This window comes from Mus caroli, unplaced genomic scaffold (assembly GCF_978045245.1).
Source record: "Mus caroli unplaced genomic scaffold, Mus_caroli_1 scaffold_13, whole genome shotgun sequence".
Taxonomy (NCBI): Eukaryota; Metazoa; Chordata; class Mammalia; order Rodentia; family Muridae; genus Mus; species Mus caroli.
The window spans coordinates 111,368,962-111,657,319 of NW_028227268.1; the positions used below are offsets into that span (position 1 = coordinate 111,368,962).

General features: G+C 42.8%; 3 protein-coding genes, 2 long non-coding RNA genes, 1 other non-coding gene and 1 pseudogene across 13 annotated transcripts; 5 read left to right on the forward strand and 2 right to left on the reverse strand.

Moving 5' to 3' along the window:
* Positions 1-7,910: 7,910 nt before the first annotated feature.
* Positions 7,911-8,066, forward strand: LOC115032615 (U1 spliceosomal RNA; annotated as a pseudogene).
* Positions 8,054-14,230, reverse strand: LOC147001594 (uncharacterized). Its single transcript, XR_015044887.1, has 3 exons — positions 14,140-14,230; positions 10,325-10,437; positions 8,054-8,169 (listed from the first exon to the last, which is right to left on the reverse strand). It is a non-coding gene; the product is annotated as an uncharacterized LOC147001594 (long non-coding RNA).
* An 857-nt stretch (positions 14,231-15,087) lies between these two features.
* Positions 15,088-16,525, reverse strand: LOC147001595 (uncharacterized). The gene is made up of 3 exons (XR_015044888.1): positions 16,352-16,525; positions 15,565-15,616; positions 15,088-15,160 (listed from the first exon to the last, which is right to left on the reverse strand). It is a non-coding gene; the product is annotated as an uncharacterized LOC147001595 (long non-coding RNA).
* An 8,254-nt stretch (positions 16,526-24,779) lies between these two features.
* On the forward strand, positions 24,780-129,245 carry Grb10 (growth factor receptor bound protein 10). 6 transcript variants are annotated; one of them, XM_021177707.2, is made up of 17 exons: positions 24,780-24,977; positions 74,517-74,595; positions 92,006-92,225; positions 94,553-94,706; positions 106,162-106,326; positions 109,420-109,576; positions 114,864-114,979; positions 115,630-115,698; positions 116,023-116,160; positions 116,726-116,836; positions 117,656-117,754; positions 123,219-123,293; positions 123,800-123,916; positions 124,647-124,713; positions 124,937-125,024; positions 125,468-125,561; positions 126,153-129,245. In XM_021177707.2, exons 3-17 carry the CDS (start codon positions 92,032-92,034, stop codon positions 126,297-126,299), a joined length of 1,791 nt encoding a protein of 596 aa, XP_021033366.1. In that variant the 5' UTR covers positions 24,780-24,977; positions 74,517-74,595; positions 92,006-92,031; the 3' UTR covers positions 126,300-129,245. The 6 variants fall into 6 exon arrangements, with proteins under 6 accessions (XP_021033366.1, XP_029339312.1, XP_029339309.1 ...); XM_029483452.2 differs by lacking the exon at positions 24,780-24,977 and adding an exon at positions 34,453-34,523; XM_029483449.2 differs by lacking the exon at positions 24,780-24,977 and adding an exon at positions 35,623-35,770.
* A 22,927-nt stretch (positions 129,246-152,172) lies between these two features.
* Positions 152,173-152,300, forward strand: LOC147001596 (small Cajal body-specific RNA 4). Its single transcript, XR_015045088.1, has one exon.
* Positions 152,301-171,554: 19,254 nt separating this feature from the next.
* Positions 171,555-255,341, forward strand: Ddc (dopa decarboxylase). 2 transcript variants are annotated; one of them, XM_021177576.2, is made up of 15 exons: positions 171,555-171,703; positions 189,435-189,643; positions 193,713-193,826; positions 196,654-196,773; positions 204,430-204,564; positions 205,659-205,802; positions 223,018-223,084; positions 230,180-230,274; positions 233,853-233,920; positions 240,406-240,482; positions 244,608-244,627; positions 247,171-247,269; positions 249,947-250,048; positions 254,013-254,230; positions 254,925-255,341. In XM_021177576.2, exons 2-14 carry the CDS (start codon positions 189,443-189,445, stop codon positions 254,211-254,213), a joined length of 1,443 nt encoding a protein of 480 aa, XP_021033235.1. In that variant the 5' UTR covers positions 171,555-171,703; positions 189,435-189,442; the 3' UTR covers positions 254,214-254,230; positions 254,925-255,341. The 2 variants fall into 2 exon arrangements, with proteins under 2 accessions (XP_021033235.1, XP_029339580.1); XM_029483720.2 differs by lacking the exon at positions 171,555-171,703 and adding an exon at positions 179,404-179,471.
* A 5,166-nt stretch (positions 255,342-260,507) lies between these two features.
* Positions 260,508-270,627, forward strand: Fignl1 (fidgetin like 1). 2 transcript variants are annotated; one of them, XM_021176933.2, is made up of 3 exons: positions 260,508-260,567; positions 265,014-265,129; positions 268,033-270,627. In XM_021176933.2, the coding sequence occupies exon 3, from the start codon at positions 268,043-268,045 to the stop codon at positions 270,068-270,070; it is 2,028 nt and encodes a 675-aa protein (XP_021032592.1). In that variant the 5' UTR covers positions 260,508-260,567; positions 265,014-265,129; positions 268,033-268,042; the 3' UTR covers positions 270,071-270,627. The 2 variants fall into 2 exon arrangements, with proteins under 2 accessions (XP_021032592.1, XP_085685232.1); XM_085829106.1 differs by lacking the exons at positions 260,508-260,567; positions 265,014-265,129 and having other exon boundaries at positions 268,099-268,245; positions 268,335-270,627.
* Positions 270,628-288,358: the final 17,731 nt, after the last annotated feature.

The following is a 288,358-nucleotide window of genomic DNA, read 5'->3' on the forward strand; positions in this document are numbered from 1 at the left end:
CTTGGCTTCCAAATCAGGACTCTTGAGGCAAAAAACATACTTGCACTTTTGTGGTAGCATCCTAAGATGCAAGTGTCATTGTTATTGAGCACATCTTACATGTCTTCCATTTTCACATATGTCATTCAATGATTGCAACAATCCTTTGAAGATTTTTGATCCTATTTCATGATAAGGAACTGGGACCTAAGGGCGCTGAAGACTCTTGGCTCATCTCAGACTTAAAGTTTTATTTTATTTTATTGTTTTTAAATGTGTGTGTACAGGTAAGTGAAATGAATGTAGAGGCCAAAAGAGGGCATTAGATCCTCTCAAGCTGCAGTTACAGGTGTCTGCGAGTCGCTCAATGCTGGTATTCTGAAATAAACGCAGGTTTCTTAACTGCTGAGGCATCTTTCTGGCTCTTGGTCCTAGATTCAAATCTATCTTTTGAAATTGAAATTGTTAACTTTCTATTCCTTAAACCACAGTCACGTGTGAAGAGAAACTGTGTGTCTTTCTTGCTGGACATCCTACCTTTTCAGTTTGACACTTTCTAGGTCTTTGGAGAAGTTGAAAGAATACAACAATTAATATCTAAGAGTCCTTCAAATGATTTCAACAATTATTTTTTGTTTTGTTTGTTCCAACAATTATTTTTTAATCTAAAAGTGTTTCGAACATAGAAATGTCACCAAGAAGTACTACATAATGTGAAGAGGGTTGCTCTTCAGTCTAACTGTGAGGGATACATATGCACCGAATAATACAGCATCAAATTTAAAAAGCAACTTCCAGAGGTTCTATCACATGGGCAAACAGAACCACATCAGAAGACTTGAAGCATGGCTCTCTATTCATTTAAAAAAAAAAAAAGTAAGCACACACACAAAAAAAATCAAAACAAGGACAACTTGTGAGGATTAAAAGTCCTACATAGTAAATTTCAAGCCTAAATCCAAGCTACAAGGTGAAACCCTGTCTCACAACATGGGGAAAGGACTTAGAGGAGCAGTGGGAGCCATGAGAGCACAGGGCAGGGAGCTGATCTAGCATAGCAATGGGGAAGACTAGGCAAGATGAGCACTCTAGAGTTAGTGCTTAATTGTGGCACCTACTGAACAAAAGGAGGCATCAAAGGCTAAACTGTTGAGTAAAGAACACAAAAATACACATTTCTTTCAGAAAAACAAGAGCAGAAAGTCCCTTTCCTCTCATCAAAGCAGTCTCTGTTTGTGTGGCCAGTGTCACATGCCTTGTCTTTAGAAGTTATGTAGATCAATGGACAGAGAAGAGGGGGGCCAGTGAGCTGCCTGTTTTCAAAGAGCACAGATCAACTGAAGACTCCATGAGATTTCCCAAACACAGTGCAAACCAAACATCAATCACTCAGAGACCATGCTTCCCTCCACGGGCAGCAAAGCTTGTCCCCTGATTTGTACTTAAGATGGACTTAGTCCCCTAGTCAAGGTAGAGTGTTGAGAGATAGATTCCTTCATCGGGTGGATGAAATGTGTAAGGAGTATGCCACTCTACACAGTACAACTGCATAAGAACTTGAATGTGCCATATGATGGCCCCTAAGCAAAAACTCTACCCGACTCTAGCTCCTAATTCTAGCTCCGAGATTTGTTTCTATATTCTGACGCAAAGCCTGACACTGTTAGACATGTTCAAAGGTTTACGTGTCAAAGAGTATCTTCTGCTTTAACGGAGTTAATGGTTCTCACGTATTTTTTTGCGGCTCCTTGCCAGTTGTAACCCGCATGTAGTCGCAATGCTGACCACCTGCTTCTCATGGGTGCCCATAGGGCATCTTCAGCTGTCTGTCTGAATGGATTAAAAACGAAGGTGGTAAAGAGTTACTTCTCTTCTGCCACATACAACCCTCCATCCCTACTGATGTGCTGAGTGAGTATGTGCGGGGACAGCAAGCAGCACATTAGCTACGTTTCTGATAATATATGACAAAGGTAGCTTACTGACGAAAGGGTTTATTCTGTCTTACAGTTCCGGATGGGGTAGGGGCAATCAGAGCAGAGAAAGCACACCAGCAGGAGCATGAGGCTGGCTTGGCATCCAGGAAGCCGAGTGATCACATTTCATTCATACCTATGGAGCATAGAAAGAGAATATAAAGTAAAAAGATAAATGACAAATAAAATATCATAGCCCAGCAATGTACTTCCAGCAAAGCAACCCCCTTATGGTTCCATCACTTTCCCAGTGTCACCAGCTAAGGTCTAAGAGTTCAAACATGGCTTTTGGAGGACATTTCATATTTAAACAGTGAGAAGCAGAATGCACAGAAAAGCTGAACATCTCCACAGAAGTCCTGCATCCCACATCTGCCACCATGAACAATAAATGGCCCACACATCTCTGCTGCCTCTCTATGGTCTAGTGGGTGCTCTAATAGCCCATCAAGTGCTGGAGAGATGCTAGCATGAGCATCCGTAGCTGATACTGGCTGGCTGTGGGTCCTACATGAAGGAGAGGCTGTCAGTTTCTGTTTAAGACAGAAACAACAGCACAGACTCTAGTCAATGACCAGGAGGACTGAAACTGTACATAGTTTGTAACAAGTAGCAGCTACTGCTGTCACTACCTTTAGGTCACAAACATGCAACCCTGAAGCACAGACATCAAAACAAAACTCTCCATAGAGTCTCATGTTTAAGGAAAACAATTTTCAGAAATTTAAGCAAATCAACATGAGTTTTTCTGACATCAAATCATCAAGGCAATTATCATCAGCAGACACAGCACAGAGAAAATCTGTGCTCACACTGAGGGATGAGGTGCTTCAGATGCAATAACTAACGAGGGTAAACTGTAAGACCTTTTCTTTTTTTTTTCTAAAAATACACTGAGAACTAATTGATTGCCTATTTCTGAACAAATAAAAATGTTACACAGGTTAAAATGTATTTAGATGTAAGAGTGACAACAGAGCAAAGGCCAGCAGGGAGAAAGTTCATGGCTGCAAAGTCTTGGTTATCTGCACGAAGTGGGACAGTGCAGTACACCACAATATCACACATATTTGCTTCCAGGAAGTGGAACTAGCCTGAAACCATAGTACCCTGTGTTGTTTCAAGAGACTGGAGAGGGGAGAGTGCTTAGCACCTCTGAACCACTGCCAGGAATACATTTTATTCATCCATAAACTTGTATCTTAGGGTTTGGGAGGAGCAGGGGAGTATTTTTTGCTATAACAAAATGTTAAGAGTCCAGTTACTTACAAAGAACAGAAGTTTGTTGTTTCGTGGGTCTGGAGGGAAAGTCTAATGGAGAATGCTAGGCTCTAAAGAGGGCCTTCTTGCTGCCACAAGCAAGATAGATAGAGCACATGTGCCAGGTAAGGTCTTTTCCTCTTACGGTCCCTGATATAAGCATGAGGTCCTCGCCTTCATGAACTAATTCTAACTGCCTACTGTCTTAGTCTCTTCCCTGTTGCTGTGATAAAAAAAAAAAAAAAAAAAAAAAAAAAAAAAAAAACACTCAGAAAAGCAACTTAAGGGGAAAACGCTTTATTTTAACTCACAGTTTTAAGGCGAAGACCACCACAGCAGGGAAGTCAAAGCTACAGGAGTTTAAAGCAGCTGCTCACATCACATCTACCACTAGGAAACAGGGAGAAACAAGAGCAAGCTAGTGCTCAGTTTGCTTTCTCTATTTTATACAGCCCAGGATTCCCTGCCCAGGAACTGTCTCCTCAACAACTGAGACAAGTCTCCCCACATCGATTAAACCCCACAGGTATGACAGAGACTCATTTCCCAGATAATTCTAGACCCTGCCAAGTTGACAATACCAGTCATTACACCTATCAAGATGGCTAATCTTAACTGATTAAACTGTCAAATTGAGAGGACTTGGAGTCAGTTGGGAATCAGCTTTTGGGTATGTCAATAAGGAAATTTCCAGAAAGGACTAAGGGGAGGAGACCCTCCTACTCAGTGGGTGACACCTTCCACCCTGTGGCTCAGATGTAAAGAACCAAGGAAAATCTGTACTGCCTGCATGTCTGCCTGACATCTTCCAGAGGAAGCACATTTCTTTCTGTTACTGTCATTGCTGTTCCCTGCTAACATTGGATACCAGCTTCTTTGGTTTCCCAGAATGCACTGGAGAAGACTCATAACTCCCCAGGAGTTTTTTGAGGACTTCGGTTCCAGATTAAGATTGCAAAGGTATTCAGTTCCAACAGCTGAGTAAGCCAATCTAATAAAGCCCCTTGCCCCTTTCGTTAAATACACACAGAGACACAATATATATAGTCTGCCTGCCTGAGTTTCTGAGCCAATAACCTGGGGAACTTGTTTTTCTAAGGTGTTCTCAAATAATACTGGCCCTGCTGCCTGGGGACTATTTACTTTTAAAACAACTGTTTTAAGAAACAGCTCTCTCTATATGTATTTTTTTTCCATTCTGCCTCTGTCTGACACACATACCAAAGGTCTCAACTCCAAACATTAACTCATTAATTTGGCCATCACATTAAAATCATAGCAACTAGGAAAAGCATTTTTCTTGTTTTGCATTGTTACTCAAAATTTGGTCAATGAAATGTTTAAAATTTTTGCATCTAAGACTCTACCTCAAAGCTACTGAATCAGAATTTTTATTTGGAATCCTTCTGCATGACACACAGGTATTGTAAAAACTTACAATCAACCTGGTACTATTGAGTTCATAGAATGTATAAGCAGTCGGATACATTTTTGTTGTTGTTTTAGACACATCTGTACAATACAGCTTACAAATCTGTTCTTTATTTCTATGTACACTGGTGTTTTGCCTGCATGTCTGTGCGAGAGAGTCAGATCCACTGGAACTTGAGTTATAGACAGTTGTGAGCTCCCATGTGGGTGCTGAAAACTGAACTCGGATCCTTTGAAAGAACAAACAATGCTCTTAGCCATTGAGCCATCTCTCCAGCTCCTACCTGATCAGTTCTTGAACTTGCTATGTATCAGAGTCCAGCCCAAACTTCCAGTCCTCCCAGAACATCCTCCTAAATGCTGGGTTTACAGAAAACCACGACACCTGGCCTGAGCAGGTAATTTTTAAAAAACAAAACACTAAATGCAGTGTTAATATGAAGTATTTTCTAAGAACCAAAGAAAGGAAACTTTTCACCTTCATCACTATGGTTTATAATTATCATAAGATTTTCACTTTATTTTTAGCATTATATTTTTGATAAAACTATAAAGGCATCAGAATTTGTGTAAACTTGGTATTTACCATTAAAAAGTTTCTATTTTCACCAATTTTCTGAAACATCAGAAATTCCAAACAGTAGTACATCTTTCAGATACTATAACATGAATAAAATGAAAATTCAGTCAATGGCATCATTGCTTTCCCAAATTGTTGGAGAGTTGGAAAACCATGTCTCCTCACTGCACAGGTTATTTCACTGAGAGGAATTTCAGCCTGAAATTGCTGTGATGGAAGCCAGGTGGGTATAAGGATTGAGGAAGACCAAGAAATGGAGGCAAGAAGCAATGTGAAGCCTTTCTCTGGAAGGGAGACTAGAGTGGAAGTGAGAGGACTTCCTGAAACTCCTGAGGGCCACTGCTTCTCTCCTGTGAGAATGCTGAAGTCAGTCTCAAAAGTCTGGAGACCCGGCGATGAGGGATAGTAAGGCTGTTGCCCAGGCTGGCTAATGAATGTTCGTCAGTTTGTTTATCAGTGTAAGGCACTCCTAGGAGTTGATCCTCTCTCATGATGGAGGGTGAGCAGATGTATTCTGGCAGCCTGAGGGTCTGAGCACCAGTCAGATGCCACTCTGGATCAAAGCAAAGGGCTAAGAATTTCTTGGAATAGGTGGTCCTGGCCATGGGCTTCCCTTGCCATGTCCTACAGAATGTACAGACAAGTGATTTGGCCTTGGTAACTTACTGGAAGTGGACTCTTAGGGCTAGGTCTTTATTTGTGTGCTCTTCTGGGGCCTCTGGCTAGAACTTGCTTGTCTGCAGGGGTGGTGTGGGGGTGGCTCCTCTGTTTATAATAATTGTCTAAGGTCAACTGCCTGCCTGAATTTCTGAGCCAGTCACCTGAGGAACGTGTTTCTCTAAGGTGTTCTCAAATAATGACCCTGCTGTTCAGGAGATTATCACTTTGAAAACAACTAATTTAAGAAGGATAGCTATCCTTCAGAATCTACAGAGGATTTTGAGATCTCCTGCCTATACCAAACCCAGGGTTACTAGAGTCATTTAAATAAGATGTATGTGATTGACACACTGTATCCCCTATACTTTCAGGATATCTAGAATGCTTTCAACAGCCACAGAGACCCAACTGCCATTTACAATTTACAGTCTTTCCATACACTCCATGGCCCTGAATCTTATGTTTGAGCTGGACTTCAACAACACTGTGGCTAATAGTCAGACTTCTGTGAGACAGTGGGGAAAGTGTGGATTGTGAAAAGCTCATATTTACTGAGCACAATTCTTATTCCAGGCACTAGCCAAACATCCATTCAGAAAAGTTAACCGACCTAAGACGGATGGATCAGCTGGAAACAAGCAGTCACGTTTGAGCACGAGCTGCCTGCAGGTTCCATACTATGCTCAGCCCGATTTCCTTAAGTTTCAAGACACAGAAGACCACTCACATGCACCTTGCAAAAAGGGAAAACTGTGAGTGAGCCTGACGAGCTTCCCGTGGGGAATCCAACAGCCAGTCCTTCCCTGTTGCTCACGGGGACTCTTCTCGGTGAATCTTGTACCACTCTGGACATTTGCTTCCTTTTGGTGTTCAAGTTTCTCCTGCTTATTCACAAGTCAGCTCCTGGTTTTAATTTCCCCAGCACCTTCGCTATGAATGAAGCTAGTGTCTCTATACTCCCCAAATAGATGCCCTAGGCCAGAAAGGCTTGTGCTGAATAACGGTTCTCCTAGTTTCTCTCTTTCATTGGGCCCCCACTAGCATTGACAACTACTGTCTTGGGTAAGGTGACTCCAGCAGCCCAGTCAGATACCGGAATGAACAGGAGTGTGGTATCTCATATAAACCACAGCCAAATAGGAGAGCAGTAACTCTGTTCATTAACTCATTATGAGTTTGAAATAAAGAAGACATTGAAAGATCCCACATGTATCTTTTTATAGCTAAGTAATAATCATTTTGTCTAAGGCATTGTGTGGCTGCAACCTGCTTTCTGATGTTTTATTGAGCTCAGTATGGCTTCCAAGGACTTTTCCAAAGCAGAGAACTAGGGACCAATGCCATTCCTTCAATGTGGGTTCCTGCCACACAAAGCCATTTTCTGAGATCTAGGAAAAATTGCACACCTAATGTTTAAACACGAGTATTAAAAAAAAACTGGTTTAAGAATATACCAAGGACAATGAGAATCTCTTATCAGGGATTATACTTGCATTGTTCAAGAGGTGAGATTCTCTCTGGAGTTGTTCTCTTGAAAAGGTGTGGTGTGTTAACTGTATTCCCTGCCCTCACTGGCAGCTGTGGAGACCATTCAAGTTAGGGGGATCATTTGTTGCATAGGTAGGGACATCTCTGACTCTAAGTTAATCATTTGAAAAAACTTCAAGATAACAGTTCAAAAGCATTTGGGTCTCAGCTCAATGCCAGACACAGTGCACGTGTTAGTTTGGAAAGTAAATACAATTGAATCAAGGTCCCCGGAGCTCAGAGGAGAAGACAGACGTTAAACAGGATTTACTGTTAATGGCACAAACACAGGAGACTTAAACACTATGTGGCTAGGCCGGCCCAGCAATGTCTAGGTTGAATCCTGAGTCTGGTTTCTCAGCCAGTGTTTCTTAGACCAGCATGTCAGGACCCATTCAAGCAGATCACAGCTGCAACCCCTAGAGTGAGTGATTCCATATACCTGGGTGGATCCTGGGAGTATGCATTTCTAGCAAGCTTGCTAGAGGTGTGGATACATACTTACCTGGCAGGGGAGATCTCACGACCATGAGGGTGATTTTCCCAAGGCGAGGCTCATCCATTGCACTGTAGGTATGTTAACCTGTGACTCCTCCAAAGGCAGAAAAGTCAGCTGCATAATTTGTGGTAGCAACGAGTATTGGTGTTCTTTTACCAAAAAGAGGTGTGGATGCTGCCAGTCTGCTGGGCAGACACTGAGAAACCTTTCTCCACTCCGTGGCTTGGAACAGTATGTTCTGTGTCTTGTCCTGGGTTCTGCACAGGAAATCAGAAAAAAGAAGCAAGTTGGACCCTCCAACTAGTGATGATGAAGTAGGTGCAGAGCAGACTGGTGGCATTGTCTGATGTGGAGAATGTAAGTCTGGAGCTCAGAGAATGTGTTGATGGTAGTTGTCAGTGGACAAAGAATTGTGAAATAGATAAGGAGGTGATACCCCTCCCCGTGTGCATCTTTCTTTCTCTCATATCCTCTCTGTCTCTCTTTCTCTCTCTCTCTCTCTCTCTCTCTCTCTCTCTCTCTCTCTCTCTCTCTCTCACACACACACACACACACACACACACACACACACTCCCCTTCTCTTCTACCTTTCCTTCCTTCTCTCACAAATACACATTTATTTTACAATGTGTATTCTGTAATTTACAATGTTTCTCTTCTGAGTATTCAAAACATGTATATTTTGTGGACTTTGTATGCCTTTGGAAATTCTTATAATCTTTCCTTGCTCATGGATACTGTGGTCTTCCATTACTCTTCCAGACTGTGTTGATTCCTGCCTAGTCCTAGAACCCTCTGTAGAAGGTGCCAGCCTTGTTTCCTGGTAGAGAAACCTCTAGGCTGAGGCAAGGGCATGTGAAGCCAGTTCTGGAACCTGGAGAAATGATAACAGAGGAAAAGATGTAGACAAAAGCAGGATAGAGATCTTGCCTTGCAACGAGTTGGGGTTGGCAGTGCTGTGGCTGAAGCCTCTGTCTGATATGGCTCCCAATGAGCCATTTTGATCTTCTCATCAATATGGCCATTTTGAAAGATATACTATTGGACCAAAATCATTTGTTTTGATGAAGGGGAAGTTTTTTTGTTTTATTTTGTTTTGTTTGTTTTTGTTTTTCTTTTGAGAGTCTCACTATGCAACAACCTCTTCTTTGTATTTGTGATGGTTAATCTTGACCATCAACTTCATTGTACTGAGAGATGGCTAGCAAGTAAGTGAAGATCATTTCTTGGTGTGCCTATGAGGAGATTTCAGAGATGTCTGACTGAATGAGAGCAACTGAGGGAGAAAGACCTCCCAGGATACCAGGAATTGGAATGGAGTGAAAAGTGGGAGGAGAGAAAGACAGTAGTCTACATATGCTCCATTCTGAGAAACCATATTGACTGTGGCTATCATTATCCATGAACATTAGACTCTAGCTTCTGAAGAAGCCCTTTCATGAGATGCACATAAGCACATCTTCCAGGAGCCTCTGTATTAGGAAGGGTGACATCATTGATTCACCTTGTTATGAGGCTTGCAGCTTCTTAGACTGAGCAACAACCAGGTTCTCTGGCTCACCAGCCAGCATGCAGAGGGCCACTGCTGAATGACCTAATCTGCAATCTATTACATTGGCCAATCTAATATTCTCTTTTATTACACACAACACACACTCACAGTGTTTATTTGTGTGTGTGTGTGTGTGTGTGTGTGTGTGTGTATACACATCATACTAATTTTGTTTCTCTACAGAACTCTAATACAATATTCAGTTCTGCTTCCTATGACTATGATGTCATTGGCTTTAGAGAAGAAACTAACTACTGACACTTTCCTAAATGGATATAATTCCCAACCACATTCTAAATACCTCTCTGTATAACCACAGATAGGTGTGGCTCTCAACCCTCATCAAAGAAGCTTCCTTTTGTAGCAGAAAGAGGCTATTGTAGAGATCATCAAAATACAAAGAATAAGTGACCAAGAGTTGTCCATCCTCAACTGGGACATCTATAACATATTCCTATACCTAGGGAACAAAGTGAAAGAGGGGAAGGGAAGATGCTGGGAGCCAGAGGATGAGATGATCATGGAAAGATAGTGTAACCTAGACACAGGAATGTTCACCCACAATATGGTTACCAACATAAGTTCCGCGCAAGACCACACCAGTCAACATGTTATCATGGATGGTAGGAAGGAAAAATCTCACAAGGCTTCATCCCTAAATGAAGAGCTATAGGCAGGTAACAGTTGCTAAGAGAGAACCAGTCTTCTCCAGGGACAAACACTCCTTTGGGTTATCCAATCTCAAGTGGCCAGTTATAAACATAACACTATATATATTTACAACATTATATATATGTATGTGTGTGTGTATGTGTATTTATATATGTATCCGACATACAAATGGACCATAAGACACCAACCTTTCTTCCTCCTGGATTGCCTCATCTCGCCTCAGTAGGAGAGAATAAGTCTAGTCTTACTGCAACTTGATATGCCAGGGCTGACTGATATCCATGGGAAGTCATCCTCTTTCCTGAAGATAAAGGAAGAAGTAGATTAGGGAGGAAAGACTGGGAGGAGAGGAAGAAGGGGAAACTGTGGTTGGGATGTAACGTTAATTAATAATTAATTAATTAAAAAGAAAAGGTTGAGTTGGAGAGATGGCTCAGGAGTTAAGAGCACTTACCACTCTTCCAGAAGTTCTGAGTTCAATTCCCAGCAACCACATGTTAGCTCACAACCATCTTTAATTGGATCAGATGCCCTTCTCTGGTATATCTGAAGACACCTACAGTGTACTCATATACATAAAATAGATAAATAAATCTTTGGAAAAAAAAGAAGAAGAGGTCAATGAATCTGAGAAATACGGGGAATATTGGGTGAGACCGATATTATGTAAATATAGTATTCATGTATAAAATTCCTTTTTAAAATGTAAAAGGGAAAAGAAAGGTAAGCTCTGGCCAGGCCTGGAGTTCACCATTGTAAGGAGATGTACATGGAAGTACTGGACTAGGGGTGCTCATGGCTAAATTATACTACCCAGGTTCACATGTCAAAGCTCTAATCTTAATTTGACAAATGTGGAAAGAGGTCCTACAAAAAAAAGTGAGTTAGGTAGATGGGTTCAGTTGTTGGACTTCATTCAATCATTTTAGTATCATCATAAGAGGAGACCGGAGAGCAGGACACTGAGATCCATATAAAGAAGACTGTGTAGAGATACTCTGAGTAAATGGTCATTTCCAATCCACGGAAAAAGCCACGGGAGGAACCAGTTCTGCTTGGCACCTTACTTACACATTCAGCTCCCTTCACTGTGAAGAAAATAGAATCCCTCTTTTTAAGCCACCAAATCCATGGAATTTTATTAGGCTGTATGAGTTTACTAAGCTCAAGAGACTGGGGAGAGATGGGTAGCCGAGAGAGACTCATCAGTCATACCTGCGTATGGACCCCCATTTCAAGAGTAAATTTTGAGGCTTTTTGACATTGACATGAATAACCTATAACAGGAAGTCCTAGACTGAGAAGTGGTTTACAAATTGTGGAAGTGGTCAGCCTGCCCTGAGGTTGGGGTGCCTGTGAGGTCATCTGCCACAGACCCTGCATCAGATATAGGGAACAGCCATGAAACTTGCAGTCAGGTGCTTGCTATAGAATAATTCAATGTTTCTATAAAATTGGAAGGTCTCTCAGAAAACTCTAGATTAGTTCACACCAGTTAGCTGTATTGTGTTGGACAAACCTCAGCATGTTGCCAATGAATGGCATGTCTTTGTCTTCTGGGGACACTGCTGCACTTTCTGGCTGTGCATGAAGTCTCGGTGTAAGCGCCTTCAAGGTCACACACCAGTGCAGGATCACCAGTGCAGGCTGAGTGACGACTGAGTGACTGTGCTGGGGTTTGAACATGGTTCCAGTGTGTCCCCCAAAGGTTTATGTTGGAATTCTGGTTCTCAGTGTGGCAATAGTAAGAGGTGGTGGACCCTTTGAGGGGCTAAGCCTCGTGGGAGGAATAAGGTAACTGGTGACATCATCCTTGGAAAGGATGAATGCTGCTTATCCTTCACAGGCTCATAGTATAGGTGAGTTCTAATGACAGTAGTCTCTTCATCTGGCTGTCCGGCTTCCTATCTCACTGAGTGATCAATTCCCTACCCCCATCCTGCCAAGATGCCATTTACTATCATGTGACACACCCAAGAAGGCTCTTATTAGGGACTAAATCCTGAACTTTTAAAGAACCCAAAGCTACAAGGTCAACTTTTAAAAAAAAAATAAATAAAGTATCCAGGATTAAGTATTTTGTTACAGCATGCACATACGAGACTGCCACCATTTCCATCTGTATAATGACTGATACAAGAAATGAAAAGACACTAGTGTGGAATTATAAAGTTTGGGACAGATTTTCAGTGTCCGTGCAGTGTTCAAGGCAAAAGCAGGCTGTTATGGCTCTCCTGTCCCCAGCAAACACCAGTCCACCTTGCTTTTCATTTACAGCATGAAGGAAACCCTGTAAGGCTGATCCATTAGGACCTGCTAGAGCAGGGTGCTAGCTCTAAATGACTGTATTAATTACATTTGTGTTGCTAGGACCATGACACTGGAAAGAAACAATTTAAGATGGGGAGGATTCATTTTGATTCCGAGTCTCTGAGGATAGAGTTCATCATGGCAGGCAAGAAAGAGTTCGTGTGGAAGGCATGTGTAGTAGAGTCTCTTTATATCATGACGGACTCAAGAAGCAGAAGGACAAAGTTCATGAGAGCCAGGAGCAGATATGATATTCAAAAGCACACCTTTAGCTGCCTACTGTCAGGAGTTCCCAACACCTAAAGCCTAAAAGATAGCACTACAAGCTATAGATGATCAAAGCATGAGTCTCTGAAGGGCATTTCCCTTTTAGACCACAATAGTCACTAGGACTGGAGAATGATTTTACAAGATTCCATTTGGAAATGAAGAATAAACTGTATTTAGTTCCATTCAAGATACAGTCCTACTGCCTCATGAGAGGCTCTACCTACAGCCTAACCTTGTGTGAAATCTGGGTTAGCCTAAAGAGATGGCTTTGTTTAGGAATATGAACTCTGGCATGTAAACATGAAACCTGGTGGACATTGGAACTGTGGGGAAACTGGATGGTCAGTGTGAGAGGAGACATAATGTCCTGGGGAAAGCTAGGTATACAGGACATCCCACACATGTGGGCAGAACCAGCCAACAGGAAAAGGGATGAGGACAAGCAAAGAGCCACCATGAGCATAGCCCACCAGAAACACCAAGCTCTGCCTTATACTACAGGTATATTCTCCATCATGAGCCCTTTGTGTCTAAGGTAACGAGAAAATCATTCTTTCTTGATTCTACTAAAACGAAGAAGGCAAAATAATCAGTTTTCTAAGGGGAATATGTTTTTTGGAAGAGAGAAAAAAATGCACAGCTCGCCCAAGGGTGTTCATTGTAATGCTATTCATAGCAGCCCAAAGCTGGAAACCGGCCAAATGCCCAACAGGCAAGCATGTGAGGGTGCCAATTCATAGAAAGGGGTGCCTGGAGGCAGCTGAAACCAAAACAAGACAGGAAACTCACTCCTCTCTTGTTGAGATGGAAGTGTGCACATCACAGTATTGGGAAAAGGCCAGAGGTTATATAAATAGTTGACATTTCAAGTATTTTTTAACTCTTCCTGTCAACTTGTGAATATAAGGGAAATTTATCTTTTTACAGATGGTTATTTAAAAAAAAAATGCTTTGAGCCACACAGCATTACTCTCTACTTTTCTGTCTTTGGAACAAAGCCACCATGGAGTTCACCCACTTGCTGCTAAACTTCAGGGTTGGATGTCACAAGGGCTTGATGGTGACAGGATGGGTGTGGAGAGTGCTTCTGAGATAAAGAGGGAAGCAGGCAGACCAGCTCAAAGCTCACCTTGCAGGCCACCCAGATCAGACCTTCAAAGAAACCGTGGATGGAACAGGGTGGGGATGGGGACAGTGTGTCCTGTACTATGCAGGAGATTCAGGTGTGCATTCTTTGTCATTGCACTGTCATCTGACTGTCTAGGCTAGTGCTCTGTGTCTCCTATTCCCCAGAAAGACAACAATGGAGAGCCTCATAGGTAAAGCTCCCTTCCTGGCGGGGTGATCATGAACAATAATGGTTCTGGAGATTTGTCATTGGAAATCTCTTATGCTGGACAATGTATGAAGAAAAGAGGTTTACCTGGCCCACGATTCTGATGGCTAGAAGGTCCAGACAGCACGGAGCAATATCCGATAAGGGACCCCTGGCTGTATCCCATGTCAGGTGTTAGCTAACTGTGAGAAGAGAAAGGGTGAGGGGAGAGATCACATGAAAAGGGAGGCAATGAGAGGCAAGGAGAGAAGGTTGCTTTTTTATTTTAATGTTTTTTTGTAGCCAACTCTTCAGAAGAACCAATTTTGCCCTAATTTATATTACTTATTTTGTTCATTGCTCTGCTCTGAGAAAACACCTGACAGAAACAATTTAATTGAGAAAAAGACTTACTTCATTCATGACTTCAGTGGGTTCTGTCCATCATGGTGGGTAGTGTGTGGCAGAGCAGACAAGCTCATATCGTAGCAGGCCACACAGTGGAAAACAGAGATTCTGATGGTCTGCTGGCTTTTCTTCCATCTGGAATTAAACTTCAACATGAGTTCTGATGAAAACAGATCATACTCTATGCCACCATTTGCTGATGGTGACAGGTAGGCCCACTGAGAATCACATGTACACACAATCAATGAATCCTGAGATACTGCCTTAGGAAGTTGGGGTTGCTATTTCCCCAGGCCACAAATAAAAAAAGGCAGAACTGGTATACCACCAAGAGGCCATACAGGAACTAAGCTGATGCGTGTGCCTCCAGATGATGGTTATGATAAAGGCCCCATTGACTGTGAGTACCTGTTATGGTCTTGGCATCATGTGAGTTAACTGTCTCGCTAACTTAGAAGTCCCCACATTGTAACCGAGAACCCTTAAGGCTTAATGTCTAAGACCCTAGCCTGGGTGTTCAAATTGACAAAGTTCAATGGTTTGTAAGTGGTTTAATTCTTTCCCGTTTACTTACTCATTCAGGGAGACAGGCATGCCACAGCAGGTTGTGTGGTGGTCAGAGGAAACCCTTCGGGAGTCAGCTCTTTCCTTCTACCATGTGGATACCAGGGACTTGAACTCGGGTCGTCAAGCTTTATCTGTTGAGCCATCTTGCTGCCCCCTGTAAGTGGTTTAAATGTGGTTTGTCTTTCCAAGGTTGAGGTACTTTTCAGAGGTGGAACTTCATGGAAAGTCACCAGAAGCTCCACTCCAAAGAGATTAAGGTAGGTCCCAGAAATGCTGGGTTAGTTCTCACCATGGGTTTTCACATAAACAGCAAACATATAAAACTGTGCAAAGTTACCCAGCCTCAGGTATCTCCTTCTATGAATGGACTCACATAGTAGAGTGTGATATGGTTTGAAACTCACGGTTCCCAGCCCAAGAGATGTTTGGGAAGATCCTGAGGTCTAGTTAATGGAGAGAGGTCATGGAGGATGGGCTTTGCAGATGCCTATGCCTGCTTCTGTTCTCATTCTCTGCATCCTGATCTGCCACGATGGGAAACACAACAGCTGTACTCACCCACATCCACAGCTTGAGCCATATATTCTCCTCTCTGAAGGACAATGTCATCCTGAAACCACAGACAAAGTAAACCCTTTCTCCATTAAGCTGCCATGTAAGGAATTTTGTCATTCCAGTAAAGATAGCTAGTACAGGTAAGAGGCAAGTAGCTATGCTTGCTGTTCTGTCCAAATTCCTGATCCACAATCCTGCACACATGGTTTTTATATGTGATTAAATATGAGTGGTTTGTTACTTTATATTATTGAATAATTAGAGCCACAACCATGTCAATATAAAACCCATCAAAACAACCTGACCAGGTAAGAATTATCCTGAGGAAATTGCATCAGTGAGTCTGTAGAATTTGTTCAAGCTCAATTCATAAGAAGCAAAGTCAGAATTTGCACCTATTCCTGTCTGACATTAAAGCACAAAGCCTTTTCCAGGACAAATCACATAGCCCCAACAGGATCATCTCCATGGTGCCCAGTAAGTTTCCCTTGAGAGTGATGGCCCCTGTTGCACAAGTTCCCAATGGCTACCAGCAGTTTATGGGTACACAGAGATGGTAGTGCTCAGAAAAAAAGCACCTGATAATTGCTGTCTGTGCCAACTATTCTACAAAATCCCAGTCTCCTTCAACAATAGTTCAACTACACTCAAATGCTTAGGGCCCCTTGGTGGTTTAGAGGATCCATGAGGTACTCCTGGGTACCTTTGATATGGGCATTACAGTCCCCCACCAAGAATCTTGCTGCAACACCCTGAGGTATTGAGAAGACTGTCAATATGCATATCTTACCTGTGTATCCAATAACCTTGCTCAAAGTCAGAATTTCGCCATATTTGTCAAATGAAGATGTTAACTCCAAGGCCATTGTTGCTGTAGAGTGCAGGCTTTCCTGTTGGTTCCACTTTCTGCCCCACTGACCATCTCTCTCACCTCCATCAAGGACCCCTAGGATGTGGGGCTTCTGTTTGATCTAAGAGTAAACTGAAGGAGACCATTTGTACTGTGGCAGTCAATCACATCTCAGTATTTACCTTTTCTGTAAATGAATCTTGATGTCCTAGTCTATATCCTCTTGCTTGATAAGGTCTCTATGTCTAGGGCCTGAATCCATGATCTAAATGTAATTCCATAAACTCACCCCCTTACTAGCTGCCTCCATCCACTTGACATACATTATAGTTTTGAATAACACCTGGTGTTTCATGGCTCATCAGTAAAACACCTCCCTCTTTCAGACATTCTGAATACACTGCTTACCTGCATAGTCAATGCCCTCCTTCCACAATATTTTGGGTGGGTGTTCAAGCTACCTAACAAAGTGATGTCCCCGGCCTGTAGTTATCTCTGGGCTCTGAAAGGTCAGAATTCCAAAGATGGCACTCATATCCAAGTCCTCAGATTCTCTAAAAATAAGGAATCAAGAAAGAAGGGGGAGATAAGTTAAACCCTGGTAAGTGATGGACTTTATATCTTCTTTTCATTATCACCCTTTTTTTCCTCCTTGGATGTAGGACACAGGTCTAAATAGAAATAAAATCACATTATACCACCCAATAGTAAACAAAAACACCTTTCCTAAAAAGGAAAATATTGATCATATTACAATCTAATCACAGAATTATACATAAATGATACCTCATGAGGTTATGGGTTGAAATAACTGATTACATAATAAAATGGCAAGAAAATGACAAGAGGGGCAACTCTGCATAGAGAAAAAAAGATGTATCAGTACAGAGTTAGTCAAGTTGGAAACAGAAGCTCTTAGTTAAGTGGTCTTGAGATATCTCGCTTCTCCAAACTAGTTTCCTGGATTATAACCTAAGACCCTAGTAGCATTTATCTCACAGTATAAGTATCACCTGAGACATGCATGTAAAATCAGTGTGTACATAAAACATTTGTCCATGTGTAAGATGATGCAGACACTTCAAAGATGCTTGTCTGGAGAAGGAAGAAGAGGAAAAAGGAGAAGACAGAATAAAAAGTAGATAGAAGATGAGAAAACACAGTTTTTCCTGGAAAAAAAATCTTCCATACGCAGTCAATGCATCTTTGATTCAGACAGACTGTCAATCACAAGAACTCTCGGTTACCCTTACACGAGAATGAAGATTAAAAACCATAAAGCACAGGTCTCTGTGCGCGTGTCATGCTCCCCTGGCCAATAGAGGGCACAAGGACCCCAACGGACGCAGACCCTTAGAGCACTGCTCTCCAACTGAAAGGGCTGCTTGGGCTTGTAAGCCCAACTGTGCTATAATCAAGTACATTTCCAGAACTATTTTGTTGAAATATTAATCCTCTACATGAGTATATACTATCCAACAGATGGGGTTTCTACTATTAAGAGTTCTGACATTGATTTAAAAATGCATTCTTCCTTGCTTTAAAAATACATTCTTCCTCACCCACCTTACACACTGTGGAAGGTACGCTGATACTAAAACCCCAGTAGCTCTGAACAATTTTTACCACTTACGTAATTTTACCCTTATTTGGAGTCCTTCTATTAGCCCTGAGAATTATGTTATTAAAACCATGAAATGCATTGGATGAAAATATATTTCATTAAGTAAAGTTTGTATGACATTAGCAGTTAATTAACTTGTAATTGAAATCGGGAGTTGAGTTGATTTTTTTTTTTTGAGGCTAAAAAGGATCCCATATTTTAGAGGCACAACTACATAAAAGCTAGAGTTTATAATTATATGCTAGCCTTCATGTTCTAACTCCATGTAGAATTTTATTAGAATGCTACTTTTGACTAAGATGGGACCCTGGATTTTCACTGCTGTAAAGATCATACACATTTGTTTGGGTCCTTCTGGTTGTCTAGTGACCAGCAACACACTCCTTGGACCTTCTTTCATGCTGCATCAAAGTTTAAAGTCCCATATGCTCACATCCTACCTTCCTCCATTCAGGATATAGGCTAGGACCTTGTTCCAGACAAGATGTAAAACGAAATTTCCTAGAAGCTTCTATGATGAGCAGAAGCCAAATTTATCCTTGGTTCCTTGGACAGAGTCATTAGAGTCACTGATATTTTTTTTTGAGCCATGTCTACATTACTGGGGACAAACATTAAGGTGAAGCCAGAACCTTGAAGTTGATCAGCCAAAACTGGAAATTCCTGGGGTTTGGACTGGTCAGCCTCATTGTCCAAATCATCGTAAATGGACGATCAGCTTTCCAAGTTGGATGGAGATGTCTTGTGGGGTGCCAGCCCTGTCCCAGAGTGAGATCTTGCTCCAGTGGCTCTCCTTGCAACCTTTTCCTATCTGTGTCAGATCTTGTGCTTGCTGCCCTGTGGACTCTGTGATGTCTTCCATGCCCTGTAGCATCAAAAGGGCATATATGTATGATCTCCATTTCTATGTGGAAAAATCAGCTTCAGAAACAAACAGTGCACCAAGATCCTTCAGAGGCTTCCTTAGATCCTTGCCCCAGATATACAGAGCCTGGGTCCCAGCTGGCTGAACCTAGCTGCCTAGGCCCCGTGTCAAGGCTGCTGGGCTCCAGCTGAACACTACTAAGTAATTCCTTAAAGCAGTTTAGTGTTTACATGCATGCTCCTCTGTGAACTGGTATGTGGGTGAAGTCACCTCAGCTACCTTTCCCATGTGAGACTGTGATAGTGGTGGCCCTGTTACCAGTCAAGTGTGATTTTTGTAGCAAAGAGCCAGGCTCTGAGTTCTTCCTTTAAATGTTAAATAGCGTATAAACTGAGCTCTCTTCTACCCCAATCCCTACCTACAAAGCCAAGAAACGTACCATCCCTTGTCAACTCATTGTACGGGTCATTCATCCGAGACCTTCCCTGACTCCCACAAGGAGTGTACTCTTCCTTCATGTCCCATCCTCAGGTCCAAGCAATACTCCAGTCCACCACATGGCACTCAACCACTCCTGTCTAATCCATGCCTAATGCTGACCAGTCTTTTCATGGTGACCACTGTCCTTCCCTGTCAGTGTTTCAGCTACTCCCCTCCGTCTGTAGAGGAGTCAGATGGAGTTTCCCAAAACTAACTGTAGTCACCTAATTCTTTCAAACCACCTGTCAAAAAAATGAACTCAAATCAGATAATAGTGTAAATGTAAGACCTAAAATGACAGAACTTATAAAAAAGAAACATACAAGAACACTGTTGTGAAATGGAGCGAGCCATGGATTTCTTAAATGGGACACAAAAAAACAAGTATGAACAGTAAATCGGTGCCTTAGCCTCGAAAATACAAAAACTTCCTTTTGATGCTTAAAATCAAAGAGGTGGGAGGGGGAGGAGAGAGAAAGAGGGAGAGAGAGAGAGAGAGAGAGAGAGAGAGAGAGAGAGAGAGAATATCAGCAAAGCATGTACCTATACTAAAGAAACTTTAAAATACTATAAAAACAACCCAAAAGAAACCTGGTTTGAAAAGACAGTTCAAAAAAGAATAGACAGATCTAACAAGTAAGCATGGGGAAATGTCCTTGACATACTAACTCTGTGGGAAATGCAAGCTAAACGCAGGAAAGACATACTACTACCCTCTAACATGGATGGCTAAAACCAAGAAGGCTGATGAGCAAGTCACAAGGATGTAGAGCAGCTGGAACTGTCATGATTTTCAGTGCAAACGCAAATGGTATAATTACTTTGAACATAATTTGCAAGTTTCTGATAAAACACACCACAAGACCTCTCTGTTTTGCTTAGCTATTTACCCAGGGGAAATGAAAACTTGTGTTTCCACAAAAAGCTTTTTCACAAAAAATTCTAGCAATTTTATTCATAATTGCCTAAAACAGAGACTGACCCAAATTTCTCCTTACCCGTGAAAGAGTGGGGAAATGGACACACACACACACATAGCATGGTATTCTAATCTGTATTTAAAAGGAACAAGGTCTACATTGGAAAAGAACACAGGTGAACATCATCTGCACCACGTGGAGTGACTGTCTGTACTATTCTGTCCATCTCCAACCACAAAACCACAAGGTCAGAAGGCAGGTGGGTGGTTATCTGATGTGGGGCCCAGGGGGTGGGGTAGGGTGGGGGTTGACTTCAAGGGTGGGGTATGAAGCAACCTTTTGGGGTCAATACTGTCCACTATCTTTACCGGTTACACAACTGTGTACCATTCTAAACTCCACACACGTACTTTTTACAAAGAGTAAATTTTCCCGTCAGCAAATTGTCTCAATAGATGGAACTCAGGGTATATTTTTTTCAGGGAGCTCCCTCATGTTGCTTTGAAAAGTCCTTTTGAGTCTAGCTATTCAAGAAAAGTAGAGTTTATATTAAGAGGTCAGAAAATAGAATTATATAGACATCATACTGTCCCAAGCCTAGAAGGTGGGAAGTGAAGGGTCCTATTTGTGTCTACCAAGTCCCATTCTGTTGTCCTCAGGTTGTTTCCTATTTCTGACCCTATCGATACTCCGGTCTATAATTCCAGGTATAGCATCTGATGGTTCATCTCATCATTCTGCCCACTGGATAACATGCCTGGGAGACAGACGCCTTGTTCAAGGTGTTATCCTCAACCTTCAGAGATCAAGAAAGTCGGGACTGCTGAGGACAGTCCATAACACACATTATCTTCTAGGCTTTAGCTTAAATCCAAAGGCCTGAGCCTAATGAGTCAGGTGCTCCTTACCCCTTCAGTCTTCCTCTCCAGTCTCAGCCTCACCCTCAGCCCCAGCAGCAGCTCCAGCTCCCAAAAGCCTTTGGGCCTTTCTAGGTTCCTCTTTGCCTCACCTTCCAAGTTTGAGATTCTAGATTCTTTGGGGTCACTGCCTCCGCCGGAAAAATTCTGAATGCCACTGGATTGTTCGTCTCTAGACTCTGGGAAAGCTGTATCTCTCTGTCTTAAATAGCTCAGAGACCTGAAACATTAGGACTACTCATGCGCATGTGTGCACAGTAGGTAAAAATGCAGATCAAGTTGGGACTTGAGACTCGTGTGTTAACCTCAGCTCTACAGACACTGAGATAGGAGGATCCTGAAACAGAACCGACACATGAAGGTGCTTGCTGTGTCGCCTAGATGGATTTAGAAACCAGGTGTCAATAGTCTTCCGGGTTTCTGGGGCAGCCACTATGCCAGAATTTGTGTCCCTGTGTTTTTAAACATCTTAGAAACACAAGAGAATGATTTTTTTTGTTGTTGTTTTGTTTGGTTTGGTTTTTGGTTTTGGGGGGGGGGGTGGAGAGTTATTTTGTTTTTTGTTTGTTTTTTTTGTTGTTGTTGCTGTTGTTTTGGGTTTAGAGTTCATGGCTTCAAAGGATTTCTTCCACCATGGCAGGGAAAGCATGCATGCTCCAATCATGGTGGTCGGAAAGGAAAAAGGATAGGATGAGAAGCAGGTATTACCCTTAAAGTTATATGTCAAGAAACCTACTTCAGAATCCATCCAGGTTCCACCTCCTAAGTGTCCACAACCTCCTTCCTGAAGCCGCACCACTGCTAAAGATCAGTGCTCAATACAGGAGCCTGTAAGAGAGACAGGGCCGTGAGTGGTGTTTCATATACAAATCATAACACACTGTGATTTCATTACGACTGCAGATCACTCACTGACCCACCAGGGTGTTCTGTTGGACTGTCCTCAGACTGGCTGGTCTCTGGTTTCCAGCTCTGCCTTCTAAGCTATTCCAGAAGGCACCATGTGCAGTGAGGACGGAGCGGCAGGACTAGCATCTGTCAGGATGCCATTTGCCCTCCATGCTTTCCCTCTGCCAAAGCTACTGGCAACATTTGAGACGATGCCTGGGCTGAGAGATCACTCCGTTCCTTACTCCATTCATTTACACTATGGAGACATACATTTGACTGCTATTTTTCCAATGACTTATTCCATTTAGTACCTTCTTTTGACCATGGCCCCCCTGCTGCCTGCAGGACACTAGCAAAAGGTAAATAGTTACCAGTGACACTATTCCTACAATTAGTAGGGAGACAGATGTTAATCAACTCATTACTAATTTATAATTAGAGTCTATCAGATTCTCTACTTTCGGCTGAATGAGCCTCATGAAGCTCATGCTTGGATAATGGAATTCCTCACTACCAGGGAATCCCGTTTGCTGCCTTAACACCCAAGTCTAGTTCATATATTACTCCTTTGGGAAGTTTGTGAGCTACAAAGCCATCCTGTCTTGCCCAGGAGGCTGGGTTCTCCAAGCTCATTTATACACTGCTACCCTTACAATGTGTGAGTCTGTAGTACCTCTGCTGGGGAATGTGTGGGCAGGGGGCGCTGGGAGTCTGGATATGAGATGGAAGTAGTGTAATCTGCTCACAGAACTGGCCAGGGCCTCCCTCGACACTGGAGCTAACTGTAACCCTAATGCTACAGCAAGAATAAGGCCAAAACCTTTGTTCAGAACGCTGCTATATGGGTCTACAGGGATCCAGGAAATTTGCGGGTGAGGGCCTGTCCAGGGCTTTGACATCAAGAAAATACTTAACGTTTATCTCCATACCATTCTAGTTAGTAGTAATGCCTGAAAAACGCAGATTAAACTTTCCACCTAGATCACTGGACTGGTCTTGTAAGAAAAAGCAATGCTCTAAATTATCAGATAAACTGAGGGGGGAAAAAAACAATTTAAACCTAGATTAAATACACGTTTTGTACCAATATAAATCTGTGGATTTGAAAGGTATGTGGTTGTTATATAAGAAAACATCTCCATGTTTGGAAAGGCAACATCAATATGTAGAGGGCTGAAGGGTCCACACTGTTTGGAACTTACTAACAAATCGATTCAGGGGGGAAAAGTATTGCGAAAGTATGTAGAAACTTTCAAACCTCTGTAAAAGTTCCCTAACCCGACAGGCTTTGTGTCCGGTGCAATATGGATCGTTGGTGAGACCCTGCAGGAAAACTGAAAAGTTTGAAGCCAATCAACTCGGGAAAAGTTAGCCCAGTTTTCTCTGCTTCGGTTCGCTTTTGAGTCCTTTGTCTACAAAAGACTTCTTGTGTTCCTTTCCCCGGGAATCTAAGACTTATTCACATCCTTTTCTCTGGATTTTCACCTTGTAGGTTTCTGAGTCTTGGACCAACGGCCAGAAATAAGAGTGAGTGTTCAGTTATAGGAAAGGAAAAACTTTTCATTGATTACATCAATCTGAGGTCGGAAAAACCACTGTTAAAAGCAAGAGGTACCGAGCCGTGCTCAAAAAGAGCGTCGGACAATGCACACAGCACAGCTTTCAAATTCTTGCCTTGCTGTGAGCCCACTCCCAGCTTCAAGACCTTCTAGAAGTTACTTTTAAGAAGTTACTTTTTAGACTCAGTCTCTCTACTTTCTACAGTTGTTCTAGGAACAAACCTCAGAGGTCTGAGTGAGGGAGAAGAAGGAGAACTCACGAATGTTTCACACCACGTGTCTTCTCAACTACGGTGATTTACGGTCGGGGCTACTTTTACAAAGCCGAAACTCAAGAAAAAGGTGTAATTATTGGTAGTCTATCTGTACTAGAAAAGCGACACAACATTAAGAATTATTTCGAAGGGGCAGAACACATTAGCCTTTTCGTGGGTCACTTTAGAAACCGGGCACGGCCCGTCTGGGCTTTACTTTCACGAGGGCCCCACTTCAGAGGTAAAGGACACGAGGCTTGCTCGGCTGCCTCAAGAAAACAATGAAGGGCCTCTCAGGCTTCCCTCCTTCGGCTACTCACACGCAGCTGGCGAAACTGAGGCTGAGAAAGGTGAGGCTCGGACCCGACCCGCCGTGAGCAAGCCCGAGTTTCCTTGTCCGGGCCCGGGGCTGCCCACGACGGTGTCGGGCGGCCGCAGCCCAGGAAGAGTTTGAACTGTGCGGTTGGGGAGTACTTTCTGAGTTTCGAACAATTCCCTTCCGAATGGCCCTCGGGACAGGTCCGGTCGGTCTTCCGCCGGCGCGGCCGCGCACCGGGGCGGTGGCGTGGCGCCGGGGGTCCCGCGCGCTGCAAGCATGGTGGGCGCGCTCCCGCCCGGGCGGGAGAGCATCGTGCCACGCCAACCCCGCGAGCCCGCGCCCCCCGCGCCACGCCCTGCGCCCAGGCCGCGGCTCCTCCCGCGCTGGCGGCCGCCGAGCGGTCCGGGCGGCGGCGGGAGGAGGAGCAGGAAAAGCGGCCGGGGGAGGAGGAGGCGGAGGCGGCGGCGGAGGCGGGGAGGGCGGGCGGGGCCCGGAGAGTTTAAAGCCCATCGAGGGGGTGGGGTGCGGGGAGGCGGCAGGAAGGGAAGGGCGCTGCGACCAGTGGCGGGCGGGATTCGCGTTCCGAGACCCACGGGAGCACGAAGTTTCCGCGCACCGTCTCACGCACGGCGACTGGGACCGTCCAGTGTCCGTCTTTGCCTTCGGTTTTTCTCCGTTGTGACTCGTGCAACGTGTGGCCAGCGGCCACGCGGAGGCGACGAGGAGCTGCACGTCAGGTAGGAGTTGGGCGGGGAGCGGCGGCAAGTTACTTTTGTGGTCCGCGCCTCGCGGGGCCCGGCGGCCGGGCGGCTCCCCGCGCCGTCATTGTCTGCGCTCGGGGCCGCCCGCGAAAGGGACGCGGGGCCCCGCGAGGCGCGGCGGGCGGAAGGGCGTCGCCTTTGGGGGTCTGGGGGGCTGCGGCGGGCCCGCGGCGGGGCGGCACGGGATGGCGGGACGGGGCGGCGGGCGCGCGGCTGCGGCGCCCCGCAACGCTCTCCCCTGCGCTCCAGCCCACGGGGGGGAGGCGCGGGGCCCCGAGCGGCACATTCTTGAGCCGTCTTGTCCGACGGCGACGGCTCGGGGGGCTCGGGCGGGGGCTGCGGTCACGGCCGCGCTTTCGGGGGCCACCGCCCTGGAGGAGGATGGGCGCCCGGGGGGTCACCGGAGAAGCGGGTGCTCCCGCTGCGCCCCGGGCCTCGGCGCGCGCGCCAGGCGGACTGGGCAGCGGTGCCAGACACTCCCAAGTCCCAAGCGAGCGCGGCCCGAGCCGCGGCCCGAGGATCCGTACCCCCCCACACACACTCCCCAACCCCCACCCCTTTCTTTCTTCGGGTCTGTTAGTGGCCCCGCTACCCGTCGCTGGGGCCTAACACCAAGTTTGAGGGCTCGCGAACTAGCAGCCCGCCAGCGGTGGAAACGTGATAAGAGCGGTACCGTTTGCAGAAGGAAATTTCTGATGCAACTCTCTGCCTTTGCTGATTGCCTCTCCAAACGCCTGCCTGGCGAGGGCCTGAGGCATGTGCGTTATGGAAATTAGGGTATTCTTCACTTTTAAAAAAAAAATGTATTTGTCTTTTCTTGGTGTTGGAAGAAACCCCGCGAACTTCTTTTCATTTGCTTTGACCGAAAAGTAGGAAAGCCACAGGTGATTTTTACAAGGCTCTAGTTCTTTAGGATGTTTTTGAAAAACTCTTTTTTTGTAACTGTTTCATTCAAGAGATGCAAAGAAAAAGTCCAAAACAAGTAGCATTAGTGAGTAAATATGTGTTATTGCACAACTTTCCCTTTGCGGCTGTTTAAAAGGCCAGGCCCAGAAGACTTTGTTTCAGAAAATGCTGATTCAGCCATTTGAAGCCCCTGAGTTTCAGAAATGGTGCTCAATTTAACGTTTCGCCCTGCTTTACCAGACTCCAGTCGTTAACATCCCCCCCCCCCCAGCACCCCGGCGGGCACACACTAAGGCTAATATTTTAGTGAGGTTCCTATTTTACAGAAGTGGACCTCGAGTTCTGGATTTCTGCAGCTGAGGGAATTGTGTAAGGCAAAGGATGAAGGAGTCTTAGTGTATTTCACCAAGAGTGCTGCGGTCAAATGTGCTCCCAGGAATGAGTCTTGCCTACCAAATTTTGGTCTTAAAAAAAAAAAAATCAAAACTTTAAGATTAGTGAACATACTTTTTTTGAGTTTTACTGGGAATCTTTGAAAGACTGGCACGAGCCAGTCCCCACATTACAGGGAGGGAATTTGAGGACAGACGGAGTTGCAGCCCAGCAGGCATTGCCGTAACTGAGAAGTGTAGCCACTGATACTTAGGTAGCATTTCGCAGTTTACAAGGCACTTTCAAAAGCCCTGTTGCTTTTTATCCCACTTTGTGGTCCCCACGGTCCCCATTTCACAGGTCTGGAAACCAAGGCTCAGGATGTTAACTGGTATGCCCTGGGCCGTACCAGCTAACAAAGGACAAAGCTCGCGGGAGACCTCCCGAGCTTTACACGTCTGCAAAAGCACGTCCACTTCTAGAAGAAATGGTGTGGAGGAGGGACACCCTGCTCGACACACAACAGAGCAAATGGAGGACGGGGCCTGGTTTCTTAGACCAGTCGATCCCAGCCCTCCAAGATTAATGCCACGTAGACCAAGCAATTATCACTGGGTTTTTTCTTCTTCTTTTTTATACTTACATACTCATTTATTTTGAGAAGAAACTTCAGTGTTCATGAAATCATGAGTTTGATATGGTAACTTTGTTCATTATAATTAAAATTAAAATGTTGTGTGGCCCCTAAATCACTACCTACTGCACATTACTTGGCCTGTATTGCTTGTAAGGCAATATTGGGTTGGTCAAAGTGGATTTTGTAGGTGGACTAGGGAACCAGAAAGCAGGGCAGATTTTTGGTGGCTAATTGTCTGGGACTTTATATGGTGGTTACTGCTCTGGTTGGGAGCCAGAGCAGCTCTCTGTCTCCAGTTAGCCTCCACTGGGCTTGAAGAGCAAAATCAGAACCAAAGATCCAGGTCAAAACTTACCTAGGGTATTGCTGAACCCGCTGGGTCAGAGGCTTTACAGTGTTTCGAAGCCAAACTTGGGTTGAACCAAGGCATCCATGTGCCTTTAGCTCATTTTAGAGCTGTACAAATTCTTGATTGGTGTATCTTTTAAAAAAAAAAAAGTATTTTATAAATGGTATAATTTGGGAAACCTATTTGCTTACAAGTTTGTTCAACGTGTAAGAAACTACGCTGGGGGCAATTGTCCATCTATGGAGACTCAGTGCTAAGCGCCCGCCTGCCCGACATTTCAGTGCTGGCACCTTCCTAGGAGGGAAGCCTGTACATAATCCAGTGTCTGTTTCTCAGTCCGTTAAAACAACATGGAGGGCAGATGAAGCAGCTCAGTGTAGAGCTATGAGGAGGCCTTGGCTTTAACTCCAGCACAAATCCTCCTCCCTGCAAAAATTCCCCTCACAAAAACCCACAGCAGTATAGAGCTTTGAAAGGAGAAAATATTACTTGCTTTTCATTTAGGTGGTTGGTCACATGTTCAAATTTAAATCTTTTCCGTTAGTGAAGCTGTTTTTGATTTGGGGGGGGGGGGGGGGCATTTTTTTTTCTTTTTTCTTTTTTTTTTTTCTTTCTTCTTTTTTTCTTCTTTTTGGGTTTTTACCCACCCTTTTATTTTTCACTTGCCTGTAGAAGTTTATTTTTCTCCTCTTTTGGCTTTTTGATTTCAATGTTCCATCGAAGTCACAGACTTTACAGTGTTCAGAAACTGAACTTCGCTTCAGCAAAGATATCTATTGGGCCTTCAGTTTCATCCTAAAGCTGTAGGAATTTTTTTTATTTCTTAAGAATTTATTAGATAAAAATCTTAGAGCACAGATTTTTAAACCTCATTTTTTTTTTAATACAGGGATTTAAAGCTAGGTGTTTCCCTGTAAGCACTGTTTTGGCTGCATCCTACAAAGTCTGATACTGCAGTCATTAATTTCTTATTAAAAAGTTCAGAAATGTGGGAGACTATGGGGAAATTTTGAGGCAGTCAAATTACCTTGGAGAACTGGCAAATAGGTGCTTTGGGACTTGGGAATATATACTTCAGGGTTTGTGTGCTAATGAAATGGCAGATTGAAAGCTTGTTTATAAAAATGGAGTGAAAATGTCATGATTGTCCTTTGAGATATCAACCACAAACCATTTTCTAGAGTTATCAAAAAAAGCATCTGACAGAACAAGAGATGGGTGCCTCTGCTCTGGGGGTGGACAATAAAAGGTTTTCTTTATCCACCCCCCACCCCCCCACCCCCGTGCTAGAGTATTCTTTAATTGTAGCCATTTACTTCTCATTGGATTTTGGAAAGGTTTTTTTTTTTTTTTTCTTGATTGTTCAGCTCCTAAATTAGAGTTGCTTGTTACTTGATCTGACCCTGGCCAAGCAGGACTTCTTGTTGCTCACATCTACTGGGGCAATAGGAATGTACTTAGAGGAGTTGCCTTTCCCACCATGGCATTCCCTTTATGATTTGCTTGACCAGCAGTTCCTTTGTCTCTTGGTTCTACAAGTCACTACAGTTGAGTCTGAGCAAGTTAACTAGCCCCCTTTGTAGAATGGAAGTTTGTGGAATAGCATAAACTCACAAGATACAAGCTCAGATGGGCAGAAAGTTGGTATATATAAAGGGGTCTCTGGTTTGCAGGCATAAGAAGCCTTTAATATTTGTCCTCAGACTCTAAAGATTTGCATCTGGACTCCATAGAGTCTTTTATCCCAGCCGGGACTGAAATGCGCACGTACACTTATCCTGGACATGCTGACCACGTACCCCAGGGAGTGGCTGCAGCCCCATTCTACGGCTGTGCTGGTGGGCAGCCCCACCCCTCACTGACTTCCTTGCAGGGTTTAGAGCCAAGTAATTAGGCCTGAGTAACTGCCATTAACAGGGTGCTCCTAAAGCACATGGCAGAGAAAGAGCCCTGCTGGTCCTTATCACCCTGCCATCATTGTCACCACTGCTCATGCTCAGTTGGAGGTCTGGGATTCTCACTTGCGCCTCCAGAGCAGGTACAGCTACAGAGTGGAGTCTGGCTGGCTGATCCAGTGTGATCAAGCATGCTCTCTGGTGGCTCTGTGTAAGCTTCTGACAATAGGAAAACCATGCTGGATTGCCTGCAGGTCCTTCCTACCTTTCCTCGTGTCCTTTGGGAGCCAACAGCCATGACCTGGAAGATGGCTTTTAACCACAGACTGCCTTCACTTTTGATATTTGTTGAGACTTTGGCTTGCTTATTTTTTCTCTTTCTCTCAAAGTGCTGGGGATCAAACTCAGAACTTTGTACTCATTAAAAAGGTGTTCATTGTGGAGCTATAGCCCTAGATGTTAACCTTAATATTTTAAGGTATCGTCCCTGGGAGTTCACAGGTAAGTTTACAACTAAGATATGCTTCAGAATAAAAGCCTTTCTTTATGTGTAATACTGTTTGACCATCTATAATCTGAAAATCAGAAATCACAAATCTGAATGGTTTTGAATGGTAACTTAATACTGTAGTAAATGGACATTCATTCCTACCCTGTGAAAGTTATTACTAAGGCACAACATTACTAAAAGTGTTTTATAAAATTATCTTCAGACCATGTGTACATAGTATATAACAAACAGATGCATTTTATATATAGACTTGTGTCTCATTCCTAACATAGCTTACCGGTATAAGTAATCTAAAATCCAAAACCAAACAAATAAATAATCTCCTGCCTACCAAATTTAAAACTTTTAGCAATAGTTTTAGGAGACTCTGCTCCAGGAGACTCATAATAACCAAAAACTACTATGAGTAGAGCTACTTTTAAATTTAGATGTTTGCACAGTAGCCTCATGCCTGAGGACAATGCCCTGCACTGAATCTGGGGCCGGCTTAGGAGGACTGCTACCAAGAAGGTCTTTGTGTTGGGGTATTGGGTAGAGGCAGGGACAGATGAGTTGGGAGTCTCCTGGGTGTCTCTATAGGCTGGCTTCACCCAGAGCCTGGAGAGCCCTTCTTTCCACCTTGACTTCTACTGGGCCAGCACAGGCTGTGGTGTACTTTTCCCTGAGAGCCTACTGGTTGCCAGTTCTAGGGAGCTGCTTGCTCTCTTTCGATGAAAATTGTGTGGATCTTAGAGAAACCACTCCAGAATGTTCCTAGAGAGATGGGAACACTATGCGCTGTGCTGTGCACCTCCTCATTGTGGTGACTGAGCACAGGAGGAGGGAGAAAGTGATAAAAGGAGTGCCTCCCTTCCTTGTTGGATCATCCCTAGATATCAGGTTGTGCCTGGCCCTTCTCTCTTTAATTTGTAGCCTGCAGGGCTGCAAGTGCACACAGGCTGGGGCGCTGTCCCCTGGCTCTCTGGATGACTGTGTGAAGGGACACAGGCTCAGCTCCTCAGTTATCAGATCAGAGAAGGCCGGGGTTTCTTTGTTTGGTTTGGGGTTGTTGTTGGTTTTTTTTTTTTTTAAATCAGAATGGTAAATAAGCCATTAGTAGGGTCAACAAAGTTAGATTGTTTTTCAAAAAACTAGACTTAGCTGCAGTCCTCCCATTTGCCTTCATAAACTGAGGCTAAATAATACATAGAAATCACTTGTGATCTACCCCTGCCCCCAACTCCTATCTCCCCGCTGGAGCTGAGGTTTTTACAGTTTCTTTTACTGTAGAAGGTGAAGATTTTTGCCTTGTTGTTCTGACCTGAGTACTTTGTTTCTTTTGGCCAGATAAGGCCTGTGCAGAGTGGGGACAGCCCCATAAGTGCCACTCACATCTCTGGCAGTGTAGTTTATGGTGGATACTTTGACCTAAACTCACAGGATATTATACTTTTTGCTGTAAGGGTTTTGGAGGGGGGGTGATGGGAGGGCCTCTTTTTTATTTTTTTTGATGGGAGAGGTTCCCCCTCCCCTAGGTATTTTTATGTTGTTGTCTACTGCCCCCCAAAAGACACAGATCATACCTTTAGATACATTTGATAATCTCTCAGGTTTTTTGTTTTGTTTTTTATTTGTTTGTTTGTAAGCAATCTTTTAGGTACCGTTGGCCATGTCTACAGTCACTGGAGACTCCCTACACATTGTACATGGCCAATTCTGTGTCTTCCTTCTGCATCATCCTTAATATGGCCTTTGCTTTTCTCATGGGTCCCACAATTATTTTTTAATTTCTTGGTTTATCAAATCTGGTGAAGAGCAGTCTACATCAGCTTTTCTCAGAAGAGCTGCCTTGTATGTGTGAATATCCTCATTCTAGCCTCATTTGTTGAATCCCTTTCTAAATTTCAGTTAGTTTTCCCTCAAAGAGTTGAGCCCAGCTACTGATTTAGGAAAGCTAAGAATGAAGCTCATTTAATTTTTAATTTTTTTGAATGAAAGAATACCAAAGTGTTTGTTTTGGGGGGTTGTGGTGGTTTGGCTCTGTTCTTGTTGTATCTGGAAACTTTTAGGGATTCTCATTTTGTGTACTGAATTCTTTTGGAGCTGTGACCTAGTGGAATCAACAGGGTAAGTTGAGGACTCTTTCAAGCAAGAAGCAATTTTTTTTTCCAAGTCTTGGGCAATTGAATCAATTCTTTTAATTCCTTTATTTTCCAAGAGTGGTATTACTTATTTGGTTTTTTAGCCTTCTACACTTGATCTTTGGTGATTGAATCCAAGCCTTCGCTCCTGTGAGGTAAGTACTCTACCAAGTGAACTTACAGCCTTCGCTGGATCTCTTATTAAAAGTTTTGATTTGGGCTGGTGAGATGGCTCAGTGGGTAAGAGCACCCGACTGCTCTTCCAAAGGTCCAGAGTTCAAATCCCAGCAACCACATGGTGGCTCACAACCACCCGTAATGAGATCTTATGCCCTCTTCTGGTGTGTCTGAAGACAGCTACAGTGTACTTACGTATAATAATAGATAAATAAATCTTTAAAAAAAAAAAGTTTTGATTTACAATTCTATATGTGTCTATATGTGTCATTATGTTTTACATAATATCCTTAGTTTTATCTGTGACCTTGCTATTAACTTTTGTTTGTATTTTCATTTTTAACCTTAAAGGACTTCTTTGTTCTTTTATTTGTTGTACTGGAGGTTGAATTCAGGGCTTCATATATGCTGGACAATAGCTTCCCCACCCCTGCCCTCTTAGATTATGCAGTAGTGATTAGGACATGTTTTAGGTTCAGGATATATTTGAATTCAGTGGACACAGCTTTTCTACATGGCCCCTTTCGCCAGCATCTGCTACTGTGCCAAATCCTACAGCAGAGTGATAGATTTATTTTAGCTAGTTCACTTGTGTTGGCCCATTATTATACCCAGAGCAAGCATTCTTCTTGCACAGCATAACAGTCTAGGGTCACTGTGCAATATCTCATTATCTCATTTAGAAATAAGAATTTAAAGAACCTTTCCTGCATAGTATCTTCTCATTTACATATTTATTTTGTTTAGCTTCTTTGCATCCTACTTAATGGGAAGTGAAGTGAGCCTAGAGATGGGTAGGAAGTAGGGGGCCTAGTGAGCCACTGTGAAACTGAGTAGAGTTGAGGGCAGCAGCAGTGCAGCACTGACTTGGGCTGACTAGGAAACTGGGCAAGCTGGAGTCCAAGGTTGTCTCTCTAATTGGTACCTCTTGCTGTCAGCCGGCTAGTGCTCTATTGATGCCTATAGGGACTAAGTAGACAGGACAGTGGTTCTCATGTATACTGTAGGTCACGAGGGTATAGTTAAAGGAATTTTAGATCAGTGATGTGTAGACAAAATGGTGGACAGGTCCCATGGAGGCTGTTGCCCATAGATTACCTATGGAAAGCTAGAGTGGCTTCTGCCCCTGCTAGGGTCCCCTGTCTCATTTTAGAGGCTGTGTTTGGACCCCTGAGGCCCTTCCTGTTCTTCCACTTCAGAAGCATGTGCCTGAGTAGCCTGTGGAGCACACACAGTATGGTGGCATTAACTGATCCTCTGTCCCAGTATGTGAGGCACGCCTGATACCTGTATCTTCAGAGTTCTTCATAGCTCTGAAGGATAGGGGTTCTGGGAACTTTCACTAGATCCATTGTTTGTAGCCAGGAACCAATGGCTTGCCTTTTCCCCACTGCTTCTAGAGAAGTCTGTTGAGGGGGTGAGATCCCTAGGACTAACCTCCCCTTAAGACCTCCAGAGCTGCTGCTTGCTTTGGAGCTGCCTTTTTTGTGTTTACAGGTTTAATAGTGGTTCTCACTTCTGAGTTTGTTTGTTTTTTGTTGTTGTTGTTGTTGTTGTTGGCTTCCACTGAGTCTCAGATTTCATCCCTGATTTCCAGTTAGATTTCAACTCTTAAGCATTTGATGAGTCAGTTACGCCTTCTCCACTGGCTTTGATACTACAACTGAACTGGCCATGTGTGTAGAATGCTAGAAGGCACAGGCATGGCTTCTCTGGAGTCCCCCTCAGTAATCATTAGATTGTTCCCCTTTGCTCTTTTTTTTTTAATAGACAAGAGTGGGTGTTTGATGCTTTTGTCCTATATGACCTGCTCTTCCAGACCAGGAAACTGCAGGGCAGGTGTCCTGTCCAGGCAAAGGAGTTCCTCTATCCTACCTACCCCCAAAATTGAGCAGCCAAGCAGAGGGGCCCAGGGATACCTATATGAGTTGACTGTCCAAACCAAGCATACCTCTGGAACCCAGGTTTTCTCTCCTTGGACTGTACTTTAAGCATAGGCATGAGCTGAAGTGTGTTCCTTCCCTTTTGCAATTTAAAGTTGGCTTCTGTCTGTCATTTTGTCCCTGGTGATGTTTGCTTTGCTCAGAATCTCCACTAAAGAAGTACCTAGTCAAAGTTAAGTTTTCAGACCAGGGCTTGCTGTCTTTGATTTGGGCTTAGCACTGCTGGATGCCACACTCAGAACTGACTCAAACCTGCTTCTGTTGGATTGACTTTACAGTTAAAAGGATTCTATAGCATGAGCACCCTGAAGCCTCTGCTCCTCAGGGAGCATCCTCTCTGTCCCCTTTCTTCACCCCTCCCCCGTGGTACTTAGGGACCTGAGCTGACGTCCAGCCTACTTGCCTTGCTGCAACATCTCTGTTTGGCCTCAGAAGGTGCTAGATAGGGTTTTCAGAGCTCCCTCCTCCCTTTGCAGATGTGATTATTGCGTAGTCTACCTCCGCTTCAGAGTCTGAGGTCTACTGGTAGCTGCCACTGTTTTTATCGCCATCTACAGTTTCTGTCTGTTAGAGGAGAGTGTGAAATCTACTGCGTCCTAGCTCTGTACCTTGGTAAGAGTCAGAAATGATCTCTCCAAACCTTCTTTTTTACTTTCTTTATTGTAAACGTGTATGTGTGTGTGTGTGTGTGTGTGTGTGTGTGTGTGTGTGTGTCTTATGTCTTTGGTGCTCTGTATTTGTGGATTCTGGATCCACTAATTGAGTTAACACTGAGTCAAAAATATTCAGAAAAATTGCTTTTCTCTTGACCATGCTCAGACTTTTTCATGTCATTATGTAGAAATAATATACTATAGCAAGTATTTGTAAGCATTTATATTGTGTCAGACATTATAAATCTAGGGATGTGTAAGGATGACTTAAAGTACATGGGGAAGATGCTCATAGGCTGTATGTAAAAAAAAAATCTATCTTATAGAGACTTGAGCATCTGTAGATTTTGATACCTGTAGGGTTCTAGAACCAATCTCCCAAGGATACTAACAAACAGTGTGTGTGTGTGTGTGTGTGTGTGTGTGTGTGTGTGTAAAATCACAACTATCTCCTATCCTCTTAAATGCTTATATGTTGCTTCCTTTGTTGCAGCTGTCTGTATGTCTGTCTGTCTGCCTGTGTGTATGTGTGAGAGAGACAGAGCTAGTGCATAGCAGATGCTTGCTATAGAGTATTATTTTGCTAGCTAATTCTATATATGGCACCACACTTTCTCACTGAGATAGAATGGTGGGTGTTTGTTGGCTTCCAAAAGGAGCCTTTCCTTTCTGATGTTCCTGCTTTGACATTTTGGGGGAAGGGTTTGAGATGAAAATGATTCTGGATACTGAGGTTCTCTAGCCATGGTCACTCAGAGCTCCCCTCCTCTCGCAGGTCAAGAAAATGGTGTTTCTGGTGTAATTCACCACCCATTCCTGAGCTCTGTATGTGGTTTAACCAGTGGACATGGTGGACTTTTGGCATCATGAGAGCTGCAGGCGCCGTTCCTGTTCTTGCCCATCAGAGCGAAGGGGGGAGTGGGGGAGGGGAGGACGAGAAGCTAAGAGCAAGAGGTTCTTCAGGGTTGCCATGAGAACCAGGGATCCGGGGATTGGGCAGCAGAGGGCCCCCGCTGGGCCTCGGGGCGTGGCTGCGTCACATGGGTTTGGTCCTAGGGTTCCTGTAGTGCGCAAGGACCAGCCGCGTCCCTCGTCCTCCCGGTCGTCAGGGGTGCCCAGTCAGTTCCCTGGAAGCTGAGAAGAGCGGTAGAGGACCAGGGACCAGCTCAGCAGGACAGGCTTCCCAGCACCTGTGCTATAATGGGGGTGGGTCTAGACGGGCATTTTTTTTTAGGTGGAGGGGGGTTGGCCCCCTTGCTGGGATGGCTATTCGGGAGGCTGTGTTGCTTCGCTTAGCGTGTTGGCCCGTGTCGGCGCGTGTCTGCCTATGTCTGTGCGTGTGGGCGCCTGTCAGCCGTGTTGGCGCGTGCCGGCGCGTTCCGGAGCATGCTGGCGCGTGCCGGGCTCGTGTTGGCGCGTGCCGGGCTCGCGTTGGCGCGTGCCGGGCTCGCGTTGGCGCGTGCCGGGCTCGCGTTGGCGCGTGCCGGGCTCGCGTTGGCGCGTGCCGGCGCGTGCCGATTTGTACTGGAGCGTGCCGGCGCGTGCCGGTTTCTGGAAGCGCGTGCTGGTTTGTAGGCGCGTGCCAGCGCGTGCAGGCCTGTGTTTGGCGCGTGCCGGCTTGTGTTGGCGCCTGCCGGCCTGCCGCGATCTTTCGTCTCTGAGCGGCACGGCCCTGTTGGTTCGTTTAGGAGCTAGTTTGCTGTGTCGGTTTGTGTTGGCGCCTGTGGGCCAGTGTTAGCGCATGTAACACGTATGTTGGCGCGTGTTGCCGCGTGTCGGCCCGTGTTGCTGCGTGTCAGCGCATGTTGCCGCATGTCGGTGCGTGCCTGCTGGGCCTCCACGCTCCTCTAGGCTCCAGAACCCTTTTTCTGAGCCGTAGGCCCTTAGCTGGGGCGGAGCCTTGGCGAACCCCAGCGAGCCGCGGGGCCGAGCGCTGTCCATGAGGAGCGCTGTCCACGCGCTGGGTGCTGCCGGGTTCGGGAGCTGTCCGCTGGCCCCGGTAGCGCGCACGCAGCGACCCCGTGTGGCGAAGTCTGTGCTAGCCGGCTCTCCAGGTACGCAGGTGGGCTCCGCCATCCTCAACATTCCGGGGGACTCGGGGTAAGAGAAGACATGCTGAAGTCATGGTGGTCATTTAGAAAGGGTTCACCTCCCGAAATCTGCAAAGGTCCAAGTGGTGGGCAGCTCCTGCGAGCTCGCGAGCACGAATGGCCCCGGGCTCGGCACGCTGTTGCGCGGCTGGCTGTCGGCTGGCTGTCGGCTTGCTTGCTTGCCGGCGCTTGCTTGTCGGCTCGCCTACCGGCTCGCCTACAGTCCGGGATCGCGCGAGCCTGGGTGGACCGTAGCCATAGGATAGAATTATGTAACCATTTTTAATCTCAATTTTTAAGATATTATGTAACAAGTAGTAACTGTACCCACGTAGACCTGAAAATTGGAACGTGGAGACGTAGTGTCTGCTCTCAGCCAAGTGGTAGACAGCGGTTGTGCGAACCAGCTTGGGCTGTAAGCAGACATGGGCATCTGGGGTAACTGAACCTTTTTTCTCTTTAAAAATAGGATACTAAGGTTGACCTGGTCATCTTTTAACCTCACTGGAGAATAGTCTAGTATATGAGCCTCGGATAAATGCACATTGGCACTGTAAATCTTTATTCATAAAACCTTTTATTTCAATGAAAGAAAATGTCAATTAATTAAAATTGGATGACAGAGATTTTGTCGTCATTTCTGTTTTTGATTGAGCTCAACAAATTGTCCACATGACCATAGCCGCTATTCCTTCCCCATTGACGTAGATCTTCAGAGAAGCAGTCAGATCACCTGTTTACATTTTGACTGCCCTTCTCATCAGCTGCCATTTTCCTGTTGATGGCAGGAGCCACTGCCAGTGTATTGATAAGAGGCCTGGACAGAGCATTCACCCAGGCAGCTGCTGGCTGGGGACATTGCTGTCTATATTAGCAAATAGTTTCATTTCTGGACCAGTGAGTAAAAAGTGAGTGTTTTTCATTTTTGGTCTGTCTGAATTTGGAATGTAGTGAATGACTGCAGGGATTTTGACCTGTTGGTAGCCAAGGCCTTCAGCCTCGGCCTTCATTTTCTGCATGTCCCTGGTTTTTGGGTTTTTTTTGTTTGTTTTTTGTTTTTGTTTTTGGGTTTTTTTGTTTTTGGGTTTTGGGGGTTTTTTGTTTTGTTTTTGGGTTTTGGGGGGGGGGTTTGTTTTGTTTTTGTTTTTGTTTTTATTTTTGTTTTTGCTTTTGGTGGTGTTGGCTTGAGTGGAATACTTGGTAATGGTCCTGTGCATTACCTTTTAGCCCCTCATATCCAGCCCCTCATATCCACCAGATGGGGTGAGGATGGGGGAGATGATGGGCTGGGGTGAGGATGGGGGAGATGTTGGGCTGGGGTGAGGATGGGGGAGATGTTGGGCTGGGGTGAGGATGGGGGAGATGATGCTGGGGTTGGGGTGAGGATGGGGGAGATGATGGGCTGGGGTGAGGATGAGGGAGATGATGCTGGGGTTGGGGTGAGGATGGGGGAGATGATGCTGGGGTTGGGGTGAGGATGGGGGAGATGATGGGCTGGGGTGAGGATGAGGGAGATGATGCTGGGATTGGGGTGAGGATGGGGGAGATGGTGGGGTGGGGTGAGGATGGGGGAGATGATGCTGGGGTTGGGGTGAGGATGGGGGAGATGATGGGCTGGGGTGAGGATGGGGAGATGATGTTGGGGTTGGGATGACTAAGATTTTCCTTTTCATCAGTCCTGAGAAGCAAGACTTCCCACTTAAGTGACACTTCCCATTTAGGGTTTCACACAACTCTGCACTTAATTGTGGGGATAGGTATGAGGTGCCCATGTGGACTTACAACTGAATTCCTGTTGTGTTTCTTGCCCCTCCCCATGTCTGGACTAGAAATCAGGGATTATAGCTCCTGCCTAGCAGTATTGAGAATTGTGTACTAACGGTTAGAAGAAGGCAGCAGATGGAGTTAATGGCAATTTCACTACCAGTCTGAAGGGGGTGGGAGTAGTGCCAGATTGGTAGAATTAAAATGTGAGTTATTTTTGTTCTTAAACCCTCTCCTAAGGATTTCCATCACCAGTTACTCTTCTCAGTGTCATGTAATTACCACCCAAAACTGGGCTTTGGAAATTTCAGAGAACAGTGCATCTTTTGAATTTTAGAATTAGGTGACATTTAGGCGACAGTCTGAATTCACTGACTTTCAACCTTTGTGGTCCCACAAAAACCAGACAGTTCCATACTTATGACGTAGAAAGAATGCCTTATGAAGCTTTCTTGGGTTAGAACAGGTGAACATGCCATCGTAGACCTGGGGGACTGTGGTCTGATGATACCCAGGGTAGCAGGGTATTGGGCAGAGGTAGGGAGGGGTTATGACCTTGGAGCGCATACTGCTCAGCCCACATCTTCAGACTCCATTTAGCCCTTGCTGCATCAGAAATGGAATCTACCATCACTGTGAGGCCCGTTGGAGATTCTTTAATTTTTTTTTTAATTTATACATTTTATTTAGAGAGTGGCTCAGGCACAGACCATGTGTAGATGTCACCAAACAATGTAAGTCCTCTTCTTTCACCATGGGGGACCTAGGGATTGAACCCAGGTTGCTGTGCTTGATGGCAAATGCCTTTATTTGATGAACCATCTCACCAGCCCCCATGGCTGGTTCCTAATGGACATGAAGCTGGAGAAGAGATGCTGTGTTCTGAGCCTTGTAACCACGTGGGCTTTGGGGTACTAGGGCAAAAGGTTGGCAACTTCTTCTGGCAGAGTTACTGCCTAACTAGAGGGACAACAGCAAAATGAGGGGTGGTGTGGAAGCAGTCTTAGCCCTTTGGACTCTGGGAAGTCTGGGAGAGTGTGTCATAAGAGTTCCTTTGTTTGAGCCATCTTGTTCTCTATTTCATCCCATTTTAAAAAGGGAGTCGACCTGGGCCCCAGGATTCCAGCTTCCACCAGTGCAGGACACTGAAAGGCAAATCTGACAGTTGGTACAGCCACTCATCACATCCAAAATTGTTTGAATGGACCGCATTTGTTTGTAATCCATAGAATACACTGTAGAGGGTACATGACTGGAGATAGTTTGACTCAATTTTTTTTAATTTAAATTTTTTGATAGTTTCATAAGTGAATTACAATAGTTATCATTTCTAATCTAGACAGTAAGTTTTTCAACTTTATGATGCTATGCAAACAACATACATTCAATAGAAACCCTACTTTGAATTTTGATTGCTTCCTGGCTTAGTGACATGCTAGAAGTTCTCCCGTGTTCTTTGGCTAAGGCTAGAGCTCTAGTCAGCCATGATATGCTGAGAAATAAGGCTAACACTTCACAGTGTACTGAGTTGCAGGCTTGCTCTGTAGAGTGGGTATGTTATATGCTGTTCAAGTGTAGTATTTTAAACTTACAAGCCATTGCCAGTCAAGGATTGTGTATGCAGGTGGACACAACCCAATGTTTTGCCTCATTCCTGAAGCCATCAGTGCCTGAACCCCTTCTATAGATGATTATTTGATTTTTTTTTCCCAGTATTCTCCTTCCTTGTTTCCAGCTAAGTGGGCTTTTTTCCCTCAAGACTGTTGGGAGTTAAAGAGTAAGGAGATGGTGAGTTGAGGTTGGGAGGTGACGAATCAACATTTACTTGACTCCGCTTTATGGGGACAGGGGCTTTAGGACTGTTCACTTCAGGAACATTCCTAGTCTGTAGAGCACTTCCTGCAGGCATCAGGAAGCACCAGGGGTGAACTCAGGATGCTTCAGGCTGAAACTTGATATTGATAGCAGGGAGGAAAGAAAATCCTGATGGTATAAATGGGACTTTAAGTCACCTACACATGATTTCTCTCCACTTTGGAGCCAGTCCAGGAGCTCTTTGCCTTTGCTAGCCATGGCCAGGACATAGCAGTTGTTTAGAACTTAAGTGGGGCAAAAATTGCAAGGAGTACCTTGATAGCTTTTGACAAGACCCTCTCCTGTCAACATTCAACAGATGTTTGAGGAATCGGTCTGTTTTCTTGTCTGTTTTCCCAAACGTAGGTTGAAACCAACTACAGTTAGCATGCAAAGTGTTTCCCTATAGGCTCCTGTGTTGAGGACATGGTCCCCAGCTGGCACCATTGCATTGGGACATTGTGGAACCTTCAGCAAACAAAGGAAGTAGGTTACTAGTAGCAGGTAGTGTCTAGACCTGGTTACTGCTGGAGTTTTCTCTGCTTCTTGTGGTAATTTAACCAGCTACCTCATGTTCCTGCAGCACTGAGCTATCCCTCCAACTGAGCCATCTCTGCCATGACATGCCACCGTACCCTCTCAAGCTGTAAGCCAAAAACAAATTCTTCCTCTCATAGTTGCTTTAGTCAAACATTTTGTCACAGCAACTGTAACACATTTAAGAAAAAAAAAAGTAGCTAAATGCGACAATGAAGAATAAATGATGGAAAAAGAGTGGAAGGATAGCTCAGAATGATTGACAAATACAGGAGTCCCTCTCATCCACAGGAGTGCACCCTAAGACCTCCAGAGGAGGCTTGATAGGAACTGAGTTAGATAGCTTTCTATCACTGTTTAACAAATACTGGGAAGAATCAGCAAAAAAGAGGAAAACCCAATTTTAGCTCAGGGATTCAGAGATTTCCTTCCATGGTTGCTTGTCCCCATTCATTTGGGCCGATGGCAGCATGGTACATCATGGTAGGAATAGTATATCCCAGAGCAAAGTGTTCACCTTGTGGTGGCCAATGATAGGGAGAGAGAAGGAGAAGGGCATATTTGAAGCTCTTTAAGGACAAAAATCTCCTTATCGGTCCCATTTCTTGAAGGTTGCAACTGTCTTCTGTAGCTCCAAGGTAAAGGCCAACTGTTTTAACATGCAGTTCTTTGAGAGACATTTAGACCCAAACTATGGCAGTACTGAGCCTGTCCACATTTACATCTGTGGTGAGATTTTATTTATGAATCAGGCACAGTTTGCTTATTTTGGAATTATCCATTTATCGTCAGATATTGGCTGACCACAGGTAACTAAGACCACAGAAAATAAAGCCATAGCAAGGAGGGAGGGCTGCTATTAATATTTATTTATTGTCTTGAAGGGAGCTAGCAAGTTTCAGTTCTGACAAGTTAAATGTTAATACTGTTAACGGTTAATATTTAACACTGTTCCACTGTTTGAAAGTGGTGCTCCTTACAGTTAACATGCACAGATCTCTCAGGGCCCCATTGAAATCTGCTGCACTTAGGTATGATATGGGGCCTAGGTTTGGTTTTCCGACCAGTGTGCTATTTGATGTCCAGGCTTTGTGCAGGGAGAACTTACTGTGTTCCCTCTAGTTATCCACCCCCCCCCAATGCTTTTTTCTCTAGAAATTTTCTGTTAAAGGTACATCACACTATCATTAGTAGTGCTATTAATCCAGGAATATTAGTGAAATCTTTTCTGTCATTAGCCCTGCATGGTCATAAGTAGCATTCTTAGATGTTGTTAGATTCTTAGATGTGTGTTTTTCCGCTATTTATATTTGAGGTACCCTGTTTGCAAATTCATTTACATTCCTGTAGGTTTTATGTAGTAGGTTTTCCTTCATTTAGAATGGTGCAACCCGTAAACGTTTGGAAATCTAGAATGGATTAGGAAACTCTTCGTGACTTTCTATGAGCTGGTGCGTTCTTTATCATCCTTGCCATGTGGGGGATTGAAAACAAGGCCTCAGACACTCAAGCTGAGCCCTTGACCACTGAGTAGCTTGCTTTGCATTTGTACACTTTAACACCTTGCTTCTCCAGGGGCCCCTGCATACTGTCTTCACCTCTTAATAAGGTAAGGACTAGGAAGGGCCTTTCACAGTGTGTCTACAGCGACAACAGAGATGTCCCACTGAGGCTCTTGCCCTGTCTCATGTCAGCATGAAGTCGTATCCTGAAAGGTAGGTCTAAGCTGTCTCATTAGTAACCCTGTTAAGGGAAGTGACAAAAAATTAGCTTTCATTGTATCTGAACATGTGACTACATTCTAAGATTATTAATTCACTCCTCTACTTTGTTTAGTGCTACCTTAAAAAAAAAATCTGACATCAAAATACCTCTCTGGGTAATAAAAGCACTACTAAATTTTTGTATTCATGCCTGTTCTAGTTGCTCAATGGATGTATTAATAGAGCCCATTGGACTTTGGGTTCCATTCCTTGTCACCTTTTTATCAAGAATCACCCTGGTTTATGTTGAGATATTGAGCAACTCAGCACTTTCCTGAAGGTCCCTGGCCAAAGAAGCTTAGGAAGCAAGGAAGCTAATGGTTTTTTTGTTTGTTTTTTTGTTTGTTTTTTGTTTTGTTTTGTTTTGTTTTTTTGTGGCAGCACTTTCCAGAAAAGTCACTGTGCTCCAATGTACTGTGATACTTAGGGGATACTTGTGAGAGTGGGGTAGGGGTTGACGTTAGAGCCTCACACATTCAGGTAAGCACCCTACCACTGAGCTACCTCGCTAAGCACCTCTTTATTAGATGAAGTTACTAGTGCTGCTTCTGGTGTCATATCTGAGGACACCATTATCAAACCCCTCATGAAGATTTTTTTCCCCATGCTTTTGTCTCATAGTTGAACAGAGATATTTTACTTCTGCCTTTCCCACTGGGTGCTTTGTATTGGTATTGTCATTATGTTTCCTCTTACTTGTCCTGGATAGGACTTTCAAATTAAACCATGCTGCAAAAAAGCAGTAAAGGGAAGGACCTGTCTTGTTTTCCATCTTAGAGGAAATGCTTTCACTCTGCAGCATGGCATCACTTACAGGCTTTTCACAGTACTTAGCCCACTATAGGATAGTGGTGTTCAGTTCCTTTCCCCTGGGATAGTTTTTAAGGAAGAACCCAGATCTTTTGATATTACTGTGGTTACTTGTAAGGTGTTTTGTTCGGTGGCCTTTTGTAACAGGTGTGCATAATTTGCAACATTCTTTGCTCTATTTTTTAATTCTTGAGGTCATAGAGGTAGTGACAGTGACAAGTAAGATCGCCTGGAGATACACCCCAACATCACAGTTGCTTAACAATTCTTAGTTTATTCTCAGAGTTAGTATACTCTTATCACATTAAAGTTAGATTGAGTTTATACTACTCTCTCAGGGCCAACCTTGGCTTTTCAACGGAGAACATTGTACACTATACTATACCAAGTCCTCAGAAGTAAGAGGTATGATAAGGCCCTTGCCCCATTTGGAAAGTGCCTCATGTTCCCAGGTCAGAAATAGATCCTTGAAGAGCTGTGCTCAGTCCCAGATGTGGTGGCCTGACCACAGACAGAACGTGGTTGGACGTTCCAACCCATTGGGAGGCCTGGGATACACAGTTGTTCACTGGAGCCTCACGGTCCATTCCTCACAGGCAGCAAATTCTTAATGTCACACATTTGGAACAGACTAATACAGATAGGGTGTGTCCGTATAAGCTGGGCACTGTTGCTCCTCTGTGGCTGGGGACATCTTCTCTGGGACTCTGGTGAATGTTTTTAAGCTTAGCCTCTGAGCTCATATTGGCAAAGAGAAAATAGTCAAGCTCTGGCCACCTCTGGGTGTTGTCCACCCCAAAGAGGCTGTATTTCACAAAGGGGTAAGGCTAAAAAATTCTTGGAAACTAGAAATACTGGAAGTGTGACACATTTTCCTTGTGTCTCTTCCTCATGTGTGTGACTTGTCCCAAAGGCAGCTAAAGAACATTCTCCCTGGTGGGACTGTACACCATGCCAGAATCAGCATACAGGCTGGGGTATGGGGAGCACAGCTGAGCCAGTCTTCAAGGTGCCGACCTCTGGGTGCCTCCTGACAGCAGAATGGAAGGAATTGTCCTACCCTGGGCCACTGGCCATGTGCAGCATGCTGGGTATCAAGTGAAAATTTATGAAACCTGGTGTGGTTGTTTTAGATTTCTTTTTGAAGAAGTAAAAGCACTCAAAGGGGTTCTTATCCTATGAGATCTTTTCTCCATGCTGACTTGGAGGATTGAGTTCAAGTGGCTCAACTACCTTCAGACTGCCCTAGGTATGCATTGAAGTTCTTCATGACTGACTGGTGAAACCTTGGTTCCCAGGGGAGCTACTTTAGGTTTGTGGGCTATGGAGGCAAAGGACACTGTATACAAAACATTTGTTAAGTTGTAGATCCCAAGACCCATTGCTCCATTAAAAATGACTAAAGGACCTAAAAACTTGTGGCTAAATGGCTACATAAATTGATAATCACTCCCCAACACACACTCCTTATTTTCTGGTTTCAGTCTTGCTCTTTAGTTAAGGATGACCCTAAACTTCTTTTCTTCCTGCCTCTATTTCTAGAGTACTATGCATTACAGGCATATACCACCATACCCAGCCTTTTAAAAATGTATTGTACATTTTTTTAGTGTAGTGTAAATTCAGGGCCATGAATGGTAGGTAGACACTCTACCAAATGAGCTATATCTGCCAGTATTTACCACTTGGAGACATCAAAGCAAAGATATATTTTTAAATTGTTCTACCTTTAAAACAAAGTATAATGTCACTTATAGAAAGTACAGTATTAAAAAATCTGAGGTAGCCCATTGCTCAAGTCCTCCTAGTGTCAAGTGAAGAAGGCTGTCCTGTGAATCCAGAACAATCAACCTATCCTAGGAAAAGAATGAGGGGGAGGCTAGAAAGATTGTATTATAGTCTCTTAAAAGTAATTCTGGCTTGATACTTGAGTGCAAGTAGCTAACTCTTCCCTGCCCCGTATTTGCTAAGCTTGTATAGTGAACCTGATATGAACAGGTCTACTGACAGACAAGCTCTATCTTCAATCACTCTTACCAGTTGGAGGCCAAAGAATCAATGCTAGTGTTATTCTCATACCATCTGAGAATACTTTAGAACAAAGTAGCTATTTGGCAGTGATGAGGATGACCAGGGAGTGATGAGATGGCCTTTTGTCCACAGGGCTATAGGTTTTAGAGGTTCAGAAGGAAGAGTGTTGCAAAGAAAGCAGCTTTCCTTCAATGACTCCTGTCTAGGGCAGTCTTTCAGAGCTACAGAGATATAGCTGTGGTACATCCCATCAGAAGGCTTTGCTGCCTGAAGAACAAAGGTCAACAGCTTAAGTTCCCTTCCGGACCCCCTGAGGGCAAGCCCAGCTAGAACACATTTAAACACTTGCTTACCTGCAGTTTTTGCAGAACTGATAAACGTAATGGCTGACCATGCATGCCACAACCTGTTTGTCTTTCCATACTCTTTATTCCTGGGTCTTGAGCAATGATAAGAGTTGGCCACACTACTCATGACTTGTATCCCTAGGCTTATGGAAGCAAAGTTAGGGCTCATATTGAAGATGTAGAAATAACTGAGGGTATTAAGACTGAGAATATGGTGAGGATCCAGAAAATTATAATTCAGTAATTAATAATAGTTCATGTGACTTAGACTGAAGCACTTAATTGGCCCATTGTGTTTAGGTGTGAGGAGGAAAGGAGAGCTACTCAAGGGCACAGGCAGTTTGGGTGAATTCAAAGTACAATAAGTATCATGATTTGAATTTGTCCTTTGCATGTCTCTTTGTTGAGAACTGAATCTCTAAGGTCCTGTGTCAGTAGTATATAGATCTCTGAGATCCGTGGATGGGTAATAAGGTTTAGATGAGTATAGGAGACTCCCATGGTGGTATTAGTGAGTTTACAAGAAGAGGCTAGCTGCAAGCTGGGATATTTGTTCAGTTGTACCATGTGATGCTGCCACCATGTTCTGATGAACCAAAAAGGCCCTTGCCAGATGCCAAGCAGATGCCAGGGCCATGCACTTGAACTTGGCAGCATCTAGAACCATGAGCAAATAAACTTCTATTTATAAATTATCTAGGCTCAGATATTTTGATATCTCAGCAGAAGATGGGTAAGGGTGGCACGTCTATGCTTCTTAGCTCATGGGCCCTGCAGTGCTGGGGGATGGGTGGGTAACAAGGATTCTGGGAAATAAAACAGTATGTATATCTGAAGAGAAGGGGTGGCTGCTGTCAGCAGTAGAGGTAGAAATAGATGGCTCTCCGTTGCTTTTATAGCTAAGGTTAGTTAGGCTGGTAGATAGGGTGAAAGGTATATAGGAATGGTGGAGGGCCCATGATGTACTTTGATGGGTGCCCAATATGTGAACAGAATTAATGGAAGAGGAAAGCAGGATTTCGGAGGGCCAATTTAGGTTGTTTGAAGTTTTCTATGTGTTCTGTGGGCAGAAAGCATCAGCTCAGCAAGGGAACTCTCTGTACATTGGGTGTGAAATGAGCTGCGTTTCCCTATCCCACAGGAGTGGTGAAAGAAGTACCTCCAACCTGTGAAAGGAGTGTGTTTCTACACCGGCTCTCTCAGGCTCCTCTATAAAAGCCTTCCATTCTCTTCAAAGAATCTCATGTCTGTCTATGTTTGGAGAATATTTAATGCTTTTGTGAATGAAACGATTTTTTTACCATCAGCTTTCTAATTACCACATTACTAGTGGGGTAGGAGGGGGTTACAGCCTGCTCCCAGATTGAAACCTTATTGAATGTTCACCTTGGTTCTGATAGATTGTCCTTCATTTCATCTGTAAAGAACAATGAATTTTTTTTCAAAATCTGTTTTCCTATTCCCCATTCCCTTTGCATTTCTGTTTATTATTTCACCATGTGATCTTTGGCCCCTGGGGTAGTTAGGGCTCATGGTGTGTGGGCTTTTTGCCTTTGATGTAAGGGGAATGGCCTTGTTTTGCTCTTTTTTTTTCTTTTTGAACTACTTGTCTGCTGGAATATGGCTTATGCAAGGCATATACCAGGCATAAGATTAAGGGTCTATCACCAAAATCCTCAAGCAAGCAGGAGATTTTTTTTCTCTTGCCAACTGATATTTTTTTTAAAAAATAATAATAAGGTGAAAGACATGACTCAGTCAGTAAAATGCTTACTCTGCAAACAGGAGTTGGACCCACAGCACTCACATACAGCAGGCCTAGCCATGCACATCTCTAGTCCCAGTGTTACGGACAAAGACAAAGGTCCCTGAAGCTTGCTGACCAGCCAGTCTAGCCAACTGGTGAGTTCTAGGTTCAGTGAGTGATATTGCTTACCTTTCTGTTCAGTGATAAAATATCATGGGCAGAAACAAATGAAAGAGTTTATTTGGGCTTATGGTTGCAGAGGGAGAGTCCATAATGATGGAGAAGAAGGCACTGAAGCAGATAGCCAGAGCAAAAAGCTAGCTGGTCACATTTTGTTACATAGGAAGCCAGAAAAGTGAAGTGGAAATGGAACAAGGCTATAAACTCTTACCCACCCCACGCCCCCATGACACTCTTCTCTAGCAAAGCTCTACATTCTAAAAGTTCCATAACCTTAAAATCAGGGTCACTAATTGGACACCAAATGTTCAAATATATGAGCCTGTGGGGGACAATTTTCACTCATACCACCACAGTGACTCTGTCACCAAAAGTAAGCAAAAGTAAGATATAGAGCAATTGATGAAAGCATCTGACATTGACCTCTTTTTTACATGTGCTCACACATGTGCACACACACATGAACATACTCCTGTTTATGTACCACGTACATACACACAAGTACTTCACCTGTTGTTTTTTTGAGGTGGGCTCTCTCACGGAATCTGTAGCTCCCATGTGTGCCCTTTTACAAGGGTTCTGGGGATCCAAATTCAGATCTTCTTGCTTACACAGCAGGTATTTTTGTCAATGGAGTTATCTGCCCAGACCACTTCTATATTTTAAAGATGCTAGCTTTCAAATTCAGGGCCCCACACAGGCTAAGTCATTGTGCTGCCATCAAGGAATACTGCATCTCTTAGATTTAATTGTTGGTTCACATTGAAGCTGCCCATATGTTCTAGCCATACCATTCTAAAATTTCATGATTGATTTTTTTTTTAATTTGCCTTTTCTTTCATTCCTACTTATTCGTGTATTTCTTAATTTATCCTATTAGTACCTTACTTTGTGAAATCATAGTAGTCTCTTGTATCTTTCCCATGTGGAATTTGCATTTTTAAATTTAGTCTGTCTCCTTTCAAGAAGGCCTAGGCTTCCCTGCAGCCAACCAGGCTGAATATCTTTGTTGTGAAAGTTGGGATTTGTTGCGTGTCTAAATAGTTACTGTTATTACTCTAAATATTTAGTGTGTGAACGCTAGACAGAAAGAACACTTTATGTTAGCTCAGGAATTTTTGGAAGATACCAAAGATACCAAACAAGAATCAAGAGGTACCTTGTTTCTAGAAAATCTTGGAATAAGCTAAGACATCTGTTTTTTTTTACCAGGTTTTTATATTCCTTAATAAGATCTTAAGTTTTTGTCATGTCTAACTATAAGGCTGCATGAGATATGTTCTCTTGACTGAAAGGAAAACAGATGAAGGAGTTCCATTGGGAGTCAGTAGATGCCTGGCTTCCATGGGAATGGTCAAGGTCAGCCCATGACCATGACATGTTGGTCTGCTTTGGAACATTACCAGAGCCTGCTGTAGGTGCTGTCTGGGGTCATGGTAAGCAATGCCCAGGAGAAGTGTTTATACAGTCTCTGTGGCTATGGATCAACCCTGAGGTCATTGTGGTGGGTTGTATATTAGTTCATTTTGTAAGACTTAAAAAGTGTACTGTTTGTTTTTCCGACTGCAAAGTTTAACATCCATTTTTTTTTTTTTTGAAAATAGACAAACGTGTTTGATGTGGTGACTTTCCACATTTTTTTGTTTTATCTTAGCGATTGACTTCTTGTGCCCACACACACTTTAAAAGCAAGTCTCTAAATCTGAAGGAACATATGTGGCAGAGGCATTAGGAAGTGGGTCTGGGGTATTTAACCAGAATCCAGGAAAAGAATAGATCCAGTGGAGGTAGAAATCTCCAAATATAAAAATTAGAAGTGATGTCATTTCTAAAAAAAAAAAATGATTTAAAGCCATTATCTGTTTTTCTGACATACTGTGTGGAGAGACAGACTGGATTTTGCAAGACAGAGGCCCTTACCCTCTTCCTAATGGCACAGTTGAGTATGGGTCTTAGGGCTTTGGTGTCTAAGTTCCCCAGGAAATAGTTATAAAATGGCTGTTTTAGCTTTCAGTTGCTCCTTCTAGATTGTTCCCATAGTGTCTGCAGCTTCAGGTGCATATATATATATATATATATATATATATATATATATATATATATATATATATACCTAGAGAGAATGATCCTGAATAGGCTATAACTGGTGGTCTGAAATCCAGGAGTAAAAGCCCCCTTGGATCTCTCTGCCCCGTAGTGTTACCAGAGTCTTTCTCCACAACAAGAATTTATTGTGAGCAGCATGGAGGTTCCTTGAGGTGTAGGTCTATTTTTGTTTTGGCATGCCTTCTCAGGGTTGAAGAGACACATCTGAATAGGCAGAAAGCCATCCATAACTACTCCTGGCCCCACTAGGATCATCTGACCAAGTTGTATCTCCCGTGTTTTTCTTTTCTGGTTACATCATTCAAATGGAGCTCTTCCTCAAAGCCTCTGCATTCCAATAGCCTGATCAGGACTGCTTGATGTAGACACAGCATGGAAATGAAGATGCTTTTCACAGTTGGCCTTTCTGGCTTGAAATGTGGTCATCAATAGCAGTTTAAGGAATGGGGCCTTCTGGCAGGAAAGACCTGGTGCTATGACAGGCCCTACTTTTTATTTGAGCTCCAAGAGCTGAGTCTACATTTATCCATTATCATAATTGTTTTGATTTTTCTGGTATTAGCTATTGAATCATGGACTTTACATATACATATATAAGCAAGCAGTCTACCAACAACACACTCTGAACCTTATTGCTATGATTGACAACTTTGAGTCCTCACGAATGTCAGTGGGTAGTAAATAGTGTATGACCCACCAAGCATTGATCGAGGAAGTAATTTCCAGACTTTTTTGTCATAAATTTTTGGGGTATTTTTGTTTGTTGTTTTGAGACCATCCCAACTTACTACATAGACAAAGGTAGCCTTAATCTCTTGGTTTTCCTGCCAGTGACTCTTGAATGCTAGAATTATGGGTATATACAATCATGCCCAGCTTTCAAAACTCACATAACTGTCCATTGTGGGCCTCACTGCCTGGTCTGAAGCACCACTCCACACACTAGTCACTGAGGTAACTGATTACTGTGTTTTCATAAGTCTAGGTCCAGGGTAGAAAGTCTTAGACTTTAGAGAAATCCGGTTAACATTGTTATACCTGTGTTTCCTGGTTCTATTCTTTATCCTAAATCCTAAATGGCTAAGGTAGGGGATGGTGGTGTGTGGATGCTCTGCTCTAGAATATATGTATCTTTTCCAAAACAATACCAGTCTACCGGAGGTCCTGGCAAGGCTCCTCATATCTGTGAGCCCATTTGTTAAGTGACTATCTGACATAAAACTAGACTCATTGGATTAGGTATACTTTCAGTGCATTTTAAACTATTAGTAGATTTGGTCTCACTTTCCTAACTTTTTAAAAATCCATTCCACGCATTTGTTATGAATACCCATTTGATACAGCGCACTGTCCTGGATTCCACAGCCCCCCTTATATAGGGGATACGTTGAATAGAAAGATACTCTCTTCAGAATTTATGCTTCGATTGAAGCCCAGTCCCTTGGCATTTCGGCAGGATGACACAAAATAGAATCAGGATTTGTGGCAGGGGCAGATTGTTGTCAGCCAGGAATGGCTTTGCGGTGTCAGACCAGGGCATCCAGGCCTAGTGTGGGCAAAGCCTGTGGTTTGAACTGAGATGTCCTCTGCAAGCTCCTGTGTGGGAAGTTTGGCTGTCAGCTGACGGGCTTTGGGGAGTGATTACATGCTGAGTGGTCTGACTGAACTGATGGGTTATTCCCTTGATGGGTTCATGGCTCTCAGAATAAATGGGGTCTGCCTTAGAGGAAAGAGGTCACTGAAAGTGTGCCTTTGAAAGGTATATCTAGGTCCTAGCCTCTCTCCATGTCTCATTCTGCACCTCAGCCACCATGAGGTGAGCTTCCTCTCACATATTCTCAGGAGTTCAGGGGAATGGAGGCTGTCAACCATGAACTGACACCATAAGCCATAAACAACAAACCGGTCTCTCTTTGAGGGCGACTCATATTCTTTTGTGGAATTCCCTTACTACTTCATTTTGGCCTCACCTGAGTCACTGTTCTTGGCTAGCCCTGACTTGGTGTTTTCCTGTGTACCCTGTCTCTTATAGATCACACTAGATCATCTCTCACTTGCCTTGACATCCTTGATTAGCCAGCAAGATCATCTGTCACTCCACTTGTGAATAACAGCACTTTAGCTCTTTTTTTGTTTGTTTCAAGAGTGTTTGCTATTCTGATTGCAAACATTTTTACAGTAACTTATTTAAAATCGTCCTTGTCATCTTGATGTTGTTGTCTGTTCTCTTCTCTCAGTTAAGCTGCCATTTTCCTCATTCTTGGTCTGGTGGGCTGTTCTCCATTGTTTTTTAGGCATTGCACCCTGTGTCTCTGAATCCTGATTAACCTTATTCTTAGTGAGCACCTTCCCTCTTGACCTGTAGAATGCACATATTGAAATATTCATGATTGTTGGTACATTTCTGGCAGTATAGGGTGTTAGGTCATTAGGGATAAGGCTTAAGCTTGCTGGTTTTTAAGCAGTGGTGATGCTACTATTGCAGTAGGATGGATGTAGTGCAAGTGAAGAAGCAGTTGATTTGGCATTGTAAGATAAGTTACATAGATCAGACCCAGCAGTCTCAGTGCAGGCACAATCTCTGTAACTTCTGCTGTCATACAGTGGGGTTTGGTGCTCAGAATGTGCACAGATGTTGGGACTGGTGTGCTGGGAAGTAGATGACTGCATGGAGTACATGTCAAAGAGTGCAGTGGTGGTTCTTATGGCAACAGAGAGCAGATAAAGACGAGCAGCAACAGCACACCAATTTGTGCAAGGTGCTGGTCTGTTTGATCACCCATGGATTGACATGGGTCAATAATCTCTCTCCAGAGTGTAGAGGGGGCAACACCCAAACGTTCAGAACCTAGATATTCTTGTTGCTTCCTATTTGAGGTTCTATGCTTGTAAATTCACCTACTTGCTGAAGCTTCCAGATCTATTATTTTGTAGACTTCTGTGGTCAGTCACAGATGTAGGAATAAGAAGCATGCACTCCAGTGGAGATCAGACAAGGATTCTATACTGGAAGCCAATGCTTGTAGTATGCCCTAATTGTCAGTATTGGGTTTTGTTGTTTTGTTTTATTTTGGAGGGAGTTTTTATGTAAATTTTCTGTTAAAATGGCCCTAATACAGTGTTGACATATTTATGACCTCTCACAGAAGCACCATATACCTATGAGCCTTTTCCAGGCTCATTCGTGGCTGCTGTTGTCTTAGCAGGTTATCCTATTGTCTCAGCATCTACAGTATTTTGGGGGGCAGGGGTATTCACTGAAACTTTGATTTTTTTTTCCTTCACAAGTTCATATAATGGCCTCTGAGGGCCTTCCAATCCTGGAACATTGCCTGGCATTAAAAGCTCTCTAAAACCATGGAACAAGATTCCATGAACTCCCCAGGTTTATTTTATTTTATTTTATTTTATTTTATTTTATTTTATTTTATTTTGCCTGCAAAGATGGAGCATACGGATGACATTGCCACTTGGTTCTCCCAGTTATGGGTGGAGGCTAGTCCACTTAAAGCGCAGTTGCAGCAGCTTCTCTGTGTTAGCCTGGGGAAAACGCTTCCCTAGACAGTCACTGTTGAACAGGAAGCCTCTGCAACACTAAATTCAAAAGGCTTTCTCCTTTTGAGTGAATTTGCACTTTCTCAAGTTAGAGCTTCTATGGACAGGATCTTGCCTGCAGGTGTCTTTCCTTCTGTTTCAGTACAGATGCTTTGGCGCGCATACACGCCTCATTTGAAACTTTAACCTTGCTCACAAATTTTACTCACCAAACTTCATAGTTTTAAACTTACTTTCATTCCACTTGTTGTTTCTCTCTGTTAAGGTAAGAATAGTAAGCGATAATCATGCCATAGGTTGAATGTAATGCTACCTTAAAGTTTCTTTGCTAAAGAAATTATCCTTTTAAATTTAGCCTGAAACAAGTTCTCAGGACACAGGAAGAATGTAACCAAGTTATTTTCACTTGTTTTGTTGAGTCAATGAGAAAATATTTAGGCTGTGAAAGCACTGCTTTTCTCCTTAGAACTTAGAAGACTAGAAGGCCAGGAGAAATGCAGACAGTAGATGCCTGGCTTAAGGGTTATCAGAGGAAACAAGGACAACCTAACACTGCTGCATGGAGCACTGAGTCCATGTGCCTTGGGGGAGTCCATATTATACACGCCTCACACCCCCTCCATGAGACCAGGTTGCTGTGCCTCAAAGTCTGATATATAAGGCAGATCCATCCCACCCATTCCACTGAAGAAAGAATGTCATTAATATTAGTATCCCTGTAGCAGAAAGTTCTCATCGGGTGGGGTTTTGCTAAGTGAGGTGCCTCCACTGAGAATGACCTCCCTCCCATACTGTCTCCCAAACTTTCCCTACGTTTCTCAACAGAAATGCCCTGTTCAGTGCTCAGATGCAACATTGGACACTTTCACATGTGTCTTTCAGATGATCTAGGGTCTTTATCCTCGTTCTACATTCTCTGAGTCCAGGCAAAGGATTCAAATGATATCTCTGCCTAGAGTAACCCTGTAAGATGGGAACCTGTCTTGTCTCCCTGGCTTCCTAACTCACATATTTGTGGTAACTCTCACTGGGCAGAGTCCTCACAATAGATTTTCCACCCCACTAGCCCAGCCAACTCTTCTGTAAGGGGAAAAGTATGAAGAGAGTAAGGAGAGGGGTAGGGTGGAGAGGAGGATTTGGAAAAGAGAGCACAAAGCATGGGAGGGAAGTTAAATCATGGAAAAAGCACTTCCTCTCACCTTGCTTTAGAGAACTGCCTTACTAGATTAAAGGCTCAAAGACATATTAGGGGAAAGCCAAGCATTTGGCTTTGTATAAACCCAAACTTACTTTACTATAAAGCCTTGTCTGTTTTGTGGATTTGGAAGGAATGTAGGACTCCAGACTTTTTTCTCTGCTTTTACTTCATCAAGAGTATGTGCCCCAGCCAACTTTGGGGCTTAAATTCTCTACCTGCTCTTTCTGACTTGAAGAGGATTGATCCCTCATCCTTTCTCCAGCCCCACCCACCACCAGTGATCTAGAGCAACAAGACCACTAAAATCTTTAAAGTCTTCGGAATCTCTCCCACTTACTGTTCATAGTGTAGCTATTTTAAAACAAAGTCCCTGTTTATCCCAGTTTTAGTCTTTCCACTGTAGAATCCTACAAATGAAGCCTTGAGGAAGACCGCATTTAAAGTTTGTAGGTACAAATCTGGGAGATTGTTTGCCAGTTAGTGTAGGTGGAAAAACTACAGAGACTATGAAGAGAGAGTTGTTAAGTTAGAAAGTTAGGAAAGAACCACATTGGATATGTTATAGTCTGAGAGACTTGATTTACAGAGCTAGACTCTATCACAATAGGTCTTCTCAGTGGCCAGACACAGAGACTTCACATCCATGCTGATATGGGAAATGTACAAAATTATTTAGGATCCAACAGAAGGAAGCAGAGAGGATTGATCAGACATAGACGTTCAGAGCAAGAATGAGCGTGTCCTTATATTTGTAGAGCTAGAAACATAACATGTAGAATGACTGGCTGGAGCAGAGCCAGTACATGTGTTCTGTATGATAAAAGTTGAGACAGGGTATACTCCATTTTATCTTCACTTTTTTCTAGAGTTTTGATTTGTTCTGATTTTAGTATATTTTTTAACAAAAAAATTATTAAAATTTACAAATTTATTTACCAACATTCCTACCGTTTCCCTTACTATTGTCTTCCTTTTGTTAATCTTTTATTGTTTCTTTTGGTTATGTTGTTGTTGTTGTTGTTGTTGTTGTTGTTGTTGTTGACCTGTTATGTTTGGGTAGCAAGGGGCCTCTGGCCACTTGGCCTACAAATCCTCATTGGACCCAATTGAGCACTGCTTGAGCTTCTAGAACAATCCTAGAAACAAACATTTTTCCTAGGACCACAGTTTTTAGCCTCAAAGATCTTTGCGTTTTTTACAAAATGTATTGCTGTTCTTTGTAATTTAATAATTTTAAATCATCCAAGTGTTTGACAACATTCACAAATGCCCTTTTCCATAAGTATCCAGCAACTCCAATCTAGCATGCAATCATGTGTTCTTTAACCCCAACTCAGGTTTATTCCTTCTGTTAGAAATAAGTTTGGGGTTGTAAGCAAAATCACTCTGATGAATTTAACTCCACAAGGTGGCAACACTTGTGATGGAAGGGTGAGTGATTCACAGAGAGGAAGAACAAGAGGCGTGGTACAGGAAGCTCATGTGGTTTTTTTTCTGCAGCAAATGGTGACTTTGTCTTTTCCCCATTGGGTGGCATCTGACCTCACTGCCTTTTATGGGTTTTGAAAGAATCACTACAAGGAAAAAAAAAAAGGAGTTGGCGACTTAAGGTCTAAAATTATGGCAGGAAAATGAGTTTTACTGGATGGAGCTGGGGATAAAGCATTTGCATAAGGAATTTACAAGGTGAGAAGATTTTTTTAAATGTGCATAAAAAGACTTAAAGGATGGCAATGATAAAAAGATTTGAATTCTTTGTCATCAGCAGAGATTTGGACTGAAGAAACTAGTATTTACTGTTTTTTACACTTCCCTTCACCTATAGGATGAGCCAAAGTCCCCAGTAACAAGTTTTTGAGTTTGCATTTTGTTTTGTTTTTTATTTTTCAGTTTCTCCTTGAGGGTGTTATGGTGTTTGTTTGTTTGTTTGTTTGTTTGTTCTGTAAATGTTTTATTGAAGCTGAACACTCATTCTCCTTTTGTTCTTCTTTTATGTTTCTATTTTAAGAGCAGTGTCTTCATATGTAGCTCTGACTGGCCTATAACTGGTTATGTAGACTAGACTATCCTCAAACTCACAGAGAGCCTCCTGCCTTCTGAATGCTGGGAATAAAAACATTGCACTACCACATTTAACATGTATGTATGTGCACCATATGCATGCAATACCCACAGAAGCCAGAGAGGGAGCTAGAACCCACTGGGCCTAAAGTTACAGATGGTTGGAAGCCTCCAGGTGTGTGCTAGAAACCAAGACCAGGTCCTCTGTATGAGCAACCAGCATTTTTAACCCCAAAGCCATCTCTCCAGTGGTAAATTTTGAATGTTTTAAGAATAGAGACCTAATGTTGTCTCTTTTCCTAGAAGTTACAATGTTAGTTATTATCAGTGTATCATTTTAAAATTTGAATTAGTTTTTCTTGGTCTGTCCCTGAGTCTTACTAAATGATTCTGTGTTCCTGCTTGGTTTTTTTGTGTCTGCTCTGTTTCGGTCTCTTTAAAACTTTTCTATTACAGTTTGCCTCAAATATTTTTTTCAATGTTAGAATATTTGTGAATAATGTCTTGAACAGGAGGTAATTGGGCAGTTGACATTCATTGCCACAAGCCATCTATCTTCTATCATAAATTGTTCCTGTTTTAAATGTTTCTTCATTTGTCTCTTCTCTGTTTTCCCTTTGATGTTTAAAGTATTCATTTCTTTTTATCCTTTCATTAAGATTGAGAACACAAATGTTCTGTTGTTTGTTGTGAATGTGATTATCTTAATAGATCATGAACATTGCTCAATTCTCTTCATAAAGAATAGACTTTCCCAGCTTTTATGGAAGGTACAACCTTTTGTGGTAATAATTTAAGACTTAAATTTCTTTTTAATTTTAATTATTAAGTTAAATTGTATTACTTAAGCTGCCTGTCAACAATTATGCTATTTAAAGCTGTGTACACTGGTACCAGCCTGTATCCTAGCACATTGTAAATTGAGGCAGGAGAATAAGAAGCTGAGGTCATCAGTGGCTCCTTCACAAATGTGAAGGCACCCAGGGCTACCAGAAACAAACAAAAAAAGAAATCAAGCAAACAGAGAAAGAAAACAAAACACAGCTATTATCTGTTAGATGATCCTGAATCCCCATTACTATGTGCTGTTCAAGGCATAGCACGGAAGGTCACACCAGGTCTCTTCTGTGCCACCCCGAGCAATGCATGGTCACTTTCTCCTCTTTTTTTTTTTTTTCACATAAGCAGCTGTTTTTGAACTTCCTTTTCTTTAAGTTAGAACATAATGTATTAGATACCGATATGATATATTCAAACAATGTGTATTTTTATGACACCCCCACCTCAGTTTCCCCATGCTAGTTGTGCTTAAGCAGATGTGGGATGTTTTATAAATGAAAAGGTCAGAGGAAGGAAAAGGCAATCATAATGACCACACTGTTGGCTGGGAACAGCATGGAGCAGGCTGAGGGCCTGATCCAGCCAGAAGAGGAGAAGGGACGGAAGCCGGGTAGATCTGCCATCCCGATGTGCTAGATATGGCCTGGGTATCCAGAGACTGGGCTTTGGACTTAGGGATGTTGAAAGGGAGACAAGCATCACTATCACAAAACCAAACTCCACCAAGACCCTGTTTGCAGGTTGTGAGCCAACCCCTTCAATCATGCTTTAAAATCAAGGGAATGAAAAGCTTTATAAAGAAAAGAAAAGAACTTCAAGTTGATTGCAGAGATTTTTTTTTTTTACCATGCACTGAGCATACTGCCAAAGGTCATGTAATACTTGTCTTGAAAGACAACTGAGGTAAGCCAGGCTTCATCACAGAGTGTCATTTAGTCAACTGCTTGATTGCTTTGCATTTTGATTGTCAACTTGACCAACAGTAGGATAGGAGTGTGTACACATACAGATAAAGTTCATCATGAATAGGATTCACAGTTACCTGTGGTAGCTAGGGTTCAGATGTCATCTGTGCTCTTCCAGTCTCCAGAGGGCAGTGAGGAATGCCCAACATAGTTTTCAGAAAAAGTGTTACTGGGCACAATGTTATTCAAACTTATGAAAATAATTTAATTGGTACAAATGGCCCCTAAAGTACAAAAATAAGACATAACGCCAAAAGAACAAAGGCATATTCAAGTTCATTTGTGGGATCTAGAAATATAAATATTGACTTTTCAAAGAAAAATATTGACTTTAGTGTCATCCAACTCTTGACTTTGTCTTAATTGTATTTCAAAGCTATAGTTTTAATAAAGAAGAATAAACTTTATAATGACGATTATTTAAGTATTTATGAGGTCACAGCTCAGCCAAGACCAACAGACTCTCATACATTATTTATAATGACAGTCTACAAAGAAGGATTTAACATTAGGTATACACATGAAATCAAAACAGCCAGACAAATTTGTCAATAGGCCCTCAAATCAGGGAAGAAAAATGGGCCCCAGTTATTAACATACTTCTATAGTTAGTCTATAGCTATTAGTGAGAAATCCTGGTAGCATTTAAGATACTAATCAGCTGTACATTTTTAGGCTTATAAGTGATTTCTTCAGTGTCTATGAACATGGTATGAATCTCTATATATTAACTCAAGGATTGCTTTTGGTGAGATCACAAGCAACAACAACCACATATTACATTTCACTCACAATGCAACAGGGCTCCAATTTGTCCACATCCTCACTAACACTTGATAGATTTCCCCCTCCTCTGTGTGCATGTGGTGTGTATATGTGTTAGTATCCCAGTATCATTTTGGTTTCTAGTTGCCTAATGACTAGTGATACAGAACGTATTTTCATGCATTCCTTAGGCAAAGTCTGTTTCTGAGTATGTGTGATAGCCTTTAATGCATGTAAGTTTTGTGATGTTTCCCTAATACCTGTTCCACTGATTTTTATATCATAGAAGTTACTGTCAAATACTAGGTCATGAAGATTTCCTCTGTTTCATCCATGAGGTCTATGTGTTACTATTAGCTCTGAATTAGGTTTTCCAACCACATTACTTGTTCATGATGTAGGGTAGGATCCATTTTTTTCTTCAACATGTAGATCATCCTCTCTTCCCAGAAGTATATTGGATACGCTCTCCTGTTGTCCCCCATGTTGAAAATCAGCTATATCCTCAAGAGTTTATTTCAGAGCTGTTTTATTACTCTGGTCAACAACCTTATCTAGCACTGCACAGTTTTAGTTACTGTAGCTTTGTGGTAAGTTTTAGACACAGATAACAAGAATACTTAGACTATATTGTTTGTTTTCAATACTGTTTTGACTATTCATACTCCCTTGAGAACATTTTAGATTTTCAGGGAAAAAAAGGACTACAGTAGATTTTGATAATAGGTTGTATTGATCTTGAAGATTTATTTTTGATAGCATTTTTATATTAGCAATATTTCAATCTATGAACATGGTACACCTTTGGTTACCTATGTCTAATTTATATTCTTTTAGAACATTTTATAATTTTCAGTTATCAAGGTCACTTACCTCCTGGGCTAAACTTATTCCTAAATATTTTATTATTCTTATAAATTGAATATTTTTAATTGTTTTAAAGTATTCAACTGTCCTAAGCTACAAATACAATTAATTTTTTGTGTCTTATACAAAAGTTAAGCTTCTGTATTAGCCCTAAGAAATTTTACTTGTTTTGGTTTTGCTTTGTTTTGAGACATGGTCTCCCTATGTGGTCCAGGCTGGCCTCAAACTTGTGTATTTCTCCTTCAGCCACACAAATACCAAAATTACAAATTGTTTCCATTGTACTGTAATAGGTTTTGCTGTGTTCTTGTTTGATTGGTTTTGTTGGCTTTTTGTTGCATCTTGTGCGATAAGGTCTCACTGTGTAGTCCAGACACAATTTAAAGAAGACACAAGGAACCAATGGCTACCAGAATACTTTGTGCTTTATCTGCCATTTCCTTCACTAGCAGATTACCAAGGGAGCACTAGAGGCAAGTAGAAGGCTCCACAATGCAGAAAACCTTGACCCACCCTTGCTTTCCTGCAAAGAATCACTGCATCTCTTCCTGACAGTTCTGTCATAGCACAAATGTGTGCATTGATTCCCAAAATTAGGTATTCAAATGAACTGGGTGTTTTTACCTTCTTCAAAAGCTCCAAATGGTCCACTGGAGTGCTACCACACATTAGGGACAGTCACAGACTCATGTCACAGTTGGAGACATGAGTCTGTGAAGCAAAAGAGGAGAGATGAAAAGGGGACACATTGTTTCTTAGAAGATGGCTGCTCAGCTTGGTTGTCAGCTGCCTGTCTCAATTGCGTTCCTTTCCACAGCATGGCTCTTTTTCTCCTCAAAGGCCTGAGATAGAATTTTAGGGGAGAAGTGCATCTTTCTTTCTTCCATTTCTCCAGCTTCTCTCCCTGAGCTACCAGAAAGATTTCATCTACAGTGTCCTTCAAGTTCTGAAGCAGACTTTAGTTCCAATGTTTGCTTTAAGTATATGCGGGGATAGAGCCTAGAGGGTTGGCCTTTGGCTCTTTAGATTTGAGCAGGAACTCTTGGTTTATGCTTATCAGTACTCATGTCATTTGATGTACTTGTGCCATCTCTCTTGGGCCTTCATCCTTCCACCTTGGTTTTGAAGTCTTTTTCACATGTACTGGCCTTAATCATATTTTCGTTCTTCTTTGAATGTGTCTTTCTTCCCCTTTATCTCTGAAGTCTCCCTTTAGCTACAATGATAAGTATTTGCCTACAGTGCCATGGCTGCAGAGTGAAATCTTTTTCATCTCTCCCCAACCCCCAAGTGGAGCAAATCTGCAGAGAGAGCTGAAGATTAGGAATACCATTCATTCTAATTATTGAATCTGATGTAAAGCCAAAATCAGTTACATGCCAGAAAAGGAAAAGAAAACTGTAGCCAACTGAGAAGGTTGGCGGCAACCTGCGAGTCTGTTTAGTGGGTGAGGTCTTGTGCAGAAATCCAGTTCCCTGTGCCTCATACATACTGGTCTCCTTGTTCTTAACGAGGCTGTGGCTAATTGAAGCTCTGTGCTACATCCATGGGTCACAGGCCTGATTGTCATGTGGCCAGTTAGCTTTGGCTTGTTTAGACTCATACTACAGCCCTTCCCCCTGCATGCTATGTGGCCCTTCATTCCTTCTTCCCAAGAGAATACAGCACGGAATCAGAGGACGATATCCCAAGAGAAAGGCTAAGTTTTTACTAGTGTCATTGTCAGCTAGGTACAGGATAGACTTTGAGGGCCAAATAATGGCCCAGGGAAGGGTAAAGGCACAAAGACTCTCTTACTGTTCAATCACCTCCCCCTGGCGGTTTCCATTTCCTGCTGGTACATACAGAAATGGCAGCGGCACAGACTCCAATCAATGCCTCACTTTGTAGACTTGCTGGGTGTTTGTCCTTGATGCTGCTGTGCCCAAGGCTGCTTCCCCAGGAGCCAGGACACCAGGAACGCACCAATACTGACTATTCTCTGCTCTCCTCTGTCATACTTTAAGGATATGTTCAATGCTGTTCAGTGGCTTTTGAAGGCACTGTCTACTCTTATAAAAATCCAGCATCAAGACTTGGCAGTATGTATTCAGTGTTCCTGGAAAATTAGATGACAGTTCCAGAATTTCTCAGAAAACAAGATGATTTACAGTGGGTTCCAGTCTTGAGCAATCTGCAATTACAGCAATTAGATAAATCTCCAGGGTTTTATGGAGAAAAAAATTTCTTCTTAAAATCTTCAACATACAAATAATTTTCTGATTCTAGCTGTGTTCACTAATAGCTGTGGCTTGGATCAGATATATAATTCAGTCAATGAGTCACTGATAGGTGAAATTTTTATACATACAGAAGCTTCAGAATTGTTGCATGCATCTAATGGTCCTGCTTTCTGCTTGAATGATGGAGGTAGTAATTGAGCAGTAGGGCAGGGCAATAGCAGCCAGAGGCTCACTTGTCTCACATGGAAGGCCTAGACTCTTACCTTTTCAATTTGGAACGTCATATCCTCTTGTCTCGGTAAAATCAAAGACCTTCTCTGTTCCTCTGTTAGTCAACAGTGTGATCATTGTCATAGGCACCCGGAAATGCTTAGAAGTTACTCAGCATCAAGATGACCACATCTTAGAAGCTAATCAAAGGTTATAAGTTGATACTGAGTATCATCCATGTACTAAACACATTCTGAGGGTCAGGTTGACATTTTGGACCTCACTAGACAAATAAGTAGGTTCACAAATTCTACTGGAAGAGGTATACATGGAGCTATTGACAAAGGAAATAGTTATGAACAGTGATAATAATCATGAAACAAATACAGTAAGGACAATCTGGCAGAAGGTGGGCTTTCTGGGCAGGGGATGTCAGAGATGCCTCCTGAGGAAGAAGATAGGCCCAGTATACCGTGAGAGACCCAGGAAGGGGTCTCCCGTGCATTTGAGGGTAGTTTGATGAGTTGCAGAGGAGTGTGAAATGTGAGAGGCCCAAACATGATGGATGGGCTGATGGTCAGAAGAGGCATATACAGTTCACTCAGCACAGAATGAGTCTGGGAAATTCTGTAAATACAAAAAACTTTGAAATGTCAAGGGCTTTGAACCTAGAAAGCTTTTCACGTCTCTTGTCAAAATGGACTCTGTGCTCTCCATACTGCCTTCGTCCTAAAGTAAATTTTGTATGAATGTCCTTTATTGCCAACATATGAAAAGTCTTGCCATTGCTCTTTGGATCAGACTCCTGATATGTGAGGGATATGTGTATTTTTCACAGAGACAGAATGTAGCCTTTTAGCCTATGTCATGGTGAATGTCAGAGAATCTAGACAAACAACTTAATCCTCTGGGATCTGACTTTACCTCAGATGAGTAAAAAAGAATTAAAAATAACCTATTGAGGATGTGGACAGGAGTCCTAGCCAGTACCTCCTTCTGCACGTATACGCTGAGCCCTGTCTGCAACCAGCCTGGGCTCTGCACTGTGGGGGCCCCAGTCTAGGCCTGTTCCCAGCTCAGGAAGGTGGGTAGCAGCTGGCTCTTGGCAATGGGTGGAGCTGGCTGGGCACAGAGGCCTGCAGTGATTTCTGTATTCCGAGAAAGTTTAAAATAGATTCCTGGTTGGGTACCTTTACTGTGCTGTAATTCTTCAAGTGTGGCAAGCAGTACACATGGCATCTGTGTTAACAGTTTGTGACACTTCAGTGAATTGGGGCATCCCTTCTTCTCTGGCACCTGGATGAAGCATGCATTTATTTTGGTTTATTTTGACAATCTCACTTGCTTGGGTTCAGGTGCTGTAAAACATCCTTACTTAGTTAGATGCAGAAGGGGTGGGGGATGCCTAGATACTTACTCTAAATGCTTCGGATAACCAGACAAAGAAAAATTGTATGTTTTAAATAGGCAATCATTATATATCAATAGACAAAAAAATTAGGCAGTTGCAATTGTTCATTTAAAAATGATACATTTTAAGAGGGACCTTAAATTACTTATTTTATTAAAGGAGAATAATTTAAACATGAGTTTATTTAGTTTCCTATTTAAGTGTTTGGCCTTTAGGGTACTGTTTCAGTTACATTTGTATGTTTCTATACCACAGTCACATGGGACCTTCTAACTGCAGGTGTGAATCCCTTCATGCTTATTGTATTCTTTTTTTCTCTCCCTGAACATGTAGTGCTTACTGAGTTTCATGTTTGGGGCATGGAGTGTGGCTTCAGCTCTTGCACTCTATCAAAAGGCTCCACTTGGGCTTCACAGCCCTGTTTGTCAGTTTCCCCAGAACATGTTAAATAGTCATGTGCTGGTCCTGAAAAGGTGGCTGGGCTTTCCCTCCATCCTTCCCTCCACACCACACCTCGTCCTTTGTATTACATTAACAAGGGAGAAACAGAATGTTCTTGAAAGTATTTAGAAAGGAAGATAAGTACTTGGTTAGAAAGGGTCTAGGGGCAATTACAATTTCCAGCTTAGTGACCATTGGAAGGGTCGCTGATAGCATCGAGGATCACTTGATTCAGTAGGGATTTTTTAAGAGAGATAAGTCAAATCACATCCTTAGAGGATCAGTTGTGTGAACCACTGGATTCCACTTTGGAAATTACCCCCACAATTTGCATCCTAGCACTTGGTCTCTTGTACAGGAAATGTTTGAGCAGACAGAACCCTCATTGTCACCCCCTCCAGTGGACGCAAAAATGACCTAGGAAGCAGAGTACTATGGAGTTAAGGTGTGGCCTCATTTGTTCTCAATTGTCCCATCTCATGTAGCTTGGGACACTGTCAGCTGGAAACTTGCCCGTGGCCTTAATGTCACTCTTCAAAGGTCCTTTCACATACTGGTCTCAGAACAAGGTCAACAAATGGAGCTAGGGACTCATTAACCTTTCAACCCCATTCTTGAAAAGGAAGCCGTAAGTGGAGGAGGAAGACATTTCAAGTGTAGCTGATAACAGGTAAGCAAGTAAGTAACAGTGTCATTGGTGTCCTGGGGCAGAATCCATTTATAATTTGGAGGAAAGTCTCTAGAAAGAGAAATGGTATGCAACTTTAATAGTGGAAAAGTTAAGAGTTTATGGTATCTACAGATGACCTGTGTGTGAATAGTTTAAGTGCAATACACACACACACACACACACACACACACACCCCACATCTATAAGTTCATACACTCACTCCAACAGTCCTCCATCTTCTTTTGCAAGTGTCATTCCATTTGTTGACAGTATTAGAAGCACACAGCCTGGCAGCTGGGCCACTGTGATGGAGGCCAGCTGGCTCTTCCTCCTTGCTGTCTGTTGAAGCTGGAGTGGCCCTATGAATAGCCAGGCTGTTGCCATTTATAACTCCTATTCAGCCATGGAAGAGTATGTACGGCTTATTAAAAAGAACAGTGAAGGCCTCCATGATTTTTCCCTTGGCCCCTGGCCCAATACCACCTCTCCCCCAGCCCATATTAGGCTATGACAGAAAAGGAGGCCATCTCCTCCAGGATGGCTAGAGAAGCTGCCCTGTTTTTGGTTTGGTTTGGTTTGGTTTTTTTTTTTTTTTTTTTTTTTTTTTTTTTTTTTTTTTTTTGTGACTGGACTGTTTATCCTTCAACTCAATGTCTTCCCGACAAACTCTCTGGAATAAGCATATTTACTAGTGTTACTGTCCAAATTTGTCTACAAATGAAACTGGAGTTCCTAGCTTTTCAGGATGTACGTACTGAGCCAGGACAAGTTGATGTGAAGGTGTCAACTTTTAGCTCAACCTGGGTTGGTGTAGTTTGATGGTCCAACTATAAAGTATGTTGATGAAGAAAGTAAAGGCAGCTCCCTTCAATCATACCAGATGTCAGACAGGCAGGAAGCAGCATTAACACTCACGCTTAGGGCTGGTCTCCACCACTTTCCTTTAATGGGCCATTACAGCTTGAAAAATCTCTACAGGTAATGATGCAGTGGTGACTGATAGGGCTTGGGTCATTGTTCATACCTTCCTAGGAATTGTTTGAGACAGGATCCCACTATGTACCCCTGGCTGACTTTGAACTTGTGATCCAATGCCTCTCCAGCATTGGAATTGTAGGCATGCAGTAGAGTACCCAGCTCACAATACTATTTTAACCATGGTTCTAAGAATAGAGTCTTGGAAATATTTGTGTAAAATGTGCAAGTCCTGTCTTAGAACTGGAAGGGAGTGTACTGGTCCTGTTTTCCAGGTGAGGAAATAGCCCATGCATTGAAGAGTTAGCTTACAGTATTTAGTATGCCATACTTGTCGTTTACAAACATTTGATTCATACTACAAAAAGGTTTTTTTCCTGTGTGAAGGATGAGGTGAACTTCTTATGGCCCACACAGCAAGCTGGCTTGTCTTACAGAGAAAAGACAGTCTCTGAGCAAAGCCCCAAGATTTGGCCTTTATGTTATTTTTATATTAGGCCCATACTTTATTCAAAGACAAAATATATTTTATATCAGTTCCTCTCTGTTGCCTTGATAAAATGCCCTGACAAAAACAGTTTATGAGAGAAAGGGTTATTTGGTTTACAGTTCAAAGGGGCAGAGCCCAGCATGGCAGGCAGGAAACATAGGGGCTACACTGTATCTATAGACAAGAAACAGAGAGAGGAAAGGTAGGAAGTAGAACGAGCTTTTGAACCTCAAGGCCTGCCTCCAGTGACATACTTCCTCCATCAAGTCTCCATTCTCCTAAAGGATCCATAACCTTCCCAGATAGAGCCATGAGCTAAGGAACAAGTATCCAAATATATGAGCCCAAGGATAGGATAGAATGGTTCATATTCAAACTACAGCAGATCTTAAGGAAGTATCACCTTGAACCATCATCACCTTGAACTTCAGCATGCTCCAACACATACCTACCCGCTGAAAAACAAATACACCTGGTCCAGGTAAACTCTGGGCCAACCTCATTCCACCTCTGGGTTCTTGGCCGTGAGCTGCCATTTACCCTTGGCCCTCTGCCCTCTACAGGGACTTAGAGATGAGGAAGAACCACTACCAAGGATTACATCACACTGAACCCTGAGGCCTTTTCCCAGTCAGCCAGGACAGTGAGAGCCCTTTCCAAGCTCTGAGATTATTTTTGAGCAAGTTCAAGGAAGGGGTACATGTCTTCCTTATGCTAAACTAGAGGCAGAGTATAAGCATGTGGCATGCCTGCTGTGTGCCGGGTACTCTACTCTGAAGGCAGCTCTGTCCAGTTTATTGTTCTAATTGTGTGTTTGGGGATCTGGCTTTAGTATAGATGTTACAGGGGTTATAGAATCAAGAGTGAACATACAAGGCTTAGAACTGAAGAATGTAGGTTCATTTTGATGGTACCACTTTTGTGGTGATTTCTATTTTAGACACAAGGCAGTTGAAACTCTGAGATGCTTAGGGATTGCCCCTATGGCTGGAAGACCAGAGTTTCCAATGTGATCTTTCCAATTTTGAGCTCCACATTTGTTAATATGCCATGTTGTCTTCTTATTAACTAGTGCTTTGCTCCTTTTTATTTTATATCTATGAGTGTATATATAGCTAGGTGATTCTTCCGTTCCAAAGGGCTGTGACCTTTTAGCCCGGTTCTTTAAGGATCCCTGGAACTCAATATATGTAGTAATTTTCAGTGACAGGGGAGAGGAAAGAGATAGGGAGAAGTACTCAGAAAGTAGAAAGTGGCATTTCCCCCTTTTCCAAAACTTTAAATCATGGTGGCCAGCATTTCTTGAGGTCAGAATCAAAATATTTTTTAATTCAGTTTAAAAATTCATTATTTTCCAATTATATCCATGCCCTTATTTGTGCCTTGACTGGTAGTCTTACATACTTTAAGAGCTTTAGTTGTCATTCTTACTGCTTAGATATTTATGGGATGTAGGTAGAGATTCCAGTTTCATGCCTGAAGTTACTATAGAGCTCACAGTAAGTTAAGGTGCTACTTGCTGACAGATCTAACAAAGTAGCCTTAGGTAATCAAAGGTGCAAGCTTTGGTGTCCTTTTCAGTTGCCTTTTCACAAGGGAAGTGGTTTATTAAAGGTTGAGGATGCTGGAGATAGTGTTAGGTAAAGATGAAAAGCTATAGCAATGGTGAATTGAAGGTGTTCAAACTCATAAAGGAAAAGTGACAGTGGGGTTCATTGGGAGTTATGATGGAAGCTTAGAGCGTACCAATGCTAGTAGATGGTGGGAACTAGAAGCAACACTAGAAGAAGAGGGAGTAGTGTAAGAGATGGAAATGGTGCAGGAAGATGAACATTGGTAGAAGTTTTGAAAGTGAGGGAGGAGGTGGAGGTGAAGAAAGGGAGATAGATGAGTGTTGGAGGTGGTAGAGTAGAGGAGACACTGGAAGAGGAAACACTGATCAAGGAGTAAATGGAAGTGTAATGGAGGAGAGATGATGATCAAGGTGGTGCTGGTAGAGAAGATGGAGGAAGATGTGCAAGGAACTGGTGGTGGAGGTTTTTTAGGAGAGGTGGCGGTGCAGCAATGCTTGTATTGAAAGCAGCAGCTGACGTGGGCTTTGAGGGGCTGTTATGGGCATGACCACACTAAATCTCCATAGCAGTTCTTAAGGTTGTAGAGTCTTCCCCAAGGTCATGTAGCTGCTCATCTGCAGAAATTCTAGAGCTGGTGTCCTTCACCTTAAGGCCAAGCCGCCTCCTTGATGTGGGAATGCCGGATCTAAAACCGGGAATAAAACTGACTTGGCAAAGACATTTTATTTTGGGAAAACCATTTGTCAAGATTGACAGGCTCTGGACACAAGGTTTCTTTGGAGAGTGACGGAAATATTCTAAAATTAGAACATGGTGAGGGTTGTACTCTCTGTCTTGATACCAGCACTCACTGGATTGTACACGTACAACAGAGGAAGCTAAGCTATGTAACATCTCAGTGTAGGAGTGTGGAACGTTCTCAAACTCTACCATGAAAAACTGAATCTGATATCTGTATGTCTAATGTAGCAGAGCGGGTGCTAAAGTTAAGCCATTGAAAATTGCTTTTGCTGATGCTGTCAAAAATAGCCTCCTTTGGAGATAGTTATTGTTGAAGAAATGCCAAATGTTGAGTACTAGGGCTGTCCTATGCCTTTAAGAGGTTATAGTAGTTAGGTTAGTTGGCAGGTCTAAGTGAGAACTGAGCATGCATGCATGTACACACCCACACGTCTTAGCACATATCTATTCATATAAACACATATATGCACATATGAGACAATTTTTTTTAAGTCTGGCCAGAAATGGCCCAAACATTTTCATGTTAGACTCAGCAGCTTATATAAATAGAATTATGAGCAAAAAGTGTAATTCCCACAGTTACAGATGAAAAACTATTGCCCTCCCTCCTTGATAGAGACAGCTGGCATGCTGAGCTTTTCTTCTCTCCGTTTGGCTCTTGGAAACTATTCTGGCCTGGGCTTCATGCCTGGTTGCCATAAGTCTTTGCTCTCCCTTCCTTTGCCTTTACATAGTTATGTGTGTCATCTAAATAGGCAGGGCCATGTGGGACAAAAGCCTGGCTCTAGATCATTTGTGGTGAGTGTTATAGTCATTGAGGCAGCTGATTTTGTATTTCTTACCAGAAGAGGATTTAGAGCACCACAATTGCAGCTTTCACCAAATTGTCTGTTATTGTAGGGAAAGTAGGAACAGTGACATCTTCTATTGTTAAGAATAGATGGGCTTACACCTGTGAATTATGGACTGGACACCTGGACAAAATCCCTAGTGGAAGAAACTATTCACTAGGCTAGGGTCTTGGCACTGTGATAGGCTCAGAAGGAAGAGAGTTGCTGGGAATAGCTGAGAACAGTCAGGAGACCAGCAGGTGAGCTCCAGGCTTTGGCCAGCAAGAATTCCAAAGGGGTCTTCACACAGCACACTAATATATGGCTTATAAAACCAAGCCACTTCCCAGCTTTTGTCCATCCTTGGCTTACCTTGCTCCATTGGCCACCATTTCATGAAGCTAAAGGTCCAGGGATCTGATGGTACAGCCCAGGTAGTCTTGCTGTCTTACCACTGAGACAGAATGGAGCTGACCATCTTTACTGTCCTATTCCAGGCTTTTACATGAGTCCCACTCCACCATTTAGTGTAGTGTCCCAGATTGGGCCACCCAAGAGAAGGTGGGCTTTTCCTGTACCTTTTTCACAAAGACTTGTTTCTTTTGCTTCATTACTTGGATGTGCTTGGCAGGTCAGATTTTACTTTAGTAAGTACTTCCAAAACCCACATGAATCTGAGAAGGTCCAGCATTAACTAAGAAAGTGCCCTATAGGGCTTCAGGTCAAGAACTTCTGAAACACACTCCCAATCTTCCCATCTTTTTCTGGAGATAGACAGCATAGTAATTAAGAACAATAGTCTAAAAAGTATTTACTGTTAGCCTATCCTTCAAACAAGAACCCCAGCTTCCTTCGCAAGCCCCCGCCAGGGCCTCCCATCTAGGCAGACTGTGCCTGCCACAGGCCACCCTCTCTCTCCCCTGCCCAGTTCTATCTTGGTGGAGGCCAGGAGGTTAGGAAGCAGACATACAGATAAACAGAAACTACCCTGAAGAGGAAACCTTTCGTCTAGCCATGCTGCTCGTTCCCTCACTCCTGGCAGTGTGACATTGTTTGCCTCGGAATGGTGGGCAGACATTTGCTCTTGAGCTTGTGGGTGTTGATGCCACAGCCAGTAGGTAACTTTACTCCTCTGTCTTTGGGGGTTTGGTTTCATTTTTAAAATGCCATAATTTTTAATACATAAGCTTACTGTTTCTAATTGAAAAACCTGAAATATGAACTGCTCTAAAATTAAAAACTTCACAGAGAGAGAGAGAGAGAGAATCAGGAAATCTGCCCCCTGCCCCTGTATACAATTAATAAAAGTATGGCATATGTTTACTGTGAGAAAAAGGTATGTGTGGCACATAACTAAATTCGTGTTTTGACCTGAATTATATCCCTAAGATCTATCTATCTGGGCACACATACTCCAAAGTATTGTTTTTTAAACATGAAAAACTATTTAATCTCAGGCATTTCAGCTAAGGCTCACCCACCTTGAGTTAGGTCTTCTTGGTTTATAGAGACAGAATTCTTCATTTTAAAGGGTGTCTTTTTTTTTTTTTCAATCTGGGATTTTACAAACACATGCAGTTCTCAGTGAGATTTCATGATTACATCACATTTAAGCAGTTGCTTGAGACAACATGAGTGTTGCCAGATGAAGTAGAAAATATCCTGGGAAGCTGTAGATAAGCTACAGATAATGTTTACAGTAAGCACTATGTAATATTTGGTTGTATACTTATACCAAATAATTTTCTCTCTGGATCACAGATTTAACTGGGCATGCTGTATTTCTAAGTCTACTTTATACTATTTGCCTTAGTTCTGTTTGCAAGCTGCTTGTCTTTTAAGTAGGTGCGTCCATGTAGCCCAGTGTGCTTGTGATGCCTGAGGTTTCTCATTCAGCTGTGCTGAATGCATGAGAGGGTCTCAGACCTGAGTGTTCATAGGACACAGCCAGGTGCTGTCAGGTGGAGCCACGTCTGTGGTGAGGGGATAGATTTAGCACAACTGTATGAGATCTGAACCAGTCTCCTGGAAATGATGGACTTGTATACCTTGGTCTATGCTTCCCAGTGTTCTTGTGAACTACTTCCAAGCTAGTGGTCCGAGAGCAGTATTTCCATTGGTGGTACTACTCATTCAAGGACATATTTTAGATGAGACACTTTAATATTTCAAATAAACCTTAAAATTAAAGCCATGCAATGGATATATTTTGATAAATGTACTTTGGCAATTTTATCATTGTACAAACGTCATAGAATGTAGTTATACAACGCTAACTGCTTGAGGTCCCTGCATACTTGGGTTGTATGGTATAGCCACTGAAATACACTGTATGAATGAAGCTATGTGGTCTATGACTTTTTAAAATCTGTGTTAAATCTTTCCTGGCTCAGAAATTTGCTTGGAAGAAAATGACTAAGATGTTCATGTAAAAGAAGTGAGAAAGGAAATACCCTGCTGATGATAAAACCTGTTGGCAGGCTGTGTGAGTGGAAAATGCAGGGTGTCAGCCCCAAAGCAGACAGATGTGCTGAACTGATGAGTGGGGAGCTGAGAAGGACGGCTGTGGGTGTGGGTGGGTGAGTGGGTGGGTGCTCTCTCTCGAGGGTGTGCAAGTGCGAGCAGTAATTAATGTGTACCCAGCAACCTAGAGCAAAAGGAAGGATTGGGTGACAAATAGTGCTGTAGTTTGCAAGTGATTTGTTGCCCGAAGGCTCTTGTTAAGGGCTTTCTCTTCTAGGTGGCACCATTGGGAGGTAGTGGAGCCTTCTGGAGGTCAAGCCTAGGGGGAGATGATGGGGACCTGCCCTTGAGAGGAGCCCCTTCTTTGCCTCTGGCTCTCTTTTTCCACTTTCCTGAAAGTCTTGGCTGGGAGGTGAGCAGGTCACCATGGGCTCCCTGCCGTTGCCACCTGTCATCTCTAGATGTCCAGAAGCCATGGAGCCAACCAGTTGTGAATTGAACATATAAAATGGAGTCAAATTAAACCTTTTCTCATAATAAGTGTTATCTTGGGTGTTTGATATAGTAACAGAAAACTAGCAAATACAATTTGGTTGGGTAATATCTGTGAAATCTCTCTACCTACCGATCACCAAAATAAATGTCAGATATAAAAAAGAATAGTTCAAGTCAGAAAGAAAAGTCAAGTAAAATTGAAGTAGATTTAATTTTTTTCTCAATAGAAAGAAAAACAATTCTCAAGATGAAAGTAAATGGCCAGTCTGTGAAATTGCACCCCAAGTAGAGCAAGAACTCAAGCATACCATGCTTACTTTGAGATACACTTCTGAGATTTGCTCAGTGGGTTTAATAGAGTAGCAAACTTCATATTGAAAACATGAGTTCGGCTCTAGTTCAATGAAGAAATATGTGTGAGCAAAGATCAAAGAGAAACTTACAGAAATTTAGGAAAATGAGGCCAGTATGACTTCTCTATTTTTCACCCCCTTTCCTATTCGTATTGTTGGAGTGGCTACAGTCCTAGTCCTTAGGCAACCTGATACCTATGGTCAAGTCCCAAGAACTCAGCAACCTTGCAGTGCTCCATTTCCTGTTGTGAGTAACGAGACACTGCCAAGTGGGTAAACCATGATGGGTTTTGTGTTTGTTCATAGTTCACAGGCTCACAGACTGAAGCGTTTCTGCTGCCTGACCGTTTTAGTTTAGTTGTTTGAACCCATGGGGGCATGACCAAAAGCATCGAAAGCCAACTGTATATTCTGAAATATTCTTGACACTAACAGAGTAAGAATCTCATGCTATAGCAGCTTGGCGTGCTGGGAACAATGGATGGGTACAAGGTTGCTATTAATCAGTTGTAGATGATCTTCCCTCAGTCTATGATTGTTCTGCTTAATAAGTTTTTGACATTATCGTTGTGTAAAGGCAATATGCATTCAACAGACATTTTGAATTTTAAGCTTGGATCATTTCCTAGACTAATGCTGTGTTGTATGGTGCTGTCTTGCTATGCTGGGTAGTGGATATGAGCCACAGTTCCTGCTGAGTCTCTGGGTCAAGAGAAACAAGAAGTCCTCTGTAGTGATCCATGTCTCAGGTGCAACGTGAAGTTGGTTGGATATGTTCAGTGCACGTATCACCTCAGACATTTTTCATGTAGGTTGAATCTACTGGGATATGAGCCCACTGCAATCAAAGTGGAATCTGTGCCCTGCTTGTAACTATATATTAAGGAGACTTAAATGAACATTATGTGCTTTTGGCACAGTTCAAAACCTTTCTAACTACAGAAGTAGTACATGTGTTTTCAAAATGTTCACAGATTTTACAGACTTATAAGAGATTGTTGACATCTGACTACCAAGAGTTAATCACTGCTCTTTTCTTGTAAGCATACGGATATAAAGTAGCATATTTCTACCCATATTTTAACATTTCTTTCACCATCTTGAGGTATTTCTATGAAGATATTTTTCTCAAATTATATATGTGCTGTTTTAATTTTTGCCTAAGACTTCGTCCTCATTCAGCATGCCACTGAGTTCCCTATCCTTTGCAAGGAGCTCTTTATGATTCCTCTCTGGATGTTTCTGGCCCAGGAAGGCCAACGTTGGATACTTAGCAGCTCTAGAAAGTGTGTGTGCTCCACGGAGTGTTGATTGTTGACATTCATTGCCTGTACTGAACATTCGACAGCTGTCCTTTTTAATTACTCTTCAGAGAATTCTAAAACAAAAATAAAAACCCAGCTTCTAACTCCCTTGACAACCGATTACAATTTGCCACGCTTGCTTTGCCTTCCACCGCGCTCTTTCAACTGTCTTAAAAGTATATATTAAAAAAAGTTTTTTAATTTTAAATTGGAAGGGAAGAAGTAGCTGAACATGAGGAGCCAGGCGGGTACAACACCTCCCTTCACTCTGTTGTCTCTTTTTTTTTTTTTAGGACAAAGTGGGGCAGTCAACGTCCAAACCCGAAAACCTAGCTAAGTCTGGGTTTTCGCCACAACAAAGAAGCCAACCAGGTAAGAACAGACTAACCTTACAAGTGTCAAGAATTTCATAGTTGTGTTTGGTTTCCATGAGGTTCCAGGATCTCCCGTAGATAGGAAAATGTGAAGGTGACTGAGTGTTTATTACACAGTGTACTAAACCTCAAAGCCTATGCTCATCCTCCCATGCACAGGGCATCTGCTACAATGCTTATCACCCTGACACAGTGTGACACTGTTGGAACACCTGTCACACTGTGTTGTTTAGGGAGGCAATGGCACAGAAAAAAATCTGTATGTTTAATACAATTAGAATTTTTCCAAGTATTTTTGATTTGTGCTTGGTTGAACCTATAATTGTAAATCCTAGGGATACAGAAATCCAATTGTATTTTCTAAAATGTTCCTGGCATTAATAGAATAAAACTCTAGCATCTTCCTTTTCTCTTAAGGTCAAAAGATCTAAAATACATAAAATTATATATTTTCTTTTTTAAGACTTTTTTTTATTTATATACATGAGTGTTCTATTTGTATGCCTGTGTAACAGAAGAGAGCATCAAATCCCATTATTATGGTTGTGAGCCACCATGTGGTTGCTGAGAATCCAACTCAGGACCTCTAGAAGAGAAATCACTGTTCTTAACTGCTGAGCCATCTCTCCATCCCTATATATTTTCTTTGGATGAGCAAACTTCAGTGAGTCAAAGGTTAAATTCTGTTTTGTGTGAGTTATCTGGGATTCATCTCTCACTGGATTCTGCAGAAAGGCAACTCGCCATTGCCTATTGAGGTCCCTCTCCAGGGCATCCTCTCTTTTAACTTTGGGGTCCTTTCACCCTGAGAACTGCTGAGTTTTCTGTTGAATAACTCCACAGCAAAATCCTGTGCATTTGGGCCTTTTCGTGTTTTTCAGCTATGCTGGTTTTGCATGTATATACTCTAGGATGGAAGAGATATATTCTCTCTTCCCTTTTCTCATTCCTTCTACACTGTTGGATTTCTGAAAGCATCACTCTGGGGAAGAAGGAAATGTCTCTATATAAATACGAAAGTAATTTGGTAAATTAGATCTAATAAATGGAAACTTTCATCAAGAATGAAGAATCTGATCCTGACGTGAAACTGGGGGAATGCACGTGGCCCTTTGTTGGGCTGCTGGTGAGTTTAAGTCCAAGAAGTCATACGGTTTGGAGCGGATAGGAGTTAAAGTAATCACATTTTTTAATTGTTTCTTGAAAAAGAAGATGACATTAAAAAATAAACGCTGAGGTGTATCTTGTAATTAAATAAGTGTTTTCTCAAGCATTAGGCAGCTCATAAAAGAGACATAGTCAGTCTCAGACAAACACAGGTTCACACTTCAGAACATTTTCAAATAATAAGTATAATATATTTTATATAACATATAGATATAAGATGTAAGTATAAGAGTACATGTTTGTTAGCACAGATTTGAATTTTAACTCAGTACAGCCTACAACTAGCAAATGATCTCATTGAAGTTGAGATATTCCAGGTCGTATCTGGAATTCTCAAGAACTTATCTCTTTTCCTTTGTCTTTACATTCTACTCTCAACTACTCATACACAGTAGGTAGAGTTGGCTTCCTGTGAGTTCATTTTGCTTCTCTTATGGGGTATGTAGCATCCAGTGGAAACTAGAATGTTGATCTGTCACAGAACCAGAATAAGACTTAAAGGGAAAAGGATCGTGTTTTCATATGAAATGCCTATTCAGAGTTTTAACCTTTAAGCACACCTGTGACATTGGCTTCCCTTAGTCCTCCTCTTCATAGAGTATGTAAAGCCAGAGAACCAAAGAAAGGCCTGGTAGTGTAGCCATAGAACCAACAAGAACAAATAGAGATTAGTCCAAAGTAATAAAGCCAAAGAAGGTCTAAAGGGAAGAAATAGATGTTCTCTAACACACCATGAGACTGATAACCAACTTGGGCACAACACAACAGATGTCAAATAATCTGATTTACTTTCAAAGCACTGAAGGAAAGGTAACTATCTAGAATTTTATACCAATGTATCCTTTCTAGTAGGACACAATGAAACTTTTTCAAGCAGTTCTTCAGAAAACAAGTTCCTGGCAAGCTTTGTTGAAAGAAGGATTCAGGGCTGGGCAAGCATAAATGAGTAGTAGAGCTCTTGCTTATCGGGCATATGCCCAGGGTTTTATTTCTCATATTGAAAAAGGCTGTCAAAAATGTTACTTCAGGAAAGGGGAATGGGAGCATTCAGGGAAACATGGCAAGCAGGAAATAGTGCAGTGGAGAGAAACTAGCGAGATATTGCTAGTGCAGTACCATGCAAATAGCTGAAACAGGGACAAAGTGAACACCATGTACACAGATTTCAGAAGTCTTCAGGGAGTATGAGTCAAACCTGAAGAGAATCTAGTTAGGAAAAGTAAAATGTGGAACAATTTGTGAAAAGGTAAACTTGAGTATGCATTTGAAAATATTAAATGCAGCTAAAAGTTGACTATACTTACTAAAAAAACATATATATCTATATTTACTAAGCAGAAAAAAATTGAGAATATTTTTTCTTAAAAAAAATCAAATAATGCCATATAGAAAAAAAAGAAAAAAATAAGACAGAAAAGAAAAAGTGAAGTCCTAGAGAACATACAAGATAGTAGGATAGTCCCAAGCATACCCATAACAGCATTCACAGACTCAAGATTCTTCTCAACCCTTACACCCACCAGACACTCTAGAATCTTCTCTAAACCTGTGTAGCTTTTCGGAAAAGTTGACCATATATGGAAAGTTGCAGTAAATTTTAAGCAATCCATTTCACGCAAGCCTCGTTCTTTGACCTAGTGTGATTAAATCAAATGTCAAAACAAAACACGTAACATGTTTGTAGAAACTTTAAAACAAACTCTTATTTCACTCATGGCCTACACAAGAAATCATGCTGGAAATGCTAGTCGTTTAGAATGGAATGGGCATGAGTGCATGGCAGCAAGAAAGTGTGTCTGCACGCTGCTCGAGGCTGTATACAACTTAACCTCTGTGTTCCACAAAGGAGGATTACTGAAACTAGAAGAACGTACATAGAAATAAGTCTGAGAAGTTCCAAAGAAAGCAATTACAAAAGTTAAAATAGGAACTCATTGAAACAAAAATAGATCAGTAGACAACAATGAAAGCAAAGGTAGTCTTTTGTGTTAATAAATAAATAGTTATATCACAGTACATAGACTTGTATGAAAGCAAACCATATTAGTAGAGGTTGGAGATTTAGAAAGAAGAAAATCTTGAGCAGTGAATGTGAAAATATAGATAAATAATTGCAACAGTCTAAAAGCATATCTGCTCTTGAGATAGACAAATCTTTGTGTATATGTGATGCTGAGTATTGAACCCCTAGGGTCCCAGGCATACTAGCCAAGTACTCTACCAGTGAGCTGAAACCTAACACCAGAAACAAAAAACCTTAAATAGCTCTGAAGGAACAGGAATCAGTGATCAAGACTCCTTCCTTCAATAACACGTACAGAGTTTGCAGATGAATATTACAAAATTTTGAAGGAACACATATGATCTGTCTATGCAGACTGTTTCAGAGAGATATAGGCACAAAAACACTCCTACTGGAAGCATATTTATAAGTATATGTGAAATAGTACTAGAAGCCAAAATTATAGGCCTGTTTAATATGTTAACACTTTTTAAAATCTAAATAACTCACTAATTGATCAAATTCTTTAGTTTATTCTTTAAAAGTATTACACCCAAGTTGGAGTTAACAATCCAAGATAATTTATCATCATAAGGTAGGGATGGATACAGAGAACATGTTACAATATTAAGGAAAAAAATGAAAGAAATCTGTCTTTTATTTGAATAACAATAAACTAGAAGTGAGAGTCTTCATACTTTCAGACTAAGACCTCTTTACTAAGACATACTGTGACCCTATAGAACAGTGCAAGTAGATATGCAATTCTGTATAAATAAACCAAATGACACAAGACACTAAATGGTACTACAGCCCCTTCCCTGATGATGAGAGCGAACAGTACATGTAGCATGCATGCTATTATTCTCTTCTGTTAAAAAACAAACAAACAAACTTTAGATCTTGTAAATAGAAAAGACATTGTCACATAGAAAAGGTAGCAAAGAGCCTGGTCAGGCAATTTGCAGAAGCATCAAGCATGCTGTCTTCCTTTAGGATTCTGGACACTTATTTCACACTAAAACTAAGGAAACCAACTGAGTGGAAATCAAGGAAGCCGATGCTTTGAGGGAGGTTTCAGGGAATACAAGGGCACAGTCCCTCTTTCAAGTGTGTCCAAGTGCAATGTTCATCTTCCCTCTTGGCACACACAGCACTTGAGAGTCTGTGGTGAGGCAGTCCTGGGATGTACAGCTCACAGAGTGCAGTACAGAGGCCGTTCCCTTCCTGGGAGAAAGTGGATCTGTTTGTCTCCAGGCAATCATGAAGCCCCACAGTAGCCTTAGGGGTGCCTTCCTCGTGCTTTCCCCAAACTACCATCCTCTTGTCCCCATATCCAGAACCAAATTCAGTGTATAAGGTTCTCGGGCTATTTGGCTGACTAGGACCAGGACACTGTTATTCCTTCTTGCTTCCTTAATTTCTGATATTGACTTTAGGATTAAAAATATGTGGAACCCAGAGTTGCCAGTTCCTTACAAGGGACCTAATGTATAGAATAAAAGATTAGCTGTGCCTTTCCTTGACCTCTTACTTCTCTCTGGCAAAGAGGATTTGTCGTTCCTGTTTGGTTATCTCATTCCTAACATAAGCTGCTTATTTTTATGTGGCAGTTGCTAAAAACACTCCATGTATTTCTTAGCTGCACCAACAGAAAGGGCTACATTTTACTTCAAAATTGGCTCATTTTCTAATACTTAAAACTACTTAACAATTTTTAAGAAAAACCTCTTTCTTATGGAAAAATATATATAATTAAATTTATCAGTCTAGCCATCTCGAGTATATAATTCAGTGCTGCTCTTTTTACACACAGTGTTGTACAACCATCATCAATATCTATTTCTAAGACTTTCTTAGCACTCCAGCAGAAACTCTGAGCCAATTAAACAATAAATCCCCCTACCTCTTATAACCTCTAGCCCACATCTTTCTGAATTTTAAAGTTAGTCTATGTTCACTTATAGCCTCGTATCTTTTATTACTAAATAATATTCTGGCATGTTTACCTCCATTCATCTGTAGATAGATGATTATTCAGTTTGCTTCCACCTTTGGCTCTTGTGGCCATTCGCATGTGAGTGTCTAAATCTCTAGATTTCAAGTCTCATGGGTATATACTTAAGGGTGGAATTGCCAGAATTTTCCTCACTTCTTTCCTAATGCCTAACACCTTTGTTAGAGTCAGGATGTTACAAAGTGAGTGAATCATCTCTAGTTCTTTTCCCACCAAATCACTAGTGTCTGCATTCCTTCTGCATTATGGAAAATTAAATAGTTCTTGCCATACCAGATAATGACACTTGTACATCATGGTGATTGTTCTGGTATCAGATAACATGAGGAATTATAAACTCTTAGATTTGTCATGACTTCTTTGCTGTCATCTACTTGTGTGGTTCTATGACCTCTCTGTTCTAAAAAATAAGTTCTCAAAGCTAGTAAGAACTTGTGATTCATGGTTCAGTTCGTCGAATCCATCGCGCACTCCTATGAAGTAGAAGTGTTACTAGGGCCATATTTATAGGGAGGAAACAGGCCAGAGTTAGGAGCAATGTCTAGACCCCACCATTTTGTGAGTGCCAGAGTTAGACTTGAACCTAGGTTGGTGGGTTCCATTCTCTGAACCATCTGTCCCTCTGTTCTTTCTGGTCTCCATATTAGAACTTGTTCCTTATCTGAGTCCACTACTGCTTTCCTTCATTTTTGATTCTTGAGATTTTTATATGGCTCACAGTGAGATTTTGACCATGGGCTCCTTCCAAGCAGCAGAGAAGATGTCTCCCATCCCTGCTGTCACCTCTACACAGTGAACAGTGGTCTCCCATTAATTGTGCCTCTTCCTTCCTTCCTACTTTTAAGATCATTTATCTTCATAAGGAAGATTGGGACAAACAGGCATTGAGGAGTTTGCAGTCTCTGTCTTTGCCTCGTATCAAGCAAGCAGCCAACCTCTTGCTCCTGGTCCTTATTTGGAGCAAAACTGATTTTAAAAAAAAAAAAAAAAAAAAAAAAACATTGTCATCTGTTGCCATTTCTCAAGTCTTAGCTGTTCTGGGCTTTGTCTGCGCTGTTCTGCCAGTTCAATCCACTCTTTTGTCCCTTTGAGCAGATGATTGGGCTCCATTAATGTTTCATGTCTCCTTCAACTGTCAGGATACTCAAAGTTTAGTAGAGGGCTTGAGCCAAGCAGCACTTCCTGTTCCCCTGGCAGGTTCACTTTTCATTCTGATTGCTTGCTGGGAAGTTCTTCTGTGACTTCTATTCATGAATCCCTTCTTCCTCTATGATACAAGTATCTGTAGCTTACCAAGACCATGTGAGGAACAGGGATGCAGCAGTGAGCCTCACACTATTCTAACTTACCAATCATATAATGGGGACCATTTTGTCCAATAAAGTCCCTTTCAAGTGGAGCAGGGAACAATTTAGAAATAAGTAATTCTTTCATTTAATTATGATCAATGATAAAACAGTCTCTTCAAATCTCTTCTAAACTAGAGGCCATTCAGAATTACTGTCTTGAGAAACACTAGAGGAGAGCCTCAAATCACTTCTTTTAGAATAGCTAATGTTTACTCCACAGTGAAGACTTTCTCTAAGACACTGATGCATGCTGGTCTGCAGTGAGTCTTCACAGAGAAGACAGTTCAGTGGAGTTAAGCACTGTTAGCAGAGATAACCAATCAGTAGCTATTAGAGTCTAGCATCTGCTAACTACCTTATTTTCTGCTTTACCACTTAGCACACATGTGGCTGGCCACTTTGACTCTAGATTCAACTTTTATTTTATACTCTAGAAGTCTTTGATTTAATAATTCTACAAGATGAAGTTAGAGCACAGGTCCTTAACTCATCTATCTTTTTAAATAGTATACTTTCATGCCAAATAACTGGAATTTTGTTGCACAACTCATAGCTTCTTTTGGGGTAGTGAATGACTGCATCCTGGCTCCTAATTAAAGGACAATGGAAAGAGTTGGCATTTGTCTACTTCATGGTTTACCCTGTGGCACTTTTCTAAGGAATGGAAGAGTGGAGATGTAGCTAACCACAGAGTTTGGCAACTATGATTGGATGTTTAAATTCCTGAAAGACTGTAGCTTGATTAACTTAACCACCATTTAGTACCTACTGTGTGCCAGACCCCACTGTTAGGTAATGAGGCAAAAATGAAAGAACTTAGTTCCAGCTGTCTAGAAATTCAAGTTTAATGACAAAGGCAGATAGAAGATTGAAATCCATGTCAGGTGAGAAAGGAACTAAAGAAAGTAATTAACGTGTGATGAGGTAATGTGTCCAACTTTTGACTTAGGTGATATATTGCTTACTCTTTATTATAAAATACCATAACCAAAAGCTGCTTACAGACCACTATATTTTGGGTTATAGTTCCAGAAGGGAGTCCATAATGGTGAGAGAAGCATAGCCGCAGTCAGTCAGAGCAGGAAGCTGGCTGATCAAATTTCCATGAAAACTCAGGAAGCAGAATGATCGTTTTAACTAAACATAGGAAGCAAAGAGCAAGTTGGAAGTGATCTGAGGCTATAAACCCCTAAAGCCCACCCCCAGTGATGAAATTCCTCCAGTAAGGCTGCACCTCCCAAAGGTTCTGTTACTCTCCAAATGGTATAACCATCTGGGAACCAAGTGGGAGGCATTTCTCTTTCAAATGGCCCATAGGTCATTTATTTGTTAGTCTCCATTGGGATAACCCATTGTTAGTCTCCATTGTCAGCCCCATTTCTCTACCTGGAAAAAAGAATTAGAAAAATGATGACTTGACTGGTTTGGTAGGAATATTAGAAATAGCTAGAAAAATAGCCTGACCTGTGACATGTGCCACATAGAAATGGCACCCTGTAGGTACAGAGAAAATGACAGCTCCGTTTTGTCCTTGTCATTACTAATTGCAACCTAGGGCAGAAATAAAAATATTTTTTCCTATCTGCATTTAGCTTATGAGGTCTGCATGGAACTTATTCTATCAGGATACACATCTGTCACACTCTGAGGAGAGCCTTTGCTCCTGAGTCAATTCTTTAAGAAAGTGCTGCTTGCCGGGCAGTGGTGGCTCACGCCTTTAATCCCAACACTTGGGAGGCAGAGGCAGGCAGATTTCTACAGAGTGAGTTCCAGGACAGCCAGGGCTACACAGAGAAACCCTGTCTCTGGGGAAAAAAATTAGGTGCTGCTTAGGGCCATGTATTTATTTTTCATAACATAAAAACTGTTATGAAAAGAGCAAGCATCGTTTAGTAACTGTCATAATCCCTTCAGACTACTACAAGCCAGTCCCACAGCTTGGGTGGCATATAAGTAACAGAGAGATGTACTGTACTCACCTCTGCAGACTGGAAGTCCAAGATGGAGGCAAATGCAGCCCCTTCCTCATTACTGCCTCTGGCTGTGATTGTAGCGGTGGGAAGGGCAAATGTACCTGATCCTAGTTCTAATACAAAGCCCTCCTGACCTAATCACTTACCAGAGGTCCCACCCACCAATACCATGGAACTTGTCTCTAGTACCATTCAGACCTTAGCAGGAACTCAGTTCTAGTATTCCCTTAGCTAAGCCCTAGAGAGTGGGATTCATACCTCCAAGTCCATTCCAAGAACATGTTGTAAACATGAACCCCAAGTAATCCTGCACTTTGGGCATTTTAGGAGATGGCTTTGGGTGTTCTATTCTACACAGCCCTGGTCTGAACCTGCTATGCTGGTGGTGCTGCAGTCTAGTCTGTTCTAGAAGCCAGCTTTTGTCTCCTGGGCTTTTTGGTTCTGGGCTTTCCTGAGATGGCTTTCAGCCTCTGATGCCTTAACACTGAGACTCTTCTGAGAGCCGAGTGCCCTTTCTACGACTGCCTTGCCTGTAAACAGAGGTGGCGTCAACTTCTCTTAAGCACTGAGCAGACCCATGCGGGGAGGAGTGCTGGCCTCTGGAGTGTGTTTATAGACCAAGAACTTCAGTCTGCCAAGAATTCCTTCATCTGAGGATACAACCCTGCTGTACCTTCCCACTTCCCCTAAGCTGAAGCCAAAAAACATCCCTTCTTGAGCCGACCCCTTTCAGTTGGGAGTCCATGCTCACATTCCTACAGGACATACTACTCCCTGATAGGTGCCACTTAACCTAGAGCAGGTTTTAACTTCATAGATGGAATTACTTTTCCAAAAGTTGTTAAAAAAAAAAAAAAAAGGATTTCATATCCTTCCCTGCTACTTTATCTACTTTATATTTAACACCATAACTCTTTTCCCATGCTTGTTGAGTAAGTCTTCAATGTTTGGTGGCAGGGATTTTTTTTTTTTTTTTTTTTACTGACATAAGCATTACACATACTGATAGGTACCATGTGATGTTTTAGTGCATGTATGGATTGTATAATGTTCAAGTCAGGATAAACATATTCTTCTCAAATAATTAATCTTTATGGTAAGCATTTAAAACTATGAAATGCTTCATGAATAGTATAGAGACATGGAGCTTGTCTATTTTAACATCTGTATCCCAGGACCTTCAAAGAGGTTGGATGGGTAGTTTGTACTCACTTAATATGTGTTGAATGACGCAGCATTGGGTAGGTGAATAGATTTTGAATTTATGGAGTTAAGTTCTTGAGTGTACAGTGTCTCTATTTAATATGATGATAAATATTCCTTAGTGTCTCATTTGGTTTTAAAACATTGACTCTTTGAGAGCTCAATACCCATGAGTGACAGACTTTTGGGCCATAACCTTGAGTTTCCTTTTCCAGTTCAGTGTTCTTAAACTAATATTTTTAGGGTTGATGGAAAATGGAAACCTCTAAAGTGACAAGTTATTTATATAGTTTCTTGTACCCAGGCTTCTGCCTGATTTATGATGTAATAGAAAAAGTAGAAATTGAAATTAGAAGGCTGAGAAGAAACAGTTTAAATTGTTAAGGAAGACTTGAAAGATACAGTTTATCTTTGTCCTTTTGGAACTTTATTTTGTAGATTGTGCATACATACAAGATATCTTCTAAAAGTAAAAATAGAAACTGCATGGCTGTATCTGTGCTTTTAAAATGTAATTTGCAGCTCAGGTCTTTGGGTCTCATTTGGCAGGGTGAAACATTTAGGTAGTGGAAAATTCCTTTTCTGTGTTGTATGGGTCTTTGGTGCAGAATCCAAGTCACCTTAAAGAACTGGAAAGAGACTTAGTAATGTCCAGGTGCTTCCTTGAACACTGTGAGAGGATACTATAAAATCCAAGGGAGGACACTTTACTATGGGACACTTATTGAACACTGGGTGCCAGTTCTTTAGTTTTATGAATGGAATCATTGAGTAAAATAAGTAGCTTTTCTTATTTTTTTTAAATGGAATTATTTACAGTCCCCTAAAACATAGTTTTAAAAATAAATCTCATAGGAGTCAAAGTACAAAGCAATTAATCATTTTGTTACTGTTTTGTTGTTGTTGTTGTTGTTGTTGTTGTTGTTGTTGTTAGAAGATGGGTGGTATGTAGTTGCACAGCCACAAAGATACCTAGCTTCAACTTTGATTTGCCCTAGACTTCAGCCAATGGCACTAGCTGCACTAGTTGTGGGCCCCAACTGTCTTTAAGAGTAGACAAACTTTCTGTTTATTGTAGTTCTATTTATTGAGGCTCTATTGTCAGTAGAGCTTTGCACACACCATTATAATGTGACCATGTTAAACAACCACTTCCTGACACTATCCTGAGTAGTGTCCAAACATTACTTTTATACTGAAGATTCATTTTTCTGAGGAAGAGGATCCCATGCTAACTGTAACTCACTTAAGAAACAGACAGCATTTCTGTGCCCCTGTAGCAAGCCAGTGCTCTCAGTACCTGGAGAGGCTAAGACTCGTTTGCCTCAGGGTTTTTCCTGTTCTTGTTATGTCTCCTAACTTGAGGATTTCCTTCATTACCTTAAATTGATTTTCTCAAGGATTCCCTGTGACATTTCTCCCTGGCTGCACTGGTATCAGCACTGTTCACCAGAGGCCATTCTGAAGTCTGACTTGCATGAGTCCAGACCTATGATAGCCATCATAAGCAACATCCATGCCTGTCTTGCCTCAATCTCCTCAGATGAGGCATGTTTGAGAGGGGAATGCTGGGCAAGTTGAGAAAAAAATAAGGAAGTGGCTCTAAATTGGGGATAAAGTGATTCTTAGGGCTTTGCTCCACACAAGGATCAAGCACAGGGGCTAGGATCAAGAACCCAGAACAAGTGAGCCCTGGGTGGTGAGTGAGCAGCTCTGAGAGAGGAAGGTAACATAAGGCTAGAGCAGGGTTCTGTCTTTGAAGTCTGAGCATGGAACATTGCTTAATTCTAGCAGAGGCCTGCCTAAATAAAGCAATAAGACTGGGACTTAATTGCCCATGTTTGAAGGTATCTTAAAGTCTTAAGTTTAAAATTGCTTTTTTTTTTTTTTAATGTAGGAACTGTTAGAGCCACGTGTGGTTGTACATGCCTGTATTCCAAATATTTGGAGACCGAAATAGATAGCCAGACCATGTCTCAAAAAACAAAGCAAAAGTAGTCATACTGGTGTGTAGCCATTACCCAGGTCTAGCCACAGAGCCCTTCTCCAGGTGCAACTCTAAACCCATAATGCCAGCTCTTATCCTCTCCCCTAGACGCTGGCCACCTCAAAACCTCCCTCCTCTTTCTTTCTAGATATGTGTAGTCTTTTTCATTTGTACACAGATTTCAAGATCCCTAAAAGCTATAGATGCTTGTGTTTCAAGTACAAAATGGTGTTGGGTTTGCTTATAAAATAGGAACACTTCATATATGTTACTACTTGATTATTTATAACACCTCATTCTATAAAACTAGGCTATAGGCTATACTGCATTGCTTTAGAATGATGGCAAAAATCATCTGCAAATATTTAATGTACATGTATAGATTTTGTTCCCCCAAATGTTTTTGCTCTGTGGTTGCTTGAATCCATGGATATATGAAATCTTAAAGGATACTAATAGTACCTTCATTTATTCTTTTAACATCTTTCACTTAGTTATTAAATATGCTTAATAATAAAATATTAGTGAATTAGTGCTTCCCTTTGTAACATTTCTCACATGTTTAATTGATTGATTTCCTGCCCCCTCAGGTTGGAGTGTGAACAGTGACAGTTGTTCAATACCAACAACTGTTTTTTATAGTGAAGTCTTGTTCCCTAGGTCATGGTTTTTTAGCTTCAAGTGTACTTTAAAAGAGTGTTGATATTCATTTCTGTCTTTAAGCCTTTTTAGCAATTGCCACAAAATGACCAATCAGAAAACAAAGTAGCATATATACTGATTTGTAACTGAGTTTTTAAAAGACTTTACAAAAACAGAAGGTGCTTAGAGAAGATCCTCTTATTAGGATGACAAAGGGTAACATGTTCAGTTAACAAAGTGCTTTCACCAATTCTGGTCACACAGTTAATCAGAAAGACCAAATACATGCTGTATCTCTGTCTCTGACTCAACTCCAGGAAAATGGCAGCAAAAAACATAGTCCAAAATGAAGAATCAGAAATTTCTCAGGTAGACATGCTCTTTAATTCTTCCTTCCCTGTCATTAAGTCACATAGACACACAAGCTTGCCTATAGCTCTTCATTTCCCAAGAGATGTACAGCCAGGGCAAACAAGGAAGGCGCTGAGTGTTCCTGGGGGGGCGGGGAGGGGGCTTACTGTGAAGATTGGGCCACCACAATGGATACATCATATATGCATAATGCCTTTAAGACAAAATAATTTAGCAAAGAAAACGCAGAACCACCGTTAATCTCCAGCTCACATAGAAAAGACACTAGATGGTGCTATGAACCAAGAAGTGTGTTATTTGTTAAGGTACTAAGGTACGCATGCCCACATGCCCGGGAGGGGAGAGCCTCCTCGACTTCTACCGATCCCCTTTCCTTACCCTTTCCAGATCAGCACACCTCACTTGACTTGGGGGAGATATTTGCCAGTCAAGGCTTATGAGCCAAATAAGAATTTATTTAACTAAATTTATATGTATTTCCAATATTTCCAAACAGAACTAGCCTTGAGTTTGTTAATGACAGTGAAGCAAGAAGAGATGTGAATTTTAGATCAGATGACCTCAAATATTTGGGGCAAAGTCCATGCCTAGTTGCAACTTGGCTCTTTATGGAAGGGAGACAGCTACTAAGAGTTTTATTTGGCAGCCATGTTTGTTCAGGAAACACGTTCTTACAAATTCATTGGAGGTGAAATTGTCTATATAAAGTCATTTTTCTTTTCTTTCCTAGCATTCTTTCTGAAGAGGTACCCTTGTGGAACTTGTTTCATCACAGCATATCAGTCTGTCTCCTTCTTCCACTTCTGTTCACTGGGAAAAAGCCTTTTCCAAATGGTTTATGATAGCTCTGCTCAGATTCACAGGAGTACAAAACAGTTTAGCAGTTAGCCACACGGGTAGAAAAGACACACAAGGTCCTCACTGAGAAAAATATAAACTTATAGAACATTTACAAGAACTGAATGTGAGGCTGTTAAGATAGGTCAGTGGGGAAAGACACCTCCAAGCTTGACAACCTGAGTTCAATCCCAGACCCACATTGTAATTAGAAAGAGAAAATCAACCTAGAAGTTGTCCTCTATCCAGCACCTAACTGCCGTGATTCATGCCTTGCCATAAATAAATATTATAATTTTCTAAAAAAATAACTAATATAGTTTTATTATATTTTACTCCAGTACTTAAAAAATAAAATTAGTGTAGACCCTTAAGAATCAGCTATTTAAACATAATTTAGAAGATTTCATTTTTAGTCTACATTTGAATTTTAGGAACTTCAAGTAAAGTCTTATCAGTAATTTAAAAAAAAAGTCCAAACATATAAATTAGTAATTGTCCTTATAGGACATATTAAAGTTGGTTTTTGAGTAAGCCATTGTAGAACTTTGTTGCTTTACTTTCATTTTGACCGCTCTGAAAAGCTTGAAGATTTGAAGAATCTGAGTATAGTAGCTATCATTGATTAGTGAAGACTGTAACCTGGTAATTGGATGTTCTCAGATTAGCCTGGTATCCTTTCAAAGACCACCAGTACAGTATATTCAGATGAAGAAATTACCCACTCCAGGGGAGAGGACAGCAATCTGGACACGTGCTGTCTCTTCTAGAATCTACCTGCTTTATATGAATAATATTTGAATGGTATCAGAATTGCTTTGGCTTTGGCTTTACTACAGAGAACCAACCCAGGAATTTACCTGTTCCCCAAAAAAGAAATAGGACAGGAGACACCAGGAACTGCCACCAGGGGTCGGCACAGCCAAAGACTACAGCAAGCCCAGGGAAAAATAGCCATGAATGATAATTTGCCAGCACGAACCAAGCCATTTCGTTTTCTCAGAGGCTGGGAGCGCTGTCGGACCAGGAACTGTGTTGCCAGTGGGTTTCTCTAGGAATAGAGCAGTAGAAATAGGGAGGGCTCAGTGTCTTACAAGGCTCTTTTCTGTCTAAACGCTTAGGAAGTAGCTCTGCACGGAGCAAAACTTGGTTCACATGGAGTTCTTTTAGTCAGTGAATGGGCCTGACACACACATAGTGAACTTTGCGTTTTACCCCGTGTTGCTTCCAAAATGATCTGTCAACATAGAAATGCTTACTTTTGAGTAGAAGCATGGGTAATTCTTAATGGTTCATTAATTGTTAACAAAATAATTGTTTGGAGGACAAAATAATTTTTAATAGTTAATTAACCCTGAATGTAAATGTGTCAGGCACGGATTCTGGAACTCTCCTGTAAGTGCCAGACTTATGAACTCCAATGTAACTTCTGTCCCCACTGGGGTCTTCTCCTTAGCCATCCTCTGGTTCCCTCCTTTCATAAGTGAACTAAATGCTGCTCAACTACTATATCTGGGGAGGCCTTTAAGAGGCCTGTCCCTTCAGAAGACAGCAGAAGCTGAAAGTGTAACCCCTACCCACCCTACTAGAGTCTTAGATTGTTGTTACCTAGGCAACCCCTAGCTGGGCAAGTGCTCTGCTTTGACCCTCAGCAATTTCCTTTGTGATATCTTAGTTTTTTGGTCATTATTAATTACCAATTCATCACTTTTGTCCATTTAGTATCTGACTATAGGGTTAATATGTGACTACTCAGAACCTTTGCTGTATCAAGATCCTCTTTCTCCTCCTTGCTTTATCTATATACAGTTCCTTGACTTCATTACCAATCTGAATGCTTGTGTGCACCTACTTCTCTCTTGGGCCACAGCCCACTGCTCCCTCCTTGTCAGCATCTCTTACACATGGTGTCTGCTCTTATTCCATCAGTGACTGTACCAGTCACCACTATTTTTAGCAACCTGCTACCTTGACTCTCCTAATGACCTTGGAACCTGAACTGCCTAGATGCACCATGGGTCACTTCTGCTATTCAGTTTCCATAATGGTCTCTCTTATATCACCAAACCAGGGCCATTCAATGTTCTGCTTCTGCTTCTATATTCCCATATTTGTGCTCTGTTCCTTCACCCACCAGAGAAGTACTAATCCCTGGAATGGACAGTTTCTTTCTATTTCTTACACCATGCCAGGTATTCTTTAGTGGGTTTTAGTATCTTTTGTTGTCACATCCTTTAGTCTTAAGAAACAAGAGGCACAAAGGAAGGCCACCTAAGACATTGTAGTGCTGAAGAACAAAATCCTGGTGCACATACATTCTAGACAAGGACACTACCACAGAATTAGTGGATTAGTGGCCCAGCTAGATCTAGAAAGATCCTTGAGCCCATTTGTTGCTCATAGCCCAGGTCAAACAAGCATCTAAATTTATTATCAAATTCAAGATGCTTTCTACTGCTTAAGGTTTGGGGGTGGGGGGAAGTAACTTCATTCCTTAAACATGCTTCCTTGGCTAATAGACTAGTTGCTTGTTTGTGTTGTTTTTCTGAAGAACAAGTGAAATGGAGCTGCTTATTCTGTATCAGACTCTGTTATAAAACAGTCCCCTGGGTGATGGATATATTGCTAACTCCGTATTATACTTGAAGAGACTTCTAACTGAAACCTCCGGTATGTTGTCCTGGACATGGAAGCTGTAAAAGCAATCTGGGCATGACAAGCAGGTTCAAAATGCCTTCTCTTATTTCTTACTATACTTTGGAGGCATTGACCTCTGTGAGAGTGAGTGTCTTGCATACTGTGACAACCTTGTTTGGGGTTTAAGGGTCACACCTGGCCATATCTTACAACTTGTGAAATGCTATGATACAATCAGCTTAGGTCACTTCTTACCCTATTGTTAAGTTGACACTTTAGGAAACACCTTCACAGCCAACTTCTGCTATTCAGGCTCTTACCATCTTTCCACCCCTTCTTCCTCAATGCTCCCTATAGTACAAGAGTTGAATTTTAGATGTATCCGTAGGGACTGAGCACCCCATGATCAGTTCTTTATATTTTGTCTAGCTAACTTTCTGTAATGGTTCCCATTTGTTGCAAAGAGGTGAGAGGATGAGTTGAATCCAATTAGAAGTTATGCTGGTTTAGTAAAGTGATATTTAAAAAAAAAATCTCTAATATCCATGACTCATTTGTACTGGGAAATTGAGTAGGTTTCCAGTACTGGTCTTAAGTCAAATTAGAGAAATCATTGGTTGCCACCAAGATATGGGTGCCACTATTGCACTGTTACTATCTTGCCATGCTGATCACTGTTGTGATTCAAGGGTGTTATAGCTGGTAGGACTGTTGGTCACCATCTTCCCTTCATAGCTTTCATAGAACCTTTTGGTCTTCTGAAAGCTACTCCTCAGGGAGGAGATTTTCAAGTCAGATCCAGCTTGGGTGTTCCAGATCTTATGTCCAAACTTCATGGTTTCTTTAGCAATAAGGACGTACCTTCAACTTCCAGAAGACAACCAAGAGCAGCTGCAATAGCTATATTATTCTGAGGTGTCTTGGACTCCCCTGATGAACAACCCAAAAGATTTTTTTCATGCCTAGTACTGAGATTCTTATTTGATAATATATAGCTTTTCAGGAAGCATTGCCATCCCAAATGGAATAACTTCATTTTGAACTATACATGTAATATGTATACACACAGACTTAACATATATTGTATGTTACTAATATGATTTCATAGTAATATTAAAATACTATTTGGTTTAGCAGCCTGGTCATCCAAAGATAACCGTTTTGGTGGAACTCTACACCGTCACTGACATTTTTTTCTTCTCTTGCCATTTTTTATGTACAGAGCATGGTCTTGGGCTTCAAGTACTAATGAACAACGATATTAACTCGTCCGTGGAAAGCCTTAACTCAGCTTGCAACATGCAGTCTGATACTGATACTGCGCCACTTCTTGAGGATGGCCAGCATGCCAGCAACCAGGGAGCAGCATCTAGCTCCCGGGGACAGCCACAGGCGTCCCCGAGGCAGAAAATGCAACGCTCGCAGCCTGTGCACATTCTCAGGTGGGCCAGAACATGTGCTGTCTGCACAGACAATGCACTCTGCTCTCCAAATGGTGATAGGCAGTGACTGTAAAATCAAGTTAGATGAGTTTGTTCTCTTAATAGCAGCTACAATTGTTGCCCTATAATCTTGAGGAAACCGATCTACAGTCCTAAAGCCAAAGCACAGTCCTGACCCCTACCCCTGTTTACTGTAGTTTTCCCTACACATACATAACAGTGGTGAATTTTGGCTTATTAATTAGACACTATAATATGTACAACAATAATTAATAGTACAAAAGATCAATTATAATGCTAATGAAGTCATGTGAGTGAGTTCTATCCTTCCTGTTGGGATAGTGAAGTGACACAAAGTGGTAAGATGGAAGGAAGAAAGTGGGACAGTTGTTGTGATACACAAGGCTGCTGTTGACCATCTGTGGGTATGTCATCAGAATTTTCAAGTCATGCCTCTTCCAGCTGACCTCAAAGAACTAAAAGTGCAGCTCTCAGTGGCCTTGGGTATGCTGTGTAACATTTCAGCATTTGGTGTGAACTTGCTGCCTGGCTTAGCAGCTATACCTTTTCCTGAGCTCCTGATTCACAGCAGATTCCATCACCATGCTCCAAGTTCATGTTCCTCAGAGGATTGTCTATAGACCGGCTACAGTGTCCTCCAGGGCCTGCTCAAAAATGTACAGTTCCAAAAGTGGTTCTGGTTTGGCCTTATCCCTAGGAAACTGAACAGAAAAGCAAGCAGCATAGTTAAGAGTGTTCAGTAATGCTAGTTTTGTTGAGAGGAAGATGTGGAGCCTATAGTCATCTCTGGTTTATAAAAGCAAGCTGAGGAAAGGAGTGCTTGAGGAGCACTGCATTTGTCTGGCTCATTCTCAGGACTCCCATGAGTTGCAGGCTTGCATGACCGAGCAAGGATCATGAGCTCTTAATACAAGCTTGCCCCTGCCTCTCTGGGAATTCACAGATGTGTGTGTGTGCAGTCGACTATGCTTGGGATTGTTGCCCAGCCTCTGTCCAGCTGGAGTTCTAGTGGTTGTACTTTCTCAGCACTGCCTATTCTGGGATGTTCCAGAAACGTCTAAAAGGGTTCTTTATGGTCTGACATTAAATCTTCTTCAGCCTCAGTAGCCATCTTCCCCTGGGTATCTACCCTTCCCAAGGATGTGGGTGCTGGGTTCACACTGTTGAGGGGCTCCCAGTGATGGCAACAGGCTGGGTGAGCTAAGTGGAGGAAGGTATAAAGGAAAAGTCTGCAGAAGGCCCAGGCATTCCACAGGCTAAATGATGGAGCAGGAGGAGGACTTTGCCAAGGGAGAGATTTATTTTCAAGTGGATGAACCAGGCAAGGTTTTGGAAGCACAGACACCTCCACCTCCCAGGTCCTGGCAGTTTTGTAGCCATCTTGATATCTCTGGGTCCCAGGTCCTCTCCACAGACACTTTAATTTTGCAGCTTCAGGGACAGCCTCTTTTGATGTGAGCCTCTGTAACAGGGATTGCTTTCATCTTTTCATAATGCCCCTTAATTACACTTCTGGGCAGTATCTGTGAAATGTTATAGCATTAAAAAAATTAATGAGGTTAAAAATGGTAATAATTTATAAATTTTCAATGCACCCTAATAAAGAAGGAGGATTCTGTGGGCTGCTGGAACATCAGAAACAGCCTTGTCTGGTTCTGTAGATCAAAGATGGTGAAGCTGAAACTGCTACAGGAAGACCAGGATTTGTTAACAGTAAAAAATGAGCTTTCTGCCACATCATCAGACTGGGATAGGAACGGCTTCCTCACGTACCACAGCACAGATTCCCTTCGTGCCTTGAGAGAGCTGGTATCTTAAAAGTCAGAGCATATGTTGCATAGTAGCCACCTTTTAAAGTGTTAGCGAACACTCGGGATTAAATGGCCAATCCCCAAAATATTCTCATCTTAGAGAACAGAAACTGAACTCTCTAATAGCAGCTCCCCCTTCTCTTTCCTCTGCCCCTGCCATTCTACGTTCTGAATTCAACTGCTCTGTATCCCCTGTACAATGGAGTCTGCCAGTGTGCGTCCTTCCACTAACTGGATTTATAGCATAGGTCAGAATCCCCTTCCCTTATTGTCTGGATAATTCTCTTTTTAAGGCTACATGATATTTCATCACAGAGACACACCCATTCATGGTTGGACAATTAGGCTACTTCCTGACTTGGGCCACTGTGAATAAGGCTGTCATGAACATGGTTGTACCAGCATCCACAGAAACCCAGCATTTCCTTCTCTGGGGCGTAGACCCAGCAGGTGTGTGCTAGGATGGCAAACTAGTTTTTGACTCCTTCCTTATAGGCGCCTTCAGGAGGAAGACCAGCAGTTAAGAACTGCATCTCTTCCGGCCATCCCCAACCCATTTCCGGAGCTTACTGGTGCGGCCCCTGGGAGCCCTCCTTCGGTTGCTCCTAGCTCCTTACCTCCTCCGCCGAGCCAGCCTCCTGCCAAGCATGTAAGTGGTCCCTGACTACAGCACAATGATGCATTTCTTTGTGGAAAAAGGAGGGAAGTTCTAAGATGGCCTCTTTAGGTTGATACTGAACTTTTTTTTCATGAGTTCTTTTAATGTGTTGGCCAAAATTCAATTTACTAAGTTAGGAATGTATCAACTACATTTTGCAAAAAACAAACAAACGAAACAAAACATTAGTTATGCACTTATGTATCATTTATGTATGTATGTATTTATTTATTTATTTATTCCTGAGGACAACATGTGTGCCATGATGCATATATATAATTAAAGAACAGCTGGGCATGGTGGCACACGCCTTTAATGCCAGCACTTAGGAGGCAGAGGCAGGCGAATTTCTGAGTTCCAGGGCAGCCAGGGCTACACAGAGAAACCCTATCTCGAAAAACCAAAAAAAAAAAAAATAATAATAATAATAATGAAGAACAATTTTCATAAGTCAGTTCTCTTTACACCATACGGGTCCTGGAGGATTGAACTCAGGTCCTCAGGCTTGTCATCCAAGTGTCTTTAGCCTCTCACCAGACTGAGGAATGCATCACTGTGTTCAAAGAATCTTAATTGTGTTTTGTTGTTGTTGTTGTTCTTGCTGCTGCTGTTGTTTTTTAATTAATGATTTGATGTTTAAGGATGATTTTAGCTCTTTTAAAGAAGTTGTGTGACCAGGTCATCCGGGTCAATCAGCCTTTCTGCTATGGCACACCGCTGGGCCTTCCTGTGCACGCACTCTTCAGTATGGGTTACAATCAGAGCTTCCATCTTGAGGTCTTGACTTCAAATGCAGCCTGCTCAAGGCCAAAGAATGGCCACTTGAACCAGGAAATAATAACTGCCCTTTTAAAACTTGTTTCTCATTTGAGGTGGTACTATGAAGTAGAGAGCTAGTCACTGCCCCCATGTGAGAAACGCCCCAGTGACAGCCATTCAGCTTATCAGAGACATGCGCAGGGGAATCGTAGCATCTCAAACTCCCTTTAGCAGTGGGCTAGGAACAAGATGGCCCAGGACTCAGCAGCACACCACACCCTGCCTGCTGCAGGGAGCAGAACAGAGACAGTGACTTTACATGGAGGCTCTGCTCTGTGCAGTGCATGGGCTGCTGAGGTGCTCACTCACTTACTGCTTTGATAGGCCCTGTAAGTCAGTACAGATGTCACTGTCACCTACAGTAGAGGAAAGTGAGGCTGGTGTCAGCATACAGTTGTGTCTGACCTAGTGTTTCAGCCTAGAGTCTTCACAGGCTTCCTGCCACCTTAGCTGCCTCTTTAAAACTTGCAATTTAGAAGATTCTGTGTTTTCCCACTAGACCCATTTTTTTCCACTTGCCCACCTCTGCTATTCTCTAATACGGCGGAGCCAGCCAGCCCCATTCTCTGCAGTCTAGTGGCATACAGCACCAGGCTCTCCAGCAGTAGGCTTTTTTCTAATACTCTGCTGGCTTTGGAACACTGCTCCCCATGAGTGCCTCTCGAGCCGCCCGAATTACAGCACTGTCAGACTTAGAAGGTGAGGTCAGTGTCCCTTGTCTCAGAGCCAGCACTGTCCTGGCTTCTGCACAGGGTCACATGCTGAAGTGCATCTGGGCTGTCTACCTCCCTGGTGACCTTCTGCCTTGAGTAAGGATCCTGATGATCGTGTATGGTTTGTCCCCGAGGTTGTTTACAAGTTTCCTGTCCTGAAGTAGACCACAAAAGTACTGTCTGGCCCTCGCCTTGGCTGGCAAGAAAATGAGCCTCCTCCCCACCGATTGTCCAAATTTGTAAGAATAAGGAAACCCGGGAATTTTGCCTGCTCGTGTTTTTCTTGGGATCAGAGTTGGCTCTTCATGAGAACAGTGCACTGGCGTGTTTGTCGTCAGATTCCTCAAGCCAACTGGGACCAGTGAGAGCAGGGAGGGTGTTTCTCACTTGTGGAAGGCTGCTGTTCTTTGTGGCTGTTTTTAGTTTTAGTTTGTATTTATTCTTTGATAACCTCATGCATGTAAATTGTATATTCTGATCAATATCTATTTATTTAGTGGGGGGCACACATGCAGAACAGTGAGTATGTACATCAAAGGGCAATTAATTACGGACTCAGTTCTCTTCTCTCATACAGATCAAACCAGGGCAGTACCCAGGTGCTCGGATATGCAGAGCCATCTCATCAGCCTTTTTGGTTTTGTTCTGATCCACTGAGTTTTACTGAGGGTCAAGGTTATTTACCAAGCCTGAGCAACTTATTAATGGCTACACCACTGAAGAAAGTCATCCCGTACAGGGGCTATGCCGATAGTGTAAAGTGAGCTAAATCCCTCTTGCTACCATCCAACAAACATTGCCCTGAGTTCAGTTTGTCTGGAGGTCTGTGTACTCAGCAGCCTGGTGGGACAGCCTTAATTGGGAAGAGTGTGAGGAACCCCATATCACTGAGGACTGACATAGTTACAGATGACAATGGCACTAAAATGGCTGCTGGTTGTATGCATTTCCAAGTTGTCTCAGCCACTGTCAGGATATATTTAGCTGCAGAAAACCAAACCTGGCTGGCTTCCTTCATGAGGACACTTAACTTTCATGGAGTAGGATATCTGGGGCAGAAAGCAGAAGCTGCCCTGACCTTGTTCCCTGTTGTGGAACTTAGACACTGTCTCTGTAGGCAGAACTAGTGTGACCAAAGTTAGGCCTGTCATTAAACACAACCTTTCCACCTCAGTAGGCGAACCAGGGGCTTGAACACATGCAGTGGTGACAGGGGAAACTGAGGTCCTATCTGGAGTATGCTGACACACCAGACATAGCAGATAGAGCCATTGCTGACTTGTATTGTTCAAGGGCAGAGCTTCTAAGACATTTGGGGGGATCAAGGGAACTTGGAAGAGGAGGTCTGATTCATGGTAGGTAGTGCTGTAGACAGGACCTTTTCTGAATTCATAACAAGCTCAGCAATGGCAGACCACACAATGACTCCTCAGAGAATGTTTTTCCATTTGCTATTTAAACACAATTACTCTCATTTTTTTTTGTGCCCCATCATTAATGGTGCATAAATACTGCCTCAACTCCAAACAGTTCTTTTCTCTTTGCCTCATTTTAAAAATTAATTTTCTGGAACTGAATTGATGGCCTTAAGCAGGACTCCACTCCTGCACTTACTGATGACCTCCGGGGTCTGCCTAGGCTTTACCTGCTCTGCTGTGAATGCACTGCCGCTCGAGACCTCTGTATAGTGGAAAAATCTAATCCCGCTACTCTGTGAAGAGTAGACTCTCCTGTGCCCAAAGGCCTCAGCAGCCATACATTTACTAGTCCTCCTGCTTTCAGGCCTTCACAGCTAGGTGTGTCATCTTTTCTGCTGCCTTTTGAGATCTGAAGTATGGAGACCTAGATCTAGCCGAGGTTTAACTTGAGTTCTGGGACCCCAGCTTGAGGCAAATTGTGGCTGCTTAGAGAAGTCCCTGGACTGTAGCTAGAAATGAGACAGGAATGCCCAGTGAGACAGAGACAATGCCAGTATCCCGTGACAGCCCAGCATAAGATATATCAGCTCATCCTGTGTCAAAAGATAAAATCCTCTGCTTGGCACCACCCCTTTTTCCTCTGACCTCCTACTCACTCACATCTCTCCAGGGAGGCCCTGCCTGGCTGCCTGTCTCCTCTGTACTAAGAGGCAAGCCCAGTGTGTAGAGGGTGAGCCCAGGCTCATGCAGTAGGACAGGGCTGGTGGCCCCTTCAGAGCAGCAGCATCTCAGTTCCCTGTCTGTCTGAGGAGGCTGGTGTCACTGACCCTAGCCTCTCAGACCAGTGGAGACATTAATTCAGCACATAGGAAAATGTAGGCACAGTGCAGCTGCTTCCTATATTTGATACAGGACCTAACGCCACAGCTGCCACTGTGGGCGCTTATTTTACCCTCTTCTCTTGTGGAATAGAACAGACTACCAGAGACTTGCTCAAACATCAGCCAAGACCAAAGAAGGGCAAGGCCACTTTGCAGAGTCAGTAACTAAAATGTCAAAAGAATAGAATCCATATCTGAGATCACTCACATGTAAGACCTTTGTTGAAGCAAGGTGCCACAGCAAATCCCGAGTAGCAGAACACCTCTGAGCAAACTGAACATTCGTATACCATCTCATTAGGAGTACCCTTGTGAGTTTTCCAAAAGCAGCCAGGCAAAACCACTAGCTTGGGCTGGGGGTATAGTTCTGTGGTGCAGCATTTGTCTAGCAAGTACAAGGCTGTAGGTTAGGAAACATGTTTATTCCATAGTTTGGGAAATTTTGCATTTTCCCCCACGTTCTTGGGAATTCACATTTCCTACTTGATCTTAGAGGACCTGAAAAAAGTGAACAAAGAAAACTCAAATTAATCTAGAAATTTTTGAAGAAATTAAAAAAAACTTTACATATTTTAAGTATTTATTAGATATTATATATTATAAAAATACATAAAAACAGTTCCCATTGAGCCTACTTTGGATATGGTGCTAAATTGGCCCAAGATAAAAGTGAAGGCTGCCCCTGACTGTCACAGTTGATTGGTGGTGTTACTAAGTGCTCAGAGCCCTGAGCATTACAGCCTCTGGAGCCAGAGCATAATCCCTCTTGCTTGGACGACGTGACGGTACCTTCATGTCTCTGTTCAACTCTGAACAAATGATGCAATCACAGCAGGGAGTCGTGACCTAGAGCCGACCATGTGCTTGGCTAAAAATGAGACAGGAAATCATCCCAGGAATCTCATGTGAAATCCCAGCCTAGTGTTTCTCTACACTATAAATATCTTATATAAATTCTATAAATTTCAGAAGCCTAGCTGATTACTACAGCCTCAGACCTCTCTTATCTTGAAAAAGTACTGCAAACATGAATCTTTAAATTTTATCTTGTAGAAAGAACCACCAGCCTTTAGCTACAAGGACTGAGTCTGTGCCTTCCCCGCACATGGACCAAGGTGATAAGACCCTTCTGCAGAGTCAGTGGCCAGCAAGGGGAAGGGCTTATATTTTGAATATTGATGATTCAAAAAAAAAGCCTCTGACTTTGCTAGAAACCAGAAAGCATTTTCCTAGGAAAATTGATTTGCAAATTCTTACTTGATGGTTCAGCTTTAAATTTCATTAGAAAATGGGAAGGTCGCCAGCTAGGGAACTTTTTACCTGATTAGCTTCTGTCCTAGTTAGCTTCAGCTGTCAGATTGACACAGCCCAGAGTCATCTGAACAAGGCTCAGTTCAGAGATTGCCCAGATCAGATTGGCCTGTGGCCATGTCTGTGTGAGACTGTCCTGACTGATGACTGATGTAGAAGGCCCAGCCCACGCCTAGGCAACCCCATGCAGAGGTAAGCGAGTCTGAGCTATATAAGGAAAGCTGGCTGTGTGAATTTTCCTGTTGTTCCCATCCTGAGCCCTTGCCTGACTTTCCACAGTGATAGGCTGGAGCCTGGACATTATAAGTCAAGTAGCCCTTTCCCCACCAAGATGCTTTTGGTCAGTGTTCTATCTCAGCATCAGAAAACAGGCTAGCATCCCTTTTGCGATGGCTTGGCTTGCCAACTCAAGCAGCACTCTTCCATGTTTGCATTAGAATCCACAGTTCACCTTGTAGGGAAAGCAGCTTGTTACATCCACAACACGGAAATGTCTGCTCTTCATAGCTGCAGACTGCGCATTACTCAAACAAAAGTGAAATCTGAAATGCTTCAGACTCCAACATAAGGCCACAAGTAGAAGACTCCACTTTTGCTACTTCATTTAACTATTAACGTATTAAAATTATTGTTTTATTATATAAAAGAACCGTCACACTAAGGATTAGTCCACTCTTGAAACATAAACTTTAGGTTTAGACTTGTTTTCCTCCCCAATTAACCTCATTGGGTACATGCAAATAGTCCCCAGACTGAAGAAACTTCAAATCACAAACATTTAAGGTAGGCCACACTTGATCTATGAGCAACTGAGAGGGTGGGGGGTTTTCCCACACTCCATACCTCTGATGGTCCTACTGGTTTAGAACAGAGGTGTCTCATGAAATTATAAAGTTGAAAGCTTTTTGTCTTAGCTGAGGGTATTCCATACAACTGGAAAATGTTCACCGACACTACCAAGCCTTAAATCTTAGCCTCTTCACTCTTGTAGCAGACATTAGTCTGAGTATAAAACTGCCTTGCCGGCTCACGTCTGTGCCTGTGCTTTTTGCCCAGCATGGCACCTCCCTCCTCCCTCTTTCATGTCTGGGTACTTGTCTCCCAGACATTCACCTCACTCTCTTAGCCAGCCTGAGTGAGTCAGAACAAACATAAAAATGATAAAGAAGCCCTGGAGGGAAGCGAGCAAGGGTGTTCTGAGTGTCTTCAGCAGAGGAAATGGGGTAAACACCTCCTCTCCTGTGGCCATGAGTGCCAGGTTGCTACATTTCTAGGAAAGAGAGTACAGATGTTGACCTCATCTGGAAAGGTTAATAATTACATGCCTTCAGATTCTCTAGAGAACTACATGCAAATGACTACTTGTTTATCTTTCACCTTACCTCAAAGTAGTTTCCTTCTTGTAATTGTATCCGCAGACATTCCGTGCTAAATCAAAGCAGTAGGTTCCTAACGGGTTTATAGTGTCCTGGCATCTTGGATTCATTTATATGAGCAGTTCATTCCTGGGCTTTTATCCCTTAAAGTGTTTCTGTTCACACTGTCCCCACTTTCCCCACCAAGCCCTGGAAAGGAACCAGATCAGCGGCAGCAATATCATAAATATTTGAAAGGGGAAGCAACAGTATTTCCTTAACTCTGGAATATAAATATGAGTTCTGAGCATTGAGTCACAACAAAATAGTGTTTTAACAAGCTTGCCACCACTACAGCAAAATAGACCTGAGGCACCAACCTGTAAGGACAAAAAGGTTATTTTGACTCAGAGTTATAAAGGGCCCTCCTTGGAGTGGGGGTGCTGCTGTCAAGTGAGGCACAGAGAGGAAGAACTCAATGCCACAGTGTCTCCTTGGCAGGCATGCCCACGGGGGCTGAAGAACCGCCCAAAGCTTCCACTCTTCCAAATTTCACTACTCTAGGGACCAAGTCCCGGACACATGGACCTTTGGAGACACTCAGCTCAAACTGTAATAGTAAGACAGTAGACACTTTCTCTGTTTTTGGTTTCTAAACATGTTCCCCAATAAAAGGAATAAAGTTTTTTAAAGAGTGAAGGCAAGGTATAACGAGGATGGAGGAGGCCCCTTGAAGAGCAGAGGAAGGAAGGAAGATGGAGATCAGGAAGCCTTGAGTGTGTGGTCCCAATAGACATCTCCAGGAGTGGGGCACAGGACAATATACTGGCATAGCAGACCTGATGACCCAAAGGGATCTCAGCATCTCTTTAATGGTATGCCTGCCCTGAACCAGGTCCTGGATATGTTCTACTGAACAGCCAGAGCTCTTCAGGACTTTTTAGACCATAGAAAAGTCCCAGGAAATAAAGTTATTATGCCACAACTGCAGGCAATGTTTCAGTCTAGCAGTTGGAAGTTGCTACATGATTTTTTAAATTCACTCTCTTTTGCTGAGATTATTAATAAAGGCAGCTGTACTAGAATCATACTATGCATTACAAAGAGCTGTCTTCCATTCATGGACATATGTACCCCATGCTCCACCCTGTCACCTCTGCAGTTATGTCTGTGCTACTGACACTGGCCAGGCCCAGTGAAAGAACCCATAACAGCCCAGTACGATAAGGCTTTGTCCATGACACTTAGGAATGATCTGTGGGTCTTTTAAGAGCCACCTACTCACTGGGGAATGGGCCTCAGATAAAACAAATCCACTAGAGTCTAGCTCTTTTCATATAGATAACCTCCATGTGTATTCAGTCAGGAGACCTCTCCCACTCCTGTCCAAGAACAAAAACAAAACAAAACAAAACCAAAAAAAAAAAAACAGCCGCAAATCAAGAGATCTGAGGCAGTGTCATTTGCTTTTGTATCTGTCCTGGAAACCTCTTTGACTTTGAGAGTACCAACCACTTGAAAGAAGAAAGTAAAAAGTGTACCATTAGTTTTGTGTCCATGTCCATTTTGAGATTGGACCTCCTAAGGCTCTGCTCAACAGACCCCTATTCCCTTGGTTTAAAGGAATTAGCACACACAGTTATTTCCTGGTTTGAGTTTCTTCCTTGCTCCCCAGCAGACTCATCTGCCCAGCAGGCCAGAAAATGGTGTCAGTGGTGTCCTCAGTTGCAAGTTTTGCTTGGATTGCAGGATTTTTAGTCTAGAAACAGCCATCTGAGAGGGTGTGTGTGGTATTGATTAATACAGTCAGTGAATGGTGGGAATCACTTACTGAGGGAGTGAAAGTGAGGTGCTTTCATACACTGCTTGTATGACATCCTGTGTGTTGAACCATCCTAATTATAGTGCTAAGAACATCCAATCACAGGGGTTGATGCATGCAGCAGGTAGCAAAGCCTAGGAACATGTCTAGGACATGTGGGCTGAAAGTCCACACTGAACCACAATTTCTGTGAAGTGTGGCAGATGTGAGAATACCCAGGGAAATAGGGAAACTGAAGATCTGGAGATGGCAGATGGGTTTGTCCACTAAGTTGCTTGTTCCTCAACAGATTAAGCATTTTACCCAAAATGGCTGGCCAACTAAGTCCTTGAGAAATGTTTAAGCCTAATAGAGAGATGTCTTAGCAAGGCATGATGTCAAGCAATTTATCTTAAGAAAATAAACATATGCACTAAAATATATATTTGAAGACCATCCTAATAATTCTATAATAAAAAGCAGGGGGGCAGTAGGCAGCGTGGGAGAAGTCTTCATTTTTGATGCCTTGAAAGCTCTGAAGCAGCAAAGAAACATGATGACATGGTGAAGTGTTTATGATGTAATGTGAAGCTCTACCGCCCAGCTTAAAAGTGTGTGTGCAGTATGATTACAATTCTGTCAGGGTTTCTATTTATAAATATCTGTGCAGAAGAATGTTGTCACAGTGAGTCTGTGAAGTGTTGGTGATTAGCTGAGTATATTTCCCCTTTGTTCCTTACTGTATTTTTCCAGTTTGATATGGGAATCACGTCATTTCTAGATAAAGCTAACATATGTATTTGTCTTTATTCATCACTTTTATGCATATGTATGTATTTGGATATGTGTGCATATTGCTATTGTATGGGTATATTCATGTGCAAACGTGACTGTATATTTTGATATCATAATTCTTGAGTTCAGGCAACCCTTGTTTTATTTAATAAGAGTTCTAAAGCCCAATAACAGTGACCTGGCCACTTGGAAATGACAGAGAAGCTGTAAAATACTTTCTTTACCTGAAAAGGTAAGTAAGATAAATCAAATGTTTTTAAGAGCAATGAATTACTTGAATAACTTTTACCACAGTACATCCTCAGAATTGTTTTGTTTTATTATGAGCTGTTATTGTTTGTTATTATGAGCTGTTAATTTCATACCATGTCTGTAAATGAACTTTTATCACAGGCACACAATAATAGAAAAAGTCATGTAGCTTATAGTGCTCTCCTTTGTCCCAGGCAGCTCTGGGGGCCATGAAGGTAAGGGAGCCTTGTTCTAATTCGTCTTTGGTTCACTAACAGATTCTTTTTCCTAAGTAGCTTTCAGTTTGATTTGATATGACTTGGTACCAAAATATAAAAATCAGTTTTGTCAAAATAGAGTTTATGCATCTCAGATGAGTTAAATACACAGATAAGTAAAGCAAAATCCATTCATCCAGATAAGCCTGTCTGGTGAAGTAGAACCAGTGCAGAGCAGCCTCGTCGGACAGTGAGACCCTTTCACTGTAGAGAAGTCTCCCAAGAGCCCTATTTTTGAGATCTATTTTTAGTGATAGTTAAAACTGTCTCATTTATAAGGGGTTTCCAAGGACTTAAAATATTTCCAAAGTTTATTGAAAAGTGTACTTGGTAAGATTCTATGAAACTGCATAGACTTTGAAAGTAAGCTGAATTACCAGTCAAGCAGGGTTGTCTGTTCTTACAGATGAAGAGCCACCACGTCCATGTCGCTGAACCCTGGGCTTCAGCCTCAGATCTTAGAGACAAACCAGGGCTGTGACTTAAAACTGAGCTCAAGAAGACTCAAATTTAAATTAATTTTTTTTTACTAAAATTAATTTAGCCCATCCAATTCATCCTGAAATTTCAAGGCATGAGGCACACACACCCCCACCGCCCCCTCTATTTTTGGTTATTTGAAACAGCTCAGCTCAAAAATCTTGGAGCCTCTGTGACAAGAAGGATTCAAAGTGCTGAGTAGCAGCTGGTTGGTGGAGGAAAAAAGGCCAACTAGAGCAGAGAGCCCTCTGTTCAAACCCTTGCCCCAGGACTAACTATTTTTGTCACTGGGAAAGCCCTGCTGCCTGCAGAAAAGCTTCTGATGAGGCTGGTGTGACACCTGCCTTAGGCTAGCTTTCCTCTACCTGCCTCAGCATGACTGTTCTGCCTTTGTCCTTCTAGGTCCTACAGTTTCAGAATAAAACAGTCACTGCTCGGAGGCTTAGTAAAGGATTCCCTGAGTATCCCATGCATGCCCTCCCCAGAGCGCCTCTGGTCTTCTGATTACATCCAGCCTTGACCCTACAAGATCTCTTGATATAGGAATCATTTAAACAGAGACAACTCAGGGTCCAAAAGCTTTTGCTTTCAGATGCCTACCACTGCTGCAGTTACTGTGCAGTGTCTGGGAAGAATGGACCATCTTGATGCTGGGGTATCATCCTGTACACCCCCAGGGACCAGGCCGTCTGCTTAGGGACGTCTTGCACTGCAGACAGATGGTGAGGGGGGCCAGAGAGGCACAGAGCTTCGAGTGTCCTGTTTTCTATTTTTATAAGGTGCGCCTCTGGCACAGTTTTAACTGCCAAAGTCAGAAGATCTTTTGAATTCAGTAACAAGATTCCTTAGGTTCCAGTCAGCAGCAGCAAGGTCTATTACAGGAAGCTGTGGTAAGAATCTGCCAAGACTGGGAGCAGAGAAGCTGAAAAGACCCCCATACTGTTCACCTGCTAGGGACCATGAAGACAAAAAGCCAGAGCACCACTTCTTACTAAACACCTTCCTTTAAGTCTGCAAAGAAAGGGGCTTTTGTCCCTTCCTCTATATGGTGAATGTATAAGAAATGACAACAGTAAGTCAGGGAACAATGGAACATTTTATTACCTCATGGGGCCCTTATAGCAGAGTGTGTAATGGGCCAATTCAGCAAAAAGCACCTCTATCCCTCTTGAAAAGTTTTATACTGTTGGTGTAATTGTACCCTGTCTCTTTCACATTACTGTTTTATTTTTAAAGCAATTAAATATTTGTTTCATTTGTTTATGATGCTTTTCCATTGCATCTTAACCAGTTGAGGTCTGCTTTCTAAGTATTGGGAATACTGGTGAACAGGTATTTAGAGCCCTCCCCATCTCTCTACCAAGTTCCCTCCAGGCTTTCAGCTGGCGAAACTCACCCGTCCAGGTCTGTGGACAAAGACCACTGCGAGATTTTCAAAGAAACAACCTAAGAACCAGTGTCCAACCGACACTGTGAATCCAGTGGCACGGATGCCCACTTCACAGATGGAGAAGCTGAGGCTCAGAAAGGTCGGGTAACTTGTGAAGGGAGTTGTGGCTCCCTCTGATTCTAGAATTGCTGCTTAGTACCAGCCCTAACTGTCATGCCAAAACTTCTTGCCATTGCCAAAGTTACATACATGGAGCATCGGGCTCTGTGTGTCCCACTTATGTCAAAACAGTGCTTCAGGGTTCAGATAAGGAAGGTGAGGCTAAGGTAGCTACCTAGATTTCAGGATGAAGTTATGGCTGTCCAGCTTTCCACCCCTTCCAGTACTACATAGATTCATGTATGCCCTGGACAATTCTCCCATGAAAAATAGCTGCCAGGGTTATGGCTCTCACCCTGCTGAAATATGAGTCGCTGGGGGCCCAGAACCTTGCTCTCGTTGAGAAAACCTTCTGTATCCACCCTGGGTAAGAAATGAGAGCATTCAGTGTGCCTAAGAGGCCCAGGCTGCTCCCAGGAGCTCTTGGCCCAGGTTCTTGCACAGGCCTATGAAATATACAACCCTTACTTGATTCCTTAATGAGCCCCAGCACAGCTCAGAGGTCTGGTAAAGGGACAGATGACAGTGTGGCACAAAATGCTTCACCTAGAACCCTCCTTTAAAAGATTCCATGGAAGGATGTTGGAGCTGCACACAGCATTAGCTTTGTGCCTTATATATTTGCTACAAAACGTCCCTTCTGTAGCTTCCAGCATTTACCCAGATCAACACTACTGGTATGTGTAATGGTTTTTCCAGAGTTCTGTCTTGGAGGTTGTTTGGCTTGCGGGCAGCAAGCCCTGTGGAGTTTGGGGAAATAGCCAAAGAATGGTGTGTCAGTTAGAGTCTATAACAGGAGGTGTGTACTTTTCTGTCTGTTCCCTGTCACAGGCTTTGGGGTTCAGGGGGGAAGCAAGGCTTAGCTTTTTGCCCATCACGTACTGCCCTGTCCTGCCAACCTGGCTTTTTGCAGGAATCTCAAAGCAATGGCGATAAACCTGTGACAGAGTACGTGTTAGTTTGTACTGCCCAGACTATATATAGATCAGGGAGAGCGGTTGGCTGTGGAGCATTTGAGGGAAAAAGAAAGAGTTTAAAGAAAAATGCAGTGGGCTGAAAACAGACTTTGAAGCGTGGAGCCACGGCTGATCTGGGCAGGAAAAGTGGCGAGTAGACTTGGGGAGACATGAGACACATACTTCACCGCCACATAACTTTCCTGGAGGAGACAGTGTTTGCTGTAACCACATCAATGTTTCAAAGCTTAGGAAAGGAAGAGCATTCGGAGAGCAGTCTGGAAAGTGGAAAGCTTCACTGACTTAGGAGGCCCTGTACACTGCAAACCAGAGTATCAAACGCACTTATACTTTCCAAAGTTCTGTTTCTTTTACGTTAAAGCATTTTAGAAAGAATGTTCTTGCCTAGAGACCACAGACATATTTTCTTGATTTGAATTAAGTGTTAGTTCCTAGACGGAGTCAGTCATGTGAGCTGGTCAAGGCAAACTTTCACGGAGACATAAATTCCAAAAGAGGGAGTGGTATTTTTCTTTAAACGTAAAAGAGAGTTTGAAAGCAAACCCTAAGATTTTTCTTAGTCAGGGAGTAGCAGGAGTAGAGAGGCCCTTTGGGTTCCCCTGGCTTGTCTTGCATAGAGAAGGATTCTTCCTGAAACCCCTGAAGCATCTCTACCCCAACTTTTGAGTTCAAAGGCCAGAGGAATATGGCTTTCCTCTACCCAGCCTCGTGCTACCTTGTCCTTCAGCAGTCGGGGCCTTTTCTACAAGATGATGTAGACATAGGTCCTACCCACAGGGCCATAGTACCCTCTATAGTGCTGGCTTGACTCTCTTTCATAGAGCCATCCTTCTAACCACATAAACTGGAGACTGGATCAGAGAACTGGGCAACTGGAGGTAGTTTATCAGGACAATCAACAGTCAGCTGATGGCAGACTCAGCACTAAAGTTGCCACTGATGGGGCAGTTGGGGACAAAGATTAGTAGGAGGTTGGTCAGAATGCAGAGAACCTCCAGCCTGAGTGGCTGGCCCTACTAGGGTTTCACCACCCAGGGATTTTTGCAGACAGTCATGCAGTGTCATTGCTGATGTCACCAGCCTCATCAGTCTCTTCCCCCTGCAGAGAAGTGAGAGACAAAAGCCCACAGGTGGTTATATCAGTGCTAGGAGGGGCAGAAATAGGCTACTGAAGTGATTGATTCCTACCACAGGGTCGAGTAAGATGGCAGGCAGGCAGAGGCAGCTTTTACTAAACAGTGAGCCCAGACTCCCAGAGCAGGTAGGGAAACACCAGGAACAATCTACCAGGCAGTAGGCAGTCACAGTTCAAAATGTCACTATGTCCCTCCGACTGCTTACTCCATGCTGTTGAGATAAGGTCCTTGGTAGATATTTGTTGTTGCTGTTGGGGGTTGTTACAGTTGTTGTTTTTGTTTGTTTAAATACATCTCCTAAAGACTGCATCCCCATCAACTGGAGAAGGTAGAATTTTTTTTTTTCTTAATCTTCCAAGATTTCTATGCCTTTTCCCCAGGAACTATTTGGTTTTCATGGATTTGAATAGGACCTGGAAACTATAGCTTATTTTCAGTCTTGGAGGAGAAAGATCAAGCAATTTAATGACTAAATTCTTCCATGCCCCTTTTCATCAGTCAAAATATTAGCGTATCCCTAATTCATTTATCTCAGCTTCCTCCTGTCTCTCAGGAGCTATGAACAGTGTAGAGCTAACAGGAGTTGCAGACCCTATGGGCTCTGGGAATAAAGAGAAAAGAGTTACCACAATTTAGGATAGAAGGAGGGTCAACCCAGATATTTGCTAAGTTTATACAAGTCTAAACTGTCTAACCTGGGACCACCTGTAGTGTTTTAGTGAGTTACTCCCTAAGCTAGACTGGTAGCTTGGCTGTGTACTGTCTGTGCCTATGAGGTTCCCTGGTTCCTCCAAAGAGAGGAAAGGGGATCCCATAGCCCTTGACCTACATCTGTGGAGCCAGAAACCCCCCTTGTCCGTGTGTTGAGACACTCGTGTACTTTTGTTTTATCTTGTCTGGTTTTCCTTTATGTAATTGCTGAGTTGTTTCATATGTTCTTGTCCCGTTTGTGTGTTGCAGGATGTCAAAGTCTTTAGTGAAGATGGGACCAGCAAAGTGGTGGAGATTCTAACCGACATGACAGCCAGGGACCTGTGCCAGCTGCTGGTTTACAAAAGTCACTGTGTGGATGACAACAGCTGGACTCTGGTGGAGCACCACCCACAACTGGGATTAGGTAGGGGACTGGTTTCCTAGTTTGGGAATACCACCTGGGGACTTCAGTGTGTGATCAAATGGGTATGCCACAGCCAAATGTAAATGTGTCATTTCCTGCCACATTGGCTGGAGGTCAATAGTTGCTCTCCATTCCTTCTGGCCGCTTTTCTCCTAAATTACACTTTTCTTCCTTCTAAGTCCTCTCCCTCTGATACTCTGAGAATTTCTTCTTGAGTTCTCAGAGCAATAACTTCCCAAAGGCTTAGCCTGGGTCAAAGGTTCTTCTAGATGTCCAAAACCCTGAGGGAGCTTGCTGCCCACCTGTGTGTTAGAGCCCATTGACCACTGAATTGCAGCTGCCCAAATCAGAGAGTAGCTCACTCTGATGATAGGAAGAAGGGAGTCATGATTCCTTTGTGGTAGGGAACGGGAGTCAGGATAATATTACCGAGGCTTCTCATAGATGTATAATGCTTACATGGTGTCTTTGTGAGATGGCACCTGCACTGGGTGTGCACGTGTGCACAGGCACGTACATGTCTGTATCTTGTCTGTGGAACAAGAGCATATTTTAGTCTGTAGAACATATGAAGGCCCCTTTTTGTGCTCAGTTGGTTCATCTCAGGTAAAGAAGCTTGTCAGACTTTTACTTAAAATCTTATTTGCATGAAGTCTGAAGCCTGCAAAATCGTGAGCAGGTATTTTAAAACCAGAATTTTCATTCAATTAAGCTATAATTTTCCCATGTCTACCATGTCTTAAAAGAGAAATACTAAATTTCACAGTTTTAAATTCTGCTTATAACCCTTTTGAAAGATTAGTAAAGTGGATTGCAACCTCTTGGCTTAGAATATTCATTGAATTGATTGGCACTCTTCCAGCAGATAGTATACAATTTTTAAGCATAGATAATGTGATGTGAGCTTGAGTCACGATTTCCCACCTCTCTTTGGACTTTCAGATACCAGTAATGCTTTGCTGCAAGCACACAGAACTCTAGTGGGCGGTTTCAGTTACTTTTCCAATGACTGCAACGGGAAAGTTTATGGAAGGGGCTATGGGGTGGGAGAGGGGTCTTACAGTTTGAGGATTTGGTCTAGGATAGGACACGTCATGACAGCAGGATTACATTTCATATGTAGAGAAGAGGCAGAGAGGGGTGGCTGCTAGGTCACCTTGCTTCCTTTGAGTTCTGGACCCTAGTCTATGGCATGGTGCTGCCCACATTCAGATTGGGAGCTCTCCATATAGACTGTGGGTCTCCTCCTCCTGGCTCAAACCCCTCTGGAAACCGCTTCACACATTGTGCCCAAAGGCATGTTTCTTTTTTTTTTTTTTTTCTTTTTTGGTTTTTCGAGACAGGGTTTCTCTGTGTAGCCCTGGCTGTCCTGGAACTCACTTTGTAGACCAGGCTGGCCTCGAACTCAGAAATCCGCCTGCCTCTGCCTCCTGAGTGCTGGGATTAAAGGCGTGCGCCACCACGCCCAGCAAAGAATGACTCTAAATCCAGCCATACTGACATGAAGTTTAACCATCACATTCATCTTTCCCATCTACTACCTATCTGTGTGACAACTGAGCCTTTCCCATTGACACTACCTACCTTCTGCCATATTCCTTCACCTGCTCCATAATGACTGAACTGCACTGTGACAGGTACTTGTGGTGTACAGTCTGTGGGTATAATGGCATGCACTGAGAAAATCAGTACAGATACACACAGAGGTCTTACGTACAAGGACAGCCTGGACATTGCACTCAATTCAAGGGTTTCTGATTAGAGCCCTTGATGTGGAACCACCATACAGTGTATAAACTAGATAGTAAGGCTTTGAAAAGAACTAGAACAAGAGCGCCTTATTTGAGGAAGTAGAAAAGAGGACACCCGTGAATATATAGCCTTCTGATGGCTATATTTCTGTCCCTTTCTTTGTTCTTTTCTCAGTCACTTTAAAAGTATACTAGTGTACTTTAAAACTAATAGTATTTTATTTTGAAGTCAAACTAAAATGGGGAAAATATAAAAGAAAGAATAAATGAAATTATTTTAAAAGAAACAGGAACCTTTGGGTTAAATTTTGACAAAAAAAGAAATTAATGAGCCTCACAAGTACAGAATCTAGAAGAACTGCGTATGTGTTTAGACGGTTTCCCTCTGGTGTCTTTTCCACACTGGTTCCTCTCTTGTTACTGACGGTAAAACACTCACCACCTAGGCTACATCTTGGAGAGCAACTCCAACAGGAGCTTCAGTCCTGCCTTCCAATTCTCTCTCTTCTCTCTTTATCTCTCTCTCTCTCTCTGTGTGTGTGTGTGTGTGTGTGTGTGTGTGTGGTGTTGTTGATTCAACCTATCATTTAATTAAAACAAGGAATATAGCTAATTAGCCCTTTAAAAGGAAACCCTGTTTCTGCCAAGGTTGCACAGTGGTCTCTTGTCAGGGTCCTACTAGTGGAGAGATGTGGCGCTCACTCTGTGGTTCCTCTCAGAAAGCCCTCCTCAGAATCAGCCACCCTGCTGCTGTGGGCTGAACCACAGGCCTGTGGGAGGCTCTTTGTAATGGATGTTGCTCTAGGGTGAGTTTCTGGGTCCTGGCCTGAGGCGTGGGGCCTCACCTATACTCAGTGTAGCACCACCCTGCCCTACATTCCTGGGACTCACCGTCTCCATGGAAATAACTCTCTTGGGCAATTCTATATTGAGCCTTCTTATTAGAGAGGAGGACACACAGGGAAATAGCACAATGTACAAGTCTTTCGGGCAAATTCTAAAACAGATTATGACCCAAAACTATGACAAATGGGAGCATAAGGGTAGCATTCTGATAGTTTTAGTTCATAGATGACCTCAAATTAAGGTCTTCAAAACAATTACTATGCTGATTTTAGCAGCTGATCTACTGGAAACTTACCCAGAAGTTAAAGTCTTTTAGGTAGACACAGTTGCAAAGATCGCTCGTGCGACCCAGCTCCCTTTTCACTAGAAGAGTCTATAATGACCTACTATGGTTACTGTGGACTGATGGAGAAGCAGTAACAGGAGTGTTCTTGCCCTGTCTTCCTTGTACCTGTGGGTAAGCAGAGGTGAAAGCTAGGAGCCAGAAGCCCATGGTTCCTCCAGTCCCCAGTGTCACCTGCTTCTAGCAATCTACCTCTGAGGCACCATCTTTCACAAAATACCTAGCAATTGGTAAACATGTTCTGTGTCTTGCAGTTTCTGGAGGGGGGAAGGGAGGCGCTGATTCCCCAGCCCTGTTGTTCTTTCATATGCTGTCATGTTGATGAGCACTTCTCATAAGAATCCCCTACCTCAGCCTCCATCCCATGTGTGGAAACAGTCAGTGATAAATCCATGCCTAGAGGCATTCCACAGCAGCCTGAGGCCACCAGCTACAAAGCCCTGAACAAGGGCTCAGCTTGGTTTCTCCACCATTTCCCAGCTTCCTGGGAAAGGAAACTAGAGTTGCAGCTGGTTTGCATGAGGAGCCACAGTGAGGCCCCTCTGGGGTCCACAGACGAGCAGGGGGAAAGCATGATCCTTCAGGGCTGTATGGGCTAGCTTGGCAGTCGCTGGTTACCTGAAACCACAGTGGGGCCCAGTTTCCCCTGCCTCCTTCCCAGGCAGCAAGCCCTCCCCTGTGTACGTGCAGTATGTGTGCAGCTTCCCCAGGACCTCTCCCGGGCAGCTGCTGTTAAGGATCAGAGCTATAGAGACCACAGCATTGGCCTTAGCTAGAAAGCTCCCCACAGGGTCCTTGTGCCTCCTCAGGGGTCTTTAGAAAACACAACACTTTTTGGTTTAGAGCTAGCCACTGCGTTCTTACTAGGGTGGCTGCTACCTCTCTGTTTTACTGTTTTTTAAATGGTGAAAATATTTTATCCTGTAAAACCACCACCTCCAGGTTACTGGGTTTGTTGAGCTTTGTTAAGTTCTTTTAGAATATTTTCTCTGAATAAAGCTCCTGATGGAATTCGCTGATGTGTTTTTGGACGAGGAAGTCTGTTTAAAATGAATGAACTTAAGCCTGGCTGTTTTTTTTAAACCATGCATCAGTTTTTAGTCAATGCTTAAGTTATATGTGGTTGTTCGCATATGTCTTGAGGAAATATAACCCTTGTATAAACATAATCGTTCATGTGTTCCAGGGAGAATTCTCCCAGATAGAAGTAAATGGAAACTATTATAGGTTTGCATCAAGCATGGCTTTTTATGCCCTATGAGATTTGTAACTGCCAGTGGGAACAGATCTTGCTTTTAAATATGTTTCTGCCAAGATGTCCCCTTCTCGCAGTATCAAAATGGAAGCTAAGATGTGTTGGCTCAGAAACTGCTCTTGGGAACGGTCCTCGTAGAGCAGTGCCTGTAGCCATAGTTCTCCTTTGTAAACTGAAATTCTCTCTACCAATCCTGTGACCCTTTAAAGTGGCTTTTCCTAAGGGTCTCCCTTCCTTCAAAGATGAGATTTTTCTAGATATTCAGCCCTGGCTTCATGAGAGGTGGTAGGGACTCAAGATAGAGAATGCCCGTGTTCACTTAAACTGTGAATGCCTAGCTGGCATCAGGTCACACATTGTAGCCTGGGGTGGACTTGTTGATACAGTTTATCCTGTTCAGAAGCTCTGTAGGAGGAACTCTGATCTCCATTCCACAGAAAAAAGGCACATTCTCCTCTGAACATGTTTTGAATATCAGCAGGGAGCAGGCTGAGTCCTTCATGCTCTCTGTAAAAGCAGAGGTTCAGAAAGGGACTAGCTAGCCTTTCTGGATCCTTACATAAGGTGTTCTAAGAAGTGTGTATAATCTACCTGGTGAAGGCAAGAGGTGGATAATCCAGCTGCTGCCTTCATTCCACGATATGGCCAGTGCTGACTAGCTAGGTATAAACAATGAGTACCTTGTATATCCCATTGCTTATGGTGTCTCCCTGGTCTTACCACCTGTATGCCCTGTGGTCCTATCTGCCCTGCCTCTTGCAGGTTCTCCTTACCTGCTTGCTGTCTTTGCCTTTCCTTTGCCTTTAAATGAAAGTTGAAATTTTGTAGTGTAAGGGCAAAATCATTTGGACTCTCTCATTAATGTTGTGACAATTCCAATTGTAAAAGAAATACATACATGCCAGTACTAACCCGAACTTTGCATTTTAGTGAATTTTAAGACCTCTTTTAGATACCCATCAGCAAATTAAAGAGAGTAAAATTTAGTGTTGTTCCTGACAGAATCATCTTAGTGTTTAACAACAGCTCTTGACCTTGTGAAATGGCCTTGAAGGTTCTGTCTTACCTCACATGTGATGGTTCTCCCTACAGAGAGGTGCCTGGAGGACCATGAGATTGTGGTCCAAGTGGAGAGCACCATGCCAAGTGAGAGCAAATTCTTATTCAGAAAGAATTATGCGAAGTACGAGTTCTTTAAGAATCCAGTGGTAAGTCTCCTGAAATCTTGGGAGTTTATACTTGGGTTGAATAAAACCTGATTGTCAGGTGACAAGCTGAGACTCATGGGTACGTGGTTTTAAGAAGCTGAGTCACTATTTAATTAAACAGGCCTCACAACCCAATCGTCACCAGATGTCATGGCGACCATCTCCTTCCTACAAGGGTAGAGATTGTAACACTAGAACAAATTAATCAAATATTCAGCAAATACCAGATACTTTCTTCATTGTATGTTGGTATGCTGACATCAACTCCTTAATTTTGTTTCCCTTTGTGGGGAGGTGCCTATCAGGTGACACAGTAGGAAAGGGGCATTCATGACTTCTGAGCCTTTGGTCTTTTCCTGAGCCACCAAGCAGACTAACGGTCAGCTAGGGAAGACCAGTGTCCACTTCTGGTTCCAGTCCCACTTCACTGTTTTCTTGAAAAGAAAGAAATGTAATAGTTCTGGGTAATTCAGAAGAACTACCATCACCATGCTGTTATTTATTCACTTGCTTTTGGTTTTCTTTTGTACAAGTTTTGATAAAAGAATGAGAAGGACTGTTACCTAAAATACAAATTATATCATACCTGGAGAAATTTTAATATTGGCAGACATGTGTCTATAATACCCTTGTTTCTCCTTGTTTCTCAGAACTTCTTCCCGGATCAGATGGTCAATTGGTGCCAGCAGGCCAACGGTGGCCAGGCGCAGCTTCTGCAGGTACTAAGCAAACACTGCATTCTTGCTGAAATAAACTGGCTGGAAAGTTGACAAGGAGCAGATTCCCGAAATGCTCCATCTTCTAAAGAAAGTAGCAGCATTCCTACTACACCGTAGTGGGAGCCATTTGCTTCTTTCTATTCCAACATTGCTGTGTTCTATACAATACCAGTTCTGTTGGGATTTTAAGAAGTTTGAAGGAAGAAAATTTTGCCTAAGCTTCCCCAAAGTATTTTAATGATTCAGAAAATGTCAGTTATATGTAATCTGCTTTTGTTATTTTATGTGCATATTGCCTAATTTTAAAAATTTATTCCTTCACAGAATTTTCTGAACACCAGCAGCTGCCCTGAGATCCAGGGGTTCTTGCAGGTGAAAGAGGTAGGACGCAAGTCTTGGAAGAAGCTGTATGTGTGCCTGCGCAGATCTGGCCTCTATTACTCCACCAAGGGGACTTCAAAAGTAAGTTTTAGAACACTCCACCTTTCCCTGTACTAGGTGTTCTCGCTGTGGACTTGGGCTTAATTTTTAAAAGCCCCTGAACCTCTTTTAACTAATTAATAGTCAATTTATATAATAACTGTACACACAGGGACCAGTGTACTGGTCTATCAGAAATTGGATGGAAACACACGGCAGCTTCTAGGATGGTCAGCCCTAGATCCCTACTGTGGGCTGAATATAGACCCTCCTGGCTGACTCAGTCAATGCAGGGGCATACTTGGTTTTCATAATTTGGAAATTAGATCCTACCTGGCCATAGGATAGGTACTGGATTGTTGTCCTGTATTCATAAGCAAAATATGGTTTTCACTCTGCTGGAGCAAATTTTAAGAATTGCATAGTTCATAAAAACAAAGTGAGTCTATTGTAACACAAAGCTGGCATTTGTGGTTTATGCTGTTGAGATTTCAAGATGACCTTTCAGTTCTGTGTGTGTGACCAGGGGGAAAAGTGAGCTTATAGCACTATAGACTTTTTTTCCAGAAAATGTGACCTCACAGTTCACTTAACTGCTGTTTTGCAGGAACCCAGACACCTGCAGCTGCTGGCTGACCTGGAAGAAAGCAGCATCTTCTACCTGATTGCTGGAAAGAAGCAGTACAACGCGCCCAATGAACATGGGATGTGCATCAAGGTACTCGGGCTGGGACTGGGAGTTGTGCGAAGGAGTTTTCTCCTGGCCAGTATCTATTTGGTTGTAGATCCTTCTACTCTAAACAGAAACCTTTTTTTTTTTTTCTTTTTCACACTGGCCTCATTGTGTACTTATGATTTGATGTGGGTTGTTGTTGTTGTTCTTTTTAAATAGCCCAGAAACACTAAGAGGCCTCCGTGACTTAAGGCCAGGTAGCCATTAGCCTCCTGCACCAGCTACAGCTTTTCCCTGGTCATAATGAGGAGAGACAGAAGCTGGTTAAGAAGGGGAAGGAGGGAACTGCTGACCTGACACCTGATTGTTTGCACCTACTGAGTGTACTGTCTGTGTGTCGTGAGGATTGACCACAATACTCCCTACCCACTCTGTGTATTCATGAGAACACTGACACATTGATAGAGATGCATGCCTATAGTCACAACACACAGATGTGAATGTGTACATAGGTACAAGCAATGCATACTTGCACATACATGCACATACACCACAGCCAAGATCATGTTAATTTTCCTCTTGGTGAGATTGTGGCAGTGTTGATCATAGTGGTGACTACTGTCTCCTGTACTCTTATTTATGACCTGTTATCATTTTATAGTCACTGTCATTTACTTAATCTTCATGGATACCTGGGAGGTGGGAGCTAGGTCAGCTTCCTTGCCTTTGCACAGATAACCAGTGACTAGTTGTACTTGGATCTCACCGTGGTGTCCTGGCTTCTGAGGCTTGAGGACAGCCTTCTCTCACATTGAGTGTATGAGTTCGCACTGTTTCACTGGTCGCTTTCTGTTTCTCCTATAGCCAAATAAAGCGAAGACCGAGATGAAGGAGCTTCGTCTGCTCTGTGCCGAAGATGAGCAGATCCGTACTTGCTGGATGACTGCCTTCAGACTGCTCAAGGTAGAGGACTCAACGCTGCAGTTGGCTGTATCTCACGCAGAACAAGCAGCTGGATGTGGGTCTATTCTGACACAAAAATGCTATGGCATTTCTACCAAATGTGATTTACCAACTGTAGTTGTATATTCTTCTTCAGATCTAAGATCTCAGAAAGGGTAGAACCAGGTTTTCCAACTTAAGCAATATCAAGTATTGATGGAAACTGATCCTTTTTTGGCTAAAGACAGAGATCTGTGCATTGTAGGTCTCTCCTACAAGATGCCCCCAATCAGTGGAGACAGCCAAAAATGCCTCTAGATGTTTCCAAATGTCCTCTAACATCAAGGGGTAAGAAATTTCCCCTTCAGTAGACAACTCTCAGTTTTAAGCCTGTTCAAAGTCTGTCATCAGACTGTCAGGGTATAAGCCAGCTGTGAAAGGAATACTTTGAATGTGTTAAAATAATGAGATTTCTAGGTGTGGTACGCATGCCTAGAGTCCTAGCAGTTAGAGGGAGGAAGATTGTTAAGTTTCAGGCCAGCTTAGACTTTACACAGAAACCCTTTCTTTAAAAAAAAAAAAAAAAAAAAAAAAAAAAAAAGCTGATCAATGTTCTAGAAAAACTATTAGTTTAAAAATAAGTATATAACAATATTAGGATGTCCTTCATTTTTGTGTAGGAGAAAAGCATTGCTGTGCTCAGTGGTACAGATTTACTTAGTGGACAAAGCAGGGTATAAGCGGGGTATAAGGGTAGGGTCAGATTTTGTTCTTCATCATTTCTTGGACACAGGACTGTACTAGAGGGTTAGAAAGTTGTAACAGTTACCTACTTCTCCTATTCTCCCTCCTTTTCTGAAAGTTTCTTAAACTGATGTAAAAATTCCCCCCACAAAAATGTCTTGCTGAGTCAGCACAAGAGCCTGTCATTGTGGTTGCTTTGGTTTTAAATTACCTACCCTGAAAAGGCAATTAGGTTCATGTTCTGCAAGACAGCAGACCACCAAGAGGCATGAGGAGCCTCCTCTGCAAAAGCACTTTGACAGTAGGACCAGCATGTTGGAAACAAAGAAATTCAGGGCAGTGCTCTGAAGCAGCTAAATGCAGGGATCAAAGTCCTCTCAGCAGTGAGAAGGTTATGCAGAACAAAAGACTGCACTGGGTGTAAAGAGGTCAGAGAAGCCTTGCCCTGCCTAGCCCGCCCAACAAGAAAACTGCTAGGGAGAGCGCAGACTAAGAACCACAGAATGACTTGGGTAGCTTAGTGTCCTCTGCCTCTCCTTAAGAGAGCTCCCCTGGGGTGCAAGCACTCCTTCCCAGGTTCCACAGAGGCCGTCTCAGCTACTGAAAGGAGGTGTCTCCTGTCCATGGCAAACATAAAAGATAAGGCTGGTAGGATGGATTGGATCTCAAGCCACTTGTGCTCATAGGGAAAGTACAGCTTTGCAGTCCTTCAGTCGGAGCTGACGGCTCCTTACCTAAGGTTAAAATATTCTTTGTTTTATAACTTATTGGGACCAAGTGAAAGGTTTCAGGTAATTTTTGTGCATAGATGGTAGTTATCTTAATTTGGTAAATCAATTGTGCAAACCTTAGGCAGCTGGAAGTTTTCCCTTCCCCCAAAGGTATTTCTTTGTCATATCATATCTAAAATGTAAGCATTGTGGGTTTAGGCCTTTCCTTGCATTTTTCCCCCCAAAAGAGGCCAATGCTAGTGTTTTTCAAAGATTTTTATAGCAGAATTTTTCCCCATTTCAGGGCAGAATCTGTAACTGCCCAATATAACAAGCAAATAAAAGGCCTTTTTTTTTTAATGTGACATATTAGAGTATTATAAATTAGGAGGCATCTCCAGTCTCAGTGGCTTGTAACAGTAAAGACTTACTTCTTACCCTTGGCCTGCTAGAACTTGGCAAGGGAAGTAGCTACATACTGGGTTTCCATGACCTGAAGAAGGGATAAGACTAACTGTCTCACAGCCCCAGTTAAATGTTCAAGCCTATAATGACTTTTGCCACTTCTGAACTGGGAACATGAGCCATCTAATCCCAGGGCCAATGGAATGGTTGAGCATAGTTGTACTTCATAGATTGCTTCTGCTCAACATCTATGCTAAGTAGGGTATGCCTCCCATGAGATTACAGTCCCCTTCTGTTTAAGGACTATCTCTTTAAATTTGTCTTGTATTCCTGGAGTTGAGGTGCATTCTCTGAAGCATTCTTTGACCAGGATTCTAAACCTTTTTTTTTACCCTTGCATAAAGCAGTAAACTTGCCTACCACCTCACTTAAGAACCTATGTGTCTCACTGAGTTAGTAAGGAAAAGTCTGTCCCTTTATTCAAGGTTTTGGGTCTTCCAGGGTTAATGGCTAGAATGGAAACTAGGTAATAAAGGGAATCTGTCAATGCACAATAGATTCACAAAGCAAATGGATTCCTTTCATTAGATCCCCAAACTCAACCCCATTTGTAATGTTAAACTCCTGTGAACTTTATTGATGTGCTTATGGTTCTTTATTATGTTAATTTATTAATTAGTTTCCTTAGGGGAATGTGTGTGGTCATGTGTATGGAGGTCAGAGGACAACTTGGGGTAGTCTTCTCCTTCACCATGTGGGTTCTGGGGACCAAATCCAGGCTTGGGGACAAGCACCTTTACTCTCAGAGGCGTCTCGCCAGCCCAGAAAGATATTTCTTAACATGGCAAGTTCTGAATGTGGAGACATGGCTGTTGTCTCTTTACACAAAGAAACAAAACAGTCCACTGTTACCTTAATCCTCTACTGTTTGGGAGAGTCACATTTAATTTGATGTGAATAGGAAGTGAAAGGCTACATGGCAATGAAGCAGGAAACATTGTTAGGGCACACAAAGGAAATAACATTAATTGGACTATACATGTATCTTTAAAGCCCAGTCAACTAAAATAAAAGGGAAATGAAAGAAGGGAACTCTATAGACAGCTGGTACATAAATGCTAATGGCTTAACAACTTAAAGAGGGTGTGTGAATACAACTACCACCATGTAGGGCCTTATAGTCTTAAGTACAAAGTGTGAATTTGTAGTCTTTAAAAACAATAAATGTGAAAACAGTCTACTTCCTTAGTAACTGAGATTTTTAAAAAGCGCATTAAAAATCCAATGCAAATAAAGTATAATTTTATACCTACTTATAGAAACGATCTATTTAAAATAATTCATAGGTCAAGGAGAGAAGGCAAAAGGAAATCAGAAAGTATGTCAGTTGAGTTATGAAAGTACCACAGATTGAAATTACAGCAGAATTTCAGAGACAAATTTTTAATGTTGAGTACGTGTTTTAAAAGAAAAAAGAAATACAGCTTCAAGTTAGTGAACTAAGTGTCTTGAAAACAACATTCAAGCCAAGTAACAAGGAAGGGACATGGCAAGAGAACGGGAAATTGAAGAGTATTAGATCCCAAACTTGTACAGTCCCAGGTGGAAAGACCCTTCTCCAAAGTACTTGGCACCAGACACACTTTGGCTTTTGCTGACCCAGGAATATCTGTCTAAACATGAGATATATTTGTTTCATGCATATATTTTGCACATGGCCTGGAGTAATTTTACGCACCTACCTAGGTTTTAACACAGGCCTATCATTCAATCCTAAAATCAAATTTGGGATTTTCTACTTGAGACGCAGTATTGTTTCTTAAAAGAGTACATATTTTAGAGTTTCTTAGTTGGAGTGTCACTTGGTGTTGTGCACTCTAGATTCCCCCACCCCCCATTAATGAGCTAGGGTTACAAATTCAGCAAAGCTCTTATGCATTATTATAGTGAAAGGGAAAATAGGTGTGAGTTAACGGCCTGAATGTAATCCAGAAGAGAGGAGTCAGGTGTATGTATATATAGAATTATACACACACACACACACAGTACTTAAACCTACTGACAAAAATGTATGATAGTTTACCCAAAGCTTTACTGACCAGGGAAGCTCACCCAAGCCTTAGGGTAGACCCCAGTTTCCATGCATTGTTGGCCATATAGGCCCATCATTTATGTGGCCAGCCTTAGTCCCTAGCATGGCCCCAGAGGCAGCATGACTCACATTCTTAACATAGACTTTGTGGTCTGGCCTAGGGCCCCAGTTAAGCACGTATTATCAGTCTGGCCATTCTTATGACTCAGAGGCCACTGCTCTCCAGTGGGTAGCCCAGTGCAGCAACATGCATCTTTTTAACTTACTAAAAAGCCATGTTACTTGATCCCTTCGCCACAGTCAGGCTGACATGAGAGTTTTCTCCGTGCCCAATCTGAAATGTTCATGTTGTGCATAATCATTCTCTGCATATTTAAATCCCTAAGACAACCTGTGGCTGTGTTTTGTATATTCAGATTCTATTTTAATCATCTGCATATTTGCACCATGAATTTTCCCCTGAACGTGTATTCTTTTCTGGAACTAGATGAACTCAAACTATAATATGGACCCTAGAAACTCTTAGTCCTGCCTACAGTATTGAGGGAACAACTCACTAGTAGCAGTAATTTCTCACTATCCTTTGTCTTGTGGCTCTCATTTATGTAAAAATGTCAACCATTTTTGTTTTGATTTTTTTTTTCTGTTTTTTAGCAGTTTTCTCGTGATGTGTCTGATTTATATATTCTTGACTCTATAGTTTGGTATCTTTTCAGCAATCAGAAGGAATTCTTGGTGATTTTCACCTTCAAACACTTGTCTTGACCTGTCCCCTCTCTTCTCCTGTCACAGGAGTAGACTTATACTCATGAAGAATAGTTTTGTCATGTTGTACATGTTTGTACTTTAGGGAGGAGTGTTCCTATACAACCAAAAGCTGCAAGAAAGCTTGTGTCTCATGAAGGAAGGACAAGAGGATGGTGTACCCACTTCATAACTTTATTTCCTCTCCTTGGTGCCTGCTCGCTTGCTATCATAATTTTCTAATTTGGTGTTCTGAATCAATGGTTTGGGACTGGCTTGGGGGCTGTTTAAAGTATATGAAACCTCTGACCTCTGGAGACCAGCTTTAGAACTGGCTGTGTGTACCAGGTCCTCAGTGCTTATTCTTGTCACTTTGAGTCACTTGCTTCCTTCCTTTGTGTTTCTGTGCCATTATCTGTAAAGTGGGGCTGATGATAGTGTATCGATCATTAAAATAGGTAGTGGCAAATGCAGTAGACCACTATTTGACTCATACAGAACTCAGGAAAGGCAATTATTCTTGACCTTGGGATTATGAACTGTGTTTTTGCCCTGTGTGTTTCCCTCTCCCGTCAGCACCCCTCTCTTCCAAGATAGAAGTTCTGAGGCAGAACTGAACAGATGTGCACCATCCTCAGCCTGTTACACTCATGGGGGTGGGGTGGGGGACCTTTGACAGAGTACTTGGCTCTTGGGTATCAGCACTGCTCTCCCAGCTGTGGGGTTTGCTGTGGGCTGGGGCTGTGGGAGCTCTCAGGTGCTGGTACTGACTCTAGTCTTTCCTCTTCAGTATGGAATGCTCCTGTACCAAAACTATCGCATCCCACAGAGGAAGGGTCTGCCCCCTCCTTTCAATGCACCTATGGTAAGTGGACCCTTAACAGTCAAGGCTGTGGGAACCTCATTGCAGCATGCCATACTTTTGGCTTTTGTTTTGGAACCCATGGATGCTGAAGTCATTCTCTAATGAAGATACTGAGAGTATAACCACTCCTGCTCCCCAAAAGCACAGAGCCACACTTTTATTATCAAAATGTGATTTTAAAGACTCTTTGGTACTTATTCCCAGGAAAGAGCACAAGCTATATCATAGAAGAGTCTTGTGTCTACTCCCCTAAACTAATGCCCCTAAGCATGGTCTTCAGTGAAGAGTTGGAGATGATCAACCTTCCTTCTTTCCTTTCCTTGTTTTTAAACAAAGCCCAAAGCCATTTTTAGTGTGGTCCCATTTAGATAACTCAGCCTAAAACAGAGAATTCTGTAGCACCCTTCCTGGTGTTTTATGATTGTTTCATGGTGGGAGGGTTGTCTCTGACATGTTGCCCTGGCTGATTCCCCTGTATCTTAGAATCTGTGGCCTTTGCTTTGCAGCGCAGTGTTTCTGAGAATTCTCTTGTGGCCATGGATTTTTCTGGACAAATCGGAAGAGTGATCGATAACCCGGCTGAAGCCCAGAGTGCTGCCCTGGAAGAGGGCCATGCCTGGCGTGTAAGGCACTAACCCCAGTCTAGTTGGAACTGTTTACACACATATACCCAAGTTATACCAGGAGAATGGCTCTCCTGGTGTTGGTGGAAGGGAGTATGGGAATAAGTGCAGGAAGCAGCTGGCCCCAAAGGTCCACCATATTGTCAGCCTTCCAGTCTATCCTGAGCTGTTCCTGCTGATAAATTAATAGTGGCTGTTTGTAGAGGGCACGGGGCCAGACGTTCACGTGAGGACTCCACGGGGAACAGTTCTCTCTAAGCTCAAGTGCTGAATCTGCAGATGGAAAGATTATCTCACATCTCAGGTTTCCCTGAAATTTAAAGCCCATGTGCAGAACACCTGCCCGGAGCTCTGCTTAGAAGACATTCCCAGTCCTTCATCCATAGTGTGGGAAAGGGGCAAAAGTCTTCAGTACAGGGACTCAGGAGAGCAGTCAGTGATCTGAGAACTGTCAGAGCTTAAAGTGCTAACCTGGGCTGCTCTGCTGAGTCTCCAGGATTTGCATCCTAAGTATTCTGGATAAGAAACATGTTACTACAGCCTCAGTTGGCTAGAAATAACCAAAATGTATTCTATTTACCATTTTGGCCAGTAGCCTCTTTGTTCTCCATAGTCAGGTAGTGTCTTTGGAGGCTAAGGGTTAGGGGACAATGCTCAGCCACCCTGTCCTGGACAGTAGGTGACTTGGGATGTCAACTCATCTTTGCTGATGTAAGCATTTCTTTTGCAGAAGCGGAGCACACGGATGAATATCCTAAGCAGCCAAAGCCCACTTCATCCTTCTACTCTGAATGCAGGTAAGCACATCTGTAAAGGCAAGGAAGAACCCTGCTCTCTGGGCCTCTTTAAGTTGTGCATAATGCACAGGCAGAGCTACCCCTGCTACCACGCTACTAGACTTGAGCTCCAAGTTTATCAAAGTTGCTTTCTGGGCTCTTGAGGGTCCAGAAGTCCTCTGGGTCTAGAGTCCTCTAGTGTAGAGGAGCCATGTCTTACCGTCTGATCCTTGCTCTCCTGCAGTGATTCACAGGACTCAGCATTGGTTCCATGGACGTATCTCCCGTGAGGAGTCTCACAGGATCATCAAGCAACAAGGTCTCGTGGACGGGTAAGAAAACTGCACTAACTGAATCTATGACCTGTTGAGGTCTCACTGTGCTGAACACATACTCTGCCTCACAGGAGGACTCAATTCCCTGCAGAAACTAGCTCAGAGGCAAAGTATGATGGCCTTGCCAAGTTAAGGGCAGAAGTTATTGCCAACTATATGCATATGTGCCCTCTACCTCTTCACTGAAATGTCAGTAGGAAAGGTAATGGTTGAATGACATTCTAGACTACTTTCTGGGTGCTGCATCCCCTGTAGCCACTGAAAGTCACTCAGGTACTAGCACTCATGTGCCAGAACACCAAATTATCATGGCTGCAAGCCCATTTTTCTCAGTCACTTCCAGCTGGTGTACACATGCATACATGGATGCTCATATATAGACAATTCATTTTAGATTTTAAAAGGAATCAATTATAAATTGCTGGTTTTCTACTCCCCAGGCTGTTCCTCCTTCGTGACAGCCAGAGTAATCCAAAGGCGTTCGTACTGACACTGTGCCATCACCAGAAGATTAAAAACTTCCAGATCTTACCTGTAAGTACCGATGCCTTCAAATCAGCCCTCCCTTCTGAGTCCCCTGGTTCTATTTCTAATGCAGGTTCCAATTTAAACATAAGCTTATAGATAAGCACCAATGGCCTCAAGTCTGGGGAAGCAGTTCTCAAGAGACTCCCAAGAGGGAATGTTGCTGAGGCTGCTGTTGCCCTGAGAGCTCAGCTTATGTGTAGCTAGCTAGGTGGGAATATCTAGGTCTCCTGGACTCTTACAGCAGATTTGACATTGGTTCTTTACAGCACAGGAATGGTCTGACCTGAGTAGATACTCATGTCTGATGACTGCTCAGAATTCTCAGAATTCTAAAGGAACTTGCTGATGGCTAAGTGGCTCCCAAGGGGAGCTTATGTTTTCTGTCTACTTGGTCATTGGATCACGAAACAGTTCTACCCTTGGTCTATTCCACTGTGCTATTACAGAACGCCTTCCTCATCCCTTTGCTTTCCTTTTTAAAAGCATGGAAATTATGAGACTGACCAATATAGTTTAACTCTCCCTGCCTGCAGGGCCACAGGTTGTCCCCCAAGGTCACACTGTCTAACTCGGCAAATGTTTTCTGTGTCTCCACAGTGCGAGGATGATGGGCAGACCTTCTTCACTCTGGATGATGGGAACACCAAGTTCTCCGATCTGATCCAGCTGGTCGACTTCTACCAGCTCAACAAAGGTGTTCTGCCCTGCAAGCTGAAACACCACTGCATCCGCGTGGCCTTATGACCTCCTTGCCCACTCACAGAGGCTGGAGGCAGCAACACTGGAACGGAGAAGAGAGAATCTGCATGAGGGTGAGAACACACACCTACTCCCACCCAAGGACTCAGAACAACATGGCTTTTTGATCGGTACCAACCGACCTACATCAATTAGTTATTGGACTTCACAAAGATTTGCCGCTGTGGATCAAACAGGACCACCTCCCTCTGCGTCAGCCATTTAAAATTGGGGGAGGGAAGAGATCCAGTGCAAGTGTGGGGAGAAACTGGAATGACAACTTTGATTAGGCCACATAGGGTGAAAACCGCAGAAAGATGATTGGAAATGAACTCTTGCCCTGGAATAACCTTGACAATTCAAACCGCGATGTTTACTTTTTGTATTGATCACTTTTTTGCACTCCTTCTTCGTTGTCGATGTTGTACTCAGCCTATGGTAGGAGAGGATGTGGCTTTGCAACTCAGATCAGACAAAGAATTTTTGAATTGGCAGGCTTTAGCCTACAAATGGGTCCCCAAAGTTTTCTAGATAACATCCTGCTCTCTGCAGGTTGCGGCAGTGTGGATTTGGCTCCAGTCCTTCCCATTATACTTGAAAAGCTTTTTTTTTTTAAAAAATAAAATAATAAGATAAAAGTGTCAACCGCAGTTGACACCTAGCATGTTTTGTGGACGCAGTCAAGCTGCCACAGTCTGGTCATCGTTGTTGTTGTGCTGACGTCTGGTCATGTATTATTAGTGTGTCTCGTTCTCCACAGTGCCGGAGACCTCATTACTTTAGAAAACTCACTGTTCCCCAGCACAGCACAGCTGCATGACCTCAGCTTCAGACTGATGTCAGCCAGCCTTCTTGGAACACATTGGTATTCATTGTGGATGCCACACAGTCCATCTGGGGTGCCCTGTGCCTCCCATTTTCACAGCCGCCCACTGTTGTAGAATAATCGCTGCCTTTACCCTCTGCAGTAGCCTCAGTCATTTCAGTTCACCCACAGGGGTGGGGTGGGGGTGGGGTTAAAGGATCGAAAGAGGAAAACGCCAACTTGTTGGCCTTGTGCTCTGTCACTCTGAGCATCTATGGTGATAAAGAGAAGGAAACACTGCAGAGGCACAAGCATAAGCTGGCTTTGAGTCTTTGAAAGCTTGATGACCTCTGCACCCTACTGAAAACCCCCTAAGCCAGCAGGAGCAGGGTATGCAGAGGCTTTGCCTCTGCTGGCTTAGGGTGAGAAGTACCTCACAGTGGATGTGAACATTGGACAGATTTTAGGAGCATGATGTTTGCCTCCTCCGAGAGAGAGGAGTCAGAGAGAGAGGAGTCAGAAGGTGGCCGGAGTTATCATTGGGTCCCCTGAGCTCCATGAAGGACCCTCTGTTGTCCTCTTGATGATTTATCAGGCATGAGAGTAGCAGACAGGACTGCCTTGAGAAACACACAGACAACGGTGGTGAACACATTTCCCTTTCTTGATACCACCCAGAAAGTCTGCTACATACCTGAGTTAGCCACTAGATTGCCTGTCCCGACTCATTGAAGTGCTCCCCAGGGATCCACTTCTGATTCGCCACGGTTGACGGCATAGTGGAAGATAGATATGACAGCGCTTTGTAAAGCAGGCCAGTGGCAAGCTGGCCCACCGTAGAGAAACACTGTAGTTCACAGACCACGCAACCGTGTTTCCACGAGATGTTATTACAACAAATGAAGAATTTTTTTCCTTTTTTTTCATTTTAATCTTTTTTGACTTTTTTTTAGTTAACCATTTTTTATGCATAAGTGCTCAAATGCATTTCTCTTTCTTTCGAAACTAGTTAATCATTAAGTTGACAATGAGAGAATTCTCAAGTTCATACCTGGCAGCAGGCTCCCACTGATCTTCCCCTTACAGACAGATAACAGACATTTCAGTTTTACCGTGCTAATTTCTCTTTGCTGACTTAAGGTCAGAACTTTTACAGACAACAAACAACCCTAGGGTTTCTTTTTCCAGTTTACACAGAGCAGTCCCACAATGCAGAATCCATTTCTCTTTTGCCTCAACAGTAGACAGCTAGGATGTGTAGCTCATATTTATAAGTATGCATTTTATTTAAGAGGAAGTACAGGCTTGACTCTGGTTCACAATTTTATACGTAGCTGGTTTGACGTAGAATTTTGTACTTCCCTTGCCAAAGTGAATTGTTGAAGGCTGCAACCCATCCACCTTGAGTGTAGCAGACTTCAGTGGCCCCGAGATCGCCAGCCCTTTGCACAGGCAGCTGGGAATTCCACCTGAAACAGCTGGTCCCTAGGTTAGCGGGTTCCCAGCCCCCCTAATCAGAGACTGAAGGACAATTGACTTTTATTTTTGTATTTAATTGACATGAATGTAAAGGGGACAGCTCAGGGTTGTTTTGGAGCCTGTTTGACTTTGTAATCTCTGCCTGTGATTTTCTTTTCTAAATGACAACTCCGTGTAACCACCTGGACTATGTTGAGAAGGAAAATGCCAAATGCTTTGGGTTTTTAGTGTTTTAATAGGTAGACTCTGTTATATTATTAGGTGTTAAGAGTTTTCGAACGTGTTTTCTTTTTTCTTTTTTTGTTTGCTTAAACTTTGAAGAAATATGTGCCTCAGCTTAGATGTTTTGTCTTCCCCTTTCTGCACTTAAATACCTGACAGCCTGTTCGATCGCTGTGCCTCCGAGGGCGCTTCTAGCTCATCGTAGATTTGTGATGTCATAGTGCAAACTGCAGTGACCGGTAAAATGACCTGACATGTAACCGTTTTCAGGGAATGCAGAGGGTGTTAATTAATAGACAAAACCTTTATCCCGCGTGCTTTGCTTCACCTTGTGCTATATAGCTCTTTGGCTCGTGAACCTAATTGTAAACTTTCAGGTATTTTTGTACAAATAAGGGACTGATGTTCTGTTTCTTGTTATTAGAAATAAACATTAATAAAGCGTTCTTGGTGTCCTGTCGTGTTTTTTTTTATGCTCCCGCCGATATCTATAAACTGGGCTTGGGGCAGGTAAGTTCAGAGGGTAGGAGTGCCTGCTGTGAGCACAGGGGAAACAGATTTCAGATCCCCGGTACCTGTGTAAATTAGACAAGGTGTGGAGCCAGTTCAGTTTTGCCAAGACAGCCTTGGCCAAGAATCACAGGCCTGGTCTGGAGAGATATGGCTCAGATAGTAAAATGCTTGCAACACAAGATAAAGATATGTGTTACAACCGGGTAGTGGTGGCACATGCTTTTAACCCCAGCACTCAGGAGGCAGAGGCAGGCAAATCTCTGACTTTGAGTCTAGTGTGATCTACACAAAGAAATCTGTCTTGGAGAAAGAAAAGGAAAAAAAAAAAAAAAAAGCCAGAACCCCCAGGGAAACCAGTGATAGGACACACTCATAATCCCAGTGCTAAGGACAAAACCAGACCTCGGGGCTCCTGGCACCCAGCCTAATTGATAAGCTCTGGATCAAATCAAAGAACCTGTCTCACAAAGCAAAGTGGATAGCACCTGGGGAATGACACCCAAGGTTAAACCGGTGGCCTCCACACAAGCAGGAGCATTCTGTTCATGGACACCTCTATACCCAGGACTATGTACAGGCATACATGAGGAAGCACAGAACTTGGAGGGTTTCAGAGAATCAGATATCCACGAAGTTTAACAAACGCCTCCAAAATCAGACCTTCACATTTGACAAGCATTAAAACACCAAGGATCTGGGCTTTCTTGCCAAATCAGAAACTAAGGGGCCTTATAAAGACAGCTCAGCAATTAAGGGCACCAGCTGCTCTTCTAGTTTGGTCCTAGCATTGACAAGACAACTCACAACCACCTGTTAATTACAGTTCCGGGAAATCAGATGCCCTTTTCTAATCATCTCGGGCACCAGGCATATACATGGCACACATGTATGGGAGCAAAATATTTATATACACAAAATAGAATATACTATTATTGAAATGAATTGGCAAATTAAGAAAATGGACACACTCTGGCCATTGCTATCATAAGCCCTCACTGGAGGGCTCTCTGTCTTCATGCCTCCTCCACAACCTACCTGTCACCTGCAGTGTTTGGAAGACTGGTTCATGTGGTTTTAGAGCAGGAGTCCCTAGGACTATGGAGATGATTCAGTGGACAAAATGCTTGCTGTGTCAGCATGGGGAACCAGAGTTTAGGTCTCCAGAACTTAAATAAAAGTCAGGCAAGTGTGGCAGCTCTGCAGTCCTCTCATATGTAAGGCAACAAGAGTCTGTACGACAAGCAGGCTAGCCAAACTAGCCAGAATTGGTGAGCCCTGGGTTCTGTGAGAGGCACAGTTTCAGCACATTAAGTAGAGGGTCGCCAAAGAAGACAACCGATGTCTACTTCAGGCCTTGACATGCACACCACACACAATGTGAATCTGTCCTCTCACAAGAACAAGCAAATCTCAGAGGCAGGGCAATAATGCACCACACCTCCATCCCATCATGACACAGCACTGCTTCACAGGTCTGGTAGTGAGAGCCAAGGCGGTTATGGCATGGCCAGACCACAGTTTCAAATGTACTTTGGTCACTCCAAATAGGCCAACAGCAGCCAAACAAAACAGCACATGTGGGAAGAAGAAAAAAATGCTTGGAGCACAATGTGAACCTTGATATCACTGCTTCGTAAGTGGTTAAAGTACATCTTCTGGGCCAAACAGTGTACATAACTATAATCCTTTAATTCTAACACTTGGGCAGCAGAGGCAGGAGGACAGTTCTGTCAAGGCTAACCTTAGCAATAGTGGCCTGAAGCCAGCTTAGACTATATGAGACTCTGTTTCAAAGGTTATTTTTTCAGTGACCATGAAAACACTAAAGTAGAAGATTCAATCACACGACTTTGTACATTTGCACTTAGACCTCACTCTTAAAGATTGGGAACAGGGCTGGTGAGATGACTCAGCAGTTAAGAGCACTGACTGCTCTTCTGAAGGTCCTGAGTTCAAATCCCAGCAACCACATGGTGGCTCACAACCATCCATAAAGAGACCTGACTCCCTCTTCTGGTGTGTCTAAAGACAGCTACAGTGTACTATACTAACATAATAAATAAATCTTTAAAAGAAAATAAAAGATCGGGAACAGAATGGAAAATGCTTCATGGAAACTATCAGGCTTTGTCTCAGTGTGTTTTCTATTATGGTGATAAAACACCATAACCAAAGTCAACTTGGGGAGTTAAGGGTTTCTTTCATTTTACAGTTGTCCATTTTGAAGGGAAGCCAGGGCAGGAACTCAAGGCAGGAACTGACTCAGAAGCCATGGAGGACCTCCTCACTGTCTAACTTCTAGCTTGCTCGGTGTGCTTCCTTGCCTGTGCCAGAACCACTTGCCCATGGACGGCACTCACTGCCTGCATCAATCAAGAAGACACCCCACAGAAAATGCCTACAGTATGACAGACGCATTTTCTTAATTTGAAGTTCCTTCTCAGATGACTTTGTATCAAGTTGACAAAACATTAGCCAATTAACTTTCTTTTCACCTTGATACACAACCTCATCACTATTAAACCATAAACTTTCCTTTCTTGTTTGTCCCTAAGGATCCATGTTAATATCACAAAATATAACAAAGCAGAACTTTATAAAGTCTGTAACACTTTAAAAGTCCAAGTTCTATTTAAAAAAAAAAAAAAGTCTCTTTGAAAGTCCAAACTCCTGGGGCTACAGAGATGACTCAGTGGTTAAAGGCACTGACTACACCTTCCAAAGGACTAAAGTACAAATCCCAGCGCCGACATGGCAACTCACAACTGTCTATAACTCTAAGATCTGACACTCTCACCTAGACATACATGGAGGCAAAATGCCAATGCACAAAAAATAAAAATTTTTAAGAAGTCCAAACTCTCAACTGTGGACTCCTTTAAAATGAAAAATAAATTACATACTTTCATTTTAAGAGGAATGAACCAGGACATAGTCACAAACAAAGCAAAACCAAAACTCAACAATGTAAATTAAGCCCTGTAGCTCACAGTTGCGAATCTAGGCTGCACCTTCACAATGACCTCTCCTGGCCTTACAGTGCCAAGCCTCAGCTGTTCTCCGAGACCCTGCATGCCTTCAAAATCAGGAGCACCTAGGAGACTCTTACACATCACAAAATTCAGCTGCCAGCATGAGATGAAACCTTGGTACTCTCTAGACCACAGCATTTGTGTGCTAACCCTGAGGAAAGAATTTCAAAAGATTTCACCTCAGTGATACTAGTCTCCTCTTAATCCTGGTTTCCTCTTAACCATAGCTGATTTCTCAGCTCCAGCTGACCCGCAGCAATTGTCCAAATAAAGCAGCGTTCTCAACGCGTGGGACATGACCCCTTTAGGGTCGAATGAAACAACCTTTTTACAAGGGCCATGTATCAGATATCCTGCATATCAGATATTTACATTACAATTCACAACAATAGCAAGACTGCAGTTATGAAGTAGGAACAAAAATAATTTTGTTAGGGGTCACCACAACATGAGGAACTGTGTTAAAGGGTCAGCATTAGCAAGCTTAAGAACCACTGCAGTAGCGGGGCATGGTGGCACACGCCTTTAATCCCAGCACTTGGGAGGCAGAGGCAGGCGGATTTCTGAGTACAAGGCCAGCCTGGTCTACAGAGTGAGTTCCAGGACAGCCAGGGCTATACAGAGAAACCCTGCTTCAAAAAACAAAACAAAACAAAAGAACCACTGCAGTAAAACAAAGGTTTCACTTCAGTGGACCTGATCTTGTCTTGATCCTGGAGAATTCTTTGTCCCTAGCTGTCCACACACTACAGAGGATTACTTTAAATCCACCACATGAACTGCCCTGCTAGGGTCTCTGAGAGACTCTCAAACTTCCTTCTGAAGTTTCACAAGCCAGGCCTCCATTGTCTGAACTTTGTAGAGCATTGCCTTCTAAGCTCCCACAATAGCTTATTAAGCTCTGAGAACTCAATGGCTTTTCCAGGCCAAAGTTCTGAACACTTTCACAATCAGCCCTTCCCTCCCACCCCACACCCCGTTGATGGGATACGGAACATGGCCAGATCTGCCCTGGTATCAATTGATGTGATAAGACTCAAAGCAAGACCAAAAGTAACTTGGGAAGGAAAGGGCTTTTCCAGTTTATAGTTATTCATGAAGGGAATCAAGGCAAAAATTGAAGCAGAGACCATGGGGAAACACTGATTACTGACTTGCTTGCTCTTCCTGCCTTGTTTGATTTGTTTGGTTAATTTACTTTTGGTTTTCAAAGATGGAACTCTGTAGACCAGGCTAACCTCAAACTCAGAGACCCAGCTCTCTACCTCCAGGTCTGCCTTGAAGTGCTGGGATTAAAGGTATGCACCACCACCACCACCACCACCCAACTTGTCTGCTTTCTTAAACAACTCAGGACCACCTGGCCTGAGATGGCAACCCCCATAGTAGAATCCTGAGATTTGCCAGAGAAAAACCAGTTTCACTATTTCGGGCAGCATTTAAAGCAAGCTTTATTAAATATTAAATACTGACCAAGAGGTGGACTTGGATCAGGACCACTCCCTGGAATTTTCCAGATGAATGGCCTCATCTATAAGCTGTGGCTTCTAAAGGCCAACCCATAAGCCATGGTACTTTCCCATCAGGCTTTGGTTGCTTTTTATTATTTTTCCAGAACCACAACTCCCAATATTTCAGGAAGGTACCTGGTCCTTTGGCAGGTGGAGCTTACAGGTTAATTTTGGGCATTACAGATAGGCCCTCCCACATCAATCAAGGAAAAGCCCCACAGACTTGTCTATAAGCCAGTCTAGTGGAGGAATGTTCTCAGATGCCTCTAGCTGGTGACCATAACAAACAAACTAACTAACTAAACAACCAACACTAGCTTTATGTGTCATCCCATCATCCACCACCGTGGTGTGGCTGCTATCAGAGCCCTGGAGAAGCAGTAAGATGAAAGTGAGCAAAGTGAGCCATGCCACTCTCAGCCCCAGAGGGCATCCTCGGGATAAGTGGCAGATTTTTGAGAAGCCATGAAAGACCATGCACAGAAAAGGGAGTTGATATCATTTGTCCTTTTCTGGTAGATTGTGTGTTTGTTTTCTGGAGCACAGGGTACACCTTCCAACTATAGGTTTGACTCCTTGAACTCATTCGTGCATGACTTCTGGGTGTTGTGTTGTTGTTAGTGTGGTTTGGGTTCGCTTTCATTTGGTTTTATTTTTAGTTTCTAACTAGTACTCGGGATGAAACCCAGCACAGCATACATGCTAGGCAGGTGCTCGCACTTCCACTGAACTATGTTCCCAAGCCCTTAGTGTGGTTTGAAAGAGCTCAACTGTTTGTGTGTTGGATCATTTTTCCCTGCTGCTCCTGGCATCTGCTCTTCCCGAATCCTTTACTGTCAGTTCTCCTCTTTGCTACCTTCTCAACTCCTCCTTGATGTTGGTACACAAAATAAATCAGCAAGCCCTGTGACAAAGGGCTGTGTGGATAGCTCAAGGCGATTATAATGGCTCATCTCATTAAATCCTCTCTCCCACACGTGGACTCACACCTTCCAGATGGCTCTCCTGAAAGGCTTTCCAATAAATTTTACAACCGGAAAAACATTCTTACTTGGTTTTTCCATTGAATATTTATTAATCAGATGTCATTTTGGAGGCTTGTTATTTGAAATAAAAGTTATTGCCAATTCTTTTAATAATAAAATCTGTTGGAATTATAGCCAGACCTCTGTATCTACCAATCTCAGTAGATTTAACTAAGCCTGAACTGAAAACGTTGCACTGTTGCTCTAATTAGGCTCATAGAGGTTACATAGATATTGAATATTTATAGCCTCCCATTTCCTTATTCCCTATGGTATCTATATCTATATCCATATATATCCATATATATATGGCAACCTTTATATTATATTAGATACTATAAGTATTCTATTGACAATATTAAGCTTACAAGAGGATATATTTAGTGTATACACAGATATGAAGTCATTTGGTATATGAGACCTGAAAATATACAGATTTGAGTATGTGCAGGTTTGTTTTATCTATAGGACATATTGAACCAATCCCCCACAGATAAACAGGGACAGTACTGTGTGCTTTCTCACATATACACTGATGTCTGTGAGGTGCAGCACAGAATGCTAAGGGAAGTAAGTGCAAAGGTAAGCTCTGGGTCAGAAGGGAGAATCATCTGGAAGGTGAGTGATTAGCATTATGAAGATGAAGTCAGGCAGCTGTGGCGCACACCTTTGATCCCAGTGCTTGGGAGGTAGATGCAGGTGGATCTCTGAGTTCAAGGTCAGCCTGGCCCATAAAGCAAGCTCCAGGACAGCTAGAGCTACACAGAGAAACCCCATGGGGGCTGGCGGGGGGGGGGGGGTAGGGGGGTGTGACAAAAGAAGATGTGTGACCCTCCCTTCCCCTCTGAGGCTGTTGGTCACCAGTCTGCCAGGACCAAAGGAGAAGCAGGGGGCAGGGTACAGACAATGGAAGGATGATTGACTTCTGGGGTCAGCTTCAGCAAGACAGCTTAACTTTATTGGAAATGAATGAGGACTATATAGATTTGGGGAATGGGTAGGAAATTTTAAGATATATATTATTGACTAGGGTGGACACCTGGGAATGCTTCATTTATATGAAGAGGAACTCTTACTAGGAGAGAAGTTGAACCTGTAATCTGGCCAGAGGCTATAGGACTTTCCTCTTGTTTGTTTGTTTGTTTGTTTGATTGATCTGGAGGGGGGGTGCGTTTACAGGTGGGAAGGACTAACTGGTCAGAAACAGTACCTAATTATCACAGGGTGGGAAGGGCTAATCAGGATTTGTGCTGAATCATGCAGTACTTGCAAGAAGCTCTGTGCATAATCATCCTCTAGATACAGTCACACTCTTGTGCTTAAAGATGCTCTCCAGATAAGATCAGGCAGAGAAGAAGCAGCCCTGCTAAGAAAAGGAGCCCTCCATTTTGCACTGAGCTTGGACATGGACTGCAACCTTTAATAGCACGGCCTTCCAACAAAGATGGATGTGGCCAAAGGTGGTCTTAGACCTTGTGTGTATCCAATGATACCAGTAGCCCATAGAACTTCAAATTCATATTCCCACTAATTAGACAATAAAAGAGGGCCATGGTATCCCAAAGGCACAAGACAAGAAAAACAAGAAAGACTCCAACTCAAAACAAGGTGGAAGGTAAGACCCAATCCCTGAAAGATGTCCTCTAGTGTCTACACACACGATATGGACACATCCATGTTCACCATACATACACACACATCATTAAGTAATTAACTAAAACCAACATAGTAGTGTGTTCCTGCAGTCATGACTCTAAGATAAGATCAAGGCCAAGAAATACCCTATCCTCTGCCCAAAAAGAACCCAAATACATAAAAGGAAAACTTTAGCCTCTCAATTTCTCAGCTCTGTTTTGAGTTCTAAGTAGCAATATTGAGCTAGTGGCTGTGCAGAGAATGCAGAGAGGGTATATTCATCATCATAAAAGGGTCAATTAAAAGGCACCAGTGAGACAATGAAACATAGAAGTAACAATGGTGGATTGGAGTGAGCAGTGGGTGATTCATTGGAGAATCTGCCCACACTGTGACCTGCCCAGTTGTCCAGCAAAGCTTGGCTCTAGATTTGAGAGTAAGGACTTTCCACTTTCCTATCCCATCCTACAGGCAAGACATATGGCTGGGTCAGATTAATTCACATTCTAATGGACTACCTATTACCTGGATTCAACTTGGTCTTTTTACTCTCTTCTAATAAATGAATGACAACACGTCACAGCATAGGTGTATATTAGATGCAAAATTCAACTGTTTGGGCCTGACCTCCTCTCCACAGCTTTCTGAAGAAAAACAGCACCAAAACATGCTTCCTAACTGAATGTCAGCCTTTCCAGAAGCAAGTGGGGAGCAGAAATCGAAAAGGTAAATTTTATATTTCTCAAGATAGACACCTCTTTCCCAGGACTGCTATCCATGGGAGATCTCTCCAGACTCAGAGGAGCTGAACTGTCTCCATATAGAACACACTGGCCTGTACAAAGGCAATTGATATAACAGCTGGAGTGAGAGAAAAATATTGGCTGGCAGAACTTCCCAAAAGATGTCCTTACCAAGGGTTGAAGAGATGGATCAGTGGTTAAGATCACTGTCTGTTCTTCCAGAGATGCTGGGTTCCCCAGCACCCACATGGCCACTCACAACTGCCCATAACTTCTGTACCAGGGTATCTGACACTCTCACACAGAATACATGCCATCAAATCACCAATACACAGAAAATAAAAGTAAATTATTAAAAATTTTACAAATAAAATAAATAAATAAAAGATGGCCTTGCCTTGGCAACTGCATTTGAAATAGAGATCATAGTCCAGGGTGTGGCTCAATGGCAGAGTGCTTCCTTGGCACCATAACATTCATCGATGAATTAAGTTAAAGCAGATTTCATGCTTCAAAAGTTATTTAGGCAGAGCATAGAGGCCAATTTACCTCCCCAGCCTCTTTCAAGTTTGAGAGATTCTTGATGTGTTTTGAATTGAGAAACAGGCACTAACCAATGAGTCTTTAATTTGTGCATAGAGTGAAGTACACTATTTTTAATTTTACTTAAAATCTGGCTCCAATATACTATTGTGGTAGCATTCCACAACTGTAACAAGGTACTGAAAATAATAATTTAAAAAGAGGAAATGAAGCAGGTGGTGGTGGCGGTATATGCCTTTAATCCCAACACTCAGAAGATAGAGGCAGGGTGATCTCAAAGGCCAGCCTGGTCTAACACAGTGAGTTCCAGGGCAGCCAAGGGTACACAGAGAAATCTTGTTGGGAAAAAATCTTGTTTGGCTCACAGTTTTGAAGGTTTTACAATGAGCCTGGGTCAAACCAGTACGTCATAGAAGGGATGCATAGTGCCTCAATGAGGTTACCTCGTGGTGGACAGGAAGTGAGATCGAGTGGTAGGGGGAAAGAGAGAGAGAAAGAGAGAGAGAGAGAGAGAGAGAGAGAGAGAGAGAGAGAGCGCCATTGCCCTCCAAAGAATTAACTTCCTTCCTATAAGCCATACCTTTTAAGTTTTATAAGATTTCCCAACTGGCTGGGGACCAAAGTCTGAATACATGGGCCTTTGGGGGATATTGTTGGTAATTAGCATGGTGCATTCAGTGATGTAACATATGCTTGGCATCCTTAAAGGCCTGGGTTCAATACCTAGAATATTTTAAAGGAGTATGTAGGTCAAGCTTGCCATACTCCTGTAATTCCAGCACGTATGAGGCCGAAGCAGAAAGATCAAGTGTTTGAGGCTAACCTCAGATATATTGAGAGCTAGCGATTAGTCATACTGAAATGCATACTGAGACCCTGTCTCAAAAGGACAAAAAAGAAAAAAAAAGGAGTAAAGAGCCATATTAACTGGTGACTAGCAAAGGAACTCTGTGTTTGTCTCACTCATTCCTACAGCCCTGGGTACGAAGCAAATACCAGACTCTCGATAGTTCTGCTCTCTAACTAAGTTCTACTCACCTAGCTCCATTTCAACATAGGCATTTGTACTGATTGGTTCTGTGTCAACTTGACACAAGCTGGAGTTAGCACAGAGAAAGGAGCCTTCCTTGAGGAAATGCCTCCATGAGATCAAGCTGTAAGGCATTTTCTCAATTAGTGATTAAGGGTGGGAGGGTCTATTGTGGGTATTGCCATCCCTGGGCTGGGAATCCTGGGTCCTATAAGAAAGCAAGCTGAGCAACACAGGGGAAGCAAGCCAGTAAGCAGCACTCTTCATGGCCTCTGTATCAGCTCCTGCCTCCTAGTCCCTGCCCTGTGTGAGTTCCTGTCCTGACTTCCTTTAGTGGAATAAACCCTTACCTCCTCAACTTGCTTCTTAGTCATGATGTATTGTGCAGGAATACAAACCCTGACTAAGACAGGCATCCTAATTCTAGCTTGGTTCATCTCCCAGGCCAGGCACACATAAAATAAAATTTTTAAAAAGCTGCAGAAGAAGAGAGTTTGTCTATGGAAAGACTGGTAACAACTATCTAAGATTCCAGTAGCATGCATCTTCTTCACCTTTAATCAGGTATTAGTATGGCTGAAGAAAACAACAGAAAACTGAATGCAAGTATTTCCGAGAAAGAGCATCCACTGTGATCAAGTTGGCTTTATCCTGAAGGGGCAGAGATGGTTGAAAATGCCTAAGTCACTCTGTGCACAGGTCCTGCCAGGAGACAGCTGGTCTCCCAAGAGTGCTCTCACTCCCAGGTTCAGAGGTGAGATAACCACTTTCCAATAACAGTCTAAAGTGAGACCGGCCAGGAGTGTACAGGGCACAGGAACAGTGGAACGGGATCCTTCTGGTCACCATCTGTACACAGGTTCTGCTGGGAGAGAGCTGGTCTTCCTGGAGTGTTGACACAGGCTTACAGGCCCACAGGAAGGACAAGCTCCAGGAAGACACAGCAAGACCAACTAACACCTGAGATAACCAGAGGGAGAAAGGCAAGCACAAGAACCTTACCAACAGAAACCAAAGCTATGTGACATCATCAGAACCCAGTTCTCCCATCACAGCAAGTCCTGGATACCCCAACACACCAGAAATTTAAGATTTGAATTTAAGAATCACATCTCAGGGCTGGTGAGATGGCTCAGTGGGTAAGAGCACCCGACTGCTCTTCCGAAGGTCCAGAGTTCAAATCCCAGCAACCACATGGTGGCTCACAACCATCCGCAACGAGGTCTGGCGCCCTCTTCTGGAGTGTCTGAAGACAGCTACAGTGTACTTACATATAATAAATAAATCTTAAAAAAAAAAAAAAAAAAAAAAAGAATCACATCTCATGATGATGATAGGAGATTTTAAGAAGGACATAAATAACTCCCTTAAAGAATTACAGGAAAACACATCCAAACAGGCGAAGGAATTGAAACAAAAACATCCAGAATCTAAAAATGGAACTAGAAACAATAAAGAAATCACAAAGGGAGACAATTCTGGAGATAGAAAACCTAGGAAAGAGATCAGGAGTCATAGATGCAAGCATCACCAACAGAATAGAAGAGAGAATCTCAGGTGCAGAAGATACCATAGAAAACATTGATACAACAGTCAAAGAAAATGCAAAATGCAAAAAAGCCCACACCCAAAACATCTAGGAAATCCAGGACACAATGAGAAGACCAAACCTAAGGATAACAGGTATAGAGAGAAAAACAGAGAGAAAAACAAAATTATAGAAGAAAACTTCCCTGACCTAAAGAAAGAGATGTCCAACAAGAAACCTACAGAACACCAAATAGATTGGACCAGAAAAGAAATTTCTCCCATCACATAATAATCAAAACACCAAATGCACAAAACAAAGAAAAAATATTAAAAGCAGTAAGAAAAAAGGTCAAGCAACATATAAAGGCAGATATATTAGAATTACGCCAGACCCACAACACCCTCCACAGGATCTTAAGACTTCTGGTGAGTGGAGCACAGCTTCTGCTCCAATCCAATTGCGCGGGACCTGAGACTGCATTAGTTAGGGAAGCAGAAACCAGCCTAAGTAGGGCCACAGGCCTCATCCGGCCGGATCAGCGCCGGAGTAGCAGGAGCGCAGGGTTGCCTGACACCCGCCAGCTACCCACGACCCCCGCCGCAGGATTTTGGGACTGCTGGTGAGTGGAACACAGCTTCTGCTCCAATCTTTAAACAGTGACAACGATAACAACTAACCCCAGAGATTACCAGATGGCGAAAGGTAAACGTAATAATCTTACTAACAGAAACCAAGACCACTCACCATCATCAGAACCCAGCACCCCCACTTCGCCCAGTCCAGGGCACCCCAACACACCGGAAAAGCTAGACACGGATTTAAAAGCATATCTCCTGATGATGATAGAGGACTTCAAGAAGGACTTTAATAACACACTTAAAGAAATGCAGGAGAACACTGCTAAACAGGCAGAAGACAATAAAGAGGAAGCACAAAAATCCCTTAAAGAATTGCAGGAGAACACTGCTAAAGAGTTACAAATCCTTAAAGAAAAACATGATAACATAATCAAACAGGTAGAAGTCCTTACAGAAAAACAGGAAAACACATCCAAACAGATGATGGAAATGAACAAAACCATACTAGACCTAAAAAGGGAAGTAGACACAATAAAGAAAACCCAAAATGAGGCAACACTGGAGATAGAAACCCTAGGAAAGAAATCTGGAACCATAGATACGAGCATCAGCAACAGAATACAAGAGATGGAAGAGAGAATCTCAGGTGCAGAAGATTCCATAGAGAACATCGGCACAACAATCAAGGAAAATGTAAAATGCAAAAAGATCCTAACTCAAAACATCCAAGAAATACAGGACACAATGAGAAGACCAAACTTACGGATAATAGGAGTGGATGAGAATGAAGATTTTCAACTCAAAGGACCAGCAAACATCTTCAACAAAATTATAGAAGAAAACTTCCCAAATCTAAAGAAAGAGATGCCCATGAACATACAAGAAGCCTACAGAACTCCAAATAGACTGGACCAGAAAAGAAATACCTCCCGACACATTATAATCAGAACAACAAATGCTCTAAATAAAGATAGAATACTAAAAGCAGTAAGAGAAAAAGGCCAAGTAACATATAAAGGCAAGCCTATCAGAATTACACCAGATTTTTCACCAGAGACTATGAAAGCCAGAAGATCCTGGACGGATGTTATACAGACACTAAAAGAACACAAATTCCAGCCCAGGCTACTATACCCAGCCAAACTCTCAATTAACATAGATGGAGAAACCAAAGTATTCCACGACAAAACCAAATTCACACATTATCTCTCCACGAATCCAGCCCTTCAAAGGATAATAACAGAAAAAAACCAATACAAGGACAGGAACCACGCCCTAGAAACAACAAGAAGGTAATCCCTCAACAAACCTAAAAGAAGACAGCCACAAGAACAAAATGCCAACTTTAACAACAAAAATAACAGGAAACAACAATTACTTTTCCTTAATATCTCTTAATATCAATGGACTCAACTCCCCGATAAAAAGACATAGACTAACAAACTGGCTACACAAACAAGACCCAACATTTTGCTGCTTACAGGAAACTCATCTCAGAGAAAAGGATAGACACTACCTCACAATGAAAGGCTGGAAAACAATTTTCCAAGCAAATGGCATGAAGAAACAAGCTGGAGTAGCCATTCTAATATCTGATAAGATTGACTTCCAACCCAAAGTCATTAAAAAAGACAGGGAGGGACACTTCATACTCAAAGGTAAAATCCTCCAAGAGGAACTATCAATCCTGAATATCTATGCTCCAAATACAAAGGCAGCCACATTCATTAAAGAAACTTTAGTAAATCTCAAAGCACACATTGCACCTCATACAATAATAGTGGGAGACTTCAACACACCACTTTCACCAATGGACAGATCATGGAAACAGAAACTAAACAGGGACACAGTGAAACTAAGAGAAATTATGAATCAAATGGATCTGGCAGATATCTACAGAACATTCTATCCTAAAACAAAAGGATATACCTTCTTCTCAGCACCTCATGGTACCTTCTCCAAAATTGACCACATAATTGGTCACAAAGCAGGCCTCAACAGATACAAAAATATTGAAATTGTCCCATGCATCCTATCAGATCACCATGGACTAAGGCTGATCTTCAATAACAAAATAAATAATAGAAAGCCAACCTTCACGTGGAAACTGAACAACACTCTTCTCAATGATACCTTGGTCAAGGAAGGAAGAAAGAAATTAAGGACTTTTTAGAGTTCAATGAAAATGAAGCCACAACATACCCAAACTTATGGGACGCAATGAAAGCATTTCTAAGAGGAAAACTCATAGCTCTGAGTGCCTCCAAAAGGAAACTAGAGAGAGCACACATTAGCAGCTTGACAACACACCTAAAAGCACTAGAACAAAAGGAAGCAAATTCACCCAAGAGGAGTAGACGGCAGGAAATAATCAAACTCAGGGGTGAAATCAACCAAGTGGAAACAAGAAAAACTATTCAAAGAATCAACCAATCAAGGAGCTGGTTCTTTGAGAAAATCAACAAGATAGATAAACCCTTAGCCAGACTCACTAGAGGGCACAGGGAAAGCATCCTAATTAACAAAATCAGAAATGAAAAAGGAGACATAACAACAGATCCTGAAGACATCCAAAACACCATCAGATCCTTCTACCAAAGGCTATACTCAACAAAACTGGAGAACCTGGATGAAATGGAGAAGTTCCTAGACAGATACCAGGTACCAAAGTTGAATCAAGATCAGGTTAATGATCTAAACAGCCCTATATCCCCCAAAGAAATAGAAGCAGTCATTAATAGTCTCCCAACTAAAAAAAGCCCAGGACCAGATGGGTTTAGTGCAGAGTTCTATCAGACCTTCAAAGAAGATCTAATCCCAGTTCTTCACAAACTATTCCACAAAATAGAAACAGAAGGTACTCTACCCAACTCATTCTATGAAGCCACAATTACTCTGATACCTAAACCACAAAAAGACCCAACAAAGATAGAAAACTTCAGACCAATATCCCTTATGAATATTGATGCAAAAATCCTCAATAAAGTTCTTGCTAACCGAATCCAAGAACACATCAAAACAATCATCCATCCTGACCAAGTAGGTTTCATCCCAGGGATGCAGGGATGGTTCAATATACAGAAATCCATCAACGTAATCCAGTATATAAACAAACTCAAAGACAAAAACCACATGGTCATCTCGTTAGATGCGGAAAAAGCATTTGACAAGATCCAACACCCATTCATGATAAAAGTCTTGGAAAGATCAGGAATTCAAGGCCCATACCTAAACATGATAAAAGCAATCTACAGCAAACCAGTAGCCAACATCAAAGTAAATGGTGAGAAGCTTGAAGCAATCCCTCTAAAATCAGGGACTAGACAAGGCTGTCCACTTTCTCCATACCTATTCAACATTGTACTTGAAGTCCTAGCCAGAGCAATTCGACAACAAAAGGAGATCAAAGGGATACAAATTGGAAAAGATGAAGTCAAAATATCACTTTTTGCAGATGATATGATAGTATATATAAGTGACCCTAAAAATTCCACCAGAGAACTCCTAAGCCTGATAAACAGCTTCGGTGAAGTAGCTGGATATAAAATTAACTCAAACAAATCAATGGCCTTTCTCTACACAAAGAATAAACAGGCTGAGAAAGAAATTAGGGAAACAACACCCTTCTCAATAGTCACAAATAATATAAAATATCTTGGCGTGACTCTAACTAAGGAAGTGAAAGATCTGTATAATAAAAACTTCAAGTCTCTCAATAAAGAAATTATAGAAGATCTCAGAAGATGGAAAGATCTCCCATGCTCATGGATTGGCAGGATCAACATTGTAAAAATGGCTATCTTGCCAAAAGCAATCTACAGATTCAATGCAATCCCCATCAAAATTCCAAATCAATTCTTCAACGAATTAGAAAGTGCAATCTGCAAATTCATCTGGAATAACAAAAAACCTAGGATAGCAAAAACTCTTCTCAAGGATAAAAGAACCTCTGGTGGAATCACCATGCCGGACCTAAAGCTTTACTACAGAGCAATTGTGATAAAAACTGCATGGTACTGGTATAGTGACAGACAAATAGACCAATGGAATAGAATTGAAGACCCAGAAATGAACCCACACATCTATGGTCACTTGATCTTCGACAAGGGAGCTAAAAACATCCAGTGGAAGAAAGACAGCATTTTCAACAAATGGTGCTGGCACAACTGGTTGTTAACATGTAGAAGAATGCGAATCGATCCATTCCTATCTCCTTGTACTAAGGTCAAGTCTAAGTGGATCAAGGAACTTCACATAAAACCAGAGACACTGAAACTTATAGAGGAGAAAGTGGGGAAAAGCCTTGAAGATATGGGCACAGGGGAAAAATTCCTGAATAGAACAGTAATGGCTTGTGCTGTAAGATCGAGAATTGACAAGTGGGACCTCATGAAACTACAAAGCTTCTGCAAGGCTAAAGACACCATCAATAAGACAAAAAAACCACCAACAGATTGGGAAAGGATCTTCACCTATCCTAAATCAGATAAGGGACTAATATCCAATATATATAAAGAACTCAAGAAGGTGGACTCCAGAAAGTCAAATAACCCCATTAAAAAATGGGGCTCAGAACTGAACAAAGAATTCTCACCTGAGGAATACCGAATGGCAGAGAAACACCTGAAAAAATGTTCAACATCCTTAATCATCAGGGAAATGCAAATCAAAACAACCCTGAGATTCCACCTCACACCAGTCAGAATGGCTAAGATCAAAAATTCAGGTGACAGCAGATGCTGGCGAGGATGTGGAGAAAGAGGAACACTTCTCCATTGTTGGTGGGATTGCAAGCTTGTACAACCACTCTGGAAATCAGTCTGGTGGTTCCTCAGAAAATTGGACATAGTACTACCGGAGGATCCAGCAATACCTCTCCTGGGCATATATCCAGAAGATGTCCCAACCGGTAAAAAGGACACATGCTCCACTATGTTCATAGCAGCCCTATTTATAATAGCCAGAAGCTGGAAAGAACCCAGATGTCCCTCAACAGAGGAATGGATACAGAAATTATGGTACATTTACACAATGGAGTACTACTGAGTACTCCATTTAATAGCTGAGTACTACTCAGCTATTAAAAAGAATGAATTTATGAAATTCCTAGCCAAATGGATGGACCTGGAGGGCATCATCTTGAGTGAAGTAACACAATCACAAAAGAACTCACACAATATGTATTCATTGATAAGTGGATATTAGCCCAAAACTTAGGATACCCAAGATAGAAGATACAATTTGTTAAAAGCATGAAACTCAAGAAGAATGAAGACCAAAGTGTAGACACTGTGCACCTTCTTAGAATTGGGAACAAAACACCCAGGGAAGGAGTTACAGAGACAAAGTTCGTAGCTGTGATGAAAGGATGGACCATTTAGAGACTGCCGTATCCAGGGATCCATCCCATAATCAGCTTCTAAACGCTGACACCATTGCATACACTAGCAAGATTTTGCTGAAAGGACCCAAATATAGCTGTCTCTTGTGAGACGATGCCGGGGCCTAGCAAACACAGGAGTGGATGTTCACAGTCAGCTATTGGATGTATCACAGGGCTCCCAATGGAGAAGCTAGAGAAAGTACCCAAGGAGCTAAAGGGATCTGCAACCCTATTGTTGGAACAACATGATGTACTAACCAGAACCCCGGAGCTCTTGTCTCTAGCTGCATATGTATCGAAAGATGTCCTAGTCGGCCATCAATGGAAAGAGAGGCCCATTGGACTTGCAAACTTTATATGCCCCAATATAGGGGAATGCCAGGGCCAAAAGAATGGGAATGGGTGGGTAGGGAAGTGGGGGGCGCTATGGGGGACTTTTGGGATAGCATTGGAAATGTAATTGAGGAAAATATGTAATAAAAATATTAAAAATCAAAAAAAAAAGATAGTTTCATTTCTTAGTGATTGTGAGTACTGCAGCAATAAACATGTGTGAGCATAAAAAAAAAAAAAAAAAAGAATTACGCCAGACTTCTTTCTCGCCAGAGACTATAAAAGCCAGAAGATCCTGGGCAGACATCATATAGACCCTAAGAGAATACAAATGCCAGCCCAGGCTACTATATCCAGCAAAACTCCCAATAACCATAGATGGAGAAATCAAGCTATTCCATGACAAAACTACATTTATACCATTATCTTTCCACAAATTCAGGCCTTCAAAGGATTATAAATGGAAAACTCTACACCCTACAAAAAGCAAGAAAATTAACTTCTTTTAACAAACCAAAAAGATTGCCACATAAACATAATTCCACCTCTAACAACAAAAGTAACAGGAAGCAACCATCATTTTCTTTAATATGCAGTAATATCAATCAATGGATTCAATTTCCCAATAAAAAGATATAGACTAACAGACTGGATATGGAAACAGGACCCTACATTTTGCTGCATACAGGAACCCACCTCAGTGACAAAGACAGACACTACCTCAGAGTAAAAGGCTGGAAAACAATTCTCCAAGCAAATGATCCCAAGAAAAAAGCTGGAATAGCCATTCTAATATCGAATAAAATTGACTTTCAACCTACAGTTATCAAAAAAAGATAAGGCTACTTTATATGTATCAAAGGAGAAATTTACCAAGAAGAACTTTTAATTCTTTTTTTAAACAATTATTTATTTATTTTATGTATATGAGTACACTGTAGCTGTACAGATGATTGTGACCCTTCATAAGGTTGTGGGGAATTGAATTTTAGGAACACTGCTCACTCAGGTCAACCCTGCTCATTCTGGTCTGTCCTGCTTGCTCAGTCCCTGCTTGCCCCAGCCCAAAGATTTATTTATTATTATACATAATTACACTGTGGCTGTCTTCAGATGCACCAGAAGAGGGCATCAGACCTCATTATGGGTGGTTGTGAGCCGCCATGTGGTTACTGGGATTTGAAGTCAGCCATGTGGTTACTGGGATTTGAACTCAAGACCTTCAGAAGAGTAGTCAGGGTTCTTACCCACTGAGCCAACTCTCAATTCTGAACATCTATGCTCCTAATGCAAGGGCTCCCACATTCAGAAAAGAAACATTACTAAATAAAGCTCAAAGTACACATTGCACCTCACACAATAATAGTGGGAGACTTCAACATCCCACTCTAATCAATGGACAGATCATGGAAACAGAAACAAAACAGAGAAACAGTGAAACTAGCAGAAGTTATGAACCACATGGATTTAACAGATATCTATAGAACATTTTATCCTAAAGCAAAAGAATATACCTTCTTCTCAGCACCTCATGGTACCGTCTCCAAAACTGACCATGTAATCGGTCACAAAAGAGGCCTCAACAGATACAAGAAGATTGAAATAATCCCATGCATACTATCAGATCACCATGGACTAAGGCTGATATTCAATAACAACATAAACAATAGAAAGCTCACATACACTTGGAAGCTGAACAACACTCTACTCAATGATAACTTGGTCGAGGAAAAAAATAAAGAAATAAATTAAAGACCTTTTAGAGTTTAATAAAAATGAAGTCACAGCATACCCAAACTTATGGGACAATGAAAGCAGTACTAAGAAGAAAACGCATAGCTCTGAGTGCCTCCAAAAAGAAACTGGAGAGACCATACACTACTAGCTTGACAGCACATCTGAAAGCGTTAGAACAAAAAGAAGCAAATATACCCAAGAGGAGTAGATGTCAGGAAATAATCAAACTCAGGGCTGAAATCAACCAAGTAGAAACAAAAAGAACTGTACAAAGAATAAACAAAACCGGGAGCTGGTTCTTTGAGAAAATCAACAAGATAGATAATTCCTTAGCCAGACTACCCAGAGGGCACAGAGACAGTATCCAAATTAAAAAAAAAAAAAAAAAAAAAAAAAATCAGAAAAGGAAGACATAACAACAGAAACAGAGGAAATCCAAAAAAAATCATCAAACCCTACTACAAAAGCCTATACTCAACAGAACTGGAAAATCTGGGTGAAATGGACAATTTTCTAGACAGATACCAGGTACCAAAGTTAAATCAGGATCAGATAAAACCATCTACATAGTCCCATAATCCCTAAGGAAATATAAAAGCAGTCATTAATAGTCTCCCAACCAAGCCGGGCATGGTGGCACACGCCTTTAATCCCAGCACTCAGGAGGCAGAGGCAGGTGGATTTCTTAGTTCGAGGCCAGCCTGGTCTACAGAGTGAGTTCCAGGACAGCCAAGGCTACACAGAGAAACCCTGTCTCAAAAAACCAAATAAATAAATAAATAAATAAATAAATAAATAAATAATAGTCTCCCAACCAAAAAAAGTCAAGGACCAGATGGGTTTAGTGCAGAGTTCTATCAGACCTTCCAAGGAGACCTAATACCAATACTCTACAAACTAATCCACAAAATAGAAATAAAAGGAACACTACCCAATTCATTCTATGAAGCCACAATTACTCTGATACCTAAACCACACAAAGACCCAACAAAGAAAGAAAACTTCAGACCAATTTTCCTTATGAATATCGATGCAAAAATACTCAATAAAATTTTTGCAAACTGAATCCAAGAACACGTTAAAATGATCATCCATCATGATCAAGTAGGCTTCATCCCAGGGATGCAGAGATGGTTTAATATATGGAAATCCATCAAGGTAATCCACTATATAAACAAACTCAAAGAAAAAAACCCGACATGATTTTTTCATTAGATGCTGAGAGAGCATTTGACAATATCCAACACCCCTTCATGATAAAAGTCTTGGAAAGATCAGGAATTCAAGATCCATACCTAAACATAGTAAAAGCAATATACAGCAAACCAGTAGCCAACATCAAACTAAATGGAGAGAAACTTGAAGCAATCCCACTAAAATCAGGACTAGACAAGTTTGCCCACTTTCTCCCTACCTATTCAATTTAGTACTTGAAGTTCTAGTCAGAGCAATTAGGCAACAAAAAGAGGCCAAAGGGATACAAATTGGAAAGAAAGAAGTCAAAATATCACTTTTTGCAGATGATATGATAGTATATTTAAGTGACCCCAAAATTCCACCAGAGAACTCCTTAACCTGATAAACAGCTTCAGTGAAGTAGCTGGATACAAAACTAACTCAAACGAATCAGTGGCCTTTCTGTACTCAAAGGATAAACAGGCTGAGAAAGAAATTAGGGAAACAACACCATTCACAATAGTCACAAATAATATACAATACCTTGGTGTGACTCTAACTAAGCAAATGAAAGATATGTATGAAAAGAACTTCCAGTCTCTGAAGAAAGAAATTGAAGAAAATCTCAGAAGATGGAAAAAGCTTCTATGCTTATGGACTGGCAGGATTAATATAGTAAAAATGGCCATCTTGCTGAAAGCCTTCTACAGATTCAATGCAATTTCCATCAAAATTCCACCTCAATTATTCACAGAGTTAGAAAGGGCAATCTCCAAATACATTTTGACTAACAAAAACCTAGGATAGCGAAAACTATTCTCAACAATAAAAGAACTTCTGGGGAAATCACCATGCCTGACCTCAAGCTGTACTACAGAGCAATTGTAATAAAAACTACATGGTATTGGTACAGTGACAGGCAGGTAGATAAATGGAACAGAATTGAAGACACAAGAATGAACCTACACACCTATAGTAACTTGATCTTTGACAAAGGAGCTAAAACCATCCAGTAGAAAAAAAAGACAGCATTTTCAACAAATGGTGCTGGTTCAACTAGCAGTCAGCATGTAGAAGAAAGCAAATTGATCCATTTTTATCTCCTTGTACAAAACTCAAGTCCAAGTAGATCAAGGACCTCCACATAAAACCAGATACACTGAAACTAATAGAAAAGAAAATGGGGAAGAGTCTCAAGCACTGGGCACAGGGAAAATTTTCCTGAACAGAGAACACCAACAGCTTATGCTCTCAGATCAAGGATTGACAAATGGGACCTTATAAATTGCAAAGCTTCTGTAAGGCAAAGGACACTGACAATAGGATAAAATAGCAACCAAGGGATTGGGAAAAGATCTTTACCAACCTTACATCCAATAGAGGGCCCATATCCAATATATACAAAAAACGCAAGAAGTTAGACTCCAGAAAAACAAATAACCCTATTAAAAAATGAGGTACAGGGCTAAACAAAGAATTCTCAACTAAGAAATACTGAATGGCTGAGAAGCACCTAAAGAAATGTTCAACATCCTTAGTCATCAGGGAAATGCAAATCAAAATATCCCTGGGATTCCACCTCACACCAGTCAGAATGGCTAAGATCAAAAACTCAGGTGACAACAGATGCTGACAAGGATGTGGAGAAAGAGGAACACTCCTCCATTGCTGGTAGGATTGCAAGATGGTACAAACACTCTGGAAATCAGCTTGGCGGTTCCTCAGAAAATTGTACATAGTATTACCTGAACACCCAACTATACCACTCCTGGGCATATACCCAAAAGATGCTCCAACATATAGCAAGAACACATTTTCCACTATGTTCATAGCAGCCATAGTTTTAGTAGCCAGAAGCTGGAAACAACCCAGATGTCCTTCAACAAAGGAATGGATACAGAAAATGTGGTACATTAACACAATGGAGTACTATTCAGCTATTAAAAACAATGACTTCATGAAATTCTTAGGCAAATGGATGGAACTAAAAAATATCATCCTGAGTGAGGTAACCCAACCACAAAAGAACACACATGGCATGCACTCACTGATAAGTGGATATTAGCCCAGAAGCTTGGAATACTCAAGATACAATTCACAGGTGACATGAAGCTCAAGAAGAACGAAGACCAAAGTGTGGATAATTCAATCCTTCTTAGAAGGGGGAACAAAAAACCCATGGGAGGAGATACAGAGACAAAGTGTGGAGCAGAGACTGAAGGAAAGGCCATCCAGAGACTGCCCTACCTGGAGATCCGTCCCATATATAGTTACCTCCCCATAGGAGGAACAACAATATGAACCAACCAGTACCCCCAAAGCTTCCAGGGACTAAACCGCCAACCAAAAAGTACACATGGAGGGACCCCTGGCTCCAGCCATACATGTAGCAGAGGATGGCCTTGTAGGTCATCAATGGGAGGAGAGGGCCTTGTTCCTGTGAAGGCTCAATGCCCCCAGTGTAGAGGAATGCCAGGACCAGGAAGTGGGAGTAGGTGGGTTGGTGAGCAGGGGGAGGGGGGAGTTTGGGGAGAGGAAACCAGGAAAGGGGATAACATTTGAAATGTAAATAAATACAATATCTAATTAAAAATAAAGAGGCTGCTGGAGGATCAAGAAGGCTGAGTCTGATGAAGTAAGACTTTGCTGATACACTCCTCCTAGACAAAGGGGTAGGGAGAGCAGCCCGTACTGGAGAAAGCCACAGGGCTCACTGTGCTACCCAACATTTTCCAGGAGAAAGAGAGAGAGAGAGAGAGAGAGAGAGAGAGAGAGAGAGAGAGAGAGAGAGAGAGAGAGAGAGAGAGAGAGAAAGAAAGAAAGAAAGAAAGAAAGAAAGAAAGAAAGAAAGAAAGAAAGAAAGAAAGAAAGAAAGGCTGGGCGGTGGTGGCACACGCCTTTAATCCCCCAGCACTTGGGAGGCAGAGGTAGGTGGATTTCTGAGTTCAAAGCCAGCCTGGTCTACAAAGTGAGTTCCAGGACAGCAAGGGCTATACAGAGAAACTCTCTCTTGAAAAAAGAGAACAAAACAAAACAAACAAAAAATGTATAAATCAATAGATTCAGTAAATTGAGTAGAACTGAAAGACAACAACCATATGGTCATCTCAACATGTGCAAGAAAAAAGTCCTTTGAAAAATCCAGCATGGTTTCATGTAAATGTCCCAAGGAAAATCCAACTAAGGGGAACATACTTCAACACTATTGTTCCATCTGACAAGACCACAGCCCACATCTTAAATGGAGACAAACTCAGAGGAATCAAGAATGAAGATTCCCATTCCTCAAGGATGTAATCCCAGGACAGGAACCTGGTGATGCTGACTTTAGACATCAATTCGTGTGCAGACCTGAGACTGCTTTGGTTGGGGAGGCAGAAATCCGGCCTGAGTAGGGCCACAAGCCTCTTCCGGTCAGACCAGAACCGGGGTAGCTAGGGCACAGGGTCTGTTGACACTCACCAACTACCCACAACACCCGCCACAGGATCTTAAGACTTCTGGTAAGTGGTACACAGCTTCTGCTCCAGTCCAATCACGTGGGACCTGAGACTGCTTTGGTTGGGGAGGCAGAAATCCGGCCTGAGTAGGGCCACAAGCCTCTTCCAGTCAGGCCAGCACCAGGGTAGCTAGGGCACAGGGTTTGTTGACACTCGCCAGCTACCCACAACACCCGTCACAGGATCTTAAGACTTCTGGTGAGTGGAACACAGAGTCTGCTCCAATCTTTAAACAGTGACAACAATAACAACTAATCCCAGAGATTACCAGATGGCGAAAGGTAAATGTAAGAATCTTACAGAAACCAAGACCACTCACCATAATCAGAACCCAGCACTCCAACTTCGCCCAGTCCAGGGCACCCCAACACACCAGAAAAGCTAGACCCGGTTCTAAAAGCATATCTCACGATGATGGTAGAGGACATCAAGAAGGACTTTAATAACACACTTAAAGAAATACAGCCAACATCAAAGTAAATGGTGAGAAGCTTGAAGCAATCCCTCTAAAATCAGGGACTAGACAAGGCTGTCCACTTTCTCCATACCTATTCAACATTGTACTTGAAGTCCTAGCCAGAGCAATTCGACAACAAAAGGAGATCAAAGGGATACAAATTGGAAAAGATGAAGTCAAAATATCACTTTTTGCAGATGATATGATAGTATATATAAGTGACCCTAAAAATTCCACCAGAGAACTCCTAAACCTGATAAACAGCTTCGGTGAAGTAGCTGGATATAAAATTAACTCAAACAAATCAATGGCCTTTCTCTACACAAAGAATAAACAGTGCTTTAAAGACAGTCGTAGCCAAATACAGTTTACCATTAGAAAAGTTAGGGAATCCCACGGAAATAGGTTTTTTCTTTAGCCCTAAGAACTCAGGCAGAACTATTGAACATAGATAATTTTTCTGCGTCAGGCCACCCCCTTTTTTATTTTTGTTTTGTTAACTAATGGGAGGAAATGTGGCCTCCCTTCCCCCAGCCTGGAACCTGCTTGCTCAAGGGTGGAGCTACCTGCTCATTCGTCCTGCCACGCCCACTGCTGGAACCTGCCTTTGCTGCCTGGAGGCACACACGTGTTCGTCCTGCTACTGGATCCTGAGTTACTTGGCGGGATATTGGGTTCCCTCCCCCTTCCTTTATAACTGAGTGTCTGGAAATAGTAAAATTGAGCTTTGATCAGGATTTGTCTTAGCTCCATTCTTTCTTCCGCCCTGTCTAGATTCCTCTCTTTTCAGCGAACTGCCATTCTCAGTTGAACCGTTCGTGTTGTGGACTGCGGGCAGGCCGCAACACAAGTCAATGGCCTTTCTGTACACAAAGGATAAACAAGCAGAGAAGGAAATTAGGGAAACAACACCCTTCTCAATAGTCACAAACAATATAAAATACCTTGGCGTGACTCTAACTAAGGAAGTGAAAGATCTATATGACAAGAACTTCAAGTCCCTGAAGAAAGAAATTAAAGAAGGTCTCAGAAGATGGAAAAACCTCCCATGCTCATGGATTGGCAGGATCAACATTGTAAAAATGGCTATCTTGCCAAAAGCAATCTACAGATTCAATGCAATCCCCATCAAAATTCCAACTCAATTCTTCAACGAATTGGAAAGGGCAATCTGCAAATTCATCTGGAACAACAAAAAACCTAGGATAGCAAAAACTCTTCTCAAGGATAAAAAAACCTCTGGAGGAATCACCATGCCTGACCTAAAGCTGTACTACAGAGCAATTGTGATAAAAACTGCATGGTACTGGTATAACGACAGACAAGTAGACCAATGGAACAGAATTGAAGACCCTGAGATCAACCCACATACCTATGGTCACTTGATCTTTGACAAAGGAGCAAAAACCATCCAGTGGAAAAAAGACAGCATTTTCAACAAATGGTGCTGGCACAACTGGCGGTTATCATGTAGAAGAATGCGAATTGATCCATTCCTATCTCCTTGTACCAAGGTCAAATCTAAGTGGATTAAGGAACTTCACATAAAACCAGAGACACTGAAACTTATAGAGGAGAAAGTAGGGAAAAGCCTCGAAGATATGGGTACAGGGGAAAAAATTCCTGAATAGAACAGCAAAGGCTTGCGCTGTAAGATCGAGAATCGATAAATGGGACCTCATAAAGTTGCAAAGCTTCTGCAAGGCAAAAGACACCGTCAATAAGACAAAAAGACCACCAACAGATTGGGAAAGGATCTTTACCTATCCTAAATCAGATAGGGGACTAATGTCCAATATATATAAGGAACTCAAGAAGGTGGACTCCAGAAAATCAAATAACCCCGTTAAAAAATGGGGCTCAGAACTGAACAAAGAATTCTCACCTGAGGAATACCGAATGGCAGAGAAGCACCTGAAAAAATGTTCAACATCCTTAATCATCAGGGAAATGCAAATCAAAACAACCCTGAGATTCCACCTCACACCAGTCAGAATGGCTGAAATCAAAAATTCAGGTGACAGCAGATGCTGGTGAGGATGTGGAGAAAGAGGAACACTCCTTCACTGTTGGTGGGATTGCAAGCTGGTACAACCACTCTGGAAATCAGTTTGGCGGTTCCTCAGAAAATTGGACATAATACTACCAGAGGATCCAGCAATACCTCTCCTGGGCATATATCCAGAAGATGTTCCAACCGGTAAGGACACATGCTCCACTATGTTCATAGCAGCCTTATTTATAATAGCCAGAAGCTGGAAAGAACCCAGATGCCCCTCAACAGAGGAATGGATACAGAAAATGTGGTACATTTACACAATGGAGTACTACTCAGCTATTAAAAGGAATGAATTTATGAAATTCCTAGGCAAATGGATGGATCTGGAGGGCATCATTCTGAGTGAGGTAACATATTCACAAAGGAACTCACACAATATGTACTCACTAATAAGTGGATATTAGCCCAAAAACTTAGGATACCCAAGATATAAGATACAATTTGTTAAACGCATGAAACTCAAGAAGAACGAAGACCAAAGTGTGGACACTGTGCCCCTTCTTGGAATTGGGAACAAAACACCCATGGAAAGAGTTACAGAGATAAAGTTTGGAGCTGTGAAGAAAGGATGGACCATCTAAAGACTGCCATATCCAGGGATCCATCCCATAATCAGCTTCCAAACGCTGATACCATTGCATACACTACCAAGATTTTGCTGAAAGGACCCAGATATAGCTGTCTCTTGTGAGACAATGCCAGGGCCTAGCAAACACAGAAGTGGATGCTCACAGTCAGCTATTGGATGGATCACAGGGCCCCCAATGGAGGAACTAGAGAAAGTACCCAAGGAGCTAAAGGGAACTGCAACCCCATAGGTGGATCATTATTATGAACTAACCAGTACCCCAGAGCTCTTGTCTCTAGCTGCATTTGTATCAAAAGATGTCCTAGTAGGCCATCACTGGAAAGAGAGGCCCATTGGACTTGCCAACTTTATATGCCCCAGTACAGGGGAATGCCAGGGCCAAGGGGTGGGGGTGGGTGGGTGGGGGACTGGGGGGGCGGAGTGTATTGGGGACTTTTTGGATAGCATTGGAAATGTAATTGAGGAAATTACCTAAAAAAAAGGATGTAATCCCCAAGTGGCTGTCCACACTCCAGTTCGGGTCCTACATCCATGCACACACAGGAACATTAATTAGACTCTGTGGGTTAAAAAGAAAAAAAAATGAAATTGGGAAGAAAAGGTCGGGGTTGGGGAGGGATAAAGAGGGGCCTAGAAGGGAAGGGCTAGAGGGAGGATTTGATAGAAATGCATTATTTGCATATATGACATTCTCAAACTTTTTTTTCTAATAAAAGCTTCTTGATCCTGGCCTTCCTATCTAAAAGTGGTCCATAAATTTCCTTTGAGAAGCTGGGTGTGGTGGCTCACGCCTTTAATCCCAGCACTTGGGAGGCTGAGGTAGGTGGATTTCTGAGTTCAAGGCCAGCCTGGTCTACAAAGTGAGTTCCAGGACAGCTAGGACTATACAGAGAAACCCTGTCTCAAAAAACAAAAAACAACAAAAATTTTTTTTTCCTTTGAGAAAGGTGTTCTCATTGGAATAAGAAGTAAACATTCTGGCTGGAGAGATGGCTCAGCGGTTAAGAGCACTGACTGCTCTTCCAGAGGTCTTGAGTTCAATTCCCAGCAACCACATGGTAGCTCACAACCATCTGTAATAGAATCCAGTGCCCTCTTCTAGTGTGTCTGAAGACAGCAACAGTGTACTCACATATGTAAAATAAATAAGTCTTTTTTAAAAAAGTAATATTCCAGGACAGTCTACAAAAGTCTTTTCTCCTGTCGCTTTCTTCCATGTCATTTCTACCTCTTTAATGTAATACTCCAAACTCAAATCTTTTTCTTTATGTTAACCTGACACCAGAATGTGTTATTCTTTGTTAAAGTAGAATTTAAGTTCTCAAGCCAATTTACTTCTTAGGGACTGCTTCTTTTATAGAAAGTCCTCAATGCACATATGTACAATGTATTATACTCAAATAAAATGTGTATGTTTTTTTTAAAATTAAAGATAATAAGAAAGGAGACAGGGGTATCTACTCTCCCAGCTCCTTTTTACTCTAGCACTTAAAGCCTTAACTAGAGCAATAAGGTAAGAGAAGGAAATTAAATGGGTATTGTTAGGCAATGATCTCAGGGCATGAGGGATGGAGTCAGGCTGTCCCAGGCAATCACTCCTAGCCATTGGAAACAGCTTAGCTCCAGCATGACTGTTCCATTGCACCAGCAGGAGCAATGTGCCCAGGTCTCAAAAAGGTCCCACAGCTCACCAGTCAAACCACGAAAACAATTAGCCACAACCTTCCAGTAGCTATGCATATGTACCCCCAGCCCCCTAAAACGTGCTTAACTTCTAGTCTGAAGAATGTTTGTGGTCCCTTGATGTTATGATAAAGCCACATTGGCCTATTGAGATTGAGTCTATCTGCTTCTCTGCCTCATTTTTTTTTTCTTTTTGGTTTTTTCGAGACAGAGTTTCTCTGTGTTGCCCTGGCTGTCCTGGAATTCACTCTGTAGACCAGGCTAGCCTTGAACTCAGAAATTTGCCTGCCTCTGCCAAGTGCTGGATTAAAGGCATGTGCCACCACACCGACATGCCTCTTTTCTTACAGATACACATAGGAAAAGAAGGTAAATTATCTCTAGTTTCAGATGATCTGATAAGTTCCATAAAAGATCTCAAAGATTTCATCAAACTTCTAAAAGTTTAAGAAAAGAGGCAAGATACAAAATGTATCATAAAAAAAATCAGTAGCCTTTCTATAACCTAACAACAAACAGTTTGAGAAAGGCCATGTGAAGGAGTTGCAGAGACAAAGTTTAGAGCTAAGACGAAAGGATGGACTGCCCCACCCGGGGCAGTCCATCCCACAATCAGCCACCAAACGCAGACACTATTGCATAAACCAGCAAGATTTTGCTGAAAGGACCCTGATATAGCTGTCTCCTGTGAGGTTTTGCCAGTGCCTGGCAAATACAGAAGTAGATGCTCATAGTCATCTATAGGATGGAACACAGGGCTCCCAATGTAGGAGCCAGAGAAAGTACCCAAGAGCTGAAGGGGTCTGCAATCCTATAGGTGGAACAACAATATGAACTAATCAGTACCCCCAGACCTCATGTCTCTAGCTGTATATGTAGCAGAAGATGGCCTAGTTGGCCATCATTGGGAATAGAGGCCCCTTGGTCTAGCAAACTTTATATGCCCCAGTACAGGGAAAAGCCAGGGCCAAGAAGTGGGAGTGGGTAGGTAGGGTAGTAGGGTGGGGGGGGGGTATAGGGGGACTTTTGGGATAGCATTTGAAATGTAAATGAAGAAAATATCCAAGAAAAAGAAAAAAAGAAAGAGAAAAAGGCCATGTGGATACTCCCATTCACAATAACCTTAAAGAGGAGGAAGGGAAGGGAAGAGGGGAGGGGAAGAGAGTGGAGAAGAGAAAGAAGAGAATAGAGAAGAGGAGAAGAGAGAAGAAAAGAAAGAAAAGAAAAAAGAAAAGGTAGGGAAGAGAGGGGATGCAGAGGGTAGAGAAGAGGAGAGGAGGGGAGGGGAGGGGAGGGGAGGGGAGGGGAGCGAGGAGGGAGGATCGAGGATCGAGGAGAGGCGAGGAGAGAATTGAAGAGAAGAGAAGAGAAGAGAAGAGAAGAGAAGAGAAGAGAAGAGAAGAGAAGAGAAGAGAAGAGAAGAGAAGAGAAGAGTTCTAATGGAGACATGGTTCAGCTGTTAAGGGGCTTCCACTTCCTGAGGATCCAACCTGGACTCCCAGTGCATGTGTCGGGCCACTCTTAACTGTCTGTCACTCCATCCCCAAGGACCCAGTGCCTCTGGTCTCCATGAGCATCTGAATTTGTATGCAAGCCCACACACATGCTACTCCCTCCATGATTAAAATTAAAATAACCCTTTAAAATATAAATGTCTAGGCATAAGCCTAACTGAGGAGTGAACAGTTTTAACAATGAAAACTATTAAGTCTTTGAAGAAAGAAATTGAGGAGGATAGTAGAAGATGGAAAATCTCCCATGTTCACAGGTAAGGAGAATTAACTGGGAAAATGACCATTTTACAAAAGACAATTTATAGATTTGATGCAGTTCTAATAAAATTCCCATTATCTTTTTCATGAAGAGAGAGAGAGAGAGAGAGAGAGGGAAAAAACAAAACTTCTGAAGTTTATATGGAAGCTCAAAAGACTCTTAGGTAACCAAAACAATCCTGGTGGGGGGGGAATGGATTATTATACCAGATTTCAAGTTATATTGCAGAGCCTTAACAATAAAAACAGCATGGTATTGACACAAAAACAGACGTGTAAATCAGTGGGACAGAAGAGAAGATCCAAACTTAAGTGCACATAATTACAGCCCAATATTCAACAAGGATGCCAACATACATACACACTGGACAGAAGACAGCATCGTCGACTATGGCGCAGGGAAAACTCAGTATGTGGAGGAACTCAAATGTCCGTATGTAGAACAATAAAATTTGATCCTTATCTCTCATCCTACACAAAAAATTAACTCCAAACAAATAAAAAAATATTAGTGTGGAAATGTAAAGTTCTGGGACCACTCGAAGGAAACAGACACAAGCAAGGACTTGCTGAATAGGACTCCAGTCACATAAGAGTTAACAAGACCAACTGTCAGGAGGGACCTCATAAAAATAAAAACTTCTATACAGCACATCAAACAGTTGAGTGAAGAAAAGTCCAGCAAAGAGTGTGTGTGTGTGTGTGTGTGTGTGGTGTGTGGAGGGGGGCTACCAGCTGTATGTCCAATGGAGAATTAATATTCAGAATATATGCATTAAAAAAACAAAACAAGCCGGGCGTGGTGGCGCACGCCTTTAATCCCAGCACTCGGGAGGCAGAGGCAGGCGGATTTCTGAGTTCGAGGCCAGCCTGGTCTACAAAGTGAGTTCCAGGACAGCCAGGGCTATACAGAGAAACCCTGTCTCGAAAAACCAAAAAAAAAACCAAAAAACAAAAAAACCAAGCCTGGCATGGTGGTGCACGCCTTTAATCCCAGCACTCGGGAGGCAGAGGCAGGCGGATTTCTGAGTTCAGATTTCTGAGGCCAGCCTGGTCTACAGAGTGAGTTGCAGGACAGCCAGGGCTATAAAGAGAAACCCTGTATCGGAAAAAAAAAAATTAAGGAAACAGATTATCCAATCAAAAACTGGATTGTACATAGAATAGTTTTATAAATAAATAAATAAAGCTACTAACTCAGTGTTCAACGGCCTTAGCAATCAGAAAAATGCAAATTAAAACGATTTTGTGATTTCATCTTACCCCAGTCAGGATGGCCAAGGCTATACAGAGAAACTATCTCAAAAACAAAAACAAAACCAACAACAAAAATAACAACAACAAAAAACCCAAAGAAAAGCAAGCAACTGACAACAAATGTTACAGAAGTGGGTAAGGGGGAGGAAACTGTGTTTCACTATTGATGGGATTACAGCTGGCAGTGGTGGCGCATGCCTTTAATCCCAGAACTCGGGAGGCAGAGGCAGGCAGATTTCTAAATTCGAGGCCGGCCTAGTCTACAGTGAGTTCCAGGACAGCCAGAGCTACACAGAGAAATTGTCTCCAAACAAACAAACAAACAAACAAACAAACAAATGAGGGCAGCAGCTATGGAAATCACTGTGGAGCAGTGTCAAGAAGCCAGAAATAGATCTACATTTGCCCCATCTATGTAACTCCTTGGGATACGCCCAAAAGACTCAAAATCCTACTCCAGAGACACTCTCAGCCATGTTTGTTGCTGCCTTATTCACAATGGCTAGTAAATTCAAGCGACTTAGATGTCCATCTATTGATGAATGGGTAATGAGAACGATGCACACACACACAATGGAATTCAGCTCTAAAGAAAACTGAAACCACGAAATCTGGAAGTAAATGAATGGAACTGGAAAATATATTACGTGAGGTAACCCAAACCTCCAAAGTCAAACGCCACATGCTATCTCTTACTTGGGGATCTTAACTCTAAAGTTTTCGGTTTGGCTTTATAACTTAACTTGCAGTTACTGTAGAAACTGGGAGAGTAGAAACTGTCCAGGCTGAAGAAAACTGCATTTCCCAAAATTCTGGCAGTTAGACAAAAGCCAGCATTCCTCAGGAACTTGTGAAACTGGTTCTCACTTGCCAAAAGGAGTGATTCTCCTTAACAGCAGCAAAAGGAAAGTGTGGCTCTGCATTAACACAGGTTTGTGATGCTTGCCGACAAATCAAGGTGTGTGTGTGTGTGCTTGTAAGCTCCCTCCAGTGTACTGGGTCTATACAGCAAAGTACTCACAAATACCTGTTATAATATTTCAAAGCCCCCCATTCTGACTCACAGGCTCCCTTTTCCCCCAGGAACCCATCCATTCCTGTCTAATGTGAAGATTAGTCCTCCTCACCCTTCTCTCTGGTTGGCAGACAGCCTTAGCAGTGTAGAGTAAACGTCTCCCCTGTTCCACCCACAGAGCAGCTATTTCCTGAGTCCTGAGCAGCTATTTCTTTACTGAGTCCCTGGCATTAAGAAATGAGCCATTGGGGAGGCTGGCAGAAGAAGTGCTAGAGACAGGAAGAGTGGGAATATGTGCTTTGAAGTGGAAAACGGAAAAAACAAGCAAAGGACTTCATGGGGGGGGGGGTAATACAGAGGGAGAGGGAAGGAGCAGAATAAGGAAACCTGAAAAAGCCATAGGGAAATCTATTATATGATAAGCTTACTTAAATATATATGATAAATACATACATAAGTCTGTGAATCAATGAAGTCACCCCATACGAGGAATATTGCTTTCCCCAGGAACCATAGACTAATGTGAAAAAAGAAAAGAAAAAAAAAAAAAAACAGAACCAGTTAAGGAACCACTTCCTTAGAGTAGTTTGACACGGGAGTTAAAGAGTTACCCCTCCTCCCCCACTCCACCCCCACTAAACAATACAAGCTATTGCTAGTGCACTTGGCTAATGCTTGAGTTGCTTTCTAGTGCTTTGATAAACACCATGGCCACAAGCACCTGGAGAACACAGGCAGAAATCTGGAGGCAGGAACTGAAGCAGGGGCCACAGGAAGGACCACCTTGCATGGGCTTCCTCAGTTTGCTTTCTTTTATAACCTAGGACCATAGGGGGATACCCCTCCCTTACCTCAATCACCAATCAAGAAATTGCTCTACAAACTTGCCTCCCAGCCAATCTCATGACAGCATTTTCTCATTTGAGGTTCCCTCTTCTCAGATGGCTCTTGTTTGTGTCAAGTTGAAAACCTAACACAATTGCCTCCCAAAACTTAAGTTACATCCCTGTTACTGAAGATGCTACATACTTAGATCATAGGACATAAGAAAAATCAAGCTGGTTCTGACCTAGAAGCCTCCTCCTTAGGGACTGGTACTCATAACATCAGAAGACGGATGCAAACTGCAAGGGCAGAAAAGTTACCAACAGTGCTTGTTGGCAATTCTACTAAGCTCTGCCCAACTCTACCTAGCAACAGCTTGCTCCTCTGCCTGCCAGGTGCAAGCCAACCTGGCATATAAGAAAAACTGCTCAGCCGGGCGTGGTGGGGCATGCCTTTAATCCCAACACTCAGGAGGCAAAGGCAGGTGGATTTCTGAGTTTGAGGCCAGCCTGGTCTACAGAGTGAGTTCCAGGACAGCCAGAGCTATACTGAGAAACCCTGTCTCAAAAAACCAAAAAAACAACAACAACAAAAAACAACTGCTCAGCTACCCCAACTCCTCACTCTCACTCTCCCTCCCCCTCCTTCTTCTCATTTCCCAATAGAAAAAAGAAAGCATCTTCAACAAATGGTTCTGGTCTGCATGTATAAGAACATAAATAGATCCATATTTATCACCCTGCACAAAACTCAAGTCGAAGTGGATCAAAGACCTTGTCTTAGGTTTTTACTGCTGTGAACAGATACCATGACCAAGGCAACTATTAAAAGACAACATCTAATTAGGGCTGGCTTACAGGTTCAGAGGTTCAGTCCATTATCATCAAAGCAGGAGCATGGTGGCATCCAGGTAGGCACAGTACAGGAGAAGCTGAGAATTCTACATCTTCATCTGAAAGCTGCTAGCAGAATACTGGCTTCCAGGAAGCTAGGACTAGGTTATTAAAGCCCACTCCCACAGTGACACACCTACTCCAACGAGGCCACACCTACTTCATCGAGGCCACACCTCCAAATAGTGCCACTCCCTGGGCCAAGCATATACAAACCATCACATTTCACTCCCTGGCCCCCATAGACTTGTTCAAACACATGAGTCTATGGGGGCCATATCTAGCCATAGCATAATAAAAAAAAAAAAAAACATTTAGTTCAACTCCCAAAGTTCCCATAGTCTATTGCAGTCTCGATAATGTTAGAAGTCTTTTCTGAGATCCATTCAATCACTTAACTGTAATCCTCAAATCAAGACAGGAAACCAACCAGCTGGGCAAACTCTGCATCTCCATGTCTGATGTCAAAGTGGTCTTAAGATCTCCAACTTCTTTTTCATCTTTGTTGACTGCAAAAAAGTTCTTTCTCCTGTTCTTGTTCCACTCCCTGTTAGCAGCATTCCCCAGCAGATATCCTATTCTGGCATCTCAAACATCTTGGGGTCTCCAAGGCAGCTTCAATGTTACAACTTCTTGTTTCAATGTCTGGGATCCACACATGATCTTCTGAGCTCCTCCAAAGGGCTTTTTATCACTTCTCCAGCTCTGCCTTCTGTAGCACTCTTAAGCTCAGGTTGATCCACTCCACGGTTGCTGTTGTTCTTGGTGACCATCCTATGGTACTGGCATCTCCAATAGACTGGGGTCTTCCACTGCCACTAAGCTTCACCAGTAGCCTCTCATAGGCTCTCTTTTTAGTGACAAGCCTCAACTCCTTTGCATGATCCCTTCAGTCCTGGGCCATCAACTGCAACTGAGGTTGTGTGGGAATGTGTGATCTTAGAGAACATAAGATGACCTGAAAGACCTTGTTAGAATAGCATGCTGGAGACCTTCCACTAGAAGGTAGTGAGGAACACCCTCTACCCGGAAGGTCCCAGCAAAACAAGTTTTTACAAGAAAGCAAGGCTGGGGCAGATAATGCCCAAGAATGCTTCAATTCCCTCTTCTTGAGTCTAAGACCTCACCTGGGGCCATCAATGCTGCTTAAGGAAGGTCCTGAAAAGACGTTTGCCTCTCAAGGGAAAGAGAAGGCTAATTACCATTTCTAAAGGGGGGAATGAAAAGGTTAGCTCGGGTCAACAAAGGGTTTAAACCAACTCTTGTTGTTACCAAGGCCTACCCTTAAACTGTATAAATAGTTTTGTGTCTAGGAGACAAAACTGCCTGATTGCAGGACGCCCCGCCCCGACATTTCAGATCAACAAACCTCATGCTTATTGTATCGATCTCCGTCTCTGTTTCTGTGAGTGGGACATCCTGGACATAAGGCTCATTCAGTCTTACAGCTGCACCTTCACCAATGGCCTTCCATTGGCCTCTTACAGTGTTAAGCCTCAGCTGCTCTTCATGATCCCTTCATGCCTTCAAAACCAGGAACACCTGGGTGACCCTTACACATTACCACGTCCAGCTGCAGCAGGAGGAATAACCTTGGCTATCTCTGTAACACAGCTTCTTTGTGCTCTCAGAAAACACTTCCTAGAAGATTTCACCTCAGCGATGCTGGTCTCTTCTTAATCACCTCTAACTTCTTAGCTTCAGCTAACCAGCGTCAATTGTCCCTGTAGTCCCTTCTGTTCTGGACTCTAAATCCAGAGCCATGTGGCCAAAGCTGCCAAGTTCTGCTGCTTGCTGGGGCTGGAATATGCACACACACACACACACACACACACACACACACACACACGTTCTATTATATTATCACTAGCTTTCTGTTTCCCAACTCCTTCACTGCCTAACTGTGGCTGTCCTGGAATTTGCTCTGATTTTGAACTCAGAGATCTGCATACCTGTCTCCTAAGCACTGGTATTAAAGGTGTGGTCCACCAGCCTGGATTTAAGTTTTTCTTCACCTAAAACTTGTTCTGTTCTAGGCTGGCCTTGAAATCAGAGTTCTGCTTGTCTTTGCCTCCTGGGATTAAAGGTTTATATTACCAAATCTAAACCTAAATTTAGCTGGGTGGGATCTTTCCCCAAGGTCACTACTCCCTTAATTCAATTTAATATTTTTTTTTCTATTTTGGATTTTCGAGACAGGGTTTCTCTGTATAGCCCTGGCTGTCCTGGAACTCACTTTGTAGACCAGGCTGCCCTCGAACTCAGAAATTCACCTGCCTCTGCCTCCCGAGTGCTGGGATTAAATGCGTGTGCCACCACACCTGGCTCAATTTAATATTTTTGAACACAGGATTCAACTCAATTTTACTTCTGGGTGGCCCTTTAATATTCTAACCATATATTTTATATTTTTCCTTTCTCAGCTTGTTCCTTTTCATTAAAATGCTCTTCATAAGAGTGAACTTTGGCCTTTTTCAAAACAATTAATCTAAATCTCTTCACCTTAGCCTCAGGCAGACTGTTAGGACAATGCAAAAAACAGCCACATTCACCAAAATACCACAAAAACAGTCCCTAGGCCACATACTGAAATTCTTCTCCACTGAAACATCTTGGGTCAGGTTAGCACAGTTCAAACAGGGAGAAGAAAGATGGTAGAAGCCAAGGGACTTAGACAATGCCTGAAAGGTAGTAAATTCTTAATAACTCATAATTCTCAACAATTTGGTCACCAGCAAAAGGAGACCACCAGTCAACCCCCAAACTTGTATGGGAGAATTTCAAAATGTCCCACCCATAGATGAAGACCTACAGGCTATCAATTGGTAGAGAATGCAAATACAGTGTAACTCAGTATAGCAGGAGCAACTGGCTGCCTTTGGGAGTTGCCCTCTCTAGCTTTCTTTTTTTGTTTGTTTGGTTGGTTGATTGGTTTGGTTTGTTTTGGTTTGGGTTTTTTTGAGACAGGGTTTCTGTGTGTAGCCCTGGCTGTCCTAGAACTCACTTTGTAGACCAGGCTAGCCTCGAACTCAGAAATCCACCTGCCTCTGCCTTCCGAGTATTGGGATTAAAGGCATGTGCCACCACGCCCAACTCTCTCTTGCTTTCTATAGTTACTGTTTAATTCTAATTTTCAGATTGGAAGCCTCTACTTCTATTGAAAGAGATCACTTCTTGGCTGTACATTAAGGTAACTAGCACCTAGAATTCTAGCACCTGAGAGACAGAGGTAGCAAGATCCTACATACTACAGCTCTATAGTGAGTTCAGGCCAGCCTAGACTGCATGAGACAGAGAGAGGGAGAGGGAGAGAGACAAAGAGAGAGAGAGACAGAGACAGAGAGAGAGACAGAGAGCGCTATTAAGAGGGGTATCACCTCTTTATAGAGGGCTTGGGGCTTTTTCTTTATAGTAAGAAAGACATTATAAATTGTGACAAAGGCTGCACATAAATGTATATACTTGAAACTGAAGCTTCAGAAAATAACATTCTCACTATTAAGTACAACATTCCTTCTTTTCTATAAAAAAAAAAAATGCTGATCTTAAGACCTTCCAAATTGATTATATGACCACTGGTAAGCTAAGGCCAGCACGCTCATACTAACATAGCCAGCTGGTCCTTGACAAAGGAGCCAAGGCAATGTAAACAGGCAAGCGGCGTTTCCATCAAGCAGAGCTAGGGCAAATGCACAGCCGCATGCTATCAGCCAATCAGGAAAGACATCCATCAGAGGCCTTTCTTTTTTCAAATTTTATTCCAAATGTATCACAAACTTTACGTCTAAATACAAAATTATAAAACTCCTAGAAGCAAATCCAAAAGCAAATCCAAGTGACCTTGGGTTTGAAGCCGATTTTCCTCCCTTAGTACAACAACTAAGAAAAATCCCTAAAAGCAAAAAAAAAAAAAAAAAAAAAAAAAAATTAGATGGACTTCATTAAAGTTGAGTTTTCCTGTGCAAGCACTGGGAAGATGTCTCGGTGAGGACGTATCTGCCAGGCACCAATCCCAGTGTTCCAATTGTAAGATGGAAGGACAGGAGAATCCCTGGATGCTGGCAGGCCAGATAGCATGGCATACACATCAGCAAACAAAAGAGAGACCCTGTCTGAAGATGGAAAGCAAGAACTGACATTCAAGGATGTCCTCTGACCCCCACACATGTGCCACTGCACAGGCACAGCTGCACTCATCTCAGATTTGATACCCTTGGCACTCCTCGTCTGTGTGTTCAGCCAGTGTTGATACCGTAGGGTGGTCCCATCCCTTCTACCCTGAACCATCTCTCTCAGTTAAGTCTGCACTCACAGCTTTGCTCCTGTAACACACACTGTGCTGTCACTGATGGCATAGAGCCCAGCCACCCCCTCTCAGGAACAGCGGCATGTGCTGCCTTCAGCTTCCCTAGGTCATGGCAAGGTCAAAAGACAGTTCTCAGCCATCATCATGTTGCCAGCAGACAACGTGAGTAATGCTTGAAGACACTTATGGTTGTCACAATGATGATAAGTGGTATCTAACGAACAAAGTCCAGATGTGGCTGAACTTCTTACACTGCCAAGACAGCTCCCTTCAAACTCTCCATCCTGTCAGTGGTGCTAACATGGTATTTTTGTGTGTCAGCGTGCCTGAAAAGACAATGCTCAGATATCTAGTACGGCATTATTTCTGAGTGTATCCGGGAAAGTATTTCTGGAACAAATTATCATTTGACTATGTAGACTGAAAAATGAATATCCAGCCTCACCTTGAGAACCCAAGAAAGCACAAAGGGCATGGAAGGAGTGATAGTGCCTCAGTACCACGTAGGTTAAATGAGGGCAGAGAGGGAGTATATTGGGGATTTCTGTTTCAAACAGGTAGAGTACTGAGGTGGAAGAGCAGAGAACTGGGATAAAACGGGTACAATAAAACCGCTTAGTAATGCATTAGCTAATATGACAATATAAAAACATAAAAGAGAATATGAAGACAGACACCCCACAGGACTAGACAATGCAGGTCCTAGAAGACGTGGGCCATGAAACCAAGTGTGAGACACCTCTACAAGAGATAGGTCAGAGAAGTCTCAAAGGTCCTCAAAACAATACAGGTTCTTTCAGTTTGTCTTAGTTTCCCATCAGAACTATTTTATGAGACCTTACTACTGTATACAGAATACACCTCAGATGCAAGATGTAGAGAAATCAAGTTGGAGCTGGTCTAGAAGAGTCCTCCATTGTGGTTGGCTCTCATGGTTTTAGATGGTGCTATGCAAAACTACTGTGCTGGTAAAAGCACCAAGCATCTAACCCAACTGAGAGTTTAACAAATTATAATACAAACCTGCCAGGCAAGATATGTCCATCATTTAATTCACAGTATGGCTATTATGGAGGTAAAAGCCACCACTCTCTAAGTGGATTTGGGGCTTTCTATACACGTGGCAATCCATGCCTGATACTGTAAACCTGATCCAAACCCATGACTAAAGAGGTCTTAGACCTTGTGGCATCGTAACATAAGATGGCTGCTTAGATCAATGGACATAGTATCTGTTTATACCCACAGAGACACGATTGATTCTCTCTGTCTCAAATGGAGAAACCTTTCCTTGCAGAGAACTGAGGTAAATGCAAAGACCTGGGGCTGAACAAGACACTGAGAATAAAGGACTGTTGAGAGCTCAGCCTTGGATGACACATTTAGGCCACCTCTTTAAGGTTTAGGGAACAGTGCATGGAAAGGGACAGGAAGACCAGAAAAGGCCAGAGAAGGGGGAAAAGGTTACAAAGTACCATTTTCTAAGCACGATACAGCCATGACAGCCAAGAACTCATAGCAGCTGTGTATACTAGAATTGGGTCTATGGAAGCTGGGCTGTCTAACAATCAGTTTGGAGAGGGGGAAATTCTTGTGACCCTAGCACAGAGTCTGCTGGTCTATTAGAAATCAGAGATTCTGAGAGAGGAAAACACACTATCTAGTTATATGCCTACTGCAAGGCCAGGCTCTGATGGTTGGTTCCAAACTCAGGATGATACAAATGTCCCTGATTAAACCCATGGAAAGCTAAACAAAACCAACACATCTAAAAGGGGAAAGAGATCTGTAGGGGAAGGAGGCTGCTAGTAAGCATGAAAAGGAACTAGGAGAGAGTTAGCTGGGAGGGGAAATCACATACATAGGGTCCATATATGAAATTGTAAAAGAATACAATGTACTAATAAATAAGGAGTGCCTACCCTCACCAAGGTGTCACACAACCCATGACATTGGTAGCAAGAGCAGAACATATGAAAGAAGAAGGTAACATTTCTCTACTTTAGCTGTGACACCTGTCTTCTGTCCTTAGATGGCAGAGCTTCTCATTCTGGAACTTTCTTACTCAGACTGTCTCAGTGATCTCCTATTTCCAGGCCCCTCAGAACTGAGGCTGCATGTACATTTAAGCAACTCTCTTGTTATGTGAATAACATAATATTGCTGAGAATATTATTTTGGGGTGAAACTTTTTAATAAATGATATGTCCTTAATGTCCCTGCTCATATTGCTAAAGCCGTGTGCTTCTTATTATTTCCTGTCACATAATAATGTTATATTTCTGCTCATAATGTTATTTCCTGTCCAGACACCTCTTCTGAATGTGAAGCTCATATATTGAAAGGCCAAGCGGATATTTACTCTCAGATAAGAAGAGAACATCGGAAATTTAATTCCCAAAGTGAATGCTTACTGTCTCCCATCTCTCCTGAGCCAAAGCTGGTCTCATAGGCCATGTTCTGTTACTCCATAACTAAATCTTCCATCCTTGGGTTACATACCCAAGAAGCCCATCTCTGTGGCTTTCCCCTTTCCCCGAAGCTTCCTGGTATGTGTGTACATGTGCCTATATATATATATACATACATTCGCACAAGCATATCTCAAACCTATCTAACTTCCTTATCTCAACATTCTTCCCTCATGGAGCCCTGTGCTTCCCTTCCCTCAGGAAAACAGAAAGAGTTCCACTCTACTTCCTCTTGTGTCTGGATTCCATACTGGAGTCACAGTAAGGTTAAAACATAGGGAGTGCTTTCTGGAGTACTCTGATGCTTGGAGTGCTTCCTTTTCGTTCTTTTCTCCAAATATTCTTGGAGGGATCTGGAGTCTCCTCAGTGTCATGCAGATTCTCCCTCAGTTCTGACAGTATGATTCCTTGGATCCAAGCCCACTCCCACCACCTTTCCTGTTACCCCTGTGGAACACATGTCACCCCATCCCCTAGCCTGTGGCAACTACCTCTGGTGACAGCCATTTTGTCTTCAGCTGCCTGGATTCAGTCCTTTCCCAGATTGCCCATACACATGCTCACAGTGACTCTGTTCTTTGTCCCCACTGGTCCAAATTGGCAACCTGCCCGGAAGGTGAGTGCTTAGTGCTCTGTGGGCTTTTCCTATGTGCCTTCTTAATGATATTTCCTTGGCTCTCCTTTATGCTCCAGTGAAACTGTTAGCCTTGGCTTTCCTGAAGTTAATCAAAATCTCATCCACTATATTGTCTTCTGTATCACAAGTGTCAGTGGGTTGGGAAAGAAGGCTAGCAGGTGGATTCTGCCCATTGTCTGGCCCTAGAGACCCCATGATCAATTTAAAGGCTCTGGACAGATCTTCAATAAGACAGCCTTTGCCCAACACAGGGGTTGGAGTTATGGACTCACTTAGTAGGGCTAACACTAAGTGTATGAAATCAGGACTGTGTGAGAAAGCATTAGATGGTAGAGTTATGAAGTAAGAAAGAGCCAAGCTGTCAGGGCTTGTTGTGAATCAAGCTCACTGGGTGAGATTTCTTAGGAGCCCAAAGAAGGGCTACACGCCAACCCCCATGTGTGTGTGCTTCCTCTAGACTGCCTTGACCTTTATACCATCAGAAATTAATGTTTAACCAGAATACAAGGCTAAAATGTAAGGACAAAGAAATGGGTCAGTTCAAAGCATCGATGAGAGTAAGTTGCCCAAGCACCAAGTTTACAGTTGTGCCGCCACCTCCTCTTCAGTTTGCAGAGCTGGACAATTCCGACAACAGAGTGGACCCGTGAAGAATCCAAATTCCAAGCAAGTAAGTAGTATATTTTGCTGGACACTAGTTGCTGAAAAGGCACCATTCCTACTGTGACTCTTGGGCTCCACAATACTGAATGTGTGCTGAAAGGACGGCTCTCTTGAGAACAGGGATTGTTGATAACAAAAGGCTTCCTCTTTGCTTGAAGTCTTGGCAAACTTTTCGGTTCTATTGCAGTTGCGTAGTTGGTTGCACATGTGTGCATACATACAGGCAGGGCTGGAACACCCATGCAGTGGTGACACGATGACTTCAGGGAGGAAGTTTAGTAGCAGATAAAGGAAACAGGGCCTCCTCTTCACAAGACCATGCACAACAAAGTGGCATTAGTCGCTTCATTCCCTAAGCCTGCTCATTTGGGAAATGGCAGTTTTAATAGAACCTACTTTGCAAGGTTCCTGTGAAAATTAAATCCGTGCTCATGCTCCCAGATCTGAGAAAATCCCCTCACAGAACTCTGACCTACCTTAGAAGGAACCTTGCCTGGAAGACACTCCCGGAGAAGGCTGAGGAAGAAAAGATGTTCACATTTGAATAAAGTTATTTGAGTAATCAACTCAATAATTTTAGTGTATTACTGAATTAAATGACATTTTACTCCTTCAAGGAACAGTTAGTATAGGAAGCTATTGAAAAGAGTCCTTAAAAACTGTGATAAAGATGCTGGTTAAAGCATAACTCTTCACAGTTGACAGTGTCTGGCAGGTGTGTGTGTGTGTGTGTGTGTGTGTGTGTGTAAAGACTCAGCTTTCTTTAAAGGACTGGCCACCGGGAGTTTGATCATTCTCCAGTGAGTATATGGGCAATACAAGTGGGGTTTTTGTTTGTTAACTTGCTTGCTTTGTGGGGGAGGGGACAAGGGTGGGAAGGTGGACCTGGGAGGAATGAGAGGGAGTGTTGTGATTGGGGTGTGTGTTTGAAATTCCCAACTAAATAATAAAAATATTTTGTTGGGGGGGGAAGCATATAATACAATTCTAAACACATAGAAGTTCAAACATGCACAAGAGATATTAATACGATTATTGGGAGAAATTAAAAATATGCCACTAGATTGAAAAATTCCAACATATCTTTACTAAATATCACTGTTTCTGTACTCATGAGGGATGGATCCTGGAACCCTGTGAAAATCAACACCCATGAATTTTTCAAGTGCCTTTTTAAAAGTGGCCTATTTAGGTTGGAAAGATGGTTCAGTGGTTAAGAGCACTGACTGCTCTTCCAAGAGGTCCTGATTTCAATTCCTAGCTACCCTTTGGTGGCTCATAATCATCTTTAATTGGGTCCAGAGCTCTCTTCTGGTGTGTCTGAAGGCAGCTACAGTCTGAAGATGAACTACAGTGTATTCATTTCTTTCTCTCTCTCTCTCTCTCTCTCTCTCTCTCTCTCTCTCTCTCTCTCTCTCTCTCTCTCTCTCTCTCTCTTAGACATGGTTTCTCTGTATAGCTCTGGCTGTTCTGGAACTCACTCTGTAGACCAGGCTGGCCTCGAACTCAGAAATCCACCTACCTCTGCCCCCCAAGTGCTGGGATTAAAGACGTGCGCCTCCACTGCCTGACCAGTGTATTCATATACATAAAAAAAATCAATAAATATTTTTTTAAAGTGGCCTGTTTGGCTTTCAACAGATAGTGCTTCCCATACCTGTGAATCATGTCTAGATACTATATATATAATACAGTGTGAACAGTTGTTAGAACTCTATAGCAGCCAGCATTTGCTATTTTGTGGGTTCTTTTTCTTCTACCCTTCTTCACCCTTTCTCCACCATTTCAGCTCCCGAATACTAGACCAGATAGAAAAAAGGATAGAAGGGAAAGGGGCAACCATAGGTCAACACACTACCTCTAACTGATTAGCTGGGTTGAGCTCCTTGGGGAAAGTTTGATCTTTGCCCTCAGGATATCCAATTTCTTCTTGTTGTTTCTTCTTTGTGCATGACTAAACTGTGAACTATCAAAACCAACCAACAACCTACCCTACCAGCAGAGCCCTAACATGTACATACTTTCTGAAAAGTCCCCACAATTCCAAATGTCACACAATCCTAGAAACTATCTGCCGCTAGCAGAAATCACACTTCTGCTTAAAACAGGAAGCAAATCTTAGCTGCTGTGAACAAGCTGATATCCTATATCTAAGATTAAAACAAAAACATATTCTTATAATATTTCTGTGTTATTTTAAAGAAACCAAAATTCTAAAGTTGTCACTACACTTGCTGTTGAGGTTTGATCTTTTGATAAGTATTGTAATGATAAATACTCGCCTCCAAGGCTTGGTTGCTCCTGGGAAGCAGAGAATCCATGTGCAATGTGACCTTGCTCCCTAATTTAAAACTATTGGTTAAATAATGGTGCCGACAACCAATAGCTGGGCAGAAGAGACATAGGCAGGGATTGCAGTTTCTGGGCTTGGGGTCTGAGGAGACCACGAGGAGAGAAAGGAAGTTGAAGAGAGGGGAGATGGGGTAAGAATGTAAAAATAATGGCCACAAGGAGTGGGTAATTGGAGCTCTGAGCAGCCCAGACAGAACACAGTAAATCATATCTGTGGGGGGGGGGGGGGTTATTGACAAGAAAATAAACATAATAGCATAGAGGATAGACATCTGCTCAGCTCTAGTGATGATTAAGGCTTGTTATAAATTAAAGACCTGGAGTGTCGTTTATTCAAGAACTAAATACTCAAAGGTGGGTAGAAGCTCCCGATTGAGATTAAGTATTTTTCACAGTACTGTACTGTTCAGGATAACAGCAAGAAGAAGCATGTGCTTGCTCAGTGCAGATGTAATATTAAAAACATTTCTGACACACAGCTAGTCAAATTCACAGTTGAGGATCCTCTACTCATATATGGGACCTTGCATCTAGCAAACAGAGCATCCCTGAAATCTAACCCCTTTACATCATAGTCAAGTATATGTGAAAGAAAGAGGAAGAGGCTGCGGCCCCAATATCCCATTCATGTTATCAGTGACCAAGATTCAGGTAGATCCAACCCTTAAGCTTCCACAGCCTCCAAATAACACCATTTATGGTGTGGGAGTGTGGGGGGCGGGGGGTATGTCTGGGACTCATCCCATGTCCTCTAGGTCACTCCATATCCAAACTACCTGTCAGTCATTACATCAACAGTTTTGAAATCTCCCAGGTTGATTCACTTAAGCATTTATTCTAAGAAGAAGAACAGAAGAAAACCCAATACTGAATTCCCAATTATAATTATAGCAAAATGTTAGGAGCATTCCTTTCAATGTCAATAGGACCAGGTGACTTGCCAGGTTAACTGCTTCTAATCAATATTGTCCCAAAGTAAAGGTTTTTCAATATTCTTTAGGAGTAAGAATTTTCAGGGTCAGTTACCAGAGTAATCTGAATTTTAGGTGTTCTGGTAGCCACATCTTAAAAAGTAAAAAGTGTATCACTATTACAAAGGAGTGAAAACAGAGATTTTTTTTTCCCTTCTTCATACAATTCAATTATAGTTTTACACTAGCATTGTTTTTGGTGGGGAAAAGGATTCAGTTTATAAACAATCTATTTTACCTTTTAAAATAGATTGAGCAGTTATTAGTTCAACATCAGTGGCTGCTGTGTGAGAGCCCCACAGCCAGGTGTATCTGGGTCCCCCATAAAGACCAGAAGGAAGTCAAATTGGCACACTCTGAGAAGGTATGACTGTTGACCTGGAAATCCACCTAAATTAATAAACATGATATTAGAACTTTAAAGATAAGTGCCAGGACAAGGGTTGCCCTATAACATGCTGACTCAACCCTATCTGTTAATGATAAACAGTTCCTTTCTCTGACTACCAACCACAAAGACATATTCACATGCCCATGAGAATCCTGAATTCCATGTCTCACAAACGCTTGTCCTTCTGTACATTCTGTAGACCAGGCTAGCCTCAAACTCTGAGATCCTTCTGCCTCCACTTCCCAAGTGCTGGGATTAATGGTGTGTTCCACCACTACCCAGCTTTTTTCTTATTTTAATTTTTATTTATTTCAAAACTGCTCACCCATAGTTAGCAAGATGCTTCTCAAAGCTTCCCTCTAGTTTCTAGCTTCTGTACTTTGAAGTGCTAATAAGAAAAATAAATCCAATCTGTCTATCTTTTATGGCTAGCTGAAAAAGCAAATCATTTAGGAAATCCTTCCGCTCCAATATCGTGAAAGTCGTGCGTCTTGGTTTCTTTTAGAAGCTTGCCCCTACAGGTCAGAATGGAGTGAGGAGAGAATGCGGCTTTGTGTCCTTCCAAGTAGAGCACAGTTGTGGTGGCATCTAGCACCCCACCCGTTCCATTTTGGTCTGCAATGTGCACCTGTCAATTTTCCACACTCAGGCCTCCCCCCCCGCCCCCCCCCCCCCCCCGCCTTCTGGAATCTTTATTCTGCTTAAGTACCCCCCCCCCCCCGAGTCTATTTGCACTCCCATGCTCTTTCGTCTCTGAACTTCACTGGCCTTTCTTGGGCTTCTGCTTCTCCATTTCTATTTCAGAGTGAAACATGTGTTGGATTTTTATTACAGTGGCGCTGAGTCTGTTCACCTGTTAGAGAAGAATTCAAGTATTTATAACCCTGGCTGTTCCTACTCCAAGCTGGCTTATTTCCATTTAGTATCATCTTCCCTTGTGTCTCCCCATAACCCGGCAGAGCTTTTGCCGGCTTTTGTTAGATCCGTTCCTCTTGGTTTGCTTCTGTTGTAAACACTGATCTGTCTGCTTCGCTGTTATGCAAAAACTGTGAGTTCTCCCTCCCAGGCGCTAAAAACAGATCCCGGTACTAGATCTGGGACCTGCTGGTCTGACCTCAGTGGCTTTCCCTGTCACCCCATGTCTCTCCCTTTCTAATCTTTAAAAAAAAAAAATTACATCTACGTATTCTCATTCTTGTCCGTCCAACCTGCAATTTACTCCCTGAGAAATGTCAATAAGAATTTCTACACATGAGCCTGAGACACACCCACACACTACTTTAAAGCTCAGAAGGCTCACTTTCACCAAGCACAGTCCCCCTGTGATGCCTAGGTGTCCCCAACCTTTTCCCAGGCTATGCCATCACCTGCCTTATTTTGTTGACTGATTTCTCTTTTTTAATAGAAACATTCGGGCTGGCAAGATGGCTCAGCAGGTAAGAGCACTGACTGCTCTTCCAAAGGTCCTGAGTTCAAATCCCAGCAACCAGAACCACATAGTGGCTTACAACCATCTGTAATGAGATCTGACTCCCTCTTCTGCTGTGTGTCTGAAGACAGTGACAGTGTACTTATTTATAATAATAAATAAATCTTTAAAAAAGAAGAAGAAAAGCCGGGCGTGGTGGCGCACGCCTTTAATCCCAGCACTTGGGAGGCAGAGGCAGGCGGATTTCTGAGTTTGAGGTCAGCCTGGTCTACAAGGTGAGTGCCAGGACAGCCAAGGCTACACAGAGAAACCCTGTCTCGAAAAACCAAAAAAAAAAAAAAAAAAAGAAGAAGAAGAAAAAAGAAACATTTTATAAAATTTGGAGGTAGTGCTTCCATATATGTCTGCATTGAATAGTATTTAAATTAGGTTAAACATGCCTACGTCCTCAAATGTCTGTCTGCGGCTGTGTGATCTTCAGTAAGTACCCCAATCTCTCTGAGCTGGTATTTTCCCACCTGTAAATTGGTGCTGGGGACTCCTTTTCCTCATAAGAATATGGGCATATTGTTTCGGCTTGATGACAGCCTTCCCCACCTCACTGAGGCTTTCTCTAGTTGTCTAGGTAATCTGGAAGGTGTGTGTGTGTGTGTGTGTGTGTGTGTGTGTGTGTGTGTTTTCCAGAGCTGAGGACCGAACCCAGGGCCTTGCACTTGCTAGGCAAACGCTCTACCACTGAGCTAAATCCCCAACCCCGTGTGTGTGTGTGTGTGTGTGTGTGTGTGTGTGTGTGTGTGTGTGTGTTTGCTCGCGTGTTGCAAGGGGAGGTATTGTCAGCCTCCTGTTCATTCAACGAGGCTCCCTCCCCAACCCCTGGTGATGGTCCCAGTTGCTGGGGTGCTCCATCTGTGCAGATAGACCTAATCTCCTTACCTCCTCCACTGTGCACATTGCTACTGTCTGCACTGGTAGTGGAGGGAGCTGCCTGTGCTTGTGCTCTGTGCATTCCACTGTCCTGGAAGCCACTTCCACTGTCTCAAAGGTGCCTTTGAAGAGATCCTGCTGGGGCCACATCATGGAGAATTCCTGACTTTGGACTGTACTCCTGACTCAACTCTGAACATGTTGTGTGTATATTATATATGCATCTGTGTTTGTGTATATGTCAGTGTATGCATATGCCTGGATACATGTGCATTTTATGTGAGCATATACATGAGCACAGTGACTGCATGCATACATTTGTATTGATGTATGTACACACATGCATTCACATTTGTGTGTACCTGTATGTGTGTTTCCTGTGTACATGTGTGTGCCTTTCTGCATATGTGTGCCTTCATGTGTGAGCTCTGTGTACATGAGTGTGTTCATTCTCTGTTCATAGGTGTGGATCCTCTGTGCATGGGTGGGTAACTTCTATGCATGTGTGTGTGCTCTCTACATGTGTTTATTGACTATCCACGTGTGTGCTCTCTACATATGGATGTGTCTCTATTAATGTGTGTGTGTACTCTGCATGTGTGTGCCATCTATTTGTGTGTGCCCCATGTACACAAGTGTGTATCCTCTATGCATATGTGTGTGCTGTTTGTGTGTGTATGCTTTTTGTGCATGTGTTTGCTCTCTTTGCATGTATGTATACTATGTTCATGTGTGTGTGCACTCTGTACATGGATATGACATCTATAAACGTGTGGGTACCCTCTATGCATATGTGTGCACTCTCTGTTTATGTGTATATGTTTTCTGTACATAATCTGTTCTCTCTGCATGTGTGAATACTCTGTATGTCTATGTGTGCTGTACACATGTGTGTGTGTTCATTCTCTATACATGTGTGCATTCTCTGTACATAACACGTTCTCTGTGAGTGTGTGTATGTATTCTCTGTGCATGTGTGTCTCTGGTTCTGATAGAGGCTTCTGCATGGTGTTGCTGTTTAAAGTCAGCCCTTCTTCCACTCTTCCTTCTCTGTATGGCCAAAGCCTTTGTTCTAGATTCACCTGGTAATGTGTACCCCTTAAAAAGAAAACAAATTTAGACCTGTAAACCACACTGATTAGCTGAATGCATGGTCTGCCTTTTCTCATTCCTATCCAGTGGGTAAAAGTGTATAGAGCCCTACATGGTTTGGATGGTGATTGGCCAAAGGAACCAGTAACGTATTTTGAAGGAGTTGAGTGAGATTTAGGTTTGGCATTCTCAGTCCCTTACAGCCTCTGTGTCAGAATTCCAGTGGTCTCTGTGGATGGATGAAGCAGGGCCAGGATGAGCCAGGATTCGCCCCTAGAATGAAACCTGGGTTTTGAGTTGCCAGGAGCCATTAGGAACCATGGTCTTTAATCCGGGTTCCACACAGTGACAGGGAACCCAGGACCCACTTCTGGGCCTCTCTCCAGGCCCCATTGTTCCCTCTGCCCTGCTGGGCTCCATCCTGTGGAGCAGGAGGCATACAGGGAAAGGGAGCAGAAGCTCTGGGTAAATAATGCAGAGAAAGCTGCTGATTGGCTTCGGGAGGCGGACACTTTGTCTACATAAATGGCAATCGCATCCTCTGTGTCTTTTAACTGTCACCAAGGAGAGAGAGAGAGCAAGAGAGCGAATAGAGAGGAGGCGACTCCAGCTGCCTGTGAGTACATCTCTTTGTCTACATGGCTCAGGGTCAGACCCCAGCACCCACTGCTGGTAGACAACGACCCTGGGGCTGGAGTGGGCGTCTGTGGTTGATTTTGGTCATGATGTCTTTCTAAGGATAGAGATACTGCTGGTTGAGAAGGCTAAGCATCCAACATGCACAGGTAACAGGGCTGCTAAGGGAACGTCCTGAGAAATTTGGTACCAGTCTCTGCCTGTCTGTTTTGAATCATTTCTATAGGAGTGCAGCATAGAATTGGGAACTTCTGATGGCTTTTTAACCCTTGCTATTTGAACTATTGTGGCAACATAACAAAGTGAGTGGACTGGCTTTCAGGAGACTCCTGCAACTGTGAGATAGAAAGCAAGAGGCAGCTTTGGGGCTGCAGAGCTAGGTGTGCCTTTACAGGTGAGGGATGACTAACAGCATCCTCTGACATATTGTAGTAATCTCATTCCTAAAGGGCTGGGCACACAATGGATGTTTAGGATCTGGGAGCTCTGTTATAAACAAGCAAGGCAGCTACAAGTAGAAAGGTGCACTCTGCCCTCCGCATCCTCTTAGCTCTAGTTTCCAAGGTAACTTTAGTCAAGTGACCTGGGTTTTCCTCTTAGTTGTTTTTTTTTTTTTTTTTTTTCTTCTTCCTCTTCTTCTTCAAAGACTTCCAGTTCAGTTCCTTGTACACAATTTCTTGTTAGGAAACACTATGTTTCTCCTCCAAAACAGGATCAAAGTAAAGGTGACAATCTCAGGAAAGCTGGCCTCCTTTAGAACTTTGAGGGGTGCCAGAGAGGAACAGACTTTGCTCTGGCTCACCCCAAGCGCAGTCGGAGCCTGCAGTATCCTAGATCAGTGTATCCCAGGACAATGAAGAACTAGCAGGGACAGGGAATCTGAATGTCTGCAGAGAAATAAGACCTTGTCATCTCTGACAGCATCCTTTTCTTTTCCCTGGACACATGGTGTGTGGGCCTCCACACATGGATTGTACTAATAAGATAAGGAAATTTACATTCTCCTTTAAAACTTCACATAGCCAAAGAAATGTCCAGGGATCTAATTCTGTTTGTTTTCCTCTCTTGGGGCTGTTGATTATCATGAAGACTTCCCCCTGAACTTTTGCAAACTCATCTTCTGTCTGGCGTTAAGTTTGAGAAAGTGTCCAGGAAATGATTGCTCATTGGTATTTTAGAACAATCTTAAGGTTGTTTTCTTGTTTCTAGGCATTCTGGCAGGAAGGCCCTCAGGAGACACAGATGTACCTCATAGGCAAGTAGAGCAGGTTTATAGGGAAAGTTAAAATCCCATTGACTGAGTGGCATGAGGTGGTAAGGAAGTAGGCTTGCCTTTCTGCTGGGATAGGCCCATGTATACATACCCCTTTTGATATATGTAAGCGTATGCAAGCCAACTGTTGCTTCCTGTCTACTCTCTTCCTTCTGAAGAGGGCTCTGCTCTGCAAAGCTGATGTGCAAATGGAGGGAACAGAGGACAGCAGGCTAGCCCAGCCTGTTCCCATGGAGATGCACCTAAGGTAGTAGGCAGCATGGTGTCTTAGTCCTCCTCCTGAAGCTACTCTTCTGTCCTCCTGTGAGTTAGGGGTGGCAGAAACCTAGTGGCAAAGGCTGGACCACTGCAACTGTACTTGGGGTTGCAGCTAACATCTCCATCAGTCCTGGCAGGAGAGCTGTTGAGGTCCACCTGTGCCTCTCAGGCTACAGAGACAGGGTGGGATACCCAGGTCAAGGGCTGATTGCGAAGAGGCTGGCTTCAGAAGGAGAGAAGACTGTGCCCATCCACACTTGCTGGCTCTGTGACTTGGGTTATCTGTAATAATAATCCTTACCTCACCTTACACGGTTATTGAGTACTAAGTAAGATACTGTGAATACCATGTGCTTAACAGAAGGTTAGGAAATACCTATTTGTTTGGTTTCTTGGACAATATAATGTGACAACCAAATGTCAATGTATTCTCAGAACTGAATGTGGAAGAGTCTGAAATACAGGGTTCTTAGCAACACAGTGACAGACCAGCAACTGTGCTGACGAATTGAGAAGTCAGTGTTTACCATTGACCTCATTCTTGAGAGAAAATTGAGACTATCAGAAGCGGGTACCAAAGGGCACCAAATAAACCCACAGTGCCAGGTGTCAGTGTTTGCAAAGACAATAAACCAATATGAGACTATTACGGAGAGGCAGTCACTAGAACACAGACTGAGGGGTCTCTAGCCTACAGGAAAGGCAAGTGAACTGTGAGACTTGGTAAATTATTGGCTATGTTTTTGCAGATAGGCATATGGAGAAAGTCAAATACAAACAGAAAAAAAAAAAGAAAGCGATCTCTCAGTCCCAAATGTTATCTTTTTTTCTTTTAAAGTCACAAATGTTATGATTTTTTTTTCTAGTTTTCTATAGCTTGGGTCACAGCATGGTGATATGATTAGAAATAGTATTTCCCCAGGAGAACAGAGCTGAAAATCATTACTTAAACTCTATACACTTTCAGCCAAGAAAATATTTAGATGTATCATGGTTACAAAAGAGGAAATAGGAAGGAATCAGTGACCCCTTTCTCATCTGCAGAAGGGCAAGGGTAGGGAGAACTGGTACACTGTGAGCATCCTGAGCATCATTACAGTTCTGTGTGGAGTGTGGAATTGTGGGTATCTCACAGGTTGGAAATGGAGTTCAAAGGACTGTGGTTTCTATACTTCCAAGCTCATATGTCCCATTTTACCACAGGACATAGTGGTTATAGGAAGTGAGACCTTGTGGGTGCTTGGGTCTGGAAGACGGGAATGAGGTGAGCCCTCGTTCCTTTCTCCATGAACACTGCAAGAAGCCAATAGTGTGAGCCTGGGATAGGCACCCTGCCTGAAAGCAAATGTGATTTCAGAATCCTAGCCCCTGCAACTTTATAAAACCATTGTTTGTGGGGTGTAAGCCACCTGGTTTGCCATGTCTTCTGCAGTGGCACAAATGGACTAATGTGAAAGACTGGCTATGGTTACATCTCAACAAGTGCTGTCTAGGCTTCTTGTTTTCCTTCGTAATGAACATGGCCTCTTACCAACTAATGTGCCTCTGAAGCCGGTATATTATATGCCCTGGGAGGCATTTGGGCATCATGACTGTGCCTGAGGCTCAGGGGATGATCAGACCCCAAGTTCTGATGCCGCTTTAGGACACTTTTCTAGCAGTTGTCAGGCAATGGGCATTTGCAACATCTGTTAAGATGCTCAGAGCTCATGTTAGTTCAGGGGTAGTAGGAGCCAGAGCCTGAATTCAACTAAAACGGGACCTTGCTAACAGGGTATTCTGGTTCGGTGGAGTGGTTCAGTTATACTGTTATTGACAGGTGACAAGACATCTAGTGGAAGGTCCTTAGGTCATTGGGATATCCCTGAGAAGGAGACCATGGGACCCTGATCTCTCTTTTCTCTTTCTTTCCTGCCTGACCAGTGGCCAGAAACACATGCCACCCAAAGATAAACCCAAATCAGATATGAGCATAGACTTGAGCTCTGAGTGCTGTCTCCATATTCCCTGGCTCTGACTTTTAGAAGATCTGTGGTTAGTGCAGGCTACTTCTCAAGACTGAAAAGGAAATGGTGGGTGGTTACAGAACGGTGGCAGGCTTTCCACTCGAAAGGGAAGCTTTCGAGCCATAGGGCAGAAATGCAAGCAAGATCGTGTGAGGGAGTGGCCTCTACAGCCAGAAAAAAAAAAAAAAAAAAACCTTGTGCTGCTGCTGCTGCTGCTGCTGCTGCTGCTGCTGCTGCTGCTGCTGCTCAGTGAATTTTCCCCCTTACTTAAAACACTAAAACACCCAAATTTGTGTCTGGTGTAGAGCAGACTAGTCTGTGGTTTGTAAACATGGGAAGTGGAAGCAGGAAGAATAGGAGTACAAGACCATTCTGAGCCTCAATCTAGCCTGGGATGCAGGAGGCAAAGCAGAGAGAGAAAAGGGGAGCAACAGGAAGGGGAGGGGAGGGGAGGGGAAGGGAGGGGAGGGGAGGAGGAGGAGAAGGAGGAGGAGAGGGGAGGGGAGGAGGAGGAGAGGGGAGGGGAGGAGGAGGAGAAGGAGAGGAGGAGAAGGAGGAAAGGAGAAGAGGGGAGGGGAGGGGAGGGGAGGGGAGGGGAGAGGAGAGGAGAGGAGAGGGGAGGGGAGGGGAGGGGAGGGGAGGGGAGGGGAGGGGAGGGGAGAGGAGAGGAGAGGAGAGGAGAGGAGAGGAGAGGAGAGGAGAGGAGAGGAGAGGAGAGGAGAGGAGAGGAGAGGAGAGGAGAGGAGAGGAGAGGAGAGGAGAGGAGGATTCTCACATCCCACCCCCCTCCCCTGCACAATACTTCCCTGCTGCCTAATAAAAGTTTTTCCTGAGTGCGACTGGGCTGCAGGCACTCAGCATGTAGCCTCTTTTCATCCTATGGATGGCACTCCTGGGGGTGCTTTCATGCCTGTTTGCCTTTGCAAAAGTTGACAGGAAACCTTAGAAAGGTTGAAGGTTGAAGGCTCCATGGTAATTGAAGATGAACCCTTGACCTTGGATCACCTGACACTGGCACATACCAAGCAGCTCTTGAGCCAATTTTGACTATTCTTGTGCTTCACAGTTAACAGTGGGGGAAAAAACGCTGGCCAGAAAATTCATTTAAAAGCATTTCATTAGCCAGCATCTTCAGAGTCTAAAAAGGCTTAGGGGACATGGGAGTTTGTTGTTGAGATGAAGTTTCAGATAGTCTTTCTTCAAATTATTAGCGATTTCTCATGGCTAGAAACATTTCTTATGGTTTCGGATAGAAGCATGGAAATGTGAAATGCTAGGCAGGACCATGCATGGGTGTTTGGAACTTCGCTGTCCTTCCCTCGGCCCACAGGACCTTACACCCTGACACATGCCACAGTAGAATGTACATGTCCCTTCAGTGAAGCAGGCTTCAGGTCCGCAACAGGAAGTCTTCACCAAGGTCCCACAGAAGTAGAATTACTGTACCACCTCCCATTCAATTTGTAAGAATGTAAGTAGGGGCCTAGATTGGACTCTAGGAAACTGGCTATGGCAGACGAGTCCAAGAAGAGAAATTGCAGAGAGTAAAAACTATAGCCTAGGCATGGTTAAAATTATCTGATCCCAGAGCAGATGAGGGTGTGGTTGTGGGTGTCTCTACAGTAGCTATGACTCTACCAGAGATGTGATAAGCAGCTTTTTGAGATGTCATAAAAGCACGGTTGGATCCAACATACAATAGAGCAGAAATAAAATATTTACAAGGCTGAACGGATTCATTCATTTATTTATTCACTTATTCTCGGTTACCAAAGGACAGCAGTGGAACAGAAAGCTACAACAATAATAACTTCGTAACTGAGGGTTGATTGGGAGTTCTTATCTTCCTAAAGCCCATGAGTATAGAGCTGTGCTGACTGTCATTCCTATGATAAAGCCTCCAGGGAGGTGCCTGGCTCCCCACACAGGCACCAACCATGACAGGGCTTCCGTGCAAAATCTATGCGGTGCAGCTGCTGCCGAGACAAATCAGGTTGTGTCAACAGAAACCCTTTCAGGGTCTGGAGAAGTGTAGGCCGTTGGCCTTATCACCGTCTACATCTTCCAGCTAATATTTGCCCAGCTCGGAGCCATGAATATCAGACAGCTCCAAAATGAGCGTGAGAGTCTCTTGAGGCTTTGCTCTAAGTACCTTCTGCAAAGGTTTCAGTGGAAAATAATCTTCAAATAAATGACAGGATGGTTTGAAAAGAATAAGCAGGTATTACGTTACTGTTTGACTAGGAATATTTCCTTCCATAGCGGGGGTGCATGCTTATTTGTTTTTCCCTGGCACATCCTGCTTTGTCCATAAAGCTATGTTATTCCCAGGAGACAGACACCACTGCTGGGCTGGGAGGCTGAGGGCCTCTCTCAGGTTTGTATGACATTCAGATACTTCAGCTTCCTATAAAAAGGGATTGCAAAAATGGTTACTTTTAAAGGCATAAAAATCACATGTGAGGTTCAAATCATAAGGGGGAATTTGTGAGATTTTGACACATAAAAATTAAATCTCCTGCAAAAGCTCTTCATTCTGAGTCTTAAAAGTCAGAATAAAATCACCCCACATTAGGTCAGACAAAAATGAGGAAAACATCACAAAACATAAACAAACAGATATGACGGTAGAAGATTTTTTTTTAATGTGTTAGGATCCTTGCAATTAAATAAAAAGTTGCTGGTATCTAGTGGAAGATACAGTGAATAAGCAATTCATAAATGAAGAAATCCAGACGTCAGAGCAACATCTAAGCACTGGTTGATTTCAATAATCAGAGGTAAAAGAGAACCATTCATGCTTAGGAGACAGGTTAAGTTTAAAATTAACCTCTGTGACTGTATAGCACTCCCCATCAAAGGAGAAGCCTGATAAAACAGTGTGCTCAGAGAAATTTAGCAGTATAATTTAAAAACACTAAAGCCATATATCTCTAGAAAAATTTGTCCTAAAGAAGTGATCAAATGTTTTCCACTTTTCGGACTTTTTCGTTTTTTTTTTTTTTTTAGTGTGAAACAAAAAAAAAAAAAAAAAAAAAAAAAAAAAAACCATGCAGAACAGGTAAGAGGCTTGCTTTAGAGTAATTATCAAAAGCTACTAGAATAATTGCCTGTAATTCATAGGGAGCTACGGTTCAAGACCTACAGAGGCTCCCTGAAACTAAGGGCAGAAATGTATCCTATGCATATGTACCTGGGCTGAAGCTTATTTCACAAGTAAGACACAGAAAGAAGTTAACGATAGCGAATATGCAACGGGAAAGTTATTGCGTTAGTACGAGGCTTACTTGGACAAAGAACTGCTGTGTTGTGACGACTAACAGGCAGTAGTATATTATACAGTGGAGAAACACTGAACTAAAGGATGCTTTATGTACGTGGTGACACAGAACAGGAAGGCACAGATGCCATTATGCTATTCAGATGAGTGTACAACTTAAAAATTGCAAGCCATATATTTTCCATTCAACGTTTTGGGGTTGCAGCTGACTTCAAGTAACTGAAACCTCAGAAGAAGAAAATCGAAACAATGGGGAGCTACTATAACTGACAATTCTTCGTAGCACTGTCCAAAGCTATTCCTATGTATCTATTCAATACAATAAATTGATTGTGGCGGTACTCTCATTACCAAAACAAAAATCTTGATTTTTATTTTCAGTTAAGGAAAACGAGAGTTAATATGGTAGCAATTCGAGAAGTGTGTTGGTGTATAGCCACTAAACATGAGTCAGGATCTGTATGAATAGGTCATCTCTTGACCCTGAACCTCAGCTCTGCAGTTTGACGCCCTCCTCCCGCCACCTTTTCCCACAAACAGAGCTGGAAACAGGTAATGATGGTAATACTCAGCAAAGGAGGGGCACCATCTGACTGTAGCCAGGTCCCAGTGCGTATGTAGTATGTCATCGTGAGAAGGCACAGGACAGAATGCATTTATCAATATGGTTTCCCTCCTGCCTCCTGCTTAGCTGTAATTTATAGCTTATCTTATATATCACCATTGTCTCCTAAGCACTCTTGGCTGAAATGTGTACCCAAATGGTAACTCCGAAATGGAGGCTGGGTCATCTTTAAATCATGCCTGTGTGTAGTCCCTTTAGTGGAGAACATTGGAGGAAGGAAAAACCTGATCAGGCACGTTGTCCTTGGATACCAACTATCTCCTAGCTCAACATTAGTCAGCTTAAACCCAGTTTGACAAAGAAGCCCTGCAAAGCGGATATTGCTAGCATCTAATCACATGTATCTCATCTCTTTCCACCCTTGGTATCTGATCCAGCTTGCTACTTCCCAACCCTGAGACTAACTCCTATGTTCTCAGTAATTTTTCTTACTCATTGGGTTTAGTGGGTGCTATCATCGTTGCCCTTGGTTGATTGGTTAGAGTGAGAGACACCTAGGAAATTGGTAAAGCACATGTCTCGCTGCTTATGGGACGATATTACCAGAAACTCTTGGAGGGTGGTCAGTGAACTGACAGAAGAACTAGCTTTGCATCTGAGCAGCACCAATAGACTGGGTCAGATGAATCAAAAGGCTAAAGGAGGAAGTTCTACTGCTCTGCCCTAGCAGGTATCTGTTTTTTGCTGCTGTCCTGACTGGTGAACATCAGACTCTGGCTTCTTCTGTCTCTCAATAAATACCAACACCCAATGACTCCCTGTGGTACCTCCAGGGCTTTGATTTTTGGTTGATCATTGGTCGATCCTGTACGGAGACTTCCGGTTTCTTGGACTTAAGTGCCAACTTGTTTCTAGTCCTCCAGCTTGCTGACAGCCATTGTGAGAAGAAACAGCCTCTGAGCATGTGAGTCAACCCAATAAACTCCCTTTTGTAGTTAGAAGTATATGTATATGGTGGGCTTCACTCCTCCGGAAAGCCCTGAGTAATCCCCCTTTGGCTACAGCTCCCCATCTGTCCCTGGTGTTTCAAAGTTGAGGGCAAACTTTTTTCCCCTATGCAATACTCTTGAATAAAAATCTGTCTTCCCATTTTAAAAAAGTGTCTGATGAATCATTTTGAACGCATTTAACATCACAAAATCTGTCCAGCCCCCCCTCCCATCCCAGACAATGGGGAGCATGGGGCAGTGCTGGGAACATGACATGAAGGTCAGCTCCATTGCTAATCACAATGGATTTGACTCATCCCCAGTACTTACTCTGATGGAAAATCCATCTTCAATTACAAAGCTCTGGACTAAGGGAGGGATTTAGAAATGTATCCTTTGTTTAGCTTTCAATTGTCTCTCACAAATTTAGAAACTATTCAGGAAAGACACATGTTACAAATGGGGATGATAGGATTCTAGCAGGTTGTCTATCTTTCTCGCTTCGAAAATACATTTGATTTTTACCAAACATAAATTCCAGACACCCAGGTTCTCCAGCATGCTAACTTGTATCTGAATCCTCACTTAAGGCTCACTCTGCCTTCCTGACCAAGTACAGAGCCAGGGAACTCTGCGAATCATCAGAAGCACACAATCCCCCTGCGGTTGAACCAGGCGCTTCTCTGCCTTGTGTTCTGAGCTCTTGTGATGTAAATTAAGAGTCCTTTCGCCCCCTAATCTGCTTTGACCTCATCTTTTATATTGTTTCTGTTTTTCTTGTGATTTTACTGTTTAAAACGACTCAAGAAATGTACTGCAAAAAGGTTGTCTCATGATCTGCAGCCCAAGTAAGCCGCAGTAAGTGCCTGGTAGAAAAATGACTGTATGTCAGTTTTACTCAGATTGTTGGAATGTTGAAGAAGATAACGAACACAAACTCTGATAGCTGCCTGTGTGTCTGACTTGGGTAATATAAAGAAAGTACCATTCTGATAAGCAGATTATAGGCAAAGGTGCAGGTTACCAGGAGATGGGATTCCAGGAAAAGATATATCTAGCTTTGGACAGGGCTGTGCTGTCTTAGGCTCTGGGCTGAGCTTCCACAGATTGTGGCCCTACCCTTACCCATTCTTCAGGGGCTGCCGTAACCATCTTCATCTCTCAGCTGAAAAGTGGGGCTCGAAGTGCAAGGCTCTCATTCAGATGGCTAACAAAGGGTACATACAGGCAGAATGTGGGCCAGAATGGGAACCAGTATTTGTCATTAAAGTCGGAGGGATCCATAACTGTGTGCTTCTTGCATTTTACTGCAATGTTTTTATTTTTAAATAAGGGTGCTGTTCTGTCTTCTGCTGACTGTCTTGTGAGATGTGGAGTGGCCATTGTGCAGCACTGTGTGGATCCAGTGGCATGTCTATCTCATCCAGACATAGAAGGCGGCAAGGGATGCTGGGTTGGGGACTGAGGGTCTCTATGATATAGAATCACTGCTCCCTGGACTTGCCCCCCCACCCCCGCCCAGTTCAGAGTTATAATGTTTTATTGGTTGATTTCTATTCTCTCTGTGGGCAGTTTTCAACATGGATTCCCGTGAATTCCGGAGGAGAGGCAAGGAGATGGTGGATTATATAGCTGACTATCTGGATGGCATTGAGGGACGTCCAGTGTACCCTGATGTGGAACCTGGCTACCTTCGGCCCCTGATCCCTGCCACTGCCCCCCAGGAGCCAGAAACATACGAGGACATAATCAAAGACATCGAGAAGATAATCATGCCAGGGGTAAGTGAGTATGGATTTGAGGTCAAATAACAGCTGGGCTTATGCCTATAAAGCACCCACTGAAAGCTGTACTTCCAGTGTCATGGGGTCACCACAACAGGTAAGCTAAAGAGAAACTCCTAACCTTTGTTTTGCTTTCAGCGGAGACAACTTAGGTTTAGAGAAGTTATGTGGTCCATGAAGCTCTCATGGGAGAGTAAAGGATAGAGCCAAACTACATAGGCTCTAACGGTAGTGCGAGGGCTTTCTCCAAGGCCTCCAAGACCAGTATTGGCATCACCATACTGGGTTCCTAGAGTGTTATTCTTTGATAGCATGAAAAAATAAGCTCCTAGTGGTTGATTGCAAGTAGTTTAATTAATTACCCTAAATAAAGGTACTTGCACCGTTCTTATATCTGCCAAAGGATAACTTTCATGTACACAGAGAATGTTTTCTCCATTTTGTTTGGGCATGGACAGTTGTGCACAGGTTCTGCCTAAGGGCACAGAATAGCTGAGCTATCCCTGATAGTCAGAGGGATCAAAGGGTGGCAGTGAATCTCAGTGCCACGTCTCCAGAGTACTACTTTACCCAGCAAGCAATTTACCTAAAAGCCTATCCTTTAACATGGCCTTGAACAAATGGGTGTGACCCTGATCATCAATTCCTGTACGAAGTCTGGGCCTGGTGCTGGTAACACTGGCGGATTGCACACACCCCTACTGGGGCTTACTGGTTGTGACTTTAAGGTGAGCGAGGAGCAGGCAGGAGGGGATCTGACAGAGTGGATAGTCTGCTCTTGTTTTCACAGAGAACACAGAGGCTCTGGGGAGGTGCATAGTCAGCCAAAGTCCTGGGCTTCAGACTCAGCTCCTCGGTTCCAGAACATCTCTCACAGCCCTTGTCAAGTTTCATCTTAAGGAGATTTCCCATGGCATTTGTTCTTTGAATATAACTCAAAATTCTGGCTCTGGCTTGGGAGTTGAGCAAATAAACTAAGCCGTTCAGCATAAAGCCAGTACAGGGAGGCCTAGTCAAATGTCAGGCCAAGTAGGAATACAGGAGCGCAGTGCTGGAAAAATGTGCGGTCCTCCCGCAGGAGTCTGTGTTCTATAGGAGTATTCACTGTGCAGAGCAAAGCTGGAAAATGCAGAGGCTCTGGCATTAGCTCCCCAAGTTACAGATCCAGCCAGCCCCCTGCTAGCTGTGGTTAACCAGAAGTTAGAAGAGTCTGTGCTCTGCAGAGCCAGTGTAGAACTATCCGCCCCACACATTCTGTGGCTATTCACAGAGAGGAGAGCAGGGGAGTGTGCTTTCCAGTCAGGATTCACCCTGGGAGGGCGGCAGACAGTGTGGAGCCTCCAGGTACCTGAAAGAAACTGAGGCCCTGGGCCCCATCTGTGCCCTCTGGCCCTCTGCCTTTGTGCAGTCTTTGGCCTCTTCCTCTATGGGGCTTTGCAATTACACTTTATAAAGGCATTTCCGCAAAGACAAGCGCGTTACCACTACAGATGTTTTGGTTTTTATCTGAACATTCTTTTTTTTTTTTCCCTAAAGCCTCATGGGCCTCACTCCTGCTCTGCTGAACACATCACTCAGCCCTGAAGTTCTCCAGAGCCTCGGAGACTCACTGTCAGCCCCTCCCTCCCCCTCCCTTTCTCCCTCCCTCCCCCTTTCCTGTTCTTCATTACCCTGATTTTCTTCCACTCTCACTTTTTTTTCCCCCTCTGGCTCTGTCCCACTCCCAGGCCTGGAGACAGACTTGCAATGAGCCTTGCTGGAATCTTCCAGCTTTTAATGAGCTATCCTAGTTGGCTATCTTCTTAATCGGGGCTTGCTCGTGCCACATAAAGGCCTAGTGTGGTTTTACTGAGAAAAGACATGTTTATATCTTTGCAAAGACTATGAAAAAAAAAAAAAAGCAATGTGTTAGTCAGCTTTCTGACCCTGTAACACAGCTGGAATGACAAACTTACATGGGGACAAGGTTCATTTTGACATGTAGTTTTGGAGGTTCAGCTGCAGGACTCCTTGGTCTTGTTGCTTTTTGCTCGTGGTGAGCCAATACATCATGGCCAAAGCACACAGCAGAGGAAATCGACTCACTTCAGGGCTGGAAAGCATTGCAGGTCGGGGGGCGGGGCGGGAGGTTGCCATCACAGCCTCCTTTGAGGGCACATCAGCAAAGGCCTCTTAGTATCTCCCACTAGTGCCACCTTGGGGTGTGAGCCTCAAACTTAAGGAACTTTCGGAATTCTTAAGAGCCACACTATAGCAAGCTGTTATAATAAAGAATGTAGACGTGGCAGCTTCGACTTGTCTCAAGTCTGTGGAGGTTGGGTTCAGATAAGGGCTTCTTAAGTTACAGAGAGCAGCTTTGTGCTCTACAGTGGTAGGGAGCTAGCTCTGGTCTCCTCCTCCCCCACCACCACACTTAACGTCTCCCCTCTAATAGCTCCTTCTATGCCTGACACCCAATGCTCCTCACATCCTGCAGACCCCTACTTTCATCTTTACTTGAATGTTTACATGGAGTGATTTGAGCTCCCAGCTTCTATAATGACAGGATCTAGGCCCCTCCTGTTCTGAGGGATCATCTTTCCTCGTACTCTGGTGAAGAACGAATGCCTCTTTTCCGTCTCTGCCCGCAGTTCACTTTGTGAAATCTCTTCCCCAGGACAGGCATATCCTTAAAAAAAATTGTATATATATATATATATATATATATGTATATATATATATATATATATACCAGCCTAAGACTGTGCCTCATCACAGAAATTTGTACTTTGTACAGAGGAGAGTTTCTGAGTGAATGTTCCTTACACTGGAAAATATATCCTGATTTCAGAGATGTTAAAACCCTCAGAGTTTTGTCTTATAATCACTGAAAAAGAAACATTTATTTGACTAGAATCTGGAAGAGAAAAGTCAGAAATAGTCTCACCTAGCTAGTGATGCAGAAAGAAACATAGCTTCTGGTTTGGGGAAATCAGGAGTGGCCCATTTTTCCAGAATCTTTTGACAGAACCATATAAGCAAGCATTCTGAACTTTTCAGAGAGAAATATTTCCTTAGCCTGCTCAAACCACCACACAGAAGATCAACTTTCAATCTTTCAAAAGTGGAATTTTTTATTTAATGAAATTCGGTGGTGGGGTGGGATTTGTGTTCAAACTTTCCAAATGGATACAGTCCGTGCCCTCCATAAATTCTGGAATTGTTAGTCTATGATCAGTCTCATATCTCCTTATACAAGCCCAAATCCCATCACAAAGCCCCACTCTCATGATCTACGTACCTTGCCAAAGCCCTGGCTCCTAATACTGCCATTTGGGGCTGGAGATGTTGTTTCAACATACACATTGCAAGGGAAAGACTGCTCATGCAGCCAGTTCTGGTCTGTGTGTCCTCACCACTGTCCTGGTTCCCACCATCCCAGGGATTCCAAAGATCACTACCTATGAGGCTCTTTTCCCTGTCAGTCTGAGCTTTTCCACTGTACCTAAGTCAGGGTTGGCACGGAGTAGGTTGTTTTCCTCTTCTGTGCTAGAGGAAGCAAGGGAGATTGTGGCTATTATGAGAAACCGAGGTAGCAACAGCTCTTCTTAAAGGAACTGATTGTTGGATGGACCAGATTGTACAAGACAGTGGAAAGGGACAATACCAAAAAAAAAATTGTTTTTAAAAATTGGGTATTAAAAAAAACCAAAATAGACAAAAGCAACTGAATTTGTTAGGGCAGTTTTGAGAAAACCAAGCTTTTTGCACTAGGATCTCGGTTGTCTGGTGCACTGCTTTCCCTGTCCAGAGAACCCAGGAAGAACCCAAAGAGGTATTGCTGTCGTTCCTACCTAGAGACTTCACGTGTTATGAAACAAATATAATAATTCCTATATTATCTTCTGAAGACAGCATTTCCTTCTTGACTAGCAAGGATTGAAGCACAAACAGGAAGTCTGTTTACTGTAATGATAATGGGGTGAAATTCAGACAGAAAGTATAGGATGATTGAACTTGAGAAACTCTGCCCAAGTTGCCGTCTACAGGCACCTTGAGGAATTCACCACTTTCCTCCTCCCCACAGGTAACACACTGGCACAGTCCCTATTTCTTCGCTTACTTCCCCACGGCTAGCTCATACCCGGCTATGCTTGCAGACATGCTGTGCGGTGCTATTGGCTGCATTGGTTTCTCCTGGGTGAGTATCTCCAAGACACTGGTGGGATCTATTCTTGCATGAGGAGGTGAGCCCTTTGCACACAGGACAGAAACAGGTGGCTCTGTCACCTGTAGGTAGCAGGGCTACTTTGCAGAAAGCAGAGCCTGGGTCCCAGGGAGGAAGTTTCTAAGGGAAGAGAAATTCTGAGTGGAATATGGGAGAGGGAGGAAGGAGAAGGAGAAAGATAGAGGGGAGAGGGAGGAAAGGAGGGGAGGAAAAGAGAAGAAGCAAGGAGAGAGGAAAGGAATGGAGGAGAAGGGGGAAGGGGAGAGGAGAAAAGGGAAAGAAGAGAAGAGAAGGAAGAGAAGAGAGAAGAGAAGAGAAGAGAAGAGAAGAGAAGAGAAGAGAAGAGAAGAGAAGAGAAGAGAAGAGAAGAGAAGAGAAGAGAAGAGAAGAGAAGAGAAGAGAAGAGAAGAGAAGAGAAGAGGAGAGGATTCGGCATAGTACTGTTTTTTGGTTTCTGTTTGGTTTTTTTGTTTTTTTTGTTTTTTTGTTTTTTAATAACCACTTGATTTGAATCAAAATCCCAGTTCAAGGTTCTGAAGCTTCCATTCCCCCAAGACCAGAAGATTGCTATGCACTCTGACTTTGGAGACGGTTCCTACCCTTGACTCATTCATCTGCCTCCCACCAGCCTACTGTCCAGCCTATCTGATGGGCAAGGAGGCAGAGCAAAAGTGCTAAAAATAGACCCATGCCTGCCTACAGGCTACTCACCCCTCCCTGTGTGAGGTCCTCTTCTACATGGAGTAAAGACTTAGAAAGTTCCCTACTCTGAAGGCATCTGGCCTAGGTTTCCCAGAGCTCTGTGTCCCAGCTGTGTGCTTCAGGCAAGATTTGAAGCAGATGTCATTGGCTCTCAGGTTCTGGGCCTGCTCACTCCATGAAGAGTTCCTCAAAGCCTAGAAATGTCTTGGGCTCTCTAGATAGAGAGTGAGTGTCTCCAATATTTGTGCCTTGGATTCTTGTGCTTATGAATTCTCAGCAGCCATCAGGGCCCAGCTGAGCTGACTGCTTTACCACATGGCACCTGATTTTCTTCCAGCTGGGAACCTGAGGGGCTGAGCTAGTGGGAGTCACAGCTCATGGGAAGAGCTGAGATGGCCTTCTTGCTGAACTGTTCCCATTGCACTTGGGGCCTTCTTCTATAGACCAAGCCTAGGATGAGTGTACCCTTTTCTTTCATTAAATGTTGTTGTGGCAGGTTTCACTGGTGGCATTCTGCTGCTCCAAAAGCCACTGCATATATTTGTCTGGAGACCCAAAATCAACCTCTGACTTATCTGCTTTTCTAGGATGGTCTTGGTTGAGGAAGAGCCTGACACAGAGATTGTGTTGCTTGATAGCTGTGGTTCATACCATGGAATGTTGGCTCCTATCCTGGGAATTAGCATTAGCTTGGCTGCAGTAGAACCCACCAGGATGGGGATAACCATCTGACCAGCAGGGAGAAAGTCCTCAGTTCCTCTTGTCATAATTCCAGAATGCACAAGAGCACTATGGTCACCATGTTGTGCCCCTTAAGTAAAGACTCAAATGAAAATGGAGGCTCAAGTCACTTTTGCCTGGACTTGAGAGTTCCCAGCTAGCTACTTTCTGTGTGCAACGAGAGGAGAGAGGCCAGATACCAAGTCACTGGGGAATTAAAAGACTACATGAGATGAGTAGTCTGATGATTGTCTGATGTTGCCCAGCAGAAGAAAGTAGTCAGTCCCTGTTTTCTTGGCTCCATCCTGCCCTCTAAAATTTGCTCGTGGCCATGGAGGAGGGTCTTCTAGTAGACCTTTTTATATTGTTCTGTTCTATGATCAAGCCCTTACACCAATCTGGATGAATGAAAGAAGCTATATCTGAGACTGAGTTCAGGCATTTGAGGCCCACCTGAGATTGAAGGAGTTTAAATTTGGGTTTTAGCCAGGCATTGACCCTGAACTCCTCAGGAACTGGGCTGCTGTTTCAGCATTAGCTCTAAAAGAACCATGGCTGTGTATGTGGTGGGCTGGGGAGGATGATGTTCTCAGCTTATACCCTGTGACCTGTCATGGGGAGATGATACAATTGGTGAGGTCACTCAAAAGGGGCCCATAGAGGTCTACCCTCATGGATCCCTGATGGATCTCATCTGGAAGGAGATGAGGAAGAGAGAGAAATGTCCTCCTTGTAAAGCTCTGTCAGTGCTGTCAGGCCCAGGCTCTGCTTCCAGGCCTCCTGGCAGAGCCAACCCCTGAGGCGCCCTGGGATCTCTGGGAAATGAGAACATAGCATTGTCTCAATCCATTTTCTGGGGGAGAACAAAATGCTGTAGCCTGAATCCTTTATAAACATTAGAAGTCTACTCGAGGGTGTGAAGAACATGCTACTGGCATCTGGCAGCAAGGCCTGCTGTGTGATCGCAGCAGAGAATGTGCAGCGGGCAGCAGGCATGCGTGAAACAGACAAGAACTTCTGTTCTTGGAGTGAACTTCCTTGTTTCCATCTAATCCACTCCTGAGACGACCCACTTTCCATCAGTTCACGAGCAAGGAGCCACACAGGCTGGCTGACCCGTAAACTCCCCCACCTCTTAATATTCTCATCGTGGGTTCAGGTTTCAACATATGAATGTGGGAGACACACTCAAATCCCAGAAACCAAGGGATTAATTCCCCACCAAGGGTGGATTTGGGGGGCAAAAATGTGAACTTTTTGTTAAATTGATCAAATAAAAACCACCAAAGAAACAATGCTTTCCTGTGTCACTCCTTTGTGCAGAGGCCAGCTGCCCTGTGGCTTAGCTGCTCACTTTCTCCCCCAACCCCCACTGCAGGCTGCAAGCCCAGCGTGCACAGAACTGGAGACAGTGATGATGGATTGGCTGGGGAAGATGCTGGAGCTGCCAGAGGCCTTTTTGGCTGGAAGAGCTGGGGAAGGGGGAGGAGTGATCCAGGTAAGGCGGGGAAAGCGGGAAGGCAGACTTTTGGGAGTATGGGCTCCACAAAGGACCACAGCTGCAAACAGAAAGCGGGGCCCACGTTGCTTTTGGCCGTGCCTTTTGGTTTCTTCCAGAGAACAGGAAAGCTGGGAAAGTATGTTCTTGGAGTTGATGGAATCTGGATTTAGATCCTGGTGCTGTGCCCACGAGCACTCATCTCCACTGGCCCTTCTGGTAGATAGAACAGTGGCTAAAGCATAGGCAGATGTTGGGGTACCCATTGCTGACCTCCATGTCTAGGCACTTTCCAGACACACTGACTTCTCACTGTGAATTACACACTCCATTTGACAATCAAGGAAACTGAGGCTCAAAACAACTAGCATACTGGTAACTCAGCTTCTAGCTTGGGAGTTACAGACCTTGTGTCTGTGTCTTCTAGAATCTAAGGTCTTGCTGCCACCACCGACTCCTATCTTTACCACAAGTGACAGCTGTGGCCATGCTTCAATGGCTGTATGTGCTACTTGGCTGTATGTGTTATTTGTCTGTTTGCCAACAGCTTACCTAAGGCTTCTGCTATGTCTATGCATACATTTAATTCATTCTCTGTATTCATCACGAACAACTGTAGAGCTTACAAGAGGACACACAACAGATGCAAATGACAGCCGTGGTGAATTTTCCATTCCACCAGGATCTTCAGAGTGAATGATTGGAATTTATGCCTTTTTTTTTTTTTTAAGACAAGGTCTGACTATGTAGTCCTGGCCTGGAACTCACTATGTGGAGCAGGCTGGCCTTGAGCTCTGAGGTCCACCTGCTCTGCCTCCCAAATGCTGGGATTAAAAGAATGTCCCATCATGCCCTGGCAAACGTGAATCTTTACAAAACATTTTGTAACACGGACAGTGAACTCCATTAACTCAGCAGCCCTCCTTATGTTGTTTTTCTCATGTCAAGTTCATGGTTGTAACACTGAGAAAGTATTACTAACCTTAGAATCAAGAAATTTGTGTGTGTGTGTAACATATAGTTTTCTCAGAAGCTCTGATAAGCAGCGATGGCTCCACATACTTTACAGATGAGAGGACTGAGGCTGACAAAAGAATGCCTTTGTGGAAGATCACATGTCTGCTATGGACAAAGTAAACTAGAAAGCAAGGCCCTTGGTTTGTAGTCCTGGGACTATTTGTTCTAACTTCCCATGTATTTTAACCTCCAATGTATGGTCTCTTTCTTAAGGGTGCTACATGCAACCTAGTGGCTTTAAATACATTTCTTATCCTATGGTTCTGAAAGTCTGGCCTCGGTTTTAGTGAACTAAAATCAAGACTGTCATCTTAAAAGCCCAAGGGGAAAATCCATTTCCCCCACCTCCTCAAGTTTTCTAAAGCCTTCTGGAATTCCTTGGCCTGCAACTCCCATCTCCACCTCCCAAAGCAGCTGCATTCCATCTCGCTGACCTTTCTCTCACTGTCATGTTCTGACTACAGATGTGAAATCGGGTCTCCACTTTTAAGGACCCATGTGATAGGATTGGGTCCACTCTGATAATCCAAGGTAATCTTTCCAAGTCAAGGTTCTTAATGTAATCACATTAGCAAAGTCCCCTTTCCCCTGAAAGGTAAACAGTCTCGGTCTGGGAAAGAGGCCTGGCATCTTGGTGATGGGAGATGCAGCTTGTGCTGCATGTAGTCTGCAGAAGCTCCCTGAGAGGAGCTTCTCAATGGCTTCCTAACCTCTGCCCCTAGAGAGCCAAGCTCAGCAGTGCTCCAGTGGGCCTGAGAATGTACATCTTGTTCATTCTAATGCGTTAGAGTGGGCAAGCCAGCAGTCCCTGTGGCTCAAACCATTCTTTTTTAAAGTCTTTGAATATGTCCCTTTGTCATAACTAGGTCACTGTAAGTAGGGAGCTGGTAAGAATGAACTACTAGGTTAGGTAGGCTGAGGCTCACCTGCAATACCAACAGTTGAGAGCAGGAAGCAGGAGGATCAGGAGTTCATGGCCGTCCTTGGTGAATTCACGCCAAATAATTCTGGGCCATGCCTCTGAAGACGGATCTGCTGGCTTCTATATCCCTGAATGGCTACAGACTCTCTCTGGACACTCTGACTTGATTGTCCTTGTTAAGGACGACAAGCATGCCCCTGGAACGATAAGCATGCACCAGGGTTATAGGGTTAGGGTTAGGGTTAGGCCACATGAGATCCTATTAAATAAATAAATATTACCATATGGATTATTTTATACTATAATATACGAATACACACACACATATGTATGTAGTGAGTAAGTGTATTCATATGCTGTACCATAACTGGAGTATGAATGGATACTATGAACCAGACTTCTAAAAATGACAGCTGGAATGTTCTCGGGAAATCCCAGTATAATTTCAGAGAACTTCTTTTTTCTTCTCAAAACTTCCTTGGGTAATGTTACAAAAAGGCATGGCACAGATGCTGTTCTGGGTTGAAAAGGGGCTGCAACACACGTCCCCAAAATACACAGTCAGAGATGTTTCTTCTAGGTGAAGCGCTGGTGGCTTTCCAGGTGTTGACACTGGAATCCTGATTTTTCAGGGGCATGCTTATCATCCTTAACAAGGACAATCAAGTCAAAGTGTCCAGAGAGTCTGCAGCCATTCAGGGATACAGAATCCAGCAGATCTGTCTGCAGAGGCATGGCCCAGAATTATGGTTTATTTATTTCTGGGCAAGTATCTCACTCTTCAGAGTAGGCCTGACTCTAGAGCAGATTTTTTACCATAACTCCACATCTTGGCTGAGATTTTAGCTTTGGTAAACCCTGCTACCTCATGAACAACATAGCTTTCTATCTACCTTGGGATATTTCCTCTTTTATTTCCTCTATGTTAGTGAGGAGGCCATTTCAACCCTTTTCAGGGGCTTGAGTTTCCATAGACTCAGTACCATTTTCTTAAGCTCTCTCTCTAAGCTCTCTCTCTCTCTCTCTCTCTCTCTAAGCTCTCTCTCTCTCTCTCTGAATAGCTTCTTTTTCCCCCCTCTTTTTGGTCATTTTCTCCTCTATATTTTTGGAGAATTGCTCATGATTTTCTGTGTATCACTGTAATTTTCCACATTGCCAATTTACTATCTCCCATGTCAATTTTGATTACACTTTCTTACTTTTAAAAATGATTGTGCCCTCTGTATTTATGGATAATGGGCACTCACTGTAAAATGGGAAAATGCAGTAACTATTTTAGAGCATAATTCTCTCTAGTCTTAGTCCAGTATCTCTGTATGTGTGGTTACATAAATTGAGATGATTCAATACATATACACAATGTTTTCTTATATTTTCACTGTTTAAATACTTCAATTTCTTACTACTATTACTGTTGTGTGTGTACACGGTAGGTGTGCACGGATACTCATGCCATGACTCTCACAGGGAGATCACTTTATGAAGTGAGTTCTTTCTTTATACCTTCTTGTGGCTCACCAGACTTGAAGGATCATCTCTCTTCCTATTCAGCCATCTCACTGGCCCTCGGCTGTTTTAAACTTTTTCTTAATTTATTTTTTTTTTCAGTTAGTAAACAAAGCAACGGGCTTCACTATAGCACTTTCACACACATGTTGTGAAATGGTTTTCACAAATATTTTATTTTTATCTACCTTCTTTCTCCAGCGCCCTCCCTCACACTTCTTGTTACTCTGAGTTGGTCCTCCCCTGCCCCATCTTGTCCAAATATTTTTTTGAGAATATTATTACTGTACAATTTTTATGATGTATCACAATTTATGTAAATAACACATTAAATATTCATGCCATATTACACTTTTCAGTCCTGTGAGTAAGATTTCAGAGGACAGCCTTTAGGACGAGAGGCAACTGTCCTCCAAGACCATCAGCTTCCTCCCCATGGCACATAAGTGCGCCACCAAGACCAGAATAGCACCACAGACTTCTGGGCCATTTGTCATACGGTGAAAACAATTTCGTTTTTGAGTCTTTATATCCAAAGATGAATCTTCTAGTTTGGTACTTCTCAAAGAATTTTACAAGTAAAAGAATTTATTGAATAACTATTACAAAACTGACTGTGTTTTAGCCTATTTATTGTGCTTTTTATAATGGATTTTTCATCCTCAAAATACTTATGTGGATTGGTTGCATTATCAACCTTAGTTTTCATAGCAAAGAAATTGAGGCTCAGACAAGTTCAGTGGCAGAAACTAAAGGCAGTGTGTAAAGATGGTGTTAAGTATTATCACCAGCTTGCCCAGGCTCTCTGCGTGGGATAGAGTCTGGAGTTTTGAATACTACCATTGGGTTAAACCATCTTTTCAGAAAAGACAATCTCATTTTGAGAAGTCCCAGCCTTAGGTTAGGACTAATTCTGGCATCTCTCAGCTCAGGCTTCAACAAAGCCCTGGTGAGCTCAACCCACTTAGTTTGGGTTGGTAGAAAGCAGACTTCCTTGTGTTTACTGCAGGGAGCTGGCTGGCCCTTTTCAGCTCATGAGGCTGATTGACTGTAATTTGTGAGGCCTTAAAGAGCACTGAGCCCAGTGACAGCCCGCGAGGCAGCCTGCCTTATCGATCCCCTCAGAGCTGTAATCACAGCTTAGCATCCGCGCAGCAGTGGGTGTCTGAGCCCAACGGCACACCATCATTGTGAGGCCGGACAAATGAGACCTGCAAAATGGGTCTCTTAATTGGGTTTGAAAGCTCTTGTAGAAGAAAAGCTGCCAATTTCTTACCCTGTGTGAGGTGACATTTGTAAAACCTAGAAGATGAAAGGACCTTTCGGCTCAGGGCATCAGCAGCCCTGAGCATAGACTCTCCAAAAGGTCCCTCCCACCTCAGAGCAGGCTCGCCATGGCAACCTTTGTCTGCCTGAAGCAAAGGCATTGGCGAGCCACACAAAGACGTGGGGGCAAACCGGTTCCAGGTAAACGAAGGAGCAAGTGTGTGGGCTTAGCTCGGTGCAGCTAGGGGCTGTTCAACCCCCAAGTTTCTCAGTTTCTCAGCCACAAAGCACAATGATCAACGTGGGCTCTTCACCTCTCTCTCTCTCTCTCTCTCTCTCTCTCTCTCTCGCTCGCTCGCTCGCTCTCTCTCTCTTTCACACACACACACACACACACACACACACACACACACACACACACACACACACAACTTTCTTGGTATAAAAGAAATTTCTGTCAGAATATGTAGAGCGCCCTTCAAGTCCATAATGAGCTACTCAGAATAATAAAGGTGTCCAGGGCTCCGAAGAGAGGGCAGACAGAGTCTCACTGTATAGCCCTAGCTGTTCTGGAACTCGCTATGTAGATCAGTCTGGCCTCGAACGTAGAGATCAGCCCATCTCTGTCCCCTTCTGAGTGCAGGGATTAAAAGTGTGTGCTACTACAACCACAATCCACTTTTTGTTTTGTTTTGTTTTTTTGAGACAGGGTTATTGTGTGAAACAGAGCCCTGGCTGTCTTGAACTTACTTTGTAGACCAGGTAGGCCTCGAACTCATAGAGATTATGCTTCTGCCTCCGCCTCCGCCTCCGCCTCCTGAGTGCTGGGATTAAAGGCATGTACCACCACACCAGGCTCCCACAATCTACTTTTTTGTTTGTTTGTTTGTTTGGTTGGTTGTTTGATTTTTTCGAGACAGGGTTTCTCTGTATAGCCCTGGCTGTCTTGGAACTCACTTTATAGACCTGTCTGGCCTCGAACTCAGAAATCCACCTGCCTCTGCCTCCCAAGTGGTGGGATTAAAGGCATGTGCCACCATGCCCGGCCACAATCTACTTCTTAATAGACAGACCTTGAAAAACAAAATGTGGCCAGGGAGTCTGAAATAAGCAAGCCAGGAGAGAAAAACAATGGGATGCACAGGGGAAGTGGGAGACGCAGTATCTGTTTTCACAGACTTGAATTTCCTGAAATGGCTGCCAGTCTTGTCGGCCTTCTTTAACTTGGTCTGAAACTATGCAGGACGACTCTTGGAAGTACAGCCCAGAAGGAAATGTGTGAGTCACTCAGATGCTGAGTGAAGACCATGGTCTGTTTATCTGAATTCATGCATTACAGCTACAGAAATAGGAATACGTGTACCTAGCTTGAAAGCTCACCCCACTCCTCAGGGAGTAGGACTTGATTCAAAACAAAACAAAACAAAAAACAAAAAACCCAGTAAAAGCAGTAGATGGGAAAAATCAAAGTGGGAGATTGTGATTGATGAAGGGGGCAAAATATTAATAAGAAAAAATTTCACTTCTACACAATTCACTGTGTATTTATCTGGAAAACTCCATGTCTTAAAAACGTTCAGAGTCAGCAAAAATCTGATGGGTTTCTCCTGAGATTTGTCTCCCAGGGAAGCTGAGCACAAATGCTAGGAAGTACCAAGAAAAACCAGACGGAGCCTCATTTTTAACCATGCCCAAGTCACACTGCAAATCTGGTGGGATGTTACAGAGGCCCATCTGAAGATGAAAGACATTAAAAAATAGGATTATTTTACAAATTACATGGGATAAGTGATACAGTGGGCTCTGAACCCATTTCTTTACTCTCAAGTTCAAAAGATGAATCGCATTCAATACTTCTCTACTTCGCTGAAGCAAACCGTTGGGATTTCTTGCACTGGTTCACCAGGCCTGCCATAACAAAGCACAGAGCAAAAATGACTGAAACAGCATATTTGTTGCTCCCGAGTCCCCCATGAAGGCTGAAGGCCAAGACTAAGGTGTCAGCAGTATTGCTTTTCCTGAGGTTTCCTCTTGAGTTGCTCACTTCTGCCTTCTCAAAGTCTCACCTCTATGTATGTCATGTCTGCTGCCTAATTCCTTATTCTCAGGACACCATTCAGATTGGTTTCGGGTCCACCTTAAAGATTTAATTATTACTTAAAGGTCCCCTTTGTCTCTCCTCCCCTCCTTACTGCTTCCTAATATTCTTGCTTCTTACCTTCTTTTCTTATGTGTATTTTGAGACCTTCTCAAACTGTAGCCCTAACTGGCTTAGTACACGGTATATACCCAAGTTGGCCTTGAACTCACAGTTATCCTTAAGCCTCAGCCTCCTTAGCACTAAGACTACAAGTATGTAGTGTAAAACTGTGTTTGGCTTAAAAGGTCCTATTTCTATAAGTGTAGGATATTCTGAGATGCTGGGGTCTAGGGATTCAGTATGTGGATTACAGGGAGGGAGGGAGCACAGTTCAGCCCGTTACGTTAAGGACTGGGAGAAACTTTCCAAGTCAACCTCTGCGTGTCAAGGAAAATGCATTCCTATGTTATAAGCAAATACAAATTGTTCTGTCCACATGCATAGGAACACAGAGCAGGGATTGGGCAGGTTGCCCTGGATCAGTCTCTTCCTCTGATGGAAGTGGAGACAGTATGTCCCAGACGGCTTAAGGAACCCATGAGAGAACACCTGCAGAGTCTTGTATATGCTACAGGATCAGAGTGTTAGCTCTCTGGGACATAATATGGATAAAACAATGTCAAACTAATTACAAGAGCTAAACCAGCCCCTGCAGATGTGAGATGCAGAAAGGAGTGAATTTTGCAATTTCTGGCTCAACTTTTAAAGGAAACTATGGACATAAATAATATGTCTTCCAAAAGTTTAGACTGGGACTTCTTTGCAACATTTCAAATTTCATTTGGCCTTTTTCTCTTGGATTCAGGGAAGTGCCAGTGAAGCCACCTTGGTGGCCCTACTGGCTGCTCGGACTAAAGTTATCCGCCAGCTGCAGGCAGCCTCCCCAGAGTTCACACAAGCTGCTATCATGGAAAAGCTGGTTGCTTACACATCTGATCAGGTGAGTGTGCTGGTGTGGGCATTGGCCCAACACCCAACAGCCCCCACCTCCCACCCCCATCCTCCACCGAAGAGCTGAATCCAAGGAACAGTTAGCATCACGGTCAAATCCAAAAGCTGTTCCTTAGGGGTCACAAGGCAGAGAAACTCCTTAGTCTATCGTGGGAGCTTGATAGATCTAGTCAGAAATAAAATACACATACTGAGAGCCTCTGCAACTGGCTGGAAACCATTTCTGTAGCGTGGAACTGCTCAGTGCCCCTGTGGCCTGCCTTTAAGGCTCCACTGTGGAAAAATTGGAAGGGAGACTCAACCCAGTGCCAAATCCTAGCTTTGTAAATCATGTACATTCTCAAAGCCTACTTTTTTTTTTTTCCCAAAAGGGATAAAAAACATCATGCCTGCTGTGAGCACTCAGTCCAGCTTGTGGCTTGAGAGGACTGACTTTTAGAGTTCATTTTAATGCTCATAAAACCCTACAAATAGAAGAAAATAAAAATTTAGTACTTTTAGCTCACTTATTGTATTTACTTGACTCTTTGATTGATCAACTGTTTCTATTGTTTCTTTTTCTTTATTTTATCTTGTTAGGTTTTTTTTTTTTTTTTTTTTTTTGAAGGGTAGGTGGAGTCAGGGGTTGAAATGGGTTTTCTCTGTGTAGCCCTGGATGTCCTGGAACTTTGTAGACCAAGCTGGCCTCAAACTCAGAGATCTGCCTACCTCTGCCTCCCAAGCGCTGAGATTAAAGGAGTGTGATGCCACCACCCAGTGTATTCTTTTATCACACAGATAAAAGAATCTCCTTTGGTGTGCAAATTGCTATATCCTTGAATCTACATGTATTCAAAATCACACAAGTGAATGAAAAACTTAATCGATGTAGAACCAATACTCACTCTGGCAGTATTTGATTCGTTATACTGGAAAGCAAGATTCTAGAATGGAAACAAGTCCAGGAAAGGGGTGCTTTAAAAAAGGAGGAGGGGAAGATATCAATTCTACCACCTTCTTGGGGCATCAAGAGCCCAAAGCAAGTGCTCTGTAGAACCTGTGACTCAGATTCCATTCATGACTTACTACTCGCTCTTGTTGCAGGCACATTCCTCTGTAGAAAGAGCTGGATTAATTGGTGGAATAAAGCTAAAAGCAGTCCCTTCGGATGGCAACTTTTCCATGAGAGCTTCTGCCCTTCAGGAAGCCCTGGAGCGGGACAAGGCAGCTGGCCTGATTCCATTCTTTGTAAGTTCAGTGCTCAATGGAGATGGCATTGTGGGGTCCTCTGGGTCCTGTCTGGGCCTAGGGTAGAGTTTGAGGGGTGTGTGTTCTGGGAAGAGGTAGTCACTGTCTTCTCTTGTAGTGACTTGAATGAGAAATGCCCCCCACAGTGCTAGTTAGGCATTTGACCACTTGGTCCCTAGGTGTTGGCACTATCTGGGGAGCTTATGGTGGTACAGCCGTTCACTAGGAGTGAGCTTTGAGGGGAAAAAAAAGTCCTACACCATTTTCAATTCACTTTTTCATCACACTCAGCACTCAAGATGTGAATTCTTACCTTCCTGACCCTCCTGCAAAGCCCGTTGCCTGCTGTCATGCAGCCCCTGCCATTTAGGACACTAACCTTCTGCAACAGGAAGTCAGATACTCTCTTCCTTCTTTGTCTTGGTCACATCAACAGAAAAGTAACTAAGATACTCCTCTCCAAATGATGCCTCAAAACTTATAGTCACACAGGCAGCCCTGGTCAAAATCAGTGGGTCACATGACAAAACAAAATGAATGTAAGAAAGACTTGCAAAGAGGAAGGTGAGATGTCAAGGGTAGAAAGGAGATAGGAGGGAATGGGGTATGAGAGTAACCAGAATGGTTATAACGTGTATGAAAATGACAAGGAATAAAATTATAGTTTTAAAAAGAATAACTACAGGCTTCCCTGCCCGGGTTTGTTGCTCTCAGCAGATGTTAAGAAGGTTGGTTCATTTGTGTGAGGCTTATGAGCAAGCAGTAAATTTTCCCTCCAAGGTAAAAATATCTAACAAGCCAAATAGCATGCAGGCTCTTTTGTGCCTAGATATGCATTCTAGTGGGGGATGCACCTGGAGTCTGGGAATTGTCATGTTTCTGACATAGCCACAGCAGTATGTTCTGCCTGGGACTAATATGTCATGTTTGAAGCAATTAGAGTGTCATGACTGTGGCTCTGTGGATATTCTGTCTGGCTACACAGTATTACCCAAGGGAGCTTTAGGAATGCGGACTCTGGGCCCCTTTCCTGTAGAATTTTGGAAGCATGACCACTGGTAGAACCAGGCACATTAAATAGCAAGAGTCTAGTGTGCATCTGGGTTTGAAAAAGATGTTTAAAAAAATGTCTTTTAACCCTTTTATTTTTCAGTGTTGGGAATGGAACCCAGGGCTCACAGGAGTAGCCTTAACACCTTGTGTAGGATACCTGCATCCAAACCTTTCTAGTAGTAGTAGTAGTAGTAGTAGTAGTAGTAGTAGTATTGGTGGTGGTAAACTTATGGGATAGCAACTTTCCATGTGGCTTTTAAAAACACTCCCCAGAGCCTGGTCTACAAAGTGAGTTCCAGGACAGCCAGGGCTACACAGAGAAACCCTGTCTCGAAAAGAAAAAAAGAAAAAACAAACAAAACAAAACAAAAAACCCCAACCACTCCCCAGTGTCAAGTTATCCCTCCCATCCCTCCCTCAGCTCCTGCTTTATACCACACACCCTTTCTCTCCCCACCATGGAATTCTTCCTGTTCCATTATTCTATCCACCTTCACAGCACATGTATTCTACTATCCTCTCATTCTTAAGATCCTTATTTCTCTCTCTCTCCTTTAGAGGTCCCTTTCTACCATTCTGGCTTCAAGGTAAACACACAAATCTAAAGATGGCAGCTAGGGTCCACATAGGGAAGATAAAATGTGGTGTTAGTCATTCTGGGTCTGAGCTACCTGACTGCATCCACTTGACTGCGAATTTTGTTTTTCATTAAAGTGGAATAAAATTCTATCGTGTGTATAAACCACATCTTCATTGTCCATGTGATAGCAAATAGATAGCTTATTTTATTTCCTCGCTATTGTGAATAGAGCAGCCACGAACATGGATGAGCAGTTATCTGTGTGTGTGTATGAATATATATTCTCTTTAAATACAAGACTATATATTATATATGTATACATAAAACGATATATTATATTTGTATATATACAAATATATATTCTCTGTATATAGAAGACTATATATATATATACACACACACACACATGAATACACATGTGAATACATCTGAATACACATATGAATATACATCTGTGTGTATATATAAGACTCTGCACCTATAATAGGCTATAGCTACAGTCCTTTGGGTATATGTCCTAGAATGATATAGCTAGGTCACAAGGGAATTCTCCTCGATTTTAGAGTAAGCTTCACACTGATTTCCATGGTGGCTGCACCAGTCTGTACTCCAATCAACAGTGAGTGTTCCTGTTTTCTCACTCCCTCAAAAGCATCTATGGTCATTTGTTTTCTTGATCTTGGCCATTGTGACTGGGTTAAGGTAAAATACCAATGTAGTTTTAATTTGCATTTCCCTGGTGGTTAAGGATATTTCTTGGACATTTGTATTTCTTCATTTGAGAACTCTCTGTTCAGTGTTCAGCCCATTTTTAATAGGTTGTGTTTTCTTGAATTGGGTTTTTTAGTCCCTTGTATATTCTAGACACTAGTTCTCTGTCAGATGCATAGCTGGCAAGGACTTTCTCATATTCTCTATGCTGCCCCTTCACTCGGGTTCCAGTGGAGCATGGAATCTTTTTAATTTCATGCTTTTCGGCTTGTCGACTGTTGGCTGTGTTTCCTGTACATCTGAGTCTAAATCCTGAACTGTGCCTCTCATTGTCCCCTCTAGATATTTTGAGTACAGCATTGAGGTCTTTGGTGCATTTAAAATTGATCTTTTTGGAAGGTATAAAGTAAGAATAAAATTGCTAGATAAGACGGTACTCATAGCCATCTGATTTTTGGCAAAGATTACAAAGACAAAACCTACCCTGGAGAAAAGACCACATCTTCAACAAATGGTGCTGGAATATCCAGAAGTCTCAGTTCTTGATGAGGGTGGCTTGCTGTTAGGAAATGCTCGATTTTTCTCTAGCCCTTTATGTTTGTCTAAGAACACCCCAGGTAAGCAGTTCATGACTCTTGCTCTGTTTAATTTTTTTTTTTTTAAGATTTAGTTTTAAACCCACTGTAACAATTATTACCCAAGTTCTCCATTTACACCCAAGCTAATTGCTCATAGTTTTAAATGTTATCTACCATCTGGGTATTTATTTTCTGTTTGGCCCACTTCTTGTATATTTTTTCTTATACTTGATTTTTTTAAAGTCGGTTTTATATTTTTCCACTCTCCTCATTTTATCTTGTTATTTTTTTTATTACAGGTCCCCAACACCTTTTGTGTGATTATTTCATTTAAATCTACATGTATTTAAATTCTACTAGGCATTGCAATGTTACAAGAGCAACATAAGTCTAGACAACTCTACAATACCTGTTTCATTAACATTCACTTATTACACACACACACACACATATTTCTCATTTTCTTCTATGTGAAAATATTAAGAATTTATCTTAGTGAATACACAGGGTGGTCTACTAGTTTTATTTCTATGAGAACATCCTTATTTTCTTTTTACTTTGGAAAGACATTTTCCAGACCTAAAGACAGAAGGGTGCTTTTAGGTTTTTTTGTTTGTTTGTTTGTTTTTAAGATTTTCATTTTATTTTGCATTTTGCTTCATATGGTCTCAGCATCATTTGCTTGTAGTGTCCCTGGAGGCCAAGGTCATTTGTTCCAGATGGTTGTGAGTCTTCATATGGGTGGTAGGAATCAAACCCCAGAGCTCTAAGAGAATGGTCATTGCTCTTAAACATGTAGCCATCTCTCAAGCCCCCGCTTGTTTTATATTTTGAGCTCGCAGTTCAAGTGCAATGCATCAAGAGTAATGACTGCATGCACACTCAGGTTCAGATTGGTTTCTCCACGTTTGGCAGCCCAGATGTCCTTTGAGGGGTATGGCCTTGCCTACAATTACAATGAGTTAGCACAATCAAGACAATCCCCCACAGGCATTCCCAGAAGCCTATCTTGCAGGTGATTCCAGGTCCTATCAAGTTGAGGATCAACACTAAACACAGCTGAGCATAAATGCTAAGGAGGAAGCATATACCTGTTCACCGACTTTCTTCTATGATTTCTGGTGAGATGTCAGTTGTCAGTGTTGTTGTTTGCATTGAGATAATGAGAAAAGTGATTTTCTTCTTCCCAATTGCTTACAGTATTTGTCTTTCCTCTTTACTTTTGGGCAGTTTTACCATGACACAAAGTGGTTTTGTTGTTGTTGTTTTGTTTTTTGTTTTTGTTTTGGGTTTTTTTGTTGTTGTTGTTGTTGTTTTGTTTTGTTTTGTTTTCGAGACAGGGTTTCTCTGTATAGCCCTGGCTGTCCTGGAACTCACTTTGTAGACCAGGCTGGCCTTGAACTCAGAAATCCGCCTGCCTCTGCCTCTTAAGTGCTGGGATTAAAGGTGTGTACCACCACGCCTGGCTGACACAAAGTTTTTATACTTACTCTATTTCCAATCCATGGGAATAAGGTGGAATTTAATCTTGGGAAATACCCATTGTCTTCTTCTCATTGTTCAATCTGTTTCCTCTCTCCTTTCTTTCTGGGGCTATGGTTACATGCAGTTACATCTTTCTACTGAATATCAGGTACCTCATAGACTCATTTCCATGCTTTGTGTCTTTAAAAAAGAAATATATAGTTCAGTCTGATCTACTCATATTTTTCCAATGTTCTCTTTAGCTTGCCTAGTTAACTCATGAAAACTGTCATTTTAATTATAAATATTAAATTTTTAACTTTTAATTTTGAAAAAATTGTGGGTTCATTAAAATTTGCAGGGGCTGGAGAACTGGCACATGGATTAAGAACATGTACTGCTCTTGTAGAAGACACAAATTTAGTTCCCAACACCTGTGTCAGGTGGCTCATAGCTGCTTATAACTCCAGGAAAATCGAATGGCTCTGGCCTCTGTGAGTACCTGCACTCATATGCACATACCCATGCACAGACACAAGCACATTATTTGAAATAATAAAAGAAAATTTTTCTTAAAATTACAAAATTAAAACAAAGGCATCCTATACACTTCCACTTTCACACCCAAGTGTTAGGGCTAATATAACTGCGGTATGTAATGTTAGAACCAGGAAATTGGCACTGGCTTACTGTGCTTGTACAGTTCCGTCTTTATAGTTATAGAATCCTCTAACTACTCTCTGAGTTAAAACGCTGAAATGTTTTGGATGAAATGAAAGGATCCACTTTTCTGCTGCTCCTTCCTTTAATCTCACCTTGTCTCCCATTAACCTCACAATCTGTTCAGTGTTCTAAGTTTCCGTTGATACTGGGGATGTTATGCAAATGGGTCATATAGTCCATGAAAAGCTCAGAAGGACATCTTTTCACTCACTTTTGTGCCTTTACCATCTGTCTAGGTCCTTTCGGCTGCTCTACCACAGATTTGATACCAAACTGTGTAGCTCACTACTTGTTCATCCACCACTAGTGAGAAATACTTTAGTTGCTCCCATTTTCCACCCATGCATATACAGCATCTGTGAACATTGATGCACAGGTATTTGTATAGAGAAGGACTTCCATTTCTTTGGGATACTTTTTATAAGAAATTAATAGACTGCCTTGTCGTTCCACTATTCAGCTTGAAGAATTCAGGGTCTTTGGCTTCCTCACAAGCATTTGGTGTTTTCATTATTCTTGGTTGGAGTTCTATGGATAGGGGTATAATAACATCTCCTAGGGACATAATAATAATTTCTCTGGTGACTAACAATGTTAAATATCTTTTCATGGGGATATTCGCCATCCACACGTTTTTAGTAAAATGTGAAATTATTTTTTAAGTGTGTGCATGTGTATGTGTGTGTGAGCGGGTGCCTTCAAAGTCCAGAAGAAGGTACTGGATTCGTTTAGAGCTACAGTTAGTTACAAGTGGCTGTGAGCTGCCCCATAATGGTTCCTAGAAACTGAAATTGGAGCCTCTGCAAAAACAGTATATGCTCGTAGACACTGGCCATCTTTCCAGTTCCTGCGTTGATTTTTATTTTTTTTTAATTTTTAAATATATTGTTTTTATGAATTCACTGAGAATTTTGTACAATGCATTTTGATAATATTCACCCCCAATTCCTCTCCCTAATAATTTTCGGAAATTACTCACGTCTCCCTACCCACTCACAAACCTGTGTCTGTTTTTTATTATTATTATTTTTTTTAAATAACCCACTGAGTCTGTTTTGCATTGCCCAGATACTCATGGGGGTGAGACCATCCAGTGGAGCACAGTCGACATACTAGGGGCCACACCCTTAAGGAAAGCAGACTCTCCTCCCCCGGCAATTATCAATGTCAACCCTGGGTTGATTTTTTTTTTTTTAACAGATTGATTTTGTTAGAGCAGTTTTAGGTTGCTGCCTTGACAGAATACCTAACAGAAATAATTCAAGGAGGAAGGAATTATTCTGGCTCCTGGTTTAAGGAACACAGGCTATCAAATGGCAGCAGGGGCTGTTTGGAGGGCAGTTGGAATGTGAGGCAGCTGTTAAATCACATTAGCAGTCAAAAACCAGAGAGCTGAGGCTAGAAGGGAGCCAGCCAAGAACCCATAAGGTCTGCCCCACAATGACCCACTTCCCCTAGCTAGGCCCCATGTCCCAAATAGCCTGCAACCTTCTAAAGCCACCCTGCCATCTGCGTGAGTGTTGAAATACATGAGCCTGTGAGGGACATTCCACATTCAAGTCACAGTGCAGGCTCGCAGATTAAAAAATAGAACAGAAAGTTTCCATGCTGACTTGCATGTTTCCCAAATGTCTTCTCACAGTCTGTAGCCTGTTGTTCTAGTCTCTGAATTTGGGTCTTTTGTCTTTGGTGAGACAGATATCTAATTTTAGTAAGGTGCAATTTATCCATTCCTTCCACAGACCAGACCTTTGGTGTTACACATAAAAGTTTATTAGCCAGTACAACGCAAAAATCCTTTCCCTCCTTGGAGTAGTGCTAAATACTATTAAAACACAACACAACACTATCAGTGTTAACAAAACAGTCTTTAAGTACTCTTTGTTATGTCCCTTTTCTCATAATCAAACATGCAGAAGAATGGCCCAATTTGATTCCCTAATTAGCAGTGTTAGATTCTCTCTTGCTGCCTTAGCTGCAACAGAACTGTCAAATCAAAAAGTCAACTACCCTTATGCCAGTGCCAACCATTGAGAACAATTAGTTCACAGACACCCTGAGAAAACTAAAGACTGCCATAGTTGATTGCCCCAACTAACTGAAGAGTATAGCTTCAGTCAGTCAGTGCTGTTTGAAACAGTCCATGCCAGCCTATTTGCTCTCCCAGGCTTCCATAAACTATATCTATATAACTCTGTTGGGCTGGTGAGATGGCTCAGTGGGTAAGAGCACCCGACTGCTCTTCCAAAGTCCAGAGTTCAAATCCCAGCAACCACATGGTGGCTCACAACCATCCGTAATGAGATCTGGCGCCCTCTTCTGGAGTGTCTGAAGACAGCTACAGTGTACTTACATAAAATAAATAAATCTTTAAAAAAAAAAAAAAACTCTGTTACCGTTTCCATGTAGGACAAAACAAAACCACCACACTGGCCTAGTAAAGAGACTGCTCTGACTGGTGGTAAAGAGACAAGGCTGTGATTGATCCAAAAACAGGTCTCAGTGGGTGATTGGTGCTAAGAAGCAAGGTCGTATTGCTTCAAAACAAATGGCAGTTTCTGCCTTAATGCCTCTTCTCAGGTTGTACTCTCCCAGGCTCACTAAGTCTATCAGCCTCAATGCTTTGTACTGTGTTGCCTTCCCTGGTGTGGCCACATTAGGCCTAATAAAGGGCTCTCTCCAGTGGTCTTTCCTTTTACTAGTGAGGCTGAGCAACAGGAAAAGCAGAGCTGCCAGGATGGCCAAGGCTGCCGAGTGGTAGAGGCAGCGACAGCTGAGCAAGTTGGCAGGCTGGGCAGTGAGGGAGGCAAGGCAGCTGCTTGACAGCTGAAGAAGATTCGGATGAACGGTCTGAGAGCTGCTAGGGTGGGACACGAAGGACTGAAGAAGAGAGACAATTTTAGTGAGGTGCAATTTATCCATTTCTTCCACAGATCAGACCTTTGGTGTTACACATAAAAGTTTATTAGCCATTACAGCGCAAAGGACCTTTCCCTCCTTGGAGTAGTGCTAAACACTATTAAAACAAAACAAAACAAAACAGAAAACAACGCTCTCAGTGTTAATGAAACAGTCTTTAAGTACTCTTTGTGATGTAGTGGGCAGCTGAGACCAAAAAAGAAGAAAAGGGCATAAGGTGTCAGAAAAGAAAAACTGCAGGCCCTGCTTGCCTGAGGAATTCCAGAGGACTGTCAGGTCGTTAGGACCAAGGGTCTCAGAGGCCCTGGGGCTAGCACGGAACACTGGCCAGACAGAGTGTGGGGTTCAGGAATCCCGACTTCCTTGGGCTACACAAGATTTGTGACACTGGCAGCTGTCAAGAGCTGAGAAATCCTTATACTCCTGCTGCCCACAAACTTCAACCCTAATTACAAGCAAGGGCTGAAAAATCCCAGCTTTCTAGGCTTACACAAGAGCTGTAGCACGTACAGGGCTTAGAGTCCCAATATGCAAGGCATGCATGAAGACTGTAACACTAGAAGGTACCACCTGCTGTTGCTCCCACCTGCTCGCTGCCATCACTCAAGGCTGCAAAACACCGAGGGAAACAAAGGGGCCCACAACTTGAAGGTTGTCTCCTTGGCTACACATTATTTCTGTATAAACAGAACAAAAGGACTCCAGCCAACTGATTCAACACCATGACCAGATAGATTTTCCTCAGTGTTACATTTTAGGCGCTTTGTAGTTTCCTACGCTATACTTAAATCTATAATCTATTTTCAGCCGAGTCTTGTGAAAGGAGTAAAATATGTTTAGAGTCCTTTGAGGGTGTGCATATGTGAGTCTTGTGATGGGCCATTGTTCCAGAGTGGTCTGTTGAAAGACTATACTTCCTCCATTAAACAACCATTTCTCCTCCTTTAGCCACTGCCTGGCTTACATGTAGACCGATTTCTGGACCATTGGTCTGTTGTAGTTTTTTTTCCTGTTTCTTTCTTTGTTTCTTTTTAAAGATTTATTTGTTTTATGTATATAAGTACACTGTCCCTGTCTTCAGACACACCAGAAGGGGGCATCAGATTCCATTACAGATGGTTGTGAGCCATTATGTGGTTTCTGGGAATTGAATTCAGGACCTCTGGAAGAACAGTCAGTGCTCTGAACCACTGAGCCATCTCTCCAGCCCTTTCTTGCTGTTTCTAAGACCACGCTGTCTTAGTTATTTCAGATTCATTTGTTATTATTTACCATGAGACTCATGGCTAATATCAAGTTGGGAAAGTTTGGTATAATCCTGTTTGCCTAGAAGTAACTTTGCTTCAGATCATATATAATGATACATTTTTTAAAAGATTTATTAATTTTATGTAAGTACACTGTAGCTGTCTTCAGACACACCAGAAGAGGGCGTCAGATCTCATTACGGATGGTTGTGAGCCACCACGTCATTGCTGGGGAGGAAAGGGTTTATTTAACTTATACAACCCAGTTACAGTCCATCGCGGAGGACGTCAAGGGCAGGGCTGGAGAGATGGCTCAGTGGTTAAGATCACTGGCTGTTCTCCCTGAGCAACTGGTTCAATTCCCAGAACCCACCTCAGGCCGATCACAGGAAATCTGACACTCCCTCTGGTCTCTGACATGCACATATCCACATATCTATGTGTAATTAAAAGTAAAAAAAAAATAAAAAAGCCTTCAAAAAAATGGCTCTGTGCCTATGAAAGGAAGTCAGGGAAGGAGCTCAAGTCAGAAACTTGGAGGCAGGGAGTGAAGCAAAGGCCATGAGCAGTCCTCCTTCCTGGCTCATTCCCATGGTTTGCTCAGTTTTCTTAAACAATCCAGACCATCTGCCCAGAGGTAGTATTTCCCACAGTGAGCTTAGCCCTCTCACATCACACATTAATCAAGAAAATGCCCTCACAGACTTGCTTACAGGCCAATGTGATGGAGGCCTTTTCTCAGTTGAGGTTCCCTATTCCCATAGGACACTCCCTTGTGTCAAGTTGACAAAAAACGAACCAGCACCCTCTCAAGTTTCCTGCATTACTGTGCTCAGTTTAATTTTTTTTTGTAATGAAATGTTTACATTCAATATATACATTGGGCTTGTGGAAAATGTGCAGAAAGGAGAGGTTTGTGAGCACAGTTGTTGCTCACTATCCACAGGATATTGTTTCCAGGAGGCCTGTGGATGCTCAACAGCCCTGGAAGAAAGCCCATGGGATTTGCCTGTAACCTTGGTACCTTCCTACATACTTTAAGTATTTCTGATTTCTAAAACAATGTCTACACACCATTTTCTTAAAGGATTCAGCACATGGTACTCTATGCCCAGCAGATTAAAGTGGGTTCACTGGAAGTTTCTGGAATTTTCCCCTAATATTTTAAAGTTTTCACTTTTAATTGAAAATAGAGTTATTTTTGTATGATATATTCAAATCACAGCTTCCCATATCTCATCTCCTCCCAAATCCTCCCCACCTCTCCACCCTGCCAATTCTACACATTCTTTTTTTCTGTCTCAAGAAAACAAACAGGCAAATTAAAAAAGACAAGCAAGAATAAAATGAAATGAACAAACTAACAAATAAGAAAGAAAGACCATAAGAAATGCACACACACACACACACACACACACTCAGAACACGCACACATACAACACATAACACACTCATCTACCTTAAAAACACAAAATCACAAGCCATAATATAAAAACAAAAGGCAGTAAGACTTAAAAAAAAGTCCAAACAAAGCAATATTAGACAAAAAAACAAAACAAAACCAAAAAGAACAAACGAAAGAAAGAAAAGAGAAACAAAGACAGATCACAAAAATTGTATACATACACATACACACATTCACATACAGACCACACACATACCACACATACCACACACACCACACACACACACACACACACACCCCTACCTTAAAAACACAAAATCAGCCAGGCTTGGTGGCGCATGCCTTTAATCCCGGCAGGCAGAGGCAGAGGGGCAGAGGGGCAGAGGGGCAGAGGGGCAGAGGCAGAGGGGCAGAGGGGCAGAGGGGCAGAGAGGCAGAGGCAGAGGCAGGCGAATTTCTGAGTTCGAGGCCAGCCTGATCTACAGAGTGAGTTCCAGGACAGCCAGGGCTACACAGAGAAATCCTGTCTCGAAAAACCAAAACAAACAAACAAACAAAAACACAAAATCAGAAGCCATATACAAGCAAAAAGACCAGTAAGACTTTTTTTTTTTTAATGTCCAAACAAAGCAATAGGAGGAAAAAAAAACCAAAAACCAAAAAAGCCTCCAAAAATACCTTTGAGTTCATTTTTATTTGCCATCTGCTGTTAGGCGTGGGGCCTGCCCTGAAGTGTGTTTCGTATATTCAGTGAGACTCCTTTGGAGAAACTAATTTTTCCTTTGCAAGCAATTTTTAAGTGGAGATAGATCTTTGGCCAGAGATGGGAGCCACCCCTCCATCTCAGTTCTGGCATCTTGTCTGGTTTGGATCTGTGCAGACCGTGTGCGTGCTGCTGCGGTCTCCATCGGTTCATGTGTGTATCAGTCCTGTTTTGTCTGGAAGACACTGTTCCTTTGGTGTCGTTCAACCCCCCTGGCTCCTACAATCTTTTTGCCTCCTCTGCCATATAGTTCCCTGAGCCCTGAGGGCAGGAATTTAATGAATACCTCCCTTTTAGGACTGAGCAGTCTCTTATTCTCTTCACACTGTCCCATTATGGGTCTGTGCATTAGTTCCCATCTACTACAGGAGGAGGCTTCTCTAATGATGGCTGAGCAAGACAGTGATCTATGAGTATTGCAGAATGTCATTAAGAGTCGTTTTATTGCTCCATTCCTATAGCTGAACAGTAGTATTCAGTTTTCCCCCAAGTCTGTGGTCTCAGATTCTTGGCCACCCAAGCAGTGTCAAAAGTGGGTTCTATCTTGTGGAGAGTGAATTTTTCCTAGTATTTTGATTTGAGGTTGTTGGAACCCAACCTAAAATCAAACCTCATATACAGAGGGTCAACTGTATTCATGTGCTCAACTGAAGAAATTGGCTGAGGGGAAACGCAGGAACATTAAGTGAACACTGCACAGCTCATTCAAATAAAGTCCTGTATTTATTCAGGAGGGGAGAGAGAAACACTATTCCATTTTTTGAATTCTGCTTTAAAGACCCAAATTGCAAAAAAATATATTAGAGGATACTGTTGCTGTTTTGCAGACAGAAACCACAGATATCACCAGTCCTATGCATTGGCATAAAGGGAAAGGTCACAGTTCATTCATGCATTCATACATTTAACAAATGCTTCTGTGTCCGTGTACCTTGTACCAACTCTGAGGATATCTGACCAGTCACAGTCTATTTCCTCTTGGAATGGTTTCTTGCAGTAAAGATACAGATATGCCTAGTTTTTGCACCATTTCATGATAACTACATTTACAGATGAAAGTAGAAGATGCAATCAGCTTTGAAGAGGATCAATAATGCCTGTTGCTAAGCAACTCTATATTAGAGGTTGGACAGGCAGGGGCTCATGGTGCCTTGCACTTTTGCTTAGAGAATAAGGACTGATAACATTTGTCAGGGTTAAAAAACACTGCCTTTTTGGAATAGTACAAATGGTTTGTTATTTCAACATGCAGCTTGGGACTATCCAACTGGGATACACCCTCCTGCCCCAGATGGGGAAGGGGTAGTAGCTAGGCCTTGTCTTAGTTTTCTAATGCTTCTTAGTAGTCATAAGTATTTGGTGTGTGCATGTGTAATGGCCACATGCGCCCTCCTGGGATAAGGGTGTGTAGCCTTCACTATACCTCAAGAATTTCAGGCTTCTTGAGCTGGAGACCCACCCCCAAGAATAAGAGGCATACTTGGCAGAGTTTGAACAAGAAAGCTGAGTCTGTCCTTCCAGGGACTAGCTTGAGTTTTATAATAAAGTTTCTATCTTTCTATTTTCTTTATGATAGTTGGCTTCTCCAATAAGCCAACTTAATAACATCAGCAAAGGGCAATGCCTGCGAGGCATATATGTGAGGAGAAAGGGCTGGTGGGGTTCGGACAACAGGGGAGGAGGTCACACAGGCTCTGTCACCAGCAGGAAGGCTGCAGGCTCTCAAGATAGAGGCTTGCTCTGGCTCCTGCCCCCTCCTGCTGCACAAATGTGATTAGGGCTCTGCAGAGCCCACTGAAATCAGGTTAGTGGCACTGAGTGATGCTGAGCTGGGGTAATCAGACCCTGGAGCAGAGCAGGTGCTAGCTTTAATATGGCTGCTGAGAATGAGGACAAGCTGACTTTTAGCTCCACAGCACGTGGACAGGCCATTAGAACACGGCCCGTGCAGCCCACTTCACTGTCTCCCTGCCTGCCTGCTCACAGCACTGCTCCACAGCGAGAAAGGACTGAGGCCTCTAGCAAGCACTCAGGACTCTGCCCTCCAAAGGTGTAGCTATTGGTATCACTGTTAATCTGTCCCTGCCTGTGTGCTCTTGGACAATAAGATACTCTGGCACCTTCCTCAAGGTAAGTATGAAGCAGGGATTGTAAGCCTATCTTAGGTCATTGTGATGAGGTCTCCAGAAACAGCCAGCAAACGGCCCGATACCAACAAAGCACTAAAACCAGCCACTCATTTTTAGTCTCCATCAAGGCTCCTTGCAGAACGAGGCAGAAAGCTATTGTTTATGCACAGTTGTTTCGAGCTCATTACAAAGAAATCAATAATTGCTTGCAAATTTAAGAATGAACGTTTATGTTTGACCACAAGCTCATCTCAGGCGATAAGCAGTAATCATATTTGGCAGAAGTCCCCCTCTAAACTCTGCACACTCAGTAATAGATAACAGCTGATTTTAACAAGCAAATGTTTAACATGTATGAATTTAGCAGCAGAAATTGTTGTTCTTAGGCCAATTAGTGTTTAGAGGAGAAAATGAGATGGAGCGAAATGATTGCTGCACTGCAGATATGTCATTTCTAAAAGACACAAAATGGAGACAATAATGCAGTATTAATGTCTCAGGCCAATCTGTGTTTACTGAGACTGCATCATTTTACCCCAAATAACACAAATCGTTTTAAGAGTCATATGATGAATCTACCCAGTTAGCCAGATACCTAAAGCAATGCATTTTAATATTCAGTTAAATATCGGGATTAAATTACAGATACCAGAGAAAAATCACCGAGGCCCTGAGGCCCACAACCTGACTCATCTTGTGCAAGTGAGGTATGTGTGGAAAATGTTGATGTGTGAAGTGAAAAAAACCGATTGAGATATAGGGGAACCCGAGGCTCCAGGGAAGCCCACTGGTACCTCTTGTGCCAGGGTTATCTTGGTATGTCTCCCAAGGCAATACAACTGAGCTTCACATCTCTCTCTCTCTCTCTCTCTCTCTCACACACACACACACACACACACTTGTTTTTTGTTCTTTTGAGACAGGGTCTTCTTTTTTTTAAAAATATATTACATTTATTTACCGTGCCCTGGATATCAAAGCCAGGTCATCAGGCTGGTGGCAAGAGCTTTATGTGCTGAGCCTTCTTGCCAGCCCTGAGATGCTCTTCCTACATAGTCTAAACTGACATAGTCCAAACCTGAGGTCCAGCTGCCTTCATTCCTGAGAGCTGCAAGGGTAGACCCATGTCACCTCTCCTGGTCCTCATTGTCTATTTTTCTGATGTTCTGACATCGTTGGGGGAAGATGTCCCAAGAGGGCTTCCCTATTCTGAATCAAGACTAAGTGGCAAATCCACCACTTATATGCCTCTGTGAGATTCTTGTGTCAGGGGGCTGTCTCCGTGACATATTTACCTCGGAACCAGTCAGGTACCAAATCATTACAGGCAGTCTAAGCCCCTAAAATTACCCAAAGGTGCCAAGAACCTCCCACAAACACAGGCTTCTAGGTAAGCAGCAGGACTCTGGCAGTCAGGTGAGATACCCACAGATGCCAGGTTACCTGGAAAGAGAGCTATTATTTCATTGGGAGGTAGGTTTGGCTTTCAGGGCAAACTATAGGTGGTCATCTGTAAAAGGAAGCCAGAAAGGCCTTGAGATATGAATTTGGGTCCTGCAGTGTAGTCAACATTATTGGAGAGGGGGCTTGACACAAGGGTGAAAACATTGTTCAAAGAGTGTGGTGTAACACTACTTCTGGGGAGACTTGAACAATCATGCACCCTTGGCATTTGACATGCACTTGACATAAGGGTGTATGAAATTACATGTTTCCATCAAGCCTGAGGAGAACACTCACTATCCTAACAGCATGATCTCTGCGAACCCGTTTTCATAAACAAGATTGTTTTTCTGATCACCTGGTGTCAGCTCAGCAAATACATTTCAGCAACAGCTCCATGTCCAGCAAAGTGCAAATTACAGAGCAAGGACATTGAAGCACACACCTGAGCAATGTTCTGGTGTGTCTTAACTGACCCTACCGGTGGCTCTCCGAGAACTATTCTACTCATACCTCCATACATCTTATGTGGCCTCAGTGCATGTCCTCTCTGGTGTGCTTGCTCTGTGTTTTACACACATTCACCACCACCACCACCACCAAACTGGGGTGTGTGTGTGTGTGTGTCTAAATTCTTTATTCTATGGAAACTGTGTTCTTAGCACTGACAGATACAAGTGACAAAGTAGTGTATAGGAATAACTACCCATGTGACTGAATTACCTCTTTTTGACCCAAAGCACCATACTCTGAAAATCTTTTGTAAGTCCAGTATGGGTGACCGTCCATGAAAACCAGCAGTTCCTAGCCTCACAACTCAGAGCTCAGATTTGTGTATATTTATGGTGTGTGTATGTGTGTAACTATTTCTGAGGAGACTTGAACACGCATGTACCCACCCCAGAGTGGGAACACATGACAGATTAAAGCAAGAACACCATCAAAGACCAATATAGTGAACCCATGAGTTTTACTTTGTAAGTATACTACTCACAAGAATATGGGTGAGGGGTTGGTTACAGGAATAGAAATTACTCAAGGCAACTGTATCACCAAAGCCTCCGCCAGCTTAAATGACAGCTGGAATCCTGGTGCATAGGCAAAACAACAGGCTGGAGTGTCCTTTTCAGGTAGTTCCGTTGGTCTGAGCCTCTTCCAGGCAGCTCATCTTGTCTGAGAGTTCTCTTAGAAGTCCTTTTTGTTTATATATGCTTGGAGATGGAGGAGCCTATTGAATCGGGCCAGTTTTAAGGACTTCCTGAAGCAATTGAGTTGTTTACTTCCTGAGCTTAAAGAGCTTGTCTGCAGGGTGAAATGTTTGACTTCGCCTTAGAACTTCCTGTGTCTTAAGGAGCATCCCTCCAAGATGGATAGTTTTATCTTGGAGAAAATTGCTGCACAGCAGTGTGTGTGTGTGTGTGTGTGTGTGTGTGTGTGTGTGTGAATGAATGTGGTATATGTACACATGTACATGTTTCATAGCATATCCATACATGTGTGTGTATGTGTGTGGAGACCACAGGAAGGCATTGGTGTCTGTATTGTGTTCTCTACCATACATTAAAAAAAAATCACACACACATTATGGATCCGAGTGTTTTGCTTGTATTTTTGTATGTGTACCATGTTTGTGCCTAGTACCCACAGAGGTGAGAAGGAAGCATTGGATCCCCGACATTAGAGTTATTGACAGTCTTGAGCAGCCATGTGAACTCTGGGAACCAAACCTGGGTCTTCTATAAGAGTATTAAGTGGTCTTAGCTGCTAAGCCATCTCTCCAGCCCTTCTATTACTCTTTTAGGCAGGATCTCTCACTGAACCTGAAGCTCACTGTTTTGGCTAAACCAATTGACCAGAAAGTCCCTAGCATCCACCAGTGTCTGCTCCTCCAGTGCTGGGGTTACAAGCTTGTGAGACCATGCGTGGGTTTATATAGGTGCTGGGGATGTGAACTCAGGTGCTTTTGATTTCACAGAAAGCACTCTGACCCAGTGAGCCATCTCCCCAGGCCACAGTTCAGATTTCTGTTCATATGTTTCTTCTCTTTATCCTGTACGGTATCAAACGATTCAACACACATTCATGGGTTTCCATCTCCATGTAAACATTCATTAGCATTGTACCTGGGCTAACCACTGCCTGAGTTACAACTACAGCAACATGGGAAATAAAAGGGTTGTTTGTTTTTTTACCTCCTTAGGTGGTTGTTACGCTGGGAACCACATCTTGCTGTTCTTTTGACAATCTCCTAGAAGTGGGTCCCATCTGTAAGTATCTAATTCAGTTTTCTTTTTGAAAAGTGTCCTTGACATGGAGTGGAAAACAAAACAAAAACAAAGCTGGGCGGTGGTGGCACATGCCTTTAATCCCAGCACTTGGGAGGCAGAGGCAGGCTGATTTCTGAGTTCGAGGCCAGCCTGGTCTACAGAGTGAGTTCCAGGACAGCCAGGGCTGCACAGAGAAACCCTGTCTCAAAAAAACCAAAAAAACAAAACAAAACAAGACATGGAGTGGGGAGTTTATCCAACCTTTCACTTTGAGGGATGTTCATCATCAATAATTCTAACCATCATGATTTGCATATCTTGTGTTATATTTACAACAATGTAACCCCATTAGCTTAAATTCCACAAACTCAGAGTTTGAGTTAACTAAACAACGGCTAAGCTTAACAACACCAATATATTATGAAAGGGAGAAAGTGTCCAAGCACTTTGTGCTAATATAATGTTTAGGATATGGCGGCCATCTTAAGGAAACTAAGCTCTTCAACATTTGGAACAACTGCCCCCACTTGAAGGTCCTGTGCATGCATGACATACACACAGCATGAATTATTTGTGCTTGAATCCAGTCTTTAGCCACACCCACTTTAAAGTATCTTTGTTTTTTTGTTTAAAGGAAATAAATTACTGTAAACCAGAAAATGTTGATGCATGTCTTTAATCCCAGCACTTGAAAGGCAGTGGCAGGCGGATTTCTGAGTTTGAGGTCAGCCTGGTCTATAGAGTGAGTCCCAGGACAGCCAGAGTTGTGTCTCAAAAGAAACAAAGGAAAGATAGACAAGCATAATTTGTTGTGCTGTGCTATGCAGTGTGACATTTTCAGTGAGGGTAAACACCAGTTAGAATGCCATGTGTTACTTCTGAGATGTGTACAAGCAAAACAAAGCTTTCCCAATGACTGCCTTGTGGAATGATAAATTTCTCAGACATGCCCATCAGTAAGGAGCACATAGCTGTTCATATTGATTTAGCAAATCAATGCTTTCAAGCTAAACTTCTACAAAGAATACTCAGTTTCAGATAATTTCCTGGGCCTCATGCTTGCCTCCTTCCTCCCTAGATGAGGACATTTTGTCTTTCTCATCGAGACTAGAATTCTGTGTTAGCTGCAAAATGAAGAAATGCCTGTGTTTCCAAAGTTTCACCTTTGATGTGAGCTCTGGGAACTCAGCAGGCCTTGGAACTGTTTCTAAGGCACCAAGGATATATCAGCCCATGAAACTCACCCGTCTCTGTTCCTCAGGGATGTGAAGGCTCGGGTGGAGCTGTCCCTAGCAAGCTCTCTGACCTCAGCCCTTCGACTTGTGCCAGACATCACGCCACCTGCTTGGCATTTGGCTTCATTGTCACTTCGTGTGGGCCAAGCACGTTTCCCACCTCTCCTAACCCCTGATTTACTTTTGGTCTCTTCTTTGGAATGACTTTTTCTCCCTTGGGTCATTGTTCCCTGGCCAGCAGGAGACAATGGTGGATGTGGGGGCTGGCTATGACCTTAAGCGGCAGGGAAGCTTAGAGCTTACAGCTGCATGTCTTAAATTCTGACCTTCATTTTCCCCTATCTAAAAATTGGAAAGAAAAACGGTTCTCATAATGGTAAAACAGTATTTCCTTCACAGTGCAGCTCAGGGGAGTTCTTGCAGACAATAGGCTGTAGGAAAGGCATGTACTGCGTGTAGTACATGCTTGTACTGCCAGGACCGTGAGGCTAATCACCAACCGTGAGAAGTGGGGTGGACACAGCCTTGCCATTCACTCAGGATTTGGCTCCACCTGTTATGAGCTATGGCACAGCTGTGATTATTACTGGCTAAAGGCAGCCACACACAGCAGGCTGAGAACACACTGAACTAGCTGGCCATCCGCAGCTATGGCTGTACTGTGGGCCTCGTTAGCTGCAGACCTTCACAAGCTCAGCCAAGCAAGTCGAAGTCCTCTGACTCAGATGTCAGGCCAAGGACTGAATGTCCTGGCCAACAGCCGGCTGATGTCATTCCCCAGGGCTATCAGATTTAAAGCACTGAAGTCTTCTGCCAGATAGAGACTACACGGCTGCTATCCCTGAACTCAATCTGGCTCCCCACAGGAGCAGGAAGATGACAGCCAGCAGGTGGCCCTTGCCATTAATGCTCACAGTGCTGGATGAGCACAGCTCAGGCTGCCCTGCTGTCCTGCAGCTCCCTCTGGCAGGCGGTTCGGGTGCTGTGGGCAGAGCCCGATATGCACTTTGCAGTTTGAGTTCAAACCCAGGGATTGCTCTTAGGACAGTGTTGGGAGTGCTAACAGGCCAACACCTACCCCTTTCATGTATGGCCAGTGTTCATCAGGGCGATAATACTAACTGGTGGTAGTGTCTTATAGTTAAGCCTTTGTAACCCACCGTCTCTAAGTCAATGCCTTTTGTTTGCTGGGGGTGGAAGGCGAGCAGCGTTTATTAAAGAGAGAATAAGTTATAGCAGATGGATAGGTGGCAGCCTTAGGTACACACATTGGGACACTGAGGAAGGGGAATAGGGAGGGGATAGGTATACTATGGCCTGCCACAGCTTCATCCCAAGGGCCAGAGGGGCTGTAAGGAGGTTGTGCTGTCATGGTTACCTGGCCTGACTTCTGCATATTGAGGCATCCTCTTAGAAAATAAGTTGTAGTAGCAATAGGAGGCCAATGGCTTTAGAAGCCAAAGGTGGTGGGTATGGCCTCAGTGGTAATGTGCCTGACATCTGTAACTCCCTATATCTGGCTGTTGTGTGTTCATGCTACATCCACATAACTCCTACATGTGTATGTGTGCTGGAGAGTCTGGATGATGGGGCTGGTCTTAGCCAAGCATGTAAGATGCAGAACACAGAGGCATTGTCAATACTGTCTCCCTTCCCCTTAGGACCAGGAGAAGCCCACACAGAAGCTTCTAAGGAGCATTTGTGAGTTCTTTCTTGTTGGAGTTTGGGGTTGATCCAAGTTGCAGTCTTCTCAAAGCAGTCCTTGCTACTGAGTACCCTTGTTTAGACACTAGCTACAACCTGAGGACTCTTCAAACTCCTTTAGACCCCATAAGCTGCTAAAGACTCTAAAACTTACTGAGAACTATCTCACAGGGATGGTTAAAGATTAGAGATTAAAATCAGCCAAGGAGACACACAGGACAGTCTTGAAGTGTGAGCCCACACGGCTTCTGGTGAACTCTGAGGAGTCACAAGGGCATGAAACACTCTAGCTGTATATAATGTATAACTATGTGCTCTGAGTAATGACATTCCCCTAGAAGGCAAGGCTCCCTAACATTTTGCTGCTTGTTTTTGTGTAGACTTGGTCCTACTGAGACCCTCCTGGAAGCCCAACTTTAGAGATCAACTCCCCCAGAAGTGAAAATTGCCCGGTGTCTCCATCACTAATCATAGTATCAGACTGTCTGGGGCCAAAGCTCCAGGAAAAAAGAAGTCTATAGGTCATCTCTCAAGAGAAGAGGTTAGATTTTGCACGTAAACTTGATTCATCGTATAGACTATTTTCCTACCTACTGAACCAGGTTTATGGGTGATGCATTCTAGAGCGGCTTTAGCTGTTCCCCACTTAGTTGTTGAGACTCAGAGTGAAATGTCTTTCATCTAGATGCTATGAAATAAGATCTGAGATACTTAGGGGTACAGCCAAGTGGCCTGTTTTCTTCTCAAAAATCATGCCCTTCTCTCAAGGATGGAGGATATGGGATGACCAACAGAAGGGTGTGAGAGAAAAAGAAGCCTAAACAGCCTTCTAGACCCTAGCTTCCCATGCCAAGGTATGAGGGTTGCTTGTGGTTGACCCACGAAAACTCTCCATCTTGTTTTGTCTCACCCCTTCACCTGATATCCTGAACGGAACATAAACAATGACATCTAAGGAGCTATGTTAGAGGACCTCAGCCGACAAAGCAAATTCTATAAATAGAGGTCTATGTGGGACCCAAGCAGCACCCATGGAAAACATGACATCATCTTGTTTCAGTCCATTTGGGATGCTCCACACAACACCACAGACCCCAGAGTGTGTAAATAACAGGAGTTCACTATTTAAACTTCTTGTGTGTAGAAAGGCAGGAGCAGGGCACTAGTTGATTTGATGCCTGGCTAATGGGTAGCACTTTCTATGTATGATCACATGGTAGAGGATACGAGCAGTCTCTCTGGTCTCAGGATTCCACCATGATGATCTGGTCACTTCCCAAAGCCAATGGATCCAAAGGATTTAACAGACATTCAAATTACAGCGTGTCTTGTCTTACAAAGGAGTATAAAGTTCTGCCAGTCTCATGGTTAATCTGAGTAATGGCTGTGATGACCATCTATCACTATCCAATTGCTCCTTGGGGAGAGTCTTGTGTTATCCTAAGGCTGTGTCCCTTGCTGCATCCAACTGTGGGGCAAGGGAGGACATGTGAGCACTTGGTGAGTCTGACACCTTCACCCTTGCTTCAGATGACTTGGGTTTCTTCTTGTATCTTAGATTTTGATGGTGTTCTGGCAGAGTGGTATCCACAAAGTTTATAATACATATGACCTGACTTACCAAGAGTCTTAATTTGAAGAATAATTGAATCAAAGCTTTGGAATGTTTCTTACATCCTTTATCAACAGAATTCACAATGACTTGTTTTTCCTCACAGCACACACATTAATGATCATCATGTATGGAAAATCAGGGGTGGTTCGGTCATTCTGTATGAATACAAGGACAGCAGGCTCTTCAACTGTACAGAGATGGCTGCCTGCTATCTTCTCTGTAGCCTCAACCTTCCTATCTTAACTACCTCGTGACTATATTTGGTGCTTGAACTGTTTCTTGTGGTGTGTTTTTCCTAGATAAGATACAAAAAAGCATTACTCACCTCAGACAAGAAACTAATTAAAGACCCAAATTAACAATTCCACAAACATCCGGCTTGACTGTATTGGGGTTATTTACAGGCATTTGGGTGAGAAGTTGTTCAAAGGAACAGGGATTGCTCAAGGGCAGCTCCATCACTGAAAAACCAAGCCCAACTTAACTGATATCGCACAGATGCTGCACCCTGGGGCTTCCAGCATAACTTGTAGGCCGCTCTTCTGGACAGTCTCCTTTTCTTAGAGCCATTATTATTAATATAACTTTTGGAGGCTGGGTAGAGTGGGGTGCACATTTTATAAATTTTGTAAATTTCAGTAACTACCAGAGATCGGTGAGTTTGTTTACTTCCTGAGTCTTCCAGAGGCCTCCCTCTGGCATGGAATACTTATTTCAATTTATATTATTACTATACCGTACATGAAAATTCATTGTTTTTTTTTTTTTGAGACACAGTTTTTATGTGTGACAGCCCTGGCTGTCCTGAAAGTTGCTTTTTAGGCCAGGCTGGCTTCAAACTCATAGGGATCCCTGTCTCTGCCTTCCAAGTGCTAGGATTAAAGGTGTGTGCCTTTAATGCTCTGCTTGAAAATTAATAATTTTTCACTGACTTCCAGGTGATAGAATAGGCAATGTACGAGTATTATTTAATGTATACTCAAAGCTGTATCTACCACCCTTACCCTCAGAATAAAGCTTAGGCTACGTGACTAAGGGCACATATATGCTTGCCGAGGAGGCTTTCTCATCCTCAAAGAATGTGAGCACTCTAGCTTTAAGGCTCTTGTGTGTGGTGGTGTGGTGGGAGAGGGTTAGTGATGACTGTCAACTTGATAGGATCTGGACTCTTGTAGGAGACACACCAGGCACACCAGTACCCTAATTTAGATTAGATTAGCTGCTGGCCAGACCTTTAGAGGATTATCTGGATTAAGTTAATTGAGGTGGAAATCCCACCCTAAAGTGGTAACACAATTCTCGGGGTTAGAGTCCTGCACTTCATTAAAAAGTAGAAAGCTAGCTGAGGGCAAATAGTTGTCATTTTCTGCTTCTTGGTCATAGATTGGCCAGGATGACCTGCTTCAAGCTCCCATTGTCAGAACTCCCCTATCTCGAACCTCGTAAAGCCAAGTAAACCCGCTCTCCTTTAAGTTGCTTTTGTTAAGGTATTTTATCATAGTGAGAGCAAAAGCGGGAAAATTTAGTTAGGAAGCATAAGTCATTTATAACACAAGCCAACGGTAGTTTAAGATAAATTACCTAAGTTTGTGGTGGACATGGAAAAGGCAGGACAATATAAGTGTATGTATTTTCAGGGTTCTCTAGAGGAATGAATCAATCAAATATATGCATTTATACCCTATACACACATCTATACACATATGTTATAAAAGTGGGATGTATTAGATTGTCTGCAATGGCTGCCTCTATGTAGAGACACAATGAACTCAGTCACTGCTCAGTCCAGGAAATGAATGCTCCAGAGGCCCACTCTATGGCTGAAAACCCAGATAACTGAAAAGTTTCTGCTATTGAGTCCGTGGTGGAAGGCCGAGGAAGCTGGAGTGAGATACTAACAGAGAACAACACCATCGATAAATGCAGCTGATTAGGAGATAGCATCTGAGGTGGGAAGGTGATGGTGTTTTTCCTGGGACCTCTTTCTACGCGACCTACTGCATTGGAAGGTGCCACCTGCTTTCAGTGTGGGTCTGCCATCCTTGGTTAACCCTCCTTAGAAACATCCTCACAGACACGACAAGACCTTTGCCTTTCTGAGTGATTCCAAATCTGGCCAAATTGACCACTAAGACCATCAGAGTATGGGTCATGTGTCCTAAGGCTGTTTCTGAAAGGAGGACTTGAAAAGAGGTAGCAAATACAATGAGGGAGTATACTCACGGTGTGTGGAATGAGGAAGATGGAACTTAGAAGAGAATGTGGGTAAGCACAGTAGGGGAGCTGTGCTGGCCTCAGCACTATGTTCAGTGGTTGCTTGTGTGTCCCCCATTTGCTAAGCACTCTCTGGGTAGCTGATGTGTTGGACAACTGTTGGTATCTCTGCCTTAAGTTTTAGCCGCCTGATGGGAGGGTCTTTTGGAGATCCAGCTATTTGTTCCACAAGTACTATTGATAAGCTATATGTAAGTAGTATGTATGCTAGACACACAAGGTGGGGGTGTGTCCAGAGGAGAACTCACCTTTCCCTTCTGATGTTAGGCAACCAAGAGGGTGTGTGGCTGCACATTGACGCTGCTTACGCGGGTAGTGCCTTTATCTGTCCTGAGTTCCGGTATCTTCTGAATGGTGTGGAGGTGAGTAAGCTGTTCAGTGAGGTCTTTTGTTTTTGCACTGGGAATCAAACCTACTGGCCTCCTGTGTACCTGGCTACCACTGAGCAACACTGCTACCCAAGGTCATCAGTGAAATCTCCCTTTGTAAGGTTTGGACACTCCAACTCTTATTGCTTTGGTTTATTTCAGCAAACTACTGTCTGACCAGTTGCAATGGTTATTAGAAATTAAATGCCCCCAGGGAGCCAGGGAAATTAATCAGGGAATAAACGTGTGTACTGTTGTTGCAGAGGACCTGAGTTTGATTTCCAGCAGCTACTCCCATAACTGCAACTCTAGGATACTGGATGCCTCTGTCCTGTGCACCCCTGCACTCCATACATGTACCTAGACTGTGTCCCCATACACATAATTTTAAAAAAATGAAAATTAACTTAATAAATACAGTACTTCAGGATAGGGGCTGAGGACATTCCAGTCATGCAGCCTGACTTTTGAAGCACTCCTGAGGCAGACAGCTATTTTCCAATTGCTACAAATCCTGGGTAGAGCTGTGCATCAGAGTTTAGACTTATACATATAAAGCCATGGAAAAATATTTATGAGTAAAATAAAATTGCTATGCATTCCAGTCAAACAATAATTCAAAACGTCAACCTGTAATCCCCTACGATCTGGCTCAATGAGTTGTTCCCGTTCTTCGAATATACCTGAGTAAGATGGGCAGTCACGGTGGCCAGTATTCCACAGAAAGTCACCAATGCATTTTAAATGTCCCGTGGACTCTTCTGAAATTTGCAAAGTGTATCTTGTAACCCCAAACGAAACTCTTTCATGAGAAGTAACAATCAAAACAGTTAGCCAGGACTCTACTCTCCCCAGAGCTACAGAGCATAAAACAGTGCAGACTTAACAGACTTGACACAGATGGGCCCTGTGGTCCATCTTTCCAGACGTGGGCAGAATTCTACTGTTGGGCTATCCACAGGATAGGAAGCTTTTCCACCTGGCCACTAGCAGATTAATGTCCTGAAGAACCCCAAGAGGCCTCCTGTAGAAGTGTGTCCAAGGAGGGAGGTGCTAAGTTTGGGGAGTCAGTGCTTTAGCCAGAAAAGAATTGCTTTCTTCTTGGAAGAAGAGGTTTCCCGAGACTTCACTTTATAAGGGAGGCTGGATCAGCAAGTAGGCTTCACCCTTCCAGACTGGAATGGCTATGCGCCCTTGGGCAGGTCAGGTATCCTCCATCGTATCATAAAGTAGATTTACCAGTGATGACTCCTTTGTGCGGTTAGCCTTAGGAGTGGCTGCATTAATCACACTTAAAGGGTTTAAGAAGAGTGTGGTGCACAGGAAACTGAGCACGCATTAGATGCTTTCATTATTTTTCACCAGGGCTTAAACTCCCCCTAAACCTCTTTCTGCTTGCGTGTCAGGCTTGCCGATCAATTTTCTAATTACTGTTTTGAATTCACATAAGACTGTAATAACAGAAAAGCGACTTCCAAAGGTATGGAATACAAATTGTCCCATCTTTGAAGAGAATAATCCCCCTTCTTGCTGATGAGCCAATAGCATTGTGGTTTCTATGTCCACCACAATCACTCACTCTCTTACGCAGTCAGTGGTCCCTTACTGAGTATTTCATACATGCTAAACTTGAATCCATCCTTGGAGGTAGAAAGGGGTAAAAAATGTCACTAAGTGCTGGGGTTTGTGTTAACACGTGGAAAGTTCTGATCCTCTGATTGTGATGCCAAACCCCTCACTAGTTTTGTGGATGTTTGGATCTAGGAAATGATTGATGGTGTGCGACGTTTCTAAACCAAACTCCAACATCCAGTGTGCTCCAAAATTTGAAACTTCCCAAGCCCTGAGACCATGCCAAAGTGGTAAATTCCATCCCATGAAGCTTTGTCTCGTACATAGAAGTTTAAAAAACACTTAGTAAAATAACCTCCAAGCTGTGTCTTGGGACACTTACATTTCATGTTTAGGTTTGGGTCCTGTGGTTAATACTTTACCCTGTCTGTGTAAATCCTTTTAAACATTAAGAAGCATTTCAGATAAGGGACAAGAAACCTATTTGACCTTCAGCATAGTGGAGGCAAGAAGGCCCACACTTCTCCCATGCCTTTCCTGTAGTCCGGCCTAGGCTGTAAGTTTGTGAGTTCAGGTATCCGGTTTAAGATTTCCTGATCTACCAGTGCTCTTCTTCGGCCTGAACTGACAACTCAAAAGTTTCACCTTTCACGGAGGGGTGCTGGACAGTCAGACCACCAGGGCGATGGGCACCGCAGCCAGATCCTATCAACAGCAGACACCATTCACAGCACTCACAGGGACAAGGACTCGCTGCAATTTTTCCTCCATTAGTGGTACAGCTCTTCCTTGCCTGGCTGAGGGCTCGGCTGCTCCGTGGTCAGATAAGCGGCCGCAATATCCTGCTGTGGCCCGACCCTTGCAGATAAGGGCCGTCCTCTCTGTCAGCGGGAGGAAAATATCACTGTACTGTAATGAAAGAAGTTTAAACAGATCAGCCCCAGTGGAGGGAACTAATAAAATCCCCAGCAAACAATGCTTTGCTTTAACCTTTTGTTTCCTTTTATCAACAAATGAAACTTGCTGTAATTTCCTGTCTCCTTCTCAAAATTACTTTTTCTGAAACCTGGGAGGAAATGAATCCGCACCTCCAGCTTGGGTCCATATGGAAGTTTGCTTCGGCTGACTCCCATGTCTATCACTGACACCAATCGGACCCCTTAGGGCTTTGCTACCTCCTTAGTGAGGGTCCCTGGAATTAAATAAAGAGGAGCACCCGCAAAGCCTTGGGAAGTTTGAAAAATGTCCCTTTAGGAAATCGGGGTAGACTGAGCCTTGTTTCTATCTAAATTAAGCTCTGAGGCCAAATCCCCGACACTCAGATGGACCCGTTTGCCTCTCAACAGTATCACAGAAACCCCGGGGCCTGCATTTGGAAAATGGCAGAAAGCAGCCTTTGTGAAGCTCTTGGATTTGCGAGTGCACAGCTGAGACCCAGGAGCCTTCTAGCTGTTGTTGGCAGTTGAAATCTATTTTCTCCTTGAAAGCATGGTCAGCAAAGCTGCAGTTGTTATCTGTGACCCTCCAGCCAAGAAACTAGCAACTGTTCACTATACTTAGACCTCATCTTTAAAATTGAGGAGGAAAAGCCTTAGGTTCATGGAAAGTGTTGTGATCTAGTGTCATGCTGGCCAAAGAACCTTTAGTTAAATTTTAAAAAAAGAGGAGGGGGAGCTCTAATTACCTTAGATTAGTTATGAGATTTTTTTTTTCTCTTTCCTGTCATCATGATGACATGTATATCCTGGGAAATTTGATGGTTCAGGACAAACTATTTGTGGGCCAAATGCTCATATTCTGGACATGGTACTTATAAACTGAATATTCTGGATTTCCAGTGCTTTGAACTCTCACGTGAGGAATCTTGTGTGATCTTAGGGCCTGGGACCTAAAACATGAGTTCTTAGAATACACAAGGTCTTACTTTCTCCCTAAAGAGCTATGAGTAAATTGTTTTGTTTTGCTGTTTTTCTTTCTTTTTTTTTTTTATTCCTTTACAGTTTGCAGATTCCTTTAACTTTAATCCCCACAAGTGGCTTTTGGTGAACTTTGACTGCTCTGCCATGTGGTAAGTTTCTCTGTTGTTCTGGTCACCTGTGGTGGCCCCTGAATCTGTGGTGGCAGAGAGGGAGGCCTGCCTGTCAGAACACATCCAGGGCCCCCATGAGAATGGAGGGGTGCACTAGTGATTACTGAGTCCACCGTTTGCCTCCATTTCAGAGCGCTGCTGGAGTTCTTGCTCAATCTCCCTCTGCCTGTAAACTTTTATCTCGAGTGTATTGTTGCGACAGATTAGCTTGAGGGACGAGCAGGTGGAGACAGGCGACCTGCCATTTGACTTATCTCTCATGAGCAGACAACAAATCCCAGGAAATTTCAGTTCTTATATTTAATTCTGTTGCTTCTGTGTATTTATTGTTAGATTTATCATCAGTCTCTTGGTCTAACTCTCACTTAAACAATCTAAATGCTTAAGAGTACTTGCTGAGAATAAAGTACCATGTCTTTAAAATTCTCTGGAAATTCTTAGAAACAATGCAGTAATCACTTTGGCTACACTAAGTAAGAAAATTAAGTTTTAAAATCAAGTGGCAGAGTACAACCACATAATGACACCTTAAGACACAATGGCTGGGACCAATGCAGGGACAAATGAAACTTGTTTCTTAAATTTAAAAAAAAAAAATCAGGGTAAGAAATTGATTAATCACTCATGTGACCAGGGGAAAGCTTTTGCTTGAATTTTGTTAGTATGTAAGGTTAATGTTTTCAATATGTTTACATTGCAAAGTTGTTCAGTGTATAATGTAATTAAATGGATGATATTTTACTTTAAAACAGGAATGGGCACAGCTCTCACTCAATTTAGACAAATGTAGTCAAATCCCTCAGTTTACCAAATAATCAATGTATTGTCTTTGTGGCTTAACTGCTGTAAAATCAAATTCCTTTCTATCATATCTTTTCACCCCAAATTTTAATAACATTTTACTAACATTATTTATTAATTTGTGGTATGTGTGTATATATTTGTGCTGTGTAGTGTGATGTATGTGTGTGTGGTATGTGTGTGTTGTATGGTATGTGTGTGGTGTGAGTGTGTGTATGTGTGTGAGTGTGTGCACGTGTGTATGTGTGTATGTACAGACACACACAAAGCCGTGGAGTATTTGTGGAAGTCATAGGGCAACACTTAGATGTTAGCCATTTCCTGCCATCTTGTGGGATCTGAGAATAGTGTTCACATTGGCCAGGCCTGAATGCAAGAACCTTCACCCTCTGCATTATCCCACTTTCTGTTACTATAACAAAATACTAAAGAGAATCCACTTAAAAAGAAGAAAAGCATTTGGGTTTACAGTTTCAGAAACTCGAGTCTATGGTCATTAGGTTCTATTCCTTATAGTTTACTCGGAGAAAACACATGATGGAGAAACTGCTTGAGGACACCTAGCTGAGACACCAAAAAGACAGGAAGGACCTGGGTCCCTTTCAAAAGCACAGCTTGACATCAGAAGATTTCCAACTAGGCCTCCTCTCTGGAAGGCCCTACCAACTACAAATATTGCTACAGGTTGGAGACAAGTATCTTTTGGGCCTTTGGAGGGAGTTAGTCGATTCGAGTTGCTCTAAAACACCACAGGCTCTGTCAATAACAAATTTATTTCTCACAATCTTAGATGTTGAAAATCCAAGATTAAGGCCCTGGTAGGCTTGTTATGTAAGTTAGGGTTCGTTTTCTTGTACACAATTCCTTCTGATTGTGTTTACACCTAGTGGAAGGGGTGAGGGAGACATCTAGTATCTTTTATAAGAAGTAGTCAGTAATTTTCTTAACTAAGACTGCACCAAGCAGGGCAATGGTGGCGCACGCCTTTAATCCCAGCACTTGGGAGGCAGAGGCAGGCAAATTTCTGAGTTCAAGGCCAGCCTGGTCTACAAAGTGAGTTCCAGGACAGCCAGGGCTACACAGAGAAACCCTGTCTCGAAAAAGCCAAAAAAAAAAAAAAAAAAAAAAAAAAAAGACTGCACCACTGCGACCTAATAAACCTTGAAGTCCCTAACTTCTAATTAGTTCGGGATTCAGATTCAACATTCGGATAGCAGCTAAAAGAAAGTTCATAGTTCATTTGAGTCTGAGCAGTATGAACTTAAAACAAACAAAAAATATTTTATACTCAGTGGTCTTAGCCACGGACTGCCAGGAAATAAAATAAGAACAGATGCAAGCTAAGAAACTAGATAAAATAGTAGGCGACAGAACATAAAATGTAGGTGATGGCGGCTTCAGGGTCTATGATTGGGAAGCTGTCTGGGGTGGGGGGTGGGGGAAGGCTTGGGGGGAAAGATGGAGAGAGAGATTTGGGTGAGGAATGAACAGAGGAGAAGCTATGTGGAGGAAAGGCGCTCAGGACGCCATGAATTGGCTCTTTCATTCACTGACAGGTTATTTATGATAGGGAGGTCAGGAAAAGGCCCTTTGGGGAAGTGACATTTGACCAGACATCTGAATAGGGAAAGAACAGGCCGGGGTGAGAAAGTGTGTGTGCACGTGAAGGCCCCGCTCGAGGTGGAACAGACAATGCCTACCTCAGAGTTGGTTGAAAGAATTGCAGGTTATTCAAAAACCACTGGAAGGTGGTTTTGAGTTTGTTTCAAATAAGCTACTCAATTTAAAAATTGGTACACGTGCTTATTTTCAAAATGCTATTCACATAATCAGCATGGTTCAGAGCTGAGGAGCCCTGGGCAGGTCACTTTCAGTACTTTCAGGTTTGACACAGCCTTACTAGGCCGCTTATTCAGCCAAGCACGATACTCTCCAAAACGGAAACCCTTCCGTTGTTCACAGCACGGCTTTTCTTTAAGAAGGACTGGTGCCAGGGTAGGTGGCAACAACAGACTTTTGCCAAGAGCCAGCGCGCAACTGAGTTCTCCAGACTCATGGACAGAATTCTGTTTTTCTCTTGGTCCCCATGAGAAGTGACAAAGAGCTTGCCACAAACAGACATCCTTATGCCAGACATTTACTGCAGCACCGGGGGCTTTGCTTAAGAATTTTACCTTCTAAGCAAATGCCTGTTATTTTTTGCAGCACTTCGAGGCTTATCTCTCCCTCTGAATTGCTCTGCGGGTCAGGAATTGCTGCCCTGTTTTATGGGTAAGGAAGCTAGAGCTTAAGGCTTAATCCAGAAATACGTGGTGGTATGCACCTACAGTCTCTACTACTCAGGAAGTTGAGATAAGAGATTTACTTCAGGCCTGGAGTTTGAGACCAGCTTGGGCAACAAACAAGATTCCTTCAGAAAGACAGATAGAGAGATAGGTAGAAAGGGCTGGGGGCAGAAGTGGGAGGGATTTTTCTCCTGTGAAAGGGTTCAGAGTGATCCTTATCAGGCCGGGTGGACTGATGTCTTAAAGTGCTGGCTTGAGTAAAGAGTAAGAAAGAATCCTGAATTTTGTGCATACCATCTAAGAGCAGATACAGGAAGCAGCTTGTAGCTGACACTCCCAGGCACAGAGATGTGCTCAGGGAATGCAGGGGGATCATTCATCATGGGCCCAGAAGAAGCTGAAGAAAGGGGTTGTGTTTTGGTGAAGAGGGGCCAAATTAGGCAGTCATTCTGCTTCAACTTTCACTCAAACAGTTCTTGACTGTGTTTTCTCTCTGAACACTACAAAAGGCCCTGAATTCTAGCCCAGAAAGTACAGCCTAAAGGCAAAAGGTCACTAGCTAGACACAACATCTCCATCCGGCATTTCTCTGCCCAGCTGCCTTCACGGAGGGGTTCTGTGGGGCGTGCTGGGGGGCTGGGGGACTGGGGAGGGGGCGGGTCCCTCTGAGTGTTTGCAGAGGGCTTTAGGGGGAGATGGCGCCTTTTAAGGTGGTGGCAGGGAGTCACTCAGAGGATGAAATCCGAGAACTTTTTCAGTGATCTTTCTCGTACTGTCCGGAACATCTATCTACTGAATAATAATTTTAAAATGTTCTCTTGCTAGCCCTCATATCCTTGCAGTAATGTGTTCTGCTCTGTCAAAATAAAGCAAAACCAAAGTCAGGCAGGCAGGAGATCTGTAAATACAAAAGCTCCAGGTGGCCAGCCCGCAGACTCTGCAAAATGTGACACAAATCAACAGTCCCAAGTTAATCTTTTACAGGTGTGTTTTAAGATTTAACTAAAACAAGAAACAAATATATATATGCTCCCTGATTTTTTTTTAATTGTTTGGTTGGTTTGGAGGTGTTTTTGTTTGTTTGTTTTGTTTTCCTCTGTCTTTTGTTTTGAAATCTTTGAAATAGAATTGTCTCTTTTGTTTCATGAGATTTCGCCAACTGTTTGCCCATAATGTAACATAAATATGTTGGTTGACTTCTTTAAATATTAAAATGGACAAGATAATGGAAGTTTCTGAAACTGGCAATCACTATAGCATAGAAAATAGTTTCTTAATGAGTTCATTATTTTGTTCATAAGCTTTTACTGCTTATTTGCTCTTTGGACCCCTTTGCGTGGGGCTTACCGTCCTTTTACTGTCAGAACTGCTGAGAGGATCAACAAAGCCAGATATCAGTTGTTGTCCCGTTGTCCCGTGTGCTTAGATAAAGGATCTCAGGAAAGATGAATAAGAGAAAATAGCTCAGTGATTGCTCCTCCATTAACACATTCAAGGTCCTGGACTCATTCCCCGTCACCACCGCCGAGGAAGCAAATAAATAAGGCACACACTGGTCAGTTGTAGCTGCCGATGGAAGGGTTTGGCTGCAGAAACTTTGGAATTGTACGGCAAGAGGAACACGATCAAGAATGTCCACAACTACACATACAAAAACTTCTTTCTTCCAAACCTGATTTAAAAGTAAATAGAAAACCCCCAAACTCATACACCAGGCTCGTAAAATATTCAACGTTGGCTGTTCTGCAGTCAGTTCTGCAGTCAGTCGGGAGAGACGTCAATTCAAGCACAAATGTAGTTTACAGGGATCAGCAAATGTCACTTATGTTATCAAGTTAGTTTCAGAAAATCAGGTGAAGATCCCAGAAAGAAAAAGCATAGGATAACCCCACAAACTTAGATTTTTGAATTCTCGGTTAATAAATCTCTTGTGTGCTGTCTGTTGTGTGGTATGATCTTTTGCAGCAGTCCTTGGCCCCAGTCTGCTTGCCTAAGTACTCTCCCACTGCAAAACCCCTTCAGTAAAACCCAGTGATGTTTAACAAAAGAGTATAATGGTCCAGCATGAGTGTATTCCAGATGTGTGTGTGTGTGTTAGAATGTTAGAAAATGTCATTTATCATGTTAAAGAAACAGTTATTCTCTTGCTGTCTTTTCACCCACTTCCCCCTCTCTCCCTGTCCCCCTCCCCCCTCTCCACGTGCTCATGGCTGGCCTCTTCTCCCCCCCAACCCCCTTCTGCCTTTCTCTGTCTCTACTACCCTCTCAACTCCTCTCCCCATGCACTGAATAACGTGTATTCTATACAAAAAGAAGAAAAGAAAGAAAGAAAGAAAGAAAGAAAGAAAGAAGAAAAGAAACAGTTGTCACAGTAGGTTCAGAAAGGCGTTAGGGTAAAATACCCCTGCTGGATAAAACCAAAGGCATGTGCCGCTCACTATGCCTGGCCCTAAGCTTGAATATGTTTTAAAAGACATTTTATTATTTATTTGTTTATTCATTTATTATTTAACGTGCATGTGTGCCACTTGGATGCAGTATCCAATACAAAGCCTCTTAGTAAAAAGTAGCCAGTCCCATCAATGATCAGAAATACAAATGAGGTTCACAGAGATGGGCTGCTGATGTGGCTTACTTAGAATGAACAAGACCCTGAATGTGGTCTCCAGAGCAGAAAAACAAAAAATACGGCAAAATCAACACAGAGAAAGCCACACTGAAACAGTACCGATTGCTGGAAATCAAAGGCAAAACCACAAATGCAATACCAAATACAAATGTGAAGCAACAGAAGCCAGCACAGTGTAGAGCCCAGGATGGTGCTCTCTGTCCAGCAAGGTGTGTACTCTGAGTTTTTAGGATCAGAGCCTGGGCCCTGTCAGTACTAACAAGCTAGGCTTGCTCACCTACCCTCTATGTGCCAATTAAGAGACAATAATGAGTAATAATGATAAACAACAACAAAAAGTTTTCTCAGTGTGGCCACGTTGAGAAACAAAGAGGTCCAGTGTTGTTCCACCCACATTTTCTGGGTCCTGACATGGAAATCAGGTTTAAATAAAGAGCAAGGGATATGCATAAGTAAGCAGTCCTGGTCAATGTGTGGTCTAGCTCATCACTGCCCCAGCTCCACCGGCTCCTACAAAAGTGGTCTGACAAGTCCTCAGAACTGGGTGAAACCTGTTTCTGGGAGACAAGTTACCCTCTGGCTGGCCCTGCCTTCCAGCCTTTTCTTTTCCCAGCTTGACATTCCTGGGGAAATTCCAATCGGGGTTCTTAAAAGTTTGATAGCCAAAGGGAGGGGGTACAGGCGTCTGCTTAGTATATCTCTATTCCCTCTGGGGTTTGCAAACCTTATATTTTGTTCTCTCAAATCAGGGTGAAGAGGAGAACTGACTTAACCGGAGCCTTTAATATGGACCCTGTTTATCTAAAGCACAGTCACCAGGACTCAGGTGAGCAGACATGCCCGCCGGTGCAGTGTGATTAGGGTTTTCTTTAGGACTGACTTGGAACGCTGGAGAAGCCCATAGCACCTTCCTCAGGACTGGAGGGGCTCTGTGCTCTCCTGACTCACTCTCGAAACTTCTATGCTGTGTGAGTTGGGGGCAGGGGTTGGACTTCTCTGGCAGAGGCTCTCACCCTGCCCCCAATCATCAAGAGCCTGAGTGACATGTGGGAGTAAGAACAGGAGGACTGCAGCCATCAGCCCCAGGACATGTACAAGCATGTCTTCCAAGACAGAAAACACTTAGAGTAGCGACTGTGCCAATATCTTTCCTGAAAAAGTATTTCCACAACATCCATCAAGACCATAAAGAAAGTAAAATTAAAAAAAAAAAAAAAGGAAAGGAGGAAACCCGGGTAGAGAAAGGAAATGAAGAGAAATAGGAAGAAAAGTTAGGTAGAGCTAGCTGCTGGATCAATACTTCTGCATTTGGTGGGAGACCTGTGTCTGTGCCTGGAGCTGATTACCTGAGAGTTAAGGAGGCTCAGTGTCTGCACAGACTGCCTACGGAAGAGGACAAGTAGGCAGTGAGAGAGAAGTAGTGTGTGGGGGAAGGGGGAGGGGGCACACAGACTCCTTTCAGAAGCCATAGCAGGAAGCCCACAGTAACTGGGGTGGCCTCTAATTAAGCCATGTGCTTCCCAGAGACCATGGCAGAAAGCAGACACAATGAGGTGTTTGAGCCACGGTGACGGTACAAGTCAGCCAGTCAGCCTCACTCGCCTGTTACTACAGGGAGATGCCTGAGGCGATTAACTTATGGTTCTAGAAGCTCAAGTAAAGATAGGGCAGCCCCATAGATGTGAACCTTTGTTGAAAGAAGCACATCGTGGTGGGAGCATGTAGAAAAACAAGTGCTCACATTACATTTCATAAGTTAGAGGGGAGAAAAGGGGAAAAGAAAAGCTGGTGGGCTCTCTCTCTCAGAATCCATTTTTAGTGCACATCTCCAAGGACCTAAGACCGTTCTAATGGGCCCTACCTTTTAAGGATCCAAGCACCTTCAAATAATACCACAGCAGACCTCCTCCTCTTCTTTTTCTTCCCTCTCCCTCTCCCTCTCCCTCTCCCTCTCCCTCTCCCTCTCCCTCTCCCTCTCCCTCTCCCTCTCCCTCTCCCTCTCCCTCTCCCTCTCCCTCTCCCTCTCCCTCTCCCTCTCCCTCTCCCTCTCCCTCTCCCTCTCCCTCTCCCTCTCCCTCTCCCTCTCCCTCTCCCTCTCCCTCAGCAGGGTTCAGAGTTTCTCTGGCTGTCCTGGAACTTAATTTATAAACCACTCTGGTCTCCAACTCTGCCTCCCTTTGTCTCCTGAGTGCTGGGATTGAAGGCATGTGCCACCACCTCCTGACTATAAACCACTTCTTTACAGTCACTATCTGCTGAAATTAGAGATTAGAGCAATGGCTTAAGGTACTCACAGAACCTTCCTGGTACAGAGAGATGCAGGGGACATTCTGCCACTGTCTCCTCATTGAATTCTGGTATATAACACAGCCCAATTCTTTAACAGACACAGACACAGACACACACACACAGACACACACACACACAGACACACACACACAGACACACACACACACACACACACGGACAGGACCACGTTCTATGTGCCTATTATCCTTCTTTGTAGGCCACAGCCTCCAGTACAAAATCATGAGTGTAGGCTGGGTTCTGAAGGGCACCAAGAGAGCAGAAATCCACATTTCCCTGACAGTATTTCTGCTCAACTGTGTAGCCAAGGATGGTGTCTCACACTTGTAACAGTCTTGCCTCCACCTCCCTAGTGTTGGGATTACAGAAATGTGCCACCACACCCAGTTTATGATTCTGGGGATAAGTCCAGGTTTTCATGCATGCTGGGTAACCATTCTACCAACCGAGCCTGTATCTCCAGCCTGAGATTTTTCTATAACAGAAAATGCTGACTTCTGCTGCCAAAAGTGGGAAATCATTGCTCTCACTAAGCAGGCTTTTCAGATATAATCTGTGTTAATAAAGATCTATTTTGCAAAGTGGAAAAAGAGTCAATGTAACATTAGATTTCCTAATTCAATGTTCCAAATGCAAATATTTCTGTATTAATTACTTTTCTGTTGCTACAATAAAATATCACAAACCAAAGCAACTGAGAAAAGTGTTTATTTTGGCTTACAGTTCCAGAGGGATAGTGTCTATTGTGGTGGGAAAAGCCTGACAACAGGTAAGGCTAGACAGGAACAGATCACAGTCTCATCCACATACAGGAAGCAGAGAGAATGAGAACAGGAAGCAGGTGAGGCTATAAAAAGCCCACCCCTAGTGATGAAATATCTCCAGCAAGGCTCTGCCTCTCAAAGGTTCTATAACCTCCTTAAACAATACCACAAACTGGGGACCAAGTGTTCAAATCTATGAGCCCATGGGAGACATTTTCATTTAAACCACAATTGTCAATATATTGTATTTCTCACAGTTTTAAGTATTGCCTGATTTTATTGCTTTAAGGTCTCATTTACAAGCTGCCTGCCTACACCAAAATAAATCATGAAGGGTTAAAGATGTAGTAGGCATGAAAGACACAATAAGCAGTCTACAGTGTGTAAACAGCTGTAATCATAGGAACTTGTAGGGGAGTTGCTGGCATTGTTGCTGCCAGCTCTAAGTGATGGTACAAGGAGCTCAGGTGTTGAGGCCAGTCTCCCCTCAACCCCAATGAAACAGACTCACAAAGAAGCAGATTTCCACCCATGTGTGCTCTCCTCTTGCTCTCAAAGCCACTGTGCCTAAATCCTTCTCCTTAAAGCGGTCAGTGTACCTTCCTCCCACCATGTTTCCTGAAATGAGGAAATGCTCTACAGTTCTGTAGATGGCAGTCGCTAAACCACAGCGGGGAAGATGACACTTGAAAGATGGCTCATCTGGCAGAACTACCTTTTCAATTTCCTTTAGTTCCACACAACAACAAGATTAAAATAGCTGAATGTGACTAACGGTACTGTATCAGATTGCTCAGGCACATACACTCTGAGGCGGCGACGTCAAACATTCATTTTCACTTATGAGTCATGTAGTTATGGCCAGGTACCTTGGGCCTTTATGAGTCACTATCAGGTTTTTTTTTTTGGCACCATGCCACTGACATCAAGTTTGTTTATGAGCTCCGTTGCTGGCAAGAAGCTCCAGAGAAAAGGTCAGAGTGTGGGATGGGAGTTGAAGACCCTGTCTCTGAGTCACTCAAAAGATAGGCTGAGAACAGTAGTTATGTATGTCCCCAACATGGCTACTTTATCCTAGTTAAGAAAAGACCTAGACTTTCCTGAGTCCCAGTAGAAGTCAAATAATTACTTCAGAAGTCCTGGATAGAGAACGTGAACCCTCCCATGCAGTGCAGTGCACAGTGGGTATGTTAGGTGTTCCAGCTGAAACTACCATGCTGCAGTTGCTATTGCCTAGAAAGCAGGGGCGTGTGCAAGCTGCAGCACGCTTTGCTTGGCCTGCATTTCTGGGAGAGATTTCCAAGGTGCCTGACTCCCTATTGTGCCCAACAGGGCTGCAGCCAGCCTTTGTGTTTTCCCTTAGTCTGTGTCCAAGACACTCTAGAAACTGTGGTTTGTGACTCCACACAGGGCTTTCTTCCCCATGCTGTCCTGGGATCTAGGGCTGTAGGCACCAGAGAACATCAGAGTGCTAAACAGGCTTTGTAGAACCCATGTGGAAGCACTGAGTCCAGGAGAAGAAGGAATTTGACTCAGAGTGTTTAGAGCAGCTGCTCTGTGCCAGATGCCAGTCAACACCCTTGAACATGGAGATGAGACCCCCCCCACCTCCTTATTATTTGAATCATTCTTTGTATCACCAGCTCCATTAATAATTCAGCCTTCCAAATGTGTCCTGGGCATCCTGCTTTCAGGGACTCCCCTTGAGTCAGTTACCTTGAATGAGCCACAGAGAACACATAACCCTAGCCAGTCCTTGGATAGTTTCATGTCTGCCACAGAAGTCATCATTTATAACATAAGCCTGGAGGAAAAAAAGATACCTTTTCTTCTAATGGCCAATCTCTAATGGCTGCTTTTTGTCTTTCTCTTTTCTCCAGGATTCATCACTGACTACAGGGTAAGTGAGTGGCTTTGCCCATTGTAATCCAAACTCTGAGATGCCAAGGGCTCCCTTCTGTGCTGTTGCTGTCACCCCCACATTCCGGAGCAGGAGGCTACAAGAGGCACCTTCTAAATGTGTTCTGACAGACATATTAGGTGGCTTTGCCGTCTATCAAGGGTCTGTCTCCACAGCCCACGTGGCCCTTTTTTCTGCCTTCTGCCTGTACTTGGGGCAGTGTCCTGGGGAGTGCTAGGGCAGAGTCAGAGAAGAGCCAGCCTCTTGGACAGGATCGTAGTCTTGGCAGTCTTTCCTCTACTCACTTTACTTCTTTCTTCATTTTTTTTTTTTTTTTTTTTATTCACCACAAATGTTTTCTGGATTTTGAAAACACCAGGTTGTCCCAGCTTTGCTCTGGAAAGGAATTTGGAACCGCAAGTAATGCTGGGAGGTTTCTTCCAAGAATAGAAGCCAAGCCTGGCCGGGAACATGAGGGGCCCACTGCATCTGCTGTCTCTCTCAGAACATGAAGGGGCCCACTTCATCTGCTGCCTCTCTGACTAAAAAAAAAAAAAAAAAAAATCTGACCTGGCTTATTTGCTGGGTGGGGAGGCGGGTGTGCATGGTGAACACAAGACACTATCAAAGCATCTTGTTGGAAGTAGTGTGTCTAAATTCTTGGGGCAGTATGTCAGCCACTGATAATAAGGGGTAGCTGGATTACCTCTCCTAGACACAGAGTACCCTTCCTTCTCCTGATGACAGCTGCGGGCTGGCAGGTGCAGGTTACCAGGGAATCTTCATTCTATCTTCCCCTAGGCCAGAGTCTCATGGAAGCTTGTGCTATGGGGAAAAGCTAGGACTTGTGAAGCTATGGGTATGGCCAAGAGAACACTCCATTTTCTCCTTTAACTTTGTACAAGCTAGCCCTATTTAGGATCCAAGTTACCTTTTAGAAAGCACAATTTAAGGGATACTATAAGAATAATATTAAAAGTAGTTTGAGGATAAGATCACTTAAAATCTTTTCATCCTGACACTTCTGTGGGGTTTGGATCTGTATTACTTTTGTGGGGGTATGAATGCCAGACTTTGGAGAGGAAAAGCTCTACGTTAAACAGAGGTTGGCCAGTCTGTAAGCAATTGTCAGCAGACCCTCCATTGTTTTAAGTGAACTTGGCATGAGGTCAGATGTCCCCTTCCCCACAATGGTACTTAAAAACTGTGCAGAAGCAAAATGGAAAAAAAAATCCGCAATTTTTGCACATCCTATGGCCTTATTGTCTCATTCTGATTTTATATACTTGGTAAAATTGTAGGACTGCTGCATAATAATTCAGGAAAGCCAGAGTCCTTCATAAAGAAACAGTTTAATAATAAGGAATTAAACTAGGAAGTAAAGTCTGATGGTGCACACCCTTAACCCCAGAACTCAAGAGGCAGGGGCAGGAGGTTCTCCTCGCCTACCAACCTAGCCTACTAAATCCATGCCAGCTGGGGCTACATAATGAGACTGTGCCTCAAACAAAAAGCAATTATACCATAGGCATACATGTATAGGGAAAACAGCATATATAAATTTGGTGTTGTCTCAGATTTCATGATTCAGGGAGGAACGACTGCATTTAAAAATAAACTTTGTATTCCTAGAAGCAGCACGGAGTCACTTTTAATTGTAGCTAAGGCTAATTCTTAGTCGGATCTGTGATGGCAGACAGCAGACAGCAGGTGAGTTTAGGGTGCTTTTCCCAACTGTAGAACACCACCCAGAAGGGAGACTGCTCTTTCTCTCCAGGAGACTGGAGCCTAGGGACTAGATAAGAAGTAAAGAGCTCCCCTCCCCCAGCCTGCCCTTTGTAAGCTCAAGTAAAAGAATTTCAAAGAAAGCCAGGAAGTAGTGCAAGGCCATCCTCCCGACAGGCCTATGTCTCATGCCTGCCCTTTCCTACGTGCTTTTATTGCATTTCCAACCATCATCCATCACCATCAAGAAGAATGTGAGGAGCCAGTGTGAACAGCCTGTCAGATGACCGTCTGGAAAAGCTAGGAGAAGCAGAGGCAGGCTTCTTTGGTAAAAGGGTATTAGGGGTCACTCCCCAGAGGTCAGTGAGACAAAGGCGCTGATACTGTTTCAGAGTGCAGCTTCAGTGCATCCAGGCAGAGAAAGGCAGACACACAAGGAGTTCAGCACCCTCTCTCTGCCTGGATGACCTCCTGCCCCCTCGGAAGCTGCCTAGGGCAGGACCACATCATTCCTATTTCTTCCCGGAGTGCCTCCTCTGGGGTGTACTCAGCAGACATTTGTGCTTTGAAAATAGCAAACTTCAGTGCCTCTCGTTCAGTTCAGTGTTTCTTCTGTCCTCATCTCCACAGGATGTGAAGGCATCTTCTCCCTCTCCTCTCCCCAGCTCACACAACAAGTTGTACGCCTTCCAGGCTGGGAAACCGGCATTCTATAGGAAACTGGCTGCTTCCAGAAGAAACCGGCTGACTGGGAAGCTGAAAAGGAGCCTGGTTGTTTGCACGGTTCTCACTGACGGGTTCTTTATATTTTATTTCAGCACTGGCAGATCCCACTGGGGCGACGATTTCGCTCTTTGAAAATGTGGTTTGTTTTCAGAATGTACGGAGTCAAGGGGCTGCAGGCTTACATCCGAAAGGTGACTGCCTTCTTTGTTTATCTGAGTAATGTTCTAACGGTCGGTCATCTTAGGAAACTCAGAAACGAATTCAGGTGTCTTTGTAAGCAAACACCATCATGCATTGCCTAACAACAGGGATAAGCTCTGAAAAGTACATCATGAGGCCCTTTCATAAACATGAGGGCATCAGAATTTTCATATACAAGCAGAGACAGACAATTTCCTAGAAGGGACAGGCCTTTGGGGACAGAGGAATGGATACGATAAGTTATTCTCCCCCAGTGAAACGAGTCAATTCAAACCAGGTTTGAATAAAGGCAGGTTTCTTGGGAAGCAGCTCTGGGGCGAGTTCACTGGTCCCAAGGAACGAGGCGCCACGAGGAGGGAGACAGAGGGGAGGGGGAAGAGAAAGCGAGAAAGAGCATGCGCGTTCAGGGAGAGAGAATGCAGAGAGGGGGGAGTGAGGGGGAGCGAGAGGCCAAAATGTCTGGATTACATAGGAAAGAGCTTCTGGGGGAGGGGAGGGGAGGCCCAGCCCCGGGCTGGAAAGTTCAAGCTGGAGAGTGAGGGCGGCCATGATCTGCTGTTGTCTGAAAGGGCGTTTTTCTTTTTTTCCCTTAAGCACAGCGTTGGAATCAGGCAGTAGTTTGGGTCTTTACGATTAAGGCACTCACAAACTGGTTCTATGTATCTTCTAAGACACTTTCATTAGAATATAGGTTATTAGCTCCAGGAAGTTAATTAAAAGCAGTGTGTAAATTTAATGTTTTTCTCCCCCACTACCACCAAACAAAATGAAATAAAACAAGCAAGCAAACGAACAACAGCAACAACAACAACAACAACCAAAAACCTCCCAAACTAAGAAAACCTTTGAGTTGGTTGGGATAGATAGCATCTAGTCCTTTTGTCTCAAGGAGGCTTTCTGGGCAGTATGGAACTTCTGTTCCAACAAGCCACCCAGTTCACTATGATATGCGTTCAACTAGCTTGAGGGCCACTGATTATTCTAAGTCCTACTACCCTACTTTTTTTTTTTTTTTCAGGCTAAGCCCTGAGTATGAGCCAGGACTTGTCTACCCATTTAGTCAGATGCAGAGGGCCCAATGACTTCAGCTGAGTCCTTTCTAAGCCACAACATCATCTTGATGAGGCAAGCATGCCTGTGGTTTCCAGCCTGTGGTGGTGACAGCTTTCCCCTTAAGTCCCACTGCATTACCAGATGTGCAGCTAAAGGCAGGGGCTGAGTGTCTTGGGCCCTCTTCTATGACAGGATGCAGAAAAGCAGTCGTTAGAAGAGTACCCGCCTCTTATAAACTGGCATCTATCCAGATCACAAAACTGTTGTAAGGAAATGTATGCAAACATTGAGCAGTGTAAGAAGCTACACAGGGGAAAGAACTAGAAACCTAGAGTGTGTGTAGATTTCTAGATAGTCCCTGATCCAATTGCAAACGGGATAAGGAGGGTGAGTCAACTTGTGTGTAATAAGAAAGAAACCCCAAGTGGTTTATCAGTCAAAAGTGGTGATGACTCTCAGTTCAGGACAGCTCACTGCGATTAGCTTGTGCCAGGTTAAAGACACACCACACCTCTTTCTGGAAAGGCCCCAATCCAGCCTTCACAGGAGACCGACCATAGGAATGGTCAAAGATGGCGTTCCTAGGCTTGAGCTAATTGGAGAGCATTTTAGTCCTGAATCTTTGGTGCCCTCTGGTGGTAAGACTTGAGACAATTGCTTCCGTGGCATCTATGACCAAACAAGCTGTGTGTGCTTCAGCTCTTCCAAAGGATGGGCCTTGTGGAAGTTAGTGCTGGATGCCAGGAGGCTCCAATTAGCGAAGTGTGCCCTTGGACAGTGAGCAAATGTTCGTATGTGGTTTTAATCAGTTTTTGAATTCTTTAAACATCTAGAGATGAAATAAGTTGGTGTATTCAATGAGATCACATAGCCTTTTCTTTTTCCTTTTAATTATTTTATTATTTTGGAGATAGGGTCTCAGTATGTAGCCTTGGTTGGCCTGGGGCTCAGTATGTCGATCAGGCTGGCCTCAGACTCTTAGAGTCTTGCAGGTGTTGTGATCACAGGTGCACACCATCACACCAGAGGGTACACAGCTCTTGAATGTGGCAGGTTAGGGTGATTCCTATCTGCAAGTTGGAATCAGGCTGGGATCACTATCCCACTTACTGCAGAAGTGATACCCCAGTGTCCACACCAGATACAGCTGATGTGAATCTCAGCTGAGCCCAGGTATGCCTGAGGCCTACGTACGCTATGACACTTGTTCTTGCAGGGTCTCAGTTTCCTATCTACAAATTAATAAAGCTATCATGAGGAGGTCAAGGTGGCCTTTTTTTTTCTTTTAGAATCTTCAACTACTTCTTTATAATGTTTATTATAAAATTATAAACGAAAGGGGGTTAAAACATAGATCCATGGACAGAAGAGAATGAGGTTTTTGTTTGTTTGTTTGTTTGTTTGTTTGTTTGTTTTTGAGGAAGCGGGGATCCTTGTGGTATAGGGCAGATGAGTTTCTTCTCAACCTATGTGAGAAATGCTGGTGAGGATGCAGAACATTGCTCAGCATATGTGACTGACTAATAGATGTGCAGTCCTATAAGGTACTGGGTGGCCAGGGTTAGGCTAAAGTTGTGATGAGAAAAACAGCAAGTTTCCCTTCCCTTTTTCCAGCATGTGGAGCTGTCTCATGAGTTTGAGTCACTGGTACGCCAGGACCCTCGCTTTGAAATTTGCACAGAAGTCATTCTTGGGTTGGTCTGCTTCCGGCTAAAGGTATGTTATGCCAGTGTCAGCCATCTTTGTTTTTGTTGAACACAATAAAGTGTTATTCATGACATCCACAAGCAAAGTTGTGTACCAGTTGCCAAGGGCTACAGAACATGACCTGTGGTGCTAAGCAGGCCGTGCTGGCTGGCTGACTGGCCCAGTAGACTCTCCTCCATGGACTTGCTGCCCAGTTTCCTCTGCTGTGATTGGATGCTTTCCTCTTGACCCAATGCCAAGAGTCCATCCAATACCTCTGGAACTGTAATCCTCTGCTGAGTTGCCTGTGGCCTCAGTAACCAGGTCACCTGTGGACACACAACATCAGCACATCTGGGAACCGGGTTGATAAACAAACCCCACTGTCCTAGTCATCTGGCTATATATACCTCCACAAGATTCCTGCACAGAACGGGTACCTGAGTTCTGTGTTCTCCTTGGGAGGGAAGCCTGCCCAGATCGGCATGGGAGTAAGCTATCTTTGCAGAGACTTACACAACCATGTTACTCAAAAGGCCCTGCTCATCACTGTCTTATAAACGAAACCAGATGCTCTGGCCATTACTAAGATGCCTTTTAATAGGCCAACAGTTTTATGTTTTGTTTTCTTCCTCTCCTCCTTTTTACAGTACTGAGATGGAACCCAGAGCTTCACAGATTCAGGACAAGTTCACACTATGCCATAATACCAGAACCTGCCTCCTTTTTCTCCCCTTTTAAAAACTAAGAGACAAGGGCTCCAAGATATTAATTACCCAGGCTGACCTGAAACTTGCGATCCTCCCAAGTAGCTGGGTCTGCAGACACATGCCACTACACTTGACTGGAAGTTTCTGAATCAGTTCAAAAGGTCTTCAGGAGACCTCCTTGTTCAAGCTTAGACAACAATCATGAGAAGGAGCAATCTGGGATACATCATTTTCATGGTGTTGCACTCCCTGTACCACATCCTTCTCTCATCTTGATCCTTAAAGGTTTGAGATGAGATCTAAGTTTGGGAGATTCTAGAAGGATCAACCACAAGCGTTATGGTGTGAGTGCTAGAGAGGAACCTCATGTTTTCTGCAAGCATAAAATGTAATGTCTAAGGAAGATGTATAGAATGACCAAGAAAGTGGGCCATAGGTAGCTTGCATGGGATGCCTCAAGTATATGTCTCTGGAGTTCGGTGTGTGGAGCATGGGATATGGCAGGGCTACCAACATTGGCATTGGTACTGTGTTGACTTCTTTGTCCTCTAACTATTTGCTTTCATTGAGGTGGACTGCTGCTGTAAGATATTTTCAGTTTTGTAGGATGCTTATATTTTAATTTTAATAGTTTTATTGAGATATAATTCATGTTGGCCTTTAGCTTATACATTTGAGTGATTTCTGGTTGTGAGGTCATCATCACAATATAATTTTAGGACATGTTTGTCTTCCTTAAAGACCTCTACATAATATTGCCCTTGTGATGCTTGTCTGCTTCACTTTTGATGTGATGTTGTAGTGAAGGCTAAGATATTGGTGGATTTGTATCATTTAGGATTATTCCAAATACACTTGGCCTCAGATTTTGCTCCTTCTCACATGCATGGTAGTGTGCACAGCCCTCACACACAGAACCCTCCAGACTCTTTGGCTAAGAAACTTTTCCTTCTGTGAAACTTTGTTATCTCCTTGCCACGATTATGCCTTTTTTCTTAAGGAAGCATGTTAGCCAAACACCATGTCTTATTTTCTTGCCTGTATATTGTGTGACTTGCCACCTTGTCCTTGTCTTTTCCAATTTGATGAGTTCAAGAAGCATATACAGTGGCTGCTTACTTACTAAGACAGAATCTCACGTAGCCCAGGCTACTCTCAAACTGGCTATATTAGCCCAAGACTATCTTGAACAGATTTTCTCATCTTCATTCTCAAAAGGTGAGGTTACAGGTATGCACCACTCTACTGACTTAAAGTAGCATCCACTATACAAAATTCATTTTTGTGGCATTGGGGATTAAAACTAGGGTCTCAAGGGTGCTAGGCAACTGCTCTACCACAAAGCTATACTTTCTGGCCCTTGTGGCCCATTATTAGACATAAAGTATGAGACATTACAATGGCATAGTTACTCCTTCTTCCCTGGCCAGACTCCTTTTATCTTACTTATCTTACTTTTGCCTTTAAGAAAATGTATTTAGAGCTGGGCGTGGTGGCGCACACTTTTAATCCAGCACTCGGGAGCCAGAGGCAGGTAGATTTCTGAGTTCGAGGCCAGCTTGGTCTACAAAGTGAGTTTCAGGACAGCCAGAGCTATACAGAGAAATCCTGTCTCGAAAAAAAAACCAAAAAAAAAAAAAATATATATATATATATATGTGTGTGTGTGTGTTATATGTGTGTGTGTGTGTGTGTGTGTGTGTGTGTGTGTGTGTGTGTATTTAGGGCTAGAAAGATGGCTCAGTGGTTAAGAACACTGTCTGCTCTCCCAGAGGTCCTGAGTTCAATTCCTAGAAACCACATGGTGGCTCATAACAATCTGTAATGGGCATCCAATGCCCTCTTCTAGTGTGTCTGAAGACAGAGACAGTGTACCCGCATATATGAAATAAATAAATAAATCTTTTTAAAAACGCATTTACTTATTTTATGTATGTGAGTACACTGTGGCTGTCTTCAGACACTCCAGAAACAGGCATTGGATCTCGTTACAGATAGTTGAGAGCTACCACGTGGTTGCTGGGAATTGAACTCAGGACCTCTGAGAGAATAGTCAGTGCTCTTAACTGCTGAGCCATCTCTCTAGCCCTACTTTTGCCTCTTCATTATTGCATCTCTGATCATTTCTGTTTGCTTTCTGGTCCTGCTTCTTGGAAGTGCTTTCTACTAAAGCAATTGAAAATAGCACACAACTTTTCCCTAAATAACTGGCTTTTGTTTTCTGTGTTATATGAATTTCAAGTGCGTGCTCTCATGTGTGTGTGTGTGTGTGTGTGTGTGTGATCCTTCCTTGAATAGGACCTTATTGTCCAGTTACAGCATCTCTACCAACAATATGAATAGCCTGTAGTTCTCTCACGTATAGTGAGAGAAAAGATTTTCTTAGATGTCACACTCAGACCCGAAGCTAGAAGCATGTGTATCTGTCTAAGGCCAAGAGCAGTTCTCAATATCCAGCTGCCATGGTCCAGGCAGAGGTAACACTTTCCTTTCCATGCATCCTCCTACCTCTCGACCCTTAAAATCCAGAATAGTGGTCTAGCCTTGCAAGGGTCTTATGATTAGGGAGTGAAGCCTGAAACCAGCCCCTGGTACATTTTGCTAGACTGAAAGGCTTAACAGCTTGGAAGCCATTTCATGACAGTTATACAAAGGAGTAAAGAAATAGGCAGAGAACAGCTTACCAGGCTGTCTACTTGGGGCCCAGCTGGAAAGTGATGGCTGTGTGTTGTTTGATAAGGTCCTCTTATCTCTGGTTAGTCATTGGGAGTGGAGGGCTCTGGCCTCCCTGTCTCCAGCTTGTTGACTATTCTCTTTTTAGAGAGGCTGAATAGAGATTATCCATAATCCCCCATTCCCGCACTTACGAATGCCCTTTAGAGATTCTTCTGGGAAACAGCTAGCCTTGCCTGGGGTGCTCCATGGTCTCTGTTGTTGAGACGTCCTGTGGGTTCCAATATATCTAAAGCTGCTCTAGTGTACCAGAGACAGGGTCACATAGTTTATCCTCATCTATTTGCTGACAGTCCCTCCAGGGACCTTCATCATTCTTAAACAAACTTGGAGGATAAGAAGGCCAACTTCTGATAATACAGATCGCTGAGAAATGCTATCACAGGGAGAAGTTATCTTATAAGTTCTTTAAGCCCATGTTAGTCATTTCATCAAACTTTCTGCCATCTTACACGTAAAAGAAAAGTAAAGATGGTTTCTTCGTTGTCTACCATCTCTAGGTGTTACTAGACTTTGTATTATACGATGGATCTGCTTTCTAATTCCCCCAGGGCTCCAATGAGTTGAACGAAACTCTCTTACAAAGAATAAACAGCGCCAAAAAAATCCACTTGGTTCCCTGTCGTCTCCGAGACAAGTTTGTGCTACGCTTTGCTGTGTGCGCTCGCACTGTGGAGTCTGCCCACGTGCAGCTGGCCTGGGAACACATCAGTGATCTAGCAAGCAGTGTGCTGGGGGCAGAGAAAGAATGAAAGCAGAGCTGCTTCAGGTAAGCTAGCTGCACCAGGGACATCTGTTTCCTTGTGTAGGCATCAGGATTCCAGCTCAGTCCCAGCATGGCCACTTAGTGCTAAGCAGCTGTGCAGTGAGGAAGAGAAAACTGTATCATAGTCAGGAGAAGCAGAAAGAGTGTTACGTGCCATGATTCTACAGACTGAATTTGTATTCATTTCTGTGGGCTTATATACAATAGTGTATAGATCTTGCTGTATACTTTCCCTTCAGATTTCCCCAAACAGCACTGACCAAAGCAACTATCCAAATAAGCTTTAGCTATATGAAAACAGTAAATGGGATTTTCATGTGACCGTCAGGAAAGACCCAAACTGCGATGGTAAGGAAGGGCAGGCAGGCTTCTGTGCTGCTTATCAGAGAGGAAGAATCACAGCCAGAGTAATTTATAAGATTTATCATTAGAAATGTTAGACTGGTAACATGAACTCTTTTGTTAAAATGATCTATTGTATTGGACACTGCAGAAACAGTGTATTCCTTCTCTGAAGTCAGTTTAGAAGTACACAGAATTCTAATTTTTATTATTTTATTTTTGTTACTGTAGTGTCGGGAAAGGAACAAGGATCTTGGCTAGAACTTCTAGGCAGGTGCACTACCACTGAGCTACATTGCCAGCTTTCCTTATTACTAAGTTAGCCTCTAAGTTCTTGCTATTTTTTCTCCCATAGAGATCAAAAGTTGAAAAGAAGTTTATCTGAAAACTGGAAAGAGAAAAATAACTACCACTCCGTCTTCGTGAAATCATGATTATATGTGGTGTCATGTGTGTCTCCAATATTAACCAGAAACCTCTGACTGACTTTTTGGTGACTTATCAATGAAGAAATATTTTCTGTATTGTCCAGGGAAAAGTATGTTCTGTGTGGAAAGCTAATGTCAGTGGCTCTAGCTTCTATTCTTTGTGTGGCCGTGACTTCTGTTGATAATAAGATGTCTTTGTGCTCATAAGGTCATTGGTAGCAGGATAGGCTTATAGAAATATTTTCCAGGGCAGTCTTTGGTCTTACCTTCAGAGTATATCTATGGCTGTTAACTTGTCCTCTGTATGGCTAAATACTAAATAAACAACCTATGTGCAATACTAACTGTATTGAGTAAGCATCTTGTTTTACACTGTATCAGACTCATTCTTGTGAACTTGACTAACCCTTTCAGACACTTGGTCATCATGTGTTTAATGAAAGCCTGGTATATGTCAGTCACTGTTCAGAATCATTAACAACACTCAAGTTCTGCTTAGATTTCATGAGTTCAATTTCTAGGTATTTACTCAAATAATCTCTGATCTTTATATGGAATGATTCTGATTTTAGAAAAATGTTATTTTTTTGTAGATTTATTTTTAAGTGTGTGTGTATGTGTGCGTGTGTGTGTGCATGTTGCACAAAGAGGCCAGAAGAGGCCATTCTATCCTCTAGAGCTACAGTTATAGGCAATTATAACCCTTCTAATTGTGGGTGCTAAAAACTAAGTGGGTTTTCTGCAAGACTAGTGTGCACTCTTAGCTACTTAGCCATCTCCCCAGTCCCAGCATAAGTGTATTTTGTTCCCTTGGAGACTTTAGAATTGTCAACGGCATTCACATGAGGTCCTTGTGTTGCTAACAGGTATGGTGGTTTATAGTGAGTATCCACTTGATAGGATCTAGAAGCGTCGAGGAGACATGCCTCCAGGGAATTTCTCATTTAGGTTGCATATGGCCACACTCTGAGGGATTACACTGATTATGTTACTTGAGGTGGTGAAAAACACCCCTGGTGGCATCTTCCCTTGGGCTTGGGTCCTAGACTGCATAAATGGGAGGTAGGGGTAATCTGAAAGCCTGGAGTACTTCTTTCTAAAATGGTCTGAATCTTTAGGGAATAGAGTCTAAGATCTCAGCTTATGTTCAAACCCAGGAAGGATGCAGTCTTGTCTAACTGTGGCTCATTTTTAGCGCATCCACTGTCTTATTAGAGTTTCTAGCGCTATGATAAAACACCATGATCAAAAGCAACTAGAGAAGGAAAGGGTTGATTTGGCTCCCACTTCCACATCACAGCCCATCAATGAAAGAAGTCAAGGAAGTACTCAAGGCAGGACCTAGTGAAGAGGGCATGGGGTAATGTTGTTTTACTCAGTTTGCTTTCTTACAGTAATGAGGCCACATCAGTCCAGGGGTGGCACTGCCTATAGTGAGGCCAGTCTTCCCATATAAATCTTCAATCAAGAAAATGTCCCACAGGTCAATCTAGTGAGAGCATTTTCCTCTTCTCAAATGACTCTAGCTTTGTGTCAAGTTGCTAGCAGCACATCCCATCTTCTGGCCTTTCTTCAACATGGTGCTCAGACACCAAAACACTCAGCCCTAGAAACAGGAAGAAGCGCTTCCTCCCAGTTAACAAAATCATACACCAGCACTTACTCTATGCCAGGTGCTGTTATCCATATTTAAAAATACCAACTTAATATCCATTTTAAAAATTCCATAGCTGTGTGTGGTGGTGCACGCCTTTAATCCCGGCACTCGGGAGGCAGAGGCAGGCGGATTTCTGAGTTTGAGGCCAGCCTGGTCTACAAAGTGAGTTCCAGGACAGCCAGAGCTACACAGAGAAACCCTGTCTCGAAAAACAAACAAACAAAAACAAAACAAAGAAAAAAAATGGAAAAATTCCATGAGCTAAGCTGCATGGGTGGCAGTGGGGGTGTGGGGGAGGGATTTGGTGCTTATGGGACAAGGTCCATTTATCTGCCTGGGTAAATCTTGCCTTTGATCCCAACTATACATTATTCAGATAGAAGTCAGTATTCCAAAGCCAGGCAGGCATAGTGCTTTAGTGCTTTAGGCCTTTAGTGCTCCCAGTGCTTAGAAGCCAGAGGCAGGCAGGTAGATCTCTTGAGTTCAAGGCCACCTTGACCTATAAAGTGAGTTCCAGGACAGTCAAAGCTACACACAGAAACCTTGTCTTGAAAAATCAAAACCAACCAAACAAAAGAGAATTGAGAATGCCCAGACGTGTAGCAAGTGCATTTAAATCTGTGCCTACTGCAGTTGCTCATTGGAGCACAGTGACCTCTGGTGGCAGTGATGCGAGATGCTAGACCTCAGGTTTTTACTGATTCCAGGCACTTCAAACTAGAGCTGAGAAAGCCCGAGACTTATCTGGACACAGCAGAAAGCCAACAAAAGACTTATCCTGGAACATCTCTTGTTTAGAATGTAGCAAAGAGAAGGCTTCCTGGAACTGGAGATCCAAGTCAGGCTGACTGAATACGAGTCAGCATACAGAAAAGGCGGAGATAGAAGGACGTGGGAAAGGGATATAGGACAAGACCCCAAGGCAAGGCAGGATTGAACTTTTAACATCGATTGAATCCAATCGATGGCATAAACTCAAAAATGGTATTACTGGTATTCCACTCAGAAAGTTCACATTTGAGGAGGCATGGTACTTACCCAATAGCATTTTGGCCTAAGGATTGCTGTATTATTTTTTTTTTAATGAATAATATAAATTCCCAAATATTAATAGTGTTTACTTCTTTGGTATCAAAATCTGTTTCTTGAGCACTTCTCTCTGTGTGCCACAACATACCCTTGTAAAAAGTAATGGGAAAAACAATACAAAATTACTAGCAAAGTAAGTTGCTTGCACAAACTGGTAATATTTGAAAAGGTCTTTTTAAAGAAACTTGTGTGGTTCCCCAAAGCAGACATGCAATAAACAGTCACAAGAAGAATTATGGCATGACCCCATAGCCTGTTCAAACTAGAAGCAGAAGAATCCACACATGGACCAGTTTTTCCTAAACACAGGAAATTCACAGCAGCCAGAGGCCAAACTACCTCAGCTTGATAAAGTCCCTCTGCTCTAACCTCCCAAGAAAAGTGAGCTGACGTGAGCTGATACCAACCTGTCAGCTCCTTTCCGACTCCTGTTCCTGCCCAGTACCGGCTCTCGTTCTATTTTGTAGAGTGAAGGTTGCCCCATTCAGGAATATAAAGGCTAACAAGAACTTTGTCAGACTTGTTAAAATTCTGCCTCTGGTCGTCGGGGAGAGCACCGTCTAATGAAAACTTTTCATTAGGACTGTATGTTCCATTCATGTTAGACTGTATATCCGAGGAATGGCTGGCTACATCTCCAATCTTCACTGGTCCTCTTTCACCAAGGCATGTTTGAAGTGGATTTCAGGAGAAATCCAACTGTACTCGGGGAATCTCGGAGAAAGAGACAGATTTAATTTTGCCCCATCTTCTTTCCTATCTCTACAACAGCCCACTTCTCACATTGCCTACAAACATAGGTTTTTGGTTTTTTGTTTTGTTTTGGTTTTTGGTTTTTGAAGACAGGGTTTCTCTGTATAGCCCTGTATAGCTGTCCTGGAACTCACTTTGTAGACCAGGCTGGCCTTGAACTCAGAAATCTGCCTGCCTCTGCCTCCCAAGTGCTGGGATTAAAGGTGTGAGTCACCACGCCCGGCCAAACACAGTTTTAAAAACACTTATTATTGTGTTTGTGGGGAAAGGACATGTGCCTAGAGGTCAAAGGACAACTGTGTGGAGTTGTTTTTAATCCTTCCACTTTTTCGTGGGTTCTGGAAACCACACTAAGGCCACCAGGGTTGCACAGGAAGTACCTTTACCTGAAACATCTTGCTAGCTTCCAAACACAATTTTTCTGGCAGAGGATGCATATTATTTGGGATCATTTTATTTTCTCTGACCAAAACAAATTAGCCAGCTGAACTGTACACAAGCATTGTCTGAGATTATGGTTATAAACTCATAAATACATAAACAAGAAGAAGCTCTCCCACCAAGGACCAGTTCTGTCTGCTTAGGTGGCAATTTCTTTCTTGCAGGTCCAATAACTTCTGCCCATGAAAAAAGAGTCTTATCAAAAGCAGTTTGTGTTCACGGTCAGCAAGTTTACTACTTGCATAGCTTAAGCCTTAAACTCTTCCACAGTACACATTGGGTTGTGAGCCTAACAAAGCCAAGTTAAAAAAGACGGATGCCAGAGAATAATGTTGCTTTTTGCAGGATTCCTGGTCTTATAAAAAAATAATTAAAACAAAACAAAACAAAACCCAGACTCAGTAGGAAACTGAAAGGCAATTTTGAATTTAGGGGAAAAATAAGACAAGCTAGACATCTTGGCAGCCTCTGGAGGAGGCAGACGGATAAGAGGAAAAGAGAAGACCATGCTTTTGGAGTTAAAGGTCAGAAAAGCAGGCAGGCTCAACAATGCAGGCCTGGGAATGGCTGCATGGGTAAGGAAGGTCTTCAGCCTGATTAAAAATGCCCAGAGCCGTAGAGCAAGCAGGGTTAGGAGTGTTGGGTCAGTATTTGAAGGAGATAGGATGAATAAAAGAAAAGTTAAGTTTTCCCAGTGAAAACAGGCAGGCTTAGCGATGAGGGTTGTAGACAAAGAAACCAAAAAAAAAAAAAAAAAAACCAACCCAGCACAGCCCCCCTCCTCTTCCCTCTCTGACAATCAGCTCCCGACTGCTTGGAGCCTGACCCAATGGCTTGTTATGCCTATACAAACAATTAAGAACCTAACCCTTGGTGACCTCTCCCCAAATTGCAAGCCGTCTTGGCTGGTAATAGAGAGGTGGGGGTGGGGTGAGGTGGGGCCCAAAGCCACGAGGGGAACGTTCCCTCGTGGACTCCAAGCTTGTCCATGTTTTAGCTCCCTACGATTAGTTAAAAAAATAAACTCTTCAGTTCTTACTGGACCCCTGCCAGCTACTGCTTCGGTAATCTCGGCATTCCGTCTAATGCTGGCTGTAGCTTTTGCTAAATCTTCCTCTATTCGAGTCTCACTATTGGATAACTGCTGCTGAACTGGTTAAGGCCGGAGAGCGCCGGGGCGGGCAGGCTCTGGAGTGGCGGCCCGGAGGCTACACCTCCCCTTCCCCCTCCCGGGCCGGTTTCGCCCTCCCAGGGGACTCCTGCTCTCTACAATCCTGAGCTTTCTTTCCTCTCTCACTGCCTCTGCCTAGGTGCCTTTGCAGCACCTAGCTCGGCAAAAAGAACATATTAAGGCTGCAGTGAACCGGAAGGCAAGGGAGTGCTTAGATTTATCGCCACCGCGCGGGCTAAATCTACCTCCTAGAGCGCGGGCCGGAAACCCAAATTCCCGCGTTAAGGCCTGGGCGGTGACCTCAGGCCTTCCGAGACTCCGCCCTCACGCTGCGTGCAGCGCGCGCTCAGCCGCCCTTACTCATACACGCATGCGCAACGCGGGCCGAGCCGTCACTTCGCGCAGGCGCACTTCGAAAGGCGCGCTTTTCGGTGGCTGCAGTCCCGGCAGGGAGTACAGGTGGGCCCCGGTAGGCTGCTGTTCGCCGCTAAGCCGGCGGGAGGAGGCTGTGGTTGCCATGCCGGCGTGTACTTTGGTTTTGTTTTGTTCTGTCCGTTCTTAGACTCGGGTTGTCGGAGAGGGTGGCCTTGGGAAGCCCGCGGCCAGACGGCGGCTGGGGCTGAGGGACGCCGTTGGGCGTGACGGTTCGGGATCAGCCAGCCACAGCTACCCCCCCGCTAGGACTGCTGGGAAGGCTGTATCCGGTTTGCCACCTAAATGTATTCATTTTCGGCAATACTAACACAAGTGAATTTTCTCCGAAAATCAGAAATGCTCCAGCATCTAAACTTGACGCCTAAAATAACATCCTCATCATGAAACTGTTTTAAAAAAAAATCATTCCTGCTCAGAAAATAGTATCTACAGTTAACCGTCTGGTTATGTAGCTAATGTATATATTAAGTATACGTGAATTGTATTTAGAATGGAGTCCCCTACCTGATGTATGTGTCAATACCTAGAAATCAGACACACTTCTGACCCCCAGCAGTTGGAATAAAGATACTTTTCAGTTGTGATAACTGGTTCCAGGCCATACGCAGTCGCTACGGCCTGAGGGGGGAACCTTCCAAAGGGAAGAAATAATAATTCATAATCTATCATATTTCTAAGTTCTGGGGACCCTATAATGCAACAACCTGTCAGCTAAATAATGGTGCACGCTGTTTCTCCCCAGGTGAAGACATAGCTTAAGAGAAATACTCAGAGTCACTGCTGAAAGAGCAGATTATGCATTCAGAATTCAGGGCATGGGAAATGGCTTAGTGGGTCAAAGCTGCCGAACCTGAGGACCTGAAGCCTGTGATCCCTAAGAACCGTCCTGGTAAAAAGAGAAAACCCAATTCCTGCACGTTGCTCTCAGACTCTTCCCCAATAAATTACAATTAATTAAAACTTTTAAGTCCAGTGTCTAAAGCTAGGTCTTTACAGCTTCAGATCCTGTGTTCTAAATTCCTATGCTACTTTGCCACTAGTAAACTAGAGTTCTGTAAAGTTCAAAAATGATGTCTGGCATATAGTAGGCCCTCCAGTTTTTAATCATTTTTAGTGGATACCATGAACTAGGTACTAAAGAAAACTTAAATACAATGAGAAGTAGTTCTTGTTTGCAGTAGCTTCCTGTCAAGTTTGAATGACCAAAACATTTTTTTTTTATTACGTATTTCCTCAATTACATTTCCAATGCTATCCCAAAAGTCCCCCATATCCTCCCCCCCACTCCCCTACCCACCCATTCCCACTTTTTGGTCCTGGCGTTCCCCTGTACTGGGGCATATAAAGTTTGCGTGTCCAATGGGCCTCTCTTTCCAGTGATGGCCTACTAAGTCATCTTTTGATACATATGCAGCTAGAGTCAAGAGCTCCAGGGTACTGGTTAGTTCATAATGTTGTTGCACCTACAGGGTTGCAGATCTCTTTAGCTCCTTGGGTACTTTCTCTAGCTCCTCCATTGGGGGTCCCGTGATCCATCCAATAGCTGACTGTGAGCATCCACTTATGTGTTTGCTAGGCCTGGGCGTAGTCTCTCCAGAGACTGCTATATCAGGGTCCTATCAGCAAATGCTTGCTAGTGTATGCAATGGTGTCATCGTTTGGAGGCTAATTATGGGATGGATCCCTGGATATGGCAGTCTCTAGATGGTCCATCCTTTTGTCTCAGCTCCAAACTTTGTCTCTGTAATTCCTTCCATGGGTGATTGTTTCCAATTCTAAGAAGGGGCAAAGTGTCCACACTTTGGTCTTCATTCTTCTTCAGTTTCATGTGTTTTACAATTTGTCTTTTATATCTCGGGTATCCTAAGTTTCTGGGCTAATATCCACTTATCAGTGAGTACATATCATTTGAGTTCTTTTGTGATTGTGTTACATCATTCAGGATGATGCCCTCCAGGTCCAACCATTTGCCTAGGAATTTCATAAATTCATTCTTTTTAATAGCTGAGTAGTACTCCATTGTGTAAATGTACCACATTTTTTGTATCTATTCCTCTGTTGAAGGGCATCTGGGTTCTTTCCAGCTTCTGGCTATTATAAATAAGGCTGCTATGAACATAGTGGAGCATGTGTCCTTCTTACCGGTTGGGACATCTTCTGGATATATGCCCAGGAGAGGTATTGCTGGATCCTCTGGTAGTACTATGTCCAATTTTCTGAGGAACCGCCAGACTGATTTCCAGAGTGGTTGTACAAGCTTGCAATCCCACCAACAATGGAGGAGTGTTCCTCTTTCTCCACATCCTCGCCAGCATCTGCTGTCACCTGAATTTTTGATCTTAGCCATTCTGACTGGTGTGAGATGAAATCTCAGGGTTGTTTTGATTTGCATTTCTCTGATGATTAAGGATGCTGAGCATTTTTTCAGGTGTTTCTCAGCCATTCGGTATTCCATGGTGGTGGAAGAGGACAGAATTCTTTGTTTAGCTCTGAGCCCCATTTTTTAATGGGGTTATTTGATTTTCTGGAGTCCACCTTCTTGAGTTCTTTATATATATTGGATATTAGTCCCCTATCTGATTTAGGATAGGTCAAGATCCTTTCCCCATCTGTTGGTGGCCTTTTTGTCTTATTGACGGTGTCTTTTGCCTTGCAGAAGCTTTGCAGTTTCATGAGGTCCCATTTGTCAATTCTCGATCTTACAGCACAAGCCATTGCTGTTTTATTCAGGAATTTTCCCCCTGTTGCCCATATCTTCGAGGCTTTTCCCCACTTTCTCCTCTATAAGTTTCAGTGTCTCTGGTTTTATGTGTAGTTCCTTGATCCACTTAGATTTGACGTTAGTACAAGGAGATAGGAATGGATCAATTCGCATTCTTCTACATGATAACCACCAGTTGTGCCAGCACCATTTGTTGAAAATGCTGTCTTTCTTCCACTGGATGGTTTTAGCTCCCTTGTCGAAGATCAAGTGACCATAGGTGTGTGCCAAAACATTCTTAATCAGAAAATTAACAAAGTAAAGAAAATTGAAATGTAACTCAGTTGCCCCTCCTTTATAGATTTTTATCAAGCACAAAGGTTAAAATGACTTAGAAGTGTTAGATAGGTCAGTACTTGTGTCATTGAGCAACAGACTGTTTTTGGTTGTATGTAGTTGTGGGATATGACTGACTGGAAAGGAAGGAAAACTTGGTCGATAACTTCTAAATACAAAGATAGTGGTGGAAGAGGACAGTTTTTTGAGAATGACTAGAATAGGTGATTTTAGTTGATAGACTGAAATGAAGCTATAAAGATAATTATAATCATTGTGAACCTTTGTGGATGATATTTTCCAAGTTATCTCTCCTTCAGGTTCTTTTTGTTTGTTTTTTTCGAGACAGGGTTTCTCTGTGTAGCCCTGGTTGTCCTGGAACTCACTTTGTAGACCAGGCTGGCCTTGAACTCAGAAATCCGCCTGCCTCTGCCTCCCAAGTGCTGGGATTCAAGACGTGCGCCACCACGCCCGGCTTCCTTCAGATTCTTATTTTTGGTGTTGTATAATGGAGAGTAAAATAAGGTTAAAGCAGATGAAAGCAGGGCTACTTACTTGCCTCAGAGCTGTTGATCCAGTTTCAATTTAAGTTATAGTCTCACTAGATGTTAAGTTTCCTATTATTATAAGCAGAGGTGTATGTATACCTACTTATAATGTGGTAAATTTTTTTCACAGCATTGTCAGAGATAAAAGCTATATTAACCAGGAGTGGTGTACTCTTTTAGTCCCAGTGCTTCAGAGACAGAAACAGGTGAATCTCTGAGGTTGAGGCCAGCCTCGTCTACAGAGTGAGTTCCAGGGCAGCCAGGGCTACACAGAGTAACCCTTTCTCAAAAATCTACCACCATCACCACCATCAAAGCTGTATTAAATATAGCTCACATAGAAAGTATTGATTATTTAGCTATACTTCCAGATAAATAGAAATTAAATTTAAAATGTAGATATTCTTTTACTTTATCATAATTCTTAGGAAACCAAATGGTTTTCTTAAAATTTTTTTCATCTTAGTATCCAGGCAAACAAGTTGTACATTACAAAAGTAGTTTTTACATTATTTAGTGGTAAGTGGGGCACATTTGTGCCAAGCTGTGCATGTGGATGGTAGGGGACTGCTTTCAGGAACTATGTAGGCCTGAGAACTTAACTTGGCAGGCCTGTGCTAAGCTATCTCCTTGGCCCAATTGTATATTTCCCTAAGATTCTTTACAACAACGTGAAGGGGCTTATGAGACTATCTCAGGAAAAATCTGAGATAAAACCCCTATCTAGTAGACTATTTGGCTTATTCTTAGAGTTTATTTTTTATAGGTTTTAATTTTTAACATTGAGAAATGGGGGAAATTTTGGAAGATTTGTGCCATCAAGTGTTTATTCATGATAAATCATTAAAGATATTAAACATGTCACCACCTTTCTGTTCCATGCAGCTCATCCTGTGCTGATAACATCGAGAAGTAGTCAGTGCCTGGTAAAGTACATAGAGCTTCACTTGGAACGTGGCCCTGATTTCTGCCGTTGGTCATAATCAGCAGAGTTCTCTCTAGTGAGTCAGTTCTTTAACTCTCTCAGCTCAATTTCCACATTTGTATAGCAGGGGTACAAGTCTTCAAATCATTTTCATAATCACCTGATTTGATTCTCACAATGGTTCCTTCAGAAAAATATGAACATCCAAAAATTGTGACTTGCATAATATTATCTGATTTTTCTTAGAAAACAACCTTAAGATTTAAAGTTTCATTATGGCATCTTCATATTTAGTTTTGACTTGTTCCCCTTAGTGCTGCCTCCTACCCTTTTCCCTTGATCCTTCCCTCACTAAACCCTTTTGCCTTCCTGTTACTTGTCCCATTGCCCTATTTCCCTCCTTCCTAAGGATGACTACCTCCTCTCATGATCACCTCCTATTTCCATGGTCTACAAAAGACACACGTAAATGCATACACACACACAACACACACACACACACAATTTCTAACTCTTTGTAGCTTCTTATTACATGATTCATTGCTCTATTTCTCAACTTCCTAAAAATCACAACCTCTTCTCATGATCCCCTTCTAGTTCTGACCTACAAACACATATAAGTGTGTATGCACATAAAATTTCTAAATCTAGATTTTGCATGTGATAGAACGAAGTATTTGTCTTTCTGAATGTCTTATTTTGCATAGCATAAGATTTTCAGTTGCATTGACTTACTGCAAATGTCAGGATTTCATTTTTCTTTATGACTACATAGAACTTCATTGTGTATTTATACGTCATCATTGATGGACATTGAAGTTGTTTTGTTTTATGGCTGTTGTAAATACTGTAGTTATAAACATGGATGCACTAGCATTTCTGTAGTGTGTGGACTTAGAATTCTTGGAGTATATACCCAAGAGTACAATATTCAGTTTTTTTGAGCAGCATTTATGTTGATTTTTCTAGTGGCCAAACAAATGAGCATTTCTACCACCAGGGAATAATGGTTTCTCTTTCCCTATATCCTTGGCAGCATTTGTTTTGTTGATGACAACTGTTCTGACCGGGAAATAGCATCTCAAGGCAGTTTTAATTTGCATTTCCCTGATGACTAAGAATGTTGAGCACTTGTGCAAGTATTTATTGGCTGTATTTCTTTTGAGAACTGTTTAGTTCATTAGCACATTTTTTGATTGGAAGATTGAGGGATAGTTTTTTCAGTTCTTTATATATTCAGAAGGGGTATGTGTATGTGTGTGTGTGCTAATGAGTGTGTGCATTGTGGCCAAAAGAAGGTGTCAGATCCTCTGGAGCTGGAGTCACAGGTGGTTGTGAGTAGCCATGTGGTTGCTCTGTCCTCTACAAGAACAGCAAGTGCTCTTAACTGCTGAGCCATCTCTCCAGCCGCCTTCACATTTTTGTAGAGTCTTGTAACTCTGGTCTGGGGTAATAGCTTAGTCTTAGTGAAGTGCTTGCTGTACAGCATAAAAATGAAAGTTTGAGCCCCAGAGCCTATATAAGAAATCTGGCTGGGTGGTGGCACATGCCTTTAATCCCAGCACTTGGGAGGCAGAGGCAGGCGGATTTCTGAGTTCGAGGCCAGCCTGGCATACAGAGTGAGTTCTAGGGCAGCCAGGGCTCTACAGAGAAACTCTGTCTCGAAACAAAACAAAACAAAACTCTCGAAAAAAACCAAACCAAAACAAAACAAAAAAAAGAAAAGAAATCTGGACAGGAAATATGGTGGCAGGTACTTGTAATCATGCTGTGGAGGACAGGCTGGTCCTTGGTGTTTACTGTCCAATCAACCTGTAACCTACTTGGTGAGCTCCCATTCAGGGAGAGACCTGTCTCCAAAAACAGAGTGGACAGTGCTTGAGGAATCATCTTCTCCACCCCACAGGAGGATATTTTGGTTCTCTTATATGTAGTAAGACATGATAAATGACGTAAAAAGTGAGAGTTTATAGGAAATTCTGTTGGCTGCTGAGAAGAATTTTTTCCTGTTAGATACAGTAGCCTGTAAGTATTTGTTGAGTCTGTTTAATTTCTGGTGTAGGTTAAGTCTGAAGTTTCTTTGTTGATTTGTTTGGATGACCATTCTCATGAGAATGGGAAATTGAACAATTAGTTAATTTTGTCTTTTTGTACATATTCTTTTTCTTTTAAAAAAGGATTTATTATTATACATAAACATAGCTGTCTTCAGACACACCAGAAGAGGGCATCAGATCTCATTACGGATGATTGTGAGCCACCATGTCTCGGATTTGAACTCGGGACCTCTGGAAGAGCAGTCAGTGCTTTTCACCGCTGAGCCATCTTTCCAGCCCCTGTGCATATTCTTGTACATACACCTGTGTATGGAGGCCGTGTATCCATATTGGGTGTCTCCTGTCACCTGTCACTTAATAAATCCTTCCCTTCTTTAAGTTATTTATGAAAGCTTTGGGGACAGAGTCTCATGTATCCCAAATTGGCTTTAAACTTACCATGTAGCTGAAGGTGGTGACCTTGAACTTCTCTTGCTGAATCTACCACCCAAGTGCTATGATTATAGGCATGTATAGTTATATCCAGTGTATATGTGCTAGGGATCAAACACTAGGATTCAGGCATGTTAGTAAGCAGTCTACCAACTGAATCACATTTCCCAAGTCCTTTCTTTGATTACCTTTAAGTCCTTTCTGTTTAAACCTATGAATATTTTCTCTGTAGGAAAATAACTTTATAAGTAAAACAGTTTCGCATCTATGAAATCATTTGGTTGTCCTTAATCTTGAAGACTGTATCATTGTATCTTTGTGTCACGAGTATGTGAAATATATGATTAACTAGATGTTTCTTTGACAAATAATCTGTCTTTATAAATGAACCTTATAAATTTTATTGTACTTTTTTTTTTTTAGTGGAGAGTTTTATACTTTTGTTTTCTTCTTGATACTGATTTGCCTTCAATTTTGTCTTGTGTTACAGAACCTTTGACATGGAGACGTCCAGCTCCATGTCTGTGGAGACGACTAGGTCTGTGCAGGTGGACGAATGGCAGAAGAATTACTGTGTGGTTACATCCAGCTTATGTACACCAAAGCAGAAGGCCGATGCATACCGTGCACTACTACTGCATATTCAGTATGCATATGCCAACTCCGAGATCTCTCAGGTCTTTGCTACCAACCTGTTCAAAAGGTATACAGAAAAATACTCTGCAATTATTGATTCTGACAATGTTGTAACTGGCTTGAATAACTATGCAGAGAGCATTTTTGCTTTGGCAGGATCTCAACAGGCTGACAGTGACAAGTGGCAGTCTGGATTGTCAATAGATAATGTTTTCAAAATGAGTAGTGTACAGGAGATGATGCAGGCTGGCAAGAAATTTGAAGAGTCTCTGTTGGAACCTGCTGATGCATCAGTAGTCATGTGTAAAGAGCCCACCATCTTTGAGGCTCCTCAGGTTAGTGTTTGTGGAGGTTCTGAAGATGCTGACACAGATAAGACCCAAGCCATTCCAGGGAGCAGTCTGAGATGTTCCCCTTTTCAGAGTGCTCGGCTGCCTAAGGAAACTAATACCACTAAGACATGTCTCACCTCCTCAACATCTTTAGGTGAGTCAGCCACTGCAACATTTCACATGACACCATTATTTGGAAACACCGAAAAGGACACTCAAAGCTTTCCTAAAACTAGCACAGGACTAAATATGTTCTTATCTAATCTGTCTTGTGTTCCTTCTGGCTGTGAAAATCCTCTAGAAAGGAAGGCTTTTAATGACTCTGACACTATTGACATGCTTTCCAATCCAACACTGAATAAGGCTCCTAGTAAAACAGAAGACAGAGGCCGAAGGGAAGATAATAGCCTGCCTACCTTTAAAACTGCAAAAGAACAATTATGGGTAGATCAAAAAAAAAAGGGCCATCAATCCCAGCATACATCTAAATCTTCTAATGGTGTTATAAAAAAGTCTCTGGGAGCTGGGAGATCGAGAGGGATATTTGGAAAGTTTGTTCCTCCTGTATCTAATAAGCAAGATGGAAGTGAGCAGAATGGAAAGAAGCACACGTCTAGTAGGGCAGGGTCTGCAGAAGCAGCATACCCCACTGATGATTGTCTGAAGAACGTGGAGCCAAGGATGGTCGAACTTATTATGAATGAAATTATGGACCATGGGCCTCCAGTACATTGGGACGATATTGCTGGAGTAGAATTTGCCAAAGCCACAATAAAGGAAATCGTTGTGTGGCCCATGATGAGGCCAGATATCTTTACTGGATTGCGAGGGCCCCCTAAAGGAATTCTGCTCTTTGGCCCTCCAGGGACTGGTAAAACTCTGATTGGCAAGTGCATTGCTAGCCAGTCTGGAGCAACATTCTTCAGCATCTCTGCTTCATCATTGACTTCTAAGTGGGTGGGTGAGGGAGAAAAAATGGTCCGTGCATTGTTTGCTGTGGCAAGGTGTCAGCAGCCAGCTGTCATATTTATTGATGAAATTGATTCTTTATTGTCTCAACGAGGAGATGGTGAACATGAATCTTCAAGAAGGATAAAAACAGAATTTTTAGTTCAGTTAGATGGAGCAACCACATCTTCTGAAGACCGGATTCTTGTGGTGGGAGCTACAAATCGGCCCCAAGAGATTGATGAAGCTGCCCGGAGAAGATTGGTGAAAAGACTTTATATTCCCCTCCCAGAAGCTTCAGCCAGGAAACAGATAGTACGTAATCTAATGTCTAAGGAGCAATGTTGTCTCAGTGAAGAAGAAACTGAACTGGTAGTTCAGCAGTCTGATGGGTTTTCTGGAGCAGATATGACACAGCTTTGCAGAGAGGCTTCTCTTGGTCCTATTCGCAGTTTGCACACTGCTGACATTGCTACCATAAGTCCTGATCAAGTTCGACCAATAGCTTATATTGATTTTGAAAATGCTTTTAAAACTGTGCGACCTACTGTATCTCCAAAAGACTTGGAGCTTTATGAAAACTGGAATGAAACATTTGGCTGTGGAAAGTGACTGCAGCGACTGAAAGGAGAAGCTGTTACCTAGTAGTAGTCTACCTTTAGCATAGGAAGCTTGCTCTGCTACTTGTATTGTTTTGGAGTGCATCCTGATTTCTGTGCCTCAGATTAGAGTGACAACAGCTTGACTACTGACTGATATATTGGTATGTTGTATTTGCCTTCCAGTTACATGATATATAAACATTTCATTTAAATAGAATGACCTTTTGTTTCTAAGTGAATTCAAATTTAGAACTTTAGTCTGGTAATAATAAACTTTGTTAGTGTGGTATTATTATTGCTTATATTTGAAACAGCATTGCATTCTTGACTTACAGTTAAGATCTTACCAAAAGCTACAGTGAAAGCAACAGGAAGTAAACTACCTTAACCCGTGCTGGTTTGTAACTTGTTTTGTGGGCTTTTTTTCTATTAAAATTAACTAATAAAAACATGTTAGAAATAGCAAGATGTAATCTTGTATCAGGGATGTAGCCTGCCTCAAAAGATAAGTGTGGCTTTTTTCAAGGGATCTGGAAAGTTTTCTATTACCATTTTGTCTGATAATTCTTAAAAGCCTATTTCAAACTAAATATTTTTAAATTAAAGAGAATAAAAATTGTTAGTTTATTATCATTTTGACGGAGTTGCTTAATTTTGCTATAACTTCAAATTATTTGTTTTAAACAGTCCTGTATACAACATATATGTATATGATTTTACTATGCTTTTGTAGTCTGCTTGTTTTTCCCCTTCAACTGGTATGCAGCCATGGTGGCATGAACCATTCTCCCTGCATCAGTTTCCACATAGCAGTGATATTGCAGGTCTGTGCCACCGTGCACAGTTAGCCAGTTCCTTTCCTTTAAAGTTCATCATCATCTTGTCTACAGAAATCTTCCTTTACATACTGTTTTGTTTGGTCCTAGATTAGCTATAATTATTTAACACAGGAGTTGATACATTTCTTTTGTGAATATGACAACATGAGATGAAATTTGAAATGTTTCTTTGTAACTTTAAAAAAAAAGATTTATTTATTTGGGAGCTGGAGAGATAGCAGTTAAGAGCACTTCCAGAGGTCCTGAGTTCAACTCCCAGCAACCACATGGTAGTTCACACCATCTCTAATGGGATCCAATGCCTTCTTCTGGTGTGTCTGAAGACAGCTACAGTGTACTCATATTAAATAAATAAATAACATTATTTTATTATATGAGTGTTCAGAGTGATTATATGCCAGAAGAGGACATCTGATCATATTGTAGATGGTTATGAGCCACAATGTGGTTGCTGGGAATTGAAGTCAGGACCTCTGGAAGAGCACACAGTGCTCTTAACTGCTGAGACATTTCTTCAGCTCTGGAATTTGAAACACTTTTTTTTTTTTTTTTTTTTGATTTTTGGTTTTTTGAGACAGGGTTTCTCTGTGTAGCCCTGGCTGTCCTGGAACTCACGCTATAGACCAGGCTGGCCTAGAACTCAGAAATCCGCCTGCCTCTGCTTCACAGGTGCTGCCATCAAAGGCGTGTGCCACCACTGCCCGGCTTGAAACACTTAATGAGTTAATTTAAAAAGTTTGTACTTCGTGGTGGCTTATAGCCACCTATAACTTAACTTACTGGGGATCTAGTGCCCTCATGACTACAGCAGACATCAGGTAGAATGGTACACATGTATACATTCAGATGAAGAAAGACAATCAATAGATTTTATTTATACATAAAATCTAATTTTTTTTTTAAAGTTTGTGCTTTGGTATAGTGTATATTGTTATTTTTCATCTACCTTTTATTTATACATTGTCGCTTTAAAACATTTTGCAGATTTCCCCTTTGAAATACATGAATGTCACATTAGAACTTAAGCTACTATTTTTAGTTTTTAATTTTTATTTATTTATTTTTCGAGTCAGGGTTTCTCTGTGTAGCCCTAGCTGTCCTGGAACTCACTCTGTACATCAGGCTGATCTCAAATTCAGAGATCTGTCTGCCAAGTACTGGGATTAAAGGTTTTTTAACCTTTCTTTTTACTTTCTGCATATGGGTGTTTTGCCTGTATGTATGTCTGTACACCATTTGCATGTAGTGATCACAGAGGCCAGAAGAAAGGGTCATATCCCTTGGGACTAGAGTTACAGTTATGAGCTGTGATGTGGGTGCTGGAAATGAAACCAAGGTCTTCTACAAGAGCCTCTCAATCGCTGAGCTCCTTCTCCTATTCTAACATCTTAAAACATCTCCTCATATCCAAAACTTTATCCTTGGTAGGACTTGAGTATGCAGTGTGCCTCACAGGCTCTTATGTTCAATCATAGTGGTGCTATTTTGGAAGGTTACAGAAATTTTAAAGAGGTAAGACTTATTTATAATAAGTAGGTCATTGGGGTTCTATCCTTGGGTTTTGCTTCCTTTGTGTGAAGACTCCCCTGCCACAGGCTCTGCTGCCAATTCATCTTGAACAGAACCTTGTGAAACAGAACCCAAAAGAATCTCTCTTTTGTGAAGCTTCTATCAGAGTTAGTTACAGTGAAAAATAGCTGAGCCCTTTACAATATAGCCCTGTATGATTTCTGTGTAAAGATACTGGAACCTTGGATTCTTAGGTATTAATAAGAAGGAATTAAATACAGTTTTTCTTATCTGGAGCTTATTTTCTTTAGAGGTCACTTGGATCTTAAAAGTTACTATGGAGTTATAGACAGTTACTAACTGCCCATTGGTGTTTTGATATTTTTTGTGGTATTTGTTTGTTTGTTTGTTTGTTTGCTTTTTCAAGACACGGTTTCTCTGTGTAGCCCTGGCTATCCAGGAACTCACTCTATAGACCAGGGTGACCTTGAACTCAGAAATCCGGCTGCCTCTGCCTCCCAAGTGCTGGCATTAAGGCATGCGCCACCACTGCCTGGCAATACTGACTTTTTACTATTAGTCACCAACCAGAGGCCATTCATTCCCCTCTGGAGCTTAGTTTAGTTTGTGTCTGGGAGAAATATTGTTCAAATATATCAAAAATATACACCTTAGAACAAACCAGTGTCTTCAACAAGTGATGTGAGGAAAACTGATATATGCACATACAGAGGATGCTTTTCTCATCCTGCACAAAACTATAAATGGATCAAGGACAATGTAAGATCTGAGATCCCAAAACTGCTTTAAAAAAAGGCATATGCTTACTTTCTGAATGAGATTTCCAGTAGCACAGGAAATAAGGTTTAACAATCAATACATGAGATTTAAGGAAACAAAATCTACTGTACAGTAGAGAGGATTGTGGATCAGCAGTCCACAGAATGGAAAGATGAGTGTAAATGTGTTGCCATACTAGAAAAGGAAAGAAAAATTGGTGTTTCCAAAATAGTAATGTCTTAGGTGTTTCTGTATTGGATTGTTGGAGTTCCCAGGCTATACTTGTAGTCTGCCTGTGGAAAGGCCAGCTAAGATAGGTCTCATAGGGCCTAGTCTTTAACTGACTAGCAATAGCTCAGGCAGCAGAGCAGGCTGTGGCAGTCTTCAGTGAGGAACTGCAGAGACTGGTCCTGCAGAGTTCATAACCACCAAGACCCACTAGGAAGTGGAGCTCCCCACATGAGATTGATTCTGGGTTTATGAGCCTGTTACCTAAAAAGTGAGTTCATGTTGCTACCTTATTCCTTCTTTGGCAAAGCAGTGAGTTTCAGGATACTTAAGAATTGAGTACTGTATTTACTTTGAAACTTGTTTACTAATTCATTTTTTTTTAAAAAAGATTTATTTTGTTGATATGAGAACACTGTAGCTGTCTTCAGACACACCAGAAGAGAGCATCAGATCCCATTATAGATAGTTGTGAGCCATCATGTGTTTGCTGGGAATTGAACTCAGATCCTCTGGAAGAGCAGTCAGTGTTCTTAACCATTGAGCCATCTCTCCAGCCACCTTATTCATTTTTCAAGACCAAAACTCCCTACGGTCTATGAAGAGAAGTTTTTTTTCCACATTCCTCTCACTAGCACATAGGGGCAATCACTTGGACCCATAGAGGAGATCATATTCACCTCACAGTTAACATACATTCACAGCTGAGCAAGTGAAAGACACTAAGCAGTGTTAACCCATGTTATTTTAATGTATAAATTGATTTGTGTCCCCTATAAGAAAACCCTTCAGTGGTTTTCCATTGAAATGAAAATAAAGTTCCAATTGTCCCTAGCCTCGAATATTTTATTCTTTCCTACTTTGCTGCATCCCTTTGGTCAGATGTGATGATGTCACATGCCTTTAATCCTAGCATTACCCTGGAGGCAAAGATAAGATTGACTTACATGCTACCCTGATCTCCATAGTAAGTTCCAGGCTGGCCAGACCTAAATAGAGTGTCTCAAAAAATGTTTCCAATGTAGGAAGAACAGTGGACAGAATTCTGAAAATGTACCACAATCCTGACCCCTAATTCCAACTGATCTAGTTACTGCTGGAAAGGGCTTTGCAGATACAGTTTAGTGGACCTAAAGATAGAAAAATTATCCTGAATTATTTATATAAACCCAATCTACTTGCATGAATCCTTAAAGCAGAACTTTCCTGGTTGGTGGGAAAAGAGGTAGTAGATTCTAAACTCACTCCACAGTGTAAAGCATGGGCTTAAGGGAGGCCTTAGAGCTGACCATAGGTCCCACACTCAAAACAAAACAACACATCAGGCCTATAATGTGATATAAGGCAATACTTTAAGCTACGTCCAGTGACTATAGACTGGCTTACAGCAGAGAAAGCAGAGCTACCAGTATTGTGCTTTACAGAACTGAGATAACACTGTGTTGTATAGTATACTAGACTTGTAATTTCTTAGAGCAGTGTAGTGTGAATGAAAATGTCCCCCATAGGGTAAGATATTTGAACTGCTGGTCCCCGGTTGGTGCTGTTTGGGGAGGCTTAGGAGGTACTGCCCTGTTGAGGAAATTATGTCACTGAGGGTGAGCTTTGAGAGTTTAAAATACCTATATTGTATCCATTTCTCTCTGGCTTTCAATTTACAGTCGTGAACTCTCAACTTAACAGCTCTAATCTTCCTTGCTTCCACGCTGCCATCATGAATTCTTATCCCTTTGGAACCATAAGCCAAATAAATTCTTTAGTTGCCTTGGTCATTCTATTTTATCACAGCAACAAAAACGTAATACTTGTAAGAATGACAACTAACATGCACCAACTCTGAGCACAGAATCAAGGGAGGATCAGAAGTGTTTATAAGTGTGTGTGTGTGTGTATGTATGTGTGTGTTTTGAATGATTGCTGGGAGTCCTGCCAAAAATGATCATTCTTACCTTGAACTCTGATAGCAGATCTTGGAAACTGCCTTTGTAGTTAGCACTTCATCACCCTTTCATTTTGTGAGGCCAAGGCCATTGAGGAGACATTTAATGTACACAGTGAGAAATACATGTATAATTTAAAATTTTCTAGGACCCACATGAACAAGTAAAAAGAAAGGAAAATTAACACGCCAATGATTTCAGCAGATAGTGAATATAAAAACAGCTTACACAATACTGGATCTTTTTCTAGTACTGGGTTTTAGAAGCACAATGTATGCTTATATTTCCAGAGCATTCTCATCATAAGTCATCCTGTCAGGCTTTCCTTCATCTACATATTAGCCAGGGTGGTAAAACCTTAACAACAGGAGCAGGAGAGGTGACTGACTCACTGGACAAGGGCACTGGCCTTCAGAGTGTTTAGGTTTGATCCCTAGCACCCACATGACTGCTAATAGCCATCTGCAATTCCAATTCCACGGGAACCCTGGCCTCTTGACAGTATCAGCCAGGCAAGTGATATACAGACAGCCCAAAACAGTATTTATAAATGAAGCAGGGTGTTTTCCTTTTGGTTCATTAACAATGAGGCAGACCTTTTTTTTTTTTTAAGATTTATTTATTATATGTAAGTACACTGTGGCTGTCTTCAGACACTCCAGAAGAAGGCATCAGATTTCATTACCAATGGTTGTGAACCACCACAAGGTTGCTGGGATTTGAATTCAGGACCTTCTGAAGAGCAATCAGTGCTCTTAACCGCTGAGCCATCACACCAGCCCCGACGCAGACTTTAGAGGAAGACTTAGAAGGACATAGTTGACAAAGTGAGATGGTGACTGCTTGTTCCCAGAGGACATTCATTGCAAAGAAAAATGGTGAGTAGGCATGGGCTGGTAGTGGGGATCCAAACAGGACCAGTAGAAGAAAGGGGAGAATCTAAGGGTTCTATGAAACATCCAACCCTGGGTGTGGTGGTGCACTGCACACCTGTAATCTCCAAGGCTGCATGCAAGTGGGTCTCTTACATTTGAGGCCAGGACAGTTAAGAGAAAAAAAACCTGTCTCAAGCAAAAACAAAGATAACCAAACTCCAAACCAAACCAAATAACTCCCACCCCCCAAAACATCTAAACCAGCTAGAGTCAGTTTATTGAACTTGTAGTCTGAAGGCCCCACCCTCCTAGAAGAGACAAAGCTTTGGCTTGTCCAGTATTCAGTCTCCTGTTTTTACCAGACATTCATTCATTCCGTTGTTTGTCCATCCCAGAAAGTGAGCTTGGGGATTCCTAGGGGATCTTTATCACCCTGCCCCATTACATTAAACCAGGAAATCATTTTTAAACCTTTGAAGGGCAAGGTCCAATACTACGCTCTCTAACTGAGCTTCATGGGAACAGGCTGGCTTCTGCAGAGCTGTCTCATGTAAGAAGGCTTCCCATCTTGGTATTTCTACAGAGTTGGGCACTGACATCTAAAACTCAGCCACCATCATTAAGCACTGTGCTGCAGCCTGGGTACCCTTTATCCTAGACTAAGATCATGAGGCAACAGGAGTGGTACAGGCCTTGAATCCAAGCACTAGGGAGTCAGTATTTGAGTTTGCACACACAGTGTAGTTATTGTTCACAATGGTAATGCACTCCATTTAGTTTAAAAAGAAAACAACACAAGGGTATTTTTTAAGGGATTGGACATGAATAATTAATTTTTAAAATTAAAGGCATTGGACGTTGTTACCTAAGGGAAAAGTGGGGGTTGAAGTGAGGGTCCCTTTCAGAAATTCCTCTTAGAAAACATTTCACATTACAGAAAAACAGGGCTGAAAAAATGATGACCAAATTCAAGATGAATCTTTTTTTAAAAACAGGTTAAAAGTCTCCATGTTTTGCACATATATAATATTGTATTTCAAAGTAAACCTCAGAATCAGAATCCATAGCAAAAAGTCATTCATCCAATTCCAAATTGAGCAAAGCAATCAAACCTGCTTTAAAAAGTAGCTGTGAGGCAAATATGGATTTCATCTGCATTTTAAGAAATTGAATGTTCAGAAACCCATTTTACAAAGGAATCTTTGAGCAAGCAACATATATGCATAACATTACATCTGTGACTACAGAAGTGGATAAATTCTATTTCATCCAAGTTTCTGTGAGCTCTCATGCCTCTAAGAAATGTTTTGGCTGTATGCATGCTTCTGACCCAGAGCAACAACATAACCCCCAATGCATGATAAGTATCTGTACATAATTTCACAGAATATCAAAAATTGCTGCAAAACGAGGGCATTATTACAATTTAAAGGAAATGATGCAGATAAATCTATTTTAATGGATACGCTTAGTAGATGCAATATAAGTATGTCAGTGCTTCATTATTTATTCCTCTCAACTTGCCAAAATTAGAGTGGAAAAATGCACACTATCTACCCTAACATTGTATACAAAGAAGTGAAAAATTGTCTTCCTAGCCATGCTTGTACCTTGGAAAAACTTAGTCCTGTGTGTAGCTGATTTCAAAGGCTCTGTTGTATTCCTCCAGTTGGCTCACATAATCTCATCTGTTGTTAGGCATTGCCTAGGCAATCCAGTGCTCACCATGGGATGCAGTTCATAATTCCCTTTTGAATGAATCATCTCTTTTCATAGTAGACTCAGTAATGTCATTTAAAAACTGTTAGACTAAATGGACACATCTGATTATTGCTGCCCAGTCAGAAGAACACACTGGCATGTACATGATGATATGAGGATTACTTGTAGGAGTCAGTTTTATTTTTTTGACCACGTGGGCCTTAGGGGTGGATCAAACTTAGTGGCAAATGCCTTTACCTATGGAGCCATTTTTCTTTCCCAATATGAATATGTGTATCTATATCTATATCTATATCTATATCTATATCTATATCTATATCTATATCTATATGGAAGGATGAGGTGGCTATTTGTTCCCTCACCCAATTTTCTTTTCTAGTTTATTTCCTGGGATTGTACTCCAGACAGGTTCCCTATGCTGATTAAGATCGTAACATGTTAAGGACTAGAGAGGGCCTTATGCCAGAGGGGAATATGGAAGGGAGTAGGGAACAGCCAGCTCTTCCTAGACTGGAGGGAGGAGAAGTAAGGTGTCAGGGAAGGAAGATGGAAGGGCTTCACAGTTGTGTGCTGTTAACTTCTGAATAGTCTCCCAGAACTAGGTGGTCCTTTAGTTTTCTTGTGCAGTAACAGAATGCATATACAATAATCCATAGGGAAACTAAATTCCTCACACTTCTGAAGGTGAAGCTCAAGACTAAAGTTTTATATCCAGTGAAAGCTTTCTAGTTGCTTGCTAACGTGGTAGAGGCAGGACAGGGCTAGACAGCACCTGGAGAGTAGATAACAGCATGAGGGAAAATTGACATGGTGTCCTGCTCCTGGGACAATGGCACTAGAATATCGTGAGCATGTAACACATGTGACCCCGTCATCTAAAGTGTCTACCTCCTAATACCACCACCAAGACAATTAAAGTAGATTATGAGTTCTTCAAACCATAGCACAAAGGTATCCTATGAGTCACCCATGATGACTACCAAGGAGTCCAGCAGCATTCTTAGTAAAACTTGCAAAATGGAAATTTCAAAATAATTTAATCCCAGGCATCTTAAAGTTTAAAATAACGTTATCAAGATAAAATGGAAGTACATATCTCACATAGAGTGTACAATTTACTTTTTAAAAAGATTTATTTATTTATTTATTTATTTATTATATGTAAATACACTGCAGCTGTCTTCAGATACTCCAGAAGAGGGCATCAGATCTCCTTACAGATGGTTGTGAGCCACCATGTGGTTGCTGGGGTTTGAACTCAGGATCTTCGGAAGAGCAGTGTACTGGCTAGTTTTGTGTCAACTTGACACAGCTGGAGGTAACACAGAGAAAGGAGTTTCAGTTAGGGAAATGCCTCCATGAGATCCAGCTGTAAGGCATTTTCTCAATTAGTGATCAAGAGGGGAAAGGCCCCTTGTGGGTGGTGCCATTTCTGGGCTGGTAGTCTTGGTTCTATAAGAGAGCAGGCTGAGCAAGCCAGGGGAAGCAAGCCAGTAAAGAACATCCCTCCATGGCCTCTGCATCAGCTCCTGCTTTCTGACCTGCTTGAGTTCCAGTCCTGACTTCCTTGGTGATGAACAGCAGTGTGGAAGTGTAAGCTGAATAAACCCTTTCCTCCCCAACTTGCTTCTTGGTTGTGATGTTTGTGCAGGAATAGAAACCCTGACTAAGACAAGCAGTAAGTGCTCTTAACCGCTGAGCCATCTCTCCAACCCTCAATTACTTTTTAAAAATATATATTTATATGAGTACACTTAAGCTGTCTTCAGACACACACTAGAAGAGGGCATTGGATCCCATTACAGATGGTTGTGAGCCACCATGTGGTTGCTGGGAGTTGATCTCAGGACCTCTATGAAGAACAGTCAGTGCTCTTAACCGCTGAGCCAGCTCTCCAGCCCAATTTAATTACTTTTAATAGATGTATACATAGTCAATGAAAGAAATAGTCTCTTTTCAATGAATAAGAGATACTGCTTATTCTAGAGACAAATATGAATGAATGACTGGGATCATAGATTTGATCCCTCCAAATACCATGAACTTTTTACAATAATTTAGCAGAGAAAGCCATACATGAAGGCACCTTTCAATACATTAATAGGTACTTCAGGTAGGGGTCTTATAACAAGATGGGAGAAATGCTGCTATAGGTCATGAAGTCGATGCTGACAATACTCTTAACTCTTTGAGTGCTGGAGTGTTAATACATTCCTAAACTTTTTTTTTTTTAGCCTGTCAGGATGTGAGCTCCAACACAAAGTGGGGCAGGGAATGTCTATTCAGCAGGCTCAAGATCACCCAGGAAAAATTGTCATCAGCATTTACAAATAGCAACAGTTCAATTTCTTCACACCACTATTCAGTCAATTAGCCTTTGCAGACTTATTCCCCTAGGATTCCTTTTGTAGGAATTCTCATTCACACACACACACACACACACACACACACACACACACAAACACACACACCAGACTTCCTGTCACTGCAACTAGATACCTGAGCAGAAAAGATTTATCTTGGTATAGTTTCAGAGGCCTCAGTCCATCGAGGCAGTGAGGACAGGGTGAAGAGCAGGTCAATCATCTTGTGGCCAGGAAGCAGAGAAGGAATCCCTGGAAAGCAATGGACTTTCTCCTTGCCCCCTTTATTCCACCCTGGCCCCCAGCCTATCCATCTACCATTCAGGGTAGCTTGAGCTGTCTTTGTTCATATCTCGAGCATGCAGTCACAGATGCACCAGGAAGTGTTCATCATTAAATGATTCTAAATCGAGTCAAACTAACAATTACATCACCACAGTATGTGTCTCAATTGTGAAAACACCTTAAGCAACACCAGGCAACTACTGAATTGCTTTTTAACATAAATGTTAGTTTGCATTTGCTAGAGTTTTCATAAACCACATATTGCAACCGCTTAGTTGATTTCATCAAGGGAATGTCATTACTTACTATGTTGGTGCAAATATAGTAGGGTTTTTCCCTTTCTTTTTCAGTATTCATGATATGCACATAACACAGTGGACTTTTTGTTGTTGTTTTTAGTCCATGCACATTTGAAGGATATTTGGGGTTTTCTAGCTTACAAACATAATTGGTAAACACAGAGCTGAACGGTTAGTGGTAATTTAGGTGCCTATTCAAAAAATGCACAACCCCAACCAGAGGTTAAACTTTGTTTCACAGAGAAATGACATTAAAATGCCTATTGCACACGGGTCGGTATCATATACTCCAAGTGGATGTTCATCTTTCTCATAACTCTCTGGGTCGGTCTCACGGTGAAGTTAGTCTTGGTAACTAGATGGCAGGCTCTAAACAGTGCTGAGGGTGTGTGTGTGTTTGGGGTGAAGAGAGTCCTGTGCACTGCACTGTGAGTTGATACACCTTTGCATTTCATTTTCCCCTACAGCCACCCCAGAGACAGGAGATGCCCTTCTACTACAGCCACAAAGAGTAATGAAGCCCTCTGACAGCTCCCCTAAGCTCAGATTTGCTCCCTTGGGATTTGAGCCCAAATCTGTTAACATCTCGTCATTTTCTGTCATTTCTCACTCATGAGTTGGTCAGTGTCACTGGCCAGTGTGGTGAGCAGCCAGCTCTTAGAATCTCAGACTGCATTCTGAGCTAGGTTTTTGAGATAGGCAGGCTCCACCTGCTCTGACCAGCAGAGGTCAGGAGTGTCCATAGGAGCAGCTAGAGGGTTCTGGGCTTCAGAGTGAGGGTGACCCCACAGTCCCTGTTGGGCCTGGCATTAACAGTGTTTAAACAAGAATTGGTTTCAGTAGGCCCAGTTGTTGAGTTCTTAAGGTCAATTTCAAAAGCAAGGTTTTAATTTCAAAACTAACCCACAAGTAAAGGACTCCCACAAAGTATATTTAACTAGGGGTAAGCCTGTGCCTGGCCTTAAAAGGCCGCGCTGCGTTCCCAAGCTCCCTTTAAGACCAGTGAAATCGGCTTCCCTATCTTGCCTTCTGTTGCCACTAGGGGGCGAGCGCCTCTCAGATTTTCCCCCGGGCTGGGCCAGGGACTTGGAAGCGACTCTCCTTCTGTGGAAAAAAGTTTGAGTTTTGGAACCCTTGCAAGGAATTCCAACCTAGATGTTAGAAAATTTCAGTCTATTGATTTGCTGAAAAAGCTCAGGTTTGAGGGTCTTTTTCGTATTTTAACAGTGAGTTTAGGTCCTTTAAAACTCATAACTTTTTTTTTGTTTTGTTTTTTGTTTTTTTCGAGACAGGGTTTCCCTGTATAGCCCAGGCTATCCTGGAACTCACTCTGTAGACCAGGCTGGCCTCGAACTCAGAAATTCACCTGCCTTTGCCTCCCGAGTCCTGGGATCAAAGGCGTGCGCCACCACGCCCGGCTTCATAACAACTTTTTAAAAATGATTTTATTCTTTCAAAATTTTATACATTTAAATAATGCATTTTAATCATATCTATCTACCGATACCTCCCTCCACTCTCCCCAGAGGCCTTTACCCCATCACCCTACTCCTTTTTTTTTTTTAAATTGACAACCCCCGAGTCCTCTTAATGCTGTCCAAATGCAATGGGTGTGGGTCTGTAGAGGGTTCCTACCGCAGTAGCCATCAACTTCTAATAACTCCTCCGCTAATGGGACCTTGGGGGTGTCTTCCTCATTCATGCTGGAGTTTTTACTGGCTTAATCTTGTGCAGGTCTTGCACAGGTGTCCACAGGTGCTGTGAGCTGATGTGTTTGGCTGCCGTGTGTGGCGCATCCAGAAGCCAACATCTCCCAGCTCTGCCGACAACTCTTACATTCTCTCTGTTCACTCTTCTGTGCCATTCCCTGAGCCTTGGGTGGAGGAGGCTCAGGCAGGTGATTGATTCATCCACAGCTGAGCCTGAGAGTTCATCATCCTTGGCACTTGCAGGGGAGCCTGCATTCACTACTGCTCACTGCATAAACCAAGCAAAGTGGAGAGCACTGCAGATCTATGGGGTTGGCGTTGTGTCCTCTTGGTTGATTTTTTTTTTTTTTCCTTTAAAGAGTGTGGAGTGGCCTTCCTTATTTGACTAGATTTGGTTTGATGTCATTTTGTCAAATATTAGAATAGCTGTGCCTGTATGGTTTTTAGTTCCATTTCCTTGGAGTTCCCTTTTCCATAAATAAATTGCTTTATCCTATGGTACTGTTGTCCCCCCCTACCCACCTGAGACAAGGTTTCTCTGTGTAGCTATGCCTGTCCTGAAACTCTCTTTGTAGACCAGGATGGCCTCCAGCTGGGATATCCTTCACCTTTTACCTCCTGAGCACTGCAATTAAAGGCGTGTGCCCCCACAGCCAGCTTGACACTGTTTTTACTTGACGGTAAGTTGTGTTTATTGGACTACAGTGTTCCTTCCAGAATCCTCTGCAGAGCTGGCTTTGTGATCATATCTTCCTTTAATTTTTTTTTTTTTTTTTTTTTTTTTTTTGGTTTTTCGAGACAGGGTTTCTCTTTATAGCTCTGGCTGTCCTGGCGCTCACTTTGTAGACCAAGCTGGCCTCGAACTCAGAAATCCGCCTGCCTCTGCCTCCCGAGTGCTGGGATTAAAGGCGTGCGCCACCAATAGAAACTTTTAGAAAGTGTTTTATATTCTTTAATTAGATTATAAATTAGTGGACTTCTATAAGGCTTCTTCATGCATCCTTCTCCCCTCTATCTGTTCTCCCCATCACCTTGTTCCCATCCCTACTTGAAACTTTAACTATCCCCCTGTTCTCTTATGTTGTCCTAGGCCTATTATCTCTCTGATTATATATTATATATAATATATATAACATGTATATACATATATATTATATATATACTTTTTGAAATGGGATCTCAGTATGGAGTCCTAGCTGGCCTGAAACGTGTTATATAGACCAGGCTGGCCAAAAACTCACACAGATCCTCCTGTGTTATATAGACCAGGCTGGCCAAAAACTCATACGGATCCTCCTATCTCTGCCTTCCAAGGCCTAGATTAAAGGTATGCACCATCACACTGGGCTTAATGGTATTCTTTTACTTGACCCATATAGTCACAGATTTCCATATGGCTTTTACATACATCCTTCATTTTGGTGATCATTTAAGTGTCTGGTGGCATAGGCCTGTAATTACAGTTGCTTGTTAGGCTAAGGAAGGGTGACTGCTTCACTTGTGACAATGCAGCTCAGGTAATAAGATGCTTAAAGCCCAGGTGCCATGCCTAACACCACACTCCTTCTATTTGCCGGGCGTTAGATTTTCAGCAGGTGGGTTTCTCCTGCAGGTTGTCTCTCTAGTGGTGACTGTTCTCTTCCAGGTCAGGGGGATATCGTGGGAGTGTGGAGATGTGGGAGGGAGGGAGTGGCCAGCTCATTCAGCAAACACAAGTTTAAGGGCTCTGTGGAAGCACAGTCCTTAGCACAGAGACACTTCACTGCATTACCCTTGCTGGGTATTGCACCAGCACTTCCTTCATACCCTGAGAGGTGGAAGGGTCCTATTCTCCATAGCCAGAATGTATTCATTGTGTTTTGGTCCATGAAAGAGGTGAGGGTCTTATTAGCTACACAGGTACTCCCTGCAGACCACAGGCTATCTAGGTACAGGCTTGGGGTTAGGGAACAGACTCCACTGAGGTGTTCTGAGTGTGAGAATGGCTGTGACTTTCTCAAATCCCTTTGCTGTAGGGACCTTGAGAAACGGGGTGTCATTCAGGGGACTGTGCAGGATGGCCATACTAGGAGGGCTTGGGCCTTAGGATGGAAGTTTCCAGAGCTCCTTCCTGCTCACCTCTGCAGCCTCTGCATTCTGTAGTGGAGCCAGAATGCTCTGTGGAAGGACCTGCTGCTGACTGTAGTCAGTGTGTGTTGCTCTTGGTTGCTTGTCTTCAAGCAGAGCTGCCAGGACAGCTGAAGTCGCTGGGACAGAAGGAGAGTGGCAATGCAAATACCTCTGGGAGGCCCATGGAGTCCACAGAGTGAATGTGTGGAAATCGTGGCTTTCACAAAAAACATTTCTCTAGTTGCAGAGGAAATTAGGCAAGCAGTTTCTCTAGGAGAAGCAGAAGCAAGTGGAAAGTGATTTGCCTTCCTTTCCTCTTTCTCCCCCGGGAGGAGGATGATCCTGCAAGAACTGCCTAAGAGGGCCTTGCTTCCCTGTTTCTAGAGATCCCACCCTCTGCCTGCTGTCCATTAGAGTTTCTGTTTTGCAGGCTGCTAGATGGTGGGAGGGACTGGAGGTTACAGGAACCCACCAGGGCTCTGATGCAGCACTCTGAGCTTCCAGGGTCACCTCCACCATCAGCACTTCAAGTGGTATTGGCATGAATACCTTGGCAGAAGCAGAGGACCTTAAGCAAGTGCCATTTTCCTCCCAGGCAGAGTGAAAGGTCTATTTGCAAACAGAAGCGAAAGTTGCTGCAATCTTTAAACAATGCGTTAGGATTAAAACATTAGAATACAGTAGTCCAGGATGGCTTTCTGGGAATCTTATTGCGAGGGCATGGCTTACTTTGGAAGGAAATTTGGGCTTGACAGGTATCCACCTTCTGTGCCATGTACTGTGCTAGACCCTGGAGAGTCCCAAGGAGCAAGGCAAACAGCTACCGATCAGCTCTACCTCACAGAACTTGCTACATGGATGGGGATGCTTCTTGTTTGTATGATCCAATGTGGATGGCAGCGAGAACCAGAGCCAGAGCCAGAGCCAGAGCCAGAGCCAGAGCCAGAGCCAGAGCCAGAGCCAGAGCCAGAGCCAGAGCCAGAGCCAAATCCAGCTTATTGAACATCTAGAATGTTTGCAACCAAGAGGTTGAATTTCCAGTTCTAATTAATTTTAATTAAGTTTAAATAGCTATAGTAAGTTCATGCCTATGGCACAGCCTTGTTATAACAAAATTTTCTATTTGGGGAATGAAATAAATGTTTTCCCTGTCCTTCTGGCATCCCACGTTACAGTGATTGGATGCATAGCATCCCTGTCTCCCAGCATGAAGTAAAAAACTCGGATTGCTGTTTGCTTCTGCCAGGTGTGACTTTCCAAGATTTCTGTACTTTATTTTTCCATGGCCTCAGAATATCCCAAAGGAATATATGTGTATACTTTGTATGCACTATTATTATGGTGAGAATTTATCACCCCTCCCCCCTTTTAATGCTCAGTATAATCTTGCTGACATTATCATGTGTCAGGCTGCCCACTGGGTCCTTGGGGTGGTGAAAGGTGTAGCTTCCACTAGAAGGGCGATCTCAGGTGTGAACCTCTTTTCTCTAAGGAGCAAGGGTAATAACTCCTTTGTCACATGTTATTGTCATCGGTGCCACAAAAATATTAAGTTTTTCTCTGTGCTTGTCCCATGCAAATGTTCCTCTGATGACTGCATATCAGTGACTTCAGGAAATCTTTCTGATCCTTCAGATGATAAGAGCTGGTTGATCCCTGGGTGAGACTCTGTAAGGAAGGCAGGGCAGTGAGCAAGGCTGAGTGATACCTTTTAGCAGAGGTCAGGCCGTTGGCTTTTTCCCATCATGAATATTAGGACAAAATCTGTGTAGTCCTCAGTATGACTTTGTTTGCAGCCACACTTTTTTATTACACAATATTGGGACTAACAGAAGAACCAATTCTAGGATATGATTTAGGAAACGCTGATAGCAGTTTTATTCTGTGTAAAGCTGAAGTCAGGTGTGGCTTACAGGACACAGGTCAGAATTCTGGAGGTCCTTGTGGTTCTGAGCAAGTTTGAAAGCAGAAATATGTTTTGACTTATGATTGATACATAGGTCTTGTACCTGCTGATCGGATGCAGTATGACATTCTAGTGTATTTATAACATGTAGAAGGATCAGAATAGGCCTCAGACATTTGTCATGTTTATGCTGGGAGCATTCAAACTGCTCTTTACTGGCTATTTTGAAATGGTCACATTTGTATGATTTTTACCGTATGGATGTCGTCATGAGCAGGAGGGAACTAATTTTATCCTAAAGCTATGTAAAAGGTTTTATTTAATCTAATGCAGACCTTCTCAAAGACAGTTCTCCTTAAATTCTGAATCTTACTTCAACTGGGAAGATGAGTCCTTGACATCTTGTGCTGTATTCTGTTTGACACTTGGCTGAGGCTTCAAAAATCGTCTCTGAAGTCTAACAAAGACAGTAGTGCTAGAGTTTTTCTGTGTTGTTTTTCCACCCAAAACATTGCTTCTACTCTATCTGGTGTTCTGTCTGAATGATCAGTGTCAGCTTGCTTCCTGTTATTATGACAAACATCAGGACAAACTCAACTGGAGAGGCCTTATCCAGCTTGCACATCCTTCTCATAGGCATTTGTTAAGGGAAGTTGGGTCAAGAACTCAAGGCAGCAATCTGGAGGCAGGAACCATAGTGGTGGCCATGAGGAACACCGTTTACTGGCTGCCTCTCTGTTGCTTACCTGGTTAGCTTTTTAAAGATAACCTAGGTCTAGTTGCCCAGGGTTTGCACCAACCACAGTGGATTGGGCCCTTTCATGGTCAATCACTAATCAAGAGAATGCCCCACAGACTTGTCTACAGGCCAATCTGATGGAGGCAGTTTCTTATTGAGGTTCCTTCTTCCCAGATGACACCAGTTTGTATCAAGTTGGCTAAAAACTAGCCAGCACACCCATCCTTACCTCTCAGAGTTTTTCTCTTTCATCTGTTAAAGCTCACACACACTACACACTATTTAAGCACATCGCCCAACCCAGTCACACGGCACAGCTACTCTGGGACACTTCTTCTCATATAGAGACACAGTTCTTTACCATGTTTCTGTTTCCCCAGACCAGTCTGTTCTCACCTGCTGCAACTCCTGCACATACAGTATTGTAAATCAGCTTGGCACTGCCCAAGTGAAACGGTTTTGAGGATTCATCTTCATGATTTGAAACCATTAACTCTACATTAACCCCTCTGGCACAACTAAACCCAAACACTCACTAGAGATATCAAGTTATATTATTTGAAAATCAGGAAAGTAAATGGCTCAGCTGATACCGTTTCTTCTCTAAATGTAACTTTAGAGATACTATTTATATGTTATACCATCTCAGTGCTGATATACTGTTTGTTTGTTTGTTTTTGTTTTTTGTTACTATAAGTGGTATTACCCTGACTATCAAAGATGTCTCTTTTGGGGAAATAGCTTGTCCTGTCTGAGCCTTAGAAGTTCACATTTGTTAAGTGGGTCAATAAATCCTTATGGATAGGTTCCAGCCTGCTACAGATCTTCATTTTTTTATTCTAATCTCTAAGCATGTCTAATGATATATCTTACTAAGTGTAGAGTAGGAGATGTAAGTAGAAATAATATGTTGGTGCTTCTTGTAGCCATCTCAGATACTTAAAATTTAGATCTGTTTTGAGCTAGTCAATCCCTAGGTCAGGTCTTTTGTTTCA

Bases quoted from the DNA above. Each gene is read 5' to 3' on its own strand.
- Grb10 (XM_029483449.2), top strand. The intron at 92,226-94,552 runs GTGGGCCAGAAC...CCTTCCTTATAG, and splicing joins CAGCCTGTGCACATTCTCAG to GCGCCTTCAGGAGGAAGACC. The intron at 123,294-123,799 runs GTAAGTGGACCC...TTTGCTTTGCAG, and splicing joins CTCCTTTCAATGCACCTATG to CGCAGTGTTTCTGAGAATTC.
- Ddc (XM_021177576.2), top strand. From the start codon at position 189,443: ATGGATTCCCGTGAATTCCGGAGGAGAGGCAAGGAGATGGTGGATTAT. The intron at 204,565-205,658 runs GTGAGTGTGCTG...CTCTTGTTGCAG, and splicing joins TTGCTTACACATCTGATCAG to GCACATTCCTCTGTAGAAAG. The intron at 230,275-233,852 runs GTGAGTAAGCTG...ATTCCTTTACAG, and splicing joins ATCTTCTGAATGGTGTGGAG to TTTGCAGATTCCTTTAACTT.
- Fignl1 (XM_021176933.2), top strand. From the start codon at position 268,043: ATGGAGACGTCCAGCTCCATGTCTGTGGAGACGACTAGGTCTGTGCAG.